Raw genomic sequence first — 288,358 nt, 5'->3', positions numbered from 1 at the left:
CTTTTTTACTTTTTATTTTTCTCCTTTAGGGTAATATTACTTACTTATTTTTATTAGCATATATTGATAGTTCAAGGAAATTTCATTGTGAAGATTCTACAGCTGTGTTCTTTCAAGAAGTTCACCCATCTATTATATTCTCCTTTGTCACCTTTAAAAAATCTTTTTATTATTATTATTTTTAAAATTTAATTCAATGTTATTGTCCAGGTGATACACAGAGGGATTACAGTTAAATCTGTAAGGTAGCGGGTACACTTCTTGTCAGATATTGTTACCCTCTTCCCACATTTTTCTCCCACTTACTGTACCAAATATTTTTTGAAAAGTGTGCATGTGTGTGCGTGTGTGTGTGTGTGTTTTTGTATGTGTTGGTATGAGAGCTTGAACTTAGGGCCTCCTGTGGTCTCTATTATTTTTTTTTTGCTTCTGGATGATGAGCTATTGCTGGAGCCATGCTTTCAGTACACCTTCAAAAAGGTAGAATAAGCAAACAGGAAAATAGAAAGTCGGAAGTGGCACTGTGACTCAAGTGTAAGAGTGTTAACCTACAGTAAAAATAACCTAAGGGACAGTGCCTAGGTTCTGAGTTCAAGCCTCAGGCCTGGCAAAACAAAAACAACAAAAACAAGACTGTTCACATTTGATCCAGTGGATTATACTTGGTATCTTTCTGTATTCAGAAATTGCCTCTGGAAAAATTGAAGTGTAGAATGATGACCCTGAGCACATAAAAAGCACATTTAATTCCATTTATTGAATTGGCACTCTTAAGAGTAAATGATCTATGTTTCAGAAAGCTTATTCTTTTTGCAAAACATTTCTGGCTGATGATTAGCAAATAAAAAATTTGACTAAGAAGAAAAATCTCTTATTTTTTAGTATCTTAGTTAATGTTCTTATTATCTTTTATTCTTTGGTCTAGACCAGTGTGCTATATTTAAAAACACTTCAGTCATAAGGCCATAGAGTATGAAGCTAATTGAAAGGACCTCTAGGATATAGCCATATAATGAATGATTGTTGTCCTCAAGATACTATGTTATCTCTCATCTCTTTTGCTGTCCCTTGGTTATCTCATATTGTTACAGTATCTCACTTTGTTATCTGATATATTGGATATATTTGTATTTGGTTATTTGAAATTGGATAGGGAAGGGGGGAAAACAAGACGGGGGGTTGGGCGGAGGGTAATGGGGACCAAGACATGAGTGAGGGTATCAATGTATGTGAAGTAATGCACCTTCTATCTGGCAAATATCATGTACCCCTTTTATTAATTACAATAAAAAATGTCAAAAAAAACCCACCTCAGTCTATGAAAGAGTTATTTATCCTGATTTTTAGAGCAACATAGAAAATTTAAACTAAGCTAGCAATCCTACCACAACATTCTGTAATAGTGTACTATTTCCAGGAAGGGAATTTATCCATAAATACATGGGCCAATTTTTCTGAACTATAAATCAGGGTACATGATAAGCAAGATAACTTTTTTTGGCAGATTGATGACAAATTATTCAAAATGGAGCTTTACCAAGAAATTCAGGATGGACGATCAGTTTATCCACCATAGGTTTCAAAAAATTGATTGCTCTCACTGTGAGACCACCAGATCTATCATTTAAACCTTGGGCTTTCCTGCTGACTATTAAAATTTTTTTATTAGTTGTTCAAGGGGATTTCCACTCAACATGTCTATTTATGTATACAATGCATCTATCTGGTCGATGTCATATCACTCCTTCCATCATTTTCCATCTGTCCCAATCTCATTCATCTGTCATGTTTTATAATAATAATAATAATAACTATTATTAGTGTGTGTGTGTGTGTGTGTGTGTGTGTGAACATCAGGGCTTGAACCTAAGACCTGGCCATTGTTACTGAGCTTTTTTGCTCAAAACTATTGCTCTATTACTTGCGCTACAGCTCCACTTGCAGTTTTTTGGTGGTTGATTGGAGATAAGGATTTCATAGACTTTACTAACCTGGCTAGCTTCAGACATCAATCCTCAGATCTCCTGAGTAGCTAGGATTACAAGGGTGACCCACTGACACTTGGCCTGCCACGGTTTTAAACAGAGAAGCACTTCTCTGGTCTGAATGGCTTAGGTTCTGCAAAATGCATGTGCAAAGTACTTGCTCTCAGCAGGAGGTGCCTCTTGGATGAACTCTGGAGCAGCACAGCTTGACTTTTTTGAGATTCATCTCACTTAAGACTGGGTCACAGACTGCATCAACTGATCTGGCTTCGTTTTTTGTTAGTCCAGAATCTGTAATTAACAAAAGCAGAAAGCTTTGTTTTTGATTTCTATTAAGGTCAATGAGTAGAAATAATAGTTTATGAAGGTCAAGAATGTCCGAGTCCTTCCCTTCAGAAAAGGGAGCAAATAAATAAGAGACAAGGGAATGAGGAATTTTGATTTGTTTGCTTGTGACATAGACTTTAATGATATGAAAAGAATTACAATGCCTGATATTCTTTCAAAGCATGAAATGCAGATATGAATGTGCTTAGTTTGAAGACATGGGCAAACTATTTACAGATATTTATTCTTTCACAAAGTGGTTTACTGAAGGTTTTGTTAAAACCTATTACAAATATGGTATCATCTTTTTTACTCATGCAATTCTTTCATTCAATACTGACTCTTAAAGCCTCTCTAAAGCAAACCTCACACATGACTACCTCTCCTTCCCTTCCTTCTTTAGATTCCCTTTTTCCAGTAAATCTTAAATAACCACTGGTCATTTCTAGCCTTCACCAATATCTACTAAGCAAGTATTTCCTGGGAAAATATAAAGATATTTAAATATAGACCTTTCTATATTATATGGCTTGATCAAATTCAAGACATATTTCTGCAATGTGAGAAAAGAAGCAAAGAGAGAGAAGATAGATGGGAGGGATGAGCCTAATTAAAGTGTATCATAAACATATATGAATTTTTCAAAGTATTCCCTCTTATATACCTAGTTTATGGTAATAAATTGGTGGGAGTTCCAAAGCAATACATCTCTAATACCACCATTTCAAGTTGTTTGAGGTTTTGGAGATAAGACAACTCTTGTTTGGTCTTGGTTTTGGCCAAAGGATATTCTGGCATAGCTCCATTCATATCAAGTAATCCAACATCAGTTTTCCCTATAGTTAACATACAACTGATCCCCTTCGCTTGCAATGCTGGACATCCCTTCAGATGCTTCCTCGGCAAAAGGAGAGTGGTTGAATCTATAAAACCTATGGATCAGTTAGGAGTCCAAGGGTTAATTCAAGGGAGTAAAATTTTTTTGTGTTGGAGATGTCAGTTTGACATCTGAAACTTGTACTACACCATCTTTTTGGAGTACAAGCACTGTCTTATGTAAGTATTATACACTTCAATGAACCTTATATAACTAGGCAATCAATGCTTGCTTAATGATGGAGGGCTATAAAGACAACAATGACTGTTTATCAGGTAGAAACTTTTCTGTATGATTCAGAGCCAAAAATGAGAAGACATTTTTAAGACATCTTTGAATCTGAACATCCAGGAACAACAAACAAAAGACAGTTACACCCTCTGCCTTTGTTTGTCAGGGATGGCCAAAGCTATTTTAACTAAGTACTTGAGTACACAAAATAAAGTATATCAAGATGGATGCACATAAATAAATCAAAATAAAACAGTCTGGAATTTGAAAACATGAACACAAACAGAAGCAGAAACCTAGGCAATATTAGTTTTGATAAAATAAAAATTTTTATTTGCTTTATTATTATTATTTGCTTTATGATTATAGAATTGCTAGATTCCCTGGAGAAAAATTTAGTTTTAGTTTACTGCCACCTAGAAATTTTGCTATATATATTTAGGTAAATAGCCTTTTTTTTCTGGGGATCTTGACATGTAAATATGGGCTTTATTTTTTTCTACAAAGAGAATTATATTAAAACAAATGTTTTTGTAATTGTCCTTTATTTGCCTTATCCCTCCATATTAAAAGATCACAATCTAAATGACCATATAAAAATGTGATGCTATAAACTTATTGGACCAAATATTCATTTTATACCATTATTGTGGTTTTGCTCTTCTTAATATACTTGTATCAAAATTGATGGCTCTTAATCAGTTTTTTAGAATATGACTTCAGGACTCTAAAGAGAAGCTGTCTAATGAACTTGATAAATCACCTAGCAGTCACCGGATGTTGCCCCAGGACACACCTACACAATATCAAGTGAAGAACTTCTTTTAGTCATTGTCTCAACTGCCATGATGTTTTTCTTGGAGTGAGGCCAAGTGACTATAATCTGAGCCTCCCCTTCCTGAAGTTGTTTCTCTCAGGTATTTCTCTCAGCAAGAAAAGGTAACATGGGGGCTGGGAGTTTGGCCTAGTGGTAGAGTGCTTGCCTAGCATACACGAAGACCCAGGTTCGATTCCTCAGTACCACATACATAGAAAAAAGCCGGAAGTGGTGCTGAGGCTCAAGAGGTAGAATTGCTAGCCTTGAGAAAGTCCCAGGACAGTGCTCAGGCCCTGAGCCCAAGCCCAACACTGGCAAAAAAAAAAAAAAAAAAAAAAAGGTAACATGGACGCTAATTGAAATAAAATAAATAAATACATGTTGAATATTTTTTTAAAGGAGAGATTCCTGGAATCTTAGATCTTACCCCAAGGAAGAAAAATTGTAGCAATGCTCTGTGAGTAGCTGGAATCAGTTTTTTTTTTTCTTAGAAAAAGTACACATCTTACTTCCATCTCTTAGTGTCACATCATGGTTACATTGATGGATTTGAAAACCATATTTGATTTAATATAGCTCCCATTTTTTCCTACATAAAGCATTCATTTTGCAGAAATACTAAATATTTGTTAAAAATCCATGTCATGGTGAATTTTCTTCCTGCTAATAATACTCTTGTGGACAGTAGGAGTGAGACACTTTAAATTTAGGGACAGAGATGAGTCTGCAGGACTTGCCATGTGGGCTTGGCTTGTGGGTTGTTCTTCAATTATCCTTTTTTGTTTGGAAGTGAATGCATTTGCTGATTTAATTCCAGTGTGCACTACTCTGATTTTTTTTGCTGCAGCAGGAAAATAAAAATCCCTGATTTGCCTAAATAGCATTTGAAATACTCTATAAAGTTGCATTTTTAAAATCACAGAAATTCAACATTCTGGAGCTAGAAGGAATTAAGGAATGGGTTTTCATCCTGGACTACTCAAGCAAGCTTATGGCATCTTTAAAGCCGTAGAAATAATTTGCAAATGTGCATGTGTGCATATGTTCGTGTGTGTTCATCTTCTTGAGGACCAAACGCCCAAAGTTTTTATTAGAATCTCAAAGGAATCCTTAATAGAAAAACATGGTTAATAATCACTTAAAATCAGCCCTGAATTTGAAAGGGGAAAATTGAAATCCAAAACAATATCAGATTTATGGTTGTTTACAGTACTTACCCAACAAATTAAACATACAATCAGTGTTTATAATGCATATCCATTCATTTGAATTTTTTTTTTGTCAGTCATGAGCATGAACTTTGGGCCTGAGCATTGTCCCTGAGCTCTTCAGCTCAAGGCTACCGCCCTACCCCTTGAGCCACAGTAACACTTCCCATTTTGTAGTGGTTCATTGGAGATAAGAGTCTCATGTTCTTTAGTGCCTGGGCTGGCTTTGAACCATAATTTTCAGATCTCAGCCTCCGGGCTTGCCTGGCTTAATTTTAAAACAAACAAACAAACAAAGCCATTTTGCTGTATCATAAAGACATATGGGGTTGGGATCAGAAATTCTTCATTTGAAACCTGTTTCATCAATGCTTGTGAACTTCTGTTTCCTAATCTTTAAAATGATTTTTTTCTAAGACTTTCCATTTCGTAACAAATGGGACGATGTCGTTTTTTCTGACAGCAGCATAGAATTCCATTGTGTACAAATAAGGAAAACTCCAAATTCCCTTTAAAGAGTTCTGAAGTTATAAGGAGTTTGTGAGGTATAAATGTATCTGGAATAGCCACAGAGGAGACCTAAGTATTAGAGACCAAGAGCTTGCAATAGAATCATAAGTTCATAGTTAAGAGTATCTTAATTTAACAAGGGGTTAGGCAATACTTACTAATATAGACAACTATGGAAAAGTCTATTTCCTCAGTTGTAAATTAACCTGAAGCCAATTTCTGGTGGCTAGCCTAGCTACTCAGGAAGTTAAAATCTGAGAATCATGGTCCTTGAGACATTTTTGATTATTACTACCCATTGTAAAACCAGATGTGAAGCTGTGGATCAAGTGATACAATGTCAACCTTCCGTGAAAACCTAAAAAGAACAGTACCCAGTATCCAGGTCCTGAGTTTAAGCCCTAGTACTGGTTCTGTCTTTGTCTCTCTCTGTCTCTCTCTGTCTCTCTCTGTCTGTCTGTCTCTCTGTCTCTCTCTGTGTCTCTGTCTCTGTCTCTGTCTGTCTGTCTGTCTGTCTCTCTCTCTCTCTCTCTCTCTCTCTTACACACACACACACACACACACACACACACACACACAGAAACAATAAGAATTTTCTCTAACAAATTTGACCCATATAATTTCATTAAATTTCATTAGTCATGTTTTTGTCACTAAAATGAAACTACTCAAATTTGTACACAAACTTCTTATGAAAAACTAATGTTTATTAGCTCAGGTTTGAAGCTGAGTCAGAGACCAGGGGACCCCCTGGATGTGGCTTACAGTGAGAGGCTAAAAATTATCACAGCAGAAGTGCAAGAGTGGTCTGGAGACCTCATCTCAAACATACAGCAAGCAGAGAGGGAGGACCCAGACTTCCTCCTTCTATAACCACACACACGAGAACTACCATGAGCTCACAAGAGAGACTCCTTAAAACCTCTCAAGGATGGGGCCAGGAGTTTGGCCTAGTGGTTAAAGTGCTTGCCTAGCATGCATGAAGACCCGGGTTCGATTCCTTGGTACCACATACATAGAAAAAAAAAGCCGGAAGTGGTGCTGAGGCTCAAGTGGTAGAGCTCTAGCCTTGAGAAAGTCCAAGGACAGTGCTCAGGCCCTGAGCTCAAGCCCAGGACTGGCAAGGAAAAAAAAAAAAAAAACCTCTCAAGGGTGCCTTCCCTGTGACCCAAGGACCACCTACAAGATCCCACTTCCTACAAATTGTTATCTCTTCTGGAAGCGCATCCTAGGGTTTAAGCCTTTAACATGTTGGCCTCTGGAGGACATTCACACAGTAAGCAAACCATATAGGGCTTGTGGTGAAGATTACATTAGATCATCATTTATAATGCTGAGCACTGACTGATATCTGAATGCTTAAAAGATTTCTCAGCATTTTTGCATCACTTGATTCCTGTAGATCATCATAATTACCTTAGAAGGTATTATGTATCTATGCATGTGTACACACAAATAGGTACTGTCCAGTAAATATATATTCATGAAGAAAAGATTAGACAAAGGTCAAGGATAAGGACACTCTTCAGATGTCAAGCGCTTTCACTTTCTGATAGTTCTGTGATGTGTATTAAAGCTGGGGAGCCCGACAAGGCTAATGAATTTTGTTCCCTATGTGTAAGCTCTTTCACAGTTCAGTTTCCTTGCATAAAGAGAAAATGCCCCCTCTGCATTTTTTTAAAAGAGAAATCAACAACAAATACATGATCCAACAGAGGCAGGTACATGCATCAAAGAAAAAGTCAAAATTAACAACATTTTAGAAACACATTTTACTTGGGAATCAGACAGCAAAAATAGCTGTCTCTACCAAATGAAATACAATAATCACTGAGCACAAAAGTTCTCAAAGATATAAAACTATCATGGTATAATCATGTTCCAATAAAACAAAAAAATTATCACAATTATAGACACAAAGGCTAGTGCATTTCTTCAGCATCAATGTTGAAAAAACCATGGAGAATATGTTCCTTGAATAGGAAAACAGTGCTGAATATTTCATTCACTTCAAAGAGCAGATCTTGATAAGCTGACCTGTTATTTTTGGGTTTTCTCCATGCAAAGTAATTTTTCCTTTCTGAAGGTGGGTCGTGACGTACACTTCTATTTATAATGACAGCAGGGCAGCGTGTCCGTTTTGCTTCGACACAACTGAACAAATGACTCAGAAAGACTGATCACAAAGGAAGAGCAAGGCTATTTGGGAATTTCATATATAAGAAAAATACCTATCACACAATTCATAACAAAAACAGTTGATTTAGTCTAGATCGTGATGATCAAACCCACTGGGAGATTAAATTGAATCTTCATCCAGATAGCCTCCTGAAGGAAATCAATTGGTCAATAAATTATTGGACATTTTTAATGTTCAATGTGTATGTTTCAGAGAGCTCAGATTTCTGTGGTGGAGAGAGAGTAGGTGGTAAACTCGAGCAAGAATTATATGTGAATTTGTGTTAGAACATTGGGACAAATGAAACTTTGGGGATTTGAATTCAAGAATTAATGCTTGTTATTAAGCATTCTTCAACTTGAGTTATGTCCCCAACCCTTTTACCGTTAGCTATTTTTCAGATAAGGTCTCAAGCTTTTTCCCCATGTCCAGCCTTGGACCTCAGTCCTCCTACTTATGTCTTCATGTAGCTAACATTGAAGATTAGCAAAGATGGTTCTTGGTAAAGAACCCTCATCCTCACTTGTTCTTTGAGATAGGTACTTGCAAAGTTTTTGCCCAGGCAGGCCAGCCTTGAACTCTAATCCTCTTATCTCTACCTCCCAAGAAGCCGTGATTATAGGCATGAGCAACCTAGTTTTTCTATATTCTTCCCTGAGATATAACTTATATAATTTACAATTTGTTCTGCCTCACTGAATGATACAAATGTTATTATTTTCCTATTCATCTCCTAACAATTTCTTTTTTGCCAGTTCTGGGCCTTGAACTCAGGGCCTGGGAACTATCCTTAGACACACATTGCTCAAGTCTAGCACTCTGCCACTTGAGCCACAGCACCACTTTTGGCCTTTTGTGTGTATGTGTTACCAAGGAATCCAACCCAGGGCTTCATGCATGCAAAGCAAGCACTCTACCACTAGGCCACACTCCTGGCCATAACTTTTTCTTTCTACAAAAATAAATGGTGAAAGATTTGAAAAGGAAAAGAGTAGTTTGTGATAAACAGCTACAGAGTTCATCCTTTTTTCTGTAGGTAACATTTTCCAAGATTTCTAGGGGATATTTTAATGCTAACTATTATGTTTTCTTTTTGTACATGCAGAGTTAAGGTAAAGTTTCATTTGTAAGTCAGGTACAGTTAGCTTAACTTGCTTAGGTAGTGATACAGTGGAATAATGCTAACAATATATTCTTATACAAGTTATGTTAACAGTTGTGGCTCACTTCTCTCAGAGATAGCTTAAGATAATGTGAGAGGATGGGATGAGAGGAAAGCTTTAGGCTTTGGGACTTCAACATTTGAGGTCTTTCTTTTTCAAGTCAAGACCCCCACCTTCTCATTGAGAAAGAGGGTTTCCCACCTTCTCCACGGTGCACTAAAATTGTTAGCTCACTACTCTTATCCTTTGGAGTCATTACTAAGTAAAAGGGGAATGACTCCAACACCAGCACTAGCATACCATGACAGTTGATGCAATAACTGAATGTCTACCGGCAGGTAGTGTGTACCTGAGAAAAGCCAATGATTTGTGTCCCCAAGTGGGATGGAGCAAGTGGGCCCTGAGATTTTTTTCATATTACCCCGACAGTGTGCAATTCAAAACTTATGCATACTTCTTTCAGGAGGTTTAATTTATTGTTTCGCAGCATGGTTACTGATGAGTGACTGAAAGCTAGGAGAGCAGAGCTGCAGAGCAGCTGGGAATGACACTTTGGAGTGTGTTATTCTTGGCTGAGCTTATCCTGTGAGACATGGCTGCTCTTGCCATGACCTAAGTGAAATGTTTATGTCCTTACTGATATTCAAGACAATTTGGAGCAAGTTGCCCCAGCTTGTCAGCTTTGTGATAAGAAAATGGACATCTATAGTGTTCTTTTTTTTTTTTTTTTAAATTTCAGTCATCACGTCTGGTCAATGGATTAGTTTTATAGCAGAAAGCTACAAACATAAAACAACATAAACTCTTGTTTAGACAAATGGCTATTGAGTTGAGTTTGCTAACACACAACTTTTTTGAGATATTGCCTCAAAAAGAAAAATAAGCACAGTGGTACCTACCTATAATCTCAGAGACATGGGTGGCATAGATAGGAAGATTGAGACTCAAAGCCAGGCCCTGACAAAAACAAGAGAGAGAATCTGAAAAACTAACCAAAGCCAAAAGGCCTAGAGGTGTGGGTCAAATGGTGGTGTAGCTTAGCAAATCTCTGGCCTGAGTTCAAACTGCAATTAAAAAGAGGCTTCTATATATTTATACAGATATATACATGCATCTATCTATATATATACACCATATATGTGTACAATGGTATATATAATATATATTATGCATAATATGTGTATATATATATGTATATATGTGTATATATGCATGTATATGTAGATAATTAGATATATAGATATATATATAGATATGACACATCCTGGGAACAAGGATGTTCCATAGGAATCACACCTCACTCTGTGATTTTTTCAGCATTTCTTTTCTGTGTCATAGTGTAACATTTACCTTCATTAAAGGCTCTTATCAGCACTACTTGAAGAATTCTTGTCTTCTTACATCCCTCTCATTCTGTATAATGACCACAGCAATGTGACAGTTTTTTTTTTTGTTTTTTTATAAACAGAGTGCGCCATAGAAGGATTGATTGTTAAATAGGCAAAGACACATCTGGCAACTGCAAAGACAAAGGGAAGCAGGCATCACATGATTAATATCAGGAGACCCCTGATGCATAGATGAAAGCATGTAACAGGACAGGGAAGATGAGTTCATAAAGATGAATGGCGCAATTCACAAGTGCAATGTAACTGGGACGCTTTGGGAACAACTAATATCTTTATGTGCGCATGACTTTTTCACAATCCTCAAAATCAGGAGGGAAAGTGGCACGTGATCACTGGACAAGCTGCCCTCTGTGTCCTCTGTATCCTCACACAATGGTAGGGTTCTGGGGCCAGGCATCTGAGCTGCATCACAGCTCTTCAGTTCTCAGCTGTAGAATGCTGTCTGAGGTCACTAATATGTTTCATTTTGTTTTTATATAGTCCAAATAATACTACATACTTTATTGGTTATTATTTAGGCTTGATCAATAATACTGGTAATATTATCCATGAACTCCATTGCCTTTCTTTCTTTCTTTCTTTCTTTCTTTCTTTCTTTCTTTCTTTCTTTCTTTCTTTCTTTCTTTCTTTTCCAGTCCTGAGGCTTGAACTCAAGGCCTGAGCACTGTCCTTGGTGTTTATCCTCAAGGCTAACACTCTGCCACTTGAGGCACAGCATCACTCCTGGCTTTTCTATGTATGTGGTGCTGAGGAATCAAACTCAGGTCTTCATGCATGTTAGGCAAGCACTCTACCACTAGGGCAAACTCCCAGCCCACTCCATTGCTTAAGTGTGTGGCAAGAAGCACCATGCCAGGAGGATATGACAGAAAGAAGCTGCTCATCTTATAGGTGCAAGGAAGCAGAGAGAAACAGGATGGGAGCGAAACCTGATATATCTGCGAAAACACATCCTCAGTGACCTATCAGGCTCTTCCTCCAAATAGACCATTTAATATGACTACAACAATGGATTAATCTATTGCTGATCTTGATGTCTTCATAAATCAATCATCTCTCAGTAGTGTGATGGGCTGGGTATCAAGCCTTCAATAATGACCCCTTTTGATGGGACAGTCTATATGCAAACTATGACATAACTTCATAAAAGATTCTCCTTCCTGAATCAACATTGTGAAAATGACAATCTTACCAAGGGCTATCTACAAATTCAATGCAATACCCATCAATATCCCAATGGCATTCTTTAAAGAAATAGAAGAGGCAATTCAAAATTTCATATGGAATAATAAAAGACCCCGTATAGCAAAAACACTTCTTAGCAGAAAGAACAGTGCTGGAGGAATTTCAATTCCAAACTTTAGACTCTATTACAGGGCTATAATTATCAAAACAGCTTGGTACTGGCACAAGAACAGGCCTGAAGACCAATGGAATAGAACTGAGGACCCAGATATTAAACCACAGACCTATGGCCACCTAATCTTTGACAAGGGAGCCAAAAAATAGAATGGAAGAAAGATAGCCTCTTCAACAAGTTGTGCTGGCAGAACTGATTAAGCACCTGCAGAAAACTAAAGTTGGATCCTTCTTTGTCACCCTGCACTAGAATTAACTCCAAATGGATCAAAGACCTGGAGGTAAAAGCTGATACACTGAAAACTTTACAAGAAGGAATAGGAGATACACTAGGCCTCCTTGGCACAGGAAGAAATTTTCTTAATAAGGACCAAGAATCACAACAAATCAGAGAAAGGCTGGATAAGTGGGACTGCATTAAACTGCGGAGCTTTTGTATGGCAAAGGACATAGCTAGTAAACTAATCAGGAAGCCTACAGAGTGAGAGAAGATCCTCACCAACCAAACAATGGACAAAGGCCTCATATCTAAAATATATCAACAACTCAAAAAATTGAATCACTCCAAAACTAATCTCCAAAGTAACAACCATCCCATTAAAAAATGGGCCAAAGACTTAGAGTCTTCTCTGAAGAAGAAACAAAAATGGCCTATAGACACATGAAGAAATGCTCAACATCTCTGGTCATAAAAGAAATGCAAATCAAAACAACTCTAAGATTCCACCTCACTCCAGTTAGAATGGCCAGGATCAGGAAAACAAATAATAACAGATGCTGGAAGGGATGTGGCCAGGAGGGATCACTACTACACTGTTGGTGGGAGTGCAAACTCGTTCAACCACTATGGAAAGTAGTATGGCAGTTCCTCAAAAGGCTAAACATAGAGCTCCCCTATGACCCAGCAATTCCACTACTTGGCATTTACCCAACCATCCAGAATCTAGGGCATACTAAATCCACTAGCACAACAATGTTCATTGCAGCACTATTCACCATAGCAAAGATATGGAACCAACCTAGATGTCCCTCAGTTGATGAGTGGATCAACAAGTTGTGGTATTTGTACACAATGGAATTCTATACTGCTGTCAGAAAAAAATGACATCGATCCATTTGTTAGGAAATGGAAAGACTTAGAAAAAATCATATTAAGTGAAGTAAGCCAGACTCAAGGGAACTTACGCTCAATGGTTTCCCTCATTCGTCATGATCAGTAGAAACCTTGGGCTCTACTAGCAGAGATCTGCAATAGAGCAAAACCTTGATATATAAGGCCATATAGTATGAAGCTAATTGAAAGGACCTCCAGGATACTGAAACAAAAGCCATATAATGAATGATTGTTGTCCTTAATGTACTATGTTGTCTCTCATCTCCTTTGCTGTCCCTGGGTATCTCATATTGTTACAGTATCTCACTTTGTTATCTGATATATTGAATTTATTTGTATTTGGTTATTTGAAATTTGATAGGGAAGGGGGGAAAACCAAGACGGGGGGGTGGGTGGTGGGTGGGGGGGAGGGTGATGAGTACCAAGACATGTGAAGGGGTATCAATGTATGTCAATTAATGCACCTTCTATCTGGCAAATATCATGTAACCCTTTTATTAATTACAATAAAAAATTATTTAATAAAAGAAAAAAAAGATTCTCCTTCCCTCCTTCCTTTTCTTTCCTCTTTCTCTCTTTCTTTCTTTCTTTCCTTCCTTCCTTCCTTCTTTCTTTCTTTCTTTCTTTCTTTCTTTCTTCCTTCCTTCCTTCTTTCCTCTTTCTTTCTTTTTCTCTTTTCTTACTTTCTCTCTTTTGTTCTCTCTCCCTTCTCTTTCTCCTCTCTTTCTCTCTCTTTCTTTTTCTTTCTGTTGGTCCTGAGGCTTGAACTCAGTGCCTGAACATTGTCCCTTGAGCTTCTTTTGCTCAAGGCTAGCCCTCTATCACTTGACTCACAGAACCACCTCCTGCTTTGTCTTAATCATTTATTGGATATAAGAGTTGAACAGACTTTCCTGACTAGACTGGCTTCAAACTGCAACCTTCATATCTCAGCCTCTTGAGTAGCTAGGATTACAGACATGAGTTAATGGAATAGTGCTTCATAAAAGATTTTCAAAAGAATAACACATTCTTCTCTACTTGACTATCAAATACAAACAAAACAAATATAAAATCATAAAAACATTGTATTCTTTTTATTTCGTTTTGTTGGTACCAGGATTTCAACTCAAGACCTTGATCTCATTTGACTTTCTTGCTCCTACCTGGCACAACAACACTTGAGCCATGACTCTAGCCCTGCTTTTTGCTCCTTTATTCAAAGATGGAGCCATATCCACTTTTCTGTTTACACTAGCTTCAAAATTGCAGTTTTTTTGGCTCTCAGTTTTCTAAGTAGCTAGGATTGCAGAAGTGAGCCACTGGTGCACAGGTACTGATAATGTTTCTTTTTCTTTTGTTGTTGTTGTTTTTTGTTTTGTTTTGTTTTGGGGGGTCATGAGGCTTGAACTCTAGCCTGAGCTCTTCAGCTCAATGCTATCACGCTACCTTTGAGCAACAGCCACACTTCCCATTTTCTAATGATTAATTGGAGATAAGAATCTTTCAACTTCCTATTGCCCAGGCTGGCTTTGAACCTTGATCCTCAGATCTCAGCCTCCTGAGTAGCTAGGATTACAGGCTTGAGCCACCACTCTCTGCTTGTTTTTGTTTTTGTTGTGGGTCATGGGACTTGAACTCTGGGCCTGGGTGCTGTCCCTGAGCCCTTCAGCTCAAGGCTACCACCCTATGCCTGGGCCTGGATGTTGTCCCTGTGTTCTTCAACTCAAGGCTACCACCCTACCCCTTGAGTCACAGCCCCACTTCCCATTTTCTAGTGGTTAATTGGAGATAAGAGTCTCATGGACTTTAGTGTCTGGCTGGCTTTGGAACCAAGATTCTCAGCCTCCTGAGTAGCTAGGATCACAGGTGAGAGCCACACAACTCCCTACTGATAATATTTTAAATCCAGATATCCATGGAGCAGAACAAGTGAATCTCATCTCCTTTTCATGTCAATGACTTAACAGAACCTGATGAAAACCAACTAAAGGTATTTAAATGTTATGAACTTTTGAGTTGGACTGAAAGAACCATAATCCAGCTCCTATTTTTTAAATTTTTTTCATATATTTTTATTGTAATTAATAGAAGGGTTACATTATATTTACCAGATAGAAGGTGCATTACTTCACAAACATTGATACCCTTTTCCATGTTTTTGTCACCATTTCCCTCCCTCCACCCCCACCCCTCATCTTGTTTGTCCCCCTTCCCTATCCTATTTCAAATAGCCAAATAAGCACATATACAATATATCAGATAATGAGGTAAAATACAGTAACAATATGAGCTAACCGAGGAATAGTAAAAGAGATGGGAGATAACATAGTACATTAAGGACAATAATCACTCATATGGCTTTTGTTTCTATATCCTGGAGGTCCTTTCATTTAGCATCATACTATATGGCCTTATGTATCTAGGTTTTGCTCTATTATAAATCTCTGTTAAGAGAGCCCAAGATTTCTACTGGTTATGACAAATGAGGGAAATCATTGAGCCTATGTTCCTTTGAGTCTGGCTTACTTCATTAATGTGATTTTTTCTAGGTCTTTCCAGTTCCTATTTTTATAACCTCATTTGCAACTGTTTTTGCTGTGAAAATGAAATGCTACTTTGAAAATTCTATAGTCATTTAAGCAAATGATAACTTTTGTTACTGTAAAATAGTCTTCCAATTGGGAAACTGTGTGTGTGTGTGTGTTATTACTGGGGCTTGACTTCTGGGCTCTTGTTTAGCTTTTTTGCTCTGGGCAGACACTCTGCCAGTTGAAGTACACGTTCACTTCCAACTTTTTGGTGGTTGGTTGGAGATAAGAGTCTCAAGGAGTTATTAGTCTCTGCTTTCTTCATATCTTGGCCTTCATGTCTCAGCTTCCTCAGTAGTTAGAGAAGCACTAGAGCCCATATTGGAGTAGAATTAAAAAAAATAACATGGCTATTTCTTTCCACTTTGTACCAGTATTGCAAAATATCCACTTACAATTTAGTACCAAGTTCGTTCACTATCTTTGGAGAATCATATATGTAAAATTAAATGTCAATATTCCATTTTAATACATGTAACTTTGCTGTCTTTCATTTTTCCTTAGAGACTTGGTAAGCAAATTCTTTGAGGAAAATTTTTCTTTTAACATAAAGTTTGCATTTCTGTTTACAAAAATCCCCTAATTCCTTACTAGCTATGTCACTAAGTTTCTAGAAATAACCTAAGACCATCCAAGGAAAAGGAGTCTTTGGTTTTATTTTTATGAAATTGACTTTTTATGCCAAAAAAGGGAAGAACTCTGGGGAACTAATACTGGTTAAGATTTAGAAATCATTTCCCAAATTACAGTACCAGAATCACACAAATTAAAGTGTCTATGAGTTGACATTGATCCATTATTTCCTCCTTTCTCTCTTGCAAACACATGAGTAAAATATGGAAACTTTATTATACAGTAACACAAACTGTCATTTGTTTAGAGTAAGTGATTACTTGTGGAGTTTCAAAGAGGTAATTATTTCTGATGGACGAGTAATTTCTGAAAAAAATCACTTAGTTACAATTGTAATATATGCTGTATGTATATACATATAATACTATAGATATTACATATGTATTGTGATTTATGCTAAAAGTATAGTGCAAGTGAGAAGATCATAGGGGAAGAGAGATACAGGATGAATGGAGAGGACTGGTGTAGCTAAGAAGACTGTACAGCTAGAAAAATCATGGCCTTGTATTATAAAGATCAAATAAGTGGTAGGGTAGAAAATGAGATTACATTTATGTACATTGAACAATACAAAGTCAAAGGAAACTATCCAGCAGGAGAAAGACTGATCAAACATCCTAAAATGCAGATTACCTCTCAAGAGCCCCCTTCAACATGGCCTGACATTTCTTTTAGGCTTATTTCTGTAAAGCTATATGTTTGTGGAGATTTGAGGCACCTGTAAACGGTTTATCTTCTGTATTCCCTGGCTAAAAATTCACCAATAGCCAGTGCCCCCTTAAATTTGTTTTTAAAGTGACATTTCAGATGGTTGATGACTGCTGTCAGTAATTTCACTATGGATGATGTTTGTGCATGTGATCTTTGTGCCCTCTCCAGAGTGAGGCAGTTTTAACCTACAATGGGTGCCTTCTGCTTCATAATCATACTTTCATGGCATCTTAATTTTCATTTACAGTAAAACATTTAAAAAAAAACAGGGTCCAAGTTTCACAATGTTTGTCTGGATGAATTGTAAATTGTATTCCCTCTGTGGGAAAAACATTGGAACCACTTTAGCTGGTAGAGAGAAATACCAAAGGTTCTTTGTCAGAATTGCTTACTATTGTTTATATGCATGTGATTTTGATAACTATTGGGCTATTATTTTAACCCTCTTTATTATTATAATTTAAAATGTTGTTCCTGTAACAACATCATCTAAGAGTTCATTATGTGGTAGTGCTGGGATAAATACAAATGCTAATTTACCGAAAAAAAGAAAGAAAGAAAGAAAGAAAGAAAGAAAGAAAGAAAGAAAGAAAGAAAGAAAGAAAGAAAGAAAGAAAACTTGCTTGCAAAACAAGAAGCTTGGTACCGAAACTAGAGATGTTGAATGAAATACACAAACAAGGATAAGAGGATCCCCATCCCTCAAGAATGTCTGCTGAAGGTTAGAGATTACACAAAAATGAAAAGAAAATTGAAAATTAAACTGAAGCCACAGTCATTACAGATTTTGAATGGAAAACATTCATCTCTTCCGTGAAGACCTTCCTATGAAAATCCATCAGGTTTGGGTCATGTGTGGCAGAGTCTCACAGAAGATTGTGCTGCAGAGTTTCAGAGGGGCAATGATAAGCTTAGAAAATGCAAATCCCCACCAAGAGAAAGCAGATTAGGGGCTTCCAGAAGCAAGAATTAAATGTAAGCAGACACAAAGAATCATACTGGGGTGCTGGAATGTTCTAAAACTGGGTTATAGTCATGTAGAATTCACTCAGAATTATAGGACTGAATACTCACAATGGGTAAATTTTGATACCAAGTGGAAAGCCATATGAATAGAAGAGGAAACGGCTGGGTGGGATTCAGCTGTCCTGATGAATGGAAATTTTGGTCATACATTACTTCTCCTTTTTGTATTTTAAAATCTTTTAAACATTTGTTTTGTATTTAATGGCACATTGCTCACTACCAATGGAATACAAGGCTAAAATTTCATAATTCTTTTTTGAAAAATGTTGGGGTAATGTATAGAGGGGTTCTCTTTTTCTTCTATAAAAATAGTCTCAGATTTAGTGATTTTAAAAGACAGAAGTTTATTTTATTCTAGGATGGCTGTGGTTGGAAGTCTAAGTTTAATGAACACTGAGGAACTAAAATCAAGATGTTGTCAGGCCTGTTTCCACCTTTAGACAGCAGAAGTGAGCTTGTTGCTTGCTTTTTATGGCTTCTAGAGCCTTTTGGTATCCTTTGGCTCTAGTGGCATCATTCCAATCTTTGCTTCTAGTAACATCACCACTGTCTCCTCATGGGCCCTTCTGTTTCTGTCTTATGAGGATCTTTGACAGCTTTGGGTATGTAGTTCCGTGGTACAGCATTAATCAAGCATGAGCAAGTGCTCGAGATTCTATCTCCATTACTAAAAGTAAACAGCAATAACAGCACCAAAATCCTTCCAATTGCATTTAAGAGTCCTAACTAATGTAGGATAATCTTCTGAAATCAGGATCTTTACTTTAAATGCATCTACAAAGACACTTATTCTATGGGGCAATATGTTTATGGGTCCTGAGGTTAGAAAATGAGTTTTGAGGAGCAGAAGGTAGATAGGAGAAAGCAGGCATATTGATTTGTTCATCTTCCCTCTCTCTATGTATCATATTGCATCAAGTCCATGGCACATTCTTTCCCAATTGAGGAGAAGACCTGAGGAAAGCTTGGGCATTTAAGGCGAAAAATATGTGTCCAGGAATCTTAGGTGGATTGTTAAATTTACCCTGAAGGACCATAGCATTAAGGATGGTAGAAAATGGAGAGGAAAGATGTTTGGAGGCCACATTCCTGAGTATCTGAACTATCAGGTCAGATTCTCAGACTGAAATTAGTGTGGGACTATTAAACCACTTTTGATGAAGGGAAAAAATGATTTCAGAAAGTTTAATCTAATGAACAACAAACCAGAGAAGAAATACTCCAGGTGAGAATGCAAGTATGAATGTTCCTTTCATAATCTAGCCACAAAGTAAGTGACCTTGAGCTTCAAAAATGTTTTTTTTCTTCTTTATTGATTTTCAGAAGGAAGTCTGAAGCAACTACAATCTCCTTAATAACTGAATCATGATTAGATGGTATATATGTAAATGGATCATGTTTGTACTGGAAGTAATAGGAGTTCCAAAATAATGAAACAAAAATTGTTTATTTTTTCCCCTCCTATATGAAGAATGAATGTAGGTAGCTGTGAATTCACACAATGCAACTCTCCCCATTTTCTTCCAGCAACATCCAGATTGGGCTGTCAGGCTGCTAGGAGTCAGGCTGATCTTTTCGAAACAAAGACGTGGGAGATGTGAACACAAAATACTGTTTCTCTTCCAAAAGGGAAGAGCCTGGCAGGATGCTTTTCTTAGCAGCTTTGCAGAGTTGCTCAAGAAGTAACACTTGGCTAGGTGTTTACCAGCTTTTTGACTGTCCTCAAGAGAGGTGAAAATCTGATGAGGTCCCACATAAACCTCTCAGATCAGACCTCTGCAAATTCTCTGTTGCTTATTGATTGAATCTGCAAATGGAACTAAAAGGTGTGAGGGATAGGAAATGTGTTTTCTAATGGCTATTTAGTGCTGATTAATGTCATGCTTTTGGCAAAGGCTGTACCTCTTTTCTTGCTACTATTGTACAAAGAAAGAAGAAAAATAGACCATTGTTAGTGATCACAAATGGACAGGAAGCAATGTAAAAAGCTTTCTAAAAAAATCTAAATATGGGGCCAGGAGTTTGGCCTAGTGGTAGAGTGCTTGCCTAGCATGCATAAAGACCTGGGTTCGATTCCTTGGTACCATATACATAGAAAAAAAGCCAGATGTGGTGCTGAGGCTCAAGTGGTAGAGCTCTAGCCTTGAGAAAGTCAAAGGACAGTGCTCAGCCCTGAGCTCAAGTCCAGGACTGGCAAAAAAATCTAAATATTTTCCTTTAGAGTTGTACACAGCTGTCTGAAAACCTTTGAAAATTCTTGTGGTGTCATAAATGACATTGTCAATTTGGTGAGATAAGTTCTTAGATGGTTTTACTATTGGCAATTATGAACAAACAGGATATAAATCCAAATTCTAAAATTAGCAAAATCATTTATAGTTTTTAAAACTGGACATTCAAGATATTATAAGATTATTAACATGATCATATAAAGCATTAATGTGACTTTTTGTTGTAACTTCAGATGGGAAGTTTCCCATTATCACTTGACTATCTTCATGTAGCATATGCTCCTTCTTGAATGTCTTAATCAATCCTTTCCTGAACTTCCATCAGTCTTTTCTGGCATGATGCTTCTTATAATTTCATAGGGAAAATAGGGAAGAAGACATGAAAGTAGCAATGCTTACCATGTTTAGACCCCATTCAATAATAAGCAACCCTAGCGTGGTGACTTGTCCCTAAGTCTTATAGTTCTTTTTCTCTTTTCTTTTGGGCCAATCCTGGAACTTGAATTCAGGACCTGAGTGCTGTTCCTGGGTATTTTTGTAGACAAGGCCGACTCTCTACCACTTGAGCCACATCTCCACTTCCTTCTTTTTTGGGGGAGGGATAGTTAATTGTAAATAAAAGTTTCCTATCCTGGTAGGCCTTAAACCGTGATTCTCATATCCAGGCTTCTTGAGCAGTTAGGATGACAGGCATGAGCCACCAGTGCTGGATGTGAAGTCTTTTATTCTGAGATACTGACTTAATTGAGCAGGAGTGGACTATGATCATTTTTAAATCTCCCCAGGTGATTCTCTTGAGAACCACTGATGTATATCTATCCATTTCCCCCCCATTTTCTAAAATTTACTACATGTCCTATCAAGACAAGCCATGAAAACTTCTTAAGATGTTTTCATGACATGTGATCAGAGTTTTTGTTTTATCTTTTGGCATGTGAGGAATTCTCAGTAGGAATATCAAAACATTGAGTTTGCCACCTCTCTGTTCTTAGGAGCTTACTCAGATGAGTGGCTCTTCCAGAATAGCCAGAAAATAAAAAAAACATAGTCCAAGTAGGATCTAAAAAATATGCTTGAGAGGTACAGCTGTATACGAGTGGCACCTATGATGCCAGCTTTCATAGAGTTAGAAACACAGGCTTAGCATCCATCAAAATCAAGTTGTCTCTTGGTTGTGAGTTTGGCCTAGTGGTAGAGTGCTTGCCTAGCATGCACAAAGACCTGGGTTTGATTCCTCAGTAGCACACATATAGAAAAAGGCAGAAGTGGGGCTGCAGCTCAAGTGGTAGAGCTCTAGCCTTAAGAAAGTCCAAGGACAATGCTCAGGCCCTGAGTTCAAGGTCCAGAACTGGCAAAAAAAATTTAGCTTGTGGGGCCGAGAGTTTGGCCTAGTGGTTAAAGTGCTTGCCTAGTATGCATGAAGACCTGGGTTCGATTCCTCGGTACCACATACATAGAAAAAAGCCGGAAGTGGTGCTGAGGCTCAAGTGGTAGAGCTCTAGCCTTGAGAAAGTCCAAGGACAGTGCTCAGGCCCTGAGCCCAAGCCCCGGACTGGCCAAAAAAAAAAAAAAAAGATAAAAAAAAATTTAGCTTGTGTTTCCTCCAATGTAAAATAACAGATCTTCTTTATAGCTATTGTGGGGACAAGAGGAATAATAAATATGAAATTCTTCATACAGAACAGATAGGGTATATTCAATAAATATTTGATGATTATGGACAGATTTGTTTAAGCTAAGCATCTTTTTAATGTATTCACTCTGAGTGTTCCATGGGTGATTTCATCTGCTTTTATGGTTTCCTAATACAGATGGTCTCTTAACTTAGGATGGTTCAATTTATGGTTTCTCAGCTTATGGTGATACAAAATCAATATGGATTTAGTAAAAATTATATTTCAAAAAGTACTTTGTGTTTCAATCTTTTCCTGGGGCTTATAGTATGTGATATGAAAAAATTTTGAGATGCTGAGCAGTGACAGTAAGATCACCAATGTAAATAAAATTCTATAATTACTATGTTGTCAATGTTATTTTGTATTGTATGCAATTGTGGTTTTTTGTTTTCACATATCAACATATCTACAAAATAACTATTTGTAAAAACATGAACAATCCAACACTTTATTTAAAAGTAGGAATTGTATTAAACATCTTTGCCCAACTCTTTGACAAATTCCTATGTTCTGAACATGTTTAAGGCATAAGCTAAACTGTGGAGTTTACGATGACCAGTGGGCTAAATGTACTTAGTGTATTTGTGACCTACAGATTCCTATTTCTTCTTTTATTCTTCTAAGCCAAGTAAGTCTTTCTGAATAGTAACTAGGCTGTGGTTAGAGTTTGGGATGATTCTGAGAAAATCTTTTCACTATTAGTAATAAATGCAAGCGAGGATAACCTTATTAGAAATATGTTCCCTGCTGGAGATGGTGATTCATAAGCTCATTTGCTTTATGACTCATATCTCTTGGAAAAGAACAAGATTCCAAATAAATGCTGATTTTTTTATTTGACCAGTCACTTGCTCTAGCTACTTTCATCTCTTTTCTTTCAAAAAGCAAAGACAACAACATTGTAGATAAAATGCTTAAGAAAGAATCAATTATATTGCCTTGTATCACTGTTGCATTGGCTTATCCTTTGTCTCACCATTTTGTTGTTCCCCCTCCTTTCCCCAAATCAGATAAACATATATGAACTTTACAAATGGTGGTCATGGGGAGATTGGTCTGGCAATGAGGGAGGGGGTGATAGTGTTGAACAAGAAGTATGTAACTAACCACTCTGCACACCACCTTGACAATGAAATCAAATTTAGAAAATTTTAAATAAACAAATACTATCACAAAAAAGAATCAACATAACGACGGTCCTCATTTCCTGAATTGCATTATAGTGAAGCATTCTTGTTGTGCTCATACATTTAAGAAAATTGGTGATTACTATTTCCATAAAGAATAGCTATAGGAGATGGCTTCAAGATGAAAACTAGGGACAGATTTCTACAGAACATCATCACTCAAAGGCTTTTATCTTTCCATGACTCAGTCCTATCCTAGGTATTATTCAGAACCCAAAATATATTTTGAAGATTAGACTCTCATACTATAAACTGAAGTGGGCATCTTAAAGTATTAGAATTCATTCAAACTGAGATGTACTAGATGATGGAATGAATAATAAAATGTGCAGGAGTAAATTCTCTTGAGATAATAATCCTCCTCCAATATCATCGAGAGAAAAAAGCTTGCTATAAAATATATCATCCCTTGGTTTCCCAAGTAGAAAATTTTTTGAAAAATTACTTGTATTTAATACTAATACAACATCTTTTCTTGTTCCTTTCATATTTTTCTTTTCATCCCTTTTTATTGTATTCCAGGATAAAATGAAAATAGATAACATAAAAATCAGTTGCAAGTAATAAAGAAAAGGTCAATGCAAACTCAGCTCAGTAGATTATGAAGTAAGAAGTGATTTAAAGCCTTATAAAGTTAGAATATTCAAGGACATCTAGATAGAGTTTGACAAGGGCTTGAAGAACACTAGTGTTTTGGCAAAACTATTGATGTCTGTCTGTCACGCAGGCCAATTTCCACAATGTTGGTCTCATTCTGAGGTAGGTTTTTCCATGAAAAAAGAAAGTTTTCTATACCAATTTCCAACCTACCAGTTTAGTGATATGAGAGATTTTATTAGGTCTTTTCTAGTAGGTCAGAGAAGAATGAATGGGGACCCCCGATTGAAATAGCTTGGGTTGTATGTCTAGCTCTGATGAGTCACTAAACCTAAGGGAGTAGATTATGTTAATGGTCATGCCTGGAGAGTGCCATACAAGCATGTTTGGAGAGCAAGGCTATGAGGGGAGGTCAGCTCTAAATGAGCCATGTGGACTTAAACACAAGGAAGGACAACCATGTTTTCTGTTGATGGATGCAGGGTAGGGAAGCCAAACAAAGGTGATATTTACTGCACATCCTACTGATTAACATTTCTTTTACCCCAAATTGTTTCTTCCACTGGCACCCAGACCAAATTCTTCTTTTGAATGGCATTGCTCCTGGTGGACAGAATGGGTCTTTCCATTCAGCAAACTCTTTTTCTGCCTCCATTTTAATCAAGCTATGGGCTTAAATTTCCTCGTATTTTGTTGCCTCGTGCTGATTTCATCATAGTTCAGTCTACAAAGACACCATTTGCTTGAATCTGCTGGGTATGCACCATTAATAAATCTTAGAGGAAAGAATCTAAGCAAAAATTGAGGAAGAAAACACTTTTTTCTTTATTTCCCATGTATTTTTATTGTAATTAATAGAAGGGTTACATTATATTCACCAGATGGAAGGTACAATACTTCACAAACATTGATACCCTTTCACATGTCATGGTCCCCATTTCCCTCTCCCTCCTCCCCCTCCTCATCTTGATTTTCCCCCTTCCTTATCCAATTTCAAATAACCAATTAAGCATACATAGAATATATCAGATAACAAGGTGAAATAGTGTAACAATATGAGATAACTAAGGGACAGCAAAAAAGATGAGAGATAACATAGTACATTAAGGACAACAGTCATTCATTATATGGCTTTTGGAAAACACTTTTTTCTTAATGATACATAACAGGACTTTATGTTGGTTACATTTCCTTTTCTCGGAAAGGCAAATTCCTCCACCAGTCTAGGCATTACTGTAAGCATAAGAGACTGTGGGTGGCTAATTGTCTTAGACATAGGATTGGAGAATGTCTTACCTTTGTTCAAAATTCTAAGACAGCAGACTTTGTTGAATATAGACTGAAATAATTCTTGTAGACTTTAAACAAAGATGTACATTCTTTTAAGAAAAATACTATAGCTCAAATTCAAATAAGATATCTAAAAGACCAAAATAATAAATATTGTTATTGTGATATATTTACTCCAAGAAAAGAATTTCATAGAGAGATGAAATTCTGGATTCTAAAAGTAGGAAATACATGAAGAATATCAGCACTTATTTAACATCATGTTCGTGTTTCCCATACAAACCAGAGTCCAGCTCACTGTTTAGCTAAACATATGCTTTATTCTATCCCTGCAGTCTTAAATGTTTGAACATTGGACTGAATTTATAATAAAGGTGCTCAGGCATGTTGCTCATTGGGAAACCGAATACAAAACCACACAGATGATAATTTTTTTTTTTTGCCAGTCCTGGGCTTGAGCTCAGGGCCTGAGCACTGTCCTTGGACTTTCTCAAGGCTAGAGCTCTACCACTTGAGCCTCAGCACCACTTCCGGCTTTTTTCTATGTATGTGGTACCGAGGAATCGAACCCGGGTCTTCATGCATGCTAGGCAAGCACTTTAACCACTAGGCCAAACTCTCGGCCCAACAGATGATAATTTTTTATTTGGATGTAGCTCCCAATACTGTCATGTTCTAATGTAGGCAGTTGAAGTATCTTTCCCCCAGAGTAAAGAGTGGACTTTACAGGTAACTGGTGTATTGAACTGAAGAATCTAAGTTGAGCTGAGCTATGGACCAAGTCACTGGCACAGCATTGAAACTTGCTTTGACTAGTTACTTATAAGGTGACAGCATTAAACAAGTGACTCATCATATGAGTCATTCCTGCTGAATTGTGCACTTTCATTATCTTCAGGAATCTATAATGAAATCCTCTCATTCCTTGCTAAGGCATTGGACTTAGCATACTGATTCTTTTCCCTCTTTATACTCTGGAGAGAAAGCAATCTATACATGGGAGGGCTTCAGGGTCCTGCAGGGGTAAAACTGTGAAATAGGTAGAAATTGTCTTTGGATAGCTCTTCTCAAGCCTTCTTCTAGAGTATTTTACCTGCAGCGTCTCCAAAGGCCAGCCATTTCCTTTCCACCTCCCTTCTGTCTGTAAAACCAATCACTTGATAGGATCCCAGTTGAATTGAATATGGTAGGGCATGGTAACTCTCATTGGGTGAAAATTGTGCCTCACAACTTTGTCATCTCCCTCCCTCCACTTACACATCAAATCAATCTGTTCTCTAAGGTGCTTCTCCTATGGGCCTTAATGGATTGATATCACCATCGTGATTAGGCAGAGTAATGGATTACAGATTCATATCTTCTTTTCTTCTCAGAGTAGTCATTTGATGGGTTTGCCTACTAGGCAACAATTTCTCTTCCTTCCTAATCATTGTTTGCACAAACAACCCTCCTTACACTCAATCCACATGTGTTGCTAAGTATTAATTTAGACCACCTCTAATCTAAAACAAAGTGAGATGTAAGACATTTAGGAAACCCGCAAAAAGATAAGATCTTTCCACTAATAAAGTAAACAAGGGCTATTTTTACTGTCACACAAAGAGAACTAAAGTTTACGACACATCAGGTTAATAGCACCAGATGGGCATGGTCAGAAATTCTGCTTCGGGTCTGGATAGTGAGCCACAGAAATGATCAGTGGTTGGCACTGATTGTCTGAAGAGTGCAAACGTGAATCTGGTTATACCTGATACCAGGGCCACTCCTAAGCTACATGATCCAATGTTGCTCCTCTCTTCTCCGGGGCAGCAACACGGGAACGGGGAGGGACACACAGGGCCAGCCTGTAGTCCCCCGGGAGCCGAGCGAGATGGTAAGTGTCGAAGACCCAGCCCTCCCCCAATCACCGGGGAAGAAAAAACCACGCTGAGTCAGAAGCAGTGTTAACCATGGAAGCGCATCAGATCTCTCTGCTGATCTCTGCTGATCTCTCGTTCTCTCTGATGCTCTCCTCTGATGCTCTCCTATGCTCTCCCAACTTTATTGCGTCACACAATTAGTTACATACTGTTAGGGTAGGAGAAGGTGGGCACTGGGAAGCTAGCCAATAGGAAGAGGGCCCCTGTGCTACCACTAAGGGTCTGGGTGGGCTTTCAGGTAGTGGGCAGGACAGGTGCAGGAAAGCGCGCGAGACTTGAGCTGCTGCGAGACCCGCGAAACTGCGGGGGGTTCAATCGAGTCACGTACACAGCCTTAAGAGAGGTATGCAAAAGACCAAATGCCTGGACAAAGCCCTTTAATTGCAGCTGAGCCAGAATCAGGCCTCAGAGATGGAGGCTAGGCCCCAACAATTCCCCCTTTTTTGTTTATTAGAACAGGGGGGACAAGCGCGCAAAACCCCTGTCTTAGGTCGTCCCCTTCAGGGGATCTTACCCGTCATTGAGCGCTCTGCGGCCTTCTGTCCCACAGTACAGATCACCCCCGGGCCTGTCTTAGGTTGTCCCCGCTCCAGAGATCTTACCCGTCATTGGCTCTCGGGGAGACATCTAAGGGGAGTCAAGGGATCCTTCCTCATCATTGGGCTCTCCTTGGTCATAGGAGTTATTGGCATTGGTAGCAAGCCTCTGGTAATGCACCTGTACGTTCATCAATTGAATGGATTCGTTCATCAACTGAATGGATTCTATCCTGCTTTGAATGAATTGTAACCTTATTGATAACACAGGGCCCAAAAGTTAAGAGTAAGAACAAGAGGAGTATAGGACCAAGAAATGGAAGGACATAGGGTAGCCATCTGTGCAGTCCGGTCCAGAGGAAGTTGATGATGGGTATCTTGACTCCAAGAAGAAACAGGATCAGCACTGTAAGGTCCATTATTTATTCTGAAAAAGAAGAGAGAGAGAGATATCCTCAGGAGGCAGAGAGCCTTCTGGGTCTTCATCAATATTATTGGGGTCCCTCCATATTTGGGGACAATATTTAAGATCCCTTGTAGGGACCCAAATTGGCTTTGTTTCATCAGTGGGGAAAACACAACCAAATCCTCTTCCAGCTGTAATGAGGGGGTCAGGGCCCCTCCACTCCCCATTAAGGGGGTCCTTCCACCGGACATAGACAGTTCGATAGGGAATAGAAGTTGTCCAATGTTTCTGGAAGGGTGAGAGATGTTCCCCTTTGGCAAAATTTAAAATATTGAGAGTAAACAAAGCCATCTTTAGCTGATCATGGGGGGGGAGTGTATTCCCCCTTTTTTGTTTTATTAATTGAGATTTAAGGACATGGTTATATCTTTCTACTATTGCTTGTCCTCTGGGATTATGAGGGATGCCAATAGTATGGGTAATTTGCCATTGTTTAAAGAAGTCATCAAGAGACTTGCTTACAAAACATGGACCGTTATCGGTTTTTATTTGGTCTGGCAATCCGAGAGTAGCAAAACATTGAAGAAAATGACTGATAGCATGTTTAGCTCTCTCCCCGGAATGGGCTGTAGCCCAACAGGCATGGGAAAAGGTGTCTATTGTTAAAAAAATGTATTTAAGTTTTCCAAAAAAGGGAAAATGTGTCACATCCGTTTGCCACAGATTATTAGGCCTAAGGCCTCGAGGGTTAACACCGCCCATTTGGAGCGGTGGAACCTGTAAGAAAGGGTGGCATGACTTGCAGGTCCTAATAATCTTTTTTAGGTCTTTAATAGCGACTTGGGGAAATCGGTGGTGTAGTCCCCTCCAGTTGGCATGTGTGAGCCGATGGAAAGAGATAGCCTCCTGTAAAGTGTAACATTCAGGATTAGAGGCTAACTGGTCAGCGAGGGCATTGCCTTTGGTCAAAATACTTAGAAGGCTTTGATGTCCCCTCAGATGTTGAATAAACATAGGCGCAATCCTTTGTTTGAGCAAATTTCTAGCTTGAATCATCAAAGGAGTGATGGGGTTACTATCAAGTTTAATATGAGCTTCCATGAGGTTAGGTAACAAATTGACCACATACAGGCTATCTGAGAATAGGTTAAGAGGACCAGTAACCTCATATAGAGCTAAGACCACCGCATAAAGTTCCTTAAATTGCGCTGAACCCTGTATTTCATGAGACAGGGTCACTGCAGGAGAAGAATTGCCTTTACCTGGGGGGAAAATAACAACAGAAGCCCCCTTCTTGCCTCCATCCGTGAATACGGTGGGGAAGGAGGGATCAGCTTCACCTAGAAAAAGTTTTGGAGGTCGCCACTCCAGCTGACTAAAGGAGCGCATCCATTTATGGGGACCATAATGACAGTCCACTTTACCTGGAAAGCCTTCCATGGCTATTGCTAGTCTAGCATTATTTCTTTGTAGCCAAGAGAAATCATTAATCCTAAAAGGGACAATAAGAGAGTGGGGTTCACTCCCAAAAAGACGAGTGGATAAGTCTCGTCCTTTGACAATGCAATCTGCCATCTGGTCAATCATGGAGTAAACTCTAGGTGTTCCTCCGACTGACAGGTGAATCCAGTGAAGAGGTTCCCCTTCCTGGCCTAAAAGGGCAGTAAAGAGGGTCTGTCCTGATAGGACATAGAGCGTTAGGGGCATAGCAGGATCATATCTCTTTAAGGCTGCTTCATTGATAGCTAATTGAATTTTATTTAGAACCTCTTTATGATCAGCTGACAACGTTACTATGGAGGTCAGATCAAGAGCCTTTAAGAGATCAAAAAGAGGTGTGAGGGTTGCAGTGGTTATAGAGATCCATGGTCTCATCCAGTTAATTTCACCAAGAAGTTTTTGAAGTTGGGGCAGGGTATAAGTATCTTGGATAGATAATTGGGGTTTTAAAGGAGACACAACATCCAGTGTTAGGACAGATCCCAGGATTTTAAAGGGGGGTATCTTTTGGATTTTTTCTGGGGCAATTTGGAAGCCATTAACTTTTAACAGTTGGAGACATTTATTGAAACGACAATCTAAATGCTGAGTGTCTGGGCTTCCTATAATGATATCATCCATATATACATAGAAAAGTGAGCCTGTCTCCTCGTTAAGAGGGGATAAGACTCTAGACATATAGTCCTGACATATAGGAGGACTATTGGCCATACCTTGAGGTAGAACTGTCCATTCAAAACGCAAATCAGGCCCCTTATAATTTAATGAAGGAAGGGAGAAGGCAAACTTCTCAGTATCTTCCGGGTGGAGAGGAATAGAGAAAAAACAGTCTTTGATGTCTATGACTATGAGATATTGGTCATTAGGAATGGCAGGTATCCAGGGCATCCCCCTTTGGGGGGTCCCAAAAAGTTCCATCCTCTCATTTATTTTTCTCAAATCTTGGAGTAGTCTCCACTTGCCATTAGGCTTTTTAATCACAAGTACTGGGGAGTTCCAAGGGCTTAAAGACTTCCTTTTTATGCTTTTCTCAACGCTATCAACAAAAGTAGACACGTCCTCTCCTGGTCTTTGGTTAATTTCTGCTATAGGAGACTCAGAGGGACCCTCCTCCAGTTTTCTCCAGGCCTCTAGGCCCAAAGCTCTAATCTGATCCTGATAGGGAGGGGGGATGGCGGCCTGCTGGACCCCCGTTGAGTACTGATCGGAGGTCCCTGTAAGCATCCCCAAAGTAATGGGGATTACAGGTTGCACGTGTTGGTTCCTCTCCGCCTGTTGGCGGCATTCTTCTTTATACAGGGCACACCACTTAATGAAAAGCGGGCCTGGAAGACCTGCTTTGGCTAGAGCCATCCAATCGGCTGCAGTACATGGTTGATTAGCAAGGCCTTGGAGGATGGCTTCCGTCCAAGGAGCATTAGGGCCAACTTCTAAGACAGCTTTTTTGAGTTCCTTAAGGTCGCCAGGCTCCCAGGGATACCCAGTTGCAGGGCGGTTACCACCCGGGTCAATATTAACCAGGAATAGCTGGCAGGACTCAGGGCCAGGTTCAAATGGTGCCTCACTAGTGACACTGTCTGTTGGGGTCACGCTCTCCGGCCTTTCTGACACACTTCCACTCAAAGGCTGCAATATCTTGTGGGCCTCAGAAGCACCGTGCAGAAGCCTATCTGGTGAATGGAGCCCTGGCAGGCCCAGACCCTCCTGTGAGACTACTGAGGGTGGATGGAACCCTGGCGCTGTGGGGGTTGGGAAACTAACTGAGCAGCCCACTAGGCCCGGACCCTCCTGTGAGACTACTGAGGGCTCATGGCCTGGGTTTGATGGGGGAGGGGTAAAGGGTGGCTCCTTCTCATCTCCCTGAGGGGAACTTGGCCTTTCAGTAGACAATGAGAGATTAGCATCTCCGCAGGGAGTAAGGGAGGCATCTGGCCTCTCTTTGTTAACTGTGTCCCCAGGGGACTCAGCCCTCTGGTTGGAAAGTTGAGGAGAAAAACTAGAAACGCCTCGTGGAGGAATCTCCCCTCGATTAATCTGGGCTTTTCTGATTAGATGCTCAGTTTTGTCCCAAATATTCCAGTCTACCAAGTTGCTAGTTGGCAGCCACAGGGCGATTTTAACTAAAGTATCCCAAACTTTACATGTCTGTGCAACTAAAATCTCTAACCCTCGACTTTTAAGGAAGAGCTTAAGAGAGTCGAGGGAAGGGTCATTCTTAGAAAGATTCTTTCCCATATTTGATGGGAGTACACTTACCCGCAGTCCGATTAGCTCGTCGGCGGTGAGTTTCTCGAGCACGTGGAGCCCTCACACGGGCGGCAGTTTCCTCACACGGGGCACCAGCTGTTGCTCCCCTCCTCTCTGGGGCAGCAACACGGGAACGGGGAGGGACACACAGGGCCAGCCTGTAGTCCCCCGGGAGCCGAGCGAGATGGTAAGTGTCGAAGACCCAGCCCTCCCCCAATCACCGGGGAAGAAAAAACCACGCTGAGTCAGAAGTAGTGTTAACCATGAAAGCGCATCAGATCTCTCTGCTCATCTCTGCTGATCTCTCGTTCTCTCTGATGCTCTCCTCTGATGCTCTCCTATGCTCTCCCAACTTTATTGCGTCACACAATTAGTTACATACTGTTAGGGTAGGAGAAGGTGGGCACTGGGAAGCTAGCCAATAGGAAGAGGGCCCCTGTGCTACCACTAAGGGTCTGGGTGGGCTTTCAGGTAGTGGGCAGGACAGGTGCAGGAAAGCGCGCGAGACTTGAGCTGCTGCGAGACCCGCGAAACTGCGGGGGGTTCAATCGAGTCACGTACACAGCCTTAAGAGAGGTATGCAAAAGACCAAATGCCTGGACAAAGCCCTTTAATTGCAGCTGAGCCAGAATCAGGCCTCAGAGATGGAGGCTAGGCCCCAACAATCCAATAATTCCTTCTCTGTACTTGTACTATATAGAGTTGAATTGGCTTGGTATCCTTTACAGAGGAGAGATTTCTAAATAATGCAGTATGAAGGGGCAATAAAAGGAGTTCCCTGGACAATAACTCATGTTGTACAGTGGGGCTTGGCACACTTTTCTCTTAAGGCAAGATAGTAAATATTTCAGAATCGATGGGTTACAGGGTCTGTTGCCACTACCCAGTTCTACTGTAGTAGAAAGATAGCAGTCACAGGTAATATAGAGATGAATGAGTGTGATTGTGTTACCATAAGACCTTGTTTATGAATGCCGAGAATTGAATTTCAGACAATTTTCTTTTTTTTTTTTAGAACAACTCAGCAAAATAAAATTCCGGTTTATTGTTGGACAACATTGTTTCACACATACATCAAACAGGCCAAAAAAAAAATAATAAACAGCAACTTCATAGACAAAAGGAAAAAAAAGAAACCTTTTTATCTTTGGCCTTTTTAACCATCTCATACAAACCGACTACTTTATAGTACAGCTAAATACATACACAAAAAAAGTTACTGGAATGCTCGGAATAAGATTGTTTTTTGTTGTTGTTGTTGCTTTTTTTACAAGGGTTTTTTTTCCTCCTTTGAGATTATAATGACCATGGTCACACCACAAGTAGTCAGAAGTAGGACAGAATGCTCTGAAGGCTGGTTTGGCCATTAAAAATGGCTGACCCCTAACAATATGTACAAAAATATAAAATGTAAATAAAAAATACAAACAAATTTTCCTTTTTAAAGTACTTTTAAGAAAAAAAGCAGGGCCTTGGAAGTTTTGGTATTTTCCTCCTCGGTTGCAGATTCCCGTGGTGGTTTTTGGGGGGTGGTGGAGAGCTTGGTGATGCTGCCCGCTGAGGGCGGCGGGCCTCTATACTCGAAGGTGACCACGTTTAGATTCTGAGCCGGGAAATGGAGGGTGACTGGGTCACGGTGGCCTTTTTGGTTAACTTTTCCTCTTTTGCTGTCTAGTGCTCCTCATCAGTCTTCTGCTTCTTGGTATCAACATCTTCGTCCTCATGATCTTCAGCTGCCCGTGTGCCTGGAGCTGCCTCTGCCTCCTCCTCTTCCTCTCCATCCTCCTCCTCACCATCACCTTCCTCCTCTTCTTCCCCACCTTCCTCCTCTTCTTCATCCACCTCATTATCAGCTTCCTGCTCCCCATTTTCCTCATTAGCATTCCCATTGGCGGGGGCATCTCTTCCATTCTCTGCCTCCTCCACAACTTCCTTCTTCTCCTTCAAGTTCTTGGTGGTGATCTCGGAGCTGGTGTCCACGGCCGCGTCTGACATGGTGGTGGGGGGTGGGGGGTGGGGGGGCCCCCCCGTAATCCGGTGCAGCGAGGGAAAAAAAAAAAAGAATGTGAGGGTTGGAGGACTCGGGCGGGCAAGGAGGCTGCGGGAGTCCGCGGCGAGCAGGACCCAGGAACAATGCAAAGATGGCTTTTCAGAGCAGCCAGTAACAGACAATTTTCTTATGTCTCGAAATATTTTTCGGTGCTTTCAACCACTTAGAGTGCAATCAATCACTACAAAAAAAATACAAGGCTCACAGTGGTGTTCTTACTCTTGCTCTACAGGAATAGCTGACTGCACACTCCTAGCAACTGTGTCTCTGAATACAAAATCCAATTAATAAAGAGCATTTAAAATCCCATGTGAAATTGCGGAATCAATCGCTTTTAGTCACTCTTTTTTTTCCCATCATCAGAGCTAATGTCTGCTCAGTTAATAGGACTGGCTGCATAGTGACTTTGGTTTCAATCATAAATGTCTTTAACCATTAAGTTTCTATATATTTGTTGAGGCATCTTCTCCCCCAAGGGGACTTTTAAATTATATGGTCTACCAAGACAGTGAATTGAAAGATCTGTAAATTAGCAAATTGATTAATGCGGTAAATAAGAAGATTCATTATTAGAAATACATTAAAGAGAAGTTATCCCTAGGGAAGAATGTTTTATGATTTATGATGATGATCTAAATAGCAAAGATAGGCCTGGGAGTTTGGCCTAGTGATAGAATGCTTGTCTAGCATGCACGAAGACCTGGGTTTGATTCCTTGGTACCACTTACATAGAAAAAGCTGGAAGTGGTGCTGTGGCTCAAATGGTTGAGTGCTAGCCTTGAGAGAGCCCAAGGACACTGCTCAGGCTCTGAGTTCAAGTCCCAGGACTGGCAAAAAAAGAAAAATAGCAAAGATAGTGGCTAAAATAGGAACGCAACATGGTGGTAGGAGAAACCCTCCACTTAAGTATCAAGTATAACAATGCAAAGTTTTGTGATCTCTTCTTGTATGAATGACTAAACGAGGAGATATTTACTTCTGTCTTTCTGTGTAAGTACATATATGTTCATCATTGTATACTTTATCTATGGATTTCTTTGTATATAAATACACGTAGATACAAATACCTATAGACAGATATAAATAGAACAATTGGCAGATATCCTAGCTTTGTGCTAAGAGCTATCTACTAAATTTCTTTCTTCATTTAGAAATCAACAAGAGATATAAAATAGATAATTATTCTAAATTCAAACTGTCTGAATGCCCAAATACTCTGATACTAGAATGTAAGGCATTTTCATTTAAGAGTTAACACCTTTTATCTTCTGCGCAACACTTGAATTTTTTTTTGAGATAGAGGAGTCCGTAAAATAAATAATATATATATATATATTTATCATATCTAGAGCCAAGTGCCAAAATTGTTCCAAAAATGTTTTCCTTGTATTTCTTATTTCTTTCTCTAGTTTCCTATTCTACAGTGTGTTCTAAGAATTACTGCTCTGGCCTTAATTATTTTTCCCCTATGGGAAAATTCTCAGAGCCTCTCAAAGAAGAAAGGTCACTTACAGATTGAATTCTCAGCAAAATGTACAAGGTTCTTCACAGACATCTCAAGCTTACATTTCCAACTGATATTCCCTCTGGTACTCTCCAGACATTATTAAGAAAGCCATTCAGAAAATTTCACAATATCTGGTTCATACTTTTTCTTCTCTTCCACAAAACTGCCCTCCTCAATTTCCTTCTGCACATTACTTTGAAGTTCTATTCATATATGTATCTCCCCCAAGAAACAAAAAGCAATCTTCAGATAAGGTTGTAACATCATCGGCTCTTACAGTTCAATACTCACTATATTTCCTATGTTGAATTACGTTTATGTGGGTGTATCTTACACACCATCTCTCCTCTTGGAGGGCAAAAGTATATGAGAATGGCTAGATTTTTTTTTTTAATGAAACTTGTCTTAAAACCTCAAAGCAAGATACAATTACGTTTGATGTACTAGAGAATCAACAGTATCTCTCATCACTTTTCCTCATTTCTTTTGATTCTTCTCAGTGTTCTCCTCTGGATCTCTTCTATTGCCCTTTGAGATTTTACGAACTTTCTTTCCCCTTTTCCATTGCCCCCCTTTTTCCTCCTTCATTTTTTTTCCTTCACATTAAAATAATTTTTTTCATCGGCTCCCTTCTCCATGGCAAGCAATGAATCTACTGCCTCTTATTACACCGAAGACTATGAGCTAGACAGAATATTTTGCAGCCTACAGTTATGCTTCTTTGCCTCCCTGGTTTGTTGCAGAATGGAACTGAGATGGCCAAGTTCAAGTTCAGATATTGTCCCCATTTCCACAGCCTCTAGGAGGCTGGTTTACTTCAAGGGAAGATCTCAAAACAGCAGACCCAGCATCAGGTTTCCTCAGCCGACCACAGCCCACCCACAAAGGTCTCATGGCTTGGTTCATTTTCTCAATCCCTCTAGGTGGAGGTTTGCTGTGCCTGGCTGTGCAAAGAAGGCTGCAGGGGAAGGGAGTCGGTGCTGCTGTAGAGCAAGTAGGAACTTTCCCAGTCCATTGGGGCCGGTTTCCCTTTCTGACTTGGATATGTTTTAATTTTTTTTCTTGAAAATTTGTTCTAGCTAGAACTTAGAACTATGTTAAAAACATGGTAGCTGGAAAGCTGAGCCCTATGGGCTCATGCCTGTAAATCCTACAATTCAAGAGGCTGAGATCTAAGGATCCCAGTTCAAATCCAAATAGGCAGGAAAGTCCCCATGAGATTCTTATGTTCAATTAATCACTCAGAAACTGGGAGTGGAGCTGTGGCTCAAGGTGGTAGAGCGTTATCTTTGAACAAAACAGCTGAAGGACAGTGCCCAGGTCCCAAGTTCAAGCCCCATGATTGACGAAAAACAAACAAAAAATCCAACATGGTGAGTGAATATTCCTACCTTTTTCATGATCTTAGAAGAATAGCTTTCAGTCTTTCACCAATGAATATATTATTTACAGATTTTTAAAAAATACTTGACCTGGATTATATTAAAAAGCTATTAAGGAAAATTATCAAATGATTGTTTTTGTGCACAGTGAGATGCTAATACTTTGAGATGATAGTATTTTGGTTTTCATATGTAGAGCTATTGTTGCATTGAAACAATAAATCTCATTCTGTTGTATATTTTATTATTCTGTTGAATTTTTGATTTTGAATATTTGATTAGGGGTTTTAAATCAATTTTCATGGAAGGCATTGCACTTACTATACTTTTATTTTTATAATATCTTTGTCTAGTGTTGGTATCAGGGTTATGCTGACCTCATGAAATGAGTGTTATTTTCTCTTAAAATTTTCAAAAAGGCATTGAGAACAACTTGCTTCAATCTTTAAATGTTTGGTAATTTTTTTCTGTTAAGTCATTTTCTAGTGATATTTTCCTTTTGGCAATTTCTCTTTCTTTCTTTCTTTCTTTCTTTCTTTCTTTCTTTCTTTCTTTCTTCCTTCCTTCTTTCTTTCTTTCTTTCTTTTTTTTTTGTGGTCATGGGGCTTGAACTTGATCTGGGCACTGTCCCTGAGCTCCTCATCTTGAGGCTATCACCCTACCCTTGAGCCAAGCCCCACTTCCTGTTTTCTAGAGGATAATTGGAGATAAGAGTCTCAGGTCCTTTTGTGCCTGGGCTGGCTTTGAACCTTGATCCTCCAATCTCAGCCTCCTGAGTAGGATTACAGGCATAAGCCACCGCGCCTGAATATTTGGCAAATTTTTAGCAAATTTTTGATTGCTGATTTAATCTCCTTACTAGCTCCGAGATCTGTTCTGAATATTTATTTATTCATGATTCCATCTTGGTACAGTATTTGAACAATAGTTGTTCATAACAGTCGTTTAAATATTCTTTTATTTCTTTGATAGCAATTCAAGTCTCTTGCTTTATAGATTTTATTTGTATTTTGTCTATTTTTTAAATCTAGTTAAGAATGTATCAATTTTGTTGATCTCAAAGAACTTTTGATTCTGTTGATATTTTATGCTAAGAAAAAAAGCAAGGAAGGGAGGGAGGATAGGAAGTAGAGAGAAAAGAAGACAAAATAAAAAGAAAGCTTTCACTTTTGCACAAGCCTGAAAACTTCATCTTTGGGAATGAGGGCCTATTCTCTTTAAGATGCTTATGCACTTTGAGAAAATGAAAGATTGCCAGTTATCTGAGTTTTCCTTTCAAGGATAATGAGAATTAGCTTCTTTGCCTGACTTTGGCTCCTCAGTCTACCTGGTCCATTATCATTTTTCATCCTCAGATGAAGAAATGTTTTTATATAATCTACTAAGAGCAAATAAACTATTAGGTAAAAGCACTTAGGAGATCTGGCACAAAAGAGAATCCTAATAAATGTCATTTTTCTTAGTCCCTACTCTCTTTTATATCAGCACTCACCCATTAACAGGAGATTTTATTTGTACCACACTGTGATGATGATGATTATGTTTTCAGTGTTAGAAATTTGCATTTTCTAGCTCTCTTCATTAACATAGGCAGACTAGTCTAACACCAGTGACTCACACTGCAATCCTACCTACTCAGGAGGCTGAGATCTAAGTATCAAAGTTTGAAGCTAGTCTGGGCAGGAAAGTATGTGTGACTCTTATCTCCAATTAATCACACACACACACACACACACACACACACACACACACACACACAAACGCATACTACATAGTGCTCAGGTCCTGATTCAAGGCCTAGGACCAGCACAGAAACACTTAAAATAACAGATGAAATTGGGATGTTTTTCACATGGCCACATAAGGCTGAGCAAACTCTGTTCCACATGGCACACAAAGTTTATCACTCTTTTCTGAGTTTACTTCCCTGCAGTCAACCCAACTTCAATAGGTTTCTCTTTGCCTACTAGTGATCCCCAAATACAAAGACTAGTCCTTCATTCTTTCACCCCCAGTTATCATTATTTTACTATGGATATTAACAACAACCATAACAAAAAAAGAAACCAGAACTGATACAGAATATTAGTGTGAAATCTATACTCATTAAGATATACCTTGCTGATCACTGATGTGGAAGTTTTAGTAAAAACTTTAAAATTTTCACAGAAGCAGCTTTGTTCCCTTCTTCTGTGAATGTCCGCTAGCTTTATATAATATTGATTTACTTGGAATTTGCAAGAGGCTTAGCAATAGTTTTCAAATCAAGTAGCATTTTGTACAGTGACTAAAATAAGAGTTGGACTTAGACCCCCTATATTAGAATCCCAGATATGGCACATATGAGCTGTATGCATTTAGGCATGTTATTTAACTTCTGTGATTTTACTTATATATGTATGTATGTATGTATGCATGTATGTATGTATTCATTTATTTGTTTGTCAGTCTTGGGGCTTGAACTCTGGCCTGGGTGCTATCCCTAAGCTCTTCAGCTCAAGGCTAGTGCTTTACTACATTGAGCCTCGGTGCCATTTCCAGTTTTCTGGTAGTTAATTGGAGATTAGTCTCATGGACTTTCATGCCTGGACTGGCTTTGAACCGTGATCTTCAGATCTCAGCCTCCTGAGTAGCTAGGATTACAGGCATGAATCACCCATGCCTGGTCTGTAATTTTATTTCTACATGTGAGGTAAATACAATAGTAATACCTTATAATATTATGTTATTGTAGTCACCTAATATTATTAGAAATAAATTAGTTACTATTTAGTCAACATTTAAAGTATTTTATAATCATTAGCAATTAATTTTATTGTAATTATTATTTAGCAGAAGAATTCTTTTGGGGTCTAGGTTTTTCTCTTTTATTATTATTATTACTATTATTATTATCTTCAAGTACCTGAACAAGGGAGGTGTCTTTTAACAAAACATTATGTGAATACAGTGCAGCTTGATCTCATCCCCCTTTGACCTACCCCTTCCCTTACATTTTGTGACATATACAGTGAATTTTTTTTCCATTTTATTTTTTTTATTATGGAGGTAATATATAGAGGGGTTACAGTTACATTCATCAGATAGTAGGTGCATTACTTCTCACACATTGATACTCCTTCTTATGTTTATACTCTTTTTTGTTTTTTTGCCAGTCCTGAGCTTGAACTCAGGGCCTGAGCACTGTCCTTGGACTTTCTCAAGTCTAGAGCTCTACCGGCCCCTCTCCCTTCTTACGTTTTTGTCCTCACTTCCCTCTCTCACCCCCTCCCAATCATCTCGTTTGGGGTCTAGTTTTGGAAGCTAATTTTTAGATTTAACTTGTTGGTTCTCACATTCTAGATCTTAAGCAAGAATTTGTGTCCATGTGTGTGTATCTGTGTATATGTGTTTCTGTGTGGGTGAGTTGATAGTTTATTAACAGCAAATAAAACTTTAAAAGCTGGGGCCGGGAGTTTGGCCTAGTGCTACAGTGCTAGTCTAGTATGCACAAAGACCTGGGTTCAATTCTTCGATACCACCTACATAGAAAAAAAAAAAGCCAGAAGTGGTGCTAAGGCTCAAGTGGTAGAGTTCTAGCCTTAGGAAAGTCCAAGGACAGTTCTCAGGCCCTGAGCTCAAGCCCAAGACTGGCAAACATGAACAAACAAAAACCTTTAAAAGCTGTTAGCTGTCATTTGCGAAAAATCATTTATACTAATTTTAGTAACAAAATGACTCAAAATCTAACATAATAATATTTAATTGAACCTAAATCATAATAAATTTTAAGATAATTTTTGTGGCACTAAAAAGAAAAATATTTTAATCCTATTAACCAATAATTTTGAGTTTTCCTTTTATTTCTATTATTTTAAATTGATAGATTATGATAGTTTCACACTGATGAATTACATGTGACATCTTGATCAAGCAAACATGTCCATTTAGTCACTACCTTGCTTTACTTGTGGTAATACATTTGAAACTATTTTTTTAGATTTTGAAATACCTAATGAATTATTTCTGACTATAGTTGCTATGCTCTGTAGTATATATCAAAATTTATTTCTACTATCTGCTATCTAGTTCAATATCTCAAACAGTACATATTTATACCATCTGATCATAATTGTTATCTCTTCACTTTGTACCAATGCCTCTGTAACTATCATTCTTTTATCAACTTCTAAGAATTCAATTTCACTTTGAGATTTTATATATGACTGATATTCATGTAATATTTGACTGTGACTAGCTTAGCTAACATACAGGCGGGCATATTGTTCCAGATGCTATTCATTTTTCAGAAGTTGAATAAGATTCTACTCTATATTCATAACACATTTTCTCTTAACCATTCATCAGTTCAGCACTTAATTAATTTTATATCTTGGCTATTGTGAAAAATCCATACTCAGCATGCAGTGTGGACAGTCCTTTGACATATTGGCTCAACTCCTTTGTATCTGTGTTCCCAGAAGTGTGGTTACGAGCTGATATAGTATTTCTATCTGAAGTAGCACTGTGGCTCCAAGTGGTAGAGCACTAGCCTTGAGCCGAAAAGCTCAGGGACAGTGCCAAGGTCAAGGTCAAGCCCAGTGACCAAAAAAAAAAAAAATATTGCCATCTTTAGTTTTTTTAGATGAGGGTCATTCTAACAGGTATGAATTGATAACCAGTATGAATGATTTTAATTTGCATTTCCCTAATCTTAATGTTGCTTAATATTTTTACAAACCTGTTGGTCATTTCATATCTTCTTTGGAGAAATGCCTGTAAAGAACAATGCTGAAGGAATCATACTCTTTGCAAAATGTATTTTTTTTGTATTTTATTTTGTTGGTCCTGGGTCTTGAATTTAGGGCCTGGGCTGTGTCCCTAAGCTTCTTTTGATCAAAATTAGTACTCTATTACTTGAGCTACAACACCATAATTCTTGATTACAAAATATGTTTTTGAAAAATGATTGTAATTTAGAAGACCCACAACATTGACATAAAAACAGATTGAACAATGGAATCAAATAGAAATGTGGATAGGATTATCCTAACAGAGGATCATAATGGCTCAAAAGCTATGCACCTGTAGCCATACAGGATGAGGCTAAGCGAAATGAACTCCAGGATATGGAAACAAGAGGCTTATTTTTGTGATTGTTGTTCTTAATGTACTATGTGTAGCTATTTTTTTTCTTTTCCTCTTAAGGTTTATCGCATATTGTTGCTGTATCTGGCTTGGTTCCTGGTATACTGTATAGATGTTTATTTGTGTATTTGAAAATGGGAATGTAAGGGAAAAACAAGATGAGGAGGAGAGGATGGAGGGAGGGAACTTGGGGGAAAAATCATAAGAAGGAGTCAAAATGGTCAAGAAGTGATGCACCTACTACCTGAATATAACTACAACCCTACCTCTGTACATCACTCCCAGCAATTTTAAAAAAAGAAGGGAAATAATCCTTGTGGTTATAGTTAATTGACTGTTTTATTTTTATTTATTTATTTATTTTTGTTGGTTGTGGGACTTGAACTGTGGGCCTAGATCCCTGAGCTTAAGTCTACTCTCTACCTCTGGATCTAGACATTGCTCCTGAGCTCTTCAGCTCAAGGCTACCACCTAACACCTTGAGCCACACCAGTTTTCTAATGGTTAACTGGAGAAAAGAGTCTCAGGGACTTTAGTGCCTAGGCTGGTATTGAACCAAGATCTCAGATCTCAGCCTCCTGAGTAGCTAGGATTACAGGTGTGAACCACCACGCCTGGCTAATTGATCACTTTATGATGATGCCCAGAACACATATAGAAAAAGAATCGTTTGCTTGATAAATTATGTTGAAAACATTGGACATCCACACACAGAAGAATGAAATTAGACTCTGATATTCCACCATGCACAAAAATCAACTTGAAGTAGATTCTACTAACTCTTACATGTAAGAGATGACATTTAAGAAAACTTGATCTGGGAAAAGATTTTTTGGAGAGAATCCTGAAAACTCAGGCAAATGGATTACCTCAAATTTAAAAGAACATCTTCTGCACAGCAGAACAAACAATTAACAAATAAATAGGATGGGAATAAATGTTTACAAATCATATGTGTAGTAAGAGATGAGTATCAACAACATGTGAAAAATCAAGAAAAAAACAACCCCAACAACAATACACAGACTGGAGTCTGAAATGAGTGAGGAATCTTGTTCATTCAGGTACCTCAGGTAGCTCAGAGGCAGGGAAGGGCTTCCACTACTCCTAAACCTTAACCAACTTCCATATTCAAAGAGCATGCTGCTGACACGGAATTATTTTCCTCATCAGGATAATGAACAGTAGCCAAATGAACACCCTCAACGTGAGGGAAGAGGAGCATAAAAAAGTCCTCTTAAATATTGTAGTCAAATCAGAGCAGTTTCTATTTCCAAAGTTTACAGTGCCATCAGCACCTGTTGGTATGTGTATTATCATTATCGGAAGCCCTGGAATTTGAACTTTGCAGTTTCAGCCTTGCTAAGCAGGCATTTAGCACTGAGCCCAAATCCATGCCCTGTCTTGCTACGTTTTTCAGGCAGAATTTCTCATTTTTACCCAGGGTGCACTTCAGACCTCTGTCCTCCTATCTACAGCATGCCATGCAGCAGAGAAAATGGGGATACCCTACCATGGGCAGACTATTAATTGAGATGGAATCTTTCTAACTCTTTGCACAGGCTAATCCTTTCAGTTTACACCTTCTAAGTGGCTGGGGTTATAGATGTGAGTCACTTTCCTGCTTACATCCAATTTATTTTAATCCTCCTTTTACTGACTTTTTTAAAAATAAAATTTCTACTTTACTTTTTTGCCTCCTAATTTTCCAGTCTTAATCCTCTCTACAATAACAAGGTTTTGTCTAAAAAATTTTTATTATTGATTTTTATCCTTTTTCTCTTTGGCTTTTAGGTTTTTAATCCTTATTCTCATTGATCTCTGGGGCTTGTTTTATTTTTAATATCATTTTCTTTTGCTATTTTGAAATGCTTGGGGGGGCTTTTATTTATTTTAAATTTTACTTTATTGTTGGGGTGATGTACAGAGGAGTTGCACTTACATTCATCAGATAGTGTGTATATTTCTTGCTGAACATTGTTACCCCTTCCCATGTTTTTCTCCCATTTTTCCTCCCCCACCCTTTCCCACTCATCTTATTTTTCTCTTACCTTCCCTTTTTTAAATTCACAAATAAAAATATATACAATATATCAAGTACCAAAGTCAGATAGAGTCAGTGAGATAAACCTTAAGAAGAAAAGAAGAAAAACAATTGCTTCACATAGTACATTGAAAATAGCAATCACAAAGAAAAACCTCTTGTTTCCCGATCATGGAGTTCATTTTGCTAGTCTTCTCCTATATGGACATATGTACATAGCTTTAGAGTTATTATGATCCTCTGTTGGGAGAATCTTAGACATATACTAATTGCTACAAATGAGGGAAACCATAGAGCCTTTGTTTCTTTGGGTCTGGCTTACTTCACTTAATATGATTTTTTTTTCAAGTCTCCATTTCCCTACAAATGGGGCAATACCATTCTTTCTGATGACAGTATAGAATTCCATCATGTAAATATACCACATCTTCAGATCCCTTCTTCTACTGAAGGGCATCTGGGTTGGTTCCATATTTTAGCTATGGTGTATAATGCTGCCCTGAACATACTTAATCACTTGATATAATTGTCATTTTTTTGCCAGTCCTGGGGCTTGAATTCAGGGCCTGACCACTGTCCTTGGGTTTTCTCAAGACTAGAATTCTCCCACTTGAACCACCGCACCACTTCTGGATTTTTCTGTGTATGTGGTACCTAGGAATCAAACCTGGAATGCAAGGTAAGCACTCTACCACTAAGCCAATCTCCCGACCCTTCATTAGCATTTTATTATCTGATTTAAATCTGTAGTTCAATTCTCTCCTTGCTTCCTTGTTATTTTCCGTGTCAGGGTTGCTTAATAATCTACTGTTTTTCAACTCTGTTAATTTTTCTTCGTTTTCCTTTTTTTGTCATGGATGACAAGGAATATGACAGGAAGAAGCCTCAGACTTGTGCTAAAAATAGAATGATGCAATAAAATCAGGTTTAAAGATCTGAAAATTAAAAATTAAGGCAATTATTGACAAGAAATGCTAAGACTAACCAAGTATATTAGAGTCATTGCTGAGCATGTGCAAAGCTGTGGGTTCAAAAGGAACAAAAAGGAAGTGAAAGGGGAAAAAAGAAAGAAAAAAGGAAAGAGGAAAAACAGGACTTAAGGGTGGACACATGTAGACAGTGAGACAGTGTAACTGGTGTCTTCCCTCCTATTAGTAGAAGCCTTCTGTCCATCATTGTTTTCCCATGCTCTTTCCTAGTTGTTCATCTTCCTACTTAAATCGATTCATTAATTCATATATTTATTAAACTAGTGTGGTTTATCTTTGGGGACATGCATTTGGGGATTAGCAATCATCTGTAGGTTCTCATTTAGAATCCAATAGAATAAGAAAATGGATGAGCTATATGAATTATTCTTTAAATGAAAAATTTCTTGCAAGATACCTGAGATAACTGCAACACTTAGGAACTGCGATGCTGCTAATGTATGTGAGAACTTAGAAAACATTGCAGAGTCTTTCCTCCCGGGATCTCAACACTGAGTCACCTGCAAGTCTAGGTCACCTACACAGGTGTAAATTATTGTCAATGAAGCCTTATGGATTCATACGGTTTATATGCAGCTGTCATGCCTACCTCTGAGGTCAGCACATCTTTGAAGCACATTTATTTCTCTACTTATCATTATTCCCAGGATGAATTATTTGTTTTCCATGAAAAGTAAACACCGAATTTTAATGCATTGTTGAGCTGTTCCACAGTCTGTTGCTTATCCTCAAACCAGGAGCTTAGACTGCTGGGAAATTAGGTGGACCAAAGCTTTAAAAGCCTGTGGTAACCTGTACTTTCCAAAGCCTGCTTTGGAAACCCTGATGTTTCCATGAAGAGTTTATCCCCTATCAGGGATTCGCTTGAGCATTATGTAAGTCAATTCTCATTGTGTCACAGTGCCTGGGCTCATGCATGTGCCTGCTTGAAAACAACATGAAAAGCAAAAGTAACAGTCGATGCCTTTGCTTTAAATCAAATTGAAATATTTTGTACATTTTATACATAAAATATTTATCTTTATTTTAAGGCTCATCATAGGAAGGACTGTATTTGGATAGTACATCTGGTCATAAAGGTAATCTGGGAAGCAGGTGCTGGGTGTGGCCAGCCAAGGCTTGCCTAGCATGGGCAAGGCCATTGTTAGGTATTCCCCTGGTCAGGACATCCATACTACAAAAGAAGCCAGTGTGCAAGAATAAAATGACTATTCCAAGCTAAACAGAAACAAAGAATGTAGAGAATGAGACAGTCCTGGTTGTTGATAAAACCATAGTTAGAGTTGTTTGTAAGGTCCAACTGCATCTTCTTTACATTGGGTAATTTCCTGCTGAGCCTACTAATACCTAAGTAGTTAAAATGGGGTCTCTGTTACTAACAAGTTTTTGTGCCGCTTAATGCAAGAGGCATCATCATATTCAACTTCAATGTAATTTAAGACTCAGAAAGATATGGTGGAGCTGGAAAATTGCCTAATGGAAAGACAGTCTGCTCAGCTTCCTGTAAAACCATCAACATGGAACTGCTCCAACATGGTGCCAGCATCAAGCACTGATGCTTGGTGTTAGAAGCAGCCCCTGGGACAGTTATAATTATCTTAAAAATTTAGACGTTGATCTGTAATAAGGTAATGTAGTACATACATGTCTAGTTGAGAGCACCAAGACTGCTTTGGAGGGATAGCATCATGCCTGGTGAAAGAAATGTGGGATCAGATGCAAGTCAGCTCTCCTACTAGAAAAGCTAGGAGTACTCAACAAGACTGGGTCCATTTGTAAAATGAAGCCACATGTGTCTTCTAGGCGCCACATTTCCACTATAAGACTACATGTGGAAAGTGCTATATCAATACAGAACCATACGTCCAAAAGTGTGATTTGTCAGTTTCAATTTTCCTTTCATCAAAATCTCGAGGCAACTTGTTTAACTCTTTTTTTTTTTCTTGCTGTACTAGAAATCTAAATCTGGCTGCTTGGCAAAATCTATACCTTGACAACAGCAGCTGATTTGGGGAGGGGCTGGGGCATCAAGAATATCTATGACATGGTAAGCAGTTCTGATGGCCTGAGGCAATGCAGGTCTCATATCTGCCATTCCACTGCAAGCTCTGGGTTCCCATCTTTGTGCAGGTACATACATGGTCAAACTCCAAAGCCTTCAAATTTGCCTTGTTTAAAGGTTGATTTATTAGCATGTGGTTTGCTTCTCTCTCATCTATTCAAACCTTAGAATTTTCTCATCTAACTAGTGCACTGAAGCTGTGTAGATAAATGTTTTACATTTTTCCTTCTGATAAATAATTCTTGAAGAAATGATAGCATATAAAGTATTCATAGAAATTAGAATTGTATACCAGATTTTGAATATGCAGAAATACTATTGCCTCTTCTTTCTTAAATTATACATTGTTATTATCTTCAATACTTGTGCAAAGGGGTTACCATTCAATAAATCTGTTTGTAAGTATAATGCATCTTGATCTGTGTCTTTTTTAAAAAATAAGTAACATATTTGTATCTTGGTTTTATGATTGTATACATTTTCATTCTGATTTTCTATGCATGTGTCACTTTTATGGTTTATATGTGACTTTTATGCATTTTTAAAAAACATTTAAGGAGTTAGAAGTCCATACCCTTCAAGTGATAAAGCATCTGCCTAGCAAGCACAACACCCTGTATGCAAATCTCAGCATAGAAACAAAAAAAAGTTGTGATTCTTGGTCCTTATTAAGAAAGTTTCTACCTGTGCCAAGGAGGTCTAGTGTATCTCCTATTCCTTCTTGTAAAGTTTTCAGTGTGTCAGTTTTTACCTCCAGGTCTTTGATCCATTTGGAGTTAATTCTAGTACAGGGTGACAAAGAAGGATCCAACTTTAGTTTTCTGCACGTGCTTAACCAGTTCTGCCAGCACCACTTGTTGAAAAAGCTATCTTTCTTCCGTTCTATTTTTTTTGGCTCCCTTGTCAAAGATTAGGTGGCCATAGGTCTGTGGTTTAATATCTGGGTCTTCAGTTCTATTCCATTGGTCTTCAGGCCTGTTCTTGTGCCAGTACCAAGCTGTTTTGATAATTATAGCCCTGTAATAGAGTCTAAAGTTTGATATTGAAATTCCTCTTGCGCTGTTCTTTCTGCTAAGAAGTGTTTTTGCTATACGGGGTCTTTTATTATTCCAGATGAAATTTTGGATTGCCTCTTCTATTTCTATAAAGAATGACATTGGGATATTGATGGGTATTGCGTTGAATTTGTGAATAGCCCTTGTCAAGATTGTCATTTTCACAATATTGATTCTTCCATTCCAGGACATGGGAGGTTTTTCCATTTCCTCAGTTCTGCTTTAATTTCCTTTTTCAGGGTTTTAAAGTTTTTATCAAAAAGGTTCTTTACATTCTTAGTTAAGGTAATTCCTAGGTACTTTATTTTCTTTGAGGCTATTGCAAAAGGAGTTGCTTTCCTGATTGTTGCCTCATACCTCTCACTGATCTTCACCAACCATACAACAGACAAAGGCCTCATATCTAAAATATATCAACAGCTCAAAAAATTGAATCAATTCAAAACTAATCTCCAAAGTAACAACCATCCATTAAAAGATGGGCCAAAGACTTAAAGAGAGCCTTCTCTAAAGAAGAAACAAAAATGGCCTATAGACATATGAAGAAATGCTCAACATCTCTGGTCATAAAAGAAATGCAAATCAAAACAACTCTAAGATTCTACCTCACTCCAGTTAGAATGGCCAGGATGAAGAAAACTAAAAACAACAGATGCTGGAGGGGATGTGGCCAGGAGGGATCACTACTACACTGTTGGTGGGAGTGCAAACTCATTCAACCACTATGGAAAGCAGTATGGCAGTTCCTCAAAAAACTAAACATAGAGCTCCCCTATGACCCAGCAATTCCACTACTTGGCATTTACCCAATCATCCAGGAACAAAGACATACTAAGTCCACCAGCAAAACAAAGTTCATTGCAGCACTATTTACCATAGCAAAGATATGGAACCAACCTAGATGTCCCTCAGTTGATGTGTGGATCAACAAGATGTGGTATTTATAAAGAATGGAATTCTATGCTGCTGTCAGAAAGAATGACATTGCCCCATTTGTAAGGAAATGGAAAGACTTAGAAAAAATCATATTAAGTGAAGTAAGCTGCCGGAGCCAACCGGCAGCAAACCAGGGTTCGCAGATTGGGGTTCCTGAAATCGGGGGCAAGGACTAGCAAGAAATAGAAGAGAGACAGACACACCGGGTCCGGGATGTCCGTAGTCCAGGTAAAGACTGCCGAGACTCTGCGTTTATTTTCCACTCCCCCTTCTTCCCTCCTCCAGACCCAGGGACCCTCCAGGTGTTACATTCATATGGTAATTCTCAGGTCATTTACATAGAATAGGGCCAGAAAGCAATAAGACAATAAAGCCATCGTCTGATGCAAGTCAAGGTACAGTTTGATTCCACTCTGGCTCCCAACATATCCCCCATTTTTTATTTTAAAATAAACACAAGTGCAATTTTTACTCTTTTCTATACCCCTAATTTAACGCAGCGGTCAGGCAGCCAGCGGGCATCAGTTTCTCCTTGTGAAAAAACACATACATGCCCTTGACCCCAGATTAGAACAGGATCGGGTCCATGCCAAGCACCAGTTAGGGGATCCTTCCACTTTACTAAGGCAAAAGCACGCTGCTCTCTTTTTTCCCAGAATCGCTGAGCAGCAGATAAATTATTTGAATCCAAATTCAAAAAATTTAAAACAAATAAGGCATGATTAAGTATATTCACAGGGGTAGCGGGATATGACTCTCCTTTCTGTATTTTAGCAATTTGATGTTTTAATAATCCATTAGCTCTCTCCACAATGCCTTGACCTTGAGGATTGTAAGGAATGCCTGTAATATGAGTGATATTATAGGAATGGCAGAAGGATTGAAATGCTCGGCTTGCATAGCCAGGGCCATTATCTGTTTTTATTTGCGAGGGAATCCCCATCTCAGCAAAGCATCGAATGCAGTGAGAAATACAATGTTTAGTGGCTTCCCCAGCAAGGGGGGTGGCCAAGATAAAATTAGAATAAGTATCTACAGTAACATGAACATATTTTAATCGGCCAAATGATGGAACATGTGTGACATCCATCTGCCAAATGTGATTAGAAAGCAGTCCTCGTGGATTTATACCTAAATGGGGGGCTGGTGAAAAAGGGACACAGTTGGAGCAAGTCTTAACTATTTGTCGTGCTGCTTCTCTAGATAATTTAAACTGTCGGCGCAAGGCTCGACTGTTTTGATGGTGGATGGCATGTGACTGCTTAGCAAGTTCAACCTGAGTTAAGTAAACTCTGGTGGCGGAGTCAGTAACCGCATTGCCCTCACTTAAAGGGCCAGGAAGATTAGTGTGAGCTCGAACAAAGCCAAAAAAACAGGGGTGGTTGCGAGAACAAAGCAAAGTTTGTACTTGGCGAAATTGAGTCTGGATATTGGAGTTAGTAGTTCCAATAAAGGGAACAGTTTCTATGACTTGAAGAGCACGAATTACATATTGACTGTCTGAGTATAAGTTAAAGGGCTTGTCTTGTAACAGGACGAGTGCTTGTAAAACAGCCTCTAATTCCACCTCTTGGGCGGAGGAAAAACCCGTAACCCAAGATTGAGTTTTCCCATTGATGGTCAAAGCAGCCGTTCCATTAGAGGATCCATCTGTAAATACCAAAGCGGCAGAAGATAAAGGCGAGGCCTGTACTATGGAAGGAAATAGAAACGTATGACACGCAGCAAATTGGAGAAGTTTGTTAGACGGGTAGTGATGCAAAATTTTTCCCGTATAATTGGCCCAAGCAATGGCCCAAGGATCGCAATGGGCGAATAGCCAATCTTGTTGTTGTAGATTATATGGGACACATATAAAATGAGGTTCCTGACCTAAATATTTACGGGAATCCACTCAGCACATATGTATCAGATTAGCTACCAATTCGTAGTAGGGGGTCAGCACTTTGCCGGGTGTTGATGGTAGATAAAGCCATAAAAGTGGGCCATCCTGCCACAATACAGCAGTTGGGGAGTGAGAAGTAGCTAAAATGTAAACTCCCCATGGTTTAGAATAGTCACAATAGGTCACTTGTTGCTGGGAAATTGCCTTTTCTACAATTTGGATGGCCCTCCTGGCATCAGGATTTAATTCACGCAAGGATGTAGGGTTGGTATCTCCTTTTAAGAGATCAAAGAGGGGTTTTAACTCTCCTGTGGAGAGCTTTAGATAAGGCCGAAGCCAATTTATATCTCCTAAGAATTGCTGAAAATCATGAAGAGTTCTTAAGTGTGAAGTTTTTAATTGTATTTTTTGGCTTTTAAAATAGTGTGGGCCTAATATATGGCCTAGATATGTAAAAGGGGGGTGTTCCTGAACCTTTTCAGCTGCTATTATAAGGCCAAAGAGGCTCAGATCTTGCTTTAGTTGTCCAAAGGCTTGTCGTACGACGATAGGGTCAGAACAAGCCAACAAGATGTCATCCATATAATGAACAATATAAACAGAAGAAAATTTTTCACGAGTGGAAGAAATGGCTCTAGCTACAAAACTTTGACATAAAGTTGGGCTATTTGCCATGCCCTGTGGAAGCACAAGCCAGTGATATCGCTTCATGGGTTCTTTAAAATTAACAGAGGGGACGCTGAAGGCAAAGCGCTTACAGTCTTGAGGCGCCAGGGGTATAGTATAGAAACAATCCTTCAAATCTATAATAATCTTATAAGTATCCTTTGGGATTGCCATGGGTGAAGGCAAGCCAGGCTGTAGGGCCCCCATCAGTTCTATTGTTGCGTTCACCTTTCTCAAATCCTGTAACAGCCTCCATTTACCTGACTTTTTCTTTATAACAAAAATTGGAGAATTCCATGGAGAGTTAGAAGGGGCCACATGTCCCAAGTCCAGCTGTTCCTGTACCAGCTGCTGAACTGCAATGATCTTTTCTAGAGAAAGAGGCCACTGTTTGACCCATACCGGTTCTTCAGAGAGCCAATTTATGGGATCAGCATGAGGGGGAGGGCAAACGACAGCTCCCGTTAAGGAATACCCTAATCCTTGTCTCGTAGGGTGAGACTAGGGTTGGAGTGGCTCTAGCTCCCCCTGTGCTGCTCGGCCTAGTCCCCTAAAGGGGAGGAGGCCTTGATCCAGTAACTGCTTAGTGACCGCAGCACTAGGACTAAACATATACACTCCCATTTTTTCCATGATATCACGACCCCATAAATTAATTGGCAGATGATCCAAGACAAATGGCTGAAAATGACCAGAGTGCCCTTCCTCATCTCTCCAAACAAGGATCGCACTGCTCTGCTGTGGGTCAGTTGCTTGCCCAACCCCCTGTAGGGAAGTCATAGAGGTTGTCAGGGGCCATTGGGCTGGCCAATGTTTTTTAGATATCACAGACACATCTGCTCCAGTGTCTAATATTCCTTTAAAGGGCTTTTCTTGTATAAATATAGTCATCTCAGGCCTCTCTTGTTTTATGCTTTGTACCCAATAGATATCAGAAGATCTAAATCCTCTCTGTCCACATGGGGAATTAGCAGTCTCCCCGGGAGGTAAAGGCACAAGTATTAGTTGTGCTAATTTTTGACCGGCTGGGATCGATACCACGTGTTTCGGGGCAGAGGCCATAACTTTGATTTCTCCAGTAAAATCCTGGTCAATTTTGCCAGGTGTAATCTGTATCCCTTTAAGGGCTGAGCTACTTCGCCCTAACAGCAATCCAGCCACTCCCGGGGGAAGGGGGCCAAAGACCCCCGTGGGGAGAGCTTGTGTCCCCATCTCTGGGGTCAATACTGAGCAGGTGGAGGAACAGAGGTCCAATCCTGCACTGCCTGGGGTGGCACGGAGGAGGCTGGAGACTGATCCTGGGGGGTTGTTAGAAGATGCACTTGTGGCCGAGAAGAGGGAGGGACTGCCCCATGGTTTTGCGGGGCCAGGGGCTGGCCCCTTCTCCAGTTTCCCAAAAACGGGCGGCCATTGCGATTTGTTGCTGACTTGCAATCTTTAGCCCAGTGCTTCCCTTTACCACAGCGTGGACATGTGCCAGGTGATTTTTCTCTCTTTTGCCTGGCCTGGCGTGGGCATTGCGTCATCCAATGTCCTATTTCTCCACAAGAAAAGCAACGCCCTGGGGTCTAGCATCCCGAGAATGCCGCTGACCTCTATATTTTAGAAACTCAGTAACAGTCTTTCCTTGAGGAGCGGTGGCTAAAGTAAGGCCTTGTACATGGGAGGGTCCAATATCAGCACACAGTGAAATAAAGTCCGTGATTCCTCCCTTATTCCTATGGGGTCTGATAGCCGCCTGACAGGCGGCGTTGGCATTTTCATAGGCTATGTGTCTAACTATAATCTTCCTTGCATTCTCATCTTGTACTAGGCGGTCTGCAGTCTCCATTAATTGAGACAAAAATTCTAGATAAGGTTCATTCGGTCCCTGTTTAACTTCTACTAGATTTTTTGTACGATTGGAATTGCGTAACCTTTTCCAAGCCTCTCTCGCCGCAGCATTTATTTGCAAATAGGCCTCCTTTGCATAACCCAATTGATCTTCGGTGTTTTTATAGGTTCCCTCTCCTAACAACTGATCAACAGTGTAAGGCAGGTTCTTAGACCTATTTGTTTCAATTTTAGCCCGACACTGTGCAGTGAACTCTGTCTCCCATAATAAGTACTCTCCTGCACTAAGGCATGCTCTGGCAAGCCGCTTCCAGTCATTTGGGCATGCAATACCAGCACACGCAGCCTCCAATATTACTTGAGTAAAAGGGGCAGTTGGCCCATATTGGGAGCAGGCACTCTTTAAATCCTGTAATAGTTTAACAGGAACAGGTTGATAGTATACTTGTTCATCATGATCAACTAAACTAGGGAAGCATCGAGGCCCTGAAATATCTTCCCTCTCTCTAGCAGCCTGAGTCAGGTTTAATTGCGATGCACTGTGCCTGGTTGTAGTGCCTGTTAAAAGGGACTTGTTGCTAGGGCCTTTAGGCTTGCCTAAAGGTTGAAAAAGGGATTGAGGCCGTAAGGCTGCAGCCGGAGGCGGTGGGTGTGAGGGGTAAGGTTTAGAATCAGACACCATAGTGGCCTTAGGGTCATATTTCTTTCCTACTTCTGGGGGGGCTCTCTGCTCCATCCCCATTTTCGATAGAAAATGTAGCATTTCTTCTAACTTCTTCTCTATCGTAGCCACCTGGCCCTCCACTGACTCATCATAACTTTCCTCCTTGATATTCAAACCTGAAATCTGATACTCAATATCTACTGGTTGTTGTTCCCTTTTCAAGATCTCACTTAGACTCTCTTGGGCTGTGGCCTATGGCTTAGCCTCAGGTTTTTCAGAAGGGTCCTTTAACTCATAAAGTTCCCTTAATTCAAGATTAAGTTCAGCATTTTCATGTAGAGGATCTATGCATTCACTTACTATATTCCATACATCAATAGCCTCTACTGGGGTCTTTTCGGGGCCATATACATTATAATATTCTTGAATTCTTTTTCCCATCCGCCGCCAGGTTTTTTGGAATTCCTCCTCTATAAACCTCGGGCATGCCTCCTCGACAAACTGTAGGAAGCTCTGAAGCACCCCTTTTTCCACCCACGTTCCGTGGGCTTCAAGTAGGCCTGTTAAGATCGGTACATATGACCTATGGCTATTAACTTGACCCATAATTTTTACTCCTGACTATACACTCTCTTAAGATCCTCTCTTAATAGTCCTACGATGTGTTACTCACCACAGGGAGGGGTCCTTCACCTTCGTCCCAGATTTTCAGGGTCCCTGTTCGGGCGCCAGATGCCGGAGCCAACCGGCAGCAAACCAGGGTTCGCAGATTGGGGTTCCTGAAATCGGGGGCAAGGACTAGCAAGAAATAGAAGAGAGACAGACACACCGGGTCCGGGATGTCCGCAGTCCAGGTAAAGACTGCCGAGACTCTGCGTTTATTTTCCACTCCCCCTTCTTCCCTCCTCCAGACCCAGGGACCCTCCAGGTGTTACATTCATATGGTAATTCTCAGGTCATTTACATAGAATAGGGCCAGAAAGCAATAAGACAATAAAGCCATCGTCTGATGCAAGTCAAGGTACAGTTTGATTCCACTCTGGCTCCCAACAGTAAGCCAGACTCAAAGGAACTTAGGCTCAATGGTTTCCCTCATTTGTCATAATCAGTAGAAACCTTGGGCTCTCCTAGCAGAGATTTGCAATAGAGCAAAACCTTGATACAAAAGGCCATATAGTAGGATGCTAAATGAAAGGATCTCTAGGATATAGAAACATAAGCCATATAATGAATGATTGTTGTTCTTAATATACTATGTTATCTCTCATCTCTTTTGCTGTCCCTTGGTTATCTCATATTGTTACAATATCTCACTTCGTTACCTGATATATCGGATGTATTTGTATTTGGTTATTTTAAATTGGATAGGGAAGGGGGGGGAACAAGATGAGGGGTGGGGGTGGTGGGGAGGGAAATGGAGACCAAGACATGTGAAAAGGTATCAATTAATGCACCATCTATCTGGCAAATATAATGTAACCCTTCTATTAATTACAATAAAAATATATGAAAAAATTAAAAAAAAGAAACAAAAAAAGTTAACTGGGCACAGTGGCTCAATGCCTGTAATCCTAGCTACAGAGGAGGCTGAGATCTGAGGATCAAGATTCAAAGCCAGCCCAGGAACAAAAGGACCTGAGACTCTTTTTATATATATATATGTATATATATATGTATATATATATATTATTGTAATTAATAAAAGGGTTACATGATATTTGCCAGATAGAAGGTGCATTAATTCACATACATTGATACCCTTTCACATGTCTTGGTACCCATTACCCTCCCCCCACCCACCACCCACTCCCGTATTGGTTTTCCCCCTTCCCTATCAAATTTCAAATAACCAAATACAAATAAATTCAATATATCAGATAACAAAGTGAGATACTGTAACAATATGAGATATCCAAGGGACAGCAAAGGAGATGAGGGATAACAGTACATTAAGGACAACAATCATTCATTATATGGCTTTTGTTTCAATATCCTGGAGGTCCTTTCAATTAGCTTCATACTATATGGCCTTACGTATCAAGGTTTTGCTCTATTGCAGATCTCTGCTAGTAGAGCCCAAGGTTTCTACTGATTATGACAAATGAGGGAAACCATTAAGCCTAAGTTCCTTTGAGTCTGGCTTACTTCATTTAATATGATTTTTTCTAAGTCTTTCCATTTCCTTACAAATGGGTCGATGTCATTCTTTCTGACAGCAGCATAAAATTCCATTGTGTACAAATACCACAACTTGTTGATCCACTCATCAACTGAGGGACGTCTAGGTTGATTCCATATCTTTGCTATGGTGAATAATGCTGCAATGAACATTGTTGTACTAGTGGATTTAGTATGCCCTAGATTCTGGATGGTTGGGTAAATGCCAAGTAGTGGAATTGCTGGGTCATAGGGGAGTTCTATGTTTAGCCTTTTGAGGCACTGCCATACTGCTTTCCATAGTGGTTGAATGAGTTTGCACTCCCACCAACAGTGTAGTAGTGATCCCTCCTGGCCACATCCCTTCCAGCATCTGTTATTATTCGTTTTCCTGATCCTGGCCATTCTAACTGGAGTGAGGTGGAATCTTAGAGTTGTTTTGATTTGCACTTCTTTTATGACCAGATATGTTGAGCATTTCTTCATGTGTCTATAGGCCATTTTTGTTTCTTCTTCAGAGAAGACTCTCTTTAAGTCTTTGGCCCATTTTTTAATGGGATGGTTGTTACTTTGGAGATTAGTTTTGGAGTGATTCAATTTTTTGAGTTGCTGATATATTTTAGATATGAGGCCTTTGTCCGTTGTTTGGTTGGTGAAGATCTTCTCCCACTCTGTAGGCTTCCTAATTAATTTACTAGCTATGTCCTTTGCCATACAAAAGCTCTGCAGTTTAATGCAGTCCCACTTATCAAGCCTTTCTCTGATTTGTTGTGATTCTTGGTCCTTATTAAGGAAGTTTCGACCTGTGTCAAGGAGACCTAGTGTATCTCCTATTCCTTCTTGTAAAGTTTTCAGTGTGTCAGCTTTTACCTCCAGGACCTGAGACTCTTATCTTCAATTAACCTCTAGAGAAAGGGAAGTGGAGCTTGGCTTAAGGGTAGGGTGGTAGCCTTGATCTAAATAGCTCAGGGACAGTGCCCAGGCCGAATTCAAGCCTCATGACTCACCAAAAAAAAAAAAAAAAAGAAAGAAAAGAAACAAAAACAATTTGTTTTTAATTGACAAATAAGAATTGTGTATGTTTATAGGTAACTATGTGATATTTTAATCAATGTACACATTCCAGAAATACTCAATGAAGCTAACTAACATATCAACTTATCAGTGTGATGTAAGGTTTACACTTTCTAGCAAATTTCTGGACTACAATACATTGTCATTAATTAAAACCATTATAAATCTCTTGACTTTATTCATCTGGTCTAAATATATTTATACCTTTTGACTACTGTCTCCCAATTTTGCCACCCTCCCAATTTCTGTGCCTTCCTATTCCCTTTCTATGTTTCAACCTTTTTAACTTCCATATATAAGTATTTTTTTCTGACTAAACCCTCCTTATTTAATTCAACATGATCTCTTCCTTTTGACATTTTTCTTCTTTATAAAGAGATGTACTGTTCCAATATGCATCTTCATGATCTTATCATCTGTTTATAGACATTCTGGTTGTCTTAATAGCTTAGCTATTGTAAGCATTGCTGTAATGTACATTTGGATAAATAACTTATAGTAAGATTGTTGGATCATATGATAAGTCTACTTTTAGTGTTTTGAAGAATTTTCATACTATTTTCTAAAATGGTTGTACTAAATTACATTCCTACCAAGAGCATGCCAGGTTCCTTTTCTCTTCATCCTTGAGATAGGTACTTGACCTTGGAGCATAATTCTCCTAACTCTGCTTCCTGTGTAGCTAGGACTAAAAGTATGTGCTACCATAGCACTCTGTTATTTTCTTGCTCTAGTCATCTTTAATTCTTTGGAAGATACTAGATTTACAGAAAGGCAATGGAGTATAAATGACTTTGTTATTTTCTCTATCATTAATGTCTTACATTAGTATAATAGGTTCTTTTTCTTACAATTCATGAGTCAATACTAAAAATATCATGTTGAATTGGCAGAATCTTGCACTAAGTTGTGCAGTGAAAAATAGGTCTCTGACTCTCATGTCAATTCAGTTACATATGAATCAGGAAATACATGCAATTCTATCAACAAACAAGTGAAATTTGATTCATGAAAGGGGTCATGTTTGTGTCCTAAAGTGTTTGTGTTCTCGAGTCAAAGTATAATTCTCTACTCTTTAATTTTTGTAGCAGACAACAGATTAGTAATTGACAATAAGGAATGGGGAATATATTCCTATAAACCATGTTTTTTATTTAAAGAAATTGTGAAATGGATAAATTTTAGAAGCCTTTGACTGTTTTGATGCCATGTAAGGCATAATCAAACTTGAGAAATGATTTTCCATTCACATGGAAAGGTAAAGCCTGTTTCCCATGTCATTGCAAGGACAGAACAACAGAAGATAACAATGGCCAACATAACATCAGCAGCTTCTCAGTGAAGAAAATGTGGTGTGGCAGAGAGTTAAGCTGGATCAGGGCTTCCCACGACTTAAAATAAGGAGGAAGGAGCAGCTGGCTGGAATGCTTACTTTTCCATTAATAATATAAGTAATGATGTCATTAGGGACTCTGCTTTTGCCAGGGTTATTCATCTTAAAGTTTCTCAACCATTCTACTAAAGTGGAAAAAGAAATAAATGGAGTAAATGTGGGACTTAGTTTAGAAGAACCATTCCTAATGACATCAATTTCAAGTCAAGTTGAAAGATTGTCTACGCATCTTACCCAGAAGCTACATTGCAATAGAAATGTTTCAGCTGAGACAGATCTAAAGCTAGAAAGAAACTGGATAAGTACAGGAAAAAAGTGACTTCGTTAGGAAGATTTGGGTGGGGGGAAAGAGATTCTCAGTGTGTGTGAGTCACACTGTTCTGCTGAAAATGGGACATTTTGGTTTGACACTACTGAGATGAAATCAGCTTGATCCAGCTGCCTGAAGCATCAGAAATGATTGCAGCTGGCTAATCTCTAATTATAGAATTTCTATTATTGGTGAAATAAGTGGCTGAATCTATGGTTTGACTTCTATGATCCCTAGCTTTGTGAAAAGCTGGGATTTTTTAGATAATGTTTTTTTTCCTCCTCTGCATAACAAACTAAACAAATTTAAATTAACTCTTGGGGGAAAATATAATTAAGGAGCCGCAGATGGTATTTTTGTTCCTTTTGTTGACCAGAATATGCCCTAACTGTTGCTTTGGCTGAAGCTATTAAGTCTTGTTTCCATGGGACTGGGTCCAAAATGTTCAGCTTTGACGTCTTAAGGTATTTGGAAAGGCCAAGGTCAACAGCAGCAATTCAGAGTTTCAGAGAAAGTTTATTTCTTTAGTGGTTTGTGTTTAGAGAAGATTTTAGACCAAAATATTGCATTTTAACTTTATTCTGAACTCTTCATTGATCAGCTGCTCTTTTCATTCTTTCTCTACTAATTCTTACTGGTTGTGCAGACTAGTTGGAGAAAATAAAATAAAGATGTCAAATTTGAATATAGTTATCAATGCCAAGGTATTCATTTGTGTGGTCTACTATAAGAAAATGCTCATAGGCTGAGTGGCCTAAATACAGACATCCACTTGTCATAATCCTGGTCTTGGAGACTGGGATATCAAAGACCAAGGTACTGGTCAATGTCACTCTTGCTGTGGGCCTCTTCTTGGCTCCCTTGCTGTGCCTCACATGATGGAGAGAGTGAGCTAGAATGCTAGTATGTTCTTAAGAAGCATTTTTCCAATCATGAGGACAATGCTCAAAGCCTCACCTAATCCTAATGACCTGCAAAGTTCCTATCCTCCAACACCATCACATTGCTAGTCAGGCTTTAAACCAGGAATTTGGGGGCACATGGACATTCAGTCAGTCCATAAGAATCAGAAAAATCTTGCTTAGCTAGAATTTATCTAATTATAACCACAACTTGTCACTTGAAAAGAAAGAGACAGAACACAGATTTGTTTGGTCGTAAAGATCTTAAGGAGTCTCAAGATAGTCATCCAAAAAGGCTCTCAAATATTTCCTATATTTGGTATGACTGTTCAGGATTAATATCAGTAATGTTGCTCAAAACATTGAAATTTTTTAGGTAGTAAATAGTCAATATTCTGTATCAATATTCTGTATTATTCTCTGTATTCATAATCCTGCAGTAAAGAAGAGTTTCAAATTATTTTGAAGTGAAAAGATTTGGAGAATAAGCAAGCCAGGAATTTCATACAGCTGGTATTCTCCATTCTGTAAATATTTTAGTAAGCTGTCATCTGAATAGTATGGAAATACACAGAACAAGTTATATCTTAAATTTAAAAAATAGTCTATTGTTGGATTAACTTAGCTACTACTTTTTAAAATTAGTTGCACAAAGGAGCTGACACTTAACAAAGCAACATTCTGACCCATCAGTCCACTCCTCTACCATCCCCTTTTTTTCCCTTCCAACATTTCCATCACTCTTCTTAATCTTGTAGGATATACATTGAGTTCTTGACTGCATTCTCACCATCTTCTCTTCATTCATTTACCCATTTCCCCTGAACCCCACAGAATTACTTTCAAGTATCTACTTCCTCATGTTTTATTTTGCTGAATTTAGATTTTCTGTTACAGAGCAATTATCAATACCAACTCAGAAGTATGTTTATTATCATTATTTCATTAGAAAGTACGTAAAAAACAGGTAAGAGCCTAGGGTGGGTAGGTTGGGGAAGAGAATAGCAAAATCAAAAAAATATAGGAAGCTAGGTATGATACTTGCTCTCCTGCTGACTCAGTTCATGGATCAGAACAATTCGATTTGGCTTAGTACGAAGGCCTAGGAAAAACGTTTTAAAATCACGATAAAACAAGACACATGCAAATGTTTGTTGTGTCAGAAAATTGATTTTCCCAGAAACATTTGCAGGAAGAAAGCCAGAGTTTACCAAAGCAACAGAACTAGTGGATACCACACAAACACACAATGTTTAAGTAGAAGATAGTGGTTCACACAATTACAGGGGCTGGTAACTGCAGACTCTGCAGGGTGGGAATGTGGAAAGGGCCATAGAGCAGATGCACTCATTCAGAGGTCAGTAGGCAGAAAGGGCTGATGTGTCAGATGAAGCTGAAGGCAGACTGCTATAAAATTTTCTTACAGATGGAGCCCAGTGAGGGGTGGGTAAGTCAGTCTTTCTGTTGTAGTCATGCTGATTGAATGAGCTCTAGCATATCACAGAGGGAAGAATGATCACTTCATTGATTAACAAGTTTATCTAAGGGAATGTTCAATCTTACCAACTTAAATGTTAATGTCATCCAACAGATCTGGCAAATCTTCCCGTAGGTCAACAGTGGAGTGAACCCAAGAAAGAGGTGTCCTCTTCACATACAGTATGAGCTGCCCCAATTTGTTCTTGTCCCTAGTATCTTCTTATCCATTACTTGTGCATGACATCCGCCAGGTCTCTGGGGTTTATTTTATTTTTTTTGAGTTAATGACTCTTACAAGAACTCCTATGGTTTAATCACCTTTAAATATTTATTTTTGCTTAAATACGCCTTCTGTGAGATGTTTTAGAGGATATTTAAAAATTAATTTTATTTCAGAGAAACTTTATTTTCCTAATGTCACTAGATTTGTCAAAAGGAATTCTTAAAGCAACAATTAAATTTGAAAGCAATCCTGGATTTAAATGTTTTTAATTTTCAAAATTTAATTTAATTACATTTTTTAATTTGCAAAAGAACGTGTTTCATTTGGACATTTTTGCACACGTATCTGATGTTCTTCAAATTTACTTACCATCCTTCCATATCTATGGTCTCCCAATAGTCCCCTTTTTATATTATGTCATTTAGTTTCTTTTATTGATTGTTTTTGGGTATAGATTCCTCTTATGAGAAAAAAAAGAAAACATATGATGTTTGTCTTTTTGAGTTTGGTTTATTTGTCTCAACATGATGAACTCCAGTTCCATCCATTTTCCTGAAAATATTTTATTTCTTGCTATGACTGAATAATTCTTCATTTTGCATATCAACAATAATTTATTTATGCGGTCAACTAGGCTCATGCCATAGGCTTGTTCATTTGAATACACACAGGTGTGCAGGTATCTGTCGAATGCTGACGGAATTTCCACTGGATATTTGCCCATGAAAGTTTCAGCAGGACAGTATTTGTAGTTCTATTTTTAGTTTTTTGAGGAGCATCCATATTGATTTTCATAGTGGCTCAACTAATATGTATTCTTGCTAACTGTGAATAAGTGTTCCTTCCTGTCAAAAATTTCTTCAAGCAATATATTGGGGTGAAAATAATCATGAATTTTCAACATCATATCAAAGCCATGTTCAAATACTACAGGAAGGTTGCATATGCAAAAGTACCATCACAGAAAATATCACAAAATAATTTTCATTCTACTTTGCCCATGGAGTAGTGTGAGTGTGTGTGTGTGTGTGTGTGTGTGTGTGTGTGTGTGTGTGTGTGTCTCACAACTCCTGGGAAGTATTACATTAGGCAAGAGTCTAGTACATTTGAGCTGTTGAAGAGGCAGAACTGACTGACATACTAATTTGTTTTTTCTCTTAAACAAGCTATTCTGTCATTCAAGTCCTCCCAGCCCTTAAGAACAGTACCTTTGGAGAAACACTAAACCAACTGGACATAGTGACTTTCTTTTCAAACATATAGGACAGTCCATGAAGAGTAGGTTATTGAGGCAGAGTTAGACACAGAGCCAAGACCAAGTCCAGAAAGCCTGCATCCCAAGACATTTGCGAATAGTCTTTTTTTTTTTTTTTTTTTGCCAGTCCTGGGCTTAAGCTCAGGGCCTGAGCACTGTCCTTGGATTTTTCTCAAGGCTAGAGCTCTACCACTTGAGCCTCAGCACCACTTCTGGCTTTTTCTAAGTATGTAGTACCGAGGAATCAAACCCTGGTCTTTGTGCATGCTAGGCAAGCACTCTACCACTAGGCCAAACTCCGGGCCGCGAATAGTCTTTTAAAGCTCAGGGCCAAGCACAGATCCCTCTTCTTTCATCAAAATGGTGAGACTGGCTGTCAAATCCATTCTCCTGAAATGTGCCTATTATCGTTCAATGATCCTGCTCAAAAATATCCATCCATGCATAGACTAAACTCAAACACAGCATTGTACACCCTAGAAGATTAGACTCCAACAGGACCTTCTCGCTTCTCCTCTCCTAGTCTTTGGCCTCTGGGGCAGAGATTGCAATAGAAATATTTTTGCATCCTCACTCTACCACTTCTTGTCTTTAAAAGTGTGTAAGATTGTCTATAGCAGGTTTTTTTAATATATTTTTATTGTAATTAATAGAAGGGTTACATGATATTTGCCAGATAAATGGTGCATTAATTCCCATACATTGATACCCTTTCACATGTCTTGGTCCCCATTTCCCTTCCCCCCTCCCCTGCCCCTCATCTTGTTTTCCCCCATTCCCTATCCAATTTCAGATAACCAAATACAAATATACAAATATATCCGATTTATCAGGTAACAAAGTGAGATAGTGTAACAATATGAGATAACCAAGGGACAGTAGAAATGATGAGAGATAACATAGTACCTTACGAACAACAATCATTAATTATATGGCTTATGTTTACATCATATTTTAAATGACAAGTTTAACAAACAATTGTTCAAGGAAGGAATCTCTAATTACATTCTCAGGGACTTAGTATTTAGAACTTAATCGAAATTAGGCTAACAGTTTATATGTCATAGAAACATATCAATTTATGAAATAAAACATTATGATTATAGAGTCATAGGTTTTTTTGTCTGTATAGTTATGTTTGTATTTCCATTACCATGTCCATAGCTTTGGGTATGCAGTTATTGAGTCCTCGCTCTTGTACACTTTGGGTTTAATAGCCACATATTAAGGATGCCATGCGCCTTTTGTTCCTTAGGTCTTGACGTCTCACTCAACATGATTCACTCTAGATTTATCCACTTCCCTGCGAATGCCATTATTTTATCTTGTCTGTTGGCTATGTAGAATTCCATTATGTATATATACCACATTTTCTGTATCCATTCATCTGCAGTAGGGCATCTGGATTGTTTCCATCGCCTGGCTATTGTGAATAGTGCAGAGATGAACATAGCTGAGCAGGTGTCTTTATAATATCTTGGGTCATGCTGTTCAGGATAGATGCCCAGAAGTGGTATGGCGGGATCATAGGGAAGGTCTATTTTCAGTTCTTTAAGGAACCTCCACACTGCTTTCCAGAGTGGCTGAACTAGTCTACATTCCCACCAGCAGTGCAGTAGGGTTCCTTTTTCTCCACAACCCCGCCAGCAACTGTCATTGTCTGAGTTCAAAATCTTGGCCATTCTTGCTGGGGTAAGGTGGTATCTTAGGGTTGTTTTTATTTGCATTTCCTTTATGACCATGGATGATGAACATTTTCTCATATGCTTTTCTGCCATTTTAATCTCTTCTTCTGATAGGTCTCTCTTTAGTTCCCTTGCCCATTTAGTGAATGGTTTATTGGGTTTTGGGGGGATTAGTTTCTTGAGTTCCCTGTGGATACTGGATATCAAGCATTTGTCAGATATATTGTTGGTGAATATCTTTTCCCAGTTGGTTGGCTGTCTCTCTACTTTTGCAACTATGTTTTTATCTGTACAGAAACTTTTAATTTTTAGGTAGTCCCATTTATCGAGTCTCTCTCCAATCTGTTGTGACCCTGGGATTCTGTTCAGGAATCTTTTGCCTGTGCCTATGAGTTCCAGTGTTTCTCCTACATTATCATGTAGCAATTTCACGGTTTCCGGTCTGACGTTGAGGTCTTTGATCCACTTTGAGTTAATGTTTGTGCATGGCGAAAGGCTAGGGTCTATTTTTAGTTTTCTGCATGTGGCTGCCCAGTTTTGCCAGCATCAATAATTGAATAGACTGTGTTTGTTCCATTGTATATCTTTGGCTCCTTTGTCAAATACAAGTTGCCTATAGGTGTATGGTTCTATTTCTGGGTCTTCTATTCTGTTCCACTGATCTTCTGGTCTGTTTTTGCGCCAGTACCAAGCAGTTTTTGTTACTATGGCTCTATAGTAGAATTTGAAGTCTGGTATTGTAATACCACCAGCATTGCTCTTTTTGCCTAGAATTGTTTTGGCTATTCTAGGTCTTTTCTTGTTCCATAGGAATCTTTGGATTATAGCTTCAATTTCCATAAAGAACGTCTTTGGGATTTTGATGGGGACTGCACTGAATTTGTATATCAGTTTTGGCAGTATAGCCAATTTCACTATTTTGATTCTCCCTAGCCATGAGCATGGGATGTCTTTCCATTTCCTAGTGTCCTCTTTAATTTCTTTCATTAGGCTTTTATAATTTTCATTGAATAATTCCTTTACTTCTTTGGTAAAGTATATTCCTAAGTATTTTATTCTTTTGGGGGCTATTGCGAATGGGATCATTTTCTTGATTTGGCCTTCTGTTTGTGTATTGTTGGTGTACAAGAAGGCTACTGACTTCTGAAGGTTGATTTTGTATCCTATAGCAGGTTTTTTGAAACTTAGAGATGTTAAGGAATTAGATGTTAAGTTATTTCTTCAAGTTCCCACTAGGATGTGATTCCCATGGTAAAGGCTTTTCTCAAGAGCCCTGGTACAACTTTTCCTTTTACCCTTAATGCACAGTGTCTCCCTGTTCTGCATGACAAACCATGCTCTATTTGCATCTCTGGACTGATTACATTACCTCTTCCCCCTCTGTCTGTCCTCTTCACCCCCCCCCCCCCCCCCGCAACTCACACATGCATCAAAATCACAAAGGAACGTATATCAAAAGCCATGTTGTTAGAAGTTTACATTTCCTTTGACTTTTTTTTTTTTTTGGTTTAGAAATGGGGCCTAATTTACCCAGAAACACTGACTCCATCCAGCTCTCTTCTCAGAGACCACATTGAATTGGCCCTTGCTGTTTCTCTCTACCCCTGACATTGTGGTCATGGTTTAGGCTGATCTTTACCTAATAAGGCAGTGGTTTCTGTTTGGAGCTTCTTGAGGTGCTGACAAGTCATTGGCTTTTTTTTTCTTTTTTCTTTTTTAATGAGAGTATAACAGTAATTTCCTTGGCTTTCCTGATAAAGCTAAGAATAGAACTGGATTATAGAAATCCTGGTTACTAAGATTTTACATAATTACAATGTGTGTATGATCTGAATATCACTGGCAACTTTAAAATGTTAAGTGATAACTTTCAGTATTTCAAGAAATAAAGGTAAAAGTTAGTAGGGGCTAGTTGACACTGACAATCTAGGTTAATGTGTGCATTTAAACACCTTTAGTCATTATTGTTATATTATTCCAGTGGCTTTATCAGTGTGATTTCATGATTCCAGTGTTCTCTTTCCCAACAAAATAAACATTGCAAATGAAATGCTTATTTGGGAGTCTCCCATAACACTCATGTTAATGAATAACAAATTTGTTCAATAGATAGTGCCAAGCAACTTCTGATATTCTAAGCCTCTTTGAATTCTTTTTTTTTTTTTTTTTTGTCAGTCATGGGACTTGAACTCCAGGCCTGGATATCGTACCTGAGCTCTTCAGCTCAAGGCTACTTCCCAACCCTTGGAGCCACACACCACTTCCACTTTTCTGGTTGTTAACTGAAGATAAGAGTCTCACAGACTTTTGTGCCCTGGCTGGCTTTGAAGCATGGTCCTTAAATCTCAGCCTCCTGAGCAGCTAGAATTATAGACATGAGCCGCCAGTGACCAGAAGCCTCGTTGAATTCTTTGTCTTGTGTATACGGAGCACACATTATTAATTCATGTCTGTCACTTCATCTGATCATGTTTCTCCTCCCCTTGCCAGAATTACTGTCTGAAACTAGACTCCCACATCTCAAAAATATCCCAAGCTTGACATCTTCATTTCAACAAACTATGAAAATTCAAGCAAGTAGTCTTCCTTCCTTGTTAGGTATGAGCAAGGCCATCTTTGTTTCATCCGTATCTTTTGATAGCATTTAGGAAGCTCAGTGGTGATCATGGTAAAGCAGTGCTATACACATATGAGAATTTCATATACTAGTCTCTTTGTTATTATGTACATTGGACAAGTATCTTGTGTGTGTGTGTGTGTGTGTGTGTGTGTGTGTGTGTGTGTGAGTCATGGGTCTTGAACTCGTCCTGGGCATTGTCCCTGAACTCTTCATGCTACCATCCTACCCTTGAGCCAAGCCCCACCTCCCAATTTCTAGAGATTAATTGGAAATAAGAGTCTCAGGTCCTTTTGTGCACAGGCTGGCTTTGAACCTTGAACCTCAGATCTTAGCCTCCTAAGTAGCTAGAATTCCAGGCATGAGCCACCACACCCAGTTCCTACTAGATTCTTGACCACAGATAGAACAGAGAAGTCATCTTAGGCACTTGTGAATGGCAAAAGGTAAACTCCAGTCAATGGCACCATTCTTAGGAGCTCAAGTGATCTATCAGTTGGTGGGCAGTATCTATTCTATAGTCTAGTGAGTTGAAGTGAATCCTCTTTCCCCAGGTTGCTTCTCATAATGGTAGTAAGATGGTGGATAGCAAGTGTGTAAGACAAGGGGATTTTCAGGGTATGAAACAGTAGAGGAATCAGGGCAATTTAAAGAAGTGCAGAGGCTGCATGCTAAGGCGAGCACTCTACCACTAGGCCACATTCCCAGCTCTAAATTAAGTTTTTGAGCTTTCTAAAAGCTTATAAGTAAACCACACAGGTTAATGTTCTGAAAAAATTAGCCAATCAATGTTTTATTAATGTTGTAATGTCATTAATTCAATTTTTTTAACTATAGGCAAGTCGGGTCTTTAGCTTATTAAATAATTTATTCTGTTAATGAAATTACCTAGATAGTTTTAACTTCAGTCTTTCCTCCATTCGTAATTTTCTTTTTGTGGTTTCCTTTATTTTTCCTTCCTCTCCCTTCATCCCTCCTTCCTTCCCTCTCTTCTTTTTCTTCTTCCTACTTTCTTTTTTTTCTTGATTTCTCTCTTCCCTTTATCTTTCAAAGATGAACAACAAAACTGCAATTTTAAATTTCTCCCAGATTCACCTAATTTTTGAGGCTGGTCAGATAATTTAAAAATTATGAAACCGGGTCACAGTGTCAGCTCCCGAGGCTGCACTGTGTCCCTGGCCAGTCAGTTCTCCATCTACTTCCCCAGTAAATTCACCTTTTTATATGAGACTGTCTCTGTGTGGTGGACTCTGGAGATGTGGAATCCCCACCTGGAAGGATGTGGAATCCCCTCCTCTTGACCCCATAACATTTTTGGTGCATGGGCGGGGAAAAGTCCTTAACCACAGGGTGACCCGTGGGTTTGAGTCCCACCGGTAGATGTGGAATCCCAACGATGGCGTCAGACACAAGAGAGTCTCTGATTATCCTCCAGGAATTCTTAACCATCTTTTTGGGGGAAATCACCCAGGTGAAAAGCAAAGGCCTCTGGAGGTAAGTAGAAGTCGGTCGACCACTCTGTATTTCTGTACGTACATCTGGAAAGTGCACTGTGGCCTAAAACAGAGAGGAAAAAGCTGGACGCAGCAAGCTATCTAAGGCCGGGGTGGTCAAGGGACACCTTGACCTCCTTGTGGAGGTTCCTATCGGGAGGGATGTGGAATCCTCTCCCTGGGACCATCAGATCCTTGGCAGGAGGGATGTGGATCCCCTCCCCAGGACTGAGGTGATACTGAGTCTCGCCAGAAATGAAAAACTTTTGCTCCCTGATAGTAATTTTTGCAGGTAGGATGGCCTTGGCCAGCAGGCTGCCAGAGAAAGGAAGTCTCCATGGGGAGGCACCCCTGAGAGTTTTCAGGGCCCCAGGTGTCTTCCTCACTCTGACTACTGCCAGGCATGCCATCAAAATTTGGGGGTACTTAAAGGTCTCTACTTCTGTCTTGTTTTGTGAGGTGTTTTTTTGTCTTGTCTGGTTTTGTTTTCGAAATTGGTACCAATCCTAAATATGGATCCTTGGGATTTTTGTGTGTGTATGTCTTTGTTACTTATTTGAACATTTCTGGGCCTGGTATGGCCGCTCCCGCATGTCTGCAGTTGTAACAAGCCCTGGAAAAATAAATTCCAGCTAATTTGCCTTGTAAAAAGTTTTGTTTTGAACCTGGTTCTCACCTGCAAGAGTAAAATTGGCAAAGCTCTCTTGAATTTTGTGTGCTTTAAGATCTTTGTCTCAAAGGATTACTGCATTGTTTTAAAGAGGAACTGGTAAAAAGTATTTTTCTAAAGATCCTGAAATCTGCATTTTAAAAGTATGGTATTGTATGCATAGAGCTGTTTACATTGTAAACACTGCATCCTGTTTAGCACAGAGGCATTAGGGAATTTGGAATTTATTACCTTGAGTTAAAATTTGGAGATAAGTATCAGAATTTGTTTATCAGTGCCAGAGGTGATGTGATTAGTGTTTCTTAAACTGCCCCCTAAAATGTATTAAATTGGGGAAAAGAGTTTTTAAAAGGAATGTTTAAAAGTTTATCTCTGTATGATTTGGTTTCATGCTACTGGATTGCAATTGGACGTATTTTAGAAAAAGAAGGAAACTAAGTCCAGACTTAGACTTTTGGTGCACTTATGATATTTGTAGTTCTTGCATTAAGGAAAAACTTATTTGAGTTTAAACTGTTGTTGGAGTTCTAGGCAGTGATCTAAACTGCAGGAAAAAAAAAAAGCCTCTTCTAAAAGGTAAAGGGAGTGCCTTGAGCTCTAGGAGGCCTGGAGGCAAAAGTTCTTTGAGCCCTTAAAGGTTTTTCAAATGCAAATAAAGACTAAAGTGTTAAGTGTTAAGTGTTTAAGCAAATATCAGTAAAAGTTTTAAAGAACATTAGAAATGGCTTTCTGAACAAAATTTGAAAGTGAAGTTGTCCTAAATGTTTGTTCCAAGAAAGAGAAAAAAGGAAAATTAGGACTACCAAAATGATTGCTTAATTGCTATTTCAGCTTGCTCTTCTAAGTTACTTTATAGCAATTTCCCACAGGCCCATGGAGAAGGACAGCAATCCTTATTTAGATGTAACTTTGGCTCTTACCAAGTTCCAGGTAAGATCATGCTTAGAGACTATTTCTGTGTTGACCACTTGTTGCTTTAATTGGATATTGTGGCCTTTTGTAGGACTCCTTGATCTGAAAGCTGCAGTTTTGAACCAGCCAGGGCAAAGTAAAGTCCCTGTGAGACTGTGGTGTCAAATCTGCCAGCAGAATGCTGGGGCAGAGTTGCTTTGGAGCTCAAAGTGGCAGAGTGCTAGCTTTGAGCTGGAAAGCTGAGGGATAGCACTCAGGCCCTGAGTTCAAGTCCAGCAACCAACCGAGTGAAATGCCAAAGGGACATTTATCCCTGTGTGGAGAGACACTACTGGAATGAAAGCAATGAAGCATCCAGATGCAGTAAGCCACTGCTTGGATGGCAGAGATGGTGTCAGATCCTAGAGTCACTTGTGCTTGGTCATTCAAAATTAATCAGAGCCAGGAGGTCATAGAATAGTTTGTAAGCATGCCTTACTAATGCCTGTGCCTTTCATAACTGGGCAGGAACTTGTCAATCATCTGTGATAGTGGGTAGTTTAAAGTCCTAACTAAGCAAATTTTGATTTGACATCAGCCACAAATTCAGGAAAGTTTGTGGATCTGAGGCTTGTGTCCCCATTGATCTGTATATAGGCCTACATAGGTAACTGAGGCATTGTTGGGGGTCGCAGGGATTAAGTTCCCCAGACAATCAAGAAAATGCCTTTGCAAATGGGTGCTAAGTAAGCTACACTATTGTACCCAAAGAAGGTTTGTGCAGTTGTTAAATGTTTTATATGATCTCCAGTTTGGAGTAAAATATTGCTCCTGAAATATAATCCTGGCAACCCCTTGATAAAATAGTCTAAGCTTTTTAGGGTCCCTAGCTAAGGATAAAGACAACGCCCCTAAGTCAGCTTGAAGAAGTTACAGAAGCTGAATCTCCACCCATCAACCCCCTTTAGATGAAGGGACCGGAGACATTTTTGGAAAGTGAGACAGGATAAAATTAAAGACATGGAAAGAGTAGTAACAGATGTGCAAGAGTGGAGACTGAACTTGTGGGGAATGGCTTGTACAGGTTCAAGTCTTCTATACCTCCCTAGAGAATCCTAGCCTCATTTAAAGGAAATCTGGTTACTAGAAGTTGTCACCCTGGTATTCCTTTGGAAAAACTAATGAGGTGCCAGCCTGAAAAAAAATGAATGTGCTTAGGTAAAGCAACCAGGAAAACATTGGGAAAAATCACCTTAGGTTAAGCTTCATTAACCAGTCTGCAGAAATTTGCAGGCGACCCAGCAGGACGTATGACACTCCATTGGAGCTGCTGAGAGATGAGGCTGCTGCCACATATTCTGTCCTGCCTGATTCCACTACCACCCCCACAGCTGTTTCCTGAGAGGACTGGAACTAAATCCTTGGTGATGGGACATTCTATCTGTGTTAAGTTCAAAGTCCCCTAGGTTTTTGCAGCCATTATGGTGACTCTGCATAGGTGAAGGGAATTTTCCATCCAGTGCTGAACAGCCTAGAGGTGAGAGGTGCTAAATGTGAATGAGGGCTTTAGTCATGTTAAGAAGAAAGAAAAAGGTTAGTAAAGAAAACCTTTGGAAAGGAATTGAGGAAACAGAAGAATAGTTTATGGATAAGGGAGGATCTCAAAAGAATTGTCTTATGTTTGTTCTACAAAAAGGGAGAAAGACAAATCCTAGAGAGTTCCTGTATGTAGTAGATGGTATGAGCATTATCTTAAGAATGGAGATTACAAGTAGAATTGGTAGGTATGTAATTGAGTTAGCCATGATGCAAGCTGGGTCATGATTGGTACACTGATGTGGAACTATTCTTTGTGCCCACCTGAGGGATTGTTAAGCATGCTTCCTAGTTGTGAGAGCTTTTTCTTGGGTGCAGAACTGGGAGGGCATGCTATATGCCCCTCCAAACCAAAGAATGCTGTCTGCCCGAGTCTGATAACAATTGTTGGCCCCCCAAGTCATGTGTTATCTCAGCTGGCATTGTTAATCATGATTCAATCCAGTCCTTACAGGCTTTACAAGTTGATTTGAGGACATGTTCATCGTCTGGTTTCCAGTATCTTGGCAGTCAAGTGAACCTATGCTGTGATTCCCAGCACTCCAACCACTCTGAAGGTAGCAGGAACGAGCTACTGGGTTCATCACTCCTAGGTGAAGATAGCGTGTGAGGATCCTGGACTTTCAGACTCCCAGAGAACTCACTGAGGTCCCTAGCTAAAGCTGTCCTCCAGAACAGAAGAGGACTAGATATATTGTTGCTAGAGGACTGAGTGTTGCCCTGGGAGGAGAATGTTGCTTTTGGGTGAACCACACTGGAGTAATAAAAGATAGCCTGGCAGCTGTAAAGAGGTGACTAGATGAGACAGAAAGGGAGAGACAGGGGTCCCAAGGATGGTATAAGAGATTGTACAACTGGTCTCCCTGGGCAACTTCTCTAATCTCAGCCATTAGTGGCCCACTGGTGATTATTTTAATATTACTGTTGATTGGCCCATGTGTAATTAATGAAATGATGCCTTTATTAAAAAAAGGATCAGAGTTATAAAACTGATGATCCTATACACCAGGTATAACCCCGTTTGTACTAAGGTAAACTAGTCAAGGATTTGACTAGGCTAAAAGAAAAGCGGAGAGTGTTAAGGGGAGGAGGGACTGGCGCCATCTGGAATGCCTTAGAGTTCCCCACCCCCATTGTGGAAGGTCGACAATGGTACAGCCCAGACACCTTTGCCCTTCTAGGGAGGGGCAACCTTGACCTTCTCCCCACACCCCATGAGGAGGGATATCCGCTTGGGTGGGGGTGGGCCTGCTTTGTGTGGAGACCTTCCCAATTTGCGTGCCAACACCAATTAAGGTGATAGGTAAATTCAAACACTGGACTGTAACCCTATTGGCTACCTGCGTGTGGCCGGAGCTGGTAATGGTCCCTCTTCGTATGTAACTATCCCATTGGCCACCTGTGTGGCCAGGTTTTGCCCTTAAAAACCGGGTGAGAGAGCCGCTTGGAGTCAGTGTCAGCTCCCGAGTCTGCACTGTGTCCCTAGCCAGTCAGTTCACCATCTATTTCCCCTGTCCGATCAGGTCACCATCTACTTCCCCAATAAATTCACATTTTTTTTTTTTTTTGCCAGTCCTGGGCTTGAGCTCAGGGCCTGAGCACTGTCCTTGGACTTTCTCAAGGCTAGAGCTCTACCACTTGAGCCTCAGCACCACTTCTGGCTTTTTTCTATGTATGCGGTACCAAGGAATCGAACCCGGGTCTTCATGCATGCTAGGCAAGCACTTTAACCACTAAGCCAAACTCCCGGCCCTAAATTCACCTTTTTATATGGAAAAAAAACTTAGAAAACCGGGCATGGTGGTTCATGCCTGTAATCCTAGCTACATAGAGGCTGAGATCTGAGCCAGCCTGGTACAAAAGTTTATGAGATTCTTATCTCCAATTAATCACCAGAAAACCGGAAGTGGCACTGTGGCTCAAGGGGTAGGGCAGTAGCCTTGAGCTGAACAGTTCAGGGACAACACCCAGGCCCAGAGTTCCAGTCCCACGATGTACAGAAAGATAAATAAATAAATAAATAAATAAATAAATAAATAAATAAATAAATAAAATTCATGAAGTCTAGCTGCTTTATCCGTTAGTATGCTGCAGTCCAGAAAAGCTTAGACCTTGAGAACTCAGGGTCAAGCATATAATAAATCTCAGAATCATCTGTGGTTATGTACTTTTTCTTATACCATTCTTTGGGCTTATAAACTTTCAGCACTATTGTACATACATTTATACATCTTTATTTTTTGGCCAGTCCTGGGCCTTGAACTCAGGGCACTCTCCTTGGGCTTTCTCAAGGCTAGCACTCTACCACTTGTGCCACAGCACCACTTCTGGCTTTTTCTATGTATGTAGTACTGAGGAATTGAACCCAGGTCTTTGTGCATGCTAGGCAAGCTCTCTACCACTAGGCCAAACTCCTGGCCCCACATATATACATTTTAAAATTGCTATTTCCTTGTAAGTTGATTGTAAAGATTCTCTTTTTGTTCAGGAGAATGATGGCTTCTAATTGTTCTTGTGGTAGCAATTTATTTTCTATTGTTCTAGGACTTGCAATTTACTGTTTGCTTAGATATCACATCACACCTGAGTTTGTAATGGTTCCTTGTCTTTTTGTTCTTGGTAATACTTGAATTTGAACTCAGAATCTGATGCATGCTGTTTTTTGCTGTTATCAGGTTGTGAACTTGGGGCCTCTTACTCTTGCTTGCTCATGGTTGGCTATCTATACACCTCTAGTCTTGTACTGATTATTTTTGAGACAAGCTCTTGATATTTGTTCAGATGCCTGTTTTTGGCATCCCACTGTAACTAAAATGACAGATATATTCCATCACACCTCGCTTGCTCCATTGCAATGGAATCTCACAGACTTTTCTATCTAGGCTAGCCTGAGATTCCCACCCCCCCCACCCTAGAACTATAGCCTTCTACAAAGCTAGAATGATAGGCATGTACCAATCATGACCAGATCTCAGAAGCAATCTCAAAACTTTTTCTACCTGGGCTGGTGACCCTCCTAATTCTCGGCCACCTAAATAGGTAGGATTACAAATAGGAGACACCAGCACTCAGATTTGATGGATGTCTTGAAGACTATTAAGCAGTTAGTTGCCACAAAATCAAATAGTGACAATAGATTCAATAGTAATCTGAGCTGAATCCTGCGTGGAAAAAAATGATGGCAAATACAGTCATACAGCCAGCCCAGTGCTCCAGGACCCAAGGGAATGCTGCTGTGTGTAAATCACCTGCACATAATGAGCGCCTTACAGCTCCACAGAGATGAAGCCAAGTCATTATGTCAAAGAGGTGAAGGAGAACATTTTATTTTCTAATAAAATGCACTGAGTAATTAGAAATATGTGTAGAGCAAGACACTACTTACTTTGGAACAGGAAACATATTACAGTATTCAATGTTAGTCAATAATATTTCTGCCCCAACTTTGCCAAATTCTGACTGATTGGTAGCTGATATGCTCTTCTTGGTCTTGTTAGACACGTTTGTGAACCCTCCAGGCAAAAAGCTGAGGAAAGGTGGGGAAGGGGACACGACTATGTTTCTCTATTGCTCCCAACAGAATGAAGATAAAATGACTTCAAGTTTGGATTTTATCCAGAGTATTCAAATGGCTAATGCTGGCATCACTAACAGCATGCTCTAAGTGAGGAGTTCTTAATCTGTCTCTTCTCTGCTCCAAGCTGTATTTGATGGAAGGACTATGGGACATTCCCATCAGTATTCCAGGGTTTATGAGCAGTTCCCAGTGGAAGAGCTGCTTCAAGTCACTTTCTTAATTTCTACTGAAGATTTCAATTAGAAATGGACACTTGTGAGAGAGCACAGTACTGTTGGGGGGATAAACTTGGCTCTGCTCTGATTTATTATTTGGAAACAGATGATTCACGAATGTTAAAATTTGAAAAATGACTTACAAGTTGCAGTACACCTTGTAGTGACACATGGCCTACCAGAGTGTTGATACTCTGAAGAACTGTTACTTGAAGTCAGATAAGTAGGAAGACTTTACTCTGCTACTTTGAGCCACAGTATCACTTCCAGGTTTCTGGTAGTTCATTGATGATTAAGAGTCTCACAGACTTTTCTGCCCAGACTGGCTTTGACCCATGATCCTCAGATCTCCGTCACCTGAATAGCTAGGATTACAAGCATGAGCCACTGATACCCTGGCTTTAGAATACCAGAAATTTTCTCTTTTAATAATTACTATTTCCATCTATCCACTTACCCATCACTTATCAGTTCGTACATTCATTCATATGTGTTTGTGTGCTTCAGAAAGGTAAGATGATTGGTCCACTGAATGAGAAGTGTAACTATTGTCACAAGCCAAAGGGTAAGGAAACCAACTGTTATTTCGAGAGCCATGATTGTAAATGTCTATGCAGATTAGAGCCAATTATGGAGTTTTTACTCTTATCCCAGCAACAGGTAAAGTCCTGCCGCCTTTGATTTTGAGCTTCTTGACATATGCTTTGATCAACAGAATATAGCACAGGTGAGAACATGTATACTGATTCTAGGACTAGTCAGAAAACCTTTTCATCTTGGAAGTCAGTTACATAATAAGATAGATTGTCCTAAAACCATTCTTTTCTGCAGCATTCAAGCCACATAGAGAGGCCCTGAATAATAAAATGGTACATGAAGAGGGCAGCCACAAACACTGAGCCTTTGTCTATGTGAGTGAAGAAGCGGTTTTAGAAGGTGGTCCTCCAGTATGTCTGTCCCAGCTGACACCATTTGGGTCAGAGACGAACGGCCTCATCCCCCAAAATAAAATGGCTTCTTTTCTAAAGCCATTAAACCAATAGGGAACTGAAATAATATCCATGGCCTGCAAATTTTAAAGACGTACAGATTATCCTGGTTGTAAGTAGACAAAAGGCATTTATATAAGGAGATTACCAGTGGAAATGTGTGCAGGTTTGCCTGGGACAATGCTCACATGGCATGTGTAAAGAGCATACCAAAAATGTAAAAATAGAAGAGTCGTTAGGTGCAGTCATATGAGAAGAAATAAAATTTCTATTTAAAGGCTTGAGAGAGAATATCCTTTATTCTTCTCAGGCCACAGAGGTTTCCTGAGGGGGGCCCAAACATTTATATGAATCCTAACTTATACATACCCAAGGAAATGTGAAGTTGTTCCACATCAACTGGGTGATTCATTAAATTCTATCTGTTTGAGCAGAGTTTCGGCTGTACCACTTTGCTGAGAGGAAGATGGTGCTGGATAAGACCAATGCTGTGCCTACCTTGAGTTTTCCATTTTTCTTTTTAAAAATCTTTTTTATTGTAAGGGTTACATTATATTCACCAGATAGAAGGTGCATTACTTCACATACATTGATATCCCTTCTCATGTTTTTGTCTGCATTTCCCTCCACCCCCTTCCCCTCATCTTGTTTTCCCCCTTCCCTATCCTATTTCAAATAAACAAATAAACATATATACAATATACCAGATAACAAGGTAAGATACGGCAACAATATGAGAATGACCAAGGGACAACAAAAAAGATGAGAAATAGCATATTCCATTTTTCTTTTACTCCAGCAGACCATCAGCTATTAGGTCTAAGCCCTTTTACTGACTTCACTTCCCACTTCCCACCTCTAGAGTAAAACAGTTTCAGATGGTCTAAATTATGGTGCATTAAATAAATGTCAATGATTTGCTTTAATTTTTACAGGCCAGAAAACACAGATTGAAGTGTACTTGTTATATACTACAACTTCTTGAGAAGCTTATATCCACTCACCATTGATTGTATGAAACTGGAAGAGAGAAGCAATGTCATTTTTGCTAAAATGTATACTCTTGAAAATTTGAAAATCTGGATTTAAGGATAAATATAAAATGCATGCATACCATATAAAATTGCATGGAATAAATGCAAACTGGTAACTAAGTTCTGCAAACCAAGTATTTCCTTCTGGATGGCACAGATGTGGTTCTAGTATATCAATTGACTCTCATAATTTAAGTTTGTAGTGTCATGTAACTTCTAAAAGCTTAGGTGTTGAAAAAAGAATTAGTTCAGACAACTACTGAGATTTGTAAGAATCATATCAGTAACAGGAATGTATTTGATTACCTACAATTAAATCAAGATGTTAGAGATAAAATATGTTTTCCCAAGGGGAAACAATTATTCCAATAGGCTCTACCCATACACCTTTACACTATTAATGTCCACATACACTTTGAAAACAAATGTTGTTAGGGAAAAATCTAAGTATTTCCTGGCTGAACTGGCACATCACAGGAACATCTTGGGCAACCAGTACCATCAACTGAGTTAGCTTATCAGCATGAAATCTGTCTGTTGTCTCTGTAAAATAAAAGGAAGGAACTTCTGAGATATTGGGGAAAAACTTGTCTCTGAGAAATGAATTTAAACAAAAATTTCTATGAATCTCTTATAATAGGAGCTAGTGCTTCACCCTAAATAGGACAACTAATAAAAATAAGGACTAAACCAAACTTTCTCTTGAAGAAATGTGGAACTAAATGTTCTCTTATGGGTTTCATTCCACAAATATTTATTGGGTAGCTACCATTTTTTGGCCCTGTAGACATAATGGTGACTCTTTTATTCTATTGACAAAGGGGCAGCAATTAGATATGAACTATCAGATAGCTGCAGTTCCTGTGAAGAAAAAAAATACAAATATGGTAGGAGATAGTAAGTTAGGGAATTCTTCTCAAGAAGGTACACTAGAGCCCAGTTCAGTTAGTGTTATTGGCACAGGTCCTGGAGCACATTTCCTGGTTATAAAAGCAGGGCAGAGCATGAAGATTTTGATAGGCCATGATAAGCACTAAGAAAATTATTTTAAAAAATACCCTCTTATTCTCTATCCTGGATAGAATTGAAATAGTAAGCTAATTCTTAGAAACTACAAAGCTTCAAATCTTGCCAACTACAGGGGTTATTATGAAATTTCTTTTGAAAAAAAGAATTTTAATAGTTAACATTTGATAAGCTTCACCTCAAACTGGACTCTCACTACATAATTATATAAAAGGTAGCATTTATAAAAATTAGCCAAGGGTTTCATAAATTTTTCCAAGATTCACTCCTAAGTCGTAGAAATTGGCTCCATTAAGTTCTGAACTGGCCTGGTATGACCCTGCCAATTTTGATGTTGGGTTGTTATTCCGAAAGCCTCACTTAATACTGTTTTTGTGTGCTTGTTCTGGGGCTTGAACTCAGGGCTTTGTGCTTTGTCTCTCAAGAGAGACTTCCACAACTTCCGCCACTTCCACAACTGCTTCACTTTCACTTGCCTTTGGATCTGAAGGTGATTGAGCTTCTTCATCTCCAATACTTTTCCATTGACCTTATGATATCCTTTTATAAAATTTGAAATTTCAGTTAGTCATTGTTTTGCATAGTGTCTGTATGTTATGGTTAGATGAATCAGAGAGCTACTGTAAGACAGACGTAGACCGCCTATGCACTATATCCTTAAAAAGGGAGATGTGCTCAAATGTACATCAGTATCATAAACACTGTAACAATGGCGTGTACTTTTTCACATGCTGGATTTTATTTATCAATTAGTCAATGAAAATGGATAAAGTAGCTTCCATGAACAAAGTGAAATAAAATGGGAAAAAAGAATGGTGGCCATGGATTTAACTGGCAAGAGCTCCTTTTGCAAATCATTTCTGATTTCAGATTCTTATGCTACAGAGGAGGCCCTTTCCCGCCCCCCTCTCCTTCTTGGTCCTGGGGCTTGAACTCTGGGCCTAGGCGCTGTTTCTGAGCTCTTCAGCTCAAGGCTACAGCCCTACCCCTGGAGCCACATAGCCACTTCTGGTTTTCTGGTGGTTAGTTGGAGATGAGAATCTGAAGGTCTTTAGTTGCTGGGATGGCTTTGAACCATGATTCTTGGATCTCAGCCTCCTAAGTAGCTAGGATTACAGACTGGAGACACCGTGGCCAGTTACAGAGGAGTCTTTTACCTGTTGCAATTACTCTATTTCTAATAATGTAGAAATACTGACTTTGTTTACCAGTAGAGATTAGAAAAAGAAAATGTGTCCTTCTCTTTTTTTCAGTCTAGAAATTAAAGTTGCTTACTTCCCCAAGGCAAGCTCTCCCATCATTAGGCAGTGACCTACTGCCACCCAGCTCTTTGGGAAGCTAAAGAGAAGCAATAAGCTGGTTCCACTCTCATCGGCATCTTACAGGGAGATGTATTGGAGCTGATGGGTGAACCTTGTGTATTTTTAATATTATATTTATTGTGATGTATAGAGGGGTTACAATTACAGCACATATTTTTATATGAAACCTTTGCTTCTTTAGATCTCCTTGACTCTTTAGCAGCTGAAGTATTGACTTCTCAGATAACAAGGCCCTTTTGGCATCAAGTATTAGGATTGGCAAAGGAAAGAATAGAGGACAGGTAATCAGAGAGATTTTAGATTTTTGTTTTTAATGGAAAATGATCTTTTTAGGCAAGACTCTTCTTTTTTACAGTGAGGCCTGGTCATTCCCAAGGGCACTGGCAGGACGTGCCAGGTCATTGTGTCCAGGCCAGCAGATCAGAAGCCTCTGCTGACTTCCAGGCATTGTGAAGACTCTGGCCCCTTGCCCCAGCATCTAGCAGAAAGTGATTTCTCAGAATTGTCTGTTCCTCCAAGGATGTGCAAGTATTTTGAAGAGTCATAAAGTAAGCATAAAATCATTCTGGAAAAAGCTCATTTTATCCACCTCAGCCAATTCATATTTAGAAAAATTATAAACTTTTATGATTCTTTAAAACAAACCAGGTAAGCACCATGTCAATATAAGAAGTAGACAGAAAATACCATCTGTAAACCTGCTACTCAAATACAGACATTATGTTTATCTTCCAAACTTTTGGTAACAAAACAATGAGAATAATTATGGTGAAACTAATATTTTTAACTTTTCTTTGTGGGGGAGGGGTCTAAAAATATCATTTACTCTCTGTAAGAAGCCAAGAAATAGATTATGGTTGTCTCTGTCCTACAGATGATGAAGCTGAGTCATAATTGTGTATCTAAAATATTAGAGGAACCCTAGTAGCTTTGGGAACCTGCTTTTTGATCACTCCACTATTGCTTTATGTTCTGTGCATAGCTAAGTCCACATATTAGCATTACACCTTTTTCCATTCATGAAGATATTGGTTTTACAGGAAAACACTGACACTTTTAACATGTAAGAGTCATATTCAAGTTTTGCATCCTGTCTTTCCTCTGGTTCTTATATAAAGTACAATTGTGCATGTAAAATATACAATATATATGTTTGGTACATGTATTATATAATGCATATAATAATCCAAAACTTTAAGATGTATATATTCAGTATAATACACATTATATATTATATATATTATATTCCAAAACTTTGTGATAAGCCTCTGTCTGGCTTGGTACAATGAACTGCTATTTAGTGTTGAGCATTATTTGTGCCATAAACAACTACTATATAATTTTTTTCTGATAAATTCAAGAACTGTTTTTTTTTTAATTCCTCACTATTCATGGTGTTTAACTGATATTTTTAGTCAAAATACTCTTCTTTTTGTCTTCAATGGTTTGGAAAAACTGGTTAAAAATAGGTGAAATGCTTTTCTTTGTTGCCTACAGTACATTGTGAATTTATAATATATGCCTCTTTCAAACACTTATTTTGGGCCATGTAACTTAAACAATTCCTGGACCATGTGGGGGAATACGCTTTCACTATGACTGATTTAGAACTTCTTCACAAACTCCCATATTAATTTTTCTGCTTCTGTGTTTGAACTTTGTTAGAGTTGCTTTTTAGTTAGGTTGAAGGTCTTTGAAATATCTGCACATCCTATAATCATCATGGTTGTACAGTGCCAAGCATTTTTGTAAAGCCACTTAAAAGACTACTTTTAAAGACAATTTCTACGCCTAGTTTATGATGAGAACAAATGTAAGAATTAGGTGAACAGTAAAAATTAAAATGATTCGTACACATTGCCAATGGCTGGGGTTTTATTTTATTTATTTATTTATTTATTTATTTAACCATAATATACTGTACCAACTAATTGTTGTCATTCTACATTAGTAGCACTCAAAACCTCACTTTTGTCTTTTGTCTTCACAAGTTATTGAGAGTTCTTTATTTTCCGTGGACATTATTGAACATGGGCATTTGTTGATGCATTTGTTTGTTCATTTTCTTTACAATGACTCTACAGTATTCCTTTTTCAGAAGTCTCATTTCAAAGTTGAATGGATTGCTTTTTTTCTATTTTAACTGGGTCACTGGGAACATTTACATAAGAAAAGTATGATTTTTCTCCCTATTGAAACATTTGGATTTAGCACCATAGATTACAGGCCTGTGCAAACTGATAACTCTCAAATTGTGGAGGAAAGAATGCTGAATATAGTCCTTTGTTTTATCAGTCTCAGGAAATAAGAAAATAACTTAATTTTTGACAATATTGTAAGAGGCTGTATCTGTCACTCTCCAAACTAGCTTAAATGACATGGTAGGTAGCTTACGAACCTATGTACCCCATATTTAAACACTCAGAAGGATTCATATTTCTAAACATATTTGATCCATACCATTCAAGACCATATGAGAGTTTCATTCAGGTGATTTCAAATTATTTGGGGAAAGGAAAGGAAAAGTGATAGGAAACTTGGATGAACCCTCTTTTGCCTTGAAAACTTATTGTGATTTTTCTACATATCACTTTAAAAGTCAAAACTCGGCCATTTCGGATACGAACACAAACCAGGGATCTATTCATGGGGGAAACTGTAAAAAAAAAAAAAAAAAGGTGAAGCTAGTTCCAAGAATAAGGATCTGAATACTTAGAGACCTTTGCTGAGTTAGTTTAATTAGATGTAAAATAATTAGTTTGATGCGAAATTGGCAAACATTCCACAGTGCAATAAAACTATGGACATTAAGGTGCTTTTTCCCCCCTTATGGGAAGAATGAATAAATTGGTCAAAGTAGCATGCAACTTCAGCATGGTAGAGAGATGTAGTCAGTAGTCAAACACAAGTACAGCTCTGCTAAAGAATGCAGTAAAGGTGATGCTCCTCCTTTTTATTTGTAAATTTTTGGATAAAAATTTTCTAATTATTAAAAAAAATGGTACCACAGGAGGCTTTCGGAGGGGGCAGGATTTATCATTCAACCTTTGGTTTAGATAATTAGGATTAGAAACCATTTTCGCAGCAGCTTCCGGTAGTGGAGCATCAAAAAAAGTGTGCGTTTGGGTGTGGGGGAGGGGAGGGATGAAAAAAATCTTTCAGAATTCACGTGTTTATTGCATGTCAAGGTCAGGAGAGATGAACAATGGGAGGAGAGCAGACATTGGTGGGGGCTGAGAGCCTGCCTGTGCACCCACAGGGCTGCTTTTATTGTCAGGGGAGGGGTGGGTGGGTTCAGCCGGGCCGTCCTTTGTGCGAGGTGCTGTGGAGCAGTGATCAGGAGGAGTGGTCTGGCAGTGGCAAGTCCCCACACCCGTGGCACCGGCTCCTCGTCTCCATTCTGCATCTCGCCCTGCATGCCTGGGCTCCTTCACAGCTCTGTGGTCCAGGGCTGAAAGAACAGGAGCGCAGACAGATCTGGTGTGTTGCCGCCAGCGCAGCATCATCTTCCAAGGAGATAAAATAACATAAAATAACAATCTGCTAAGCAATGAAACACCAACAACACACCAGAAAAATAAAACCAGAACGGCAACCCAGTCTCTCCTTCTCATCCCCTCCCTCCGGGCTTGCAAGTGGGTGTGTGTGTGTGGGGGGGGGGGAGGTTGCAAGTCTGCTAAGCCTCCATTCCCTGGGGAGGTGGGGGGGGGGAGGTGTTCAGAGTCGTCTGGGGGAAAGCAGGTCTCCGGGAGGGTGGGCTGGGGGGTAGGGGCGAGGTCGGGGCGGTGGGGTGGGAGGGTCCCCACTGAACTCTCCAGGTGCTCCATCCCCGGGGGGGGGGCCTTCGCCCCCCGTCCCCGCCCCGCCCCGCCGGGTCCCCGCAGCCTCGCGGGCTGCTGGGCTTTGTGGTTCGCCGGTGCGGCTGAGTCCCGGCTGCTGGAGGAGGGGGGGTGGAGGGGGGGAATGTGGGGGGGGGGAGGGTGTCGTTACGAGCATGTGCAGACAGCAGCCCAAGGTAGAGCGAGCGTGCCAGGCCGGCCCCGGGACTCGCCTTGCCATGCCATGTCGGAGTGTGTGCTGTAACTGGCGGCTTGCAGGCAGGGAGGCGGCTCCCGCGGCCGCCCGTGGCCCATGTTTTCTTGTTTCTGTTTCAGCCTTCAGGATCATTCCTTCGGCGGCACCCCGGGAACTGAGTAAGTCATGTCTTACCCATTTACATTCCTACTTGGCATGCTTTTTATTTCCGGCCTCTTCTCTACCCCCTCCACTCTCCTTCTCCCCCACACCTCCATCCACCCTCCCCTCCTCCTCCCCAACCCTCCCTTATCATGAAGGTAAAACACCTTCCCCCAACCCCCACCCGGTGTGCAAGGCAGCGCTCATTGTCTCGGTTGTCTTTGGCCAACCGTAGTGTTGCACGCCCTGTCATACATTTGGTGCAAATAGCAGACCGACGGGAAGTAACTTGAGTTTAATTCCAGCGTGTTGATAAACAGGCTCAACTTATCCTTGCTCGCTCTCTCCCTGTCTACAGATTTTAAGTCACCCAGGAGTAAACTTTTCTCACCTGGCCTCTGTCATTTTGATATTCTGACCTCCAAGAACTGTTTCTAGGAGGAATGAGTCATCTGGTTTCTGGGGTTCAAGCTGTTGATTAGGGTGACAACCATGGCAATATGGTATTAAGAAGTGTGATGGTTTAGCTTCAGGCCCAGAAGGTGTAGTCATTTTTTTTATTAGAGATTCATAGTTTTATCTAGATATTTATTGTTTAGATTGTTAGCTTCTCCTGGCTACGTTTTCCTAAAGATGTACTGTACATTGGATAGCATATTTTGCTGTTATTATGTATAATTTGTACATACAAGTATAACCTATGCATGCCAACTAATAGTTTTTTTCTAGGCAAATGTATGATGTTTACTTCTGGGATCTTTTGATAGAAGTCACTTGGAAAAGCTTTTCAGGAAAAAAGGTGTGAGTAAAGTTTACCCCTCAATTACATTTAAAAGCATGCTTCAGAAACACCAGCTAACTTAGGAGCAGTTTGCTAAAGTTCCCTAAAATAATGCAAATGAATATAGAAAGAAATACTATATGAGTTTCAGGCCTTACCACTCCATAATTCTCTGTGACAGAGGGACAAGATTCTATATTTCTTCCTAGGCTCTGTTTCTTTTGTTTTTGTGTTTGGACTGCTACTGTCTTAGTGCTAAGCTTTAAGTCCATTGAAGCAGTTACTTAAAAAACAAAAATAAAAATAACAGATTTGGCTTTAGAAGGTGCAATATAATCTACCAGTTAGGACTCACATGCTGCTAATGAGATTGCTTAGTAACCCATGCTGCAACTTTGCTTTGTTGAAAGCCTGAAAGAAGAGAAATATATGTCAAAATCTATAGCCTAAACAGAGGCCTAGACTTCCTGATTTAGGTGCCCAGGTATGTGTAAGTAGCTTCTCTTCTGTGTTTCTGAGCACCTGTGTTTTCTAGATGGAATTCTTAGGAGTCCTCTGTAGTTAAATCCCCAGAGACAGCCATGAGTTTAGCAGCTACAAAATAAAGATATTTAGTTCTAGATTTCATCTGGATCATATATATATATATTATATATTTACATACATATATACATATATGCATGTATATACATATATGTTCATCTATGTCTATATATATGTCTCACTCTCTATATATACATATATATATATATATATATTACATGCATATGTAAAGGTTTTTGGTTTAATGTTGGGGGGAAAATGTGCCTTGCCTTTGGAAACTCCCCAGGGAATTCTGGTTGCATAAGATCATGTTGTTACTTTCAGAGAAGTGACAGTGGTTTATTTTAAAAAAAGCCTCTGAGTGATAATTGGTATGCCATCTGGCTAATATAGGAATCTAAGAAGCATGTTGGAAACATACCAAGAGCCTCATAGGTGTAAGACAGCACAGGCTAGAGTCAATTAAAAGAAGTCATTGTTGAACGTAACATTTTCCCCTTCCCTCAGTCACATAAACAATGTTCCTTGGTTCTCTGGGGAGTGATTCCTTAGCCAACAGGTCTGGGGAGTGCTGTTGACACAGAGACATGGCAAGTGTTCAGTAAATGTTTGCAGGTCAATGCTTAGGCCTGCATTGAGGATGCACTTTCCCATCCTAGAAATAAGAAAAACTCCTCTCACTATCCCATTTCTATTTTCTTTCGCTTATACCCACTGAAATTCCATGTAGAGATCATTTCTCTTGGATTAAGGCCTTCGGTAGTAACCCATATTAAAAAGGAAATTTAAGAGTTAGTTTCCCTCCCCAGGGACTAGTGACCCGCACTTGTGATCCAAACTTTCCCAGTCTGAGATGTGAGGACTGAGGTTCAAAACCAGTACAAGGAGACAAATAGTTGAGACTCTTGTCTCCAAGGAAGTAAAAAAAGAAAGCCAGAAATAAAGGCATGGCTCAAGTGAGCAAAAAGGCCAGTTATTGAGTTCAAGTACTAGCACAAGGAGAGAGAGAAAGAGAGAGAGAGAGAGAGAGAGAGAGAGAGAGAGAGAGAGAGAGAGAGAGAGAGAGAGAGAGAGGGAGAGAGAGGCAGACAGACAGACAGACAGGGAGAGAGAGACAGACAGAAACAGGGATAGACAGAGGCATATAAGAGAAACAGAGAAAAATAGAAACAGAGAGACAGATAGAGGGAGAGTGAGAGCGAGAGAGAGAGAGAGAGAGAGAGTGAGAGCGAGCGAGCGAGAGAGAGAGAGAGAGAGAGAGAGAAAACGCACACTCACTGTATTCCTAGGAAGCATGTTCAAGTTGTAATAATACTTTAATATAAATTATTTTATCAGTTACTACAATCCATCAGGGTTCCACTTATCCAATTGGTTGGTCTTACAAGAGTTAAATGGAAGTAGAATTTAGGAACTCAAGAACAGATTTTAATCTCTGCTTTGTTGTCCTCAGGCCCAGAGATGTGATACACACATAGACCAGTTCAATTTCTTTTCCTACTCAAATTATTTCAACGTTATCTTTTTTCTGCCTCAGTAGCTTAAAAAAAATCTCTTGTTTTTTCATGGTCATTTCCTATGTTATCCTAGCTAATTTGTTATTTAAAATGACACACAATGCTGACTTTGCAAACCATTGGAGAGACTGGCTCGGGGTAAAACATCAAGGCTCTGAAAATGAAAATACTGTGGGCGTGACTCAAGTGGAGAGTGCTAGTAGAGGTGTCTGCTCATTTTAATCAGGTATTCCAGGTTAGAAGTAGTTCTAGGTCCATGTATTGGGAAACCCCCATATGTAGGTAGAAATCTACCTCTGCAACTTTGCTTTGGGGGAACATAGAACTACAGGAACAGAAATACTTTCCTAGGATCTACATGTTATCTGCTGGTTTCCCTTCTTATTTGGTTAGAAAGAAAACTTCTCATGGACATTTCTTTCCTTATCATTATTTGATGACATGTTGGTCTTTCACTCTCTTGAGCCTCTGGGAATGCACACCAAACTGAGTGGAGCCGAAACAACCTAGGCTCCCCAGCTTCAGGGTTTAGACTCCTGGACAATAACAGCATCTAGGGATGCTAACTCCTATTCTCAGTATTGGCAAGGCTTACTTGCGAAGATAGGAACCAGAAGATGAGTCACATTATGCCATACCAAGTTTTCTTGTTTCATGTTGTCTTGTAAGCCAGTAAGGAGATGGATTTCAGTAACTGAATCTGGGATCCTGGAATTGTGTTTCTCCAGTGACCACTAAAGTTGTGCAGAAGCTATTCAGATTGAATCCACTAATCTGGTCCAGTTTTATGCTTGTTTTATGGCAACTTTGTATGATTTCATTTTTTATCTTTAAGTAATTGTTTAAAGGTGATACTGTTCAACATATCAGTTTTATTATAAGTGTACTACATCTCTATCAATGAGTTTCCATTAATCTTATTTTGAGGAGAAAGATTAATAAAATAATGAGAGGATACTTTCTTGCCACTTTCCCAAATAATTGGCAGGACTGAGCTCCAGAGTTGAATCCTAGGTTTAAACTGAGCCCTAGTTTCTTGGAAGCATAATTTTCTCCCTTGCCTTGTTTTGCCTTGCCTTGCCTTGCCTTGCCTTGCCTTGCCTTGCCTTGCCTTTCCTTTCCTTTCCTTTCCTTTCCTTTCCTTTCCTTTCCTTTCCTTTCCTTTCCTTTCCTTTCCTTTCCTTTCCTTTCCTTCCCTTCCCTTCCCTTCCCTTCCCTTCCCTTCCCATTCATTTTCTTTCCTTTCTGCCTGACGTCCTCCCTCCCTCTCTCTCTTTCTCTTTCCTTCTCTCTTTTTCTTTATCTCCTTCTTTCCTTCATTCCTCCCTTCTTTCATAGTTCTAGGGGTTGGACTCAGAGCCTCACTCTAGTTAAGGCATCTGCTCTATTACTTGAGTCATGTTCTGCTCTTGGATTCTTGTTCTTTGCTATGATAAGATAATGTTATTATTCTTGTTATAAAGCCCAGATGCTTTATTAGATGAATGATGCTGCTGGAATAGAAGACCATACTTGTGAATTTAATTGTTGTTTTTCCTGAGATGGACAGCGTATGTGTTTGGCAATAAAAGATATGAGGCAGTAAAGAAATTTGGATTTAAATAATTTAACTAAATGTTAAAAAGAGGCTTTTTTTAAGTCAAGTGAAATTTTTCTTGCTACAAGGAACAAAATATTTCAACAGACAAAGAGGGTTAGAATCTGAAGGTGGGCTTTGTTTAACTTAGTATATAAGCCATAATTTAAAAAGAGCTTCTTAGAGAAAGAGAAATAGAGCTATCATCAATTCATTTGTGGATTAATTATACATCATTGCCAGTACAGAATATTTTTTTTTAAATTAAGTTACTTAATGTTGTAAAAGAATTGTATTTCCTAGTACTGGGGCTTAAATTCAGGGTGTCACATTCTTCTTGGCTCTACTGCTTGAGCCATGCCTGACCTTGTGCTGGTTAATTTGCAATAGAGTCAAATGGATTTTTCTGCCTAGAATGGCTTTGAGCCTCTATCTTCTGTATCTCAACCTTCTGAATATCTAGCATTACAGACCTGAGCCACTGAAAACCTTGACTAAATTTTGTGTTCTTTATAAGTGGTGCTACTCAAAGTATAAGTATCTAAATTGCTGTAACTATCTAAATTGAGAAAAAAAACAGGAAGAAGAAATAAGTGCTTTAACTTTAGTAAGAAGTTGACATTGCTAGTGCATGTATAAGTATTTGTTCATAGTGAACTGGACAATTTTCAAAAAAGATTGCTAGCCCCTAACCCTAGAAAAGTTTGAAACTACAGTTCCAACATTATACCTGGCATGTACTAAATGCTCAGTAACTCTGATAGTATTTTGGGGACAAATGCTGAGGAAATACACGTTTTTCAATTGAACTATATATTTTTTGCCAATGATGGGGCTTGAACTCAGGGCCTGAGCACTGCCTTTGGGCTTTTTCAAGGCTAGAGCTCTACCTCTTGAACCACAGTACCACTTCTGACTTTTTTCTATGCCTGTGGTATCGAGGAAGAAAACCCAGGTCTTCGTGCATGCTACACAAGCATGCTACCACTAGGCCAAACTCCAGCCCTCAACTATTTTTTTTAAAGTATCAACCCAAAGTAGTACTGTGCTCAACTGCATGAGTATCTCTGGAAAAATAAATAATTATGATACCCATGTTTGTAGTTATTACTTGGCACGAATCACTTAAATCAAAAGTCCTCTAAGTTACCAAGGACCACATAGCAATATGAGGTGGTAGAAACCAGACGAGTAGTGAAGGATGATGAGGAACTGAAAACAAAAGCAGTCCAGACTGGGATGTGGGCAGCATGGGAATAGTTGAGAATGAGAACCAAGTCTAGAGTAAGAAAATCGTTTCAGATTTCCCTCAGCAAGGTAAAGCTTTTTCAATGTGGAAGAACCAAGACTTTGTCAGATCTGTGGAAAGGAACTGAATTGTTTACCAAAGATCAAGAAAGTCCAAGGCCAATGGGATAAACAAGATAGGATCTGGCATTGTTTGGGCCTATATAAAGAGAAAATTAAAAAGTTATATTTGTGAATGTGGAATCCTTTGCAAAGTAGAATCATTTGAGCCAACAACAATCCACTCTTTTTGGTGCCAAATAACCATATGCTAAGAACTATGTGGGTCCTGGGTGAGATCTTGCTAGCTTAGGTGATATCTGTAGCATAGTGATGTGAAAAAGAAGAGTCCTATTTGGCTCTCACCTTTTACGTGTACTGCTATGGCAGCTATGGTACTGTTATCTTGTTAGGAAGCATGGCCGGTTTGGGGAATGGTGAAGAGGGTTGCATTTTTATCATGTACCATGCTAATCTTGAGATAATTCTGGACTATTGCTACTACAGTTGGATCTGACATGCTTTTTCTTTCACCTGTCCCCAGGTGTGACGAAGACACAGTCTCTCTACATGAAGCTCAGACCGATTGCTCCAGTGTCAGGTATGATCCACTATTTCTTGGTTCTGGTTTGAAAGAGTTAGGAACCCTCTATGTCTGGTGTCTCTTCTTTGAATTCTAATGATTTGTTTTCATATCCTGTCACCTCTACTAGACTTGGACCCTAAGTTTTGTATCACACACTTTTGGATTCCATCACCCCACTTATCCCCAGGATAGTGCTTTATAGATAGGAAATTCTCAATAAATTCCTATTTAGTTGAGCAATGTTTCTATCTTACAAGCCATGGAAAGATGATGTGTTATTTGCCAGACATGTTAGTGGGTGTCTGGGGTATAATCTTGGCCATTGAAAGGCTCTTTAGAATTCTGAGTTCTTCCATGTGCATTTTATTATTTAATCTAAGCAACTGAATGAAAACGAATCATTTCCCCCTTACCCTGTAGATGGGCAAATGGAAGCTCAGGAGCATTATAGCTCATGCATTATTCATAGATGAAACAGAAGTTGCACCCAAAGCTTAGTGACTTTACAGTTCAGTACTGGATAATGAACAGTTCTGAGGGCCTCTTTTATATGTCAAATCCAGGCAAGAGAAAGTCAAACTAATCTTGCTCCCTGAAATCCACCAATAAAAGATGGGAGGTAGAAAGGAGACAGAGGATCCATCTAGAAAAAGGAGGGTAAAGTGTGTGTTGTGGGGTGGGGGAGACAGAGGAGGGGGGGAGAAAGAGAGGGAGAGAAAAGTTAAAAATAGCTTGACGCCACCAAGCAGAAGGAGCAGCTGACTGGCAAGCCAACAGAAGAGAGAGCGAATGGTCTGAGCTGAAGGAACAACAGGTAGTCAGGAAAGCAAAGGGTGATAAATAAAGGACTCTAGAGGTGAACAAAGACTAGGTTTTTTTTTTTTTTTTTTTTTTTTTTTTTTTTACTGGTTTTGTATATCTTGCTAAGCAGTCTGGAATTTATCCTGGAGTTATTGAAGAAGCTAAAAAGAACCCTCGGATAGTTTTCTTTGTGAATAACCACTTGGCGAAGGCCCCTGCTTGATAGAGACAATAGCTTTCATTTATTGGGTTGTGGCCTCCAGCCACCTTTGTATGGGAGGCATTTCCCTGGCAAGAGGCAGATATGAATCCACTTTACAGATGAGGATCGTGGAGGCGAAATGATGGCCACATAAGTCATTTGTTGAAGCAGCTTTTGAATTCCTACTGTATTCAATCATGGTGAATACAGCTTTTTCTCCATAAGTTAGGACTTAACTCTAGTAAGTAACAACATAAATTACCGAACTTATACAGTTTTTGGTTTTGGGAAACAGTAATATTAAAATGTATTTCTAAATATGCTTTATGTAATCAGATTATACATTTATATAACAGAAGGAAATTGCTTTTGGCTACCTCAATTCTTTTCTTTGTCTTCCAAGAGATGATCATATTTATAAATTTTGGGCCCCTTTGGAAATATGACATAAAAATACAGTTATGGTAGTATTTATGGAACTGGTATCAAAGGAATCCTTTTAGATTTGTAAAACTACTTTTCCATCTTTGGTTATATATAAAGAAAGGCTCATTTAGTTACACTTCTAAGTATTTGCTTGATTCTTAGCAAGCAAAATACAAAGCAAAATGCAAACACATTTAAGTGGGACAAATAACTTCACACAGGAACATTATCATGTCAGTGTTAAAAAGACAGAAACAGGAGTGGGAACAATGTATTGTAGTTGATTGCAGAGTGAAAAATACAAATGCCATTCTAACTTGGAGAGCATTATACAACACTAGCCTATTAGATAGAATTTAGAATCTGGGCTTCTTGACTCTTCATTTCAGATGGTCTACCCCTGTAAAACTTGGGTGCTTTGCTTTCAATTTTACCCAGGTGACTCACATTCTACCAAGATAATTTGCTTTGAAAATTACAGGGAGATGGTTATAAACTGACATTTCCAACAAAAAGAAACCATCAAGAACAGAGGCAGGAGAAACTGAGAGCTGCTTTACCAGTCTGAATCTGTGTAAAGTGGACTTTGAATTAAGTTTATTCATCTCTGCATGTTAGAGTCAATCTATAAACTTGGCATGACATTATTTAACCTGAAATATCTCACAGCAGTACGATAGAGAACAATAAGGAATAGGTGAAAACACAGTAAAGTGAAAATTATAGAGAAATAAAATGGTATGTATGTAGTTAAAGTATATACACCCATATATGTATATATACACATATCAATACATAACACATCTATATGTATATAGACAAAATGAATCACCATATGTCCACTCATAAAGATGGGAAGGGAAGGTAGAGTGGTTTAAAGGGTAAATTCGCTTTCCCTATGTCCTTGTTCCTGTAAATTGGATGAAACTTGGATGAATCCAAGTGCCCTAGAAATATTACAGCAAGGAACAGCATCAAGCACTCCTTTCCCTACAGTCAATCTAATCTTTGGAACTCACCTAAATGTAGCCTTTCCCCCTTGTAGAGATGAACACAACAAAGAGAATTACCCGCACACAGGACTGGTAGAGGAGCACGTGGGGCCGGCCTTCGTGGCCCAGCAGCATGTAGAGCAGGCTGTGCTGCTGGACGGTGTGCTGCGACCCACCATGGGCAACTTCAAGTCCCGGAAGCCCAAGTCCAGCTTCAGAACCGAGAGCGGAAGGAGCCACGTGGAAAGCCAGGTACGGTTCCTGCAGCTGAGGCCTTGGCCTATGCTAGGACTTCCTAGGCGAGGGGCCATCCTGGCAGCCCCTTGGCTACACTGCCAACACTGCCTGGATGCTCTTGCTAGAAACTGGTCACTCTGGGCACCCTTATGCAGTGCCCTTTCAATCTGCCCTCTTTAAATACTGGACTTTGACTTAAAGGAGCAGCTATTAGATCTGCCTTCCCGTTCATCCAGGATGATGATGATGATGATGATGATGATGATGATGATGATGATGATGATAATGATGATGATGATGATGTTGATGATGATGCACTAATTCTACTTAGCAAAAGCAGAAGACCAGGTTAGCCCCTCCTACTTAACATGCAGTTTAGCAACCTTGGAATAAATACTCAGGCGTGGGTGTGTATTTGTATGTGTGTAGTATTCTTTTTTCATATATTTTTATTGTAATTAATAGAAGGGTTACATTATATTCACCAGATAGAAGGTGCATTACTTCACGAACATCAATACCTTTTCTCATGTCTTGGTCCCCATTACCCTCCCCCCGTGTGTGTAGTATTCTATTTCACAGGTCATTCAGGACCTTTTCAACTAGATTTTGGTAATAAATAAAAACATATATTTTGCATATATTATATGCTGCAGGTTTAAAGTTTGTATTATATACTTATTTATAAATTATAGATTATACATAAGCTTATACATACTCTTATCTCCAGTTAACTACTAAAAATGTCAGAGATGGAGTTATGGCTCAAGCACAAAAGCTCAGGGACACTGCCCAAGCCCCATGTTCAAGCTCCAGGATCCTCTTTCCTTCTTTCTCTCTCTCTCTCTCTCTGTCTCTCTGTCTCTCTCTCTCTCTCTCTTTCAAACACACACATTTTCTTAAATTATTTCTTTATTATTTTTAAGTGGCTACACAGAGACGATACAATTTAACATGTCGACATGTCAGTTTTTGAGCACAGTGCATCTTCATCAATATCACCCCTTTCGTCATAATTGTCTAGAGTGTTTCAAAGAGTGATTAAGAAAATCTAAAAGTCCTTCATATACTTACATGATGTTTTTAAAAGCGATTAAAGGAATATAACCTACTCTTACTATGAACTTAATATTTCCAACACTGAGATTATACTTGTAATGTACCTCACACAGTTTTTGGAATGTGATACCCACATAAATTTTACCTTTGAGTTCTTTGTTAACGGTTAAAGTGTTTATTTAGTGAGTTAAATACATACATCTGTAAATGCCCTCTGCATTCTTGATCCTGTGTTATGGTTATCCTAAAATGTGTGCAGTGCTCTTTGTGTTTGAAATATCACTGGGTGATGATAAACTTGAGACAACAGTAATGAGTTCACTCCAGAGCTGCCTGATTAGGAGAACTTTGCTGTGTAGCCCAGATTCCCAAAGGGTTGCCTCAACTCTGATTAATCCTAAGGAGGATCAGAGCTTGCATTTCCTACCCAGAATCATCTTTGCCATTGCGGGCTTTGAAGTGACCAACCCTCTGCCCTCAGAATGCCCTCTTTCTTGTCATCCTATAGTTTGGTCTCACAGATATTAGACAGTTATCACTTGTAATAAGGTAGCCATGGAACATGTCATTCCCAGCCTGTGACTCATTATAGGAAGATTTGAGAGACATACTTGCATAGTCTTTGGTCATAATACAGCACTGGAATCCAGGACTGAAGGTAATATTCCCAGTAGAGTTAAAGTGGACCCTAGGATCTGATCCAGTGAGCCTCGTTTGTAGGTAAACACGTCAGTTTTACAATGGGTTTTCCTATTAATGTATTTTGGTTAAAACAAAGATATAGTATGGAGTGCATACAAGCAACTCTATTTCTATGAAAATGGAAGGACCCTTGTTCTGAACTCCGGGAGTCAGTGAAACTCAGATATCATTTTCAAAATGTTTCATTTCAGGGTGCCCAAGTAATGTGTACTAAACTGTCACTGTTAGAGATACTTGGAATAGAGAAAGTTGCCTGTATTTTCAGCAAAGTGGACCTTAAGAAAGTACACTAACCCCCAAACTGCCATGAAACTTATAGGTCCATTCAGTCTTCCACATTTAACCCTGTTCCTTCTGATTCAAGATTTGTGAGCGTATCATAAAGCCATCTTCTTCATCAAATTTCTACAAATCCTGACTCAGCCCTCTGGTATCACTGGATGTCTGTGTTTCCCTTTGATGAAGCAATTATTTACAGGCTCTGGTCCTTTACCACACGGCTCTGAGATTCTTTGTCACAGACACAAATACTGGCCTCAAGATAAGTAACATCTCAAGTAAGCACAAAAAGAAAAGAAATGTATAGATGGCCGAAACTTAAATCTGTGATTGATTTATTGCCAGTAATTGTAGAACGTGAACGATCTAAACTTCAATTCATAATAAGAATAATGTGAATCAAGATAGTAAAATCATTTTTGGTGACATACAAAAAACAAGACAGTGAAATCATTTCACCCAAGTTATCAGAATGTCTTGAAGGATAATGACTAAGCTCATTTTCAAATAAGTCAGGGAATATTGATTCTGATTTTTCTAAAGATGGATGAATATAGTTTTATTGGGAACAGAACCTTAAAATGTAACATAATAATCCTACCAGACAATTCGAAGAACATCAAATAAAAAGATGCATTAAGTCTGCAGCACACCCTAGCCATCTGGATTTTTATTAAGCTCTATAAGCAATCTGTCTCCCTTTTAACCAGAATATAATTGGGAAACTCCATTATGCAATCAATATTTTGCCTGGAAGGTTATAGTTGAGAATGAAGCTCATTGAACCAGCTAGGACAAGCCTCTAAATTCCACTGGGGATTTTATCTCTGATGGTCATTTCCGACTAAAAAACAAGTGGCCAAGATGATGCTAGATTCAAAGGCTTTAGATGAGTCGACATTTTAAACAATAACTATATTTATCAATGACAGCATTGTAGTATTGTCTGATAGCTAGTAAAGCCCCACCAGGATTTGGACAAATGTTAGAGAATTTGATAGAACTATTTCAAAAGTTAAAAAAAATAATAAAAAGAAATTATCCTTAATTAGTTGCAGAAAGGGTTTTTGACTCAACATGTCACTTAGTGAATACAATTCATCTTGACCACTGTCACATTTTTCATCATTCTCCTCCATCTCTCAATTTTGATTACAGGGTAAATCAATGTCATGTTCATTAGGTTTGCCATACAATGAGACTGAGAGAGAGAGGTTCTGTTATAAGACTGGATTCATCTGGTACTGAGCTCATGCTACACTTGTGACTCCTGCCTGGTAATTGTTGCCATGATTAGAATACTGAGTCCTAATTAATTTGTTATGAGCTCATCTTTTCCTAAAAGTATCTGTGAAGATCCTATAGAAATAGGATCTGGTTTAAAACCAGCTCTCTCTGAATCAAAAGCATATTTTTGTAGGGGTTGAGTCTTTTCTGAGTTATCTTTCCATGCAAAGATTACATTGGGGACAAAATGAAGATTTACTTTGCACATTGAGCCTAACCAAAGAATGAGAAAGGAACAGGATAGAAACTATTGAAAAGTCTGGCTTAATCACTACTTTCTTCTAATCAAACACATCCAGAATTATCTGCACATTTTCATTGGTTGAGATTTAGATATTGCTTTGAGTGACTTTTCTTTGATCTTGGCCTTGAGCACATCTATAACAAGGAACCACAAGTAGTATAGCAAAATATGAGAAGTGTGTGCTTGTATGACTGAGTCATTCCGATTTTATACTGACTTAGAATGATTGAAAAGAGGAGGAATTTAAGCATGTTTATGAATCAAACAAAATCAGGAATCATGAAGAGAATGCAAGAATGTCCTCTAAGAAGCTAGAATATTTGGGATAAGGAACATGTTTATTTGAAGCAGAATCAGTTTTCCTTTCTGCTTGTTTATCAGTTTCTTCTTTAGACAATGGGCTTTGGAAGAGAATGGTTTGAATAAGGACCTTTCAAAGACTTGTCTCCTGAAAGGGCCAGGTTTTAGGGAAGCTATTAATTAGAATTCATTGACATGTTAAGTTTGAAGTCAAACAAGATGCCTGAGTCCCTGCTAAGCATAAATTCCAGATCAAGATGGAATCTAGAAACAGTTTGCTCTTTTTGTAATGTCTAATTAGATGGCAAACACTCCAAGAGAAAGAACTGATTCAGGCATGTGTTGTGATACATTGTAAAAATTAAAAGTGCCCTACATTGAGTATCTTTCAAGTTTTTATATTAAACCTTGACAACCTGGTTTGTTGAAGATTAGACTCAGGGAAACAAAGTCCTGCATTGGATCTCTTAACAGCTCAGAGGGAAGTCATAGATGGAGTCTAGTCATATTTATTCCCTGCCATCTAGCATCACACTATGCCCCACCTTTCTGTCCTCCTCTCTGCTGACTATTTTAGCCTCCTAGAAAAGTAGGGTACTCAAGCTTTCTGCAGTGAACAACTGTGAACTATGATCCTTTTGCCAATCCATTTCCTTGGGGAAACCAACTGTGTTGTCTGGCATACATCAGATAAGGCTTATTTCACTTGTCTCCAATAGGCATGTTAAGAGATTGGAAAGAGATGCAGGTCTGATGCATAGTTCCTTGCCCTAAGGTCACTAAGCAACTCTTGCCTGCTTGTATTGATATGTAAACATCCTACCACCTGACCTCCTACCCTGAGCGGTACCCCAACCCCCTCTTGCCTCTCCTGAAGAGGCATATAAGCCCCTGTGTGAAAAATAAAATTTGCAGCTTGATCAGAAAAAAACAAAACAAAACAAACAAACAAAAAAAGAGATGCAGGTCTGATTGTGAAAATTTTGTTTTTATCTTTCTGAAGAAATCAAAATCTCCAAATACTTTGAGACAAAATAACCTACCCAGTACTGTATTTTTTTCTTTTTGGCAGGCATAATTGTTACTGCAATAGACTCTAAATTTAAAAAAAAAAAAGATAATACCTAATACTGAAAAAAAGACAATGGTCAAACTCCGGGCAGTTTCTACCTACACACACACACACACACACACACACACACACACACACAAATTAAGAATCCTCTTCTGATTACTGCTTTATGTGCAATTTTTGCTTCTTTCAGTGTGTCAAGAGTATGAATTTATTGTGGTGCCAATAGCCTCTTTAGAAAATTATTTTGACCATTCATTTATGTCCCATGGTTTCTCATGCACAATTTTGAAGCTACATTGTCAATGGTTTACTTTGATTTCTATTTTGTGATGAATTTTCTAAAGGATTATACCATCAGGAAGAAGAGTGATGCTCTGGTCTGTGTTCTGAGTTTCCTTTTATTTTCCTCAAAGTAAACTGGTGGAAATTCAGAAGAGTGGAATTCTGAGACATGAAGGTTCCTTGAAAGTCACATGACCACTTTTTGGGTTTGCTGGTTTCTTGCGGCCAACAGATTCTGACATTCCTCTTAGCATTAGCAAATATCCTGTTCTTAAATGGTTATGATGGTACAAGTATTGTTGTTGTTTGTATTTTACAAAGGATTGTAAGAATATCTTAGGAAATAATTTTAAGCATTTTTTCAAAATACACGAATATATTTAGTTTCCATACTGGTGTGAGAAATCTTAAACTGACATGATATGTGTCATCATTCAATATTCGCCTACATTTAAGATCTGAGAAATGTAAAAGAAATTGATATTGTGATGGAATTTGCATTTAAAACATAACTGACTTGAGGAGTTAAATTAACAAGTAATGGGAAATTTGGAAGTTTGACATTATGCTGCTAAGGGTTATATTCTAGGCATGTGGGAAGTTATACCTGAGTAGTAGAGACCCTGCTCTATAGAAACAGGTGGACATGGGTTCAAATTCCTTCTTAGCCACTTTCTGTTTGATTTAGAAAATCTAAATCATTTTTACTTTGTCTCTTTTCATTTCTATAAAGTAGACATGTTAAGAGTATATGTCTTAAGAGGTTGTTGATGTTAAAAGAAAGTAGTCATTTAAGAGTCATATAAGCTCAACGAGTCAGTAAATTTAGGAGGCTAAAAGAAATTTACAGAATGTTTCATACTCATATAACTAAACAGACTCTAACATCTCAGTAACTGTATTCTTCCCTGAATTGGTATCTAAACAAATAACCTAGACCTGCCATTACAAGTTAGGCATTATTCATATTTTCTGCATCAGGAGCAAGAAATATTTCTCTTTATCTTTCCCCCCCTTTTTCCCCTACTTCATCCTGTTGTACTAAAATAATCTGAGCTACAATTTAAAAAAAAGTAATGCAAAACTTCAGTGATTCAAACCAGCAAAAATACATTTCTCACATGCGATGTAGCCATCACTAGACACTCAGAGGTAGTTGTTCACAGGAGTCAATTAAAGAGGTGCATACCAACGCATTTTTAACCTTGAATGATTTTGACTTCTGAGTCAGAGAGTAAAAGATTTCTGGAGGGGTCTATATCAACTGCATGGAGTGGTACACAGTATTTTCATTCTCTACTAATTGGCAAGGAATGCTTATGAGCCTCCCCAGTAATCACAGTCCCTTAATACACTGGATCAGAAAGTACAATCCTAGAATAGACCTTAAAGGAAAGAGTAAAATACTGGGCAACAGAACTAAAGACGTCTACATTATTTATTCAAAATGGCACACAATGCAAGCAAAACGAGTTAATTGCTTCTTAATTCTGCATTCTCTTGTGGTCCTTCAAAACACACAAGGCCTAATGTCATTAATATTAAGGACTAGGAGGAGAAAAACAACACTCAGAGTCTCACCGGAAGATATACACGTTATGTTATTGTTTTGAAGGAGAACTGGAGTTTTGTACAAGCATCACTTCAATTAAAGACTTTCTTTACTACCACGAGGAACAAAAGAATAAGTGTAATATTGACTTTGCAATAATTTAACTTCAGGATTCATTACTTGTGCTGTTTGATTTAGGCATACAATGTGGTCTTACTGTTGACAGAAGATTGTAAATGCTACTAGATTCAGATCACAAGGTCTGAGATCCAGAAGCTAGTGGTTTTAATTAGAATTCAAGGATATACACAGGAAATTTAAAGCAAGAACAAATATTCATGAAAAGCAAAGGAAATACAAAGCATTCTCCAGATGGGAGAGTGACATGCTCAAGAGGGCTGCCTTGGAAGTTCCAGGGCCTGCAGTGAGACACTGGAGAGGTCCCTTGTGGAGAACTCTATCAATAACTTCTGGAGACTGGGGTTTGTGCCATCAACTCCTCCCATATGTCAATTGGTGGTAAGTCTTACCTTAGATGGTCAGACCAGAGCTGCCTGGGACTTGTCTGTTTTCTCACAGACTATTGAGACTAACCTTCCTGAATGCCACAATCATTCCATTAATGTCAGCAACCCGAGATGTGATTCCTTATCAAGCTACATTTTTCTGCCATCAGATTTCCTAACTCCTTGTCTAACTTCTGTATCATAGTGACTAAATTATACAAACTTACTTCTGGGTTACACCCAACCCTTGAATTAGGCTATGATTTGGAGGCATTTTAAAATCTGGTCCAAAAATATTCTCTACTGAAAGTGGATTTGACAATTTGGATATTGTCAAATGTGGTAGCTGTGCTTATGAATACACATGCATATGCAAATTCACATCCTCATGTACTTGGTGATATTTATCCAAGAGCAGAGTGTTCTTCAAGCAAAGAAAACAGCTTAGCAAGGACTTTGACAGTCTGTTTTAGAGTAGGGAAGTGAAGCCGTTCAGAAAGTTTGGATGGCCAAAATATTATGAATTAACATTTTGGGTAACTATATCTCACTATGGCACTGAAACATTACCTATCAACCTTACACCTAAAATTTGGGCCTCCATATTTGTCAGGAGATCTATCTACCAGATAAAATATGGAATGCCCCATTAAATTTGGATTTCAGATGAACAATGAATAATATTTTTAGAAATAAGTATGTTACCAAAATTTCCTAGGTTGTATGTGCAAAAATCACTTAGTAAACATAAGTTCATTGGTCATCAGAAGCTCAAATTTATCTAAGTATTCTCTGTCTGTCTGTCTGTCTGTCTGTCTGTCTCCTCTCTCTCTCTCTCTCTCTCTCTCTCTCTCTCTCTATATATATATATATATATATACATATATATGGATATATATGGGTATCTATCTATTTGTCTGTCTATCTATCTATCTATCTATCTATCTATCTATCTATCTATTTATCTATCATCTATCTATCTGGTTATTTTTTCTGGTTCTAGTCACCCTTTGACAAATAATCAGTATGAACAGTTAGCCAAGCTCATCTTCTCCTAAAGTCAAAATTGCCATTTATTTCCTGGAAGCCTGAGAATTGCCAGAATATCTTTAGTTCTGTCTTTCTAGAATACTTAAAGATGGCCAAGGAAGTTAAGTCAGTAGCCTGTTTAGTGAAAGAGGTTTCTTGTAGTGCTTGACTTATCTTTAGTATTTGGACAGCAAGAAACAACCTGGAAAAAAAGCTATTTCCTACTCTCTAATGATGCTAAAATCTTAAAAATTGGATTGGAGAACTCAAAAAGTTTAAAACTCTGCTCTCAAAGTTTGCAGACCACCTATCCGATATACTCTTGCCAGCCACGAGCAGTGGCCATGGTCACGAGCAGTGGCCATGATGACTTTGTGAGCAACTTCTGTGTTAAAATGATTAGAAGGGATGTAATTTCTGCCACCAACAATAGTAGCATTAGTCTATGGAAGATAAAGGGCAGCCAGAGCACTGTGGCTTTGAAAATTGCTGCATTACACAGAAATTAGTATGGCGTACACACAAGTGAATACTCTAGTGGGAAGACAGCCAAACTATTGAAGAATTATGCTGCTGTATATGTGCCTCAGCATGGTCTTTGACCATGATGGAACCTTACTATGTTGTCTACAAAAAGCCTGGATTTGGGCCAGGAGATGGTCCACTGGTCGAGTGCTTGCCTAGCATGTACAAATTCCTGGGTTAGATTCCTCAGTACCACACACACAGAAAAATCCAAAAGTTGTGCTGTGGCTCAAGTGGCAGAGCACTAGCCTTGAGTCTTGAGTGTTCAAGGACAGTGCCCAGGCCCTCAGTTCAAGCCTCAGAACTGCCAAAATTAAAAAAAAACAAAAACAAAAACAAAAAAACCCTTGGATTTTTGTCTCTGAAGGATCATTGTTTCTTTAGTTTTAGCCACAGTTAGTAGATTTTGGACAGAAATAGAGATATTCAGCCCTCATTTGTGTGTGTGTGTGTGTGTGTGTGTGTGTGTGTGTGTGTGTGTGAACTCAAGGTCTTCTTGTCCCTTAGCTTTCTCATTCAAAGTTAGCACTCTACCACTTCAGTGAAACTTTATTTGCTTATTTCACTTAATATGATGTTCTCTGTTTTCTACTTGTATCCATTTCCCTGCAGATGACATGTTTTTGTAATTTAAATGTAAATAATGTAAATAATACTCCATTGTGTATATATGCTACATTTTCATTATTTATCCATCTGTTCATGGGTATCTAAGTTGATTGCATATCTCAGTTATTGTGAACAGTGCTAGAATAAGTACGGGATTCTCCTCTTTTAACTTCTTTTAACCTGAAGTAAAGTATGAAAGTGCAAATATAAAAAAGAAAGAATAAGCAAAAGACTAATATGTTGATTGTCACCAAAATCAAGATGGGAAGCAGTTAGTGATGGGTTCCTATGTCACATGTTCAAGCCATGTGTGGGGCAGGAATCCCCAGAGTGAGGGCTGACAAGTAGAGCTATTGATAACGGCTACTAATTTTCAACTTAATTGGGTTGATGAGTACCTAAAAGATTGGTAAATACATCTCTGGATGTGTCTCTGAGGAGGTTTCCAGACAGAATTAGCTAAGGAGGAAGAACCCCCTTAATGTAGGTGGGAACACCTACATTAAGTTGGCTTATTTTGGTGTGCTAGAATTTGAACTCAAGTGTCAAGCTTGGCTAATATTTTGTCACTTGAGTCATACCTTCAGCCCTAACTTTTACTAGTTATTTTAGAGCTGGAGCCTTACATACTTTTCTGCCTGGATTGTCCCCAAATTGCAATCCTTCAGATCTTTGTCCTTTGAATAGCTAGCTTTAAATCAGATTTAATAAATCATATTTCATCAATGATGTGATATTGTATATGTCATCAATGACACTATATATATATATATATGGATATAGCTAATATAAACATTTAGATGAGATTACCTTAAGCTTAGAATGGACACTAACTTCAATGATTGGTGTTATTAGAAGTGGAAGGAACAGCCACAGAGAACTGTGGGCAAGTCCTTATAAAGATCAAGGCAGAAGTATGTGATGCCATGACCAGCCAATGAGTGTCAGGAGCCACCTGAAGCTGGCTCTAGCTCCCCGAGAGCCTTTGAGAGAGCATGCAGTAGATGGCTCTTTAATTTTGGGCTTCTAGTCTCTATAACTTTGAGAGAACAAATTTTCTCCTGTCTTTAAACTGACAAGTGATGTGATTTGTCACAAGAATCCTTGGCAACAGATTGAAGGAGCTTCCTGAAGTTGGAATATGGCCAGCTCTTTGCTTCACCATGGGATATGGCAGGAAATGATGGGATTCTGATGTTGGCTATGGGGTTACTACACAGACGGGTAAGCAGGGTATAGGGGGCTATATTTGCAATTCAATTACCACAGGAAGCATTAAGTGGAGTCTTCGGACAGAAACAAGACAGTTGTAAGACTTGAGAGTGGCAGTTGTACCAAGGCCAGTACGTAACCGAATTACTTGGCTAGCTTTTGTTCCTTTGGCAGAGAACAGAATCTTCTTGAGAATGGTAGTGCTGAACCATAACTCAGATAAAGGTCAGACAGTCCTTCCTGGACATAGAATAAGGCGGGATGCCAGATTGTTCAATATGGAAAATAGTTAGGTAATTGGACATTTCTGAATGTAGACTACAGTATTTACTACAGGAGCAATTGTTTAGTACCATGTAAGTCCTTCCGGTAGATGACCCACAGACTTTTCTCTTTAAAGCAAAATGATTTCTCCCAGTGTTCTTTCCTTTTCCATATTTTTTCAGGTTCTAGCTTTGATATTCTAGCTCAGACCCAGCAAGCTATAATAATTAAGAAGAATTATTTGTCCTGAGTGTTTCATTTATAACATTTTGTTTAATTATCTCAACCACTCTGTGAGGTGCTGGTTCTCATAGGATCTTCCAGCTGATGAAATAGAGGCATGGAAAATTAAGTTCTTTGCTGTAGCCATATAAATTTAATAATGTCTTAATGATGTTACTAGGTATTACTTGTCTTTTAATTGTTTATGATTGTGTAAAATTGATTTATGTGTCTCACTGATTTAGAGAGTAGATGAAGCATGTGGATCCCACAACACACATAACATATAATTATCCCAGATTTTGAATGTGCCATAGACCTTGGAAGATAGAGCCTGTCCAGATTCTGGAGCAAGAGGAATTGGACCATCTGTTCAGCACCTCTCAGTTTTAGGAGAGAAGAATGCATAATTTTGTTTCCAGTCTGGGGGCTTGAACTAAGGACCTGAGCTTTGTCTTTGGGTTTTCTCACGTTACCATTTGAGCCACAGTACCAATTTCAGCATTTTGTATGTTTGTGGTACCGAGGAATCGTACTGGGTACCGGGTGTTTCTGCATGCTAGGCAAGCACTCTTACTACCAGGCCAAACTCCAGGCCCCAAGAATGCATAATTTTTAGTAGAAGAATACATTACAGGTAGACTTCGTTGTATTTGTTGAGGGGATATAAGTGTAGAAAAGATACAGTAGGGAACACTGCAGCACATGTTTGAGGAAGTGTTGTGATTTGGTACATTTCAGATGTGATGGATTTGGAGAGCACAATGGTAATATTTTTCTTTAAGGTAGCAACATCCTGTTTGGATATGTGCAAGGAGCAGAAAATAGCCTCAGAATTGGCTTCCTGGATAATACAGTGGGTGTTTCTGTTTGTTTTTCAGCTCTTGGAAGCTTGCTGCCTTGGAGAAGCTAAGGCAGGTTGATAATTAGCCATTGAAGCCTAATAGTAGCATCAAAAATGGACTATATGATATTAAGACCTAGCTTTCTTTAAAACCACAGAAGCAGATGACATATTTTTCTGGGTATTAATTTTATGATTTCTTGAGCCATGACTGAATGACACGAGGAAGAGTCCATTGGCATTCAGTGAGGATTCAAATGACCATACGAAAACCCATGACTTCCTCATTTGAGGTTGTGTCTGCATGAGAATCCCTGAACCACAGTCAGTGTGGCTGGTGCTTGTGGTTGATCAGGTTTTTTTTTTTTTTTTTTTTTTTTTTATCACCTAGGAGACATGGATAGCAATGGTCAGTGGAGTCCTGATCAGGGGCTGGTAAGAGAGCACTCTTTGTGTTTGTATTTACTTGAATTCCAGTGAAGCAGCCAAGGGAACCCAGCTGTAAAATGAGGGATAATCATACCCACTTGTAAGTTTGTGTGAAGGATTATATGAGATAATCCTCCTAAAGTATTTGCTGTAATACCTGAAACATGGTAAGAACTTAAAAATGTTAGAATATATTAACTGGGTCAGATGGTTATTATATTGTAATATGTATGGTGTTACTATGGCAAAATGAGAATGCAAATTTCCTTGCCTCTTATGAAAAGAGTGGTTATTCAATAGTGCTGGCGTCCAATACTCATCCCATCTGTTTATATACTCACCCGTAACATTAGTCAGGTAACAGAGTCCATGCTTCTCCAAGCCTGCCAGTAAACAGCATTCTACTCCAGCTTCACTCGGCAGCAGACAGTGACAATGTCTAACAATGCCAATGTCTTCCATTTTCTGTATGAGAGAACAAAGCTTTTAAATCCATTTTGTCTGTTAAAATGCAACTTTCCCTTGGCTTACCAGCAGCTGTTGCTGCTTCTCCTCCTCCTCCTCCTCCTCCTCCTCCTCCTCCTCCTCCTCCTCCTCCTCCTCCTCCTCCTCCTCCTCCTCTTCTTCTTCTTCTTCTTCTTCTTCTTCTTCTTCTTCTTCTTCTTCTTCTTCTTCCTCTTCTTCTCTTCTTCCTCTTCTTCTCTTCTTCCTCTTCTTCTTCTTCTTCCATTAAAATGGAAGCTTCCTTCAATGATAAAGGCTCATAGAGATGGGGTTAGGCGGAAATGTTTACACAAGAGAAGGTGATTTTTTGATCCAAGTTGTGCAATGAGAGTTATGTAAGAAGAGAAAATGGCAGGAAGGGAGTTTTCCAAAGTGCAGGGAGTACACTGTAAATGAAGACACAGGAATAACTGCAATCCAAAGCTACCACCCAATTTGTCATGCCTAGACTTTGAGATGTGGAAAGGATGTTGTAAGGAAGCTGGATTGGAACAGTTGCAGTGGCTTGATTGCGAGGGCCTTGGAGTCAATCCAGAGAAAATTCCTTGTTATGGTTCTTTTCAAAATATGTTTTCTAGGTTTTTGTAGCCGATGAGTCGGAATTTACATAAGAGGGAATTCCTTTGAACTTTCTCTGTCAAGGGTATTTGTCATTCTGCTTTGCCTGACGACCACCTCAGCTCCATTTTATGCTTACAGAATTTATAGGCAGGGGAATAAAAAGCAGAGTCCTTTTTTCTTTTCTTTTGTTTTCCCACTGTGGAAGCTGCTAAGTCTTCTTCATGCCTCCTATCAAGTAAGACACAGGGACAACCTGGGCCCTGCTTATCAGATGCAGCTGCTGCATCTGGAGATCATATAGTCCAAAGTGCTAGCTCCAGGGATGGGAGCTGATGCTGCAAGAAATGATATCAAGCTATGTGCACTGATGGCGATGTACACTCACTGGCTAGTGTGTGTTGTGAGCATTGCATACTGCAGAATTAACTTTTTCCTCCATCCTAGGCTCATACATTCCCAATATTTTACTATCATTGAAATCAGGGTGATCCATACAACTAATGTCATAATAGCTTGAGAAACTCTTAAAGAAATAAATAAAATAATAACAGGACCATCTTTGGATTAGTAGCATGGAAAAAGTGTGCTCCTGCATAACAGAAGTGTCTGGGTTGGTTTAGTTCTAAGTACAAGGCTAGTTCTTTCATACTTCATAAGTTTCCCAATAAAGTTATTCACTTAAGTTATTTAGTTTGTTCTCATTAGAAGCTAGGAGCCCTAACTGGTACATATGGGTCATTGAGAATGATGGAGTTTAACAATATATGTTTTAATGGAGTGGGGGGACCTCTCAAATTAAATTTGATGTCCTAGGGAATTATGGCATATTAATAACCCAATAGATAGTTCCTCAGTGTCTCATGTGACACTGGGGAGGTGATTCCTGTGAGACTGACCCTTGGGGAGTCTTTACTGCAGCATGCATCCGTGTGAAGCATCTCCTCACCTTCACAGCCTGCACTGATAGGTGCGTTCACTCACGGGAATGATGTGACCTCATTTCAGAACGTCTCCTGGTGGCTTTCATTAGTGATTCTCAATGTCATTTATTTGGTAGAATCTGGTCTCCCTCTGGGCTTCTGTATCAACAAAGTTTCATGGGAATTTGTTTGGAGCATGGGTTATGTAGCCCTTTAGTTTGAGATGTGGTTGCTTCTATTTTCAGCCCAGCTCCAAATATCATTCTGGGTGCTAAGTTCTTTTTCTTCCAGATAACTGCTTGGTTTTCAAGTAAAAAGTTACTTACAATGAATTGTTAATATTCTGATCTAATAGGTCCTTTGGAAATCTTTCCTAGTATTTTCCTAGTATTTTTTCAAGTTTTTTTTTTAAACTTGGAATGTTCAGTTCTATTCAAATACATCATCTGATCCTGTGATATAAAAGGAAAGCTCCTTCAAAGTAAAAGCTCTAGATCTTCTACTTGTGGCTAAAGTGTCTGCATTAGTATTCTATAATTGTAACAAAATATTGGACACAGGCTAAATTTTGAAGCAAAGAGAGGTTTATTTAGGCCTTCATTTTGGAAATTGAAAGTCCCAAACTGAGGCTGAAGGACACGGATAATTCTGACCCGTGGTAATGTCAGTGGATGTTGGCATGTCATAACTAGAGCACATATAGGAGAACACTGTTATACCTTAAGGCAGAGCAGAGAAAGAGCAGATGTGGCTCCACAATTCCTTTTGGGGACATGCACTTAGTGACTGAGAGTTTCCCAGGAGTCTCCACCCTTTAAAAGTCCATAGCCCCTCCCAAGCCTCTACATATGTACCCTTTTGTTGAACAGTCAATGAACAACTAGCAGTCTGGTAGAAGACGGAGAGATAAATGGTTCTAGTGACTTTTATTGGAAGATCAGACTCAGAGCTGTTTGTGCAGCTTTGGCAAAGATGAGAGATGATCCCTGTATAGTAAAACTGGAATCTATCTAAGCCTTTCTGATTTCTGAGATAATATTATTTTCCCTCTTTCTTCCTGGATCTTCTGTAACTCACTCAGAAGAGAGAAACAAAGGAAACTTAGCATGTCTTGTGAAGTCAGGACGATCAAATGCATCCCCAAATCGTTTAAATGGCATGCCTTTATTTTATGGGAACCATTCTATGTTTGTGACAACAGTAAGGCTTGCCTTAAAATCCTCGATGGCGAGTTCAATGGGAAGGAAGGAAGAAAAACATGTCCCTTGATACAGGAACTTGTTTATAGCCCAGGGTTGAGAGCTGTGAGATATCCTTGCCTAATGTCTTGTTTTGTTCAGCATTTGGATGGAGTTCAGTGTTATGTAAGAACATCTAAAGCTGTTAGACTGAAATTCTAAGAAAAATATCTGGCTTAAATTTTACATGACCATCATCTGTGAAAAACAGGCATAATAATAACATACACAGAAGCAGCATTCAAAGCTGATACTTTCCACATACCTAAATGCTCTCATTGCAAAACATAATTGAGAAGTTATGCTAATGGATGCGAATGCTGTCTGAAAAGTTTATATCCTGCCAATGCAGATGACTGTTACTGTTTGGCAGTTTCTTATTTATTCAGGAAAACAGCTGCTGAAGGCCCTTCCTTAGGCCAAATTTCCCTAGTTTTATTCCAGTTACAGAGTAAGTGAAAACGATCAGTAGTTCCAATTTCCAGAAATATTTCAATAGCCTTTCCTTTAAATGTGCCCCAATATTTTGAGTTTTTAATGTCATAGAACGTGTGTGTGTGTGTGTGTGTGTGTGTGTGTGTGTGTGTGTATGTGTGTGTATGACTGAGAGAGGGAGAGAGAGAGAGAGAAACAGAGAGAGAGACAGACAGACAGAGAGAGACAGAGAGTCAGACAGAGAGACAGAGAAACAGAGACAGAGAGACAGAGAGAGATAGACAGACAGAGAGATGGGGAGAGAGAGAGAGAGAGAGAGAGAGAGAGAGAGAGAGAGAGAGAGAGAGAGAGAGAGAGAGAGAGAGCGAGGAGAGAGAGAGAGAGAGGAGAGAGAGAGAGAGAGAGAGATGGACAGGGAGAGAGGGGGCAGATATGTTTCCCAAATGCATAAATGACAATGGTGAACATCTTGGGATGGACTGAATTGTCAAATGTTTTGCATAGTGTTGAAGCACTCTTGAGAGTGTGAAAGAAATGCAGGACGGAATTCTGCTTTAGACAGCACATTTTTTAGTATAGATATACTCCCATCACTCACATACTGCTTATTCTATACAATGAGGCAGCACAGAATTAAACACTACAGAATCAAATATCTCATTAGAAGAGAGTCTTGGTGGACAAACACAGACTGATATGGCCTCAAGTCATGGGTGATGGTGGGGAGTGAGGTAGACTGTCTAGGACCTGTGAGAAAATGAATATGATGGGAAAGAGACACACTTGTGTAAATAAGCAAACTGCATTGAGAAGCAAAGAATGTGAATAGAGGAATGATGCAGATTCTCCTTACGAGATATTTTGTATTTCCCGGTGCTCTTAGGTTCATTATTCTTTATAAAAGTTAGGAAAGATGGATAAATTACCCAGATTGTACAAAAACCTAGGGTTTTTGTATGTGGTTGCAGGAGGGAGGGTTGTTGATTCCTGTTTTATCTGCTTCACTTGCTACTGTAGTCTAAGCTATAATTATCCCTGACAGAGCAGGAAGCATTCAGAAAATATTTGAATAAGTAACCACCACAGAACCATAGATTTTATCCATAAGTAGAATTGGAATTTCCTGCCCCTTGACCTGGATTGCAGAAGTTTTTTCTGATTCCTAGACTCCCTGGAGTTTCCTTGGTCTTAATGGGGAAGCTTGACTAATGGGTCTTTTTGTGAATTTTTCTCTTGAATGCTTTGTGAATAGAATAATTTGATTCTTTCTAAACTTAATTAAAAAAAGAACTTGTGAAATGAAATTCAAGAGATCTTTAAAAGTAAATAATAACTAAGTTTAATAATTATCCCCAAATGGCAAGGTAGAGATTTCATATCAAAAAACCATTTGCTTTTTCAGCTAAAAGAGTTTTGATTCCTTGCTTATGAAAATCAACTACATTTTAAAAAGTATGAAAGACTAAAAATAAACCTTGTCTTTCAAAACATTATTTGTAGTATCTTAAGACAGAAATTATAGTATTGAGTGTACTTTTACTAATATCTGCTTTTTTTTAACTTGCATTATGGGATTAAATTATCTAGCATTCTACTGAAATGTGAGACAAAGGTTCAGGAAATAACCTTTGTTCTTGAATCCTCATGATAACCTAACATTGTTTTGACTTCCCATAACCATTTTTGAGTATCTCCCATTTGCCTGTCTCTTAACTTCTAAAATCTTTGTTGTTTGTTTTCTTAATTTTTGTTTTGGGATATAATCTTTCTATACAACCTTGAATTTATGATCTTCTGCCTCAGTCTCCTGCATGCATTGTTTTACTTGACTAAAAAAGTAAATACTTTTAATTTGAATTGTAAAAGTAACACATACTTATAAAACAATTTAAGCACCTGAGTAATTGATAAATCAATGAATTCTCCATAAAAATGTAAGTACATTGTTATACCTATATCTATATCCCCTTCACCTATTTTTCTCTCTTCCCACATTCTTTCTCTTTTGCACACACACACACACAAACACACACACACACACACACACACACACACACACACCTTTGGTCTACCTTTCTGTCTTTCTCTAAGGGATATTCCTAGGAATTTTTTTCATATATTTTTATTGTATTTAATAGAAAGGTTACATTATATCCACCAGATAGAAAGTGCATTACTTCACATACATTGATACCATTTCTCATGTCTTGGTCCCCATTTCCCTTCTCCTACCCCCGCCCCTCATCTTGTTTTCCTCCCTTCCCTATCCGATTTCAAATAACCAAATATGCATACATACAATATATCAGATAACAAGGTAAAATGCTGTAACAGTATGAGCTAACCAAGGGACAGAAAAAGAAAGGAGAGATAACATAGTACATTAAGGACAACAATCACTCACTAATATGGCTTTTGTTTCTATATCCTGGAGGTCCATTCATTTAGTGTCATACTATATGGCCTATGTATCTAGGTTTTGCTCTATTATAAATCTCTGTTAGGAGAGCCCAAGGTTCCTACTGATTATGACAAATGTGGGAAACCATTAAGCCTATGTTCCTTTGAGTCTGGCTTGCTTCACTTAATATGATTTTTTTCTAAGTCTTTCCATTTCCTTACAAATGGGGTGATGAAATTCTTTCTGAAAGCAGTATAGAATTCCATTGTATATAAATACCACATGTTGTTGATCCACTGATCAACTGAGGAACATCTGGGTTGGTTCCATATCTTTGCTATGGTAAATAGTGCTGCAATGAACATTGTTGAAGAAATGCTCAACATCTCTGGCCATAAAAGAAATGCAAATCAAAACAATTCTAAGATTCTACTTCACTCCAGTTAGAATGGCCAGGATCAAGAAATCTAATAACAGCAAATGTTGGTGGGGATGTGGCCAGGAGGGATCACTACTACGCTGTTGGTGGGAGTGAAAACTCGTTCAACCACTATGGAAAGCAGTATGGCAGTTCCTCAAAAGACTAAACATAGAGTTCCCCTATGGTCAGCAATTCCACTACTTGGCATTTACCCAATCATCCAGAAAGGAGGACATACTAAATCCTAGGAATATTTTTATAGTCTTATTTTTAATATAACAGCACATTATGCATCCCATACATGCTGGGATTTGTCAGAGGTTTCTCCTGGGCATTCTCTCAGGTTTTCTATTCCCACTCTGAACATTCTGACTAGTCTTATCCCACTGTGGTTTTTCTCTCTCTCATACTCATTCCTCAATATGTAAGCCCACCTTCCAGTTTACCTCTGAGATGCCGGCTTATCTACTTATAATTGCCAATTAGATGCCTTGTGGGTACTTCAGTCAGACTCAACTGTCCCTCTACTTTATGTCTTACCTCTGCCTCAGGAAGCAACAATAAGTTCATCCCATTTACCAAACTAAGAGATGTATCATTATCTACTGTCCTTCCTCTTTTTTCTTTAATCACATGCTGTCAATCACGACACACATTTTCTCCCCCCACCAACTTTTATTTTATCTTTCAAACCAATTATTTTTTTTTCCATATGGACTTGGGTAATCCAAGTGCCCTCTTATTCAGGGTACTGTAATTATCTAACTATCCTCCATTCTTTCACCCCACCTTCTTTTCCTTTTGCCACACAAACTTGAAATGATTTGGATTCTGTGCAAACCCAAACATTATTCAGAAACTTGGTGTTGACTTCAGAACAAAGCCCCCGAATGTCTCAAGATTTAGCAGGCTTCATATTTACAAAGTTTGTGCTTCCTGTCATCTGCCCTGTTTACCTTATTGGTCCTCGTGTCCACTTCAAATTCCTTGAACACACCATGTTCTTACATTAAAAGAAGTTTTCTTGGAGCATTCTTTCTCCCCATTTCTCTGGCTCTTCCAGTTGATATGTCTCCATCCCTTCAGCCACTTTGATAGTACTTTTCCCAAGAACTGGGCTTAGTGTCATTCCTGTGTGTTTTATTCCACTGTACCCCGATCATACCATACTATATACTATAATTGCCAGTTATTGGTCTGTGTCACTCTCCACTAGCACCACTGTGCATCACCATTTATAGAGTGCAAGCTACCTGAGGAAAGGAATGAGGAAAGCAGAATACAACACTTGAAAGGATACCATGATGATGAATAAATATAGTCAGAAAACTAGCAAGCTCATAAAGCCGCCAAGATGATCAATTCCTGAAAGTTAAGAGTTACGAGATTCAAGTCTAGGAAACCCCAGTAGCTCAAGGAGTGTCAGTGTGGTTCAAAGGTCAGAGCAAGCACATCTCTCTCATCTGGTAAATCCTTCTCCTTTCTCCACGCATCTAAGCATAAGAAAATGAAACTTTAGTTTCTTCATGTATTTCATTCATTTCAATACTATATCCACATACAATACAAGAGAAACAAAAACCACCACCACTGAAAAACCATATTTTCTGTGGATTTTACACTTGAGCACTATCAAGCTCAATTGTTAACGTTTTGTTACCTATGACTGTTTGTGCTACTTTGCATGGGCTAGCTGGCAGTTCTCTAGTAAACTTGGGTTTGCTGCTGCATCTGTTCACAAGACCCTTTAGACATGAGCATAGACTTAATGTATATAAATGTCCCCAATGTTTTGATTTTCAGGAAAGCCTCTCTTGCATGAAAGATCATCTTTCTGACCTAAGTAAGTCATCTCTCATTTTTCCTCATTACATTTTTGTCATTGAGGAGAACCAATTGATCAAAGCTTGCATCTTTGTTTTAATTTGATTCTGAGTTTCTCTCTCTGATAAGTCTTCTTGTCATTCACCCTTCAGGTTCTACCAGGAATGGCATCATTCACACATCTTTTTAGATCCAAATGTAGCTTACAATTGTTGAATGCATTTAATGTTTTCTCCTAGAAAGCTGTTATTTTCTTTTTTTCATATATTTTTATTGTAATTAATAGAAGGGTTACATGATATTTGCCAGATAGATGGTGAATTAATTCCCACACATTGATACCCTTTCACATGTCTTGGTCCCCATTTCCCTCCCCCCTACCCCCACCGCTCATCTTAGTTTCCCCCATTCACTATCCAATTTCAAATAACCAAATACAAATATATCCAATATATCAGGTAACAAAGTGAGATACTGTAACAATATGAGATAACCAAGGGATAGCAAAAGAGATGAGAGATAACTGAGTACCTTAAGAACAACAATCATTCATTATATGGCTTATGTTTCTATATCCTAGAGATTCTTTCATTCAGCGACCTACTATATGGCCTTTTGTATCAAGGTTTTGCTCTATTGCAAATCTCTGCTAGGAGAGCCCAAGGTTTCTACTGATTATGACAAATGAGGAAAACCATTGAGCCTAAGTTCCTTTGAGTCTGGCTTACTTCACTTAATATGATTTTTTCTAAGTCTTTCCATTTCCTTACAAATGGGGCAATGTCATTCTTTCTGACAGCAGCATAGAATTCCATTGTGTACAAATACCACATCTTGTTGATCCACTCATCAACTGAGGGACATCTAGGTTGGTTCCATATCTTTGCTATGGTAAATAGTGCTGCAGTGAACATTGTTGTGCTGGTGGATTTAGTATGTCCTTGTTTCTGGATGATTGGGTAAATGCCAAGTAGTGGAATTGCTGGGTCATAGGGGAGCTCTATGTTTAGTCTTTTGAGGAACTGCCATACTGGAAAGCTGTTACTTTCTTGTGTTTAAGTAGTTTTACTTTTGTATGGCTGTAACCACTAACCCCAAACCTAAGTAATAATAATTACTTAGCACCTATCATGGCTTCTATGGGTCAGGAACTTAGGACGCAGAGAGGAAGTCTTATTTCTGATCCATTATGTCAGGGTCCTCATCCAGAAGACTTAGAGCTGTACTTTAGAACCATCGCAGGCTTATTGATTCCCCTGTGGAGCTTTGTTGGGGCTGTAGGCCCATACAAATTATTTTCTTTAAGAGATAAAGAAATAAAATAAACAATGTAGAAAAATATTCATTTTTCTTATAAAGAAAAGATTTTCCAGGCTTATTGTGAGTTTTAAAGAAAGAGCCCATTTGGTATTATCTGAAAAAGGCTACCTTTGAATTTCTGATCTGAGATTGGGGGGATTGGAAATTAGAATTTGGGGCATGATTTAACTTTTTAGAGTTGGAAAGGGCAGCCAATTACTAATAGCATACATATTATTTCACACTAGAAACTGCCATGCTGGTCAATATTCAGACTAGAGCCCTTACTTTTCCTTCCTCCATTTCCATGACTTGATTGTCAGCTATTCTCAAGTATTCCTCACAGTCTCTTTCAATGTTTTGAGATAGACCACTAGAGTACATCAAAGAAACACTTTCACCAGAGTCCCTCTCACAGATCTCTAAAGAGCTAAGAGTCCAGCAGCATACAGCCCAACTCTTCTAAACCTGTTGGCAATTGAAAAAAAATTAAATAAAATTCTGTATTTGGGGGGAAAAAGCTCATTTTACCTCCAAAGAAAAACTTTTCAGGAAATGAAAATTTGGGAATTTAAAGTATTTAGAGATTAAGAAGGGATATTTCTTGAGGCATATTCATATTAAGGCTTCAAATATGTTTAAAATATTCATGTTAGTAAAGAGACCTAAGATAAAGATTTCTCAACAAAATAGGTTTTCTTTTGCTGAAAAAAGATCCTTAGGGTTAGTTCTCCTGAGATTTCCATAGTGCTAATTTCAGAATCAAAATTTAAATGAATTTTTGTAATAGGAATATTATAATTATCAATTATTTCTCACTGAAAGTACTAAAAGAGGTTCCAAGAGCATATTGTTTAACAGCCTTATGAGACTTGATGTCTTATCCCCATTTTAAAGTCAAGAAAACAGATTCAAGCATGTAGTAAACTCAACTGTCTTATTTGAAAACCATTGCGTGGGGAAACTTGGTCAGTAGGTAGCTATAGAACTTTGCTCAAGCAGCTACTAAATCTGGAAAGCTAATGCATACTACTGGAACTTTCCATATGTAATTTCTACTTGCTTGAAGTTGGAAGTTTAGAAGAATTGAAAATGTTTCTTAATATACTTAATTCATAGTTCTTCCCAACTCTTCATCATTCCTATTCTGTCTCTTTTATGTTATTTATACAGTATTTGCTTTAGACACAAGTCATGACTGCATGACATATAGGTTATTTGTCATATCATTAAGTTAGTCTGGCATTTTAACAAAATGACTTACCAATATGTCATTTGACATATTGGTATTGTACCAACTTCAATCCATACCCCTCTCAGAGGCCGAGTCTTTATCTTTTCCACAGTACATTGCACAGCTCCCAAATCCCTGTGTTACATAAATACTTTTGACTCTGTATGGTAGCCATGTGGATTTGCTGAACTGCTTTTGGATTTTCATTTTAGCATCTCATAGATCAGGTAAAGAGAAACAATTTTACACTAAGGAGAAGTTATTAGAGCTTTGTTTTAGCTCCAAGATCAGAGTAACTCTGGCTGGCTATCTCTAAATCTTTCATTTTCGTGAATGACTTTGTTTTGAATCCAGATTAGTGTAAGCTTGGGTGTGTTTGTGTTATACTCCGGAGGTTAACATTCTGGAGATTTGTCAATGTTATTGAGTAGATTGCCTCATGGATGCTCAGTGCTGGGGTTTATTTGGGGACATTTGCAGCCAGTTGCATTTATTTGTTCCATATGTGGCAGTAAAGAGATGGCAAGCACACCTGGAAGTCAGAATTTGTTAAATGGCTTATTCCTTACTTTACAGACTATCTTAAATTTCATGATATCATTGTTAAGATTTTTGACTCAACTTATTCTAATCTGTGTATGTATGAATACGCACATGTTTGTTTTGCAAAAATTAGCCTATGCTATCAATATTGTACTGTCTATTCTATTTACAATATATCTTCTTTAAACTGCTTCCTATAACATTATTTTTAGCATCTGCGAAATTCTCATTGTGTGTCTATCACCTATGTTTCATCATGGGATTTTTCTCTGTAAGCTTATAGATCCTGATGGACAGAAAGGTGATATTTAAGTTGCAGGCTCCCTTTCTACACTACAATCAGGAGAATATGTTAGGTGTTGCTGCGCTGAGACCACCTGTAGCTGCAGAATGCTGGGGCACTGGTTGCTGCTGACAGCTCATCTACTCTGTGTTCTTGCAGGAGACAGACCATGTGGTCCCCAGCCAGACGGAGTGCCAGGTTAGAGTGGGAACACCAGCTCAGGAGAGTCCACAAAACAACACCTTCAGGTGCCAAGAAGCAGTACGACTTCAACCAAGGTGGGCTCTTTGTTGCCAGAAGCTTCACTGTGCCTGGTCTTTGTTTCTTAGAAAAGTCATCCTGTGTGCTTACTATTTCCCATAAGATTCAGGGCTTTCTGATCTTTGGTTGTTGTTGTTATTGTTGTTGGCATTTCTTGCAATCAGAGACACTTCTTAAATCATCTCATTTGAAGAGAAATGCTAATGACCTACTTTCTTTTGTTTTTGACTTGAAGAGCATAAGCCTTAAGGCTGGGAGTGGATTGAAGATGGGTTCTGCCTTTGGAGAAAAGTTCTGATTTCATTCATTCCATGGCACAGGGGGTTCTGTGTCCTACTGTGATAAAGATAAATAGTGAGCTGCCTTTCTCCTGTGGGCTCGCTTCATCTTCTCCACGTGCTCCACTGATCACTCATAGTCTTATTAGGTGGAGGAGCCTGGGGCTGAGAGACATTAAGGCACTTGCTTGGTAGTGCATGACAAAAAAAAAGGCTGATCCAGAATTCGAGCCTATAAATGTCTGCAAATGGCAAATGGCTTCTGTTTTGACCCAAAGGGTGGCCAGGGCCCTGATTCCCTAAGTGGCTTCAGGCCTGCTTTCTCTAGCCTACTAGACCTGTTTAAATCGTCCCTGGGCCCAGGGTAAAGACATGGGTGGAAAGCTGATTGAAGAAAGGTTGGCATGACATTCTGATGGGAACCTGGTGTGGCAGCTGTCTATGGAAAATCTCTTCTGGAAATAAACAGAAGGAAGGATTCAACTGCGAGTTGTGTCAGCTGTCTTTATAAAATCTTGTGTATGGTGTAATCAGAACCCTCAGTGGGAAGGGAATGCTGTGCCTCTGAGCATGACCTTTAGAAAAATCTTCTGAAGGCAGAACAGTCAAAATGAATCAACAGCTATAGGGCCCTGTAGCTGTGCCATGTAACTGTAGTCAAAAATCCAGTATATTTAGCCTAGAATCATGGAATTTTAAAGGGATGGAGAGGGATCCCATAGGTGAGCAAATCCATTATCTAAGTGGCTTCATGGGCATATTTTGAACTCTCCTCAGGAGCTGCTCTCTCTTATCTGACCTCTGATAATACCTGCTGGACTCAACCTTGTCTTTCCTCACTGATAAGGACATTCTATAACCTATATGAGACTTTATTGTAATAGAACTGGATAGAGTTAATTTAATAAGACTGCCCTCAGCCCAATAGCTGCCTTTCTCAGAAAGAATAAGGTCAGCTCTTTCCCATGCAGATTTCAAAAGACTGGAAGAGCAAAACAAACAAACAAAAGCCCAAAAGAAATCATCCATGCTTATGTGGGGAATGTATAGCAATCCTTTGAGGATAGACATTCAGCAGAGGCTAACAGTGAAGCAAGGTTAGTAGTTATTAATCTCTCAAGTTTGTGAACTTAGAGCTATTTTATATCCTACTGTGATGAGCATAACTAATTTTATTGTTAGAAGGCAACTCAGAAATTGAATAGGATTTAGTGATAAAGAGCATTAACATATAAGTAATTGAGAAGTCATAGTCTTGAATTAGAACGGTTCTAACAGAAAATAACAATTCTTGCATTGTCAAGGGGAAATCTTCTTGAGAGTCTCAGATATTTATAGTTTTAAGAAAAGATGCACACACATCCAAAATTGTGTAAAATTTTAGCAGACTTCTAGACCTATACATGCTAGGAAAAGAAAAAAAAGATACCAAGTCACCTGTAAGGCTTTTTCTTATTAAGTCTGGGCTATAGTCCAATATCTAGTAGATTGGCAGCCTTCCCTTGAAGAAGTAGACTTGGCTTGTCTTTCACCACCCTTTTGCAATCCTCTAAAGGATCTCTAATCCCTTGTTATTGTTTTCCACTTCTAATTTCCATGCCTTGCTTTCACAGGGAGTATCATTCTGAATACCAACATTTTCACAGGGAATAGCTTTCTGAATAAGAGGCATACCAGAAAATTCTGTGCATCAGTGACAGTAATGGCAGAATCTGGTGCTAAATCACAGTTTAGGACTGATTGATGTTAGGCCAGTTTTGTCCAGGAGTGTTAGGTTTAGTATTTAGAATACACTGGTAACCTTTAAGCTGCAACAACCATGATACTAGGGCCCAGTGGGATTCTAACAGAATGTTAAAGATATAGAGAGTGATCTCTCAGGTTTTTACATGGATTGTGAAGTTTGGTGAACTGGTGCAACATGATAGGAGGCTAAAGATAACTTTGAGTCAGGTAGCTTCACATTTCTCATAATGTTTCTCTTATACCTTAAGCTACCACATAGTCCTAGGTTTGTATCCTGCCTGGTGGAAGCTTGATGGAGACTTAATACTGTAGTGGAACACGCCAAGACTTTGAAGTCTTGATATTATAATGGGACACTCAAGATTGCAATCTGGCTCAAAACTCTCAATAGGTGTAAAATGTCAGCCTCTCTTATTTGGCAGGCACGTAGTCTTCAGAGAATGAATCTATCCTAGTAGAAGTAGGATATAGGATCTGATTGGGGTCACAAGGGATATTGATCTTTCTGCATATGTGAGGTGGTAAAAGGTAGGAAGTGATGTAGGGCGCATGTCCTTGAGAATTATGTCTTTTCCTAACCCCTCCATGTATGTCCCTTTTTCTGTTTCCTAACTGCCATAATGTGAACTGCTCTGCTCCACTATGCCCTTCCCAAACTGATGGAGGGAACCCTCTGAATCTCTGAGCCAACATAACTCCTCTCTCTTAAGTTGTTTATGTCAGGAATTTTGATCACAGATAGGTGAAATTAAGTAATACACTGTACACCATGCTACATCATAGGGCAGATTTGGTATCCTATTTATAGAGAGAGGAGGGAAAAGAGAGTGCATAGCATAGATATGATATGTGTATATCATAAACATATATAATAGAAGTATCTATTAAGGAGACATATTTCCCTTGCAGAGTGTCTTAAAATATTTTGACTGGATATTTAGACATGAAGCATTTTTAGAATTTTGATTTTGGAAAAAATTGAAGGCAGGCTACCCTTGGCCTATGTCCTTAAAAGACAGAAATCAGCTGGAACTGAAACACAGTTCTCTATTTTTTTTTCCACACTAGCTTTCCCCATTTATTTATACTTCTGTCTGACATTTGATTTATAATGCCTGTTTTAATCCTTTTCATCTCAGCAGCTGCTCATCCTAGAAACTGGCTGAAGCTGACTTCTAAAATGGTGTTAGCTGGTAATGTTTACCTTTTAGCAAGGCGTTTCTTTGCCTGTGAGGGGAGGATATTCTTTTTTAATTTTTTTTATTGTGGGAATAATGTATGGAGGGGTTATAGTTACATTCATCAAGTTGTAGGTACATTACTTCTCAAACATGGATAGCCCTTCTCATGTTTTTTTTCCCCATTTCATCCCCCCACCTCCTCTCAATCATCTTATTTTTCCTCCTTCCCGGTATTCTATTCTATATTCTATATTCTGTTACAGCATGTGCATCAATTTCTGGTGCTTTTCAGAATTTTTAGAAGTGTAGAATCATGTTTTGTTAGAACTGGAAGAAGCCTTAGTAATGATTTAAATACAACTAACTCATTTTCTAGCTTGGCACCCAACCAGGCTCTGATTTGCTTGTGTTCTCACTCCCCTTGATGATAGAACCTAGACAGGCACCATCAATCTGCTTAGAGAAGCTACTCGATGAATATGTATCAGTTTGACTGATTTTTATCACTAAAGCCAGAGACAATCCTGTAAACCCTCAAAGGGGAATATATGAATGCTAGAGAATACTAATAAGGCTTGTTTTTTAAACATAGCTAAGTAAATTTACTTTTGAGGGTGATTAACTCACTCATATTTAAAATATTGTATTAAAGTTTACGACAGAATTAAAATTTTATGTCATTATAGACCACATCTGTATAAATAGGAGCTTTTTTTCATGTCCTGTCTCATTACTAATTAGGTTGGTGGTTACATTTGGAAGTTCTAGTTCATTGACTTATTTATCTGGAAGTCTCCTGCTAGCAGGGGTTAAAGATTGTTAGCAAGAATAATGGCCTTTGTTGGCTTTTACTATTTTTGTGATATTCCAGATGAAAGGAAAAGCTGAAAGCTTTGTTGCTTCATAGAAATCAGAAGTGATTTTTCCCTTACTTTTCTTTCCTTCTTTCTTTCTCCCCCCTCTCTCTTTCTCTCTTTCTTTCTTCTTTTTTGTTTTTTTTAGCTACAACTTTTCCATGGAGGAATAAATCCTTTTATATTTTGTTTTGAGACAATTTGTGTGTGTGTGTGTGTGTGTGTGTGTGTGTGTGTTGTTAGCTATTTCTTATTGGAATGCTTTTCATGAAAGTAAACATACTCTTAATGAGTTTTGCTCAAAAGAGAAAAACATATTAAATAAGAATAAGCAGCCAGAGATTTTTACATAGGACATTTTTTACAAGGACAGATCTACCTTGAGCTCTTCATGTTTTCTTCCTCATTAGTGTGCCCCTAAGGTTTTTTTTTTCTTTTATGACAGGGGCAGAGATGAAGTTGAGATTTAAAAAATAGCTTATCTTGACAGTGTTTTGAGAATTCTTAACATACAGCCAAGTAATGAGTGTGTGTGGGGGGTTACAATATAGCTTGGAGTGCATTGGACCGGAAGGGAACCATATAATGGCAGCTCTTATTTGCTGCTCTTCACTCGTTTACTGCCCACCAGTGGCACAGAAACAACTCGATTGGATGAATATATATATATATATGAACATAAATATTTGAATTAAGAAACTTATGGTTTTGTCTCTCAAGTGACCTTGGTCATTTCATGGAAATTCTTAGTTTGCTTTCTAATATGAGGAATTTGGAATCAAGTGATTACTAGGTCATTTTTGGCTCCTAACACTGAAAATGCCCAAGACTCCAGATGTTTAAAGTGACAGACACAAGTAGATTTTAAGAATATAATTCTTGCAGACTTAGATAAAAATAATTCCTCACTCTGATATAGATAACAAAATATCACACTAAATCCTGAAAAAAGGATACATGCTTCATTTTCTAAAAATGAAATCTTCTTTTCCTTCCTTCCTCCTCCTCTTTCTTTTCCTCCTCCTCTCTTCTTCTTCTTCTTCTTCTTCTTCTTCTTCTTCTTCTTCTTCTTCTTCTTCTTCTTCTTCTTCTTCTTCTCCTCCTCCTCCTCCTCCTCCTCCTCCTCCTCCTCCTCCTTCTCCTCCTTCTTCTCCTCCTCTTCTCCTTCTTCTTCACCTCCTCCTCCTCCTCCTTCTTCTCCTCCTTCTCCTATTTCTTCTTTCTTATTCTTCCTCCTCCTCCTCCTCCTCCTTCTTCTTCCTCCTCCTTCTCCTTCTTCTTCTTTTCTGTTTCCTCCTCCTCCCCCTCCTCCTCCTCTCCTTTTTTCTTCTTCTTCCCCTCCCCTTCTCCCCTTTCTTTCCCTCCCCTTCTCCTTCTTCAGAATCTGCCCTTGACCATTTAATAAATGTTATAACTTCCATCTGATGATTAGGCATATGGATAAAATGCAAGCTCAGAGAGAGTCTCTCATTAATAATACTATTATGTCACACAATTGGAAATACAGAAAAATCCCAAGAACAAGAAGTTTTGTAATTTTAACTCCCACTGAAAACTATTGTTATCATTTAGTGTACTTTCTTATATTGTTTTAATGTTAGCATAAATAAGAAATGTGTGTGAAAAGGGCTTCCTGATGCACTGGAGCCTGAATCTTCTCTGTAGTGTTTATAGATGTCATTGCAGTAAGACTCTTTTAAGAAATATCTTTCATATTATATCGATTATAATTTCCTTCATCTAACTGAATGATCAAAGCTGTCTATGCATAAGGTTTGAAAAATTTAACTGTTACATGGCTTACAATATAAGTTGTTAAGACCATGGAAGAAGATAGCAAACCAATGGTGTTGAGAAAACCAGATAGGAAATAATGTGAGTGTATTTCTGTGAGTGTTAGAATAGTAAGATAGTAGCTTTAAGTGGAATATTGAAGACCATTTAATTCTATATTCTCTCCTGATTGTACATTCAATAGATACTCCTACATTACTCACTATCCCTACAGTTTCCTTGTTTCCATTGTCCTAAGAAATGAAATACTTCTTGCTGAAATATTTTGAGAGGGTATTTGAAGTTGGGGTGTGCATGTGAAAAATTATTTGTTTTATGAATTATCCCTCATATGTCTAGAGCTCTGACATCTATGGCTGGAGCTCACACAATGTCAGTGAACCTTGGCAATTTCTGTGACAGTTTCAAATAGACCTCAAATTTTCTACATGCCTTTTAGAGACCCTATTACTACCCTGTTAAAAAATATCAATTTGTACAATATATACCTTTTTTTAAAACCATGAGTCTTTATTATCAGACACATATTCTTCATCTATCAAATGTAGAAAAAAATGTAATGACATAATGCAATCCTTTTTCCTTAACACATAATTGTGTACAGAAACATACTGAAAAATATATAAATCATATATTGTTTGTGGTGATGCTGGGGTAGGATGATTGTCAGTGATTCAAAATGTGGTCTTGTTTTAAAATTTTTTTTCTCATTAAGCCCCTGTTAAGTTTGGAATTCATGAAAGTGACATACATGGGAAAGTTTATAAATACAGTATAAACATAGTATATGGTATTTTCTCTGGTTTTCTTACCTATTTATTATTATTCTCAATTTGGTGCATACAGGGTTATTAAGAGCATGTTAAGAGAAATGGCTTTATTTATTTATTTTTATTCTTTTGCCAGTCCTGGGGCTTGAACTCAGGGTCTGAGCACTCTCCTTGGGTTTTCTCAAGGATAGCACTCTCCCACTTGAGCCACAGCACCACTTTCAACTTTTTTTTCTCTATGTATGCAGTACCGAGGAATCAAACCCGGGTCTTTGTACATGCTAGGCAAGCACTCCACCACTAGACCAAACTCCTGGCCCTATTTTTTTTAATATTAGAGATTTTTTTTAATGTTAAAGAACCTTTTTTTAATACTAAAGAACCTGTGGTTTTTATGTTTTTTCTTTGTTGACTTCAGAAGGCAAATATTAAATAAATGATTTGTATAATCAGTGGACGTTTAAAACAAGAATTTGTGAATCAACCACTTCTTTTAACTTTATGGAGGAAAGCAGATAATGTTGCTTCTCATACTCTTGATCCACTAAGTTTTTGCTAAGCACCTCATCACCCAGCAAGAACAAAGGAAATTCCAAGGCTCTTTCAAGAGGGTGGGGTCCAAGAGGAGAAAGGTTGAGAAGCTGAAGCAGGAGTAAACAAGTTGTTTCATGCTTCTTAGACAATGCCTTGAACTGGGCACCAACACAATAAAACAATTTTAGTCACACTCAGCCTACTGAATAAATGCAAACACATACACTGAGCCCAGGAGAAGGGTCTAAGAATGTATCCAAAGTACTATACTATACAAGAAAGGGCCTTGGCAGTGAGCAGGCTTGATTGCTAATGCCAGTTTTACTACTTTTTATGAACAAATTTGCTAACCTCTATGGGTTCTGATGTCAGATGAACAGTAGAAGTGTTATAAAGATGAAATGCAACATTCTATGTGCAGCTTCATTCAGAGTCTGGTCAGCAGCAGGCACTTAATAAATTAATGGAGCTCTTCAGTACGCACCTGTGACTGCTCATATGTCCCTCTTACCTCTGGGTTCTCTTCTCCCTGGGGGTTGGCATATCTAAATTATACCACTGTCTTAGAGACCAATGCTTTCCTAGTAATTTTTTCCTTGCTTGCAACCCATATCAATCTCTGTATTTAAAAAAAGTGTTCAACTCAATTAGATACTTAGTTAACCTTGAGAGTTATTGGTTTATATAGCTTATTTTTCTGTTATTCCGAATGCATGGTTCTCAGCATAGTGACAGAGTCATCCTTGTGAGGGAGGCTGGTTTTTTCTTAGGTAAGTAAAATATTGGAATTCTGGGTTATCCTCTACAGACCTATGCCTGTCTAGGTCGTAGTTTATTATGACCTAGCCAGTTTGACTCAGGCAAAGAAAGAAGATCTGATGGAATGTGGAGAGAAGTCACTTACAAAACTGGATAACCAAGAAGGTGTCCCCAGGAAGGGAAAAAGACCAGGCCAAGAGCATGGATTTTCTAAAATTTCAGTGACAGGGATTTGCCCCTCCTGCTGTACCATAGAATGACGTAGTGATGACAGCTCTAATAGCTTGTCATTCCTGCTGAAATATCAGCTGCCAGGCAGAAGAAATTAACAGGCCCAACTCAGACCACATGACACCTTTGATTACTGTTAGGAAAATGGAGGAGAACAGAAAAGGAATAGAACGGACTAGATCACCAACAGGCCAGGACTGTTTATGGAGGAACAGTGAAGGGAGGGAGGGTAAGCACAGAACTTCCTGTGGGATTGGGGGTTGTGCTGAGGACTGAATTTTGGGGTGGGCTTATTTATGCTTAACAAGGAAGCAGAAAATTAAAAAATGGGGGGCCCAGGGCGATGTCCTCAGCCAGGCCCACAGTGGACTGCTCTGCCTGGTTAAATGGGCTATTATCCCCTCGGGACCAAGGATGGTGTCCTCAGCTGGTCCAGATTGGAATCTACCTGTGGACAGGCATGTGGTCAAGCCTGTTCACCAGATGTCTTTCTTGACTAGGGGTAATAAGGCAGGACTCAATCCTTCACTTACAAAATAGGGGAGCAATAATTCCACAAAGGAAGCTGGTATTAGAAAAGTTGGCTGGGGACTAGAAATGCTAAAGAGAGGCCAGGTACAAGTGGCTCATACCTGTAGTCCTAGTTACTCAAGAGGCTGAAATATGAAGGATGACAATCTGAAACCAGACTGGACAGAAGAGTCAGTGAGACTCCATTTCCAGCTAACCATCAAAATGCTGGATTGGAAATGTGGCCCTAAATCTTTTTTTTTTCATAGAGCTATTTTTTGGGGGTCAGTTGTGAGGCTTGAACTCAGAGCCTGGGCTCTGTCCCTGAGCTTTTTTGCTCAAGTGTTCTACCACTTTGAGCCACAGCACCACTTTTGATTTTCTGGTGGTTAATTGGAGATAAGAGCCTCTCAGACTTCCCTGGCTGGACTGGCTTTGAATGGTAATTCTCGGATCTCAGTCTACTAAGTATCTAGGATTATAGGCATGAGCCACTGGCACCTGGCTATAGAGCTATTCTTATTTGCATGTTAAGATTTTAATCTATTTTATTTTATTTTTATTGTAAAGGTGATGATGTATGGAGGAATTACAGTTATGTGTCAGGTATTGAGTACATTTCTTTTGAACAATGTCACTCCCTCCCTCATTTTCTCCTAGTTTTTTTCCCTTCCAAGCTCCTCCCCCTCAAGTTATATAGTTCATTTTCAACATAGTACATGTTAAAATTTTAGTGGGGACTTACATGTATAGCTTAGCGGCAGAGCACTTTCCTCATACATGTGAGGCCATGGTTGGATTCTCAATACCATGTATCAAATAGATGAATGTTGCCAAGTCTGTGTATTTCTGTAATAACAATGCTGAGGGTAATGAACACTTATAAATATTAATTAAATACTCGCCTGTCATTGAATTTGCACCCCTCACTTCTGGTTGTCTGTGTCACTCATAGCATTTGCGCTTGAGATATGTCTTCATTTGTGTGATTAGTTTGTTTTCTCTTTGCCTGACTGTAAAGTCCAGAAGCACAATGATTATGTCTATTTTGTCACAATATTCACTGTCTTATTTTTAAGTTCATCCTAAAAACAGACAGAGGAGGGATTAGATACCAGGAGGTCGTCTCAGGAAACAGGAAATTGGAAAAGCAGAAGAGTCCACTACACATGTGTAATGTCACATGATTTTTGTTTTGTTTTTATCAGTGATCCACACGTTCCTTTGTTCACTGGCAGGGGCGTTAACTCTGTCACAACTTCCACATTCAGAGAGCAAGCTTTACCTGGCACAAATATCATAAGGCACACAAGTGGAGGGATATGGCAGGTGCTTAAGGTGAGAGGACGCAAGTAAGCAGAACTGTCCATGAAGATGAAACATTAGCTGGGACCACTCTGTCTCCTGGGTGAGCCTTGCCTGGCACCGGGAGCAGGTGTTGGTGATTATTTACTAATGAGTGGATTGAATGAATGAGTAATGAAGGAAAATGGCTTTGTAGCCTGTTTAGGAAACCAAGTCCTACAATGATTGTTACTATTAATAATGTATTATGAGGGTGTCTGCTTCTCAGTCCCCATAAACAATCTTGATGGATTCTTATGTCCTTCATGTCCTATCCAAAATTCTTCCTCTCTGTGGAGGCCTAGTGTGCTTGACTTGCTTACCTCTCCTCTAGTCACTGGTGTTTCTGTTTCTGTTCTAGTCCATCAAAGTGAAGCACAGTACAAATGCCCAGGAAGCTGGGCTGTCTTGTGTTTGAGGTTTCTCATGGCATCTCAATTACAGCCTTTCCATGTTTAGTAACGTACTTCTAGAAAGCCAGGCTAGGTCAATCCTCTAAGCCTCCACCAGGTCCTTTAGATGTTAGTCTTGGACTCTCAATTCGGAAAGTCTCTTGGAGTGCTTGCTAATTACCCCTTTGCCATTCTGCTTCTCTGGAAATTCTGATTCTGCAGGTGTGAATTGGGGGTCCAGGAATCTCTTTTCATAATAGTGGTTAATCTAACATCCACAGAAATGTAAGGCAGGAGGTAATGGGGGAAGAGAGGAGGGTGTAGGGCACATTCTGCTCCTACAGAAGTGCCACGTACTGATGAGGAAAAATGGACACATGAGTTGGAAATCAGTATATGAATACCTGTTTGATGTCTGTTCAGTGTTTCTTGGGCATCATTTCAAACTCTATGCCTCAGTTACTTTTTCTTTGAAGTTGGCTGTCCGATATTTGACCTCATCCTTTAGCATAGAAATTTGGTCAAGAATCAATGAGACAATGTCTTCATTGTGCCTTAAACTCCATAGGGAAATGAACCTTATATTTACTGGTATTGAAGGTTGTTTTTGTTGCTAATAATAGCACCAGGATTTATTGGCATCTTGTCTGGGTCTGCATATAGAACTATTGTTTGAATTTAAAGAATTATTTTCTCAGAGGATTATTCTCTTGGGCTTTACCTTTTGTTTTCACAAGAGTTTCAGGAAACAACAGTGAAAGCAGCAGCCAGCAGTCATCCGGGTATACATTAGACAAGTGTTGCTTTCTAATACAGGGAGAGGCTCAATTTAGTGCAGTGGAGTACTTTAACTCTTAGGATATGATATTATGTTGGCACTGTTAAGCCTTAAGGCCCTGATTCTATATGAAACATTTAAAATGTATGCTAAGTCCTCACTTACTCTTTCTAATTTGTTTTTTTTTTTTATTAATGTTGTAAATTAGCCACTTGAAAATCTTCAGTTGGTCTTCTCAGGGAAGGAATATGTTTCCTGATGAGAATGAGGGTCATTTCATCTTTCAGGCTCTGCTAGCATGCCAGGCCAGGTGTAAGAAGGAGTGTCAGCTGTATACATACTCAGAGATATACCAAAATCAGGAGCTGTCTATAACTATAGGGTACGTGATTTAGTTTGTATCTATTTATTTTGTCATTATTGTCTTTAAGTACTGCATTTAGTGAAGCCATATATGAATACAATATATCTTAACGTCTCACCTATCCTTCTCTTACCAATCCTTTCTGTCACTCTTTTTAATTTTGTAGGATATACATCGGATTCTTGTCTGCATTTCCCCTTTTCTTTTCATTCCTCTACCCTTTTCTCTTGATTCTACCCCACTCTCTTCAAGTACCCTCTTTTTGCTGTTTTATTTTGCTGAAATTTGGTTTTGGATTTCTAAAGAATTATACTATTTGAGATTTTCCCTGGATCTATGGCATTTCAGTTAGTGTATACAAATATTTGTATACATTTGCATACCACCAAATGTATTTACATATGAGTTTGTAAGCTAAATCTAGCTTCCACATGTAAGGGAAAGCCTGGCTCCTTTGTCTCTTTGGGCCTGACTTACTTCACTTAATATGATTTTTTCCATTTGTTTACAAATGGCACAAAATCATTCTTTCTAATGGATGAGTAAAATTCCAATGTGAGTATAAACAACATTTTCTTGATCCATTGACAGATGTTTGATTACCTCCTGTCTTATGGTAAAAGTGGCTTTAGTGATACAAAGTTAAGTAAAACTCATATGGCCCTTACCCCACAGAGATCACAATCATGAGAGATAAATAATTACAGGAAGATTAGGTAAGCACAATAAGATCTTATTAAAGGGAAAGTTGGTTGCAGAGCTACCTGGTACGTAAAGGATAAATAAGTTAGGAAGAGAAAGTGGGTTAGGAAGAACATGACAGGCACAGGGACAGGCTACCTGAAAATATAAACTGGAAAGGATAATGTTGTATCTGAGGAATTTAAATTCTGCCAGCACTGACAGAGTACAGAGTAAGGAGTCTGGTACAAGTGGAGTTTGAACAGTTTGGTAGAGGCTAAAATACTCAAGACATCAGAGGAAGCCTTGGGAATTGTGGTCTTTAAGTGCAGGGTGAATGGTGTAAAAAGTGGCAAGCTCTAGTGTGGGAATGGTCTGGGGAAGATGGGAGTTAGGTAGACTGCGGAGAAAGAAACAGGTCATCTCAGTAGCTCAAATGAGAGATGATGGTGATGGCTTGACCTAAAATGACTTTTATGGAGATGATGGGGAGGAGATAGATGTGAAAGTTGTTTAGGAAATGAAATTGGAGGTTAAAAAGAGTAAATGGTCATTGGGCTTGAGGAATCTAAACTGTTCAGATGACTCTCAACTGTCTCCCAAGAGCCACTGGTGAAATGGGAAGCTTCTCACTGAGATAGGGAATGTTTTTCTTTACTAATTTAATTATAGTTAAAATGTTATAAATATAAAATCCTAAGGCTAAACTATGGCTTTCTTACAAATTATCACATCCTGTGGTTTGAAACTGTCTTTAGGCCAACAAAAACATTTTAATGCTTACTTGGTTTTGCTGTTTTGAATTCCATTACAGGTCCTAAGAGAGCGCCACTGTGAGGTGACAGCCCACACCTTAGGGTTACAGCATTATTGGGGACATCAATAATTTTTAGAAAAGTTATTCTTCGACAGGCTTTCCACAAGTTTGAAATCAAGAATACTTTGTAATATCATCATACAACTAAATCTTGTATTTCTCTGCTGAAAAGTTATTTGGGGCAACCAAATACTGACTGTGGTGGTAAAGGTCGTAGCAGTGGCAGGGGTGATTATAGCAGCAACACTGTTGCTTTGGTGGTAGGTGTGGCAGGATTGCTTGTGGTTATGGTGTTGGAGGTGACAGTGATGATGATGGTGATGCCAAGGATTATGAGCTTTATTTTCCATTGCCTGGGCCTGTCTAGAAGACAAAGTTGTTATGAAGTTGGCAGAGCACTCTGGCTGACGTACTCATCTTTGCTCTTTCAGAAGCATACCTTTGATATAGATGTTATTGTTGTGGTCAATGGCAAATAATGAGCATTGGAGAGATGGTTTCATGTGAATCAGTTTGTGAATGTAAGCCAGCTTCCTGACAGGATTGCAACATCATCTTTAAAGATAGGACAAAGAGAGAAATTTGAGGCACTTAACTAGTGTTCTGCTTCTCCTCAATTTGTCTTAAACTTTTCCAGTGAAAAACTTGTTTGTTTTTCTTCTTCTACCAGAACCCTTAGCTTTCTGAGTCCAGTGGTTTCATTCTCATTGTTTCTAGGTGACTCTGTAGCATTGGGCCATTTTCCTGTAGGCCCTTTTTCTAGTGCTTTGTTTTTTTGTTGTTGTTGTCATAATACTGATGATCCAGTGACTCACAGGTCATTACTGCTTTATATCTTATGTTCCATCACCTTTCATGAGAACACACATGCCAGGAGGGCAGATTTTATTTCATTTAATCCTTTATTCTCAATACCTTCAATATATCTGGCACATGGTTGATGCTTGAGTAGTATGTGTTTCTCTCCTTTCTATTAGGTGAAATGAACGTGATAGTGCTTATCTCATGTGATTACTTTGGTAGTAAATGAAATGATGTAAGTAAACTGTCTGGCCTATCCACCCTGATGAATTTTTAGGTTCCTCTCGACCCTTTGTTTCTTAGAACTTTTTTCTGTGTGAATTAGAGTACAAATTCTGGTTAGCTTCTCGTTTCCCTAAGGATGCTTCTGAAATTTATTCAAGAGCTTTACTTTTGTCTTTTAATTGGCTAATTGCAAAGACTTCTCAGTTGTATGGTTGCTTCTCACTTTCAGCTTATTAACAATACTTTGACCATAATTCTTAATAAAATAGAATAATGGTTTGTTGGGAGCCAGAGTGGAATCAACCTGTACCTTGACTTGCATCAGACATGGCTTTATTGTCTTATTGTTTTCTGGCCCTATTCTATGTAAATGACCTGAGAATTACCATATGAATGTAACACCTGGAGGTTCCCTGGGTCTGGAGGAGGGAAGAAGCGGGAGTGAAAAATAAACGCGGCAGTCTTTACCTGGACTGCGGACATCCCGGACCCGGTGTGTCTGTCTCTCTTCTGTTTCTTCCTAGTCCTTGCCCCCGATTTCAGGAACCCCAATCTGCGAACCCTGGTTTGCTGCCGGTTGGCCCCGGCAATGGTTAATTATAATATATGCCAATTCTATTCTATTATTCTTTCTTTCTTTCCTTCTTTCTTTTCTTTTCTTTTTTTTTTGTTAATTGTATGGCTTGTACTCAGGGCCTGAGTGCTGTCCATGAGCCCTTTCACTCAAGGCTAGTGCTCTACCATTTGTTTTTGCCAGTCCTGAGCCTTGAACTCAGGGCCTGAGCATTGTCCTTGGGCTTTTTCCTCAAGGCTGGTATTCTACTACTTGAGCCACAGCACCACTTCCGGCTTTTTTCTCTATATATATGGTACTGAGGAATTGAACCTGGGTCTTCGTGCATGCTAGGCAAGCACTCTACCACTAGGCCAAACTCCTAGCCCCTAGTGCTCTACCATTTTGAGTCACAACTCCACTTCTAGTTTTCTGGTGGTTAATTAGAGATAAGAGTCTCACAACTTTCCTACTTAGACAAAGAAATTAAGAACCATGCATACTTTTGGATGTTAATGGGTAGCAAATCCCCTAGAGAACTTTTGCTTATGTTGAGGAGAACAGATACTTCACATTTTCTAACTCTCTGAAATTACCAGGACTATGACTCAGAAGACAGTGAACATAAGTGGGGTGGAGTTAGAAGTTTTCTACCTCATTTCCTTTCTTTCCTGGAGCTACTGGTAACTCAGTTGATGAACAGGAGATTGACTCTTGTCACACTCCAGAAGGAAATCTGGTTTGTTTAGAAGTGAAAGGCATTACTCTGACCCTCTCAATTTTCTTGTGTTTCTAATTAGAAGCAAATTATTGGAATAATTAGCAGTACCCATGGCATGAAGAGATTTTTATTCTTTAATATTTTGAAGAAGTTAGGCCTATTGTATTTAAGTGATTAATCCCATTCTTCATTCAGAGAAAAAATATGTATTTTCAAGGTTCCAGAATAAAAATTATGAAAAATATATTCCCTAATATATATTTTAATAAATAATGAATAAATTTCTTATTGATTAAGATAGCTGGCCTTTATAATTTATTTTTTTATTGTAATTAGTAAAAGGGTTACATGATATTTGCCAGATAGAAGGTGCATTAATTCACATACATTGATACCCTTTCACATGTCTTGGTACCCGTTTCCCTCCCCCCCACACCCCCCACCCATCTTGGTTTTCCCCCTTTCCCTATCAAATTTCAAATATTCAAATACAAATAAATTCAATATATCAGATAACAAAGTGAGATACTATACCAATATGAGATAACCAAGGAACAGCAAAGGAGATGAGAGACAACATAGTACATTAAGGACAACAATCATTCATTATATGGCTTTTGTTTCACTATCCTGGAGGTCCTTTCAATTAGCTTCACATTATATGTCCTTATGTATCAAGATTTTGCTCTATTGCAAATCTCTGCTAGTAGAGCCCAAGGTTTCTACTGATTATGACAAATGAGGGAAACCATTGAGCCTAAGTTCCTTTGAGTCTGGCTTACTTCACTTAATATGATTTTTTCTAAGTCTTTCCATTTCCTAACAAATGCGGTGATGTCATTCTTTCTGACAGTGGCATAGAATTCCATTGTATACAAATACCACAACTTGTTGATCCACTCATCAACTGAGGGACATCTAGGTTGGTTCCATATCTTTGCTATGGTGAATAGTGCTGCAATGAACATTGTTGGGCTAGTGGGTTTAGTATGTCCTTGTTTCTGGGTGGTTGGGTAAATGCCAAGTAGTGGAATTGCTGGGTCATAGGGGAGTTCTATGTTTAGCCTTTTGAGGCACTGCCACACTGCTTTCCATAGTGGTTGAACAAGTTTTTACTCCCACCAACAGTGTAGTAGTGATCCCTCCTGGCCACATCCCCTCCAGCATCTGTTGTCATTCGTTTTCCTGATCCTGGCCATTCTAGCTGGAGTGAGGTGGAATCTTAGAGTTGTTTTGATTTGCATTTCTTTTATGACCAGAGATGTTGAGCATTTCTTCATGTGTCTATACTGGCCTTTATAATTTAATGTTTATTATATAATATCATGCAAATTGTCACAGAAAAACTTGAATTCTGTAGAACAATGACACTGGATCATGATGTTTAGCAAGTCATGATTTGTACCAAAGCATCTGCCAACAGTTGAAGATTTTCTTTTTGTTTTTAACCTAAAAATTGACTACAATGATATGCCTTCTTTTGAGTCCTTTGCCTTCTATTGGGAAATTTGTGGTGGTAAAATCCAGCTTCAGTAGGTTACCCTGCAGTGATAAGACATTCATTATGTAAGGTAAGTGCTGAGATGGCTTGTACAAGTTGGCTCCAGTGGTCTAGTGTTACAGAAAGGGTATCTTCCTGTAACAGTTATGTTCAACCAGTTATTCATTCAAAATACTATTGATTTGCCAATGTAGACAATTTTGCATGGAACTAAAATAAAGAGACACAATTTCAGATTGTGAGAAGTGCTAGGAAGAAAACATAGTATGTCGGAGAATGACAGGTAAGCTACTTCTGGTTGCGGGATCAGGAAGGTCTCCTTGAGGAGGTGACAGGTGAACTGAGCCAATGTATATGTGATGACAGGAAATGTGTGCAGATCTGGGGAGAGCAGCGTGGGCTCGGGGACACAAATGCAAAGGTTTAAGCAGAAAGCAAGTGCAGTATGTTCAGTGGAGGGAAGGCTAAGGTGACTGGAGTGTGCAAAGAAAAGCAAAAGTGGTAGAAAGTGAGATCAGGTCAGCAAGGAGATCAAACACAGTAATGTGTCCCAGGACATTGTAAGGTGTCTAGATTTTATTCTTTGGTCAGTGGGATACTAGTAAGGGTTTTTAGCAGAAGTCTGACCAGATCTATCACTACCAGCTTCAAATGTACTTCTTGAAAGATTTCTTTTAAAAAAGATTTCTTTTCTCTTTTTTTTTTCCTTTGTGATTTATAGACTAGACCAGAGAGCTTCCATTTGGCCAAAGGATGCTTTTGAAACTCGGCAGGACTTGAATGAGGTAGGTGAAATTATTGCTCTTCATCTGAATCATCCCATCATGGAATTTAATATGCTTTTGAAATGTTACAAATTCTTTTAGATTAAAACTTCTAAGCATTCTTTGGTCTTACAGTGAACGTTTTGTGATTGTTTAATTGCTAAGATTATTGTTTGCTCTTGTGCAAATGTATTTAAAATATTGTGAGAAAGTTCACCGTGTTGCCAAATCCAACAGTCATTTCATTGCACGATTTTCCACTTAGTTTTAAGATTGTATAACCATGGCTGGGATAGTTAACATTTTGTGTTTTTCTTTTTAATTATATTTCATGTACATCTTCCTTTCTCTGTTTTCCCACTAGCTTGTACAGTCTCAAGTATCCACATGCTTATTCAATGAATGTAATATAGTTTGACATTTGCAATATGATATTCATGTACTTTGATATATGAAGCTGTATTTCCTTAACCAAACATTATTTAGCTTGTTTTGGAATTCCTTTGAAATATACAATTGCATTCTAATGTCAAGAATCAATGTAATACAATAAGGGTGCCTATTATTATGAATGCTTTGGCTTAAGACTACGGATTGGAATACTCTGTCTGGTTTTTCTTCTCCTCATTAAATTAGGGAGTGAGTGGGTATATGATGTGTCAGATTGGGATCACAGCACATAACTAAAAGAGTGTCTTTGAGCCTCAAATGCTTAAGGCAGAAAATGCAAGCTTTGCAAAAGCTGTTTATTTGGCATGCTTCCTCTGCCCTCAGTCACCTACACTCATAAAAGGCTTTTAAATCTAGGTGATTTCTCTTGTTCTTCCGTCCTTTGTTCTTTTGTCTTTTTCACTTCCCTTCCCTTCCTTTTCCTTTTCTTCTCTTTCTTTCTTCCTTCTCCCTGTCCCCTTTTGTCTGTTTTTGAGCCTCTGTCTGTTTTTTCCCTTTATATTTTATTTATTTCTGGTAGAACTCAGAAAAATGGAATGGTCAAAGCAGCTGCCTGGTTAAACCAAGCTAAACAGCCAAAGTTGTGAACATTTCAAGGATAAGACACAGAACACTGTTTGTGTGCATAGAGACAGCATTCATGTTCTCCAGTCTCACTTCTCTTAGAAAGAATGAGAAGTTGAAAAGAAAAGAGGCAAGAGCCCTTATCAGTGAGTGCAGCTGTCTCTGCCACTGGGAACATGCAAAATGCCAGTTGTAAAGAAGCAGGCATTTGTTTTGACACAAATGACTAGAAAAATGAGGTGATTATAAGAGTCAGCTCATGATAGCATTCAAGTACTGGGTAGACAGGCTGACTCTTAGGCTGGAAACCCATGAGAATGCTTGATCACATTGCCTGAGCATTTTCGAATCGCATTGAGAAAAATCTCGATTTGAAAATCTGCTTTTCTGTACTTCTTCACTGTGTACTGATTTCTTCACAAATGACATGCAATGTACTGCCTCACTGCTACCGCAGTCTATGGAGTCAAAAACTCTGAATGGAGATGTGCATGGGAAAAAGCAAGCAGTGCCATATTGTTTATGTGGATAACCCTGGGCCAAGGCAGTGTTGTTGATCCAGGCCAGTTAAGGATGGTGACCCTATGCTCAAAGTGGCTTTTCCAACTGGAGAGTTAAACTATACGTGCAGACACATTTTTTTGCACTGAATGGAGAGAACTTAGAGAAGCTTAAAAAGGGCAACTTGAGGCCTTGAAAGGGGGATTGATGTGGTCATACTCATTGATAGAAACACCCAGCAAAGTGGAATCAAAGCTGTATCTTTCAGAGCATTCCTCAGTCACACTGACCACAGCGTAGTGTTAGAAAAGAACCTACAATGTTTCTTTAGGTATTACTCCTATGGAATATAAATGGAAAATATTTTTTTTCATTTTTTTATTTTTATAGTCCAGAGTTCTTTTATTTTTTGACACCTCGTAGGCCATGAATTCATAGTGGATAGGTCCCAATAGCTCAGGCTCCCTCCTGTTGGTTCTCATAGTGTGCTTCTCTGGGTCAGCAGTCTGGCGCTTCAGTTGAACCCAGGTTTCTTCTCTTTGGCTTCCTTCACCCATTTCAGGAAGCTATCTCGGCTCTTAGAGTGCTTAATATGTTCAATACGCACATTAATCCTCTTGGCAAGGATCTTGCCCTTAACTTGCTTGTTCACAACAATGCCAACAGCATGCTGGGTAACACTGTAGACCCTTCCAGTTTTGCCATGGTAACATTTATGGGGCATTCCTTTTTGGACAGTACCCATTCCCTTGATGTCTACAATGTCACTCTTGTACATCACAGTGTATGTGGCCAAAGGAACAGCACCATGCTTCCTGAAGGGCCTAGAGAACAGGTACTAGGTACCTCTCCTCTTTCCTCTTTGTGTTTGTCATTTTGGCAAATTACTGGAAAATGGTGGTTTCCAGTCAAAAGGAAGGCGGAGAATATTGGTTTTTTGAAATATTTTATTATCACTGATTTTTACGTGATATTTCAAACGTCATGTTTAACAAACAAATATTCAAGAAGGGAATCTCTATATGCAATCACTGGCACATAGATTTTAGAACATAATCAAAATTAAGCTGAGGGTTTGTATGTCACAGATACATATCAATATATATAATATGACATTATGACTATAAACTATATATCCTATTGTAGATTTATATGACTATGTAGTTACATTTATATCTCCAAGACCATGTCCATAACCTTGGGTACCCAAATACTGAGTCATCACTCTTGTATTGTTTGGATCTAATATCCACATATTAAGGATACCATGCACCTTTTGCTCCTTAGGTCTTGACTTATCTCACTCAACATGATTTGCTCTAGTTTCATCCTCTTCCCTGCAAATGTCATTATTTTATCTTGTCCTTTGGCTATGTAGAATTCCATTGTATATATGTACCACATTTTTTGTACCCATTCATCTGCAGTAGGGCATCTGGGTTATTTCTATCACTTGGCTATTGTGAATAGTGCAGAGATGAACATGGCACAGCAGGTGTCTTTGTCATATCCTGGGTTATGATGCTCAGGGTAGATGCCCAGGAGTGGTATGGTGAGATCATAGGAAAAGTCTATTTTCAGTTTTTTGAGAAACCTCCAAACTGCCTTCCAGTAACTGAACTAGTTTACATTCCCATCAGCAGTGCAGTATGGTTCCTCTTTCTCCACAACCCTGCCAGCATTTGTCATTGAGTTCAGAATATTGGCCATTCTAATTGGAGTAAGGTGATATCTTAGGATCGTATTTGTTTGCATTTCCTTTATGACCATGGATGATGAGCATTTTCTCATAGGTTTTTTCCCCCATTTTAACTTCTTCTTTTGATAAGTCTCTCTTTAGTTCCTTTGCCCATTTAGTGATTGGTATGTTGGGTTTGGGGAGATTAGTTTCTTGAGTTCCTTACAGATATTCGACATTAAGCATTCATCTGATGTATTATTGGCAAATATCTTTTCCCAGTTGATTGGCTGTCTTTCTACCTTAGCAGCTATGCTTTTATCTGCGCAGAAACTTTTTTTAGGTAGTCCCATTTGTTGAGTCTCTCTCCAATCTGTTGTGACCCTGGGACTCTGCTCAAGAAGTTTTTACCTGTGCCTATGCATTCCAGTGTCTCTCCAACGCTATCATACGGCACTTTCAGGGTTTCAGGTCTGATAGTTCAGGTCTTCGATCCATTTTGAGTTAATGCTCATGCATGGCAATAGGCTGGGATCAATTTTTAGTTTTCTGCATGTGGCTGCCCAGTTTTGCCAGCACCAATACTTGAATAGGCTGTGTTTATTCCACTGTATATTTCTGGCTCCTTTGTCAAATATAAGTTGACTGTATGTATGTGGTTTTATTTCTGGATCTTCTGTTCTGTTCCATTGATCTTCTGGTCTATTTTTGGGTCAATTCCATGGTGTTTTTTGTTATTATGACTCTATAGTTGAGTTTGAAGTCTGGTATTGTAATACCACCTGCATTGCTCTTTTTGCCTAGAATTATTTTGGCTATTCTAGGTCTTTTGTTGTTCCATATGAACCTTTGGATTATACATTCTATTTCAGCAAAGAATGTCTTTAGGATTTTGATGGGGATTGCATTGAATTTGTATATTAATTTTGGCAGTATGGCCATGTTCACTATGTTGGTCCTCCCTATCCATGAGCATGGGATGTCTTTCCATTTCCTAGTGTCCTCTTTAATTTCTTTCTTTAGGCTTTTACAGTTTTCATTGAATAATTCCTTTACATCTTTGGCTAAGTTATTTTATTCTTTTGGGGGCTACTGCAAATGGGGTCATTTTCTTGATCTCTCCTTCTGTTTATGTATTGTTGGCATACAGAAAAGCTTCTGACATTTGGAGATTGATTTTGTATCCTGCCACTTTGCTAAAGTGGTTTATTAATTCTAGGAGTTTGGGAATGGAGTTTTTTGGGTCATTCAGGTATAGGATCATGTTATCTGTGAATAGGGATAGTTTAATTTCTTCTTTCCCTATGTAGATCCCTTTTATGTCCTTCTCTTGCCTCATTGCTCTGGCTAAGGGTTCCAGCACTATATTGAAGAGAAGTGGAGAGAGTGGGCTGTCCTGTTCCTGATTTTAAGGCAAATGGTTCCAGGCTTTCTCCATTTAGTATGATACTGGCTGTAGGTTTGTCATATATGGCTTTAATTATTTTAAGGAATGTACCTCGTATTTCTGTTTTTTCTAGGGCTTTCAACATTAATGGATGCTGTATTTTGTCAAATGCCTTCTCAGAATCCAAAGCAATTATCTTATGATTCTTAAGCTTAGCTCTATTGATATGAAGTATTACATTAATTGATTTGCAAATGTTAAACCAGCCTTGCATCTGTGGGATGAAGCCTACTTGATCATAATGTATAATTTTTTAATTTGTTTCTGGATTCTGTTGGCTAGTATTTTATTGAGGAGTTTTGTGTCTGTGTTCATTAGAGAGATAGGTCTGTAGTTTTGTTTTTTTGTTGGGGCTTTCCCTGGTTTGGGGATGAGTGTGATATTAGCTTCATAAGATGAGTTTGACATGGCTTCTTCTGCTTCTGTTTCTCAGAAGAATTTTACCAGCATTAATATTAATTCATCCTTAAAAGTCTTGTAGAATTCCATAGTGAAACCATTTGGACCTGGGCTCTTTTTGTTTGGCATGTCTGTGATTGCTTCTGCTGTCTCATTGTATGAGATCAGTTTGTTCAGTTGACTTATCTCTTCTTGGTTCAATGTGGGTAGCCTATGTTCATTTAAAAAATCATCTACTTCTATTAAATTTTCCTGTTTCTTTGAATATGGGCCCTGGAAATACTTATTCATAATGGACTGAATTTCTTGAATGTCGGTTGTGATTGTTCCCGTAGGATCTCTAATCGTGGTTATTGAAATCTCCCCTCTGGAAAATATTTTTTTGCCAGTCCTAGGCTTGAACTCAGGGCCTGACCACTGTCCTTGGGCTTTCTCAAGGCTCGATCTCTACCACTTGAGCCTCAGTGCCACTTCTGGCTTTTTTCTATGTATGTGGTACTGAGGAATCGAACCCAGGTCTTCATGCATGATAGGCAAGCACTCTAACACTAGGCCAAACTCCCAGCCCTGGAAAAAAAATTTTTAATAATATTTTCCCCCCTAGCATTGGAGTTTGAACTAAGGGCCTCATGCTTATTCAGCTTAGCTGCTATAGCTGGTGCTTACTACTTGAGCCATATCTTCAACCTGGCTTTTGCCTGTTTATTTTGTAGATGAGTCTCAGGGGTTTTTCCTCTCTGGGTAGGTTTCTAATTTCAATCTATTAGATTTTAGCTTCCTGAGAATCTAAGATTATAGGTGTGAGTCACTGGTACTTGACTTGTTTTATAATTCTTAATAAAAGTTTATATATCTATACATATATATGCACAGTACATAGATATACAATGAAATGGTTCCTTAGAACCATTGCTCTCCCCAATGTCTATGATTCCTTGGAATCACTACTTCCCTATGAGGATAATTGCTATTCCAATATGAATTCATTTTGCCTAATTTTGAGTTTTCTACTCTTGGACTATATGAACTCTTTTGTGTCATCTTTTTGACTTTCTCAATAGTTTGTGAGATTTAGTGTTCATTTGCTTTGCTCTAAACAATTTCTACTTGACCATTAGGATTGTTGGTATAATTTTTTATTACAAACTATTTCTTGTGTCTTTGTACAGCAAGCTTTTGAGTATTCCATTTTGAAATGGATGTGTAAAGGCAGATCTTTTTGTTATGCTCTCTTCCTTTGTTCTCTGTTCCTCCCCTTTCTTCCCCCATTTATCACCTCCTCCCACCAATGTAACCTTATAGTTCTCTAATCAAAACTTACCAGCAGGCCAGGAGTTTGGCCTAGTGGTTAAAGTGCTTGCCTACCATGCATGAAGACCCGGGTTCGATTCCTCGGTACCCCACATACATAGCAAAAAGCCAGAAGTGGTGCTGAGGCTCAAGTGGTAGAGCTCTAGCCTTGAGAAAGTCAAAGGACAGTGCTCAAGCCTGAGCTCAAGCCCAGGACTGGCAAAAAAAAAAAAAAAAACTTACCAGCATCACATCTGCATTTTTTCTTTCATATCAATTTATATGTCTACACTAAAAAAGTGTTTCTTTAGCCACTCAAAAAGTCAGTTCACCAGTAATTTCAAGGCACTTTTTAATGTATATAAGTAATAACAATTATGCTAATAACATATGTGTGATTGATCTATGGTTCTTTTAGTGACACATAATATCTGCCACATATATGATTCATCTCTATTGTGTTTGCATATGTGTATATGTATGTGTATGTATGTGAATGTGTGTGTGTGTGTTTGTGTGTGTTTTCTGTACTTGCCTAGTGGATTGAAAAACTTACCTATTCCTTATTTCTAATACTAGTATACAGTTAACTCCTACAAATATTACTTTGCTTCTGCCAATCTAGTGATTCCAGGTCTGGACATTGGGTATCTGGAAAAATGCTTATCTCTATTTTATGTTTTCCTGGTATCATAGCAGTTATACTTTTGGAGTACATCATCCACCCTACCATTCATCTTTGAACTGCCCTGGGCTACTTCCAGAGGTTTTATTTTTTGAGTTTCCTGAATCTAGATTGGAAAATACTCCAAGCTGGAGGTCTGTCCATTTCTTACCCACTTTGACCTTTGGTGTCAGCTAATTTTCTATATTCATATAATTGGTGATCATTTAACATTTTTTTTTGCCAGTCCTGGGCTTGAGCTCAGGGCCTGAGCACTGTCCTTGGACTTTCTCAAGGCTAAAGCTCTACCACTGGAGCCTCAGCACCACTTCTGGTTTTTTTCTATATGTGGTACCGAGGAATCGAATCCGGGTCTTCATGCATGCTAGGCAAGCACTTTAACCACTAGGCCAAACTCCCGGCCCCTGATCATTTAACATTTTAAATGATCTGAAAAATGTTTGAAAGGTAAGATTTTTAACTCTCTCTACCATTGAAGATCTCATTCTTGACTTCAGTCACAATTAAGGAACATGACAGACACATGAAGAAAACAAATGGATCTCTTCTCCTTGAAAATGCCCCACAAATCCTCAAACCATTATTTTTCCAATTCCTTAACTACACATCATTAAACTTTTAATCCAGTCCTTGGGAAGGAGCTTTTGAATTAAATTATTCTAGTAGTCTTTCCAGTGCTAACACCCATTGATCTTGGTCTCTTTTATTTTCCCAGTGTTTGTAGAACTTGGCCATAGGTTCTCATCAGTAAAAGGATGGGGCAAATTGTCCTGAAGTTTCTCAGGATTAAGGCTTGCTTGTATTCAGCCATCTGAATGCCTCCTTGGGGAAGTGAGCAGTAACGAATGCTATAACAATTACACAGGCACCAAATAGTTATTTATTAATCTTATCAGTATACTATCGTATGATGAGTGAAGAATGAGAGTGATTTAGATCTGAAATAAGCTCACAGTCCATTTAGGCCTTCTGTCTGATTCTGTCATTTTATTTGCTCAACCCAACTCTTATGTAACTATCCTTCAAAAGAAAAGTATTTACTTCAGGGGCCAGGAGTTTGACCTAGTGGTAAAGTGCTTGCCTAGCATGAAGACCTGGGTTCGATTCCTCGGTACTGCATACATAGAAAAAAGCCAGAAATGAGATACTGTAAGAATATGAGATAACCAAGGGAATCAAAAGAGATGAGAGATAACATAGTACCTTAAGAACAATAATCATTCATTATAGGGAAGGGGGGAAAACAAGATGAGGGGTGGGGATGGGGGAGAGGGAAATGGGGACCAAGACATGTGAAAGGGTATCAATGTATGGGAATTAATGCACCATCTATCTGCCAAATATCATGTAACCCTTCTATTAATTACAATAAAAATATATGAAAAAAGGAATTTCAGGTCCTTTCACTTTTACTTCCCATTCAACTCAAAAATCAGTTTAGTTGATGGCCATAAATAGTAATGTTTAATTAATACTACCTCATTTCTAGCAAATACTAGGCACTACCAGATAACATAAAACAATAAAAGATATCAACACTAAAAAAAAAGAAAAGAAAAAAGCCAGAAATGGTGCTGAGGCTCAAGAGGTAGAGCTCTAGCCTTGAGAAAGTCCAAGGACAGTGCTCAGGCCCTGAGCTCAAGCCCAGGATTGGCAAAAAAATTCCCGTGGCTTCTATGCTCATTTTCTTATGCTATAATTGACTATGAATTTTGTTGTGTTTAACTTTTGGATAAAGCAAGTACCAGTTGAATGAGTTTGCTTTCACTTTATACCTAGAATTCCATGATTCTTAGAGGTAAAGTCATCAACAAGTACTTTGTCCTTAAAGAAACTTTTATCTGTGCCATGTATATGGATTCCTTATTTCTTTGATTTGGGATTGCCGTTAGGGGTCAGCTCAGGCAAAACGTCAACAAGGTCTAACCAGATCCATGAGGTAGGCATGGTAACATATATGTATCATCCCAGCTACACGAGAGGGCAGAGGCTATATATGGGAACATTAATTCCTGAGGCTATACTTGGGCAACAAATATGAAACCTGAAAAATAACTAAAGTGAGAAAGGACTGAGCTGTGGCAGAAGTGGTAGAATATCTTTAATTGTATATTCTTAAAAGAAGAATCATTAGAACAGATTCCAAAATCTGTGTACTCCCAAATTCCTTATATAATGTGGTGTAATAATTACATGCAACTTATGTACCTTTTCCTGTGTATTTTAGATCATCTGTAGATTATACATAATATAAGCTTTGTTATACAGTACTTGTTATATGATAAAGAAAAATTCTATAACTTATAAGACATAGTTAAAAATATCTTCAATCTGTGTTTGAACTGTTTTGATCCAAATGTTCAAAATTGGTTTTAATTTTGAGAAAATAGTCTACTAAAATTCTTCTGTATTGCTTTCAACACTCATATGTTGGGATAAGTGGCATTATTTCTCTAAGAATAGGCAGCTATGTTTTTCTATTTACATGAAAAACCTAGACTATAGTATTAGACCTTAGGATTGATTATAGAGTTAAAAAATTGTTTTGGGAAGTCTGTTCATGGGAACAAAGACATATTCCATGGGAATTCACCATAGTTTTATTAATATCAGGATTTTATTGATACATACCATGTAAATTTGAGATTGGCATCAGCTAAACGCATGGCTGAATTTCGGAATTACAGATTCATTATGGTGATCCATCTCTTGGATCCTTTATCTCATATTGCCTTTTTCTTTAGCCAGCATCTCTCTAGTGACTCATTATTTTTATATTCAGCAATTCCAGTGTACATGACTTTTTATTATTATGTAACAAATTACCAAAACAGTAATGGTTTCAAATAGCTATTTTTTTTTTAGCTCAAAGCTATGTAGGTTAGAAAGAACTGGGTTCTCTGCTCAGGTTCACAAAAAAAAAATGAGTAAGGAACTGATTGGGCTAGGCTTCTATGTTGAGGTTCTGGAGAAGGGCCCATATCCAAGCTCATTCAGACGACTGCTTAATAATTTAGTTCCTGGTCCCTGCTCTCCCTTGGTGGCTGGCAGTTCAAGGTGACTTGCCCCTTTTTTATCTTTGAGCTAGCAACAGCACTCTAGATCCTCCCTGTGCTTTGAAATAATTGTGAAGCATTTTGCTACCAAATAGGAAAAATCTCTGCATTTAAAGACATTACGTGCACCTACTTCCTGGCGAAAGTAACTGTAACCCCTCTATACATTACCTTGACAATAAAAAATAAAATTAAAAAAGGAACCTTACCCGATTGAGCAAGGCTTGTTCAAAAAATGTCTATATCTGGCAAGTTGACTTAGAACTCAGTTTGATGCAAAATTCTTCCATAAGAACACCAAGATTAATGAAATTAAGGCCTGTTTCTTTTCTGCTTCTAAAATTAATTCCCTGTATTTGACTCATTGATTTAGTTTGAAGCATTTTTCCGTTCTTGAACTCATAACTATGACCTCAGAGTCTGGAATAAACTGACTGGCTGGACTTGGACTATACTTCCTGCCCTGAAGCTGGGCATATTGTTTGCAGAAGATGGGTCCCAGAAGCATAGTCTCCAAGGTAATTTTCCTCTCTGCTGGACCACTGCAGGATGCCATTTAACATCTTTCTGATATGGTTTTCGGAGTTGAGATCAAATGACCTTGCTCTCCTACCAAGGTTTTTTCCTCAGCTGGAAATGCCCTGTGATTCATTTAATTTTAGCCACCTTTTGTTGTCAGTGACAAGAAAGACATCCTGTAGCCAACACAATCATGGTGTGAGCCCTAGTTCTCAATCCTAGATGAATGAACAATGTAGCAAAGTGACTCTGAACTGTTTCTAGGCCTGGTTGTTCTGGCCAGATCTTTCTGAGGCAACCATCAAGCCTGAGTGTTTGTTTCCAGGGCAACCAGGTCTATAGTACTCACCCTCAAGGATGTCCTTAGAGTGGCCTTGGTAGAAAAGGTGGAAGTCATGCCAGCGACTATTTATGTTCCTCTTTGTCCAAAAATTAAATCAGAGAAACGTCAGGCATGTTGGGCTGAGTAGAGAAGTCATGGTAAGACTTGCCATAGCCTACCCTTCTGTGTTTGTCTTTCCCTTTCCAGCCTTTTCCTTCTTCCCTACTTCACTACAACTGGTCTATTGGCTCTCTCTTCAGGCATGCATGGCACCCTGACTCTGATTCTTATTGCTTGTTCTTTTGCTTTTCTCCTCTCCATTTTCTTATTCCCTATCAGAAGACTGCATGGGTAGTGTCCAATTCAGAGGCTCACAGGTGTCAACCTATGCTGTAGTGTTCATTGTTTTATAACAGAATATTCATTTTTCATGAGGCTAAAGTCTAGAACAACTCTATAGAGATGGCTCTTAAGAATTCATTTTGTCACTGGGTGTGGTGGTTTACACCCGTGATCCTAGCTACTCAGGAGGCTGAGATATGAGGGTTGAGGTTCAAAGCCAGCCCAGGTACTAAAGAACATGAGACTCATATCCAATTAACCACTAGAAACCAGAAGTGGTGCTGTGGCTCCAGGGGTAAGATAGTAGCCTTGAGCTGAAGGGCTCAGGGATAGCGCTCAGGCCCATTCAAGCCCCTCAGGCTCCTCCACCAACAACATGAGAATTCATTTTGTCATAAAACAGTGGGAAGAAATGTTTATCCCATACTCTCACTTGGAGAAATAGAAAGTTGATAACTTTCACATATATAGTCCCTGATAATTAAAAGTTACATATATATATATATATTAATGCTATCCCAATACTATTTCCACCCCTAGAAAGTGTGCAACAGTTTGGTTATTTTTTCTAATGAATATTTATTGAGAAGCAAATATATGCATAGCTTCAGACTTGGTAAAGGGATGTGGAGTATGGGCTACCAAAGAAGAGATAGCATTCCCAGCTCCAATTGCCACAGATTTGTATGGAAAGACAGTTAAAAATAAAACTAGACTGTTTATTCGAACACAATATTAGTATTTGAGAAAAGGGCTGATACCATCTAGGGACAAGATATCTGTTAGGACATAAGTACATTAATACATTTCACATGGCATATAATTTAAATTTCATTAGCTATTGATTTCAAATATTCATTGAAATTTAGTTATCAAAGACGTTAAGTTAGTGTCATTAAAAATAATAGAGAATCTATGGGCCAGTAGAGTTCTTTGGCTTACCTAGAGACCCAGAATGAACAGTTGGCCTCTACTTGCTCACGTCTTACTGAATTTAGTTTTTTAACCTGAGTACTTTTTACAGAGAAAAGAATATAGAACAAAAATACTTGCAAAGAAATAACTATATGAACAAATAGCTTTTGTGTAACTCGGTCCATGAGATATTAATATTTTAGAAAACATCAGCTAGGGGTTATGGACATCTTAAAATGGGTGCTTCTCCATATTAAGGACTAGTAACTGGTGAGAAACGATTAAAGTTCATTCTGTAAGTTGCTCATGAAGCACGATCTATTTTTAGAAGGAAATCAATGCTATCGTAAAGTCTTGCTAGCATGAAGTCTTGACTTAAAAGATGAAATTATAAAACTATTATATCATAGAAGTGAAAATAAACACAGTACCCTTTCTTTTTGGCTTGAAATATTTTGGCTGGGAGGAAGTAGACTTTGTGTTGTGGCTGTCTTTGTTTTAAAGATCCAGATGGGGCATGAATCCTTTCGTCAACAGTGGGCCCACTGGCATGAATAGGTGATGATTTGACATTGAATTTCTCTGTGAGGGCTGAGATCCTGCACTGAGGAAAGCCAGCCTGGGGGTGGAGAGGAGGGGGTTGTTGCTGTAAAGCATGCTGGTACATAAGCCTGCAATCTATGGGGGGGATTAGCCAAAAGCCCTGTTTTCTAGGGGAAGGATAAATGTGGCTTTCTCTTATGGCCATCAACTCTGAAAGCAGTTTATTCATTTATTTATTTATTTATGTATGTATTTATTTATTTATTTATTTATTTATTTATTTATTGGTAAGAACATCCAGAGACCAGCAACAGCTTGAGTCCAGACATTTCATTCTTTATATTCCCTAGTTAGGGATTCAATTCTCAAGAGACGACCAGAAAAAGTGGCAGGAAAAAAATATATTGTCCCTGGGGCAGGTAGAGTTACATAGTCAATCAAAGTAGCATTTAGAATCCATCAAAATCTCAGAAAATAGGGCAATATTTCTTAATCATACAGCTTGAAACTCTTGCAACAAGGTGACCTTCTCCAGATCAATAGAAGCAGAATCTTCATGATTATCTCTGACTGTGATTGCATGTATCCCATGACTCCCTGGTGACTTTCAGGCAACTGAAATTCTCAACTAGAGTACCAGACATGCTTGAAATGAGATATTCTGATGCCCCACCCCCACCCTGAACATCACAAAATGGGTTCAAAAAAAGAAAATAAAACTGAGCATTTAATAACAGTTGGTTTATCAATTGGTTCAAGTTCCATACATTGTGCTCAAATACTAGCATGAAAAACAAGGTGAGATTCTAGCTCTGCAAGGGCCAATAAACAACATTGGATCAAGTACCAAGGAAGGAGCTAAAATGCTAAGAGAGAAATTAGGAGCAAGTCCTCTCTGTATCAGGTAATCAGAACTGGCTCAATAATTAGATAAAAATTGGGACTTGAAGTAATTACATGGGATAGGTGCACAGAGCAGGTGAATCAGAGGAAAACAAAGCAGGATATTGCATGTTTGTAGGGGTGTGTATGTGAGGGTGTGTTCATGCTGAGTAAATGTAAATATTCATGTGATATAAGTAGCATGTACATGCTTGGGACACAATTGTACTCCTAATTTTGATAATCTAATCTAATCGAGAGAATCTATCTGTAATTCTTGAATGCATAAAAGAAGTGGAAAGAGCTGCTCAATCTCTTAACAGAAACTGAGTGTGAGCTATCTCTACTCTGCAACTGGTGATCTGCAAACTAAAGTGCCCTAAAATAGTTTTCAACTATCTAGCCTGTGTGGGTGTTTGCTATCCCAAACCAACCTGGGTAATTTTAGAAGAGAAAATGAGTATCTTCTAAAACAAGAAGCATATCCTCTATTGTATAAAAGAAAATTGAGCTTGCAGAAAAAAAAACCACACCTAAGTTTTGCAGACTTCTCTCTAGTGTCTCTCTTCCCCAGATGTGAGAGTTGGAGAAGCAAGGCTAGATTAGCTCTTTAGAGGATTCATTAGCTCTTACTTCTCTTTTTTTTGCAGATTTGAGGCATTCGTCCACGGAACTTTGTCTCTAAACCTAGAAAAACATTAGCGGGCTGTGTCTGAGTGATTGGCTGGGGGGCAGCAGCAGTTTCACTGGGAATTGCAGTCATGTAAGCAAAGGGTTAAGTTTAAGGAGTGTTCTGACCAAAGATGATTACTGTCTTTAAAAAATTTCTCTGCAGTAGGAAAAGTATATTCCTGCACGAAAGGTCAGTAGGCATGATTGCACAGTGAAATGGATTTATCACCCAGGCTTGCCATTTATTTCTTCCATAGCTTTATGAAAATGATAACTGATATCATTTGCATATTAGCTATTTCCTTACCAGATCTGAAGCTTCAGGAGGAAGGGTTTAATGTCATTCTCATACACTCTAGAGTAGCACAGCTGTCTACGCCCTGATTGGTGCTGGGACATTTTAGCTTCACGTGGCCATCACAACCTGGTTAGGGGCACAGGAACTCTGCAAATCTAATGCTCTTCTTGGGGCTCAGTGTTGATAAGAAAGGTCGAATGTTTCCCATTATTCACGGAAGGACATAGGACCTAGATTAATCATAGGTAAATCACTCTACCCTCTGGTCTGATTCCCTGGTCAGAAGATATCCATTTAGGGACTCACACTGTGAAGAATGTCTAGAGGACTTACATGTTCCCTGTGATGCCAAATATCCTCAGATAATGGAACATGCAGGGTGAGGAGGAGCTATAGTTGAGGACAGATGGTTGCAGAATTTCTTGCCTTCTGCCTTTTGTGCTCTATTTGTAGCCATTTGTCTTCTCTTCTACCTGGAGATCTTTGTGGTTTTTGGATTCATCTCCTTGGTCCAGTTTCACCTAATGAGTTCTTTTCTTTTTCCATTTCTTTAAGCTTAGTTTTACTTCAAATATCTCAGAGGGAAATAAAGCAGCCATGCTAGATCGCCTGTTACGGTCTTGTTGAGATGAGTCCAAGTGAGGGAGATGAGTCGAAGTTAGGCGAGGGAGTTGGATGAGAATAACCAGATGATACTTCTAGACATCATGGGGCGGGGCACTGCACTCTGCCTCCCTCACAGCAGGGGTCCAGAAGCCTCTGGATCAGAAATACCATTCTGTACATCTCTGTAATGAAAGTCATTGCTTCTTATTTAGATTGCCTGAGCAGTCGGTTCAGTTCTGTGGGTGTCTAAACACCCACTTGGTGCCAGATTCTTGGCTTTCATCCTCAGTAGAGGTACATGTTTGTTTCTCTCTCCCTGCCATATGGCCCAGCTCTTTGCAGTGGCTCTGTAAGGTGTGGAGGTCTTTGTCCAGACTCCAGCATCTAGTCCTGCCCCATGTGGTTGATCTGTAGGGCTGTCCATACCTGCCCACGAGTCCTTCTTGCAGCTACCTTCACAGCAGGTGCCATTGATGCTGATGTATTTGACTATTTTTACAGATAAGAAATCAAGGCTTGGAAGACCAAGATGGCTGCCTTAAGTGCAGCCACAGTACATGGCAGAGCTGATAGCACATCCTCTCTGCTTCAGTGGGAAGGTAAAAGGCCATGGCCTCCCTCCATTTTCAGACTAGACACTAACAAGAGCACGTGTTAGTTATATGACTATTTTAACTATGTAACCATTTTATTTCATTCCTTAAAACAAAACCAGAATTGTAAAATAAAAAGCTCACTTTTACCTACCATTCACTGTAAGTGTACAGTTTACTGGCATTAAATTGTTATGCAACCATCTCTAATAGCCATCCTTCTATCTATCTTTATTGTTTAAAACTGGGACTATGTACCCATTAAAGCACAGCTTCCTAGCTTCTCCCTGTTGCCAGCCACTGGCAACCACCATTCTGCTTTCTATCTGTATGCATTTTACTGCTTTAAATATCTTATATACAAAGATTAGGCAGTATTTATTCTTTGGTCCCTGGCTTATTTCACTATGCAAAATGTCCTCAAGGTTCATCCATTTGGTCTCACATCAGAATTCCTGTCCTTAATACTGAAGAATATGCCATTGTAATTATAGGGTCCATTTTGCTTATCCTCTCATCTGTCCATTGACAGTTAGGCTGTGGGTACCTTGCATTAGTTTATGAGGGCTGCCATAACAATATACCACAGACTGTGAGCTTTAAACAACCAAAATGAATTTTCTCAAACTTATGGAGATTGCAAATCCAAAATCAAGGTGATGGTGATGTTTCTCCTTTCTGCTTGATTTCTCCTTCTCTCCTTGGGTTGCAGATGGTTGCATTCTGACAGTGTCCTCAGCGTACCTATGTGAGCATTCCTAGCATTTTCCTCTTCTTGTGAGGACACCAGCAATACTGAATTAAGTCTCAAACCTTAATTATATTCTTGAATTTAAAAAAATCTAATTTTAATGGTTTTATTTTTTTAACTTTCATTTATTTATTTATTTGTTTTTGTTTACGTGGTACTCAGGAATCAAACCCAGGAGTTCATGCATGCTAAGCCAGCGCTATACCATGAAGCCACATTCCCAACCCCTTTTCTGAGTATTTTTTTAAATTATCTGTTAGTAGTACAGTCATCCAAGCAGTTTATAAAAACAGCCCATCACCTATTTCAGCATCCTCACCCAGTTCACCCAACCCACCCCTCCCCTTATGTTTCCTAATTTCAGGTTATGTATTGAATCTGTTTTGTCATTTAATGAAGCAGTTTATGTATACAAAGCACCTTGATCTGTGCCATTACTTCAGTATATTTAACCCTTCCTTTCACTCACCCCTTTCCTTATATTTCTCCATTCTATGGTATATACAATGTCCCTAACTCCTAACACTGGGGAGCTTCCACATAAAAAAATTGGAGTGATATAACTCAATCTATAAACAGCTGTGGGCTGTTGAAAGCTATGAGCGTGGATATACAAATGACTACCCAAGTTCTGCTTTTAGGTTTTTTTGGAGGCTATTTACCCAGCAGTGGAGTTGATAGTTATCTGTAGTTCCACTTTTTAGTAATATGAGGGGCCCACTGTTTTCCAAAGTGTTTGCACCATTTTACATTACTTAATATATCCCCCCATATTCTTGTAAATCTTCTTTTTGAGGGATCACTCTAATTTTGAAGATCCTCCAATAAGAAGTGTGCCTAAAAATTATTTTTCTTTCCTGTCAGTTGGTTGGTTACTGATCACTGCATCCTCCATGAAACTTGTTCCCTTTGCTCAACTCTGCGTCTCATGTGAAAAATCTATATTCCTTACTCATAGGCTCAGCTACTAGGAAACCATCCCCTAAAGGAGGAAGGAGTCACAAAAAAACCCCGTTCTCCTTCATGCATTTCATCTGAGCTGTGATTCTCAAGAAACAGCCTCTGAGCATTGAGAATGTTTGTGTCAGATTCTGTTCTTTTTCTGGGCCCAGCCAATGAGGGATCCTTAGCTGCTGAAGTGTCTGCTGCTTTCACAATGGCTGAGAATCACGGGTTTAAGCAGCTCTTAAAACACTGTTTTTAAACACTCATGCCAGCCCAATGGGTAAGGGTTTGTGAGTGAGAGTTGGTAATGTATACAAGTGGGGAGCTGGGGGTGTGAAGAAATTTTAGGTACTTGCTTATTTGAGGTTAAGTGAGAGTAGATATGAGTGAGAGTATGTGAAGGTATATGGTATAGGGTGTTAAAGAAAATGGTGGTGGGTATGGGTAGATTGGTGGTATGTGAGGTAGAGGTGGATCTGTGGGACAGTCAGAAATAGGTGTGTATGTGTGGAACAGGATAAGGAATGTGTACAGCAGGAAGGGGAGGAGGATATGCTTGTGTTTGTGGCGTGTGGAATTGGGTGTAAAAATGGGAGGTGGGTATGAGAGTGTTATGGGGTAGGGTTTGAGGGCTGAAGGTGTGTTTGTGTTGAAAGAGAGGACATTTGAGGGTGAGGGTGTAGGAAGGTGTCTTTTGGAAGGTTGGGAATATGGGTGTTTGTATCGTGGTGGTGGTGGTGGTGGTGGTGGTCGTGGTGTTGGTATAGGTGTGAGAGTTGGGGGGTGTATGTGTGTGTGCAACAGGGAACAGGGGATGGGATAGAGCTGTCCATGCGGCAAGAGGGGAATCAGTGGAGTGGAGTGATTGGGTATGAGGGGTATAGGAAAGCAAGCAATTGCTATGCCCCCCCCCCCACCACCCAAATCATGACTTCCCTGGTTGGATCAAGAGCCAAATGGATCTGAGACCTGCAGGGTTTTCCTACTGTGGGGGAGAAGTACTCAGCCAGAGAGACCCAGGGATGACTCACTCTCACCTGTTTGGAAGAATGAACTTACGAGGCAGCTGCATCATGGCAGGCTATGTGAGTCAGTCTGTGTGACTTGTTCTTACTAAGAAATCACAAATGAGAAAAATGAAGGAGGTGAGTGAAGTGGGTGGATAGGAGGTTGTGCTGGAGGCTGTGAAAGAGAAATACCTTCTCCTTCAGGGGTCAGCTGATGCTGAAAGACCAGGGTTATCTGCTCTGGACATCAGGTAGCTAGCTAGCTACCTTATCCCATGGAAAAGGAGTAACTTTAGGAGACTGGCAGCACACAGCCTGGATAAGGAGCTCAGAAACTCCTCCCAGATGCCTCTGCAGCAGTAACTCTTTGTGCACTGCGGTTTGCTGCAGTCTCACTGGAGGGACGATGGCTTTTATGAATGGCAAGCTGGGAGGGGCCTAATGGCATCGGCAACTGATGTCAGCACGATGAATGAAACACTGGCAAAGCTAAAGCCTCAGCACTTGAGAAGCAGATACCTTCTGAGATTGGTTTTCCAGATGCAGCGTCTCTTGCTGACGAAATCACCAGTCCCATGTGTCAGAGATAATCCATACACATTAGGATTTAAATGAAACAGAAATTGGGACTGCGTGTGGAATAATATGCTTCTGATTCAGGCACCACCAGCGTTTCCCACCCCCTGAAGCAGCTGTAACCAGTTTTGATCTTTTTCTTGCCAGGGACTGAAGAGGCCGGTGTGAGCCGTAGACCCACTCTTGTGTGTTAGGCATCTACTTAGCTGGCCTGATGTTCTGTTTTTGCTGGCAGAATTCCTTGCTGAAGCTCCGAGCCCTTGAGTCTGATGTGTGCTCTGCATTTCTGACAAACCAGGAAGAAGCTGTTCAGCTGCATGGATCCAAGGACCCCCCAGTTCCAGTATCCACCCAGAGCTTGCCAGTGGATGGGGAAGATTCTACAGGTAAGAGGGCAGGGTCTGGGGGTGTCCTAGATGGAACTCTCCAGATAGTTCTGCCTCTTGCTGCTTCAGCCTCCACCTGGGTCCCTAAGGGAAATGTTATAGCACGAAAGACCAAGTATTTCCCCAGAGGGAGTTGAAAGGGAGCAAGAGGAAATTGAGATTTGCTGCAGCCCAGACTTCTCTGCCTGTGGTCAAGAGTCAGACTTAATGGAAATGGGGATGAAGGAATGCATCTGTCATAACTTCTCATCTTAATTTTCTTATTCTGTTTCCTGTAACAAAGAAATTGTAAGCTGTTATTTTGTATCACCAGACCTCAATCTTCTGCGCCTGGCATATATATTGTTGAATCTCAACACAGCTACTCCCTCTCTTCAGTTAACTGTTTGTAAGATGATCCATCCATACTGGAAAACTGTGGGTGATTGCTCTATTTCTGCCTTGTTTCTGTTTCTCCTGTTTCTGTTTTATTTTCTCCCCTTCATTTTTCTTCCTCTTTAACTTCTGTTCTCTTTCCTTCCATTGAGTTTCATGTCATAAAAATCTCAAAATTGAGACTTATTTTGTTGCTATTTGTTTTGGTTAGTTTCTCTGGTTTTAATCCTGGGGATGGTAGTTTGGCTTACAAGTAGAAGGCCAGTTATGCTCCCCAGAAAAGGAAAGAATCACTCTTTTTTCCCCCACAACTAGAAATGATAGTATAACTCATGTTTTCTGACAAATGAGTCCTAGGCTTTCCTGCTGCTTTCTGAATGGGTGGTAGAAGAATGAGATTTAGGACAGTTTGCTTCGTGAAAGGATCATAATCTCTAGGAGTTGAAAGAAGACATTGACTGTTTCAGTTGCAAGAGCAATATACTTCATTTAAGTTACTACTGTTTAAAACAGTTCCATGTGATCAAAGCAGGCAAAACAATCCTCTAAGATATTTGAATGTATATTATTTAAAATAGTGACTAACACATGCTACTAAGCTATTATTATTGTTTAAAATATAAGCACTTTTAAATTAAGTACTTTCTATGCAGTGTATAAAACCACAAAATGACCCATAAACTAATTATTTGTCATAAGGACACTGGAATCTAGAATAACGTTGCTGCTAAGTGATAGATTATTCTGTGAATGTGCACCTTTGTCTATCTGGTTGTTCGTGTTGCATAATAAACTAGCCTACTCTGTTGGACATTGTGTTTGGATAAGATGTAAATAAAACTTAGCCAGGTCCTGTTAGAGATTCAAGGCACATTTTTTTTAGATTGGAATGCTTTTCTCCCCATTCCCTGAATTCTACCTCTTTCAAACAAATAGCATACAAATAAATATACATAAAAAGTCTTCAGCTACATACAAATGAACTTCTGAATTAACTGGTCTTTTGGACTAGACATATAAATATCTAGCAAAAATTCAATGTTTGTTATATGTTGTATATAAATAAACTTTCTTCTTTTTGGAAATCACTACATGTATTTATAAATATTAAAAGTATTTTGAATGCTTTATTATATATACACAGGGTTTTGAACGTGTTTATTAGTCTTCCTTGTAAAGTAAAACAGTGAATTTATGTAGATTGTTCACACAAAGGAGCCAACAACATTTTTTCATGTTTAATAAAACTAAAGAAATGGCTAGGAGGTTCTTTAAAGAGGAAGGTCTATTGATTGGATGCTGTATTTTCAAAATGTAGATAAATCTGAGGCACCCCAAAGCTTTTCCAAGGAAGTATAGAGAAGCATTAGAAAAGACCTAAATAATTTCTTCTATTCTCAAGTTCTTCTATTATCAAGATGACAAACATTTTTGAGATGCTTTCACAATTTATATTATGGAATGATTTGGTCTCACTGGCTTCTAAGATGTACTTTTAGAAATGAAGGGTCATATATTCCCTAATTCATATGTCTCTCAGAAAACATTATGCTTAGATTACAAGTTCTTAATGGGATGCTAGAGATCTAAATGGTTTTCTGGAATTATATATTTCATATTATATATGTACTATGTACTGTTTTATATATTACATATTATATATATAATAAAGGATATACCAGATTATACATTATATGTGTGTATATATGTTTGTGTGTGCACATGTCGATAATGTGCTTGAATTCAGGATATGGGCATTGTCAGTTAGCTTTTTCACTCAAGGTGGGAACTCTATGACTTGCCACAGCTCTACTTCTGTATTTCTGCTGATTAATTAGAGATAAGAGACTCAAGGGCTTTCCTGCCCAGAATGGCTTTAAACCAGGATCCTCAGACCTCAGCTTCCTGAATGGCTAGGATTATAGGCAAGAACCATCAGAATCAAACATATGGAGTGTGTGTGTGTGTGTGTGTGTGTGTGTACCCAGAGAGAGTGTGAGAGAGTGAGAGAGTTGTACAAGATTAGTAGAGATGGCCTTTAAGTCTGTACAAGATTATAAGATCTTGAAAGATTTTCCTTCTTAAAGCCTAGAATCTAACATGGAACCTTACATGTACATAAGTATTCAGTTGTTAATAGTTGATGCCCCTGATTAGTATAATAAAGACAAAAAAGTAATTTTATAGGACTATCTGGACATACTGCCTGTTAACTCATGATGGCAAAACATTCATACATATGAATAAATGCCATTTGAATAAAGGTATTAAACTCACTTTGACTTTATTAAACATGATTTAAGTTATTTAACCATCAGAGTAGACTTTTGATATAACATTTTAAGCAAAATACAATAAGCCGTTTGTCTTTTTTTCATATATTTTTTATTGTCATTAATAAAAGGGTTACATGATATTTGCCAGATAGATGGTGCATTAATTCCCATACATGGATACCCTTTCACATGTCTTGGTCCCCATTTCCCTCCCCCTACCCCCACCCCTCATCTTGTTTTCCCCCGTTCCCTATCCAATTTCAAATAACCAAATACAAATATATCCGATATATCAGGTAACAAAGTGAGATACTGTAACAATATGAGATAACCAAGGGACAGCAAAAGAGATGAGAGATAACATAGTACCTTAAGAACAACAATCATTCATTATATGGCTTATGTTTCTACATCCTAGATATTCTTTCATTTAGTGTCCTACTATATGGCCTTTTGTATCAAGGTTTTGCTCTATTGCAAATCTCTGCTAGGAGAGCCCAAGGTTTCTACTAATTATGACAAATGAGGGAAACTTTTGAGCCTCCTTCAACTTCTCTGTTTCTTCCTCTCCCACTTCTACTAGCACCTGTCCCCTGGACAGATGTTTCACCATTTTTTTCTTTTGATGTTAGTCCTAGGGCTTGAACTCAGGGCTTTGGTACTACCCCAAGCTTCTTTTGTTCATGGCTAACACTCTACCACTTGAGTCAAAGCACCACTTCTGCCTTTTATTGAGGGTTAGAACCTCACAGATTTTCCTGCCCAGACTAGCTTCCAAAAGCTTGTATCAGCCTCTTGAGTAGCCAGAATTACAGGCATGAGCTACCAGTACTCAGCATGTTTCACCTTCCTAACATTCATTTTTGTTAGGTCCATGTTAATTGTTCAAAGGGGCTTCACTATGGTGTCCCACAAATGCATATACTGTACTTTGATCAGATTGACTCTCTCATCTGTGCTCACTTTCCCCAACCTGCTACCCATTATTGAACAGCTCCAATGAGTTTCAGTTTGCTCTCTCATACACAGATGAAATAGAGTTTGATATTGTTCACGCTCCAATATTTCCTTTCTCCCCCTCCTTTCTAATTCTCCTCAAGCATTCCTACAATTACAAAATGTGTTTATATATACACACACAAACTATCATACATATATAATATCCTAGTGAGTGTTTGCTATGCAGAAACCTTTTAGTTTGATGCAATCCTATTTGTCAATTCTCTTATTTGCTCAGCTATTCAAGATTTATTTAGGAAGTTGTTGCCTATGCTAATTTGTTCTTGTGTTTTCACTAGTAAGTTCAAAGTTTCAGGTTTTCTATTAAGATCCTTGATCTACTTTGAGTTGCCATTAGTATAGCATGAGAGATGGGGATCTAGTTTCAGTCTGTCTTCTGAATGTAAATATGCAATTTTCCTAGCACTATCTGTTGAAGTGGCAAATGTTTAGGGCTCTTTTGTTAAAAACAAGAGGCTGAGTTCTGAGTTTTCTAATCAGTTCCATTGGTGTGTGTATTTATGCCAGTACCATGCTACTTTTTTTTTGTCAATCATGGGGCTTGAACTTGGGGTCTGGGTACTATCCCTGAACACTTTTGCTCAAGGCTAGTGCTCTACCACTTTGAGCCATGTGCCACTTCTGGTGGTTAATTGGAGATCTCACAGACTTTCCTTTCCCTAGCTGTCTTTGAACGTTCATCCTCAGATTTCAGCCTCCTGAGTAGCTAAGATTACAGGCATCAGCCACCAGTGCCCAGTTGCATGCTGCTTTTCTTAATGTGGCTCTGTATTATAATTTCAGATGTGGTACTGTGCTACCTCCAGCATTGCTTTTTTTTTTTAACTCAAAATCACCTTGACTATTTAGGGTCTTTAATGATTCCATATGAAACTTTAGTGTTTATTTTTCTATTTCTGTGAAGTATATCTTGGGATTTTGATGTAGGGTGTTGCATTGAATCATAGATTGCTTTTGGCAGTAAGGCCATTTTCATGATTAAATTCATTTTTCTTTCTTTCTTTTTATTTTGCTCTTCATGAGTCTTGAACTTAGGGCCTGGGTGATATTCTTGAGTTTTTCAGCTCAAGGTTAGCTATCACTTTGTACCACAGCACCACTTTTGACTTTCTGGTGGTTAATTAGAGATAAAAATCTCACTTTCTTTCCTGCTCAGGCTGGCTTGGAACTGTGATCCTCAGATCTCAACCTCCTGAGTAGCTAGGATTTCAGGCGTGACCCACCAATGCAAAGCTTATTTTCTTTTCTTTCTAGTTAGAATATATTTAGTACAGAAAATTTAGGAAATATAGAGAGGAATTTTTAAAAATTCTTAATAGCATTTATCATGAGATCTAATCTTAGCTGATGTGTACGTGTTTTGTTAATTACAGGCACAAGGTGTACAGTGGATTCTATTTTTCTTGTCATAGGCCTATCTGTATGACATTCCAAACAAAGAAGTTGGAAGATGGAGGCCCCACAGACCATCTAGGTATTAGAGACCTTGACTCCTAAACCCCTTCCTATATAGATCATACCCAGAGGGCCTGGAAAGCTACCTTTTGCTTCAAAGGGTAATGTGCCCGCCCTGGGAACCATCATAAGCCACCAATGTTTAATATTGCTGTACACTTTTCCCTGTCAGCTAACGGAGTGTGGAAGTGGTGGCTTGGGCTCTGTTCCCAGGATGACAGCAGCACTGGCTCGGAGCCCACATTGGCCTCTTCTAAGCAAAAAGCTCAATGATTTTGTCAACCCAAATGTACACATGTCAGTTGATTTAATTAAACTTCTCAGCTCAAATGGTAACTTTGAACAAAGAACTGAGGCTTTACCAAATTACCAGTTCTTGACTCTGTTGCTTTTCCAATTGGTTGTTTGGGATCTTTCTAGCTCCCAGTTTCCTTCAGTAGTGAATTGGAAGGAAGCAAGGGTAGGATGTTAATTAGGCAGTACTAGTAAATTTATTCAAGCACCCACAGAAAACAGATGCCATATAAATGCGGCTTCAAACGACTATGGCAATACAGTTCACAAAAGGCATGCCTAGTGATCTTGGATTCTACACATGCATGTGCTAGGACTCAATGGACTTCAGAAACTGAGTTTCTGTCATCACAGTCATGTGGTTCCATTTGGATGTTATAAAACAGCAACACGTGACCTGTGTTAATTTTAGTTCCTGAATTCTCAGACCTTCCCCATTGTAATGATCTAGAACCAGATGATTACCTAAGATTATTTTCTTCTCCATTATGCTCACCAAAAGATATAAAATAGGGAACATGACTACAATATATTTCTTCCTAGAACCTAACGGTATAAATGAAAGGTACTGTGGGAACCTGTATATCTCTTGGTGGATTTTGAAGGTGATTGTTATTTTCTACCTTGAGTTGTTATTAAGTCATTTCTATTATTCCTGTGGGCTCCTGCCAAAATTTGGCATAGCCTCTGCCATTCACCTGGCTCTAACTGCCCAAACCAACCTTTGCCACTGATGGAAGTGTTATTGGTTGGTTTCAAAGGCACAACAGCAAGATTATCTACCCTCCTCCCCCAGACTACAGCCCACTAGGAGAGAAGCCAAACAAATGAGATCCTAATCAGATCTTTGATGTTACACAATACAAATTGCATTTCAGGCTCTGAAGAACAAGGAGCCATCCTAAATCAGATTAAGATTCATCCAGTACCAAATTGTGATAAATATTTCTTTGGAAATGTGGATTGTCAGTATTTTGATTCTGCTTATTCACCCAGAAAACTTAGTTTCCTACTCTTCCTTGGAGAAATAGACATTTGAGGAAACCTTGATTTGTCCTGGCTTGTCTTCTAGGCTAAACAGAGGAGTTTGGGCTAGATTTGGAATAACTCTGCTAAGAGAAACTATAGGCAGACTAACTTAACTCTCTGTTTTAACGATCTGCTGATAGGCTGCATCCTTTTATGTGTACCCTTCCTCTCCATAGCACAGGCTCTTCTCCTCTTGGACTGGCTGGGGCCAGGTTGATGAACTAATTTAAAACATGGATTATGATGGTGGTGAGAATTTAGGAATAGATTTGGCAGTTGACAATAGTTTGGAGCAAATTTTGTTTTCACCAACATTTGTTCAAAATAAAATGTCATATAAAAATTTCCAGAAGTAAATTCAATAATTACTAATCCTATGAGATGTGTGATTATTATGTAACCCCTTCAGTCTTTTAGTGCATTTGTTGATATACATGAATGTAAACTTCTTTGTATAAAATGGAATCATGACTGCTGTGTTTTGAAATGTGGTTCTCCTTTAGCATATTCTGAATATAAGCTGTTGCATAATTTTTTCTTTGAGGATATCCTTTCTTCCCCTCCCTGTTTTCTGACTTCTTTCCCCCTCTTATCTCCCTCTCCAATAGCAAGTCTGGTATCCCTTTGGTTCTTCAAAATCTATTATCTTTTGTACCAGCTCCATTTAATTTTTTTAATTTGCTCTAATGCTTTGCAAAATATACTCTAAAACATATAAAATAATATTAAACTTTTTTGTAGTTTGGAGCTCTGATGAGTAAAAAACTGAAATTAAAATAACTTGTTTGCATTTTCTTTATCGGTGGCTTTGTTCTATTTCCTATCCAGGTTCTTTGAAGACAAATATGACAGTATTTTGAATGCTTTTCATATCCCTCAATGGAAGAAATGACAAGGAAGCAAGCCATTATAATGAATGTTTATGGTCTTTATTTAGGAACACGACAGTCTTAAGCCCTATGCTACTTCTAAACCATGATGATTTATCTTGTTTCCTCAGATCCTATATCAGCTCACAAAGATGGGCAGAATGAGGCAGATAGTGCAGCAGAAGATCTCCAGTCTTTGGGGACCAGCAGGCTGCTCTATCATATCACGGATGGTGACAACCCTCTGCTGTCACCACGATGCTCCATCTTCAGCCAAAGCCAGAGATTCAACTTAGACCCAGAGTCAGCTCCATCTCCACCCAGTACTCAGCAGTTTATGATGTAAGAAAACCCTCTTATGTCATTTCTGTTTTATAGTTTTTCAAATACAATCATAAGCTCACAATTCTTTCTGTGTCTAAGAGTGGCATCAGTGGCTGGATTAGGAGTAGAATTGTCGACTTTAATTTCTAGGATTCTTAAAAAGTTGTCATAACATACCTCTCCCCCCATTAGATGGATAGAGCTATCTTTCTCCATATTTGAATTGAATTGTCTACATTTCAGGCTCTAGAGATCAAGATTAAAATCAAATTGATGTGTGCTTTGTCAAGATAACACAAATTCTGATATGTAATATAACTGAGAATCTCTTGTTCCCATATAGGCTCAGGGAGTCTTTAGTTTCTCCCTCATAACTCATGATGCTCTTGCTCAATTTATCCATACCTGAACTATTGATATTGCATGTAAATTATGCCAGTTATAAAGAAAGTACACATTTTCTGGAGAAAACCTTTCCAGTATATTATGTCAAGTGTGGTGAACCACTCTTTTAAATCCTTGAAGATATCTGTAGGTGTGGCTTGTGTATTTCATTGGAGATAATGCCTCAGTAGGACTGTCTCTTCTGAGTTACATTGGCCACTCTTGAGTTTTGAGAAGTTTCATTTTTGGATTAGTATTTTGACATGTCAATACCAAAGTATCTGATTACCTGGCCTGGAACAACTGTCAGAGCTGTACTTTGGATGGTTGTGATCATCTTCATTTGTAGACCAGGCAGCAGTGTTTACTAGAAGTCCACTGTTGTTAATGTCCTTTCTCCTGTGCAATCATGGCAGGCCCAGAAGTTCTTCCCGGTGCAGCTGTGGTGATGGCAAAGAGCCACAGACCATTACCCAGCTCACCAAGCACATCCAGAGCCTCAAGAGGAAAATCCGGAAATTTGAAGAAAAATTTGAACAAGAAAAGAAATACCGGGTAAGGAATCTACATTGTGTCAGAGAGTGGATTAAGGATTTTCCTGTATCTCCTTTTATGGACAGTGGAAAGTTAATTGCAACCCCCCGCCAAAAAAAACCAAAAACCCTGGGTACTTAAAATTATCTTTAAACAGTTGTACAAAGAAAATACCATTTAACAAAACAATTTTGAACACAGTGCATCTTGATCAGTATCACCCTTCAACCTCCTCACCCCCCCCCTTTGAATTATACCTTCCCATTTCTTAATTTTGTGGTACATAGAGTGAATTCTTGACTGCATTCTCCCCAACTTCCCCCTTCATTTGTCTACCCTTTTCCCCTTGACCTAATCCCCTTTCATATACCCCTCTCCTAGTGCTGATTTTGTTGGGATTGGACTAGAAAAGAATATTATTTGAGCTCTCTACAGAGTCTATTATACTTCAGATAGTTCCTTTTTTACCACTGGCATACCACCATGTTTACTTACAAATTTATAGGTGTATCCTATTTACCACAAAAGGAGGGAAATCTGGTAGCCTTTGCTTCTCTTGGTTTGGGAGTTATCATAATTTGCCATCATCCTAAATTTGTCTTGTTTTCAAATGATGGTGATTGATATTTGTTAATATATTTTCTAATGATCACTTAGTATATTTCTGAAATTTTAGATAAACCCTTTCCCTTTGTCCACCCCTCTCCTATTCTCCTCCTGAGAAACCCTATAAACACTAGGATCCAAATTTGGAAAGCTTTTGAATTCTGGTTTTATGTTTTTATCTTAATGTCTTTCATCTGCATTTTGGTAAGAACCTATTAAGGACATAATAAGCAGAAGTCTTGTTATGGAGTGTATGGAGGGAGTATTAGCTTGCCATTGAAGCACTTTCTCAATGAAAGATTCTCAAATGACCACTGTTCATTGCATTCAGAAGAACATTTGTACCATTATTTCCATTATTTCTCACCAGACATTAGTCTTTGTGCTGGTTCTGCACTGCAAACAGGAGCTTTATCTTTCCTCACACAAGACACAGTAGTCATAGGTAAGTGTCTTGATGGCCAAAGCTACTTCCATTTTTTTGGTGATGACTACAACATAAAGAAAAATCATATTCACATATAATTGCTCAAAGATACTGGATCTTTGGCAGAAGGCTTAGGATAGCTGGTTATTAGAGAACAGGGAACAATCTCCCATGTATCTTGAAATATTTAAAGGCTCACTAGGCACTTGATTGGCAAAGAGAAGTTTCCTGTGAGTGTGAAAAATTCCAGAGGGAAACTAAGAGTTGATAATATTCCACTCCTCCATTCTTCCTGTCCTATGCAAACATAATTTCACACACATACACACAAAACAGTCCTGAGGTGTGGCTTCTAATTTTGCAAAATGGAAAAATAATCAGATTGGCTTTCAACACAATTTTATCCAGGATATTTAAGATTTCTCTCTTTTCCAGAGTCAGATTGTCACAGCAACACATTGTCTTTTGGGGACTCCATACATAGTAGTCTAGGCTTTCCTTTACAGATAAAAGGATCTGAAGCCCAGTGAAGACTTATGACTTGTCCATTCCTTGTTAACACTTCTGACCTAGAAGTCAGAAGTCTTGAGTCAGACTATTGTGATCGTAAATCTAAATACACATGCATTTAAGGACTTTGTGCCTTTGGATTTAATTCTGTTCTGAGTCTGGTTGTCCATCAAGTGAGGTTGATATCTGTAGTGACAAGTTTCAGGGTATTACATAAAGAGGCATGTGTAACGCTTATGACATTATGACAACAGCCACCCAGAAGTGCCTGTTTTGTAAGAGAATTCTCCTAATGTCTTTGTCTTGAGGTTTAAAATTGGAACAGACAATCCTTACTTAAATACAGAACCAGAAGGATAGATGCGGGACTATTAAGGTGTTGGGGGAGGCTTGTGTTTGCTACTTCTTCAGTGCATCTATCAGCCTTTGATGTAATCAGAGCCTTATGTATTCCAGGAAATAGGACTTCCCCAGGCTCTTCTGTTAGGGTCCTGGTTGTATATAAGAAGTTTAACTTGTCACTGTGATTTAATTATTTGTTCTTTGAAAGGCTCCTCTTCCTGGAAATCTGACTATGGAATTAATAGTCCTCACTGCTAATTATTGGATACAAGCTCCTGTTGGGCTTCTGTGCTTTTCTTATGCTTGTAGGTAATATATATCTTCCTATCTCTGTTGAATATAACCATTTTATATACCCCTACTGAAAATGGTGCCATTCTCTACAACTTTGTTCATTTGTTCACGAGCACAGAAAAAGACTTCAGCCATGTGGCTGTTTTCAGTGGAATCAGAAAAAAATGTCAGAATTGGAAGGGTCATGCCAGTCTTCTTTCATTCAAATGAATGATGAAACTGAGGCCCAGAGAGAGGAAATGGTTTTCCCAGAATCACACAGCAAAGAATCTAGTCAAAATAACAATTCAGGCCTTTGCATTCCAATCCGTAATCCTTTATAATGTGTCTTGTGTACCAGATTTTATAGACTACTGATCTACCCAATCATATTTTCAATAATGTCATTTGAGCACACCATCCATGTAATTTTAAGGCTACCTTCATGTTAGCTTGACTGACTTCTTTGAAAAGCTCTTCTGAGAAAAGTACATTTTTTTAAATTTCTAAAACGGATTCCAGGCTTTAATTTACTTTGTCTGAAATTTAGCCTTGTATTTCCCTTATGTCCTATGTACAATGATGAAAACTGTATTTCAAAGAATTAGCAGCATAGGGCAGATTGGGGAAGGTACTGATCAACAAGGAAGTCTCTTGAGTATCCTAAGAAACAAAGGTAAAATATTGACTGTCCATACAGTCAAACTGCTACTCATAGGCAAAGTAGTATATTCTATACCAGCCAATAGAACAACGTACCATTCTAGACCTTAGACAGGTAGGACCAGACCAGAGATAGGTTGTGACCCATTTGTTGTTGTCCATGGTCCTGAAACCAAAGCTTCATCACGAAACCAATTTCTTATTTCTTTCCTAAGGGAGCTTAAATATCATTTTTCTTTCATTTCTTTTCCATCTTGATTTTAAAATCAAGATGGTGTGATTTTATACCACTCTAGAACAATTTTACACTATGTGTTTCATAATGAACATTCCTAATCCCATCTATGTTTTATGATTGTGCCATATGTGTATTGTTTTTCTTTGTCTGAATTTGGAAAGAATGTGTTTTCCATCTTCCTGTGCCTCTCTCTCATTGTGGCATGGACTTTGTGGATCCCAATCGAACCATGACAGAGTCCTAAGGCTTGGTCATTAACAATACATATTTCACACTGTATATTTGCGACCATGTCATTTGTGCATTGCTTCTTCCCTGTACCCATTAAAGTGCCCATTCATCTTCTTTAGTCTGCATTTAAGCTGTCATGATGGCTTTGGCTTATTTATGAATGCTCTTGCTGATCTATGAGGTGGACAGTCATTGTAATTGGTACCCTTCTTTCCTTCCTAGTATATCACTTTGCTAGTGTCTCAGAAGCTAAGTGAAATTACTGGTAATTTTCTAATTACTGGTAATTTTTTAAAGTCAGATATTATCACCACATTTGAGGTGTGAATAGCTTCTTGAGGACTCAAATCCCCTCAATGTATATTTGTGGTATCCTCCTGGAAACACTACTGCTATCAATACCTCTGCTAGTAAAAATAAAACCTGTATTAATAGTAGTAATACTACTACTAGTACAACTAGTATTTATATTTCTAGGTAACATTTTTAGTCTTTAGCATGCACCTGCAACTGTTGTCAATGTTTTACCAATCAGCCCATCACAGGAAATGTACAAGGAAGGTAATGTTATAATCCTCATTTAGTAAATAAGACTATGAAGCTCAGAGAAGCTAAATAATCTGCCAAAGGTCACATATATGTGATTAAATTTCACATTAATGCTTGTCCCTTGTATAAGATCTTGAGTCTATAAAAAGAGGATTAGAAATCTATCTCTATGACAGACAAAAATTGTCATGTTTTAGGGACGAGGTCTCCTTTGGTTTGAGAAATTACACCTCACAGTTATTATTCTCCAGTAGCTTATCATCCTAAACCACATATGTAAGCCACAGGCAAGATATTATCAGTGTTGTCTACGCTGCTATATACAATGGCTTAGCAATAAGCTATGGGGTGTGGGTACCCTAGCACGATTAGGACTATATAAAATTTGGAGTAACCATGCATGGTTAGAAATAATGCCGGTCTTAAGGATCAAATAGTGGAAGAAGTCAAGAATCGTTGCTCATTTTCCTGAAGAAATTGTCAGCTCAGGTTTCACATTTCTACCAGTTCTGTTTGTTCCTGGACTATATTTGTATTTGGGCTATTTAAAATTTTGTTTTTCCTTTGTTCTCCCCCTACCTTTTTTTCCTCTCTTTCCCATTTTGCCTTCCTTTGGTAGCCTTCCCATGGTGACAAGACTTCTAATCCTGAAGTCCTGAAATGGATGAACGACTTGGCTAAAGGTCGAAAACAGCTCAAAGGTAAATGTCAGCCAAAGGTCTCTTTCCCCAGAAAAGCAGTTAAAGGATAATGTGCTCCAGGGCAGTTTTGATTCATTTCCTCCCATGTTTTCTAGATTTGAGTTTCCTGCATAGACTGGAAGTCCACCCCCCTTTTTCTTGACAGTCATGGGACTTGAACTCCAGGTCTGGGCTCTGTCCCTGAGTTCTTCAGCTTAAGGCTACTGCCCTACCCCTTGAGCCACAGCACCATTTCTATTTTCTGGTGGTTAATTGGAAATAAGTCTCACAGACTTTTTAGTGCCTGGGTTAACTTTGAACCTCGATCCTCAGATCTCAGACTCCTGAGTAGCTAGGATTACAGGTGTGAGCCACCACACCTGGCTATTGGAGGACCTTTTGATATAAAAAGAGGTCCTGGGGCCGGGAGTTTGGCCTAGTGGTAGAGTGCTTGTCTAGCATGCACGAAGACCCGGGTTCTATTCCTTGGTACCACATACTTAGAAAAAGCCATAAGTGGTGCTGAGGCTCAACTGATAGAGTTCTAGCCTTGAGAAAAATCCAAGGACAGTCCTCAGGCCCTGAGCTTAAGCCCAGGACTGGCAAAAAAAAGAGGTCCCAGGATTTCCTTTATTTTAAAGCCTCACGTGACAAACCCCTTTATGAAGAGATGAGACTCCACAGCCTCTTAAGTAGAACAATTCCCTTGGTCATTGGATTGCTAGATGTGGAACACCAAAGGGGTTTGAGATATCATTTACTCACTGTATCCTACCACACAAATGAGAATTTTTATGCCCAAAAAGAAATGTTATATAGTTTGATGCAGTTCTTCTGCTTCTCAGTTCACTGCTCTTCTTTCCATGTCCCTTTCTGGAGAAGGTAGCATATCAAGTAACTTTAAAATCCACTTATAAAAAAATGATCAATCAGGCATTGGTGGCTCATGCTTTTAATCCTAGTTCAAGTCCCAGATCCAGCACACACACACACACACACACACACACACACACACACACACATCTTAATGTATACTAATAGTTTTAGACATGGGAGTTTCTTTCTGAATTTCTGAAGGGTAGTGATTAAGCACTAGGAGGGAATACTACTTCAGTGCTATTGAATTATAATGATGAAATAGTAATAATAAAATATTCAGTGTTTAAAGGTAAGCTGTGGTCTAAAGCCAATGAAAATGAGCAATGTAGTGGAGAAATCAATGTTAATGGCTTTACTCATGAGTCTGGAATGTAGTTCCCTAGTCAGTCCCAGATGGGGCTTGCTTTCTTTTTTGTTTAGGTTTATATGAAGTCACATTGTAATATGGTGTTTCCTGGTTTTTAAAAATTTGACAAAATGAGGCTAACATTCTCAAATCCCCTTTCTTATGCCCTCTGAGTTCCTTAGGAGTATGTGTACACCTTCCAGAAGTATTTGCATTTCCACAGCAGGTCTTGCTAAACACACACCATTCAAAGCTTACATCATTGAACTGTTGAATATAGAATTTCATATACTAAAATAGGTAACAGGTAGAAATTCTGGGTCAGACACCACTGGTCTTCCTCCAGTATGGTTCCACTGAGATCTAAAACAGTTATTGTTACACATGATCCATTGCCTCTATGAGATTCTAGCCTCGAGAGTTTTGAGGCTAGAAACTGGGATCAAGCATTTATGATTTTGGCTGAGGCTGCGCTTGTCCCATAGGAAGCAATCAAGGGCATCGTTCATTTCTAACTATTTAGCACCAGAGAAACATCCTTGAAAGGGTCCTTGTTATCATTAGGTGCAGTGATTCCATCTAGCTTATGGTAATTCATGGAATTTCTCATAGAACTAAAGCTGAAGCTGTCAGAAGAACAAGGGAATGCTCCCAAAGGCCCAACTAGAAACCTGTCCTGTGAACAAGCCACAGTCTCAACCGAAAATGAAGGAAAGCCAGAAGCTGCAGGCCCTGAGCCAGGCTCCTCTGGAGAAGAGATTTCAGATATTATGTTGACAGGTCCGAAGGAGAAAAGAGACCTACTTCCTTCCCATGAAGATTCTAAGGTATCTTACACCGTATCATTGTAGGGGGCCCAACTGTCTGCACAGTACCAGAAAGATCATGCTTGAGACCATTTTGTTAGAATGCTCTGCAGACATAGAAACATGTTTAGGAGATTGACTCCAAAATTTCAGTCTGATGAGTTCCTGGCCATGGCCTACGTAAGGGTGTTGAGATTAGTCATCTTTTTCTGGAGGTTATAAGGCTATATGCTGATAGGAAATTACTATAAAGACATAAGGATATTTTATGGCCATTTCTATCTCAAATAAGCAAATTAATTCAATACTAAGGAATAAATATCACTGTCTGAAAGGGAAGAGCTTCAATTATAATCTCCTGGTCTGTATGTTAAAATATAAGAAAGTAGACATGGACCATAAATAGTAAGTAAACTGGTTTTAAAGCTACATAAGAATAGAGAGGCATGGTTTCCTGGGCCCTGTTGGGTTGGGATTTAAGATTTCTAGTTTAGCCATCTTAGTTTTGAAATCTCTATGAATCAGTAGAGTTGTCAATGAAACATTAGAACGAAGGAGCGTGGAAGTTAAAGAAAACATGTATTTTTTACCAAGAGTAATGATTAGTGTTTATTTGACAAATATTTCCTGCTTATAGTTTCATTTACTTCTAGCAGAGAAGATATTCTGTAGTCCTTTATCAACTCTAATCATGGTATGGCTGCCTTTCAGCTCCTGAGAATTGCAGCTGCTCGGAGATAGCTCTAACTATTCTATAGATTGCTTCTTGACCCTAAGCTTTGAACTTCTTACAAATCCCCTAGTGTCAGTACATTGTAGATAGTATGGAGTACATGTTTGCCAAGAGAAGGGGCAGCTAGAAATATGAAAAAATGAGCACATTTAACTTCATGATGAAATTTATATGATGATCGCCTTATCTATTGACCTTAATAAGGTGATAACATGTACCAACTTCCAAAAGATTCATGTTGTACTGAGTTAATGTTTTTCATTAGAAATTGAGGTCTGCAAGTAGACTGTTTAAATGTCATTGGGTATGTTCTGCATATTCATAATTAGGTACTACATCTGGAGTTTCCTATCCTTTAGTGCTTCTTGGTCATTCTGTATTTTACAAGTACATTGACTGTAACCATAGTAGTATCTTGGCTAATATCCAAGTCCTAACTATTAGGACTAATACCCAAGTTCTAACACATTAGCCAGAATAGAGAAGGGCGAGTTAGGGCTGGCAAAAGAAGAATATGACTCAGTGTTTGACTAGCCCCTCTCATAACATGCACTTGGAAAGTGAATGATGAGAGATACAACTTACTTGTATATGGAAAATGGGTAGTAGTTATGTAATCATGTGACAATAAAAGGAGATGCCTATCATCACCCTTAGTCACTTTTTGTCACTGTGACAAAATGCCTGAGAATGAGAACTTAGAGGAGGAAAGTTTATTTTGGATCAATTTGGACACTTGACTGGGGCATGAGGGAGAATAATTTCATTGTGGGGACCATATACTAATCAGGAAGGAGAGAACACCAAATTTAAGTAGATCACTTGACTAGGCCCAACCTCCCAATAATCAGCTAGGAGTCAACAATGGATTAATCCATAGATGATGGTACTATCCTCAGTACACAATCACCTTCCAACATCATCAGCAGCAGGGGACCAAACCTTCAACAGATGAATTTTCTGTCAAGAGAAACTTCATATCTCAACCAAAATATCTTTTTGTTTTTCAGGCAACTAAGCAAGACAAGAATCTAATAAAGCCTCTCTATGATCGATACAGAATCATCAAGCAAATTTTGTCTACACCGTCCCTTATTCCAACCATTGTAAGTAATGATAATTGTGTCAACTGAAATCTTCACTGAAGTTTTGCATTAATGTTTAGTTAATATTGTGATAGCACATGATTGTAAATTATAAAGTGGGCTTCTTGCCCATCTAGATCATTAATACCAGTTGATACTTTTAGAGCAGAGATATGGAGTACTGAAATTGAGTTTGGCTACTTTTAATAAAGAAAATAAATATATAGTATAAGCTCTACAAATCCTCCTCGATTAATATCAAAACAGTCACTTGCTAAAGGTATCAGTACAAAGAAGCATGTTAGCAGAAATATGTAAGTATATTTACACTTTATATTTTTAAATATTTTAAGGGAATAATGCTTTCCATTGAGGGAGCATCATTTAAAATGGAACTGATTTTTAGAATTCCCTGCAAGAAATTTGTAATAATTACCAGAACAGGTTTAAGACTTAATCCCACTTTGCTTGGGTCTTCAAAAAGCCCTTCCTTATGTTTGTGGATTTTATAAGTATCCTCTCTATGTGAACGTGACTTTCTCTGGGACCTAACTGAGTGACAAGGTGTCTGTAGTCCATCTGCTAAAAACCCACTGATATAAAGCTAGAGCCCTAATCTGAGTAAGAGGGTACACATTAACCAGTTAGTGCAGTCCAGACTGGACCATATACTGAAAAGTCCAGACTAAATGTCTGTGTATTCTTTTATCACCAAATACAAAGGAACATAGTAATCATTTTAGCTAAACATGGTTTCCTCTTTGCACTTTTGACTTATGCAGAGTTTATTATTGTCTTTAAGTAGTTATACAAGGGAATTGCCAGTTAGCAAAGTAGTTTATGAATACAGTGTGTCTTCAGCTCTTTGTTGTTTCCATCCCACTTCTTAGAGGATTATCTTACTAGTTTTCATGATCTTTTATGGTTCTCTCAAGTTTTTGTACTCTGCAGAGGTACCCAGCATTTAGTAACTTTATTGAATTCTGCCTGTTATAAGCAGGAGGAAGAAGACTCCGATGAAGACTGTCCACAGGGAAACCAGCAACCTTCTTTACCAGATTCAGTGTCTCACCTTGCTGTTGGTGATCACCTCAGCTTTGCTAGTGAGAATGAGCCTGTGAGGGCCCTGCTAGCTGATGAGAAGAAAGAAATAAAACAGCCTGCTCTCTCCATGTCTAATTTACATGAGGCAACCATGTGAGTGTAAATCCTAGGTGTGAAACCCTCACTACCTTCTCCCGTCTCTCTCTCAACTCCATCAGGTTTGGGTACTTTATATAAACATAAACAGTTCAGGAGATTGGTTGGACACTTAAAAAGTGGTATCAAGAAGAGAGTAGCCCCGGGACTGGAAGTTTGGCCTAGTGGTAGAGTGCTTGCCTAGCATGCACGAAGACCCTGGTTCGATTCCTTGGTACCACATATTTAGAAAAAGCCGGAAGTGGTGCTGAGGCTCAAGTGGTAGAGCTCTAGCCTTGAGAAAAATCCAAGGACAGTGCTCAGACCCTGAGCTTAAGCCCAGGACTGGCAAAAAAAGCAAAATTGGATCTGTCCCTAATTATTTTATTTCAGCATTTGGTAAAATTGATAGCCATTTTTCTATTCCTTAAATTAGAGAGGAACCACAGCTCTCAGTAAAGTTTTACATATAAAGTTCGATTTGCTTTAATCATATCTCTTTTCAATAGGATTCTAATACATATCTAATCCTTCACAGTGTGAACAACAGAAATGACCAATGAAAATACTTAACACAGGGGACTCACCAATTGTCAGAACCTTAATTATACCCCACTGCATTTTAATAAAATGGTTTTTCCAGGCTAGTTTCATTTTTTTTTGTCATCCTGGGGCTTGAACTCAGGACGTAGGCACTGTCCTTGGGTACCTTTTTTTTTTTGCTCAAGGCTAGTGCTCTGCCCCTTGAGCCATAGCACCACTTCTGGCTTTTTCTGAGTATATGGGATTGAGAAATCGAACCCAGGACTTCATGCATGCTAAGCAAGCACTCTACCACTAGGCCCAGGCTGGTTTCATTTTAATGACATGGTTTCTTTAAGCTTTAAATGAGTTATTCATTGGCTCCTCAAAATCAAGAGCAATTTAGATTTCTTTTTTTGGCAGTCATGGGGCTTAAACTCTAGGCTTAGGTGTTGTCCTCTTCAGCTCAAGGCTACTGCCCTACCTCTGGGCCTGGATGTTGTCCCTGAGCTCTTCATTCAAGGCTACTACTGCCCTACCCCTGGAACCAGAGAGTCACTTCTGGTTTTCTAGTGGTTAATTAGAGAGAAGCATCTCAGAGACATTTTAGTTCCTGGGCTGGCTTTGAACTGTGATCCTTATATCTCAGCCTCCTGAGTAGCTAGGATTACAGGTGAGAGCCACTGTACTAAGCAAGATTTTCTTAATATGAGCCACTGCACCCAGCAAGATTTTCTTCATATTACTATTATTTGGTACCTGACATCCTTTTGATCATTTAGTCTTGTTTGGATTATATATTACAGCCCAGGTTATTAAAATTTCTTTAACTTGCATTGTATAGGCAGAGGGGGTCGGTAATAACAAAGACTAGATGAGATTAAAAAAAAACTCACTGGAACCAGAAAATATTTGTTTTCTATTTTTTATGAAGGGGATTGTTCTGAATTAGGTAGTCTTAACTATTGGAAAGATGAGTGTTTTGGAAATATTTTTTGAATATTTTTATAGAAAATATCCATGTATAATTTCAGACTTAAGAGTCCCATAAGCATATATAAGATCTATAATCAAGTGAGTAGAATTTGCAATGGAATTATAAATTCTGATTGGGTTACAATTTCATTTCCAGGTATTTTGTATTCTCTTCATTCTCTAAATTCTTTTCTAAATTTTTTGAAATCCTTATAGTGACTTTTATAATTCACCCTTTCTAAATACCGGTGTGTATGCATCAAAATGTCTATACCTTCCCCTCATCTAGTCATAGTACCATTACTCTCATCATTTCTTAAACAAACTCTAACTTGCCTCTGTCCTTCCTCCTTTCCCATGAAAGGGATTACCTGTTTCCACCAGGTAATTGCTAACAAGACGTTCCTATATTCGAGTTTTGTTTGATGCATTAAGAATAATTTTCAATGGGAAAAACCCCTTTTGAACAGGTAATATAATCTTTCAAGTGTGTTAATGCTCAGAGTAATAATGAATATATATGTTGCTTGATATAGGCCTGTGCTTCTTGATCATCTCCGAGAAACTAGGGCTGACAAGAAAAGACTTCGGAAAGCCCTAAGAGAATTTGAAGAACAGTTTTTTAAACAAACAGGAAGGTAAGCGTGTGCAGACAGATGTTATTTAAGATGTTTTCTAGAGAAATATTATTCAGAATGAATGTTTTTTGCAGAAACAATCATTTTAAAGGACTATTTAAAATACCCTAATTTTATATAAGATGTAACTTGAATTTAACACTTTAAAATGTATTTTGTTTATATAACAACTTTGTTCTTAGTTGCACCAGTTATTCCATACCTACAAAATAATTCTTCCTTTAAATATCTCTTTTAAAAGCTCCTAATTATTCTAAGAGTTGGTAAAATTTATAGCCATCTTATAGCCTTAAATCTTCAGTTGTAGGTTTTGGTCCTCTATCTGTGTCAATTCAAATCTTATATGCTCTATTAGTTTCTTCTAACTTTTAGTGTCCCACCAACAAAATCATGCATGTATAGCCAAGAGTCAAAAGGATAATTAATGATCTACTTTTGAAGAGACAGACAATATCACCTAGCTATTCTGACCTACTTTTGTAAAATGAAAAGCCTTGACTCCTGGAAATCTGGAAAACTACAGTTATTATGTAGAACATAAATACCAGTATATACAACTTATCCAAAACCACAAAGTTATTAAATAGCAGATAGGAAATCAAATTCTTCTTTGGGATTCTAGAGAATAACGGTTAAAGCCACTGATATACTGGCTCCTCCATCTAAGTATCTTGCCTTTTTAAAACCTGGTTTGATTCAGTAGCCTGAGGACTGCCCCGACAGAGAGGCGCTATTTTCTAAAGATACCTTAAAACATTTAAATTTGGTCTACTCACTTCTTAAGTCTCAGCAGTGTTTCCCCTTTAGCTCATTGGGGTATTCAATGAGTAGAACACTAAGTGAGGAACTGAATAAATACAATATACTTTGTTTTTCACTTAGACGCTTCCTTTCCAACTAATTCCTACAAGTCTAATTTATTTATCTTTCTGATGTTAGCTAAGGTACTATATTGAGAAATTTTATGCGTTAAATGTAGTTACTCTGTGTTCTTTTTCCGTGTATTATTCTTTGATGAAACATTCATGAAACCTTTCCTACAAAACATTTATTGTAATAGTGACTGTCTGGACTGCCTCCTGTATTATGAGTATCTATGTGATTTACATTCAAATTTCGGATATGATTTCCATTGGGCAAATATGTGGGGAGATGTTCATCAGAATCCTAATTCTAAATATGCTTTTCAAATCAGAAATGAGTTACTTTAAAATGTGCACACATTCTTTTCACAATAAATTTCCATTTTTACCTGTTGGAACCCAAGAGTTTACCTTCATGAGTTTGTGAAGTTCCTAATGCGCTAGTACTTCTGCCTAGTGAATCTATAGTTATTTCTTGGCATGCTTTCTGACAACAGTTTTATTATTATTTTTTACACATATAGTATTTCTTCCAATGTAACTTTAATACCTAAACCTACTTTAGATATGCTTTTATGTTATATGTGAAGTTGTATGCCCTCTTGTGGTGATACAGTTCATATACATGTAAAAATAGTGAGCTACTACAACTAAGACATTTGAATGGCTAGGCAATAATGGCCTACTTTGTTTCCCTAAGATTTTTTTTTTAAATTGGGAATGCCTATAAAGTAAAATAAGCATTCAATTGCTAAATGTTTTAAGACAACTGTAAAGGCGCTTGGTAGTATGGTAGGTGTATTTATTGATTTATTAAAATCTATGTACTGTCTAGTCCTAGTTTATATTTAGTGTGCAGAAGAAAACTAATTTAGACTCAAGATTCAATAAAAAAAGGCAGAGGGACTATACTTAACATTAGCAGACAGGTACTATAATTGCAAGAAAAGCTGGAAATGTTTGAAGCTTGTAAGATAGCCATTTCCTCTTAACATAAATTTATGAATTATTCACACATTAAAATTTCTGTGGTATTTTCTAAACAGTTGCTATTTTAAACAACTTTTTTCATGTAGGAAATAAACAACCTTCATAGGTATGGAATTTTGGCAACTAATAGAAAGATGACAAAGAATGCTTTAAAGATTCTATTTTTTTTTCCTTTAGATCTTTTCTCTTGCTTCGTGGTTGTTGAATGTCTGAGCAGTGGACCACATATTTGCTATTACATTCAATTTCTCTGGGCATAATCACTTAGAGACAGGGAAGAGGGAATGAGAGTGAAAATAAGAGAAAAAAGACAAAGAAAAAAAGTAGAAGCACTTTTCTATACTTCTTTTATGTATGGATTATAAATGCATACTTAATGATGATTTATTATAAACAACAGATTATATTTTGTGTTTTTCAGAAGTCCACAAAAGGAGGACAGGATACCAATGGCAGATGAGTACTATGAATACAAGCACATAAAAGCTAAACTGAGACTATTAGAGGTCCTCATTAGCAAGCAAGATGTGGCCAAAACTATTTGAAGTTCATGATTTCTGTATCACTTTCATCCAAGTTAAACTTACGTTCCTCTGTCATTCTTGCTAAAAAGTTTCGATATAATGAAAATGGAAGCACTTTAGTGTACATTAGCTATTTTTAAGAAGGAATAGTAAATATAATGACATGCAAGGAGAAGGGATTTTTCAATGGGCATCCAGCTATTTGGGAAAATAGTTATTTCCAAGAAATCTAGTATTTTAATAAATGTAAATGACACATACCCTGATCACTTGTTAGGGGAATTTTAGTGTCCAAAGATTATTTTTTTGGTGATACATGGAAATCAGTGAAGAAGAAAAAATCTATTTCTTATCTCACATAGGAAGGAAAACAGCTAGTAATAAGATATTTTGAAATTTTGAAATGATTGTAAAGTGATACAACTACTACCTTGTCTCTTAAGTCTGCTAGGCTTTTAGTACCTTGAAATATTCTAGAATGTGTAACTGCTAATTTTTTATTTCTATGAAAATAGCACATTATTTTGTTTTTGGAAATTTTACATTTCTGGTTACCAAAGTTCATTCTGATAGCATGTATATTGTGAATTATCTTTGCCTATAATTGACAGATGTTTATATTAAAATATTGTATCAAAGTTATAAATAGGTATTTTGGATAGATGTGTCTACAGTATAATCTGATGTGACCATAGTATTACTGCTAATCTTTTTGTTTACTATATCTAAAATTATATAACTATTTTTCCATTTGGATATGCATTTTTCTTAATGTTCCAAGGTCTATTCTTTGTAAAGTAAAATAGATGTTTTCTCATGAACTGCAGTTATTCTGTATAAAAAGGAAAGGTTTGACAATTGTTTGCCATGACACCTTGGAAAAGAGGACAGAACATTTTGATTCATTACTTTTGTGTATCATTTTGTTATTTCATACTAAAAGACATTTATTATTTTTGCTTTGGTGAAAACAAGATAGATATTTTCTCTCATTACCAACCATGTTTGTATTTCTATTTTCTGTAATGTTTAAGCATGATGTTGATGAAACTCACATTTTCATATCACTTAGATGAGAATATTGTTGATGTCAGAAGCAGACTATTTCAGAGTCTTGGTATTTTTTCTGTACTTAACTAATATTTTATAACTTTTATGAATCAGAGTAATTAATGTCCTTCATAAATTTGTTTAATTGAAGTCATCTACTTGGAACAGGACAGATACACAACTATTCGAGGTTTACAAATTACATCTTTGATAAGGGAAATGGTTTCATGACATGTATACAATTGCTATTAAAATGTAACTATATATTCTATATGATTGTAAATATTTTGTACAACAATACAAATAAAATATTTTTCTATTATATTTATTATGTTGAAACACAGTAGTTGCTTCCTGTTAGCTAATATAAATAACATAAATAACACTGTCAAACAACAAGTTGGAAGTGCTGACCATTCTAGGCTTCAAGATTTAACTCATGCTGCAATTACACCCTTTTCATGCGGTTTGGAGTTATCCCAAAATTTGTTCAGTAGATTAAAATGAACGCATATTTAAACACCATTTATAAGCCATTATTTTGTATTCTGCTAAAGCAGCCTATATAATTGGTTTGTTATGTTTGGCATAAAGGAAAAACAAAAACTTTGCAGCATCTAGGCAAATAAAGTGTCAGAAGGAGAACTTAGGATATTCCATCACTGAAAGTAGTGGAAAGGGTGGGGAATAGGAAACACTAAAATGGTTCTGAATGAAATTTGAAAAGTAGTCACAGTTTTTGGTGACAGTGACATGTGCATGCTTCATGGAAAACATTTGATGATAAAAATGAACAACAGAGGATCAATGCTTCTAGGGAAAGACAAGGGACTGAGTAAGAAGAAGAAAAGTGGGCATTAACGTCCAACACTTATATTACAGGTTTTGCAGCTGGGATCTTTCTTTGCATTTGCAGTAGACAAACTCATGAGCTGATGACCAGTAATTTCTGCCACGGTGCCCAGAGAAAGATCCACAGGGTCAGTGTATATGACTTCTAAAATGACATCCTGGGCATGGTGGTAAACCAGTGCCCCATCTTCTTCTGTACAGGTCAAAAATTTATTATCCTTGGAATTTAGTTGAGGAAGACGCTGCTTACAAAATTCATCTCCTGGTGATCCCACAGGGGCAATAACAAGAATCACATAATGGTAAGCAGTGTACATACAGTAGAAGTCCCCAAAGTATAAGTTAGTATTGGGGTTAAAAAGTTTCTCTGCTGCAATTTCAAACCTGTATCTTCCATAAGGTGAATCCTGGGGTGGCTTCCCAGTATTGAATTCAGTGCTGCAGCTGAAAAAGATGCCTTCTAGTTTTCCACTAATAGGGGAGCCATGGCTACCACTGTTATCCTTGACTGAGGGCTGCATAGCATTCCCGTGGTGTTCTCTGCCAAAGGAAAAGAAACGACCAGTACTTAGTACAATAATGGTAAAGTTCCTGATTTACTGATTTCAATAGTTTAAAAGACAGCCATCTATTGTGATATGTCTGAACTATCATCCTCTTACTATATCAAGGAAATGCATCTTTTGATATTATCCATCTTTTGACAATGACTAAATTCCAACCTTGAACCTAATGTACAGATGATCTGCTACAGACACCAGAAACCTTTAAAATCTGTTTCTTGAATAGAAAAGTAGAGGGAAATCATATCCATTTGTTTTCATTGGTTTTCATGATTGGCTTTCTGAAGAGAAAATTGGATTGAAAGTATTGATAAATACTTGAGTAGCTGAATATTAGTAAATATGTTGACTGTTTCTTTAAGGTATGCTAGAATTTAGTCTGAAAATAAGAGCCACTACCCATCCTGGCCCAGGAATCATCCTCATTCATCCTGAGAATACTTGGGAACAAATCCTATATACTCTGTGACTTGGAGATAGTCGCTATAGGCAACACAACCCTGGGGCAACTGGAGATAGGCCTTTGCACAGCTTAGGCAGCTGCTATCTTAAGACTTAGAGCACATACCTTTAGAAGCCTTTGGCTACTGCAAAATCATATAGCTATCTATCTTCATGAACTAATGCAGTCTAGACTACTGAGGCACTCATAAACATTGTGGATATCAGTGAAATACAAATAAAAAGCTGTCGAGATCCTTTATAACCAAATGTAAGGCACCTAGCCAACGGACATCATATGTTATGTATCCCATCTAAAAGAGAAAATCATTTCTTTTTTTCATATATTTTATTGTAATTAATAGAAGGGTTACATTATATTCACCAGATAGAAGGTACATTACTTCACAAACATTGATACCCTCTCTCATGTCTTGGTCCCCATTTCCCTCCCACCACCCCTACCCCTCATCTTATTTTTCCCCCTTCCCTATCCGATTTCATTTCTTACAAAATCTACTTTATAAAATAAGAAGAACAAATGGACACAAGAAGATCCAGCATGAAATACAATAAGACAACTCCACAGGAAAATAATTCTTCAGAAACAGATTCTACCAAGTGAGTGCCATAATCTTAGCTACTCACGAGTCTGAGAACTGAGTACTGCAGTTTGAAGCCAGCCAGCCTGGGGAAGAAAGCCAGTGAGAATCTTATCTCCTATTAACTATGAACAAAAGCTGGAAGTGAAGCTATGGCTCAAGTAACAGCAAACTAGTCTTGAGCAAAAAGGCTGAGAGACAGCATCCAGGTACTGAGTTTAAGCCCCAGGACCAGCACAAAAAATAAAACAAAAACATATATCCCATCATGAAGGAATGTGAAAAAATTCAAAATAATAATCTGAAAGAAGCTCAGTGAGATGCGAGATTATATAGATAAAATACAAAAAATGAGAAAATTCAGGATATTAGTGAGAAATTCATGTAAGATAAAAAATTGGAAACCTCGAAGCTAATAATTTCAAGTAATAAGAATAGAGGCAGGAATGGTGAGTGAATACAGTGATAAGCACAGGTGAAAACTGAGCTAGAAAACTTGAGGAAACTTGCGTGGACTGGGGTAGATGGAAGAGGGAACAAGAATGATAAAAGGAGCGACACTGAGCAAGATGCATTGGACATTAAGGACATGTTAATGTGAAACCCTTTTCTGTAACATCTGAAGATTCAAAGAATTTCAAGAAATGAAAAAGAAAACCTGTTGAAAACAAAGCACTGTTGATAAAGTGTATTCATGCTGAAACAAGTATATTTACTTCTATATAATATCTTAAGATAAAAGTTATATGGATTTCACTGCTATCACTTTTGAAAATCTAATTTCCTTATTATAAGACACCTCTTTCATGCTGATAAATTGGAATAAAATTATACAATGTGTACAATAGCTACGCATAGTCTAGGTATGCTAGTCTTTATCTCCCTGCTCCTCTTCTTGTAAGCGATTTTTTTTTTTGCTAATCGTGGGGGGGTTGAACTCATGGCCTGGGCACTGTTCTTGGACATTTATGCTCAAGGCTAGTGCTCTGCCACTGGAACCATAGCACCACTTCTGACTTTTTCTGTTTATGTGGTACTGAGGAATCAAACGCAGGGTTTCATCGAAGCATGCTAGACAAGTACTCCACCACTAGGCTATGCCTCTCAGCCCCAAAACTATTTTTAAAACAACAAAATTTCCACTGTATAGAGAGCCACTTTCCATCTAAAGAATACAGAAAATCATAGAGAAACAGTGACCTCCAGTGGCCACCCAAAACAGACATTAACAAATACTCCAGGAATTCAAACCTAGCCCCAAAGAACATTTGCCCAGTTAATGAATTGCTTACTGAAGATAAAAGCTATAGAATGTTTTTTTTTCAAATTTTATGCTCAAATCCCTGAGTGAATAATTCCTAATTAACAGTTAATGAGCACAATAACTTACATTATTCAGTTTATTCTCTAACTTAGCTGACTAGACTCTACCAGGATTATACACAATCTAGAATAAATATTTTACCAGTTTACAGAATGCAAAACTAAACTCTGTATTTATGATATTCAAAAAAGACAGAATTTTAACTATAGAAGTATGTAAAAAATTTATCACAAAGTACTCTTTCTAAAGAACACAGATACCTAAATACTTCTTTTTATATAATTCCCTTTGCATTTTCCATACCTTGGAGCTTATATAAACATGGAAGCATGATTTTGATTTATGAGAAGAAACTAGAGAAGTATGTGAAATAAAAACAGTATCAAAGCTTCCTAACTTTAAAAAAAATACAGTCCTATCAAGAATACCCTAAGAGTCTCAAGTGAGACCAAGGATTAAAAAAAGACACAGGGCTGGGAGTTTTGCCCAGTGGCAGAGTGCTTGCCTAGCACGCCCGAAGACCTGGACTCGATTCCTTGGTACCACATACATAAAAAAGCTGAAAGTGGTGCTGTGGCTCAAATGGTAGAATGGTGGTCTTCAGGAAAACCCAAGGACAGTGCTCAGGCCCTGAGCTCAAGCCACTGGAATGGCCGAAAAGAAAATACCTATGCCAGATACAATAACTCATATCTACACTAGGAGGTGGATCCTGCGGGAAATCAAGAATTTGATTCTAGCCTGGGCAACAAGTACTTCCCAAGACTCCTTCTTTAACTAACTACTTGGTTGTGTGGCACTTATTTGTTACCCTAGCTACAGGAGAAACAATAACAATAACAACAACAATGGCTGTGTGTCAGCTCAACACATGGACCACTGCAGCTTAAGCTCAAGTGGTAGAATGCTTGCCTAAACATGGGCAGGAAGGGTGGAGGGAGAGGTGTGAGGAGAGAGAGGGAGAGAAAGAGGAAGAGAGAAAAGGGCAGTGGTAGAGAGAGAGGGGAGAGAAGAGAGGAGGAGACAGGAGAGAATGGAAGAGAGGAGAGAGGGAGGAAGGAAAGAGAGAGATGAGGGAGAGAGATGAAGAGGGGGAGAGAGAGGGAAGAGAGACAGGAGAGGGGAGGAGAGAGGGAAAGAGAAGAGAGGAAGAGAAGGAGAGAAAAAGGGAGAGAGGAGAGAGATATTCAGAATACAGTATTTGCCATTTTAAAAGCCTTCGGCTCACTTTAAAACTCCTGTCTATTTATCCTCTGAATTTTTTCGCCAAATACAGAAGTACTTCAAGTAACCTAGGAGAGAGTTCTTTTTGAGAACTGATTCAAGGGGTAAACACTGAATCTTTTTGAAAAATAAATTAATCGAATCAATTAAAATTCTCATGCAAACAAAAGATTTGAAATCATCCTCAAGAGCAGTCAATTCAGGACAACTAAAAGATTTCACTTAGGCAAAACCCTGAAAATCTTATCTGACTTATCATAATATTGTATAAAACATTTAATGCTTTATCCATTCATTATAATACCTTAAAGAGACCAAGCAGAACAGAAAATTTAGGAGTAAATATGAAGCAGAAGACATGTACATTATTGGATATTAGAGAAATGTTTACATTAAATGCTCCTCAATCCTAACACCAATTTTCCAACCAAATACATAGGAATTGTTACATGATTATATTAAGGAATCTAAGTGAAATGGAAAAAAGATACATACATGACTTTTTTTTTCAGGGAAATAATAGTCATAATTAACTAGTTTGAAAAGAAACCTGGAACTGAAATTTGACAGAAGTAGTTTCCAGGAAAACATGGGTGCAGAATTTAGATTCAAATTTAGAAAAACAAATTACATATTTTTATTCTTACCTAATATAGTCAAAATATTCTTTGTGCTGGTTACGATAAAAAACAGAAAACTTAAGCATACGTCCTCCAATCACTTCAGCCTTCTCCAACAGTTGTGTTAGATGAACTTTTGAATAGTCTGAAATATTTTTAAAAGTCTGTCATTAAAAATACAGCACTCGATTCAGGCAAGAACTCATCGTATATGCCACACAATTTGAAAAATAAAGGGGTGGGTTGAAGTGAGGTGAAGATGCTGAAGGGATAATACAGGTCAAGATACAATGTGTACATGAATTGCTTTGTTAAGTGGCAAAAAATTCAGCATTCAATCTAAAATTAAGGAAAGTGAGGAAGGGATTGGTTGAAAGGAGTAGGTGAGAATGTTAAATTAATCAATATACACTGCTTCCATAAACTGCTTTGTGGAATGAACTCCTTTCTACAATTAAAGATAATAAAGACATGCAAAATATAACATCTAAAAAAGAACAATGTGTAATAAACTAGATTATTAAAAATCACCTGTAAGAAATTCAATTTAGTGAATAGGAAATTATATCTTATAAAAGAAAATAAATTTTTATGTGACCCATTTTGTTTGCTTCAAAAATATTTTTCTTATGGTTTATAGTTATTTCTTAGATGTTTATGCACCATTTTACTCTTTGAAATGAAAGATTTCTGACACGAACATTTACTAAATAACTCAAGTAATACCATCAATGGCATGCCAGCTTTTCTAGAGTTGGCAGATTAATTTAATAAGTTTATTGTTAGTGAGCAATAACAAAATTGGAGAATAGCAATAAAATTGCTTTTTAATTTGTTCTCTAAATCTCTGAAGTTGAAAATGTACAACAAAAGACTTGAAAACCATATGTTAACTCTTAAATTGCTCTGTTTTTACAAGGCAACTTCTTGTTTTAAAGTTTATGATTGTTGTCACACTCATGCATCAGAAATTTAAGAAAAATCTGGGTATCTAAGATTAGTAAGATCTGAACAGTTCAAATAATATTGTTTACTTACTGCATCCTCAAAACAATCCAAAATTGTTTAGAACATATAAACTATGAAACACTATGAACAATTAGATGATCATATTGACAGATACAAGTATATTATTGTGCTGGTGGTGGTGGCTCACACCTATAATCCTAGCTATTAAGGAGGTTGAGATCTGAATATCACAGTTCAAAACCAGCTCAGTCAAGAAAGTCTGTGAGACTCATATCTCCAATTAGCAACCAGAAAATCAGAAGTGATGCTGTGACTCAAAGTAGTAGAACACTATCCTTGAGCAGGAAAACTTAAGTAAGACAGACAGACAGAGAGACAGAGAGACAGATAGTTTTTTTTTCTATTCAAAGATCTGATAGTCTAAGAGGAGAAATGCATGGACAATAAAGTATTGCTATGGTGACAACTGTTGCCTTTGTTACAGATTAAAAGTATATTAGCTATAGTATTCTATTTCCTTTTATACCCAATACATAGGTCATATGGTTTAATTAGTGTGTGAATCATTTGTCCTAATTTAAAAAAAAAACACTTTATTCCAAAATTTACAGTCAGGTTTATAAAGTGCAGGATTCCTCTTAGATTTCACTGATGAAAATAACAAGGCAAAATGATTTATAGAAAAGTATTTGTGGCTCATTTAAAAGCTTGTAGAGGGCCAGGAGTTAGGCCTATTGTAGAGTGCTTGCCTAGCATGCCCCGAAGATCCTGATTCAATTCCTCATACTTAGAAAAAGCCAGAAGTGGTGCTGAGGCTCAGGTGGTAGAGCCCTATCCTTGAGAAAACCCAAGGACAGTGCTCTGGCCTTGAGTTGAAGCCCTAGGAGTAGCATAAAAAAAAAAAATGTAGAGTTCCTTAACTACCCTTAGTTTTTACAAGGATGTTTCATTGTGATCTTTCCATGCACGTACTTTGATCATACGGAATTAGAATTAGAATTTTATACATTTAGCATATCCATGGAAGTTTTACACTGGGCTTAATTAAGATTAACAAACAATAGAAGATATTGGACTAAACCAGAAACTAATGATACAAGGACCAAAATAATGTCAGCAACGGGGCGGAAGAGGGGCGGGGGAGGGAGAGATACTAAGCAACTGTAACAGTTGCAACTGCAGTTGCAAATTGCAACTGCAAATTGATTTTTAAAAGATTTTCTACAAAAAAAAAACAAAAAAAAGATTTTCTACAACCACTTTTATTTTGAAAGTCTCTTCTTACCACTTTGTTTTTTCTAATTAGGAAATAATCTAGACAAAGAGGAAAAAAACAATCTCATTCTAAAAGAAGATGATAGAATTGCTGAATTACATGCTCAATAAATACTTGCTTCCTGAATGAGTACATAGGTGAATAAACAGATAAATGAGATCAATAATAATATTTCCAAAGTAAATACTGGAATATTCTAATGGAATTGTAACGTCCCAATAAAGGATATAGACTACCCAGATCAGATTTACCAGTTCCAAACAGTGATTTCTTTTTTAATAAATCAAAGACACACACACATAGAGGACCACAATTTAGAGATAAATGTTCTAGAGCTTTTCAGCACTCAAGTGAAGAAAATCCAATAACATTTCCATTAGGCACAATTACTGAGATCTGCTTCTATTACCCTAACTGAAAAGAATTTTATAGTTCTGTTTTCTTCCTTCAATATCTATGAAAATCAACAAATTGGAAAGAATATACAAAAGGCTTCTCACAAAACAAAGCTCAAAATATGCTGAGTATATTTTCAAATGACATGAATTTTTATTTGCAAAGCTTTCACTAGGCAAAAATCAAACTATGCATGCAGCAAAAAAAGTGACTTCATGCTTATTCATTGTGCTATAGAGAGATTGTTTATTTTGTTATACAGCACTGATGACAAGGCAAAACTACCAATGTACTCCTTATATGCCTTATAATCAGAAGCAAAATATGCTTTGGCAATTAACCTAAGGTTAAGGATATTTTTTAGTATTTGTATATAGTTATCTTACCTGCTGTGCAGAACTCAATGATTTCACTCCATTCAGAAACAACATAATCACCATCAACTTGTTTTGAGGCAGTCTGCACTGCTACTGTATATTCAGTTCTTGGGCTTAAAAACCAGTGTCCACGAACAGTCATAGGCAAGGGAACAGCTTTTGCCACCAATTTTGTCGGAACATCCTACAAAAGGAAAAAGCAAGGTTAGGAAGTAAAAGAAATGGAGGAAGAGAATGAATGAACAACAGGGAAGAAGGAGTAGAGGGAGGAAGGGATATTAAAATGTAACTTTAATCAGCTTTAAACCCCTAGTGACAACAAAATGTCCATGTTCTTATAAACACTTAGTAATCATAATCTAAATCTGTCCTTCTCCATAATCAAAAACTGGGACTATAATGATTAAACGACATGCCTAATTAGCCTAATTTAATAGTTATTTTTGTCAATATGAAGCCATACTTTTTAAAAACTACTCAAGAAGCATATTTCATTTTCTTTCAAAATTCATTAGTTTTAAAATCACATATAAATTTGATTCTTTCCAATGTCAAAGCATCATTTACCTCACCAGTAACTACTTCCGTTTCTTTCTTTTTTTTTTTTTTTTTTTTGCCAGTCCTGGGCTTGAGCTCAGGGACTGAGCATGGTCCTTGGACTTTCTCAAGGCTAGAGCTCTACCACTTGAGCCTCAGCACCACTTCCGGCTTTTTTTCTATGTATGTGGTACCGAGGAATCCAACCCGGGTCTTCATGCATGCTAGGCAAGCACTTTAACCACTAAGCCAAACTCCCGGCCCATTTCCGTTTCTTTTAAAATGTTCTTATAATAAGTTTTTAAGATACAAATACATGTAAATATTTGTTGGATTTTTTACCTTGTGTTTAAATTTGTTGGAGTTCTTATTCTCTTTCTTGTTGAGATCAATGAAATAGTGTGTGATACGGTCCTTAGATTTTGAATCCATTTCCCATGAAATCTTGAATGAGTCACACGTAATATTGCTTATTTTTATATTATGTGGTACGGGAAGTTCTTCCATCTCTGCTATGCCACTGTCTTGTGATTTGTTACCTGCCATAATATAATACACAAAAAATAAGCTTTCAACTAATGTTTTTTTCCCATTTTAAACAGTAAACATATTTCTAACCTCAACTATTTACTCTGTAATTTAATTTTGTTAATAAAATAGTTTAAATGCAAAGCCAGGTGTGGTGGCTCATGCCTATAATACTAGCTACTCAGGAGGCTGAGATCGCAGTTCAAAGCCAGCATAGGCACTAACGTCCTTGATACTCTCATCTCCAACCAACCACTAGAAAATGGGAAGTGGGGCTGTGGCTCAAGGGGTAGGGTGGTAGCCTTGAGCTGAAGAGCTCAGGAATAGCGCCAAGGCTGAGTTCAAGACCCATGACCTACACCTACACCCCCCCCCCACAAAAGGTTAAATGCTAATGATAGCAAAGATGCAAAGAATGTTTTAATGTTTTATAGGATCAAATGACCAATAAAATGCACTTATGACTTATATTTGCCTATTTTATTTCCAAATTTTGCTTTATAGAGTAAAAACACATATTGATGTTCCTTCCATTTTTACAGTCTATGAAAGATTCTCCTTTATGGTTAGATTCCCTTTGAAAATCCTCAAGGGATCACTGTTTTACAAATTAATTTGTTTTTCTTATCATAGTGATGTATGGAGGGGTTGCAGTTACAGTTGGACAGCTGTGGGTACATAACTTCTTGAGCATTGTCCCCCCTCCTTTCCCATGAGGATCATTTTCTTTTCCCTACATAATCAGTCAATTCTGCCCTCTGCCTTTAATAAAATAGGAAAAAAAAGGTTATGAGGTAGCAATGAGAGACTATAAAAATTGTTCCTCTGTCACTCTGGAAAGTGATATGTAAAAACAGCATGCAACAGTCAAGATGTACAAATAATATTAAATATAAATAACATAATGTAATATGTAAATATGGTAGAAAAATACATAATATAAATATTATAATTTACTCTGTCAAAAATTACTGTAGGAATCATTTCCCTGTGGAAATGTTAATTTTGAATGTTGATAAAAATATATAACAATAAATTAAAAAGATGATGGCCATATGACTGATCTCCAGATTAGACTTTTCTACTCTCTTCCACACTAATTGCTGATATAAAACATCTAAAATTTCAAATTTTGTTAGATTTTTGACCCATATTGTCTCCTTTTAAATTGTGGCCAGAGAAACCTGATGGCATCTGAAAATGACTTTTCTTAAAGAAAAAAATGTGTCAGGGTGATACACAGAGGGTTTACAGTTACATATGTGAGGTATTGTTATCCCCTCCCATGTCTTTCTCCCACTTTCCCACCCCAACCCTCCCAGTTGTAAAGTTCAATTCAACATTTTTTCTTGTGATTATCACTGTTACACTGGTTCAACCTATGTCCTTTGTCTCATCACCTTGTTCCCCTTCCCTTCCTTAACTGAAATAAACGTATATACCATACTCTAGGTACCAAAATCAGATACAGTGACAACAGGGGATAAAAACAAAAGAAAAAGAAACAACTTCACATAGTATGTTCAAAACAACAACCACAAAGAAAATCCTCTACTTTAAAACTTAAATTTCTTCACTTTGACTTCTTGAGCAATAACTGAAAAATTCTTTTCTCCTGTAATTTCCTTCCCTCTTTCCAAGAATCTCAGAAACATTACTACCATACTTTTTATTTTCTTTCTCATTTGGTTCCCAGAATCCCAAATTGCATCAGGCTTAAAGATTTTCACCAGTTAAGGAAGGGAAGAAATCAACTGGAATCTTTTTAATGGTAATGGGAAGGAGGAAAGATACTAACACTCAAGCACTAATAATTTTTATTTTACAAAGTTCATATTTTATTCTATTACTATAAAGATATCTTTAAAATATTAGTAATATAGCCAGGTATGGTGGCTCACAACTGTAATCCTAGCTACTCAGGAGGCTGAGATCTAAGGATCAAGGTTCAAAGCCAGAGAGGGGACTAAAGTCTGTGAGACACTTATCTCCAATTAACCACTAGAAAACCAGAAGTGGGGCTTTGGCTCAGGGGTAGGAAGGTAACCATGAGCTGAAAAGCTCAGGGACAGCGCCCAAGCCCAGAGTTTAAGACCCGCGACTGATAAAAAAATTAACAATAACAAAAGCAAACAATATATATATATATATATTAGTAATACTATTGAAAAACTTTCAGGACTCTGATAGAACATGTTTTTCATTTCATTTGCATTAGAAATGTCCATATAATTACACAAATATATGAAATAGAATTAAACTTATTTAGAGTAACAAAGAAAAAATAAGATTTGATATGTAGTCCAACTTAATATAATTTCAATATCAACACTATCAAATTTCTATTACTCAAGCTAAATGACAAAATGTGACATGTATTACAGAATTTTGCTCTATTTTCTTCAATTGTTGCAATTTAAGAAAAAGTTAGAATTAAAATATGGAAATTATTGTTTGCAAGTTGAAGCACTGTAATGCTTTTGCTATATCAAAAACCTAATTTTACCTGGGCACATTAGGTCATGCCTGCAATTCCAGCTATTCCAGAGGTAAAAATTGGGAGGAATATGATTTGAGGCTACCACAACCAGAAAGAAGATCTCATCATTTTAAACAACAGCTGGGCTTGTTTATGTCAGCCAATACTATAGATACAGGAGGAATAGGTAAGAGGATTGGACAGTATGGGACAAAACACAAGACCCTATCTAAATAGTAAATAAAGCAAAAAAAGGCTGGAGTTGTGTCTCAAGTGGTATGAGACCTGTTTAACAAGTATGAGGCCATGAGTTCAAACACCAGTACTGCTAAAAAAAAAATGTCATTTTCAAGTTATATAGTCCTAGTTCTTATCAAATCCACTAGGTTTACTCTATTATGCAGATTTCATAGAATTTAAATGACTTGTGAATATACACTCACACACTCAAAATAAATTTTTAATTGAGATTTTTGAGGTGACAGAAAAGATTGATTATAAAAACTAATGAAACAACAGGAAACTACCTGACATTGAACACGTTTGCACATCTAATGTATAGCTATCTTTTTCATTACTGATCAGTTGATAGCCATCTTAAAATGTTTATACTTTGGGTCTGTAATAAAGGAGGCTGCTATGTATTTCATGTACAAATTTTGTGTGCAAACATTTTCAATTCTCTTGCAGGAGAGTGGGGCTCTACATCACATGTATCATAAATATCATATATATATATATATATATACATGATCTTTCTATATATTTAACTTGTTGAAGAACTGCCAGATTATCTTCCAAAGAAACAGTACTACTTGACAATCCATTCAACAATGCATAAGGATTCTCAAATCTTTTTATTATCTGTAATTTTTATTACACTAATCATTTGCCTTTCTACAAATGATTTCTGCCTTTTTAGAATAAAGCATTCAATCTTTCTAGAGGATGAAGTAAGGAGCCATCTTGAAGCAGAAAGTGGTTCTGACCAGATACTAAAGGTGCTGCTGCCTTGATCACAGAAGGCTTAATTTAAAAAACTGTGAGAAATAGTTTCTATTGTGTATATTTCCTGGCCTCAAGAATTTTGTTTTAACAGTAAAGCAGACTAAAATATTCTATTACTATTATTACTTATTTTGTTGTTTAACTTGCTTCATGTTTAGCTGTTGGAAACCCTGGGAACTAGTTCCCATGTCTTTTTGATATCTCACATCATTATCTGAGCAATGTCTTCCATTAATGAGGTACTCCGGTATACTTTTCTATGGCAGTCCTGGAATAACCCTCTTCTCCAGGAGCTATCTTGTACATTTACTAGAGTAGAAGTCAGAGACTAAGATTTTGAGTATCATGTATGCTAGGATTATTAGAATATCATTTTTAGGACCTCTTACTAGATACAGCATGTAGAAAGTAAATGCATATATTTGTAACCTAGATCTTTGTTTCTATACCTGAAGGACTTCTAGATCATCCATGTTTACACTGATGCTTCCAGTAATCAAACAGCACAGAGTTCATCATTTCTTTCTCCCAAAATGTCTATGAATATTTCAGTAAAGACAACTAATATATTCACTAATTTGCTTAATACAGATACATCACCAATTCAGATATTATAAATATTTATAAACAACTCAGATATTCTGAAGTGCCAATTCATTCCACTATAGAAAACAAATGTACTAATTAGTACAATATTTACTTACAATTATTTGGGTCTTTAGTCTAAGGATAAGTAATAAAGATGTTCTTTTCAAAAACTACTTGGAAACTTTCTTTTTTTCATATATTTTTATTGCAATTAATAGAAGGGTTACATTATATTCACCAGATAGAAGGTACATTACTTCATATACCCTTTCTCATGTCTTGGTCCCCATTTCCTTCCCCTCACCCTCGCCCCTCATCTTGTTTTCCTCCCTCCCCTATCCAACTTCAAATAAACAAATACACATATATACAATATATCAGATAACCAGGTGAAATACTGTGACAATATGAGATAACCAAGGGACAGCAAAAGAGATGAGAGATAACAGTACATTGAGGACAACAATCACTCATTATATGGCTTTTGTTTCTATATCCTAGAGGTCCTTTCATTTAGCGTCATACTATATGGCCTTATGTATCTAGATACATATTGTAAATCTCTGCTAGGAAAGCCCAAGGTTTCTATTGATTATGACAAATGAGGGAAACCATTGAGCCTATGTTCCTCTGAGTCTGGCTTACTTCACTTAATATTATTTTTTTCTAAGTCTTTCCATTTCCTTACAAATGGGGTGATGTCTTTCTTTCTGACAGCAGCATAGAATTCCATTGTGTATAAATACTACATCTTGCTGATCCACTCATCAACTGAGGGGCATCTGGGTTGGTTCCATATCTTTGCTCTGGTAAATAGTGCTGCAATGAACATTGTTGTGCTAGTGGATTAAAAACTAAAAAATCATTTTTACCTATTCTACATAAACATTATTCATTATAATGTTTATGTCTTTGTTTTAGGGTTGTATTGTGTAATGTTTAATGTAATATCCAATATAGTATGTAAGCATCAGAATTTTTAGACCAGAGACAACAGGGGGATTGGAAACAAAGAAACAATATATTATCAACACCATCTGTGGCACCTAGCCACTGTCCAGGTAAGATGGACAAAGAAAGAGAGTAAATTCTTTCTCAGTGAGTGCTACTCCAAAGTTTAAGCCAGTCATACTTTTGTGTCAATACAAAACAGTTCTGATTACTAAAAGATCAATTCACATTGATTGCTGTTGGGCAAGCTCCAACCTCATCCAACAGCTTTATTTCTTGTGACCACATTAGAAAGCTTGTTTCCTTCCTTGGTAAACAGCCAGGCTATAGATTGATCAGGTTACACTGATTGAAAAATCCAAGGCCAGAAAGGCTTTTGGAATGATCCACAACCAGGAGATTAAGAGACCAGAAAATAAATGAGGTTTAGGGTCTGATGGGTCACCAGCCAATAGAGGCTGCCTGTAGAGGTAAGGGAGACACCACAGTCATGGAATCTATCTGTAGGATCGGATAGTTAAAAGCATGGAAGGTAGGGGTATGGCAGCTGTTTGTAGATCTCCCCACTCTAGTAGGAAAAAGGCAGGTTAACTTGAGGAGAAGGCAGCAACAAATCTTAGTGTCTGCCCCTTAACTGTGATGACTACTGAGTCAGACATCTCCCTGACCAAAATCAAAATCACATCATACCTTTGCATCCTGCAAAGAGCTATAATGTACATATATGTATATGTGTTATTTATCCATTCTCTCCCTACCCCAAGGCAATGTTAGTTAAATTTTTTTCTACAAGCTCACTCTATTTTCTCATTAACTTTACTGATCAGGCTTAGCTTCTACCCTTTCCTTCCCTATATAATCCCAAACCTAGTATTAACCATTAGTGTTGTCCTCATTATATCCTACCTAGCACCATCCTGGTGTACTATGGACGTTCTGACTATGAAGATGTATCTTTGATTCTAAATCTAAAAACACTGGAGTGATAAGTAGTATTCATTACGGATTATCACAATACCAGATCATGGTTTTTTCAACTGAAATAGCGTTTGTAACCAAATATTCTCATCTGAAGTGGAGCAGAACACCACACATAGTGTTCTGAACAATGGAATTGATTATTTAACAACTGAAACCTATCCCTCCAATCTAAGGAATGGAAAAATATACAATGCAGCCATTAAGGTCTTAAGCAATCTGCAGAGGATAGTTATTTATGAAAGTAAACTCTCAATATTAGGAAAACCTTTCTATAGGGAAAAATATGACACCTGTGCATAAATGTCCTCTCTATAAAGCCAAGTTATATGGTTCAAAGCCTTGGAATATGACCCATATTCAGACTCCCAACACTTGCTACCAAATGTAGCTAATTTATAATGTTCATGAATTTGAGATTTTGGAGGTTTTATTAGAAACCAAGAAAATCTATTTATCCTTGTAGTGTTGAACCTTCATGTATAGCCACTGGATTCTCCAGTTTACAGAAAAACAACTGTCTACATCAACTTAAGAAGCAGCACAAGATTAATGCTTCATAAGTTTCTCTCTTAGACATAAGCAAGTTATGCTTACATCTAAAGTGTAAGTTGTCTAGTAACTGCCCCTAAAGTCAAAACTAAAATACTGATAAACACCAAATATAAAACTTACTGAATACTTTCCTTCGGATTGCCAAATGTAAAGTAACAATGAATGAAGAGTGTAAAAGTTAGTTCTTAGTCAAAACTTCACACTGGAAGCACACTTGAGTTCCATATACAAAAGATAAAATGTTTCTCCCACTTCTGGTAAGTATCCTTGAACTATTTCTGCAGAATGATGAAATGCTACTCAGCAAGAAGGAATTTACATATTCTCCCTTATTTTTTGGTTATGAATCATAAATATACTGAATTGGTCTAAATTCCATTTTTAATCAGAATGATTCATAAAATGTAATTCACTATGCATCACATTTTAGCTAGTTATTCACATTACTCTTTTACTCTAAAACAATGAATTTATGCTACAATATTTTAAAATGTAATATACATTGGCAATATACTAACATCCTAGATAACAGAATGCACAGAAGCAGATAAATCTTTCAAACACAAATGGTGATTTGAAATGTAAATACCGCAACTATATATTTCAGAGAAAATGAACATTTCTCTGAAGCAGAAATTTAAAACTTTGCATGTTAAAACATAAATAACAGCTATTATTGATGAATCGGTCACTTTATATTATTCCAATGTTTACTAAATATGCTTATAAACAATAGACAATATTGCACATATTTCCTTATTTAGTCTTATTTGTATTTACAGAACTATTAAAAAATTGATCACTGAAATCTACCTTCTAAATAGAGAACATATTTCGTTTCTATCGCTTTCAAGAAATTTACAGTATAGTTACATTTATGTGTGTGAATGTGTGTGTATTCAAAATGTTTATCCTTCTGCATATGGGTTCAGGTAATTCTTTTCTTCCCTTCACACCAAACGTCTCCAAACCCATGCCAAGTGCTATCTCCATTTCTTCACTTATTCACTCTTTAACTCAATCAAATCTAGGTCCATCTTTACCACTCCAACAGCAGTCATTTTGTCAGATTACCATAAATTGTGTGGTAACAAGTATACATGTACTATTCTGTTCTCATATGATTTTCCTGATAAGGTTTAAGTTATACTACCCCCATATATGGCATCTTGACAGGAAGAAAACAGTTGAAGCAACTCCTTTCTCCCTGAAACAGGATAAAAAGAATTCTTTTGTTCCTTTAAAGTAAATCTTAAACTTTCATTCTCAAGAAATCTTCTCTGTATCTAAAAGGAACGAAAATCTTTTATGTCTAAAGACAAAGGGAATAGAGAAGAATCTGAACAAACAAGTGTCGATAAGTTCTGACAAGTTTAAAAAGACCCTATCATTCCTTTGTCCAATCACACACTCTTCCACAAGTACCCATTTCTTCATCAAACTTGTCATAATATACATGTGTCCATGTTTCTTTGATTCTTTTATTTCTGAAAGCACTGTTATATAAAATGTATAAAACTAAATAGGCATGCTTTCTCTTGTTAATCTGTAGCAGAGCTTTTGTGCTTACAGCTAGTTCTCTACCGCACCTCAGCTACAGCTCCATTTCAGACTTCTTTTGGTGTTTAATTGGAGATCCCAGTCTCACCGTCTTTCCTGCCCAGGTTGATTTTCAAAAGCATCTTTCAGATCTCAGCCACCTGACTAGCTAGAATTACCTGTGTAAGTCACCAGCACCTGTCCTGTCCCTTCTTTTATAATGCTTTATGTCCAGTTGGTTCTTTTTCAAAGCTATTCCTTTCCATACATACAAAGCTATCACTTAAAATTTAATTTTCTACAATTATTCCCAAACTTTCAAAGACAATATAGGTTATTGAAGGCAATGCAAGTAGAATGGTTTGGTTAGGAAAGGTAAGAAGAATAATAAGAAATATGCTACACTAAGAGACAAACATAAAGTCAGAGCCTCAAGCAAATGTTAGAGAATGAATAATTAGCATTAACAACTTGCAATTATTAATAACATGGCTGAAAAGCCAGTGAATGACATGACCTGTTGAAAGGCTTACTTTGCATAACTGAAGAAAGCACACTGGATGATTTTCAATATTTTTCTAAAAAACACTTTAATTCAAATAGATTTTAAGGCTTTACTACACACTGTAAATTATTCTACTAACTGTTAAGCAAAACTCATATATCTTATCATTATACTGAGTATGATATTGAACTATAGAGAGTAGGACTCAATTTTTAAAACTTGCAAGCTGACAGATTATATCAGCGTAAAGCTTTAACCATTACCTGAAAATAACACAAAAAGTAAATATAATTTCCAGCTAGGCATGGCAGCAGAGTTGCAATTCAAGCTGGCATGGGCAAAAAAAAAAATAGAAAAAAAATCAAGCACTGACTGGAAAAGAAATAAAATAAATGTCCTTGAAGCTTGTACCAAATGTAAGTACCTGCCTAGCAAGTGAAACTTCCTGAGTTAAAAACCACACTACTGTCAAAAAAAGCATGGCATGCCTTAATCTCTAAAAATTAAGAGGGCACAAAATTCAATCAACATTGATGGGCACAGTGGTTCATGCCTGTAATCTTAGCTACTCAGGAGGCTGAGATCTGAGGATCTCAGTTCAAAGCCAGCCTGGGCACTAAAGACCCTGAGACTCTTATCTCTAAGTAACCACCAGAAAAATCAGAAGTGGCACGGTGTCTCAAGGAGTAGGGCGGTAACTTTGAGCTGAAGAGCTCAAGGACAGCGCCCAGGCCCAGAGTCCAAGCCGACTAAAAAAAAAATTCAGCGCATATATATGTGTGTGTGTGTGTGTGTGTGTGTGTGTGTGTGTGTGTGTGTGTGTGTGTAATTCAAATGATAAGACTGTAGAAAATCTATTATTTATCTGGATGAGAATGTGAACTATAGATTGAAACAATACTCAATAGAAGAAAAATTTAATGTCTGATCAATTTTTGACACAAAGTCAACTACATTTTCAGAACTGTTGGGCCATTCTATTGAAAAGTAGGTAAACTGTTGTGATGTGGTAGTTCCTGTAAAATCTGCTGCCAATGGTGATGCACAATTGGGTATTAGTGAAGATTAAATATTAAGATATTTCAAAATAATTTTAGTTGATCATATATAAACTGTCCTTTAAATTGTAATTGTTTTGGTCCCTGAGATAACTATGATGATATGAATGGATATTTTCAAAATAAAGTAGATATTAAGGCAGATATAAAAGAAGTACTTGCAAGCATAACTGCTAATTTAACATTATTATACTATTCAGTCACTTATTTAAAAAATGCTAGTAAGTTTAGAATCACATGATAAATAAGCACTAATGAAATTCTATTACTTATTTGAATCGACTTTTGAAAAATGTTTTCTCAAATAAAGGTTTTCTTCAATTTGGGGCACTTGAAATCTATACTCCTAGCCATGGAATATCTAGCCCTAAATGGCTTTTCACTTAATTTCCTACCAGGCACACTTTTTTCCTCCAGCTTTATCAAATTCTGTATTCCTAGAACACACATGATTTTATGACTTTCAGTGTGCTCTTATCTCTGATTTTTTTCTTCCACTTCTGCTCAATTTTATTTTGCTTTCAATATACAGAAAAACATTTCTCAAGACCAAGACAGATAAACCACTTTTTTATTATGCTCCTTAATACAAATTAATATATTTATATATTTAAATGCATTATCTCCCCAAATAAACCATTTTTTGAATACTTTAATTGTAGGATACAAGTTACATTCACTCTTACTCTGTTCCTGGTGTTTTGACTATAGACTGTAAAGATAGAATGCATGTATGCATGCATAACAAATAGCCCATAAGTACACAAGTACAGAATCTTATGGTTTAGTCCTTATAAATTAATAATCAAATAAGAACAGAATGGCACTTGTTCTCTAGTCAGTGCTATATAAAAGTATATTCACTAACAAGTGATGATTTGATAATTTGCATACTACCAGTCCATGAAGAGCTAGATATAAAAATTTAGGATTATTTGAAACTGCTAAAGGAATTTAGCTGATTTTAATGTCTATGCAAATTTTTATCTTCAATTTAATTTTGAATACTTTCCAAGTATTTTATTAAGTATCAGACAATGACAGAAAACTTTTTACTATGAAGAATTTAGATAGAGAATGAACAGCAGAAAGATGAATTAGACCTTGACTTTAAATCAAATGAAGGTTTGAGAAGCAATATCCATATTACATATATTATACATATATATGTATATAATATACATAAATTTTTGCACTACACATTAGTATAACTTTACATATTCTTAGAGTCCAAATCATTTTTGACATTGTGAAATCTATTAATAGCGTCATAATAGTACCTGAAAATACCTGTGCATAAATACTTTTTTTTCCTTAAGCAGGGCCTTAATATATCGAATAGACTGTCTGTGATCCCCTCATTTATACCTCCTTAGGATGTACCACTGCTCTTAACTGAAAAATACCATTTCTTTCTAAACTTATATGAAAGTTAGATTTCAAGGCAAAATTATGCCTTATTTCTCTCACTGCCTCAGACACAATGGCCTAGAAGCTGCCCGTGATGGACTAACATGATGGCCACAAAGAACTATCTGTATGGAATATTATTCTATTGTCTATAGCTCTCTGCATGACTTATATATTCTCAAAACTCTAGTAATATATAGAAGCAATTTTCTTTCAGAAACACTATTTTCGATACCATTATTTCTGTCAAGAGGGATTAATTTGGGACCGGGAGTTGGCCTAGTGGTAGAGTGCTTGTTTAGCATGCACGAAGACCTAGGTTCAAATTCCTTGGTACCACATACATAGAAAAAGCCAAAAATGGTGCTATGGGTCATGTGGTAGAGTTCTACCCATGAGAAAGCTCAAGGACAGTGCTCAGGCCCTAAGTCCAAGCCCTAGGGCTGGCAAAAAAGAAGGATTAACTCACAGTATAAGCATTATATATTAGATGTTACTGAAATCTATTTTTTAAATAAAAGGCCAAACCACAAGTAGTTTAAGATTTGTAAACAATGTAGTCTTTTCAGTGCTAGCAGTGGCAAGATAGTATAGTAATTACAGATAATATATATATATATATAATATGTAAATAAATAGGCATGATTATGTTCCAATAATTTTTTTTGTTGGGTCATGGGGCTTGAACTCTGCCTGGGTTCTGTTTGTGAGCACTTCAGCTCAAGGCTACCACCATACCCTTGAGCCAAACCACACTTCCCATTTTCTAGAGGTTAGTTGGAGATATGTGCCCGGGCTGGCTTTGAACCTGATCCTCAGATCTCAGCCTCCTGAGTAGCTAGGATCATAGGTGTGAGCCACTGTGCCCAGCTCCAATAATTTTTTTAACTATCAAAATAGGCAGCAGACTTGTGGATGTTGCCAAATGATTATAAATTATTTAATTCTAGTCTACATATATAACCTTATAATGAAACCTATAGCATAGTAGATGCTCATAATTACTTTATTACTGGTAGTAGTCATTAGTTCTTAAAATTTTAAAGACTGAAAAATTTACCAACATTCAGGTTCATGGAAAATTGTAAACTATTTTTCAAAGAACTAAAGTATATTGAAAAATATTTTTCATATTGACTTTAATGACATATGTCTAAGGAAGCTATAAGCTTTTCACACTATTATTCGATAACAACACTCCCACAAGCTGTAGGAAACAAAAAGACAGATTTACAGAAGCTGCCAAAACAAAATAGTGTGTATGTAAAATCCCCAGATCAGCCTCTTGAATAATGCTCAAATTTGGTTCACATTTTTATATGACAAATAGTTACTACGATTGCTCCTGGATTTTTTTTTTCTCTGTGGGGCTTGAACTCAGGGCCTGGACACTGCCCCTGAGCCTCTTTGTGCTCAAGCTTATAGCTTTACCACTGGTTAACTAGAGATAAGAGTCTCAGGGACTTTTCTTCCCCAGGCCTGTTTCAAACCAGAGTCCTCAGATCTCAGCCTCCAGAGTAGCTAGGATTAGCGGCGTGAGCCACCAGCATCTGGCTGGTTTCACAGTTTTCACAAACCTGTATTGTAGATTTATTTCATCTTTGGGGCAAAGTTGGTCTTGCCTAGAATTTGTTCACCCCTTTCCTCCAAGGTTGTGAGATACAAGCAAAACTGACTGGAGAGTGCCCTGAAACTGACTTCAAATCCTACTCTTTCCCTTTCCACTTACCTTTTAGTCTCCTTGGTAACATGTATTTCTATGAGGTATTTTCTCTCCATTCCAGAACTCATTCTCTTTTTATTTTTCTCTAGTCCTGGGGCTTGAACTCAGGGACTGGGTACTGTCTTTGGGCTTTCTTAAGGTGGCACTGTACCATTTGAGCTGCACATCACTTCTGGCTTTTTCTGTATATGTGGTACCAGGGAATTGAACCAGGGTTTCCTCCATGCTAGACAAGGACTCTACCTCTAGGCAAGCTCCCAGCCCTTTTAACTCTTTTTCTAAGACCAGTAGTCACTGTGAGCTTATTTTATACCATTGTCCCTACAGGCAGAGAACTAACAACCTCTACTTTTCAACCTATTTTTTTCTGCCTAGACTCTACTTTTCAATACTTTTGCCGGCAGTTTTCTAAAAGAATGATTTTTGCTTCAAATATATTTACATATATATATTCTTCTCAGTAAAGGTTTAACTACTGTCCAGTAGTAATATATTTTGAACAGTTAATAAATGTTCATTTTAGAGCAGTAACAATGGAATGTAAATAATAAAGGAAGATTCCTATAGAACTATGTAATATAATAAACTCAAGCTATGTAATATGATGGGCAATAAACCCAAGGAAGAGGCATATTCTACAACAAAAAATTTAATTATTCATCTAATTAAGAGCAGAGAATGAAAAGCAGAAGCCACAGCTATGCTTTCGGCATTAAGTGATAACTAATATTACCAATGAAACCCAACATAAAAAATAAGATTAAGCCAGAAAGTATGTGCATATGAGTTCTGAGAATAAGTATATGGAATCTGGGCTTAAATGAGGAAAATATATTGGTAGAGTTAGAAACTAAGTGACTGGGAAGTTGTGTGAATGATGCTCTATATTGAGTGAATTTCTGACTAGCCTACCTGGGCAGCAAAGGACACATCAGTCCTCTGCCACTGGAGGGAGTCTGATCTCATATCCATTGATGTGATATTCACTAACAATTTCTTAGTCTTACTTGGGAATGAATTAGAATCCAAACCAAGAATATGAATTGGTTTAATGCCATTGTTTTCAAGCTCTTTGGATGCTTCTTTTAGTTCCATGATCAGTAATGAAAATTTACAATAGCTTTAAAATTATACATATTTAATCAATGAATCCAGAAGTCACATTACTTAGTATAGACACAGCCTAGAAAATCATAAAGGAAAATACTACAAGCAAGAGCAAGGGAGGATTCTGATGTGAATTATGAGTCAATATAGGCTTCAAGGTCACAAAGTACATGAAAGGCATCACGCAGTAGATTTGAACCAGAAGCTGAAAGGAGTTTTTAGATCTATGATTGATTGTTTTGAGCTGATAAAATTGAAATAAGCAATAAGAATATTGCAACTGTGATTTTTCAAATTTGCTGTTCTTTTACAATTCAGAATTTACATTTTCTATTAATCACTTGTAAAGCTGACACAACATGATTTACTAACAACATGAAGTTAAAATTGTAAAAAGAACCAACAAAGATCTAAACATTGTCTAAGTACTGGTTCAACTTAAGAAAGCATATGAACAGTAATATTCCATTCAAAGTAATTAATACTTTGAACCAAGAATTGTGATATATGCCATATGAGCAATATTTCATCACTACTTCACAGTCTCATATGATTTCATTCCCATTGTTAATTTGCTTAATTCACAGTCAAGAATTATACATAAGAGCTGGACAACAGGAGCTCACTTCTACTCCAAGCTACTCAGGAGGCTGAGAACTGAGGTTAATGGTTCAAAGCCAGTCCAGAAAGAAAAGTCTATGAGAGCCTTATTTTCAATTACTCACAAAAAAGACAGAAGGTAAAGCTATAGCTGAAGTGATAAGAGTGCTAAACTCGAGCAAAAAAGCCCAAGAACAGTGCCCAGTCCCTGAGTTCAAGTCCCAGGAGTAGCTCCCTAAAAAGTAAATAAAATTGAGCATAAACAAGGAGGCCTCCAAATGATTTGTAATTTAAATAGATATGAAAAAGGATTTATTTTAAATATTCAAGATAGAAAAATTTTTCTTTTCACCACAAAAGTACCATTAGACACAAGGGAATCTGTCAATTCATGTAATTTCTTTAAAAAGTTTTCCTTTACAGACTAGCATTATAAAAATCCATAAAATATAACCAGCAGCCACACAATGTCCTACTCATAGAAATAACAATTATTAAAGCCTTGAAGTGGTATAAATATTACAAAATAATTTAATTTTGCCTTTTCTACCTTACTGTGTAACAAGAGTGTATGGCAATATGTAGATAACACTTTCTTTTTAACAGTCAAAGAATCTCTCTCTCTCTCTCTCTCCCTCTCTCCCCCCCCCCCACACACACACAATGAAAAGATAAAGAGAACATAGGATTGTGGGAATGGGTATTTTGTCTTGTCACAGGTCAGTAAGCACTTAGGCATCAACACAAACTTAAAATGGTTTTCTCCTATTATTGATACTTCTAGATGGGAAAATTGCTTTTATTCCGCTTACCTTGCTTGAAAATGTAAGGGAAAAGTACATCATATATCTAACTTGAGTATACACATTAGTACAGTAGAGTAGAAATACTCTATCTGTAATAGGATCATTCAAAATACCTGTTATCTATAGCTCATCTTCCCAAGGAAGTAATCCAGAATTCTCATTTTGAACTACAAGTAACTAACATCTGGAGAGGGCCCATTTACTAGCAAAAAAGTACATATGCTTAAGAAAGACTACAAATGAGGTAAAACATATATAAGAACTCTCTTGATTAATGAAAAATCCAATTATATGATGAGCTGAACTCTTATGTTCTCTAAGATGACTAAATATTTTGATGAAATTAAAGAAACAAATGACGCTAATAATGTAAACATCAACTTAGAGGAAAACAGTAAGCAACAGACAGATGAAGGCAAGATGACAGCAAAGAATACATTAAAGTTATGCTCAACCAACATCTATAGCTTTCAGTTCATACAGTATCTAAAAACACCATGAAATTTAAAACTGCAATTGAACAGAGTAAGAGGGATTTATATTTAACAATCACACTATATTTTCCCCTATTAAATATCAAAGAAATTATTTCTCTCACTGTTTTTCACTACCAAATAGTAGAATAAAACAGAATAAAAATAAAAGTAAAGAGCAAACAAGACAAAACACTTCTATGATTACAAAAGGGAAAAACAGCTCTTATTATGTACCTTAGCACATATCTACTGCCACATACATTGCTACATTCTTGTCTTTCCATGGTTATATATTAAATAGTTAAGTAAAACAATGAAAGGGATCAAATTGAAAGAAGTGAAGGGAGTAAATATTATTTTGGCTGAAAATTACTATAAAATGATGCTAAATAAGGTCTGGTTGATAAAGTTATTGAAACACTGTTGTGTAAAAACAACTATATTATTCCATCTCACTTATTCCTATGAAGCCAATTACATGTTTTGAAACTGACCCATAAATTAAAGTAATGAAGGGGGAAAAAGTTAAGCTTAAAGCAATCTCTCTATACCACTTTTCCAAATTTTTACACATTTTGTAATTGAACACTTAGTTTTCATTAGTATAAGCTAGTTTTACAAAATAAAATCAAATTAGTCTGTTAAATCTAGAGGTCTGCAACTAGTAATTTCTAGAGCTACTACTGTTTAATGCCAGAAACCCCCTTACAGTAAATGTTACATAATTTGTTCATTTTGTAGGTTCATGTGAACAGAAATAACTAAATAGTATCGCCAAAATAAAACAGCATACTATACTGACAGCAGAGATCACAGTAAATAAAGCATTAATTTTTGCATTCAACATTGCTAACTCTGTAAACTTCATTAAAAATCCAACAACCTATATTTTTCCTAACTGAATACAATTTTATATATTGAGATTACTGAATTCTGAGGAACAAAATTGCCTATTTCGTGTTATTGCAAGAATGAGTTTTTGAAAAGTCACTGAAGTAAAATTTTAAAACTATTTTTATTAGTCTTTTTGTCTCTGAAACTCATTTAAGAAAACACAAATATCTGTGATTTACAATGACAACAATGCAAAAAGCTCCTCATTTTACAGTACAAATTAAAATCTAAATACTATGTAGTACATTAAAATGTTTATAGTCTAATCAAGACAGCTTTTATATAACAAAAGGATGAATGTTTAAATGTTGCAAATGTGTGGTCTTTCTACTACTATAATAGGTTATGTCTGGAAAAAAAATACAACCAGCCTTTGCAAAAATATTGCATCAGAGTACACCTGTTTCAGATATTAATGTCTCTTATGGTTCAGAGTTTGAACTTGAGTTTTAAAATCACTAAATACAAATATATATTAACAGCAAGTAGTAACTTTATTAATAAGCAAAAAAATGCGATCCTCCTTGGATGCAAATTACTGAAGAGCAATGCCTTAACAAGTTATTACCACATAAATGACTTTAGAAACAAGACCGCTGCTTCCTGTATTTGCGTTACACCAATAAATTTTTATGACCTGAGTATACTGATCGCTCCACATAACTTCTGCTAGAAGTATTTTGACAATGCGTACTTCCATATGCAGTTAAATGCTCATTTCATTTATTAGATAGCCAGAAGTGTTCATGGTCTTTTTGCCAGCACTCAAGTTGTTTTTCCCTTTCTGGTATGAAAATTTTACAATCACTTGGCCGACCTATTAGTCATCAGATGACTTCTTTACAAATGGAGTACAAATGGAGTTGTTTTTTTTTTTTCTGCATGACTAGCACTGATTCTCCTAGTAGTCCAACATCCCGCTCCCCAGACACTGCACAGAGCCTTCAGCGCGGTCTCTGGAACCTGCCAACTTTAACAATAGATTAAACCACACCACATCCATCTCTACACAATGGTGCGTACTAGCCACATATTCTGAATCACGGTCGTGAGATCGGGCCAATTCCTTGGCAGGATGATGATGATGATGATGATGATGATTTTGTCTGGAATCCTAAGCCTTAGAAGCAAGGAAGCTAGTGTCTGTCCTTGGTGCTGAAATGCAGTTTTGTTCTTTTTTTTTCCCCCCTGTCCTCTGGCTGGATTAAAGGAGCTGTCAGGCTCATCCGGGTTGCAGAGGATAAAAGGACTTGTTAACGCCGGGCCGGGGGGGGGGGGAAGAGGGGGGGAGGGTGGACTGGCAAGTTTCCTGGCGGGGAAAGCTAACTAGCGGTGTGCGGTGGTGGGAGCGGGGACGGGAAGCCGCCGCCGGGGTGGTGGTGGTGGTGGTGGTGGTGACGGCTATGGTGGTGGGGTGGGGAGGTGGCCTCTTCCCTTGGGTGCCAGAGACCCAGGACGTCGGGACTGCGGCAAAGCCGGGCAACGCCGGGTCCGCGGGGCCCAGTCGCCGACGCCAAAGGGCGCCCTGGGCCCGGGCTGAGCCGGCAGCCTGGCGGCCGAAGGCTGAGAGGGCGCCGCAGGCGACGGCGACTTTCCGCGCCAAGGCGCCAGTCTCTCCCCCCACCCCCGCCCCCGGCACCCTCCGGGGGGGGCGCGGTTCCTTTTGTCCCTGGGGGTGAGGGGTGGGCGGTGGGGACCCCCACACTTACTCGCACTCGGAAGGTTGGGGAGGGGGTGACAACAAAAGACCCCGGCGCCCCGAACGGGCGGCGTCGGCGGGGGATCCGAGCGGCCGCGGAGCCCGGGCGCACGAGCTCCGGCCCCCCAAGCCCGTTCCCCGCGCGGCGGGGTCCCGGCCGGCGGCTCTTACCGTCCCGGTCACACAGCTGAATGGCCTCCAGGCTGAGGTTCTTGATCACCTCCTCGCAGGGGCTGGTGGGGCTGCTGAGGGCAGGATCCAGGCGCGGCGGCACCTCCATCTTTCCAAGCCCGGACTCGAGCCCGCCTGCTTCGAAGCCAGACTCCCTCGGCGGGGCGGGCTGGGTGAGAAGGGCGGGAAAGGGAATGGAGGGGTTGGTGGGTGGGTGGGGGAGTGGCCAGAGACGCGGCGGGCGGCGGCGTGGGGTACCCAGGCTGAGCCTCCGGGGCTGAGGGAAGCCGCGGTGGACGAGGCGACCGCCGTGGGCAGGAGCTCCGCGGCGTGTGCGGCTCCCGGAGAGACGGAGCGGGACCTGGCGCGAGGGCGGGAGGCGCGCGCTCCCGAAGGGGAGGGGACGCGACGCACACGCGGAACGTGAGGCCGGAGGCGCGAGCACGCGCGTGTGCGCGCGGGGCGCCGGAGCACGCGCCCACACCGGCTGGCACGCGGGCGCCCTCGCCACCTCCACCCCGCCCGCCCGCGCGTCCGCGCGCCGGAGTCCGCGGGAGCGCGCGCGCGCGTCAGTGCGTTCCCCCTCCCCACCCCGCACCTGTCCGGGCCGCTGGAATCACTTGACGCAGGAGGCGTCCGGCGAACTGAGCGCGCGGGAATGGACGGGCGCCGCCGCTCTTGGACGTCGTGTGCTCGCCTCACGTTGGGTGAGCAGCGATGGCGGCTCCCCCCCCCCCCCCACCTCGCTCACAGTATCAGGAGGAGCTGGAGTGGTCGACACGGAGGCGGCGTCGGCGAGGGTGAGCGGGGTGGAACGTTTAATCCAGGATGGGGCTGGGGAGGGTGTGGATGGAGCCCCCGCCCCGCCCCAGCCTCCCGCCAGGCCCCCGGGGCGCCCGCATGCAGTGGGCTCTGCCCACATCTTGAGGCCACACACTGGAGGTGTGTGAGGAAAGAGGGCGGGGTGGACGGGTTTAGGGGCGCCCGCCCTCCTGAGGGAGGGCCAGCTGAAAAGGTGAGAAAATGAGACTGTCAGCCAGCCCGCTGTAAATGCAACAGGCGTGCTTCCGTGAGCCAGCCGTAGACCAGCTCAGAGCTTTGCAGTCCAGCTTCACTCATTCATTCATTCACTCATTCATTCATTCGGTACTAAACGCGCGCTCCGGGCCAAGCATTATTCTGGCGGCTCATGCAAAGGGCGAGTGGCAGCACCTGCTCTTTCCGGTGGTACGTCTGTATAGTAAGAACCTTTATTACCAATACGAACATGAATGCGCCGTGTTTTCAAAAAAGTTACCCCGTATTTGGATGCTCGTGGCTCTCAATTGCACTTATTTCAATTCTGCAGAGCGCTCAGGGATTGTGCAAATGTCTTTAAAAAAATAAATAAAAGACTACGGGCTTCTGTTCCCATTAGCTGCTTTGGAATAGTTTTTTTTTTAGTTTTGTTGGTATCTTGTGATAAAGAAAAAAAAAAGAAATTAGCATCCTTTCACCCTTTGCGGTGTTCGGAATTAATTTACGTTCCTCCTTATTGATTTTCCAATTTCAAGCATAAATGTTAGCCAATAAAGACACAATTTACATACAGATTGCTATATGCTGCCCTTTCCAATCACATCCATTTAGCCATAACAGGACTATAATGTACTTAATTGATGCCACATAAAATGGAAGGATCAGTTGTAGGTAAAATAAGCCTGTGCAAAACCTGGCATAATTGCAAGCTGACAAAAAAAAATCGGTGAAAGATAGTTAGCTATCATATAGTGAAACATTCCGATTATGAACTTGGGTGTTAATGGACATAAATCTTTTTGAAGTTTGAAAATTTCATTGTGTTTAGGTAGGGCTATTCCTAAGGAGACGGTAAATACCTTCAAAAGTTATGAAAAACGATAGTTGCTAGTGAATTGCATGTGTTCAAGGCCTTGCCCTCTAGAAGAACAAAAAATGCCTATTAGTCACCTCCTATGTCCAAGACAATATAGTAGGTATGGAAATATGGAGTATAAATCTTATCAGGAGATAAATATTAAACAAGTAAGTCTTATGAGTGTTAAGAACAAAAAATAAGAGTGTGTGGAATTTCATGCAGGGGTTATAATCTGTCTGAATTTCCAGAGAAATGCCTAAAATGATTTCGTCTTAAGTGAATAAGAAATTTTGGAAAGGCTTTTAAAGCAGGAAATTAGCATACTAATATATAGATGATAATGTCTACAGTCAAGAAAAGAGTAATATTTGGGGAGATTTCAATGTGACTTATTAAGATCAATTTTGTCCAACTGACTTTCTTCTGAGGATTGGAATTATATAGGATTTTTTTCAGCAATGTAGGATTTGTTTAAGCAAGTGGTTAGGCCTCAAATTAAGCTACTCCTGAGATTAAAATGCATATTTGTGTATATCTAACTATACCAAAAAAAGGTCTGATGGACTAAGGTAGTTTCTACTGTGTGAAAGCTAAGATATGCCAGTGCACTATAATGCTTTAGACCAGAGATAACTATCTGGAAACTAGTGGCTGTGAAATAGAAGGAAATTCATTCTCTTCCATAATTTTTCAGAAAACTGTGCAATGCGGACGATAAAACTAGAAGAAGGGAACCATAAATACTTTACTCTTACCCCAAGGATGTGGCAGCAGGAATTAAAGCTTCAGAATATTCACACTATTGTGGGAAACTCAAGGATATCTTCTAGGGCGACATTTAAGTAATCTTGAGCAGGCCATCCTACTTAGTCTGTGTCAAGATAGATTTCCCCCCCTCCCTCACTTCTTCCCTCTCTCCCTTCTTTCCTTTTTTTCTTTCTTTCTTTCCGTATTTACAGCAGTACTGGAGTTTAAACTGTCCTGAACTTGATGAGCACTCTATTGCTCAAGCCATGACCTCATTCTAGCAATTAGTGTTCCATAGTGCTGGAACTTCCTTTGTACTTAGGAGGTAGCTACATCAAGAGCTAATATACTTCCCATGAATCCTCATGTTAGAAGAGCAGGATGATCCGCTAGCAAAGACTTTGAAGGAGCCTTCTAGACCAGGAGTATCTGAAGTATCAGTCAAAGGCTCCAGATCAAATTGACAAAGCACACACTATGACTACGTATAGCCACCAACTTCAAGTTGAAGACCAAAAGGGACTAGGCACATAGATGGTCATGTCCAGGACATGACCAGAAGTAGAAATTAGCATTCAAATCCAATAATTCAGGCCCAATTCCTCATCATAATAGGAGGTCCTCTTCTTTAGCTATTGCAGAGACTAGCTAAAATAGAATGTGGGAGTGAAGGTGTAAATTTTAGATCAAAGACCTAAAGCTAAAGTTTCCTAAAGAAAAATTTATCTTTTAATTCTTCTTGAAAATACTAGTTAGATTTGTGTTCTTGAATTATACTGAACACATTTTTTTTTCATTCCTGGATTAGACTAAAAACATATTTCTTATTTTTTACTGTATAAGATTTCATGATGACAAAATCATTTTTAGGTGAAATGAAAATTCTACCTTTTTTCAATTTATTGAGACCTCATAATTTATTTTCTAAAACTGGAAAACCAAAATCCACACGAACAACTCAATGTCTTTTCCATTCTGAGCATAAACATATCTTTAGAACACTCTGGCAAAAATATGCAACAGTACTTCTTCCTCTTGTTGCATTGTCTAGTCAAATATGTGACAGTATTCTCTTTTCAGTCATTTCTGAAATCACATTGTTTTGAGTCTCTCCCTTTATTTCTATGGACACTTTGAATGGCTGTAGCTTTTTTCTAAGAGTCCATATGTAAACAGCAGCAGATTTGGAAATGTAGTAAGAATACAAAGGAAAACAAAATAGGCAAGATCCTACCATCTGCACGATATGCCAGACATCCTATAATGAAACCTAGAAGCATATTAGCTTTTCTGTCAGTGATACATTCTGCTCACATATCTTGAACTTGTAAACACACAAAAGCCTATACCATTTTACATTTCCTATTTTCCTGTGATATTACAAATTTTAAGTACACATTATACTATTTGTACAAGGATATTCTACCATTTGCTGAATTTCAGTACTTTGAATGTGTTGAGTTACACATCAGCTATTTGCATAGGATTTTATTAAAGATAGAGAAATAGACAAAATTCTGTGGTAGCTACTATAGAAGTCCATCTTATATGATCAGTAGTCCCAGGTAAAAGCCAAGTTTTTATAGTTAGGCAGAGGTCAAAGAACAAGAACCAGAATCATAGGTAAAAACAAACTCCACAAATGCATAACAAATGAAAGAGTGCTTTTAAATTTTGTCTCATAACACTACTATAGCCTTTCCTAAGCCCTTATTATAAGTAATAAGGAATGGGAAATTTCATAATTGAAAAAGGAAGTTAAAAGTAACTCTGACATTGTCAATTATTTGTGTTGACTTAAGTCACATAGTGTCTGGACTGGTGAAGACCAAATGTAATGCAGATGAAAGTATTGTATGAACTGACAAGCACCTAACAAAATTAGGATATTGTTTTATTGTGGCACACTAAGAGCCTATTAAGAAAGTATTTGATCAGTTTTATAATACAAAATTCTACTGTGTACCAGTGGCTCACTGTTGTAATTCTAGCTACTAAGAAGGCTGAGATCTGATGGCTGTTATTGGAAGCCAGCTCAGGCAGGAAAGTTTGTGAGACTCATATATGTTCAGTTAACCAGAAAAAAGTCAGAAGCAGAGCTTTGGCACAAGTAAAGGGCTAGCCTTGGGCAGGAAACCTAATGGGTAACAATATTCAAGAAGTTTTGTACCTTACGAATATAACTGTAACCCCTTTATATATCACTCTGATGTATAAAATAATATTTAGATATTTAAATAAAATTTAATAGATGTTTAAAATAAAATTTAGAAATATCAAAGGAATGTACCTCAACAAATCAACACAATATGTTACAAGCCCACAGATAATACAAACTCAACAGTGAGAAGTTGAAAGCTTTTACTGTAAAATATATGACAAGAAGGTCCATTACCATCATGTTTGTTCACATAGCACTAGATATCTTAGCTTGAACAATTTAGCAAGAAAAAAAATAAAAGATATCCAAGCTGGAAAAGAAGATAAGTTGACTATTTACAAGTGATATGATCTTTATATACAGAAAATTAAAGATTTTTTCAAATAAAAATTTTCGTATTCAGTAAATTTGAAGGCTACAAAGTTAACTCACAAAAATTAGTTGTGCACATTAGTGATGAATAACTCCCAAAGAAAACCTTCACAATTTCAAATGTATCAAAAAGAATAAAATGCTTAGGAGTAAATCTGGCCAATGTTGTAAAAGGTCTCTACAGTCAAAACAAAAATGTTGAAAGTATTGAAAGCTGGACACCAGTAGCTCACACCTGTAAACTTAGCTATTCAGGAGGCTGAGATCTGAGGATCCCAGTTCAGTGCCAGCCCAGTCATGAAAGTCCATGAGACTCTTATCTCAAATTAACCACCAGAAAACCAGAAGTGACACTGTGGCTCTCCCAGGGCATAAAACACAATAGTTATTTTCAAGTGATATATAAGTAGAACCTTAAGAACCAAAGAAAACCTTTTAGTTGTTTTGATTCCAAACCTGTGAATAAATAAACAAAACACAGCTTTCAGAATATCCTATCTTGATATATCTGCTACTCGCACTGTTAAAAATTGAAGGGAGTTTTGTTAGAAGGAAGAAATCGTGGAATATTATGGACTGTTAGGTTCTCTGTGATGACGCAATGACATTTTTTGCCCTACCTTCAGTGTTTGCTGTTATCTTAGAATGAAGTCAACGGAGTTACTTCTAGTTGACTATTCTTAGTGAGGACAGATGGTATTATAAATATTAACTCAGTGGCTATTCATAGAAGGAGCCTAATAAATGGAAATAGGGAAAGCTATATAGACACAATTATCACCTTCTAATATTAACAATAGATTCCATTTGGGGGAAACATATATGAGATAATTGTACTAATGTGTTCATAGACATTTTAACATTCATAAATATTTCAGATGTTCTCAATATTAGAAGATTTATTTTATCACTGTCTTTCCTCTATATGAAAGTTACCCATAAAATCTAAGTCAAGTTGTATGTCAATATGTCTTAACAGTTTGAAATCTGTTTCCTGTTGAGATAGTTTCTTTATGATGAATTTTTTAAATGGGATCAGTATTACTACTGATTTCCTTACTGATCATGAAAACTTAGAAAACAGTTAATTCATCACATGAAAGACACACCCAGATAGACAGATAGATAAATAGATAGATAGACCACTCAAAGCGTAAGATCTCATCTTATTTTTTAATTATGACTCCTTCCAAATGCTGCAGCTCTTGTCTCAAAAGTTTTCCTCCAAAAATATGCTCTAAAATTTCATATGTTCCTATTGAAAATACAGTGTTACAGACTAAACAGTATATTGAAGGCATTCTGGTAGCTAAATAGCAATTCTATACTGTTTGATTACAAAGAAAGGCTCTTAAAATCTATTATCAATTAATTCATATATAAAAATGTTTTTTTCTTGTCAGAGTATGGCTACTTATTTTCATGAAGTCATTAATATTAGGTTTATTATTCCATACAACAGGCTTCTTGAAGCTTTACATTTCTGTTAAGGAAATGTGGGACTGAAGTTTAGATACAGAACTTTTCACTTGCTATGGAGGTGTTCTGAGACTTGAGTAACACCTCTACTCCCTTTTGATCTACTTATTTTTGAGATATGGTTTTGCTTTTTTCCCAGGGTGGCCTGTACTGCAGATCTCAGGATATGCATCTCCAGCATAGCTGCGATGACAGGCCTGTCCCATCATGTCCAGATATCAATTGAGATCTAGTCTTGTGGACTTAATACCCTCGCTGGCCTCAAACCAAGATTCTTCTGATCTTCACCTCTGGGGTAGCTAGGGTTTCAATTTGAGCCACTGGCACTTGGCTGGAAGTTTTGCATTTCTAAGCTGAGCAAAATGTCAATGTCTCATTTTTAGAAATCAAGGATGAAATTCAAATTAATTATATATATAGTTATATATAAATATATGTTAATTTCCACAAATGAAATAATTGCTGCAAGTTAGTTACATTTTACATAGCCTTCTTAGTTACCGTATAATCTTTGATACTTAGAGGTGTATCATGATGTTTCATAATAAGATTTTGTACTTATGAGAAGTGTCACAAAATGTCCATCTATTCACACATTTTATGAGACAAATCATGAGATAGTTTTCTGCAGTGTGGAAGGTATTGACAGCTCATGAGAGAGCAACAGAGAAATCTTATTCCAGATATTCACAGAGAAAACCTGATAGTCTTGGATCGATTTAGGTAAAGCTGCAATTGAGATAATAGAGATTATTTTTTTGGTCCTTCCTAATACAGTGCAGGTCAATGTTGCCTTTAAGTTTTCCTTCTCTAAAAGAAAATGAATTAGTTATTTGACTATTTAGATACCACAAAAATGAAGAATAAGGAAAACCTAATTAAATAGACAAAGAAAAATTAAATAGACCCTAAGCGCACAGAAAAGGTCCTAATACTGCAAATGAACATGGACTGATACACTCAGAATTCAATTTGCAAAGTTAAGCTTCAAGAAATAGTTCATTCTTTTTTTTTGCCAGTCCTGGGGCTTGAACTCAGGGCCTGAGCTCTATCGTTAGGCTTTCCTCAAGGCTAGAGCTCTACCACTTGAGCCACAGCACCACTTCCAGCTTTTTTCTATGTATGTAGTACCTAGGAATTGAACCTGGGTCTTCATGCACGCTAGGCAAGCACTCTACTACAAGGTCAAACTCCTGGCCCAGTTAGTTTATTCTTGATAAACACATTATTTCATTCTATTGACTAGGTTTTAGTTCCATATGACTATCACTCCTGTTTTTCTGGACCAATCATTCTTTTTAGATTTTGTTTTTTATTTCTTGTTTGGTATTATTCAGAAGGCATCTAGAAGCAAGACACAAAAACAAAGCACAAGAGATATCATAGTCAATTATAAGTGCTCAGTAGTCACTTTACCCTACCTACTTCTATTTTAATAATGCAATTTTTTCTGTTGGTCATGGGGCTTGAACTCTTGGCCTACGTGCTATCTCTGTGCTCTTCAGCTCAAGGCTATATACCACATTGAGCACCACTTCCAGTTTTTTTTTTTTATTGTAATGTGTAGAGAGGTTACAGTTACATTCGCCAGATAGTAGGTGCATTACTTCTCACCCATTGATACCCCTTCTCAGGTTTTTGTCCCCATTTCTCTTCCCCCAGCCCCCACCACTTCCAGTTTTAATAAAGTTAAGTGGAGATAAGAATTTCACACTTTTGTGCTCTCGGCTGTCTTTGAACTGCGATCCTCAGATCTCAGCCCCTTGAGCAGCTAGGATTATAGGTGTGACCCACCTATGATGTCTTGTATTTTTAATGGCGTCTTGTGACTACAAACAATTGTTTACTCAGCTAGCTAGATAGCTAGATATAAATGTATATACATATGTATGTATGTATTTTAGTGGAACTAATGTGTCGTTGTTACAAAATTATGTTTTGTGGTGTCTTGCTAGAATAGTAGAATCGTAGAATTTTATTTTAAAATATATTTTTGTTATTTGTAAGCAGTTGTACAAAGGAATTATCATTCACAAATCAATTATAAGTAGAGCATTGTATGATACAGATCAGAATGACTTTGTTCCTGTGAATCCCCCATAGTAGATTGCACAAATGATAGTTACCAGTCTTACTTTGTTATGGCTGAGCAGCAAAATCTATATGGGTCCAAATGTGTCATTGTATTTTTTCTTTCCCCATCAACCTCACTTTACAGGTATAGTTAATTGAAAATTGTAAGTTTCTGTTTAAAGGCTATTGTCTTTTCTTTTCTCAATGCCTTCATCAAGATAATGGCTTGCAAATGAACATGGACTGTACATTTGTCAACTTTAAAAAATTATATTTGAGTTATAAGATGATTTGATGTTTTTCATTTCACCATGGGACTCTGTTTCATAGTAGTTTGGCTACATATTGGCTTAAAGGGTAGAATTAACAAATGTTAATAGTATTGGTTTGAATAATGGACTTTAGCAAAGGCTGGTTTTTTTTTTTTTTGGTACATCCTATTGAAGATACTAAGTGTTAGGATGTACAGGAATATAAGATGATTCTGAAAGTACCCATGAAGGAGAAACAATGTCTTTACAAAAATAGTCTATTCTTAATGATATGGTATATACTACAGACAGTTTTTGTTCAAAAAGATACAACCATTGAGTTTTCTGACGTAGCATTATCTACTCTAATATGTGTGTTAATGGTGTGTGTGTGTGTGTGTGTGTGTGTGTGTGTGTGAGTGTGAGTGTGTGAGTGCGTGTGGCCTGTCTTTCAGTCTGTCTGTCTATGTGTAGTCATGCCTTCATTCGATTTCACATTTCTCTTTCATTTTCCATGGCATTTGTTTTATAATAGTCCCTCAATGATGCTGAAATTTTGTGTAGTAATCACATGGTTTGGATTACTTAGAGAAAAAAGGTAAATGAGGGAGCGAAGAAGAAAAGAAAATATTTGTTAATATAGCTGATCATTGGAGGCTTATGCCGGTACGTCTGGCTACTTGAGAGGTAGAGAGCATGAAATTGTCATTTAAGGCCTGCTCAGACAGAAAAGTGTTTGAGACCTATGGAAAATAAGATTTTTTTTCATTTTTTTAAAATTTGTATTAAAAAGGTGATGAGCAGGGCGTTTACAGTTGCATAGCTAAGATAATGAGAACATTTGTTTTTGTTTATTGTTATCCCATCCCTCATTTTCTCCCCCTTGCCTTTCCTTATCCCTCCCCCAACAGGTTCATATTCAACATAGAGTCAAGTGAGTGTCAGTGTTACATTGGTTCATCCTTTGTTCTGCTGTTTCTGTGATTCCCTTTCCCTTTGCCATATCAAATAATTTTATTTATTTTATTTTTTAGAGTTTATTTTGTTTTTCTTCTATTTTATTTTAATGTATAGGGGTTTTACAGTTTATTCACCAGATAGAAGGTGCATTATTTCTCACACATTGATACCCCTTCTCATGTTTTTGTTCCCACTTCCCTCCCTCCTCCCACCCCCTCCTCTAATCTTTTTCCCCTTTTATTTCAAATAAACAAATAAACATATATATATATATAATATATATACCAGGTAACAAGTTCAGAAACTGTAACAATATGAGATTAACTAAAGGACAACACAAGAGAAAAGAAAAAAAACATAGTACATTAAGAACAACAGTTGCCTTCTCCTGGAGGTCCTTACATTTAGTGTCATACTATTTGGCCTAAGGTCTCTAGATTTCTTTCTATTATAAATCCCTGCTAGGAGAGCCCAAGGAAACAAAAGCCACATAATGAGTGACTGTTGTGCTTAATGTACTATGTTATCTCTCCTCTCTTTTGCCATCCCTTGGTTATCTCAAATTGTTGTAATATTTCACCTTATTATCTGATATATTTTATATGTGCCTAATTGGTTATTTGAAATTGGATAGGGAAGGGGGGAAATCAAGATAAGTGTGGGAGGGAAATGGGACCATGTCATAAGAAAGGGTATCAATGTTTGTGAAGTTATGCTCCTTCTATCTGGTGAAAATAATGTAACCCTTCTATTAATCACAATAAAAAATTAAAAAAAGAACAATAGTCGCTCATAATTAAGCTCTTGTTTCCATGTCCTTGAGGTCCATTAATTTGGCCACATCCTATGTGGCCTTATGTTATCTACGCTTTGAGCTATTGTAATCCTCTGCTAGGAGAGTCCTAGTTTTGTACTAATTATTACAAATGAGGGAAAACATTGAGCCTATGTTCCTTTGAGTCTGGCTTATTTCACTTAATATGATTTTTTCTAAGTCTTTCCATTTCCTTACAAATGGGGCAATGCCATTTTCTTTCTGATGGCAGCATAGAATTCCATTGTGTATAAATACCACATTTTCTTAATTCAGTCATCTACTGAGGGGCATCTGGGTTGGTTCCATATTTTTGCTATGGTAAATAGTGCTGCAGTGAACATTGTTGTGCTAGTGGATTTAGTATGTCCTTGTTTCTGGACCATTGGATAAATGCCAAGTGGTGGAATTGCTGGGTCATAGGGGAGATCTATGTTTAGTCTTTTGAGGAACTGCCATACTGCTTTCCATAGTGGATGAACGAGTTTACACTCCTACCAACGGTGTAGTAGTGATCCCTCCTGGCCACATCCCTGCCAGTATCTGTTGTTATTAGATTTCTTGATTATGGCCATTCTAACTGGAGTGAGGCAGAATCTCAGAGTTGCTTTGATTTGCATTTTTTGATGGCCAAAGATGTCAAGCATTTCTTCATGTGTCTATAGGCCATTCTTATTTCTTCTTCAGAGAAGTCTCTCTTTAAGTCTTTGGCCCTTCTTTTAATGGGATGATTGTTTCTCTGAAGATTTGTTTTGGATAGTTTCAATTTTTTGAGCTGTAGGTATATTTTAGATATGAAGCCTTTGTTGTATGGCTAGTGAAGGTATATTTTAGATATGAAGCCTTTGTTGTATGGCTAGTGAAGATCTTCTCCCAACTCTGTGGTCTTTCTAGTTAGTTTGCTAGTCCTTTGCCATACAGAAGCTCTGCAGTTTAATACATTTGTCCAAACATTATTTAAAATTTGTTGTTTCTGGGTCTTTATTAAGAAAGTTTGGACCTGTGCCAAGGAGCATAATATTTAAAAAAATCTATGGCTGGAAGTGTGGATCAACTGTGCAGGCCTCTCTAGTTCAAGTCCTTGAATTCAAACACCAATATAACTAAAAATTGGTATTTGTAACTATTAATGCCTTATGTGTTTACATACAAGGGGAGTGTATAGAATAAGGCAAAGTGTAACAGAAGCTATATGAGAGGAGCAATTGTGTTGTACGAGAAGGCAGAAATTAATTTCATCTGGGGGAAATCAGTGTCCATAAGACACTGGTCTTGAGCACAGTAAGTACAATAATCCAAAATTTCATCAGATGCTTCTCCCTGCCCTACAATGTACTTGAAGGCCACTGTGTCAACCTTTTATTGCTGTGGTGGACGCACCAAAGCATTCATCTTATTCCTAAAACCATTTTTCTCTTTTCTGTAGATTTATCAAAGAAAAGTTGCCTTCTTTTATTGATCACACAGTAGGAGTGTATTATATTCAATGTCATCTAATAATAATGAATATGAGATGAGGAAGATAAACAACTTTCATGCATGTAATGAATGGGCATGTGTATATGATCAAATAAATCCACATTATTTGTTTATTTTAGTTATAAATATTGTCTTTAACCTTTCATTTCTTGCTTGAAAAATCTGGGTTTCTGAATCTTAATTTAATGCTGGATGCTATTGAGTATTTATCATAACAAATTTTAATTTTTAAGTAATCAAGTAGGGCTAGAGATGTTGCTTTTAATAGAGTACCTGACTAGAGCACATGAGGCTCTAGATATAAACCCTAACATTGTAACACTCACACATGCAAAGACTTATATATGCCTATATGTACATATATATACATATACACATATGAATATGATTAAAATTACATTGATATGGTTTTTTTAGGTATATTCTATGACTATTACATTGAAAAAACTTATAAAGCTTTTCCTTTTAAAACTTATTAAAATTTATAACATCCTTGCCCTCTTAATAAAAATACCAATGCCTAATCATGTTCTATCTTTAGAACAATTAATTTTAAGCTATTTGCACATTAAGGAAAACAAACTTCATCCTGATCACTATGCCTATATTATTTTCTTATATGTAAAATAAAAGAATACATCTTGATACATAATTACTTGCAATTTTTTATCCATAGGAAAGGCATTAGATTAAAAGTTTGACGTGCATTGAATGGTGTGCTGATAAATGGACTTGCCAGTTTTTATTATTTACATACTCCCATTGGCAGATTTCAGCCCACTAGTGGTTTAATAACTGGCCCAAAAAAACTTTCTGAGAATTTAGTCATCAGTTCTCAAGCACAACTAAATGACTTAATTCCAATTATGATAAAATCACTAGATAAATTATATTAATGTCTAAGTTCATTATACCTCATACATCCATACATCCATATCTTGTGCTTATAACCTTGTACTTTCTTCCCACTGAGTTTCTGGACCCAGTCAAGTAACATTTTTTCTTTCCAGTGGAATAGTAACATATATAGCATAAACAGAAGACTGAAAAAGACCTCCATGTTTTTACTGTATCTGTTGAACTCCTGCCATTGCTCTAACATATCTGGAAAAGCTGAGCTACCACATTGCTTCTGTCATTACAATTAATACCATCCTATATTCATTGACAGCCAAACCATCCAAAGACAGTACAATCAGCAAATCTGCCTGTCTGACCTACTGCTGAGTTCAGATAATGTACAAACCTAGTTAGAGTTATCCAAGATAAGCCCAAGTGCAATAAGACTCAAAGACATGTAAGATAACACATTGTTGAAGTTATTATTCATTGAAGTTTTGTGTTTGTTTGTTGTTTGTTGTCAGTAGATAACTGATACAAAGATGTTATTTTTTGGTAACTTTTTTCATATATTTTATTGTAATTAATAGAAGGGTTACATTATATTCACCAGATAGAAGGTGCATTACTTCACATACATTGATACCCTTTCTCATGTCTTGGTCCCAATTTCCCTCCCTCCACCTCCACCCCTCAACTTGTTTCCCCCTTCTCTATCCTATTTCAAATACCCAAATAAACATATATACAATATATCAGATAATAAGGTAAAATACTGTAAACATATGAGATAACCAAAGGACAGCAAAAGAGATGAGAGATAACATAGGACATTAAGGACAATCACTCATTATATGGCTTTTGTTTCTATATTATTTGATAACTTTTAACTAGAAGAAAATTTATATAAAAGGCAATGTAGTTTATGAGTAGTTTTGGAGCCTGAGTTTGAACCTATGATCTAACTTATAAGTGGATAACCCTGAGAAATTGATGTAATTTTTATGTGCAGGTTTTTCATTTTTAAATTGTACATAAGTAGACTGATAGAGTTATTAAGCAGTTTAAGATTATATTGATAGCAGTGATTTAAGAACACAGATCTAGAATCAGACTCCCTAATGTTATCTGCAGCTGATTATTTTAGTATTTGGAAGTGTACACTTTGGACTTTATGCCATATATTGTAAGAACTATCTCTCTCCAAATTGGATAAATAAAATACATCATTTGACATGCTATAAGAACCCTTTAAGTGGTAAATATTGTACATGACATAGCTATTTGTTCACAAGGGAAAACAAACTTGTTTTCCTGATGCATTAGTTATTTTTGAAAGCTAGCAGAGATTTGAGAGAGGAACAGAGTGCCCAAGGAAGATTAAGGCAATGTTTACAGGTAATCATTTAAATCTCTAGAAAATGTGCCCATCAAATCATTCTAATGGTTTTTAAGAATCTTAATTTTAACTTGAAAACTATTAGTAAAAGTTTGGGTCATCCACTTAAAGTACCAGCAAGGATATGCCATTACTGCCCAGCTGTAGTTGTAAAATGAATTGCTCAGGTAGAGTATAAAATGAATAAAATGAAAACTGTCTCCCAATGCCTTGGTTTATGTGTCAGGAAAAAGGATTTTAGATAATGTGAAAAAAATGTCAGCAACACAAAAGGAAAAAAGCCCAAGACGATAAAAGCCAATCAAACGCAGTACCAAGAGATTCGCATGTTGTAGACGCCACTGCAAGTAGAAAAAACAGTAGAAATTCATTGTAGTTAACTGGGAAGCTCTGCAGTCTGTGCATGACTCGGCATTCTTCCTTTCACAGACCTTGAGGAGACCAGGAGAAAAACCAGGGTCCATCACCGGTGTATATCATCTACTTGTTACTACTTGGAGGAAGATATTTAGCTAGTCACTTAATACCAGGCCTGAGAAATATTAGGATTTTACATTACTACTTCACAAGATGCAAAGTCATCCAAACATCTCTTTCCTGGTATTCAGCCAGCTCATTCTTGCTCACAAAAGCCAAATATTGAATTTTCAGGAAATTTGCAAGGTGGTTGCTAAATGCAGGCATTACTAAAATAATTATGTAACATATGACTAAATAATTTAGATGTATACTTAGATTATAGGTACTCATAATGCATCTTTTTTAATTATTTTACTTTATTTTGTGTTTATGAGGTTGCCTGCATCTATTTTATCTCTGTGGGGAAAATAAAATACTGTGCTGTTACTCATGTCTTCCAAACAATGACTTCAATATAACAGCTTGAAATTGGCAATAGTGGAAAATTGGTTAGCCAATGCTGCAAATTAGGGATCCTTCACTCAGTAAGCTTTTATCAGCATACTTCTGCAAAGGTAATAAACAATAGCTTTACCCTGCTGCAAATCCTGTGCCCTATCACACTATCATTTGAACTACCATTTGTAGAACCTTCGAAATATACCTGAATTATGATTTATTAGCTGGATGCTGGTGGCTCATGCTTGTAATCCTAGTCACTCAGGAAGCGGAATTTTGAGGTTCATGATTGGAAGCCAGCCTGGGTAGAAAAGTCTATGAGATTCAAGTTAACCAGCAGAAAACCAGAACTCAAGGCTGGTATGTGCACTACTCTTGTACAAGAAAAACCAAGCAAGAATGCAAGGCATTTTTACTGACACGCATGTGTGTTTACACACACACACACACACACACACACACACACACACACACACACACACACAATGTAACAGCAGTTAGGCTTATCAGACATTCAAACTGCTTTCTAGGCCAATTTATCTATCTTGGGTAGATCGTTAAATTGCCCGTTTTGTTTACTATTGAATTCAGTTATTTTTGGTTACTAATCTAATTTTTTCTCAACTATTTTCTGATGCATCTTTATAACAACCTATGTGAAAGAAGCCATAGGTTTGAGAAAGCCATCCCTTTGAGAAAGGGATAGTAGGGATAAAAAAAACATCCTGGAAGTCAGTGGAGAGCTGGAACATAACAAATGAGAAGATGTATGTCAGAAGCCAGCAGAAGAAGCGTTAAATATAGCCGATTAGCCAAGGACACAGGTTCTGAAGTTGGACTGACAGGATATTCTCCGGCAATTGCAAGGCTATGACTTAACACATGATTTTACCTGTTTGCTTTAGTTTCCAACTCTGTAGTATAGGATAATAATTGGACCCATTTCATTCAGTTGCTGTGGTATAAATAAGTTAATGGATGTAACATATGGTAAGTTATAAGGCACATTATAAATATTATATAAGTATTTGTACTTATTCCTCCTGCATATAACAAGATAAGGGGTTCTGCTCCCTTTAAAAGAAAACAAAAAAAAGTTCTAGTAAGATGAACTTTTCTAAAGGCCTGTGTGCATATGGCTGTAGAAGATGATGCTAAGTGAAATGAACTCCAGGATACAGAAATGAGAGATTTATCTTTGTGGTTGTTGTTTTTAATGTACTCTTTTGTCCCCCTGTGGTTTATTCCATGTTGTTACTGTGTCTGACTTTGGTATCTGGTGTATTGCATATACATTTATTTGTTTATTTGAATTAGGGAAGGGAAGGGGAAAAAGAAGACAATGAAACAAAGGACAAAGGGCGAACCAATGTAATAGTGATATTCACAAGACAAGATGTTGGGAATGAACCTTACAGTTTGGGAGGGGACAGGGGAGGAACAGTGGGAGAAAAACATTAGAAGGGGTATTAATGTTCAAGAAGTAATGTACTTACTACCTTCAGAATGTAACTGTAACCCCTCTATACATTACCCTGATAATAAAATAAAATTTAAAACAAAAAAAAGAAAACAAAACAGAAAAAACCTAGACAAGTGTGTCTTTCATTTATTACACTTTAATTTTTAACACTTAGTTAAGAATGTCTCAAATAGTTACATAACTATTCTATTGAAAACGTTTAAACTTTAAGGCAAAAGAGTCCAGTCATTAAAATATTTTAAATTATGTATATATTGCATAAGCTTTTACAGTTGAAGAATTGACAGACACAATAAAATAAAAAATTTGTACCACCTACAAATTGTGCAATGACCTACTTGTATCATCAAGAGAGCTAGCTAACGGACATTCTGTGTGAGCGGGTGATCATTTGGCTCCTGGGATAACCTACCTGGGATTAAAAATTGAAAGAACATATTTCACTCTTTCTAATAGTGGAGCACTAATATTTCAAAATGTGACTAAAGAGCTGCTAATTTTTATCTAATAGTGTGGAATTAAATATGATCCCAATGGAGGTGGCCTTATTTTTTAAATATTTCTCTATTATCTAAAGTCTCAGAAGTAATTATGGTTAACAATAATTTAAGTTTTTAGATGTAACCAAAGTTTAAAAATATGAAAAACTGTATAAAGCCAAGTATAGGTTAATAATAACCACAATGGATTATACTGTTTCCTTTCATTCTAGGTTAGATAGAACTCATCGGCTACCTCTATAATCTGTTTTTAATTATTTTCTTATTTAGATATTATAATTGTTAATGTATCTTGAGAGTTCATAGCTTCTGGGACTGGGAGTTTAGCCTAGTTGTAAAGTGCTTGTCTAGCATGCATGAATACCAGGGTTCAATTCCTTGGTACCACATACATAGAAAAATCTGGAAGTGGTTCTGAGGCTCAAGTGGTAGAGCTGTGGCCTTGAGAAAGTCCAAGGACAATGTTCAGGCCCAGGACTGGCAAAAAAAAAAAAGAGCATATAGCTTCTTAGCTGGTGTGTTCCATCTGACTAAGTCTAGTTATAAAAATACTCAAAGTGCATGCTCTTGATAAAAGACCTGTATGAAAGTATAAATAACTCTAAAAGTGAAGTACTGAGGTTGTAAACTACCGATCAAGATAACTGATAATAAATAAAGACTTATCATGCTCAACAATTATAGTTATTGCATTCAATGTCCATTATGTAAAACTTGAACTATATTGCTTGAGGTTAGGGAAGGGAAAATGAGGGTAAATGATAGAAGGGGTGAGGCTGATAGAGAAGCATTGTACTCATAATCTGACTTACAGAACTTTTCTATTAAAGAAATAACATTGATTTTTATCATATTTCAAATGATGTATTTAACAAACAAGTATTCAAGAAGAGAATCTCTATATACAACACTGTGACTTCTGGAATTTTATCCTCATTTTACAACTTTATAACAAATTTCATAATGAATACAATAATAATACAAATTTAAAACATGTACTACATTATTAATTGTTAGGCAAGTGCAAACTCAAAAAACAATTTGTTATCCCTAGCCACCTAGTAGAATGGCTAAAATCAAGTACTGAATTTACCAAGTTTTAGCAGGCATATTACACTACTCAAATTGATAAACTACAATTTGATAAGTTGTTGGGCAATTTTGTGGTATATGAGTATATGTGTGTGTATATGTGGTGTGTTGTGAAGTTCATTACCTATGAATTATATTGTCCAGATATTTTACTTCCATTTACCAAATGGGAAAAAATTGTATAAAGACTTGTATAAATGTTCACAGCAGCATTGTTTTCATTTTCCCAAAATAAAGGCAGCTCAAGACCTTCCTCAACAGATGAGTGGGGAGTAGGGTTGGGAGAAAAAATTATAATGTGTCTGTACAGTGGGCTCAGTAATAGAAGGAATGAATATAGGAACGTCTCACCATAATTACTTAGAATTCACAAGAGTACAGATTTTAACTTTTATATAGTATATTCATATTACAAATGAATCCGTAGGAACAGAATGCATATTGGTAATCGCCTGGGGTTGAGGTAACAGTAGGAGGACAGAAACGAAGAAGGAAACATTACAAAGGAGTACTTGGAAACTATCCAGAGCTATAGATGTGTTTATTATTTTCATTAAGTTGATGGTTTTATGGTGGTACATTATCATATGTCAAGATATATGAAATTGTACATCAAATGCATAAACAGTGTGTAGATTGACTATACTCCACAAAAGAAAAATGTTTTGCATTTTTATCTTGCCAAGTATTGTTATTTTAAGTTAGAAAATTTGCAGAAGGTAAACTGACTGGTTCAATGAACACCAGTTACAGGGTATCTTAGATTTCTTAACATATGTAATTTAGAAAACAATAGTGATGATAAGCAAGGTCTCTGAAATGTGTGTTGCTGTAGAATAATTTTTGTTTCATAAAAGCTTATGTTATTTTTGATTAGCAAACAGAAATGTTGACTAGAGAGCAATTTGGTAAAATAAAATGATTTTTGTCAGAGCTATAGAGGATGTTTTGGCTCATTGCCAGTTCTGTAGTGAAGTGTTTGAGGAAGTGAATTCAAATGTCATCTAAAATAATGCTAAGCTTAAATTTACATTCCAGTTCTTAAGTAGTTTATAAGCACAATGTAGACCTCTGGATACCTGGGAAGACATAAATAATCTTAACTTAGCAAACGTGATTGTAGTGAAAGAAATGGGGCTGAGCCATGACCATCTGACTTAGATTCAGTGATTGAACACAGGGACCTAGTACTATGATATTATTAGAAACTCAATCTAGAGAAATTAAGTTTACTTTATTACAAGAAGTGGCTCAAGTCCCGATGGAGAAAGTTGACTGTGCATACTTACATGTAACTAATAAGAAAACTGCGTACTCAATTGCCTGAGTTTTAGTTGTAGTCAACTTTAAGTACCTCTTTTTTATCATCTGTACCCTTGAACATTCCATATTCTTTATTGAGGTATATAAAACTAAGGGGAATTACTAAAAGGACATTTACAATTTTGTAATTGTGATTTGTCAAAGCAACTCAATATAAAACACTTCAAGCTAGTTCCAAACCTCTGTTGAATTGGCAACAATGTATAGCTTCAAGAATGAGAATTCAGTGAAGGTATTACACTCTTTTCATTTAATTATAAAAATCATTTTGTTGTAAGTTCAGATTATGCAATAAAATAAGTATATTCAGTACTTATTAGATACATAAAACATGACAAACACCCTCTTGTATACTTTCTATCATTTAAATTTATTTCTTGCAAAATCAGTAGTTTGTATTATGCATTTGTATTTTAGACAGAAGGAATCTGGCATGAAGAAGGTAACTAATTTGCACTGGGTGACATTGAATCAAAATGAATATCCATCACAGGTTTTCTTGAGCTGAGGGTAGAAAGCTAAAATCACATCAGCAACCTAACTTGAAACAGCTGTGAAGTTCCAGAGGCAACCACAGAGGCATAGATGATGTAATGGAATCTTTCCTTTGGATACTGACTAAATAAGAAAAAGAACAGACAGTAAATACCCCTGAGGTATTTTTTAAAAATAAAATATTTTATAAGATGATACATATTAGTTCTTAAAACTAGAACATTGCACAATAAAGCATAAATACTATTATATTAATAAGGAAAAAATTAAGAATAGGAAGATGAGCATATTTTACTCCAACATACATAATGAAGGAAAAGAAAAATATATGTGCAAACAAAAATCATATGTCAAAAATTAAAAAAATCAAAATATTGGGGTTTTTTTTGCCAGTTCTGGGCCTTGAACTTAGGGCTTGAGCACTGTCCTTGGACTTCTCAAGGTTAGAGTTCTACCAGTTGAGCCACAGCACCACTTCTGGCTTTTTTCTATGTCTATGATATACCCATTCTTATAAATGGATATATAAAATGAAAGTATAAATGAAATGTTATATCCAAACAATGAAATACTGTGAATCAGTAAAAAAAAACGTGGTAATGATACATCTACAACATGAATTAAGCCTGAATACTTTATGCTAAATCAAAGTCAGTCACCAAAGGCCAGATACTGTAATTCTATATGTATGAGATATCTAGAATGGGAAACAGTTTTTTTGGGGGGCGGGGCATGGGGCTTAAACTCAGCCTGGCTGCTGTCCCTGAGCTTTTCAGCTCAATCCTATCACCCTACCCTTGAGCCAAGTCCCACTACCTGTTTTCTAGAGGTTAATTGGAGATAAGAATCTCAGGTCCTTTTGTGCCTGGGCTGGCTTTGAACCTTGATCCTCAGATCTCAGCCTCCTGAGTAGCTAGGATTACAGGCATGAGCCACCGCACCAGCTCAGAATGGGAAACTCTAAAGATGGAAAGTATTTCAGTTACTGATTGAAATTTGGAGACAGGACATGATAGGGAATGAGAAGTTACAGCTAATGAGTAAGAGGTTTGGGGTGTTGTTTATTATAGGGAAACAGAAATCATATGAATTTAGACTGTGTTGTGTTGAAAATTGTGGATATGCTCAAAGCATTTTACTCTATATTATAGATAAGTGAATTGTGTCTTATGTAACTTGCACCTCAACAGATCTGATTTCAAAATATAATCATATGAAGAGGGTATACAGGGAAAAGTAACCCTTTAAACAACCATTTTTTTTGCCAGTCTTGGGGCTTGAACTCAGGGCCCGAGCACTGTCCTTGGAATTTTCTCAATGCTAGAGCTCTACCACTTGAGCCACACACCACTTCTAGCTTTTTTCTATGTATGTGCTACCAAGGAATTAAACTCGAACCTTTGTGCATGCTAGGCAAGCATTCCCAGCCCTTAAGCAAGCATTTTTTTATAGGAAAAAAAATTACAGAAATGATGAAGATCACTGTCGTAGAGTCAAGAAGAGGCCATAAACACATTTTTAAATGCTGTTATACACCAAAGATGAGCCTTTCTGCATTGAAACAATTAGAACATGACTATATTGAAGCAAATTTATTAAAATGCATGGGTTAACAAAACCTCAGTTTTAAAGATTGCTGGTAACCAAGTCATTACTCTGAAAATAAACTATTTTTCAATTGCTTAGAAACTATATAATCATATAGCTGATCAAAAGTTCTTTACAGAAAAATTTCAGCCAACAAACTTAGAACAGTCAGGAAATAACCAAGTTGTAATATATAATGAAAGATTGTATTTCAACTGCTAAAATGAGTGATAGCATTAGGGAATTTTACATTAAGGAAATTAAGCATACTATCTCAATCCACAGTTGCACTTTAAATTCCCGCAAACACACAATGGGACATTTTATATTTTCTTTTTCTCTGCACACAAGAAAATAGTATCATTTATGATGTGCTCATGACAAGATAATTGAATCTGAGCTCAACTACCATCCTTCAGGAAAAGCAAAGAATAGAATATTTAAACCTCAAAGGATCATACAAGCCAAATTCACAATGAGGCAACTTGAAATGAGTCAGCTTTTTTAGTAAATAAATGGAAAGTAATAAAGAGGGTAAAATCATTTCTGTTATTGATTAAAAGATGTCTCAGGCACGTCTCAACTAAGTGTAATTACAAGATCTTGTTTGAATCCTGATTAAGAAAATTACTGGAAGCTAGAAGAGTCCAAAAACAAGCTGCTCTCTGAAGTGCTGTGTGCCCTGTCGTCATGAAAGGTTGTTATTTTTGCTGGAGCATTATATTGTAAGATGGTTGGTTGATTGAGATACTAGGTAAAGACAACTTCCATAACTTCTTGAAAATTTGAAACTTATTAAACTACTCCATTAAGAAATTATCCAAGCATGGTAGATTTTGTTTTCCAAGTATGCTCAAAACTGTATCTTGCCTTCTAGCTGTTCTTTTTGCAAGGAGATTTTGAAACCTTCCTATCAAGACGTATAATGTTTACTGCTTGAATCTGGGTTGTCAATGTCTTGTGTTGACAAACAAGAGTATAGCAAAGTAGTGCTAACTTTTGATGGTAGGCAGTGTGAGATCTTCTGCTTCCTGTTAAAGTCATGAAACCACCAATGTAAAAACAAAAACATTCACCTTCCTGGAAAGAGTTTAGAAGGAAAGCAAAATTCATATGTAGCCTTTATCTGTTCCATCCTTACCAGCAAAGCTGCGGAGACGCAATGCAGCCCTTTCAGCCATTAATGCCTCACAGCTACATGAGGGCTACACAGGATCCTATAGAGCCACGAGCTGAATGCTGCAACCATAGGGAAGACCTTAGCCGGTACCACATGGGGAAGAGCCAAGAAACTGACAAAATTCTACACGAATTCCTTGAGAAAATTTAGTGCTTGTCACTTTAAGTTCATTAATTTGCCATTTAGCAATATATAACTCAATATTCATGATTACAATCAGATTTAGTCCTGGCCTCTTGAATACTTTCATACTTTTAAGCCTGATTTTAAAAGCCACAAAATGGCAGTACACCAGTGAATCTTGAGTTATATCCAATAAGTGTTGGTTTTACTATTTAAATTGCTGAAGATGTGTGAAACTAGAAATAGCTGCCATGCTAATTCCAAACCACTCTGCAAAGATTTACTTTGGGTTTGAGTGAATGAGATAGTCTTTAACTGAGTTTAACACTAGTCTCACACAGTTGCATGTAATTGAAAGGGAGACATGGCTATAAATATACCTCTTCTAGCAGAGTATCACGACAGTGCAATAGCCAGGTTTATATGACCATATAAAATGATGCTAATGGAAATGAACTCCAAGAAATGAAAACAAGAGGTTTTGTTGTTTGTTTTTGTTTTTTAATATACTGTGTGAAGTTATTTCTTTTTTCCTTCATCTTTTTCCTTTAGCTTATTTCCTATTGTCACTGTTATTTTGGTACCCTGTATCATATGTGCACATGTGTTTATATAATGTGTGTGTACGTGTGTGCGTTTATGATTTGGGGAAGGGAAGGGGAACAATAAATTAGACAAAGGACAAGAGGTGAACCAACGCAACAGTGATACTCACAAGAGACTATGTTGGAAATGAACTTTACAATTTGAGGATGGGGGAGAGAAAGGAGCTGGGGGGATAGGGAAAGAAGGATAAAAAGGGAGGGCGTAACAATGGGGGAGAAGAATTATACTCATTACCTTACTTATGTAACTGTAACTCCTCTATACATCACCCTTACAATTAGAAAAAAAATTGAAATTCTGAAATTCTACAGTAGTGGGTCATCATTTCCATTCTTCTCTTCCTTTTATTATTTTCAACTGAGAAGCATGTACAGGTTAAATTGTACATTAAAATGTAAAGAAAGGATCAAGAGTAAAGGTATATAGCTGCATAGATTCCCAGTGTACTTTTGTTTATAGTGTATTAGAGTTTACTATTCTAATGAAATATCACTCAATACCCCTTTATTATTCTAACAAAAACAACAATGCAGTTGTATATCTTCAGCTGTGTTGCTGATCATCTTTATCAATATCATGAGGATGAGTGGGCCAAGTGAGAAATAATGAACCTAAAAGATGATAAGGTACAGCAAAGGAAGAAAAACAAACATGAAGAAAATGATAGATGAAGAACTTTTAGGACAGGTTGAGAGAGGAAGTGGCTCATGTCTATAATCTCAGCTGCTTGGGAGGTGAAAATTTGGATGTATTAATTTTGAAGATAACCACAGAAAATGTTAGGGACACTCCATCTCAGCAAATAAGCAGGACATTCTGCCACATCTATCAGCCTAACTATACCATAGGCATAGTTGAGAGAATCACAATGTAAGACTGGCCCCAGGCAAAGCAGTAAGAGACCCCATCTGAAAAATACACTAAAATGAGGAAGCCTGGAGATGTGCTCAAATGGTAGGGCATATACCTAGCAAATAGGATTCCCTGAGTTCAAACACTAATGTTAACAACAAAAAAGAACCCAACCCCTCAACAAACAAATAAACAAGGTTTAGCGGTGGTATAAAGACATAAAAATAATGTAATGATCTTGTTTTCCCCCTTCCCTTTCATATTTCAAATAATCAAATAAACATATATACAAGATGATTGGGGAGGGGATAGGGAGAAGGAAATGGGAACAAGAACATGAGAAGGGATATCAATGTGTGAGAAGTAATGCACCTAGTATCTGGCGAATGTAACTATAACCCCTCTATACATTACAAAAGAAAGAAAGAAAGGAAGAAAGAAAGAAAAAATACTTGTCAATATTTAAATATTCAGTTCATGTCCAATAAAACAAATTATATTTTTAAAAAAGAATATAATGATATATGATTTCTGAAACAATTTATAAAATCTTTCATTCCTTTTCACCTATTTTGATCTTTACAGCTCATGATTATGTTTAATTATTTATATTGCATCAGAAAATCCAACTTGGTCATAATATTTTTCTATTAAAATATCTAATGCCCACTTTTTGCCAGTCACTATACTGCATTCTGGAAATGTTATGCAAAACAAGCAAACAAAAAAGGCAATATCTTCCATCATCGTTATCTTCCCTCATGATTTCCATAGAGAAAAGCATTATTCCAAATCCAAAAAAGATAGCTGTAAAAATGCAACAAATTCAGGGTCATGGTCCTGTGAAACATAGAAGGAAGAAACTGATCTAATCAGATTCTTCTGATTATAGATGTTTTACCAAACACAGTGGAAAGTTACCTTATTTGAATTTGTTCTATGTATATATTTCACCCAAATATGATTTTATGTTAAGAAATAAAGCATTTTCAAATCATTTACATTAAAAATTTCCAAGGCAAATATAAAATTTGCATTTATGTCTCTTACTGTGCCACCATTTATTGAATAAAGTTTTTATGCTCTGCAGCTTTTAGTTAAGAAATGCCTAACAAGATCGTTTATGGGTGGGAACACATTCTAAATAGGAAGATTTCACCACCCTCTACTTTCCTAGGTTTGAAAGTATCACTCACAGCCAGGCAATTAAATTAAAGTCGGTCTTTACTCCCTTGGGTTTCCCTTTTCTATGTTTCAGAGTAAATGTTAGTTTGTTGTGCCACCAGATAGAAAATACTGATTAGAAAAGATTTGTACTCATAAAAGTCTACCCTACAATAAAGCCTACAGTAACCACTGAGTATCTAGTAGTATTTGTAATACTGGAAATAACACCTAAATGAATACTATATTCCTTTTTTTTTTTTTTTGAATCATTGAGCTTGAGTATGGCCTGGGCACTGTTCCTGAGCTCTTTAGCTCAGTAACCCTACCCTTGAGCTAAACCCCACTTTCCGTTTTCTAGAGGTTAATTGGAGATAGGAGACTCAGGTCCTTTTGTGCCCAGGCTGGCTTTGAACCTTGATCCTCAGATCTCAGCCTTTTGAGTAGCTAGAATTACAGGTGTGAGCCACCATGCCCAGCTAAATACTATATTCTTAAATTACCCCAAATTGTTTTCAATTGTTAATTCATTAATCTTTCTATGAGCCCATGGCCAAGTTTGATAAGAATAAACGGGAAGCTAAAATACAGAGTTGAATTGAAACGTTCCGGGCTTCTTAAATTGAACAGAAACTAGAGTTGTGACAAGTTTCTTCTCAATATAGAGACTCTAAAACAGCCTCTTAGTGAAATGTCCAATGTAAACCTTTCCAAGAAATGTGGAGTTTCACCTTAAAAATAATTAAACTAGAAGCCTAATTAACCAAATGAATCCATTTAATAGTTTGTTTCTTCACCATCTGCATTTTATTTGGGAATTTTCACATTTACAATCTTGTTTGCAATATTTTACACAACTATTTTTATTTATTATTTTAATAATTGTCTATATTATAGAGTTTGGATATATTTTCCTAGTTCATCATATAGTAGGTTTGTCTTTTGTATACTTCTGTTCTACTTCTAAGAAATTCTTAAATGTATTACTGTTATTTATTTCTTATTTAATTTCATTTGTAAACTACAGTGATATGATAGCAAATAACCAAACAAAATGTCTATCTTGTATGGTTTATTTTCTTTTTTTGGTAGCAAAACCATGTACATTTGAAAAAATAACATGTATTTCATGGTTGCATTATTTTTTTCAAGTAGTTGTTCCAATAATTTATGTCTTTACTACATTTTTCCTAGATTTATTATTAATTGCTGATGGAAGAGTATTAATTTCTGTTTTAAAATGAAATCATATAGTCTCTCTAATTCTTTATAGTTTATTTCAAGAGGTCCTTTATTAGATATACATATATTTATGATTGCTATTTCTTCCTTGTGAATGAAACTATTGTTATTATAAAATATTCCTTTTTATCTGATTGTATTTTACCTTGAAGACTTACCTTATCTGATATTAACTCTGAGTCCTCACTTTTAACTTTCTTCTGTTTACTCTTTCTGTATCTGTCCTATCCATTTACATTCAACTTATGTTTAAAGTACAGAAGGTATATAAAATATAGGAGTCTTATTTATTAAACCTTCTTAATATTTATTTTTGATTTTAATAACATATTTATTGTTTTAGTAACATTTAATAACCTGTTAGCTAATTGGTAACAATTAGCTACATATGCTTAATAATGAATATATTAAATAAAATATTTAGATATCAATTAGCTAAATATGTTACTATAGCTAAATACATACGATTACTGTAGGGAAAATTTAGACTTTATGGTTTACTATTTGATTTTTATTTGTCCTCTATATTTGATTTTCCTTTTTCTCCTTTTTTAGCTCTTTCAAATTGTTTGAATTTTTTAAATACTCCCTTGATATTTTAGCTGTATGTCTAAATATATATAAACTTTTTATAGTTTACTTTGTGCTGATGTTACTTACTATGAAATATAGAAACCTTTATTTTTACTTCAAGTTCTGAGCTTCCATCTCCTGTTTCTCTTCACTCTGAAAATTCTTTGAATATTCCTTGCCATGAAGGCCAGTTGAGAACTGGCAACAAATTCTCTTGCGTGAAAATGTCTATGTTTTATCATCACTTTGAAAGAATATTTTATGTGGAATTATTTGTTGACATGTGCTTTTTCTTTCCCATGTCAACATTTTTATTCCACTGTCTTCTAGCCTCCATTGTTTGTGAAGAGAAATTAACAGTCATTTGAATCACTGTTTCCTATGTTTATAGGTCCCACCCCCACACACTCTGATAATCTTTAATAGTTTTTGGAGTCTTCTTTTCTGGAATAATGCTCCCTCTCACACACATGCATATATATTATAGATATACAAAACATATATACAAATCCATATATATATATTTATTTACATTCCTCTCCCTCTCCTTCCCCTTTTCCTCCCACGCTTCTTGAATGTAGTTTGTTCCATACTTTGATCTCTCATTCTTCACATGAGAACATGTGGATGTTATATTGACATTTTTAGTCACTCCACAAAGCTTTACCACATACTAAAAGCCTTTCTTCACCAAGTTAATTCTTATTTACCCAAGATTCCCCTTACTTTTCATCTTTTCCAAAAGTGTTCATTAAACCTTTAGAAACAGTTGAGTATACCCAGAGGTTGGGAAGTATTTGGCTTCACTCAACAACACAACTACAAAAACACTGCAATGTGGAAAAAAGCAAACAACCAAACCTGAATTCTTTTTTTCTCTCATATATGAAATACTGGGTAATTTAGAGGTAGAAATTTTAAATTATGATAGTTACTTAGATAATGAAACCTCATATTTCATCTAACTGTAATTGTCTTCCCTGAAGGACTTGGAAATAAAACTAGTATGCAAGCTTGGCTTACATATTTAGAGATATTTGAACAGGATGTGGTTATTCTTAATAAATTTTTTAAATAAATGATTAATGAAGGAATTCTGAAATTACTAAATTATAGTACAATCAGCTATTCTTCTCTCAAGTCTCAGCCATCCCTTCCTCTCAGCCCTAAAACCACAACCTACTCTGGACCCCTACACAACATTCTGTCTCTTCAGTTTATTAATCTTGTCTTCAATTCAGTCTTTTATATCCAAATTCAACTCTCTTCAGAACACATTATTTTAAATGTCATTGTATCTCCCCAATTAGTGCTATTCACTACCAAGCTACACTCTTCATTCAAGTCTTAGTATTAGGGGGAAGTATTGCTTAGAATGTCTTTGGGAACTTGCTCCAGAAACTAAGAGCTCACATAGCCGAAATGCTCTAAGGCAATTTTATAGCTACAATGCATGTTAAGCTTGTAGTTTAATATGCAAAGATTAGATGCTCTTTCTATAAATTGAGACAGCATTATGCCATGCCGTCTCCTTTATAGAATGCTAATGTTCAAATGTTAAGTGTCTCCCAAAATCCGGGACTGAAGGGAGATCTTAGGTCTTGGGGATAGGGGAATGTCTTAAAAGGGAATTGTGGGACCTTGCTCTTTTCCTCTCTTATTTTCCAGTCAGGGGGTGAGTGATTTCACTGCCATGAAATCCTTCTTCAGTACAGGCTAAAAACAATAGGGGCAAATGATAAATGTGACCTTAAATAATCATGTTCTCTTTTTAACTTGCCCACCTCATTTATTATAATGTAGAAGCAACTAACCTAGTGAATTGTTTGTGAAATAGTTATATTTGATTACAGTGTATCTTCTGTCTTCCATCATTAGAACTGTTAAGTGTATAGCTTCTAGTTCAAACAAGTCTTCGGTTCCAATGGTTCACAATTATTTTTTAGCCAACTGTATTATTCTATAGTCTGTTAGCATAAAACAGCCCCTTCCCATGTATTTGTACTAAAAAGCCACACACACAAAATACAGTATCACTGCTGTATTATTTAAACTTTGGCCTTTTATATTTAGCTCTTCCTATATCTTCAAGTCAATGCATATTTGGAAATAAAGTAATGTCAAAGAATCTTATGGAAATGTTAGCAATTAGGAAGTATAGAAATGAATGAGTGGAAAATATAAATTGCAGCAGATTGTTTGTAAGTTCATATTAACTTTGTAGAGAGTGATCCTGAAAGAACGCATATTTAATTGATATGATCATACTGCTTAGCCCAGGCTTATAAGAAGTATTCAGTAAATGCTTATAAAAGAAATATGGTTGGGGGCCTGGAGTGTGGCCTAGTGGTTGAGTTCTCACCTAACATACATGAAGCCCTCAGTTCTATTCCTTGTTACCACATACACAGAAAAGGCCGGAAGTGGTGCTGTGCTCAAGTGATAGTGTGTTAGATTTAAAGAACATAATTGAAGAATAGCTTTTCCTTTTCCATAAACATAGTATTCATGTGGGGTCAAGACTACAATAGATTACCAGACAGGTAGAGTAGAAAAAATACAGGATACAGTGTAAAAGGAGTAGATCTGAGTCTCTGCCATTTACTAGTGTTATACATTAAAACAAGTAATTTTAGCTTCTTTTGCAATCACTTCATTTGAAAATAGGAGATAAATTATTCTTACAAGGTGTACTTAGAAAAAATTAAGAAAAAATTTAAATGGAAGAATTTGCCTTGTGAAACTTAATAGGTACACAACAGTAAAGTGATATTTTAAAATTAGAATAATAAAATATGAACCCAAATACTAGTGACTCATGCCTCTAATCCTAGCTATTCAGATGGGAGGTTTGAGGATGACAGTTCAAAGCAGAAGTCTGGAAGACCCTTATCTTCAAATTATCCATCAGAACATCAGTAGTAGAAGTGTAGCTCAAGTGGTAGAGTGGGAGCTATCTGTGTGTATACTCATATATGCATATTTGTATATATTATATATGTATATGTTATATACATATATCTGTATATGTATATGCATATGTACAAATTGTGTGTTTTATTTACAACGTGCATGTGTATATGTGCACATATGTATTCTCAATTGTCTTTATGCATATAAATTTGATAACATAAGTCTCAATAGTCAAAGACCTCTTACAGATATCAGTTTAATACTCCATTTTGCAATTCAGAAATCCGAGGAATCATTATATTAAGTAAATTATCCAAATGTATGAGCTATGTTTGTGTTTTTGATATAATGCCCTTCTCAAATTAAAAATTTACTCTTTATTCAAGTGTTTTATATGGTATCCCATCTCACTTTGATAATTTATGGAAAAACATCTGTCAATAGCTCAATGAACAACATGGAACCATGAGAAGTTAAAACATTCTGACTTAAGTTAATACAGATATTTAAGATAGAACTAAGCACACACACACACACACACACACACACACACACACACACACACCCCAACACACTCTGATACCACAGTCCCATATTTCTTTGTCTGTAAATGTGTGCCTAAGCTATAGATAAAAAATCATCAAAATATGTAAATCAAAAATTAATGTTTCTTATATTTTTAAATACACTCTGCTAGAGAATAAAATTAATATATATTATCACCTTCTTTGCATTTACTGCCTTTTTCTTTGTCCTAACCCAACCACTACATTATTTCCTATCATGTGTGATAAGCCAGTTTCCCAGGAGAAGCTATTCAGTTTGACAGTCAGGAAGGTATGCCGAAGGCACTGACATCTCTGGAAATGTTGACACTGCTTTTTAGAAGATGTGTATGAAGGAAGTGACTAACTTTGTTTTCTGCTGACGATTTGCATTAGTAGGGATGGGAGCAGTAAAATTCTGTTAAGTCATCTAGTCAACCAGTATTTTGTTATGATAACCTGTGCCCATTAACATATAAGGTATATGTATTAAATCCTTTCTGTCCATTAACTTAGTAATAATGCTAAGACAAATTGTCATGTGCATTGCATGTAGACACAAGTGGAATATTTGTTCTAGCTTTTTATTAACATTTTAATTTACTGCAGCCGGATGGATCTGAATTTAACTGACTAGTTTCTTTAGTTATAGCTGCTGCTTTTTTAAGGGTTTATTGTTGCTTTGCATTAAAACATCTCTCTCTTCTCTCTCTTCCTCTCTTGTTCCATCTAGTTGGCACAGTTGGTGCTATTAACTTGAGAAACACAGATTCTGCCTCCTTGTATTTAGAAGCAGAGTCTCTATGCTATTTTTACTTGTCTCTTTTCTCTCCTTTAAAATAATGCATGATTGCCTTTTCATAGTTTGCTCAGGTTTATCTCATAGCTTTGCAATTTTTGTTCATTAGACAAATATAGAGCAGAAGATAAATAGCCATTGAGAGAAATAACATGTTAAACAAAAATGCAACAAAGTGTTTCATAGAAAATGGATGTCATAGATGCATTGTGTCTAGAACAATTTAAAAGATCTTTTGCATGCTGGGGAAAAAGCATCTTTTTGTTGTTGGTTAAGCCAGAGAAAGCACCATATTAGTCTGTTTTGTAGACATTTATTTAACACTAGGCAAAAGGATGATTACCTGTACATTTTACCCTTTTGTATAATCTCAGTTTTTAAAAAAACCCAAAAAATTCTTATGCATACTTCTCTGATCACACTTACTGCACTGAAATTATCTCTTTATCTGGCTGTTGCCAATCTCGAACAGAAACTCTCTGGAAGCAATGATTTTATTTAGCTTTGTTTGCCCATTGTTAAGCTTATAACTTTCAACACATTTGTTATATTAGATTATTTAGAAATATTGTGTTGGGTTTTTTGTTGTTGTTGTTTTTTGGACAGTCCTGGGGCTTGAACTCAGGACCTGAGTACTGCCCTTGGGCTTTCCTCAAGGCTGGAGCCACAGCACCTTTTCTGGCTTTTCTATACATGTGATACCGAGGAATCGAACCCAGGTCTTCGTGCATGTTAGGCAAGCACTCAACCACTAGGGCAAATTCCCTGCACTGGGAAATTTGTTTTTTTTTTTTTTTTTAAGCCAGTGGATATAATTCAGTAAGTACTTTTGAAAAGCAATATATTCTCCCTACTTTTGATATACCAAGGCATTCCACTTACTACTACACATTGCTATTATTTGTTGGTTGTGGGGCTTGAACTCAGGGTCTGGGTGCTGTCCTTGAGCCTCTTTGTACTCAAGGCTAGTACTCTACTACTTGAACCACAATGCCACTTTCTAGTATGCATTATTATTCCACACAAACTGGATATGCATATATAGTATCTTGGGAGGAACTGAAATTTTGAGGGAGTTGAAAAGAACAAATGATTAATTTTTGGATTAATTTCATGGAGTAATCTTTTTCCCTTTTTTCTCTTTTCTTTCTTTTTATTATAAAGGTAATGTACGAATTGGTTACCATTCCATAAATCGGGTAATGGCTATATTTCTTTCTGAACAGTGTCACCTCTTTCCTCATTTTCTCCAATTTTTTTCACTCCTGACTCTCCTCTGCTACAAATTGTATAATCCATTTTCAATGTAGTGTCCAGTGATTTTCATTGCTGCACTTGTTAACCAAAATGGTGGGACATAAAGTAATAACCTTTTTTTTTTGGTCAGTCCTGGGACTTGAACTCTAGCCCTGAATGCTTTCCCTGAGCTCTTCAGCTCAAGCCTACCACCCTACCCCTTGAGCCACAGTGCCACTCCCGGTTTTCTGGTGACTGTTTGCAGATGAGTCTCACGGACTTTTTAGTGTGCAGACTGGCTTTGAACCATGATCCTCAGATCTGAGCCCCCTGACTAACTAAGATTACAGGCGTGAGCCATCCCGCCCAGCTAATCTTTTTTTAAAAAATTATTTTATTGAAAAGGGGATGAACCGGGGTGTTACAGTTTACAAGGGGAAGGAGTACATTTGTTTTTAAACACTGTTACCAAGCAACACTAGGGATCCTTGGCACAGCTCAACACTTTCTTAACAAAGATATAGAAACACAAAAAAAAATCAAAGAAGATTGGGTAAATGGGATGACAATAAACTACAGAGCCTCTACATGGTAAAGGACATAGCTAACAAGATATCTAGAAAGCCCACAGACTGGGAGAAGATCTTCACTAGCCATGCAACAGAGAAGGGCCTCATATCTAAAATATACATATAGCTCATGACATTAATCTTTTTACTTCAGTAAACAGAAGCACAAAGAGCATGAAAGGCTAAAGCATGCTCAACCTGGCATTTGCCTTTCTTTCTGTGTGGATCAATGCTTAGTAAGGGACTAAATGTAAAGTAAGAGTATGACAACAGCAAAAAAATAAAAACCAAAAAACAAATACCAAGGCACCAGTCATCCATTTGGATGTCACTTAGTTTTCTATAGTTATATTTGATGATTTAATACATTTTAGAGATCTGTTTTAGTCCATCCATTTAAGATTTCTTGAAATGATACTAAGTTTTTAGAAGCATTACAATGCTAGCAGATATTCACTATCCCTGTCATCCAACTTTTTCTCATGTCAATATCTTACATAAACATGATACACTTATGAAAATAGAGAAATAACACTGATATAGTACTATTCAGTAAACAACAGATTTCTTTCCAATTTCCTCAGCTTCTTCACTAAAGAAATATTTCCAATCTAGAATCCAATCTAACAATTTTCTGTAAATTTCACTTTTGAGTCTTAAATTTATACTGTACAAAGTTTTTATACTGAGTCAGTTATGTGTTTGGCTATTTCCTGGATTTAATTGCTATACTTCTTATGTTCATCATTTATTCACCATGTACAGGAGAGATATTAAATCTCCTATTTCTCTCTGGCCATCTTTCTGTCTACTCTGTGTCTTTCTGCCTCCCCAGTTCCTGCATGCTTGTCCTGGCCTCTGACCAAACAAGACATTTGTATAATTCGCATCAGCTGAAATGTACCATTTTCTCTTTCCCTTATACAATTTTGGCACTCAGAGACAATATATACAGCAAAAGTTGCCAAGTTAATGTGGCAGCTGTTAGTATTATATTTCATTTGTATTATAATACAGAATGAAAGCTTTAATAATTCCTTGGAGTTTAGGATTAAATAGAAAATTTTAACCTATTCATGCTTTCCAAATTCTTACCATTTGAAGATGTTACACACATTTCTAAAAAACAATTATTTTAGTTATCTATCAGTTAAAAAAGGTACAAAAATTGATTGGGGAGTTGGGGATTTAGCTCAGCGGTAGAGCCCTTGCCTGGTAAGTGCAAAGCCCTGAGTTCGGTCCTTGGCTCTGGAAAAAAAAAAAAGCTATAAAAGACCAAAAAAATTGGTTATTGTTGAAAATAAATATAATTTAGCATGTCTATATCCATGAACTACTAAATTATACATATAATATTTTGCTCATCACTGTGTGTCTCCCACTCTCCAGGGAAGAGACTCTCATCAGATTCCTTAGGTATAAGGATTATGTTTTCAAAATGCTAAAGAACCATTACTGTAGGGCTGGAAAATGTGAGCAAATCTTTATCATCAGATAGGGTTGACATCCAAATTGTAGTTCAAAAACTATTTGGCACACTAAATGCCGTAAGTTCATGAAGTATATGTACTTTCTTCTCCACATTAAAACTTAGTAACATAAATTTCATTGTGATATCTTCTTTTATTAATTTATCTACTTTTGCATTCCTTTTTCCCAGCTAAAGAGTCAGTTCTTTTCAACAAGCTTTTGCTTGTCTCTTGTTCACAAGAGATGTTTCATATATCAATCTGGACACCCATTACTTATCCCAACAAGACTGCCAGCTGGACATTCTCCTTCCATCACCCCTATTCTGTTTCCTACACCTCTGCTTGCTAAAAGGAAATACTCTAGCTAATAGAGTGTGTAACCATAGGGACTGTCAGCATACGAAAAGCACAAGTCTTGGGAAAACATTAGTCATGCCCTTTTGTGGCATCTTCTCAATAGCCCTGGATAGAGTTGGAAATTTATAACATGGAACTAAATTTGAGCATAAAGAAAAAAGTATAGTTTACATACTGGTTGGAAGGAGACAGGTAGACATTAGGGCAATGAAGAATGCTAAATTTTCTTTCAACCATTTGGAATCAGACAAATATTTCCCTGTGAGTATGACATGATTTTGTCATGTTACAAATATGCCAAAAATCTTTCAATAATTGTGTGATAAAACGCAAACTTTTTAGTGTAGCTAAGGTTCCTAATGACCTGAACTGCCTACCTCGTATATCATACCTCTTCTTTCTAGGCCATCTTTGACCCTGCCATACTGAATGCCTTGAGCTCTCTTTCACTCTGTCTCTCTGTAGGTATATGCTGATTCCAGTCAGGAATCAAAAGGATCACTTTTGCATTTTGCCTCTCTTTCTGTTTTCGTTCTTTCCATCTAAAACAAACACCACTGGTACCAGAGTTTGAGGTTCTGGCTCTGAAGCAATTTTAAATAGTTTTGATCTCTAAATTGGGGGTTACAATTTAGAGGGTTCAGACTGGTGAGCTGGTAGCATTATCAGGAGTTCTTATGAAGATGAAAGGGATGATGGCTGGGAAAGGGAAAATCTGAGCCACCTGCCAAAGGCATTTGAACAAGATGAAAATTGTCTTGGAGATCAATATACAACAAAGTGAGGATTCTGCTTTGATATGGGAGTGACATTACAGATCACCATGGAAGAGGTTATTCCCTGATCTACCATGCCAGTGACTTCCCTGGAAGTAACATTAATACAAACCTCGCTCAGATCCTCAGACCTAATATTCAGCAGAGTCATGTCCAGAGGGAGCACAACAGCTACAGCTGGATTATAATATAGTTATAATGACATGAAAGAGCAAGATTTGGAAATAGAACAGACCATTGCTAGAATATACTCTACACATCAGAGAAAGGACGAAAAGAGCCTCTCTTAGGACAGATTGGAGGAATACTGTTTAAGAGAGACCAATTCATAGAAACTAGTTTATTGTATCGATGATTAAATTCTCTGGCTCTCTCCTAAATTAGACCTCTAAGTTAATTTGCCCATGTAATTGTAAACTTTTAATTATTTTTCAACCTCAGGCCCAACACTTATAGGCCAGTAAATAAATTCTACTTAGAAGGATAAAACCAGAAAGTTGGAAGGGATTTTTTTTCTCTCTCCTTTTTAAAAAACCAACCAGCTTTAAAGATCTTCCATTGCCTGCACACACCAAATAATAGTCACCTGTGTCAACAACACACAATGAGTGCAGTTGCTTGTTCAGCTCCCTACTTAGTCAAACAAAAGACTGACATTAATTTCATGTTTAAATCATATTTTGAATGCTTGATTATAAGATAATTCATTCACACATTTGTTTAAAAAGTATATATAAAACATAGGAAGACATTCTTTTGGCTCTGATACTAGTATGAAATCATTAGTTCATTAATCACAGTGCCACTCTGTGGTAAAGGAGAAATATCCCTACATTCTTTGACCTCCAGTTCAGATTAACCAGCATTTCAAAGTATTTTAAATTGAGGTTAAGGGTTTTTGTTTAGTTTATTTCAGTTTACATATAGAAACTTAAATGCCTTAAAAATCTATGGGGACCAAGACATGAGAAAGGGTATCAATGTATGTGAATTAATGCACCTTTTATCTGGCGAATATAATGTAACCCTTCTATTAATTACAATAAAAATATATGAGAAAGAAAAAAATCTATGACTTACTAATTTTTTTAGATTCCATATGACATGTGAGGGTTTTTTTTCTTAGAAAAAGCAGCTACACGTATGAGGGATGTATGACAATTTCCATACAGGTCTTTTGGCTCAGGGTCACTGACAACGGATGTGTTTACAAAGTTCAATATATTGGGAAAGGTATTTAACAATTTTTTCCTCATCTGAAACTCAATAAGCAGTTCATTGTCACTTAACTGAGAAGCACACTTCTAAATGGCTTTTCTGTGATCCTATCATATGTCAACAACAGAATAAGAACTCAACCATGTATATACCTGAATGCCAAAACCTTTATCATAATTCCTCTCAGATCATGCTTTCATTTCCAGAATGAATAGATCAAAATCATTTGACTCCAAAGTGCTTTCCTGATGCCCGGTACCACAGAAACAGCCTTATAATGAAGTAAATGGGAAACATAAGCGTCCTAGATGCTAATAATTCATTGAACAGCAGGGTGGCTCAATATAAGATTGGAATTAAATGACTTTAAAGAAGTCATCCATTCAGTGTACTGATGCAGAGGTGGTCAAGAAAGCTAAAAAGGAGTGACAATCAAAAATAAACAATTTGGAAACTCATTGCAATGTGGTGGAGAAAGAAAAATAATTCAGCAAAACTCAAATGTGAACTTCTGAGTTCAGCTAACAGTGCTGCCAAACGGAAGCAGAGAAACATGTTCTGAAGGCTGACAAAGGGAAGAAAAATAAAGCCAGAGTAGGAAGGCCAAATTGAAGGAGCTCTGTGGGAGCCTTCAGAGGCCACAGGGAGAAAAATGGCCCCTTTAACTCTGGGAAGCCTGCCTGACTGAAAGAGTAGGAAGCTTTCTTGGCTAAAAGCCTGAGATGGAGGTTTGGGAAGAGTTGCAGCAAGGATGAGACACAAAAGAAGACCTTAGAAAAGCCTTAGAGGTGTGAATTCTTCAGAAGTACATGGATGAGAAAAGTTTACAGTTCAAAGAGCTGAGGGGAAACTAAAGAAGGGTTAAGAGAACAGGCTGCTGGAACTCCCTGGGGAAGATAACTTGTCAGAGGACAGGTCTTATGGCAAGATCTTGTATCAGTGGCTAAAATTTCACTACAAGTTTCTGGCATTTTTGCAAACACTAACTTTCTCAAGTATCTGGAAACCTTTGATGGGACTGATGGTCAGGTTTCCTCTGTTTATCTGTATATAACACGGTGTTCCCTTTGGTGAAGGGACCATTGCATGTTCAAATATCCCTGAAAAATTACACATTTCAACTGAAAACACGGTGTCCACTTTTAAACAACTGTCAAAAATCCATTATTGAAAAATCAATTCTGCACCTGATTTCCAACAACAGATGAGAGATCCTCTGCAAGTGACTTTCAGAACAATATGGAGTGTATTTTTTCTTATTTTTAGATCAGGCATTTTTCCAAATCTTTACTGAATCTTATTGTCTTATTTTTCTTCCCTCATGTCTGAAGTATCTGTGTGAATCATGCTTCCAACATCACTACACCATTTCCTCCCAAGAAAAAATATTTCTAATCTGTTTCAAATAAAACCCTTTCACATTTATGTATTTTTTTTAATTTTCTTTTTCTTATTTTGCTTTTTTTTTCAGACAGGATCTTGCTCTGTAGCCCTGGCTGGCCTCAAACTCATATTCTTCCCACCTCAGCCTCCCAAATACTGGGGTTACTGAATGTGTCACCACACCTGCCCTACTACCTTTTTTATTAGAATTTTAAAAGAGATATTTGTATTTGGTTATTTGAAATTGGATAGGGAAGGGGGGAAAACAAGATGAGGGGTGGGGGTAGGGGAGGGAAATGGGGACCAAGACAGGTGAAAGGGAATCAATGTATGTGAATTAATGCACCTTCTATCTGGCAAATATCATGTAACCCTTTTATTAATTACAATAAAGAATATTTAAAAAGAGATTTGTTTGTATTTTGCAAATAATACATAATTTTCTTCATCTGTACTGGCACTATCCAGTTTTAGTAACAATTTGATTAATGGCATATTCATTTAAAAATGCCATGCCTCTAGAAAATGATTGGACAAGTTTTAAGAAGTTATATCTATAGTTATCATATAACCCTGCAATCCCATTCCTAAATATTTGCCCTAGAGAAATGAACACTTACAGTCACATAAAACCACATACAGGTGGGCAAGGTGGCTCATGCCTGTAATCCTAGCTACTCAGTAGGCTGGAACTGAAGATCGAGGTTCAAAGCCAGCCCGCACACAAAATGTTCATGAGACACTTATCTCCAATTAGCCACCAGAAAACTGGAAGTGGCACTGTGGCTCAAGGATAAGGTAGTAGCCTTGTGAGGAAGAGCTCAGGGACAGTACCCAGGCCCAGCGTTCAAGACATATAACCAATAAAAAAGGCACATGCAAAAATATTTAATCAGCATACTCATACTTGGACTAAATTGGAAACCACTCAAACTTTCTTTGAAAAATGAGCAACTAATATATATTTATTGGAAGTAGGAAAGGGAAAGGGGGAAAAGAAGATGATTGGGAGGGGTTGGGGAGGGAAATGGGGACAAAAACATGAGAAGGAGTATCAATGTGTGAGAAGTAATGCACCTACTATCTGGTGAATGTAACTGTAACCACTCTATATATTACCCCGACAATAAAAATATAAAATAAAATGAACAACTAAACTACAATAAAGTCATACAATAAAATGTTATCAAGTAACCAGGAACAACTGATACATGTGAAAACATAAATTTCAAGTGCATTTATGTAGGCAAAATAAACCATTGTAAAATGATTACATACTTAAAATTGATTTTCATGACATTTTCCAAAAGACAAATTACAAAAAAAGAACAGATCAGAGGTTGAAGTGGTACGTGGAAGATTCAGGTGAGAAAAGGAAATATATCAAGAAGAAGCACAAAATAACATTTTTCTTCCTTTAAGAAAAATTTCTAGTTCAATCATGAGCTCAGTCTGACAACAAAAAAAGTGAAAGATAATCTTTCCAAGCCAGTTGTGTCATTTTGTGATATGCAAAATGTTTTGCCCTCTAAGATTATGGAAATATTCTGAAATGACTTAGAGTGAGATTCCTGCCCCCACTCCGTGTGTTGCAGCTGGTTGGAAGTACCAGTTTCCATTTCAGTAAAATTAAGAATATGCAGCAAATCTCTAATGGCAAGTAAGACAGATTCAAGGAAGTGACATTACTGAGATTTGAACTGAAAGCCTAATGCAAACACACTGGGCTATATCCCCAAACCTTTTAATTGTAAACTTTATTTTGACACAAGGTCTAAGTAGGTCCAGCTCTCTTTGAACTTAAGAGCTTCTTCCCATGACTTCTTAGTCCTCAAGACTCACCACATGCAGCTAAGATTTTCTTTACAGTCCTACTTTTAGAAATTTCCATTGGTACCTAAGGGAGTGCACTAAGACAGCTGAGATGATTTTTTTGCAATAGAATAATTCTTAATGACAGATTATCCAAAGACATATTATACAACTAGGCCCTTCTCAACAGAATCCTCCCTTGTCTGCACTAGTCAATCTCTAAAGTCTTTTCAGCTTTAGCATGACATCAGATTGACTGATTCTCTACTCGCTGAAGATGTGAAATGTCTTTCCTCCAAGCAGGTCAGCCATCTTCAGTAGCTGAATAGATTTCCATTTATATGTAGTGAATATGTTGCTGCGTATTCCTTTCTGAAAAATTTGATGTACCAATTATAAAAAGGGATTCATAAGAGAATAAAAGTAAAATATAAAAGGAGAAAGGAAGCATGAAAGCTAATGACGTTCAAGACTCAGTTTCAGACTACTATTATTTCTTTAGTGCTCTAATGCTCTTTTCATTTAATATCCATAGAGCATGGCAAAAGAAGAAGGGTCATACTGACCTGATAATGCTGTGTGAAACACTGAACATTTCTCATGAAAATGTTGAGTAGAATTCTGATTTTTGTTGAGGATTCTGTGTGATGAGAGAGAAATACTTTTACTGTCTTTACTGAGTCAGATTTTAGCAAAACAATCAAAATGATTGTTCTACTGAAAATTCACCAGCAGAAATGAACACTTGCATCATCCACGAAATATATGACTTGGCCCTATATGAAGGCATTCACAATCTCTTAAATGCAAGTTACCCAGAACATAGTAAACAGTTCAGCCCAGCAAAATTGGGATGGGAGAAATAGCTACCTATCCTATATTTTTGTGACTGGAATGATATTCTTGCTCTTATATTTTGCATGAATATGTAAAAATGAGACTGAGAAGAAATTTTCAAGGCATGCTTATAAATATTTCTTGAAGATATTCTTGAGCTGTTCTGCAAGATAGATTTTAAAACCTACATTAACATTTTTCATTTATACATTCAAATGTTTTCATTGAGGCTCATTGGTTTTCCTCTTCTTCAAATGTTGTTCAAGCTGTTTCCCCCAGTGATTTGTGTTCTCTTGCCTTCTTTTCTGAGTAGTGTTAGGATAGTGTTAGAGCCTTTACAAAAAGAAGAGCCTTGTGCTAGTGGCTCCCTCCTATAATCCTAGGTACTCAGGAAACTGAGATCTGAGAAACACTATTTGAAATCAGCCTGGGATGGAAATTTTATGATACCCTTATTTCCAATTAACCACCAAAACACCTGAAGTGGAACTGTGGCTTAAGTGTAGAGTGGCAGCCAGGACCACAAAAACTCCTTAAGAGATAATATGTAGGCACTTAATTCAAGCCCCAGGACAGGCAAAACAATATAAAATTTTAAAAAATAATCAGCAAAAGACAGGGCTCACATGGTAGAATGCCAGATTAGCAAGCACAAGGCCCTAGTTCAAACTGAGTACTGCAAAAGTCCCAAGATCTCATCTGACCAACACCAAGTAACAGGAATTGAATTTACTCTCTCATTTGAAATATTAAAATGTCAAAGAAAATGAAGAAATATTTTCCATGACACTGGATATCAGGCAATGAACAAGAGTAATCCTTAGATATAGTAAACAAATGAAGGGAGCCCTGTGACTGCCCAAACTCATTGTCTAACGAGAGTCTCTAGGCCAGGATGCAGCAAAGGGAAACAAAAGCAAAGTTCAAAGAAATGCTTTTGAACTGGAGAGAGGGAGGAGGGCTGCAATGAGAGAGTAGTCAGGATTAGAAGAGATGATTCTCAGTTATTGAGTCAAAAATGTTCAGGACATCCATGGACAGAAATTTATTCAGCCTGGGTAAAGAAATACTCTGAAACATTAAAAACATGAGTACTTGAATCTCATCTAAGACTAAATATAGTGTTCAATTTCTGCCAGTGAGGAACACTTCACAAGTCATGAACCATTAGCTAGAGGATACATAGATCCTTGCCTCAGTAAAGAAAATAAAAGAAAAAGAAAAACAGTGCTGTGGGCCTGGAGCATGTCCTAGTGCCAGAGTGCTCGCCCAGCATGCATAGAGCCTGGGTTCAATTCCTCAGTAACATGTTCGAAGAAAAAAACCAGAAGTTGCACCATGGCTCAAGTGGCCTAGTGCTAGACTTGAGCAAAAAGTGTCCAAGCCCTGAGTTCAAGCCCCAAGACTGGCAGAAACAAAAAACCAAAACACCAAAAACGTGCCTAGATCATGCCTAATAAATCCAAAAAACAATAACCAATTAATTTCTAAATGATTTAAACCAATCCCAGAACATAGATCAAGAATAGTTATTAGACTACTAAGGGATATTTATAATATATATTATATGAATCATAAGTTATATATATATATATATTATACATATAATATATATAACATTCCAACAAGAAAAAACATACACTACCTTGTACACATTCAAAAATGATCAAATATTTAAAACAGAAAGGATGATGAGAAAAGACTCAACTAAATTTGAAGTAGCTAAGAAGACAGTAGAAAGTTGTAACGCTTGTATACACTGAAAAGTTAGGACAAATATTGAAGATATTAAATAGAAAGAAATGAAAAGATCTTTAAGAAAAGATCCAAGTTTTTGCAGAGGCAAAAACTAGAAAATATCTTATAGAGATAAAGCCTAGATTTACAAAAAAGATATTAATGGAACTGATAGTAGATCAAACATTGCAAAAATTTAATGAACTTGGAGAAAAAGCAATAGATATGATTGAAATGCAGCAGAGAAAAAGTTAAATATGAACAAGAACAGAGATTCAGTAGGGAATCTTTAAATGACATAATCAATTCAATTATAGAACATAGGTAGGAATTAGAAAAGATAGTTGAAGAAATAATGAATAAATTGGGAGGAGACGAGGGGAGGGAAATGGGGACAAAAACATGCGAAGGGGTATCACTGTGTGAAAAGTAATGCACCGACTATCTGGTAAATGTAGCTGGAACAATAAATTAAACTAAAAAAAGAAATAATGAATAGAAAAATTTCAAATCTATTAAAAACTTAAGTCTTTAAAAAATAAGTAGCTTAGAATTAAAGCACTTGCCCAATATGTGTGAGGCCCTGGGTTCAGTCCTGAGCACATACAAATGCGCGCGTGCGCGAGCATACACACACACACACACACACACACACACACACACACGCATACACATACACACATAAACCACTATCACCACCCAACAACAACAACTCTGCTATTATTAGGAAAGCATGGTAACACATTCTACAATCCCAACACTCAGGAGACTGTAGTTCATGAGTTTGAAGCCAGCCTGATCTGCAGGCTTGAAGAAAGAAAAAACAAAAAAATGAAACGCAAATACCTGCTAACAAGAAATGTAAAGAGTTATGCCAAGATGGACATGGTTTTGGAAATATAAACACAACTACATAGGCATAAAAATCTATGACTCTATAGACATAATATTTTATTACATAGATTAATATGTATCTATGACATACAAACCCTTAGCCTAATTTTAATTATGTTCTAAAATCTAAGTGCCTGTTTACTTGTTTGTTAAATATGTCATTTGAAATATGATTTAAAATCCAATGTCAATAAATTCTTTAATGAAAAATTTAAAAAGTTACACCAAAATTCATAATAGCTTACATACAATTAATTATAATGAGAAAATTTAATAAGCAGTTCAAGAAAGCATGTTGCAATATATAGAGAAATGATAAATATGATAGCATATTTCTTGTCAAAAACACAAGGAAGCAGCATTTCAAAAGTTACTGAAGGGGAGAAACTGTTAATCTAGAACTTGGTAGCCAATGAAAACCTCCTTCAAAAAATGTGACATAAGAGCCAGGCACTGGTGCCTCACTCCTGTAGTCCTAACTTCTCAGAAGGCTGAGATCTGATGATTGCAGTTCAGAGCCAGCCTGGCCAGGAAAGTCTATGAGACTCTTATTTTTAATTAACCACCAGAAAACCAGAAGTAGTACTGTGGCTCAAAGTGTCAGAGTGTAACTTGGAAGATCTTAGGAACAGCATCCAGGCCCAGAGTTCAAGCCCCATGATGATCAAAAAAGAAAAAGAAAGTGACATAAAAACTTCTGCAACATGATAAGTTTGGAGGTACTTATCACTAGTTATCTTGCATTTGCAGAAATGTTACAAAAGTCCTCTGGGCTAAAAGAAAAGTATACCAGCAGAAAATTTAAATTTACATAAAAACTATAATAAAGCTTTGTTTTTATTCAAATATAGTTAAAATATATGACAGTAGAGCATGGAGTTACAAGACACATAGAAATAAAATGTGTGGCAATAATAGCACCAAAAAGGTGAAAACTGGAAATAAAACATTACAAGGTCTTTATATTGTATGGGAATTTGTATAATACTACTTAAATGCAAAGTATCACTAGTTAAAGATATATATTAACCCTGAATCATTCATCTAACTAACAAAAGATCGGCTGCTCGTGAGGCAACAAAGCAGATAAAATGTAATAATAAAAAGTATAGTTTATTCAAAACAGACAAGAATAAAAAAGGAAATAAGAGCATATAGAACAAAGAAACAAATAGTTTAATTTGAATTCTACCATTAGTCATAATCACATGATTATGCAAATGGTCTAAATATCCTCAAGGAAAAGGCAGAAGTTATTATTTGGAACACATGGTTAAGACCTTTTATACATATATGAGTCCTTACAAAATCCCATTTTAAATCAAAATGTAAAAACCAGTAAAACATGAAAATATGGACAATATATATGCTAGGTTAGTAATAAAAAAACTGAGATTGTTATCACAGTTACCATCAGAGTTAAAAGATACATAAGTTACTTTACATAACAAAGTGCCAATTATTAGTGTTTTCTAAAGGGGGGAAGCCTCTTTAGAAAGTAGTTTAGAAGTTCCTTATAAAATTAAATGGGGGCCGGGAGTTTGGCCTAGTGGTAGAGTGCTTGCCTAGCATGCACCAAGACCCGGGTTCGATTCCTCAGTACCACATATGTAGCAAAAAGCCAGAAGTGGTGCTGTGGCTCAAGTGGTAGAACCCTAGCCTTGAGAAAAAATCCAGGGACAGTGCTCAGGCCCTGAGCCCAAGCCCAGGACTGGCCAAAAAAAAAAAATTAAATGTACGCATATCATAAGATCCAGCCACCCAACTCCCTGAAGGTTGTCTAAGAGAAATGCAAACATATGAAAGATTAGTATACAAAAATTTGTAACAGCTATATTTCTAAGTCCTAAATAATTCTATTCATATAAAGTTTCAGAAAATGTAAACTAATGTATAGCAACAAAAAGCAGATCAATGGTTGCCTGGAAACAACCAGGTGAGTAGGCAGGAGGGTGTTGTAAGCAGGGGAGGAATGACAGAATAATTAAGAGGCACAGGAAATGTTTGGGCGTTCTGTACATGCTTATTATTTCCAACTGTGGAGATAAGAGTTAAAGGTCACACTGAACTTGTAGATATGCCATCTATAAAAACTTATGAAATTATATACTTCTTAAACAATTTAAAGTAAAGGTATCTAAAAAGAAGTGGAATATAATAGTATTCATAGAAGAGAGCTCACAGGCAATTAGGATGCAAATGTTTCACCACTCCTCTAGTTTGCACCTTGCACTTCAGCATTTTGTTTTATCAGCAGAATAACTAACTTGATGACTATCTCAGAAATAGTCAGATGTTAACGATAGACCTTGTCTGGATCCATATTCATTCAATATAATGACGATTGTGTTAGTTTTAAGAATCTGTCTGTGCTGTTGTACTCTTTCATCAATTTACATAAAATGATGGTACCTTCATTCAAAATCCTCCACAGCCAACAAAGAAAATTGTCAGGCTTTGCTTATGACATACTTGTAAATATAGTCAGAGACTAATAGTTTGAAACAACCTCAGAAATATCTGGCAAGCAGTTTTCTCAAGAAAGAGGTTGATGATGGGAAAGATAAATAACTGACTGGCTTGTAGTCATAACTAGATGAGCTTTAATCACATCACAGGTTTTCTGACTCCGTGAGTGAGAGTTTAGTATTTCAAAATGCAAGGGACTTTAATACAGAACATAATTCATAAGTATTGTTAAACTCAAAGTAAATATCTTCAACTGAACTTCTAAAATTATACTCTCCTGTTTTAAACTCCATTGAGGTATTATTATAGAGAAAAGTACTCTGGCACCAAACTTCATAACTCTTGTCTTCCTAGATTAATACTTTTCTATTTTTGGAAAGGGACACAGTAGGAAGAGCATAAATTACCGTTCCTCTAAGTCTGTCATTTCTGCTCTGTTAAATTTAGGGCATGGCCCATTTATTTGAGTTAGTGGAAAACTGACTAGTATCTTTATGAATTTCTGTTTTCTTAATTTTGTATCTTACTGGATTTTTGCCTACAAAATTAGTTATTGCTGGCAATAAATTTTCCAGGGACTATTGGAATATTCACCAAGTCTTTTCAGAGGGATTCAAGGGATAAATATGGCTAAAGATTATGAAGAGAGAAATAAGGGGGAAGGAAAAGACAGGGATGGGAAGAAAGAAAGGAAAGGAAGAAATAGTCAATTATCACTCTCAATCAGAGTAAACAGATACACAAAGTTGCAGTTTTATCCATGAGTGGACACATGGACTATTTCTCAGGCTTTATTTTTCCTATTCTATCATTTTTGTATAACTATGCAAAAAATTATGCAAGGAGAAAAATGCTGGTTTCCTGTGATCCAACACAAAAAATTGATTATCTAACTTAGGTTAAGTAAAGTTTTAAGAACTTGCAATCGAATCCACAGGAATGCCAATTAGAAAGTGACAAGAAAGATTTGAACACCATCGAGAGGATTAATCACATAGAAACATCACACATTCAAATCGGAAATCAATTTGCCACTGTGGTATAGCAAACTGTGTTTCAAACTCTAGGATATATTCACTGGCTGTTTTGAAATGCAGGTTTGAAATGTTTTAGTTTCCACTTTCAACAAGTTTCACAGATTATGTTTCTTCTTGATTTATGTCGTTGAAATTTGGCCAGATCATGCTCTCTCTTTTTCTTGTTAGAAAACCTTATAAGTCCAGTGCCACTATTTATCAAGCAGCAGCCCATGGGAAATCCATATAGCTCCTCTTTATTTTATATTTAAAATATAAGGTCTAATACAAGATCTGAGGAGAATTAAGGTAACATGAGTAAAATAGCTGGTACCTAATAGAAGCTTACCTAATGTTTGTTTCTACTTCCAAATACACACCATTTTCCTTCTTAATCTGAACCCAAATTGAAAAGTATTTCTCCCTTAATTCTTTACCAGAGTATAAAAAGATATCTACATATTTAAGATACCTCAACTCAAATTTCTGGTGGCAGTCCAAAAATATTTTTATCTATGGTTGAGTGAGTGACACGATACCAATTCAGGCATATAATTTTGCATAATATGAGCCAGCATATTTAAGATTTGAAACTTATTGAACTAAAAATATAATTCCAAACCTATACTAATCTTATTTTTCAGAACTGAGAACAGTCATTCTATTAAGAATGATTCTTGGGGCCAGGAGTTTGGCCTAGTGGTAGAGTGCTTGCCTACCATGCACGAATACCCGGGTTCGACTCCTCGGTACCACATACATAGAAAAAAGCTGGAAGTGGTGCTGAGGCTCAAGTGGTAGAGCTCTAGCCTTGAGAAAGTCCAAGGACCGTGCTCAGCCCCTGAGCCCAAGCCCAAGACTGGCAAAAAAAAAAGAATGATTCTGAAGGCACAGAATATTTCTGCTCATGGAATAGGGATTAGGGAAAACTCTTGTCTGCTTTTCACATATATATTCTTTCTCCTCATCCTCTCGTTTACCCATTCATCCAAAGGCCTGAGATCAAACAAGATTCTAATAAATGCAGAATTTTAAATACAAGCCCAACATCTGCCCAGGCAGCTCAATGGAACATTTTACAAAATGAGAATTATGTTGGGTCTAATACCAGTAATGCTAACGAGAACCTCAGCATTTCTAATAACTCAGTTCTCTGGGGAATATCAAAGCCTCCCTCCATTTTTTTTTTAAATCAGGACTTAATTGAACCCAAAAGAGAGTGTAAATAAGATTTGACCATGAACTTTCTAGACAGAATACTTTCATGGTCAAAGTTTTCCCTGGCTTTCTGCAAAACTACTAAAACTTTCCTGATCTACAGCTAAAAAGGGCATCCCACATTTACCACTACCCTAAAATCTTTGCAAAGTATACAAGCTTTTAGTGATTTTTTTATTAAAGAATTTAACATTGGTTTTTACATCATATTTCAAATGACGTATTTAACAAACAAGTATTCAAGAAGGGAATCTCTGTATACTGACACTTAGATTTTAGAACATAATTAAAATTAGGCTGAGGATTCGTATGTCATAGAAACATATTAATCTATGTAATAAAACATTATGTCCATAGAGTCATAGATGTTTTTTGCCAGTCCTGGGCCGTGAGCTCAGGGCCTGAGCACTGTCCATGGGCTTTCTCAAGGCTAGAACTCTACCACTTGAGCCATAGCACCACTTCTGGCTTTTTTCTATATATGTGGTACCGAGGAATTGAACCCAGGTCTTCATGCATGCTAGGCAAGCACTCTACCACCAGGACAAACTCCTGGCCCAGAGAGTCATAGATTTTTATGTCTATGTAGTTGTGTTTATATTTCCAATACCATGTCCATAGCAATGTGTACGCAAATATTGAGTCCTCGCTCTTGTACTATTTGGATCTAATAGCCACATATTAAGGATACCATGCACTTTTGTTCCTTTGGTCTTGACTTGTTTCACTGAACATGATTCACTCTAGATTCATCCACCTCCCTGAAAATGCCATTATTTTATCTTGTCTGTTGGCTATGTAGAATTCCATTGTACATATATATATATATATATATATATATATATAACTTTTTTTTGTATCCATTCATCTGCAGTAGGGCATCTGGATTGTTTCCCTCACCTGGCTATTGTGAATAGTGCAGAGATGAACATAGCTGAGCAGGTGTCCTTATCATATCCTGAGTTATAATGTTCAGGATAGATGCCCAGGAATGATATGGCAGGATCATAGGGAAGGTCTATTTTCACTTCTTTAAGAAACCTCCACATTGCTTTCCAGAGTGGCTGAACATGCTTACAATCCCACCAGCAGTGCAGTAGGGTTCCTTTTCTCCACAACCCTGCTAGCATCTGTCATTGTCTGAGGTCAAAATCTTGGCCATTCTTGTTGGGGTAAGGTGGTATCTTAGGGTTGTTTTTATTTACATTTCCTTTATGATCATGGATGATGAGCATTTTCTATGCTTTTCTGCCATTTTAACCTCTTCTTTTGATAAGTCTCAGTTCCCGTGCCCATTTAGTGATTGCTATGTTGGGTTTGGGGCGGGCATTAGTTTCTTGAGTTCCCTATAGATCCTGGATATTAAGCATTTGTCTATTCTATTATTGATAAATATCTTTTTCCAGTTGGTTGGCTGTCTTTCTACTTTAGTAGCTATGCTTTTATTATTAGGTAGTCCCATTTATCGAGTCTCTCTCCAATATGTTGACCCTGGGATTCTGTTCAGGAAGCTTTTGCCTGTGCCTATTAGTTCCAGTGTCTCTCTAACCCTATCATGTAGCAGTTTCAAGGTTTCCGGTCTGATATTGTGGTCTTTCATCCATTTTGAGTTAATGCTTGTGCATGGTGAAATGCGAGGGTCAATTTTTAGTTTTCTGTATGTGGCTACCCAGTTTTGCCAGCACCAATAATTGAATAGGCTGTGTTTGTTCAACTGTATATCTCTGGCTCCTTGGTCAAATACAAGTTGCCTAGAGGTATATGGTTTTATTTCTGGATCTTCTATTCTGTTCCATTGACATTCTGATTTATTTTTGTGCCAATACCATTCTGTTTTTGATATTATGGCTCTATAGTTGAATTTGAAGTCTGGTATTGTAATACCACCTACATTGCTCTTTTAGCCTAGAATTGTTTTGGCTATTCTAGGTATTTTCTTGGTCCATATGAACCTTTGGATTATATCTTCTATTTCAGTAAAGAATGGGATTTTGATGGGGATTGCATTGAATTTGTATTACAATTTTGGGAGTAAGGCCATTTTCACTATATTGGTTCTCTCTACCCATGAACATGTGATGTCTTTCCATTTCCTGGTATCCCCTTTAATTTCTTTTGTTAGGATTTTCATTAAATAATTCATTTACGTCTTTGGTTAATTCCTAACTATTTTATTCTTTTGGGGCCTATTGCAAATGGGATCATTTTCTTGATTTGGCTTTCTGCTTGCGTATTGTTGGTGTACAAGAAGGCTACTGACTTTTGCATGTAAATTTTGTATCCTGCCATTTTGCTAAGGTGGTTTATTAATTGGAGGAGTTTGGGAGTGGAGCGATGTTTTAAAAATATTTAACAATATTAATTATACTAATTTTTCTCATTTTTTATTATTTAGAGAATACTTTATTAGTTTCTATAATCAAACCCATGTAGATAAGACCTTACATATTTAATACAGTGTGTTTACCCCTGTACAAATGAAAAAAATTAAGTTTAACGTTTCTAGACCAATATGGCTATTAATTTCTGTACAATGCCAACTCAACACGGTAAACTGGGATACTTTTTTCCAAAGTTGACAGCACAGCTAAAGTTTCCAAAAATTCAAATTAAATATATATGCATATATATTTATATATATATTTATATAAAAAGATCAATAATTGCAATATGTTATGCATAGATAGCAGCAACAGCTTTTCCAGGTTCTGCAGTCATCTGAACAAAATGAGACATCCAGCACACTCCATTAAAATTTTTCTCATTTTTATAAAAACAATACAGTTACCCTCATTCATCATAACCAGTAGAAACCTTGGGCTCTAATAGCAAAGATTTGCAATAGAGCAAAAACTTGATACATAAGGCCATATAGTATGAAGCTAATTGAATGGACCTCTAGGATATTGAAACAAAAGCCACATAATGAATGCTTGCTGTCCTTAAAGTGCTATGTTATCTCTCATCTCTTTTGCTGTTCCTTTGTTATCTCATATTGTCACAATATATCACTTTGTTATCTGATATATTGGATACATTTGTATTTGGTTACTTGAAATTGGACAGGGAAGGGGGGAAAACCAAGAGGGGGTCGGGGGGAGGGTAATGGGGACCAAGACATGTGGAAGGGTATCAATGTATGTGAATTAATGCACCTTCTATCTGGCAAATATCATGCAACCCTTTTATTAAATACAATAAAGATATTTAAAAAACAATATAGTTACCAAATTTTATTCATTTTACTTATTTTTCATTTATTTATTTAGCCATTCCTGGTCCTTGAATTCAAGGCCTGGGCACTGTCCTTGGGCTTTCTCAAGGCTAGAAGAACTCTACCACTTGAGCCACAGCACCATTTCTGGCTTTTTTTCTATGTATGTGGTACCGAGGAATTAATCCCGGGTCTTTGTGCATGCTAGGCACGCACTCTACAACTAGGCTAAACTCCCGGCCCAAATTTTAAAAGTCCACTTGCAATAAAATATGAGTGAACATTGGCTCCTTCATCCCTAATCATATTAACCCTATTCTCTAAAGGCAACTACTATCAATTATCTCATCTGTTTTTTTCTAATCTTTGCCTCCATGCTTATGAATAATTTCACCTTTTTCAAACTAGGTAAATATAGTCATTCTAAGCCATATCACAGATTATAATTTTGTTTTCTTTCCTGAACACATTATTTCCTGCAGTTATGTTATATCATTTTAAAAGAATTCACTTATTTTTTCTCTGAATTTTCCTTCTTTCTCCATTCTCCAATAGCAGCATTTCAATTGCCTACAAGTAAGATAATGTCCATCTCTATTTCTCCTGGAAACTTTCTTTCTATAGTCTTTTGAGCCTTGTATTTTAATGGGAATTGGTTTCCTAAATGTATACTGGCCTTGAATATGGTACTCAGACTTTACAGTTGTATTTTGTTTCTTTCTTTTCCAAAAGAATAGTAAATTAACTCTTTTTTAATGGATAGATTTTTAAATCCATCCCAAATAAACTTGGGAAGGAAAAGGAAAAGACTTTTTCCATATTTTTTATTGTAATCAATAGAAGGTTTACGTTATATTTACCAGAGAGAAGGTGCATTACTTCACAAAAATTGATACCCTTTCTCATGTCTTGGTCTCGATTTCTCTCCTCACACCCACTCCTCATCTTGTTTTCCACCCTTCCCTATCCTATTTCAAATAACCAAATGCGCATATATACAATATATCGAATAAAAAAGTGATACTGTAAAAATATGAGATAACCAAGTGACAGCAAAAGAGATGAGAGATAAAATAGTACATTAAGGACAGCAATCACTCATTATATGGCTTTTGTTTCTATATCCGGGAGGTCCTTTCATTTAGCATCATACTATATGGCCTTATGTCTAGGTTTTGTTCTATTGTAAATCTCTGCTAGGAGAGCCCAAGGTTTCTACTGATTATGACAAATGAGGGAAACCATTGAGCCTATGTTCCTTTGAGTCTGGCTTACATCACTTAATACGATTTTTTTCCAAGTCTTTCCATTTCCTTAAAAATGGGGTGATGAAATTCTTTCTGATAGCAGCATAGAATTCCATTGTGTATACATACCACATCTTGTTGATGCACTCATCAACTGAGGGATGTCTGGATTGGTTCCATATCTTTGCTATGGTAAATAGTGCTGTAATTAACATCGTTGTGCTAGTGGATTTAGTATGTCCTTGTTTCTGGACAATTGGGTAAATGTCAAGTAGTGGAATTGCTGGGTCATAGGGGAGCTCTATGTTTAGTCTTTTGAGGAACTGCCATACTGCTTTCCATAGTGGTTGAACGAGTTTTCACTCCCACCAACAGCGTAGTAGTGATCCCTCCTGGCCACATCCTCTCCAGCATCTGTTGTTATTACTTTTCTTGATCCTCACCATTCGAACTGGAGTGAGGTGGAATCTTAGAGTTTTGATTTGCATTTCTTTTATGGCCAGAGATGTCGAGCATGTCTTCATATGTCTATAGGCCATTCTTATTTCTTCTTCAGAAAAGACGCTCTTTAAATCTTTGGCCCATCTTTTAATGGGATGGTTGTTTCTTTGGAGATTAGTTTTGGAGCGATTCAATTTTTTGAGCTGTTGATATATTTTAGATATGAGGCCTTTGTCCATTGTATGGTTAGTGAAGATCTTCTCCCACTCTGTAGGTTTTCTAGTTAATTTGCTGGCTATGTCCTTTGCCATACAGAAACTCTGCAGTTCAATACAGTCTCACTTATCCAGACTTTGTCTGAATTGTTGTGTTTCTTGGTCCTTATTAAGAAAGTTTCAGCCTGAGCCAAGGGGACCCCTATTACTTCTTGTAAAGTTTTCAGTGTATCTGCCTTTACCTCCATGTCTTTGATCCATTTGCAATTAATCCTGGTGGAGGGTGACAAAGAAGGATCCAGCTTTAGTTTTCTGCAGGTGCTTAACCAGTTCTGCCAGCACCACTTGTTGAAGAAACTGTCTTTCTTCCATTCTATTTTTTGATGCCCTTATCAAAGATTACATGACCATAGGTCAGAGGGTTAATACCTGGGTCCTCAGTTCTATTCCATTGATCTTCAGGCCTGTTCTTGTGCCAGTACCAACTGTTTTGATTATTATAGCTCTGTATTAGAGTCTGAAGTTTGGTATTGAAATTCCTCCTGTGCTGTTCTTTCTGCTAAGAAGTGTTTTTGATATACAGGGTCTTTTATTATTCCATATGAAATTTTGGATTGCCTCTTCTATTTCTTTAAAGAATGATATTGGGATATTGATGGGTATTGCATTGAATTTGTAGAAAGCCCTTGGCAACACTGCCATTTTTGCAATGTTAATTCTTCCAATCCAGGAACATGGGGGGATTTTCCATTCCCTCAGTTCTGCTTTAATTTTCCTTTTCACGGCTTTAAAGTTTTCATCCAAAAGTTCCTTTACATTCTTAGTGAAGTTAATTCCTAGGTGCTTTATTTTCTTTGAGGCTATTGCAAAAGGAATTGCTTTCCTGGTTGTTGCCTTGTTCCTCTCATTGTTGACATATAGGAAGGCAGTTGATTATTGAGGGTTAATTTTATACCCTGCTACCTTGCCAAAGTTTTGGATCAGCTCAAGGAGCTTGGGAGTGGAGTCTATAGGGCTCTTTAAATACAGAATCGTGTCATCTGCAAAGAGGAAAAGTTTCACTTCCTCTTTCCCTATTTGGATCCCCTTTATGCTTGCTTCTTGCCTTATTGCTCTGGCTAGGAATTCTAATACTATGTTAAAGAGAAGTGGAGAGATGGGCATCCTTGTCTCGTTCCTGATTTTAGAGGAAATGGCTTTAGCCCTCACCATTTAGTATAATGCTAGCTGTGGGTTTGTCATACACAGCCTTTATTATACAGAGGAATGTTCCATGGATTCCTAGTTTCTCCAGAGCTTTTAGCATAAATGGGTGTTGGATCTTGTTAAATGTCTGGAAAAGGACAGATTCTTACTTATGTTTAGAAAATACTCCAAGTAGAAAACTAATCCAATTTATAAACATTACCCTGAGTGGTGGCAAGTGATAGAGCCTTATCAATCAAAAAGATCTAAGCAACCTAAAAAAGCTAAGTATTCCTATAAGCTCTCTAGATGAAAAAAAACAAAGGCTGGATATTACCTGTGGCAGAGATTTGAAAATATATTTTCCCCTCAAATTTTTTAGTGTTCCTAGTAGTTGATTGCCACCTTTTTTTTTTTTGCCAATCCTGGGTTTGAGCTCAGGGCCTGAGCACTGTCCTTGGACTTTCTCAAGGCTAGAGTTCTACCACTTGAGCCTCAGCACCACTTCCAGCTTTTTTCTATGTATGTGGAACTGAGGAATTGAACCCAGGTCTTCGTGCATGCTAGGCAAGCACTCTAGTCACTAGGCCAAACTCCCAGTCCAGCCTCTTTTATTTATTTATTTATTTTTGTAATACAGTATAATTGGACACTTGTACAAGTAACAAGGACAAATCAATTCTGTGATCATGAAAGAAAGAGAAATGGACTACAAATTTACTAGGAGAGTTGACAAAGCCTTCTCTGCAGGGTTTAGTTAGTGCTTTTTGTTCCAAGCCAGCAGCACCGAAGCATAAAAAAAATGCCAGTAATTAGGGTCAATGTTCAGTCAGATCCCCAAACAGGATCTCAAGCCAACCAATGTACATTGTGCAGTGTCCTCTGTTAATATAAAACTTTGGCTTCAAATAAGTATGTGATGCCTCTAACTTTTCCATTATGTGAATTAATGAGTTTCTTTTGACAAAGAGCCATGAACGTGTGATTCTCAGAAATGAAAATCTAGATACCCCAAATTCCATGTGTTAAAAGTGATAAAATGAACGTTAACTCCAATACTTTTTAAAATGCCATTTAAATCTCTTAAGGCCAATAGGGGGAAAAGCTGTCAAAATAGGCAGAGATGAAATTCTTCCTGAGAAACAGGTAACTACTGAAGTGCAAAAGTACAATGTCCTATGTAAAGGGGCTATAGGCTCCTAGACTAGGGAATCAGGCCTCTGGCATATCGCCTAGCTTATTTTGGAGCTTTCTCTTCATATGTGACCTAGGAAGAAATCACAATGGCAAAAGAGACAATGAGTTTTCTGAGAAATGCTGACAAGCAGCTTGACTGTCTGTTGCTCAGAAGTTGCCTGCTTGTTCCCTTGAATCCATTGTGTACCCACAGTGGCAGCATACTTCTTTAAATCTGCCACTTACCTTTCCTAAGTGTCAGTTTTATAAGCTGAAAACAGTATCATTACCTGATAACAATGTCATTACCTGTTCTGAGAACTAACATTTTATGGAAATAACAAATTGTACTCAGAGTTTGTGCAATCTCTTATGAATTTAAGGCCACAGCATATTGGTATCTCAGCAGCTCTCTGCATGCATGAAAACATGTCCCATATACATCAAGAGCCTTTGTTATATCTTCTCCTTCTAAATCATCAATTATATGCCACCTCTGCTATAGAATTCTTGGGCATTCTATCCTTCATTGACTTCAGCCTGTAAAATTTCCACAGCTTGTAGTTTTTGATTGACTCATGACACACAACACACAAGGGTGATCTTGGGTATTTCATCACATGTATCCTGGTGCTTTAGAAGCACTAAAAGTAGCTAGGTCAAATCTGAATGCAAAGAATGCCTAAGGTCAGTTCTGACAGCAGCCTCAACTCCAGAGCAAGACTAGGATCATGTTTTGCCCTAGATTTTGAGCTAACATCAGAGTAGTTTAATCTAGAATAAGTGCAGCAGGAAATCTAAAAAGGGTTAACTTTTTCATGAAGTGAGAACATCGAACCATCCTATTTCATATACAAAAAAACTATATGTCAGGCAATATGATTTGATATTTATTCTTTCACTCTTTCCTTTCTTTGTCAATTACTTTTATTGAGTTTGTTTACTTTTGGAATAGGAAGAATGAGCAAATATAGTCTCTGTCTTCATAAAGCCTAGAGCCCAGGATAGTGACTGGATTATCTAGTGTATTTTAACTAAATATATTAATGTTCTGGTGCACTTCACTAGGAAACTGGAAAGTAATATGCATTGGAGTTGAGCCACTGTGGATCTTGTAAAAAATAGCATTTTATATAAGCTCTATAGAAGCACATACAAGAGAATATAAAAAGGCAATATGGATATAGGAAGGTAGCAAAAAAATGTGCATTGTGCATAAGAGCTGAGATTTGCTAAATACCAGATTTTTTAAAAAGCAAAACAAGATTTATGATAATCTTCAGAAGCCACATTATATACATAACCTAGGATGCATTTTAACAGGGCATATTGAGACTTTCTTATTTCTCATTTAAGGAAATACTGCTTGCATATATATAAGCATAAAATGAACTAGGTGGGGGAGAGAAAAATAGAACAGGTAGAATAATTTAGTTCCAGAAGCTAAGAAGGTTGGTAATAAATCTCCTAAAAGAAATCTTCTTTATGTCTGAAGGATTTTGAAAGGAGCTTCAAAATGGAATGAATGGTTGTTTACAAAAATGGCATGTGATAACACACACAAATATGTTCAGCTTTGTCAATTGACTCAATCATTTAAAAAGGTATTTTATTATTTATTTGTTTCTGCATAAAAGAGCTTGTTTAAATGTTTCTAAACATTAAAAGGAAAATACAAATGCAGGAAGAATTAATTACATTCATGATTTGAGCTAGAATTAAAAAGCTAAGAATTACTAATCTTTTTGAGGGCAGCTTGTGTTCGTAATCTGCCACAACAGGACTGGCAGTGCTCACTAGATGAAAATTACATTTTAGAGGAAGAACATCAGGAAAACTTAGAGTGGAGGTAGATGAAATCGACTATTCAAGGTGTTTTTCAGTACCAATATGATTGCAGAGATTAGTCACTGATTAACCTTTGCATATTAAATGTGCCTAACTGGAATTTGAAAGTCATGAGTGTACTTTATTTATATGGCACTGGAAAACACTCTGACCTATTAAACAGTTATGTTAAAGAGGAACGTTAAAGCTAAAAAAAGACTTCTTTGTAGTTACTAGGATGTTGATTGAATGGATCCAACTTATTGCTATTATACAATAATGGCAGTATTCCATGCACTCTTATAAAAACAACCAGTAAAACTCAAGTATTTAGTTGGGTGCCAATGTCTCATGCCTGTAATCCTAGCTACTCTGGAAGCTGAAATCTGAGGATCATGGTTCAAAGCCAGCCCAGGCACAAAAGTCTGTGAGACTTATCTCCAGTTAAGCACCATAAAACTGGAAGTGGCTCTGTAGCTCATAGTGGTAGAATGGTAGCCTTGAGCGAAAGGCTCAGGGACAGGGCCCAGGCCCAGAATTAAAGCCACATGACTGAAAATTTAAGGTAAAGTAAAATGAGGCATGGAAGATTATCTGTGAGAAAACAATATACTGATCTTCTCATATTGTACTAATAACTTTGGGCTTGCAGATTAACAGTACTGCCTGCCAAGGTGTAAACTTGGAAATGATAGTAATCATGGCTTGCTTACTACCATTCAATAAGCTTACTATTTTTGAATAACTGATAAACTCCCTAACAACTGTATTTTGTAGCATACACGGTCCAGTAACTATGGAACACACAAAGGGGAATGCCAATACAAAGAGGATGGCTGTTGATCAGTTTTCTATTTCTCCTACTCAGGGAACTTTTTCTTACGATTACAATGACCACAACTTTAGGTTGTACTGATTGTTAGGAGTGTAGCAAGAATCTCACTGGCTTCTTTCTTCCAAATATCAGTCTGTAAAGATCCAGATGTCTAAAAGAGGAATTTATTAGAAGAAATGTCATTATTCTTATACATAGAGCAAGCACTATTAAATAAAAATATAGCATAAAATATTATCTATTTTTATGTATAAGCTGTAAATTTTAATTTTCAATGAAAGGATGCATTCTGAATAAATAATCTGTTGAAGAATTCAAAACATTCAGTGAAATAATGACAACTAACAATTTTTTTTTTTGGCCAGGCACAGGCTTGAGCTCAGGGCCTGAGCACTGTCCATGGACTTTCTCAAGGCTAGGGCTCTACCACTTGAGCCTCAGCACCATTTTCGGCTTTTTTTTTCTATGTATGTGGTACCGAGGAATCGAACCCGGGTCTTCATGCATGCTAAGCAAGCACACTACCACTAGGCCAAATTCCTGGCCCAGATTAACAATTTTTTATGAACAATTAGTATATTTTCTATCCTTTTAATTGTCTATGAAAATTCAGATGGTAAAAGTTGGAATGCTATTGAAAGGACTTCAAGGCAAAAGGAGGGTAAGACCTCATCAAAGAACACGGTGTCTTCTCAAGTGTGTCTTCTCATGGAATCTTCTCAACATGATTGATGGCTTATATATTTAAAGTCTGCATACTTGAGTTGATACAATAAAGGCAAACATTACATGAAATGTCTCAAAAATGAAATAAAATCAATAAACTCAAGAGTGATGATTATAGATGGTGAAACAACCAAAACATCCTAAATAAAACTGTCATGGGAAAAACACTTGATATTATATTAAATTATTCCATTAAAATTTCTTTTGCTTATGATCTTGATGCCATCACAATGATTGAAGATACTTAAGAAAACTAGGCTAAACCATTAAAGGCAGTAACATTTAAGAGCTAAACTGTCTTAGCTCTTTTAAGGATAGAAATATGAGAACAATAAATAGTATTAGAGAGCAGAATATTTGAACTTTCTGCATATTGATTGTTTTCAGTAGGTTCAGTGGGACTCTTTTTATATGATCCAGACCAGTTGAGGAAACACAGTTGTGAGATGTCAGACATTTACCTTACTATGTTTATTAAATGAATAGCTCATCAATTGTAAAGCCATACAGTGAAATGCTAATATATTTTAAATTATTCCATAAGTGTATTATTATCATTCCTATGTTATTAACCTTAAAACATTTAAGATTATTAAATAGTATGTGTGGTTTAAAGGCTTGGATCAAGAAGCATAGTATTTCAATAATAATGATGGTTGTCTCTCAAATATGGGAAATAATATGTTTAGCTATTCTTTTCTAATAGCTAGACTCATATTTTTTAATTTTTGTCTATAATCGATAAAATTGATTTTTTCCATGAGAATAAATTCATTTTTACTACTACTAATAAATTAGTTCTTTCTTTCAAATTATTATCCATGCAGAAAAACAAAAAAGGTCATTTTTTATGATGGAAAATGAAAAAAATGTAATTCTTATTTCTGAGGCTGTGGTTCTAACTGAAGACAATTTTCACATCTAAGGGGAATTTGGCAATGACTGGGATATGAGAGTTGGCACTGGAATGTAATGAGAAGAAGCCAGAAATACTGCTGAATACCTTCATAGCAAAGGACAATTTCCCACCAACAAAGAATTATCTAGTTCAAAGTGTCAGTATTGAGGTTGCAAAACCTTGTACTACAATAATTAGCATTTTCATGCTGCAAACCTCTCAGATACGACTTTAGCTTCAGATTAGATGTTTTTGAACCTGTAACTGTTCATTCTAGTTAAAGACAATTAGCATTTATTCAAAATTGAGTTCAAAAATATACTTTTAAGATATTTCTTTGGGATTATTTCAGTGTATATATGATTCAGTATGGAAAGGGAAAGGTGATATAACAGAATTAACCAGTGTGAATTTTTGACATATGATCTCTTCTGCCAACTTCATGCTCACTAGCCAAAGATTTACTATTACTAGGCAAAAATCCCAAAACAGACATTTAGGATTACTGAACATTTCACAACATCTAAAGATATTTAACATAAATGAGATCCAGACATTACCTCTGAATAAACATTTATTTATATTATATATATTAAAATTTTAAGATATGACCCAAAAGAGTAGCAAAAACATGTTTGCACATATTGTTGTTTGTTTAAATTAATTGATTTCCACACTATGCCATTGGGGTAAACCAATAAAATAATAGATGTTTCCTAGAATTCACTTTCTTTTGTCCAGTCCTGGGGCCTGAACTCAGGGCTTGGGCACTCTCCTTGGACACTTGTTTTTGACGGGGGTGGTCCTGGGGCTTGAACTCTGGGCCTGGGTACTGTCTGTGAGCTCTTAAGTTCAAGGCTACTACCCTACCCCTGGAGCCACATTTCCACCTCCCCTTTTCTAGTGATTAACTGGAGATAAGAGTCTCATGGTTTTTAGTGCCCGGCTTTGAACAGCGATCCTCAGAGATCTCAGCCTCCTGAGTAGCTAGGATTACCGGTGTGATCCACCGTGTCCAGCTTCCTTGAACACTTTTTGCTCAAGGCTAGCCTTTCACCACTTGAGCCACAGCACCACTTCTGGCTTTTTCTGTGTATATAGTACTGAAGAATCAAACCGAGGGCTTGGTGCATGCTGAGCAAGCACTCTACCAGTAGGCCGCTACCAGCCCTCTAGAGATTACTCTAGAATAATGGTGACGATTAAATGATCCATATAAAGCATCAAATGTAGTGGTAAACACCTAGGTTGAACACTATTGAACATACATAGTAAGATTTTAAAACAAAATGAGGATGCTCCTGTGCATAGGGTGATGTCTTTCACTACTGCCACAAGTAGTTACGTTTACATAGTATTTATATAACTATTTTTTTGCATCTGGGAAAATTTCCAGAATTAGTACACAATAAACTCTAGCTCACAGGAGCCTAGAAATGACTTCTTCCCAATTCTTTTGTATCCCTTCTCTTTCCAGATAAGTCATATCATGTCTTGGACTATAGTAAATGTCTACTTTGTATAGAAGTACATCAGGAAGATTATAGTTCAAGACATAAAACAAGGCCTAACTTGAAAATAACTAATGGAAAATGGGCTAGGGATGTGGCTTAAGTGGTAGAATGCCTAACTCATGAACCTTCCCTAATTGTACTAAATTTTCTCTTTTGCTCCACTTTTAAACCCAGAGAATTAGTTCTCTGTAATTTTTCCTCAGCTAAAGGAATACATACGATAGTCTAAATCTAAACCCCATGTGTCCAAATTATACCATATAGCCTAAAGTCATCTTTCACACTTTTTTTCCCCTCAATCGTTAGTTTCTAAAGCCAATCACATGTCTTGGAGTTCATTTTCCTAAGCATCATTTTATATTATATAATATTGAGATATTGTGATCCTGCTAGGGCTATCCCAGACATATACTAATTATTACAAATGAGAGAAACCATGGAGTCTGTTTCTTTGGTCCTGGCTTGCTTCACTTAATATGATTTTCCCCAAGACATGGAAATCAGATTTTTCCCTAGTTAGGGTTTTTTTTTTGAGACTTTTTTCTTTATGGCCATAGTTTCTCTAATGTACTATGTGAAGTTATTTCTATTTATTTTATTATTTTTCCCCTATGGTTTATCCCCTATTATCACTTTATTTAATTTTGGTACCCTGTGTGTTATATATACATTTATCTAAATTAAGAAAGGGAAGGGGAATAAAATGGTGAGACAAAGGATAATGGAAGAACCAAAGCAACAGTGATACTTGCAAGATAATATGTTGGAAATGAGCTTTACAACTGGGGGGGGGAGGGTTAAAGGTGAGGGAAAGTGGGAGAAAAATGAGGGAGAGGGTCATAATGAATGACAAGAAATGTACTCACTACCTTACATATGTAACAGTAACCCATCTGTACATCACCTGGACAATAAAATTAAATTAAAAGAAAGAATCTGAGAATTTTCATCATAGGAACTATAGATGAAGTGAAGAATGTAACTTAAAAACATAAAGCCACAATTTGAATCCAGCTTGGGCAGAAAAGTCTCCATGAGACTCTAAACTTCAGTGAACTACCCAAAAAAGCTGGCAGTGGCACATGGCTCAGGGGGTAGAGTACTAGCCTTGAGCACAAAGAAGTTCTAGGGCAGCACCCAAGCTGAGAGTTCAAATCCCAGGACTGGACAAAACAAGTTTAATTAGATTGACAAGGCCCCTATACTAGAATATATTTATATTCTAAATGCAAAATACATGTCCCTAGAAATATACCTTGAACTTTTATCCTTTCATAATTTATAAAAGTTATGATACTAATATATGTTGATATTCCTAAAATTTGCTCTTAGGGATTTCTGTCAGCAGTCAATTCAGAATTGAATTTACTACAAAAAGCATTGCCAATAACTCAAAATGACTAAAACTGGATATCAACAATGTAAACATGATTGTCTCATAAACATGTACAGAACTTCTGTTTACCTGTTAACTATGAATACTACTTTTTGTTGAGACAAATCTTTCCTTTGTGAGCAGAGAATTTTCACTTATGAGGTAACATGACAATTGGTTTTTCAGAGTTACTATGAATGAATTTGAAACCTTAAAACTACAATTAATTTTTCTGCCTGTCATGTGTCTGGAATTCGAGCTGTATAGGGTACTGTTTCTGAATGTTTTAGATCAAGACTAGTGCTCTACCACATGAACCATAGCTCCAAGTTGGGATTTTTGGTAATTAATTAGAAGAGTCTCATGGTCTTTACCACTTGGAATGGCTTGGATAAATTATGATCTGATGTCAGTTTCATGAGTCACTAGGATGATAGGCATGAGGCAAATGAAACAGGCAGCAAATATTATTTGGATTCATTCATAGGTAACAAATTTTTATATATCCACAGATCTTATGTATTAAAATTAATTATAGGTATGTATTTGAAAATTGAAATAGTGGTTAATCCTTTCTGTTTTTCTCTCTCTGTCTCTTTATACATAAAATACTAATGTTCAATTATCATCGCCAAATATGTTCATTAACATATAATTTCTGTATATAATCCCTGTGTCAGTAGTAAGATTGGGAATAAATTGATTAAAGTTTTTGATAGATTTCTCATCAACAAAGTAAGACTATTTGCCTCAAGGAAAATATTGTAGAATAAGTGAACTCATATCTATAAAGAAGTTAGTGTTTGGAAGATAGAATATTGATGTATTATTAAAAACGAGAAATGGATTTAAGGCCCATCTATGCTATATAGAGAGACCTGGTTTCAAAACAGAAAAAAATGTCTACAATTTCATCAGCTGTGTTCGTTATAAAGTATAAACTACTTACAGTTTCAAATTAAATATGATGAAAGAATCTGTCTTTCAAAAAGTTTTAATGCAAATTTATTTTATAATGAACTCTAGAACTTACTGAAATAGGTAGGAAATTGCTGAGAAAGATTCCAGGGATTTAGCAAACAAGAGTGAATTCACAAATGGGATTGCATGAAGTAAAAAAAAAAGCTCTGAAAGAGAATATGGCTAAACATGTAGCATCACAATTTTAAAAGTAAACAGTTGGAAAATTAATATGTTTTATTTAGCTTAAATCTGTCAATCATATTTTAATAATACAAATTTGTTGCTTATGAGTGTAAAAGATAAGCATATTAACATTTTATCAATCACTTCTATTTAGTCATTCATATGAGTGCTTCATAGGTACTTGTGTGTGTATGCATGAGCATCTTTAGTATGGTTGTATATATCCACTTTATTTTAAGATATGCTTAGCTATAAATTAAGTAAAGCATGATTTATATAAAATCTTTCAGTACTCAAACTATACCAAAACTACTTTGTAAAGAAAAATGCAAAGCACTTTTCAGATTTGGAGATTTATTTCTTTCTAAACAGTAAGCTGATAAGTCAACTTTCCATAGTTTCATAAATCAGTCAGAAGCTGGTAAGTACTGGGTTTAAGAAATGTTGTGGCTGCTGATCGGAGCTCCAGGTTTGCATGTATTCCTCTTTTTCTCTCTAGTTCTGCAGTGTCTATAGAGGGAGAGAAGATCATGGACCATGAAGACCCTGCCTACACTGTGAGTATGTGTCACAGGAAAAAAAAAATCTCCTTGAAAGGTAGCCTAAAACCAAACATGGAGGAAAGCACTGAACACTCATATGGGCAGTCATGGTGTGGTATTCACAAGAGCTAAAAGTTTCAAGTCAGCCTGGAAGTAATTTCCTATATACAATATATACCAAATATATTTTCAGTATGCAGATATATATATATATATATATATATATGTAAGATTGGGTAGTTTACCCAAAACTGGGTAACACTAGGGAGTATCTTGTAAGTCTAAAAATACAGGAGGTTAACCTAGTAGTAGAGTGCTTGCCTAACATGCACTAAGACCCTGGTTCGATCCTCAGTACCACATACTTTGAAAAAAAGCTGGAAGTGGTGCTGTGGCTCAAGTGGAAGAGTTCTAGCCTTGAGAAAGTCCAAGGACAGTGCTCAAGCCCTGAGCCCCAGGCCCAGGACTGGCAAAAATAATCATGTTTTCTCTGATCTGCAGAATATTGACCTAAGGAAATAAAGAATACAAGTGAAAAATAGTGATGATTTGATAGTGAGAGCATAAGAATAGGGTGACAGACTGTGAATGTGATTGAAGTACTTTATAACCCATGTATCAAAATAAAGCAGTGAATCCATTTTTTTTAAGGGAGAAAGGAGAACAAGAAAAACAAAAGGATTTGGCTTTGCTCAAAGTACATTATATGCCTATATTGATATATCACATTTCAATCCCTTTGTACAATTAATTAAAAAAAACTACCAGAGAAGAAAGCATAATAAACATATTTTTCATTGTTAAAAAAAAGCCAATGACAACAAAACATCAAAACATGGTTCATTGGTGAAACAAAGCACATAATGTTGAAAATATGGTCAAAATCAGAGAAACTCTTAACATATTTAAGCAGAGTATGTATGAGAAGAAATTACTGCTTGTGAGCTAGGAAACAGGTCAATGGTAGAGGGAATGCATTATCAGATCCTGCATAAAGGGAGAGAGAGAAAGAGAGAGAGAGAGAGAGAGAGAGAGAGAGAGAGAGAGAGAGAGAAATTTTGTTAGTTTTTTTCCCCTTACTTCTATGTTTGCTGACCTTGGCAGCAAGTCAAGACATATTTCATTTCTATTAACCCCCTTTATTATATTCACATTGTGTTTGAAAAGCTGTAGTTCTGTGTTCAGCCTTGTAATTAGACAAAGTGATGGAAATAACTTACTTGAGTTTCATTTCCTCCACATAAAAATAACTCTGAGCTTTCTGATATAATAAATTATAGAAACCTTTAGGTAGTACTAGGTCTAAAATTGGAGTCTGACTTGGGCCAGATCCTCTCAATTGATATGAGAACCATCTTTCACATTGTACATTTTCATTATGGGCTCATGTATTATGGCATAATTAATTCCCTTTTTTAGTTCATGATCACTGGGACATTGTTACCATCTTACACACCTAAAGTGTCAAATAATCGTGCTAAAATATGAAATCAGTTTTTTGAGTCCCTTATATGCTGCGTTTTTTGAGGTATGCTGTTTACAATCCTCCTTACAATAGGTCACAATAGGTTACAATAGGTCACAATAGGTCACATGGAATTTTGAATTCATGTTCTGAGCTTAAAAGAAGATTCTCATGGCCAGAGATGTTGAACATTTCTTCACATGTTTATTGGCTATTCTTATTTCTTCTGAGAAATCTCTACCTCTATAGCCCATTTATTAATTGGGTAGTTGTTTCTTTGAGGGTTTGCTTTTGAGACTTTAATTTTCTGAGCTCCAAGTATATCGTAGATATGAGATCTTTGTCTGATGTATAAAAGATATGCAAATCAAATCAGCATTGATATTCTACCTCACTCCATTACCAAGTAAATGAATAATAACAGATGCTGGCAGAGATGTGGCCAAAAAGGGAACTCTATTGCACTGTTGATAGGAATGTAAACTTGTTAATTCTGAAAAGCAGTATGGATGTTCCTCAGAAGATTGACATAGAACTTCCCTTTCGACCCAGTAATTCCTCTCCAGGGCATTTATCCAATAGACCACAAACAAAGCCACACTAAAGACACCAGCACAAACATGTTTATTGCAGCAGTGTTTACCATAGCCAAGATATGGAATCAACCACAATGGCTCTCAATGGACAAATGGATCACAAAAATGTGGTTATTATACACAATTGAATTGTATGTTTCTATCAGAAAAAATATTTTTACCATTTGTAAAGAAATGGAAAAAATTATAGTAAGTGAAGAAAGCCAGACCCAAAGAAACAGGTTGCATGGTTTCTTCTTTTATTGTAACTAGAATGTGTCTATAAACCTGCAAGTAAATATACTGGATGATAAAAGATAAAAAAAAATAAACTTGGAAACTTTCATTATTCTCATAATCCTTAAAAAATAATCTTGGACATTTTGAATTGTATAAACTCTAAACATTCACACAATGAGACCAAAGAATGATATTCTTAGGAGAGGATCACAAAAGCTCAATGGGTATGTGAATATGAATACATAAAATGATGCTTATCAAAATGAAGTCTAAGAAATAGTAAAATGAAGCCAGGCACTGTGGCTCACACCTGTAAGCCTAGCTACTGGGGAGGCTGCGATCTGAGGATCAAGGTTCAAAGCCAGCCCCAACTCTAAAGTCCATGAGATTCTTATCTCTAATTAACCAGTAGAAAATAAGAAATGGCACTGTGGTGCAAGGGGTAGAGAGGTAACCTTGAGCTGAAGAGCTCAGGGATAACACCCAGGCCCAGTTCAAGCCCCACAACCAATAACAACAACAAAAAAAATAGAAAAAAGTGTGTTTCTGTTTTTGTTTTCTTCTTTGTTGCTTTTTTTCTGTACCTTTTGTGTTGTTTGTAAGTATGTTTGGGAGAGTTTTATGGGGGGATTCAGAAATGGTATGACAAAAGGTGTGTGGCAATAATGTCACTAGACACCATGTTAAAAATGAAGTATAAAACTTGTAGTTCAGGAGATGGGAAGAAAACTTGGAGAAATCAAAGGAATGAGTTGTACAAAAAGCTCATACTTTTTCAAGTTGTGTCAGGAGAGAAGATTTGTACCTCTTCACTTAGCTTACTGGAGGCATGATGTGATATTAAAATTAATACTTGAACTCATACTATGTGACACTTATACCTTGCTCTAAGTTTCGCACTACGAAATGGCACATCATCAGAGTACAAAAGTTGCATGTTAAACTTGGGCTGCTAAACTAAAATTCCTACAAGGTCAATCAAGTAACCTAAACAAAACTAAATGAGAACTCTGGTAAATGGAACAAGGCACACCTTGTTTCACAAACCGGAATATCTGATATGTCAGCGATATACAACTTAGCTATTTTTTCCCTTCTAATCTAAAACTACAAAATTGGAATGAAGCACAAACCTCTCAATTGTTAGAAGACCATGCGTAAAAGTCCTTAACAAGAGAGGAGTGACCCTAAGAGTCTAGTTGTCTTTATTCCCTATAAACCCCCCTCTTAGTATGAGAGACATCATGGCTCCTGGGCCAGCCCTCATTACGAAAGTGAAAAGAAGTGGAACATTTCCTTGCTGAAACACAAAGGCCCTTTGCCTTTTGTGTTGGTTCAGAAGCTTCAATCAAATTCAGAGTTTCAAAGGTTCAAAGAGCGGAGTTCCAACAGGGCCAGGATTGCACAGTGCCAAGGGTACTGAGTAAAAAAGAGAGTATCTCTGCCCACTCAATAACTGCAAACTGGAGAGATTCTCCCTATAAAGGTTGGAACGCAATATTTTATGATTTGAGACATCACAAGAACAGTAGAGAACAGGATGATGAAACACCTCTTTGCCCTTCACTTTTAAACAACTATTTATTACTTGGCAACCTTTGAAAGCACATAAACAACTATTCTTAAGAATTTACCAAAAACTCTCACACATTCAGAACAGGCAGTTTCCTTTGAAATTTAAAAAAGAGCCAGACCATCCTAGCTGTAGTTAGAAAATTGGTGATGGACAGATATATAAAAGCCAAGTTAAGTGAAAGGGAAAGAGAAATGAACCATTAGAAAGAGGCATGGAAACTCAGAAGAAAAGTCACAAGGGAAGAAGTGGGCAGAGAGTGAGCTGCATTGTCTGTTCCCCTCAGCTCTTAGCCAAGTCAAGGGGAAGCTGGAAAATGCTCAGCATACAGAGAACCCCACTATTGTCAGTTTCTGTTACACTCCATTGTAAGTAACAAAGGACAGATCTTTCTTCTTTTGATACTCAGCTGATGCCAATTATCTATAAAAGATAGCAAATACATGCTTTAGTATCAAATACAATTTGCCAGCATCCCATAGTATGCTTCCATTATCCAATCCTCACATAAATTAAGATAATTAAATCATACTGTGAATTTTTCATCGTTTCTGCAAATATCTACTGTCTCTTATTTACCATGTTCAAGCCATTGCACATGGCATGGGTGATATAAAAATAAATAAAATATTAACTTTCTACTTAGTTACTCTGTCTAGTAGATCAGACACAATGTTATATCAATAATGAAAATATGGAAATAACTCAGCCTTCAGATCCAGATGGAACTAGATTTGAATCTTCACCCTGCCAGAATGTGTTAGTCAGCTTCCATTTCTGTCACAAAAGACTTAATGAAACTGTTTACAGTGACTTCTCTAATCCAATTCATCAAATGTTTTCTAATCCTTCCTGCAAAGCAAAGGCTTCTGAGTCACTTTGTTCAGGTGTAGTCACAGCAATGACCCAACTTCTCAGTACCAATTGTATGCGCTAATTATCTGCATTGCCTGCAACAATCGCAATATCCGAGGAAAGGGACTTAGAAGAATTTATTTTGAATCCTGGTTTTATTGGCAATAGAGCACACATTCCAATGCTTTCAGTCCTTTGGCAAGGCAGAGTATCATGGAGAAAACACAAGATGGAGGAATGCTGCTTATCCCAGACACAAGTTGGAAGAAAGTTGCTTATCTTTTTGTAGTTGGAAAAGATACTCCTGTCCCAAAATAGACTGCAAAGACATGACCTCAAGGATCTCATTTTTCCTAAAAGACCATACTTACCAATAGTGCTGTTAATTAGAGTCCAATCCTTCAATGCATGAGCTTTGGGGGACATTTAAGATAAAAGGTATAATATACTTTTAAGCTAAACTGAAGTGATTATTGTTACCTCTGTTTTCTCACCTGTAAAATAGAAATAACTTTATATAAGATGTGAAGCATTTTTGTGAACTCAGGATGCCATTTATCAAGTAAAGCAGGTGATCACTAAATAGGAATAAGCTATGCTGAATGTCTCATTTGTCCTTCTAATTCTTATTCCTCTCAATCCTATTTCAATACAAAGGAAGCTGATCTTTATAGATTTCATATGTGAAGTCTATCTTCTTTATTTGCCCCTTGGATTCTGGCTGAATTTGGCCAATTTGAATCATTGGCATGAATATGAAGCAGAAGTGTGCATTTCCTCCGCTCCCATGAACTTGCTAAAGACCACACCCTTCACAAAGTGACATTTTCCATCAAACCCTCCCTTGCAATTGTGCTAACTGCTGTTTCTTTCTTCTTTAGGCTTATGGTGTGACATAATCTGAGACTATTAGCATTATCAGCATCAAAGTACCAAACTATCCCTTGCCCCTAAACTCTGCCAATTTTTCTTCCATTAAACTCTTCTCAAATTACCCAGTAGGAATATGTCATCTCTTTCCTGCTGAAACCTGATAGAGCTAAAGTTCCCTTGTTAGTGTAGAAAAGGTGCTAGGAGGACAAAAAGTGATAAAAATGTTATGGAAGAATCTGCTTGGGGATAGTACCTAAATGACAGCCTAAAAAGTGGATATGAGTTAGCAATGTGGAAAACACAGAAAAAGAATATTCAGGCAGAGGAATACAGTGTCTTTCTAAAAGGACAGAGCACAGCATTGAAGTCTCCCATGTTACACTGGTTCAAGTAACAATTTCAGCTTGGGTGAACAGGGGAAGATAGTAATAATCTTATGTAGAAGGTTTTCATGGGCCAACACCATACTTGATATCCATTACTTTTACTCAAACTTCCTTGATCTAAACATATTTATGATTATGAAGTAATGGATAAAAAGGCTGATAATCAGCAATGTGAAGACTATTTATTATTGGTAATAAATGTCAAGTACAGGCATATTCTAGGTATACAGGTTTATAATTATGATAATACACAGAACTTTCACTAAGGAACTACACAAACAGAAGAATTATAAACAGAGGGAAATGTGTCAGTTTACTTTTGATGATATTGTCCCGGCACTAATATGCCTATGATTTCTCAGAACTGACTCATAACGACAATGATGAACTATCAATATCTGTTTATGGGGAGAGGAAATCTCTAGGATTATTTCTAGCTTTGATATGTTAAGTTTTATACTCCTGAAACTAAACAGTCAGGATATCCAGAAAGAAAGCTATATGGGGGAAAAATCTTGAAAATGAGAATAAACAATAGCAGAATAAAATTTACAGCTAAGAACTGGCAAAATGAAGACTCTATTGCGACAGTGATTCCTAGGCTATTTTCAGACTTTGATAAATATTTCTGTATGAAGATTAAGCAAGTGATTGAATCTTAGTGTCTCAAACATATTACTTTAAAATATACAGAATTCCTCAAGCTTTGAAGAACATATATAGGAATCAAACCATGAGCCTGCTTATTTACCTATTCCCTATCTTACTTTTAGTTTCATATGTTAAAAGAAGAATGCAGGAATATGTATTTTTTGTCAAGGTAATGTATAGAGGGGTTACAGTTACATTCGCCAGGTAGTAGATGCATTACTTCTCACACATTGATACCCCTTCTCATGCTTTTGTCCCCATTTCCCACTCCCTACCACTCCCAGTTATCTTATTTCCCCCCATTCACTTTCCAATTTCAAATAAACATATATACTATATACCAGGTAACAAAGTCAGATACATTAACAATATGAGATTAAGGAATATGTATTTTTAACAAGTACTTCTAGGTGATTCTGTCTCTGAAAGCTTAAGACCATGAATACAAAAAACTACCAGCTTTGGCAGCGAAGCCAACTGGAGTCAAATTTCTTAGACTTCCCAGGTTATTTCCTCCAAAAGGCAAGAGTAGTGTTGAACATCTTTCTATTTCAGTTTTAAGGGATGTTAATAGAATAGGCTGGCATTCCAGTCCTCAATTCCATTGCCTTTCTTTTCTGTCATCCTTTGCAGACTGGTTAGAGAAGAGGGATTGCAGTAGGAGTTCCACCTCAATCTTACCAACTGTCAAGCATCTACGTTAAAAACAAAAACCAAAAAACAAAAAAAACTGTTCAAATCAAAACAATGGTGTGTTTCCCAACATCTTGTTCAACACTGCGAACAAACACAGTTGGAAAGTCTACTGTTACATAGGTCATGTTTGGACAGTTTGTCAAAGTGCTCAAAGCCTTTCTTTGAGAAGATAGAAAAGAAATGAGGTCCATTCTAATAAACTGTAGCTTTTGACCACCCAGAACTTCAGATGCTTCTGGGAAGGCCCTACTAGGACTACCAAAACATAGTACAGAGTTGACATTTCTGCTTCTTCCCTTCTCAGATTATGTTTGAAAGAATATTATTAACCTTTCAGAGCCCTCACTCATTCTAGCTCAGTTTCATCCAAAACTGATGCTAGAAGTGGGAATACCATCAGATCTATAAAAAAATTCAAGAATATCTAGCACCTCGGGTCCCATATAGTAGTCCTATTGTACAACATCTTATTTATGAAATTCCTTTGTGTTGAATTATGTAGTATGAACTACTTGCTTGTGTAAAACCCTAAGTTATATTATTCCCTATATACTATTGAATATTATATAAGGAAACAATATAAGCAATGAATTCTGAAACTATAACTTATGCTGTATTCTTAACTGAAAGATAAAATGATCAGGTGACACTTTAATCAGAGATTCTCAATTTTTCTCTTGACTATGGAAAATTTCACAATGAATTATGTTTTCTGACAACTAATTGGGAAGGATGATCTCATCAAGTCTTGAAATCTATTTTTTTCTATTTTGCCAGTCCTGGGACTTGAACTCAGGGCTTGAACACTGTCCTTCGGTTTTCCTCAAGGCTAGTGCTCTACTGCTTAAGCCACAGCACCATTTATGGCTCTTTTTCTATTTATGTGGTACAGAGGAATCGAAACCAGGGCTTCATGCATGCTAGGCAAACACTTTATCATTAGGCCAAACTCCAGGCTCTCTGTTTTTTTTCTTTAACTGAAGATTTAGCTATAATGAATTGTAAGAAAAAGGAAATTATCAGAGTAACAAATCTCACAATGTAATTTGATTCCTTTATTGAGAAATCCATTCTATTTTACACACGACACATCGATCTATGTGACACTTAGGGCAAAGTGAAATGGCTACCCAAGCACCTACAACAATTCCAGATATGAAGTGAGCTCATTTTCAAGTTTTTATTGTCAGACTCATGGGACCTATGTATGGAAAGTCTGGAATTTGTGGGAGGCCCCTGCAGGTGAGTGTCTCTGATGTCCATGAACAGATCAGAAAGTAATACTACATAATCTCTATAATCTAAAAAGCAGAAAATCATAAACAGTTTCAACCCCTTACCTACAATGGTTGCCAGTGGGCCATGGTGGAAAGAGTAAGGGATAGGTTGGCTATTCAACAAGACTCAGGTACAAAGTTGCAAACGGGACAAATATCTACAAACTAATAGAAACAGTAGGAACAAAGGAAAAATAAGCCAAATAAGAAAAATGAGACTTGCATATGCTTAGTTAAGTCTCATTCATAATTTTGTTTAAAGAGAGGTTGATACTCAGTTTGTTCATCCATTCTATTCACGTAATTAAGTATATAATGTCTAGCACATGTACTATAGTAGGAGTTCATAGGATTGACATTTGATGGAAATAATTTTGAGGAAGATAATTTGAGGGCCCTCTGTTTTCTTTTTTTCTTTCTTTTTTCTTTTCTCGCCCTCCTCTTCCCCACACCCCACTCAAGTCTAATGCTTTACTAATTTGAGCTGCAGATCCACTTCTGGGTTTTCTGGTGGTTAACTGAAGATAAGAGTCTCCTAGACTCTCCAAGACTTCCGCCTGCCCCCAGGTTCGCTCTTAACTTTGATCCTCAGATCTCAGCCTCCTGAGTAGCTGGGACTGCAAGGCATGAGTAACCGACGCCCAGCTTATTTCCTATTTTTTTTGCCATTCCTGTGCTTGAGCTCAGGGCTTGAGCACTGTCCTTGGACTTTCTCAAGAGTAGCACTCTATCACTTGAGCCTCAGCACCACTTCCGGCTTTTTGCTATGTATGTGGGGTACCAAGGAATTGAACCCTGGTCTTCATGCATGCTAGGCAAGCACTCGGCCACTAGGCCAAACTCCCGGCCCCCTTATTTCCTATTTTTAAAACAAGAATAATAAAGCCTCACAAATTTGTAGCGAAGATTAAACTAGATAATAATGTATATAAAATTCTTAGCAAAGTTTTTAAATAGAAGCCTAAAAAGTAGGCTTAACTTTCACAAAATATGAGTAATTTTTTGAAAATCAATGGTTTAAAATCTTTTAAGTGCTCATAATCCTTTTCACAAGAATATAGATCTAGGGCAATATTTCACTGAATAACCACGCTCTTATTCATCTCTAGTTTGATGCTTATGGAGATAAAATCAAGTATAAAATGAGCATAAATTCAGAAGAAACATTGTCTCAAAGATGTACCCTATAGTGTTTTGGAGAGAAAAGCTTGTTAGAAAATGAATTTGCATTGAAGCTTCTTCCAGGTGGTTTGATGTCTTGTAATGTTTTGGTAGCCTATGGGACAATTTCTTTGTTATCCTTCATTGTTGTCCTTAATCACTAGCCAATAAACTAAGTACAATGTATCCTGCCTTGCCAGGCTGCCATTCCCTCACAGTGTTGGAGTATTACTGTCTGGATTTTCAAAATTCTGAGTGCATTTATTAAATTGTAACTTAATATTTTATTTCCTTAAATTATGGGTTTACTTGAGAAATGGCCATTTTAGAAAACATTTTCTGCATTCTGTCATAGGATATATTACCTATTATTTACCTTTATTATACATATTCTTGATTAAACATCTCCAAAATTTAGCATCAGGCAGAAAATTTTCTCTTTTATGAAAATTGGGTTCTTTTTACTTTTATCAAACTTCATATACCTTTCTTTTCCTCTCTCTTTGCCTACCAGGAATTCAGAATTAACTATCTCTGACTGTCACTGCCTCATTTTACAGTAAGTTTCTACTTTTTATTTGGTCCCCACTAGCTTCCCAAATTACCAGAGTGAAGAAGAACTCACTGCCCAGTGAGTTTGTGGGTGAGGCAAGATCCCAGGAGTGGAAGTGTTAGAGGAAGGTCATCCAAACTAATGTGAGACAGCGTTTATGCTTTCATCGATGCTATCTTTAGAGACTTGGGACCTTCCTCGATGTGATGTTTGATCTCTTTGTCTTATTGATTTTAAACTCATGAAGAAATAAATTCATTTTATTGCAAGAGACTTGAAATTACTTTTAGAAGAAGAAAGATTGTGAATTATACATGGCCATGAATTATAAATATTTGGCCTTAAGTTTTCAGCAGTAATAGTAATCTCCCTAAAACATGCATTAAAGCCACAACAAAGTGGCCAGGAAGGAGGATTAATAAGCCATAGCTGCTCTGGCTTATACTCCTTAAACAAATCATCTGTACTTTGGATGATGCTTACTTCCAGTGACCTAGGTAAACACAGAGAATAATCCAAGAAGCTGCACATTTTAACTTTTTGCCCTGTAAAGGAAACAGAAAAATGTGGTGTTAGCTCCTCAAATACCAACAGTTAGTTAGTGTAGAGAACTCTTGAGATGAGTAAGGCTAGAATGAGTGCACTAACTGAAATGTTTTTCAGTTCAGGCAGTTTTCCTTGGGATGGTTTTGTTTGATGAGCAACTTTTTTTCATATCAACTCTGTTAAGATTGAATGGCTCTTTGTAATCAAAATGACAGTGAGGATAATCTACTCAACTTACATTTAGATGACCTCTTGTCATTGCTCTTTGGCGTCTCAGGTCTCTGACACTGAGATGGATTATTTGGAGACTGTAGCAATGGAGAAATAAAAAAAAATCACACAACCTATTATTTGAGAGGGAAGAGAAAGAACACTCCAGATAAAAGAACTTGAAGAATGCTTTTAAATAAATGTGGCAGAAAGAAAAGGATGAGCATATAGAACTCTGGTACCTGATATGATATGCATTGAAAAATTATGAAAAAAAGAAAGTGAATGAGAGTAAAAGAAGATTCCATATGTAGGCTGTGAGTAGACAATCAAATGCCATGAAAGTGAAATAATGTTGCTATGAAAGGTCTACAGAGTTTACAAAAAATTTTTGTTGAGTACTAGGGCTCGAACTTAGCACCTAAGTATGATCAATTAGGTTTTATCATCCAAAGGAGATTCTCTACCATTTGAGCTACAGCTCTACTTTTGGCTTTTTGGTAGTTACTTGGAGATAGAGGTCTTAAGGATTTTCTTTTTTGGGCTAGTTTTAACCATGATGCTCAAATCTCAGCCACCAGATCTACTAGGATTACAGGCATAAGCTATAATCTGACCAAATTTCTATGGTACTGCCATCTGACCAAATCTCTGTGGAAGTTAAATAGCAACTAAGTGAAGAAGCGAAGAATTCCACTAAGAGTCCAACTAATGTGTTGATGGTAAAGATCGGAAGAAACAGATTGAACTATGAATACTCAAAATTTCCATTCTAACTTTTGTTCTCTCGAGAACCAAAAAAGAAAAGGTGGTCTTAAAGTTGTTATCTTTGGAAAAAGACAATGTATGAAATTAAAAATGGTTTCTTATAAAAATAAAATAGCTATGAAAAATTCATGGAACACAGAAATTTTAGTAATGCTAGTTTGTGTTTATACTTTGTCCTAGGTGATGTCCTAAGCAATCACATGGTATGTCTTATCGGATAAGTGCAGTTAGCATGGTCATTTGACTGAGGCTTACTTGGAATAATGAAGGTGCATACTTAATGTCTTGAATTTCTGAATTGAAAAGCCTGAATTCCCTAAAAATCTTGGCACAAAGTTTGGCTGCCAACTAAATAATTTTGAGAAATGATCCAAAGGAACAGAAATGGGAAATAGGAAAGAGTAAAAGAAGGAAATAGGGAAAGCCAATATAAACTGTGTAACAGATGAGTGCTGAATAGAAAAAGGTATGCAGTTCTCCTACAACTCTTTAAGAAGCTGAAAAGAAGTAAAAAAAATGTTCTCAAGAACAAGAAGAGGTTATTGAATAACTAAATGCCTTCTCTCCCCATTGGTCAAAAGTTTTACCCACAAGCTGATGATGTTCCTGAGAGTTTAGGCTTGCATGTATACCAGAATGTTGATTATATTCCTACATGTTTCCTATGGCGATGATAGAGCAGAGATCAGAGATATGATAGTGCATTTAAGGGAAAGTATGGTCAGGATAGTCATCATAGAAATGGCTTGAGTAAAAAAAACATAGGCCAAGAAGAGTTAAAAATGGAGCACAAAGGTGTTCAAGGTTCCGAAGCAGAACTAGATTTAAATCCAAGTATTCTGATTCAAGTCCACTATATTCTTGAAACAGCGATTCTCAACTTAGTGTATTAGTTTCACTCAGGGGACTGTTAAAACAGTCTCGCCCTAGAATTTCTCATTATGCTGATTACAAGTAGAGTAAGGGAATTTGCAGTTTTTTCAGTTCCCAAGTGATATTGACAACACTGGTGGATAAACCACATTTTGAGAACTAAGACTTCCAAGAACAGCAAAGGAAAGATTCGTCACAATGAAGAAAACCTATATCTACTCTAGTGACTTTCGAGTTCTTTTAAAACAGCTTAATGAGACCAGAAAAGGAAAAGCTATTTCTACACAAGAAATACAAGGCTTAGATTATAAACATGAAAGAAATAAGCTTGATTGGAAAGACAAGAAATGACAAAGACATTATGAGAGGCTATCACTTCAGGAAAGAACTCTAAACAAATAACTGCAAAATGTGAAGAGTCATGAAAGTAAAAAAAAATTGGAGTTTGATGAAGTATAACTTCAAATCGGGGAACAGGGAAATGAAAAACAGAATAGCTATTCAAGCAAAATCTCGGTGATAAGCTCTTATTTTTTTTCCTACGTTTAGTGAATACCTATTAAATACAAGACAGAAATATATGAATATCTTCCCACTTCAAAGAAGTTTATTATCTAGTGATTAATAGGCACACGAAAGCAATTAAAATGATCTGACAAATTTTAGGGAAAATAATCAAACTCTGGAATATCATAGGAAAGAAATTAACAAAACTTTGTCTCAAAAACCTGAAAAACATTTCCATTACAAGATGGTAATTAAGCTGGTAGAGCAAGGAACAATTTGCCCGGCTAAGAAGAGAGGGAAAGTGTTCTGTACAAAGGGAACACCAGCAATAAGATATTGGGGAACAGTATTGCAGTCAGGTGCCCTAGAGATTACCATAGTATATTCTGGAACCTGATGAAGGTTTTTATATGACAGCTAAACTATTTTAGTTTTATCTAATGAACATCAGATATCTAGTAGAGAGTCTGATCCGCGAATGTTTGGCACAAGCAGACTTATTATTACTTAAGACGTGACTTTTTAGAAATATTTCTTGATAGAGCAAATGAAGTTGATTATAGAAATAAGAAGTGTGAAAACAAAATGTAGAAATGAAGATTCTGAAACAAATCCACAGCAATACTTGCCCCCTGTCAAAGAGACTAGACTGAGAGGTAAAGAAAGAACAGCATCCGAAGCCCAACTGGATGTAGACAAATATTATGGATTGCTTATCTTGAAGCTCCTTCACAGATGTGTCCTTTATCTTATATTTTCTTTTTGCTGTATTTTGGTATTTAATATTTTCTTTTTGTTGTATTTTGATATTGAGCATTTAAACAATGACACGTCGTAAGGCTAAGGCAAAGCTTTTCACAGTGTTCGATTTGTCACAATTTAAGTTCTCAATCTTTCTCAATGCTCACTGAGATCACCTAAAAAGTTATTGTTACCTTATTGCCTTTTTATTGGGAGATTCCCCTTTCTGCTCCACTGAGTACATCCTGGGAAATCCTGATTTAGGAGCAAAACTTCTTTAGCAATGTCATAACACTTTTCACAAAGAAAAGTTGAGAAAGCCTTTTTCCTCACAGGGGGTCTTGTTGTACGCTAGACAGGTCATGACTTCAGAGACAGTTAAAATGAAATCACTATTTTGATGATTTGGGACAAGTGAGATTGCCTAGGGTTTTAGTGTGCTTGTTCATCTATGATGATCCTACTTGGCAGGATTGTTGAATTGTAGATAAAATATATTAAGTATATAATGCTTAAGCAATAAGTTGCAGTTGCTAATTGTATGTTAGGAGGTTTGGAATTTTTTACTTCATGATTACTACTTCTCTTATCTGGCTTTTGACTAAGTCAAAGATGTTCTCATCTACTCTTGCCTCTAGGTATTCTAATTTCCCTGTTGCTTCATGATTTTTCCCCACATTGTTTTATATGTTATTTCTATCTGTAAGTACCTCTTCTTGTTTGTTATTTATTGTTTTGACTTTTGCTTATTGAAGCAAACTGTCAGTTTATTGGAAGAAGACAAAAGGTCTATGGTGTGAATCTAGATTTGATGATTTTTCAGGATCAAAAATCATAGATCATTTGCTTTAAAAAAAAGTTAAAGCCCAGTGATAAATCTGGTGCTCTCAACCCTGAGCTATTTTTGTATAATTCCATGCCTTCAGGCCAAATCACAACCATGTCAGAAAATATAGTTATCACAACCAGTTCACACTGCAGTGAAAAATGATTAGCACACTATTATAAATACATATAAATACAAGACATATGAAAGGGTATCAATGTATGTGAATTAATGTACCTCCTATCTGGCAAATATCATGTAACCCTTCTATTAATTACAATAAAAATATATATAAAAAAAGAAATCTTAGTGTAATCCTGTCTTTGGTAATCAAAAATAATAAACTTCAGATATATACTTTTGCCTATTCCTGCTGAAAATTTTCCATGACTCCTCATTGACTGTTGAATTAACTACAAATTGTTAATGTACAATTTAAGTCTCTAGTGCTTCTCCAATTTTAATATACATATAGACCTGAAAATGTTGAGGAAATGTGAAGGTGATTCTAACTCATTAGAGCTGAGATCAAGTCATTCAGAAAAAGACCAGGGCAAGGCCTGAACTGGTAATGCAGGAAGGACAGACTTAAGCATTAAATTCTGGTTGTGTCAAACTAGCCTGAGCTAGGCTTTAATGAAAATAGGAGAAAGAAACAAAGAATACTGGTGAGACTCTCAAGGTATTTTCTCTGCAAATGCGAGAAAAACCTGGGTGGGGTACAGGAATAGAGGGAGGAAAGATGAACAAAGGTGAGTAAATGCAGACATTGTATTTAATGTGTTCTATGTAAAATAAAAATGAACTCTAACTGAAGGGAATGGACAGGGGAAAATGGAGAAAGAAAAAAGGGTGACATTGACCAAAAAGCATTGTACTCATTACCTAATTTATGGAATTATAACCCATGTGTGCAACTACTTAATAACAATATAATATATTTTTAAACAAAGAAAAAGAAAAACATGGGTGGATCAGGGACCCTTTAATTTGACTTGCTTTTGGGGTTTAAATTTTCTCTGCCTAGATATTTTATATCAAATTCCCAAGGATCTCAGAAATAAAATTCTAAACCATTTAACCTATTTTTTTTTCACCAAAACTAAGACTGTGTTCCTGAATCAGCGAAAGGTACTTTGACTTACTAGTAGTTTTGCCGGAGCATGGCCTAGTGGTAGAGGCATTGCCTAGCATGCATGAAGCCCTCAATACTTCATACACACAAAAATGCCAGAAGTGGTGCTGTGGCTCAAGTGATAGAGTGCTAGTCTTGAGAAAGCTCAAAGACAATGCCCAGGCCCTGAGTTCAAACCCCAGGACTGGCAAAAAAAAATAGCATCTGGGAGTTTGCAGACACGTTAAATGTGGCACAAGATTCCAGAATCGTGAAATATTTGTATAACTTGTGGAATACATACTTACACAAGTATGTGATGAGGCCTCTATTTGTAGTAATGTATTTGAACTACAAGACAAAAATCACTAAATGAGTATCTTCTCTATTTAACTTTATATCTTAGAGACTAATTCTAAAACCTTCCTCAGACTGTAGTTTTAGGCAATCTTTTGTATAAGTGTTATGCAATGGTTATGTTTTTCCTTTGTTATTGGCTATTGACCATTTAGAGAGTATGAGAGTGAAGAGTAATTACAAAAGGATCTTTGGCTATAACTGAAGGTGATTTTAAGTATTAATGATGCATTTAAAGTGTTCTTATTTGATGTTTAGAGAACAAACTGTTATAAAAAGTTTGAGTTTCTGGTGCCATTGTTCCTTCTGGGATTTTGCTCAGCTCCTTAATTGAGTCACTTTTGTTTTAATCAAATTGTTGCTTGGAGCTATGATACTGCCAGAGAAAGTCCTAGTATGAATTTCACTTTAGCCTGTGCTGGTCTAATACTTCATTTTGAAATTCAGTTCATGGGTCTGTGTCTCTTCACTGACTACAAAGAAAGTAAAATATTAATAAGTATTAAACTGTTACTTTCTCACTTGCCTTTTTAATAGGAATTCAAAAGTTAATAAAGTGGAAATGTTTTCTTAGTGAAGCTTGTTTTTAATGTTTAACTTCCAGTTTCTGGGACCAAGACCACAACAAGTTTCCTGCTTTATGTGGCATTAACAGCAGATGCTTTATGTCCAGGCTTCTATTTCCTGGTTCTAATCATAACTGTGTTTAGGATAACCTTGGGAGATTTTTTTTTTGAAAGCTTAGAACTGTACCAT

The 288,358-nt window shown here is 37.3% G+C and overlaps 2 protein-coding genes across 8 annotated transcripts; one reads left to right on the top strand and one right to left on the bottom strand.

The window, feature by feature from the left end:
* The first annotated feature begins 83,836 nt into the window (after positions 1-83,836).
* On the top strand, positions 83,837-178,098 carry Fam13c (family with sequence similarity 13 member C). Of its 4 annotated transcripts, none has more exons than XM_090346372.1 (14): positions 83,837-84,009; positions 90,241-90,297; positions 92,757-92,955; positions 117,183-117,301; positions 134,840-134,903; positions 154,222-154,309; positions 161,759-161,969; positions 162,752-162,890; positions 167,328-167,409; positions 169,226-169,440; positions 171,163-171,258; positions 172,238-172,434; positions 174,450-174,551; positions 176,826-178,098. In XM_090346372.1, exons 1-14 carry the CDS (start codon positions 83,948-83,950, stop codon positions 176,947-176,949), a joined length of 1,755 nt encoding a protein of 584 aa, XP_090202498.1. In that variant the 5' UTR covers positions 83,837-83,947; the 3' UTR covers positions 176,950-178,098. The 4 variants fall into 4 exon arrangements, with proteins under 4 accessions (XP_090202498.1, XP_090202497.1, XP_090202496.1 ...); XM_090346371.1 differs by having other exon boundaries at positions 172,235-172,434; XM_090346370.1 differs by having other exon boundaries at positions 154,159-154,309.
* Positions 178,098-206,586, bottom strand: Phyhipl (phytanoyl-CoA 2-hydroxylase interacting protein like). 4 transcript variants are annotated; one of them, XM_090346373.1, is made up of 5 exons: positions 206,235-206,586; positions 187,502-187,698; positions 186,632-186,806; positions 183,632-183,749; positions 178,098-179,370 (listed from the first exon to the last, which is right to left on the bottom strand). In XM_090346373.1, exons 1-5 carry the CDS (start codon positions 206,341-206,343, stop codon positions 178,836-178,838), a joined length of 1,134 nt encoding a protein of 377 aa, XP_090202499.1. In that variant the 5' UTR covers positions 206,344-206,586; the 3' UTR covers positions 178,098-178,835. The 4 variants fall into 4 exon arrangements, with proteins under 4 accessions (XP_090202499.1, XP_090202502.1, XP_090202501.1 ...); XM_090346376.1 differs by lacking the exon at positions 206,235-206,586 and adding an exon at positions 206,074-206,160; XM_090346375.1 differs by lacking the exon at positions 206,235-206,586 and adding an exon at positions 205,399-205,611.
* Positions 206,587-288,358: the final 81,772 nt, after the last annotated feature.

The sequence above is a fragment of the Megascapheus bottae genome, chromosome 15 (assembly GCF_031878675.1).
Source record: "Megascapheus bottae isolate mThoBot1 chromosome 15, mThoBot2.hap1, whole genome shotgun sequence".
NCBI classification, from domain to species: Eukaryota; Metazoa; Chordata; class Mammalia; order Rodentia; family Geomyidae; genus Megascapheus; species Megascapheus bottae.
The sequence above is the reverse complement of the archived record's forward strand: the minus strand, read 5'-3'. Positions and strand labels throughout refer to the sequence as shown.

Excerpts from the sequence above, each read along its gene's own strand:
- Phyhipl (XM_090346373.1), bottom strand. The coding sequence starts at position 206,343 with ATGGAGGTGCCGCCGCGCCTGGATCCTGCCCTCAGCAGCCCCACCAGC. Across the intron at positions 183,750-186,631 it reads CATTGAGTTCTGCACAGCAG|ACTATTCAAAAGTTCATCTA; the intron begins GTAAGATAACTA and ends AAAATATTTCAG. Across the intron at positions 179,371-183,631 it reads GAATATTTTGACTATATTAG|AGAACACCACGGGAATGCTA; the intron begins GTAAGAATAAAA and ends TTCCTTTGGCAG.
- Fam13c (XM_090346368.1), top strand. The coding sequence starts at position 83,948 with ATGTTTTCTTGTTTCTGTTTCAGCCTTCAGGATCATTCCTTCGGCGGC. Across the intron at positions 90,298-92,756 it reads ACCGATTGCTCCAGTGTCAG|AGATGAACACAACAAAGAGA; the intron begins GTATGATCCACT and ends TCCCCCTTGTAG. Across the intron at positions 162,891-167,327 it reads AACAAGAAAAGAAATACCGG|CCTTCCCATGGTGACAAGAC; the intron begins GTAAGGAATCTA and ends TTCCTTTGGTAG.